We start from the raw sequence: 243,663 nt of genomic DNA, 5'->3' as shown, positions 1-243,663 counted from the left end.
TTGAGCACAAAATAAAATCACAAAAGTGCTCCAGAATTTGCTTTTCAGGCTAACATTCCTCCATGTGGGAAATATCTCCTCCTCCAGATTGGGCAGGGTTTACTGAACCGCAGGCCTCAGCAAGGAAGCAGAAGACAAAGGTCTTGTGGGGCCTGGCCAGGAGGATACATGGGAGTACCAGACCAAAGAACACATGTTGTTTCCAGCTGGGGACACAATCCTTCCACCACATGTGCAGGCTTCCCTCCCTGGGGACTAGGCCCAGGGAAACCCAGCATCACCTACTGATAGGAGCAGGTAGTGATTTGGTTGGTCGGGTGCTCAACAGGAATTGAGCCCCTGGGTTCTAGCTCCAAAGCGCAGCCCTGTGCCGGCTGAGCTGACAGATCAAATCCGCTGGCTGGGAGTAGCAGCTGGCATCTGCCCCTGGGGGATCAGCCACAGAGGCCTCTATGGCCACTCTGACTGGTACGCTTTCAATTCACTGAGCCAATAAGGTGGCCAGTTAAGGCCCAGAAGAAAAGCAGCCAGCCTTGAATGGCTTTGTTTGAATGAAGAAAGTGAAAACAGAGAACTGGAAGCAAGGCTGAATAAACAACTCTGCTGCAAACGGACTAAAAACTAAGGCATCCCTGCCTGACTCCCACTAGATAGCCCCCTGTGACGGGGTCTGCTTAGCCCTCACTAGCCCAGACAGGGTTAAGCCCATTTTATTGACAGCAGAAGTCCCGCCTCCCTGGCAGGACTGGGTACGCTCCAGATGCTCTAGCAGTACAAAGGGAAGTAGCCCAGCTTATTCTGGGCTGGAGGCTGCAGGGGAAGGGCCTGTCTGGGAAGCTCCTGTGGAGGGCCAGCCACAGCCGCTGATGGCGCCAGGAATCAGAGCCTCCCTGAGCCCACTTGAACTCCAGCGACTGGAGGAGCCACAGGAGGCGACCAACCCAGCTGACCACGGAGGATCTGAAGTCTCATGGAAGACCCCAGTGCAGACTCTAGTAGGAAGTGACCCAGGGAGGGTGACAGAGTGGTACCTCCCACCCAGGAAACCTCAGCGTGTTTCGGTAGGACCTGCCCGCTGAGTCAGTGGCAAGTTGCTATGCCTCTGTTAGGGCCCTGGGTCACGGCCTGGTGGAGCAGGGAGGGCCTGGGCCTCCCTACCGGGGCTGCCCCACCCCTATAAACTCTGGCTGCAAGGCCATGCTGCCCTGCACCTGAGGGCAGCTCTATAGACTCTGGCCGCTAGGCTGTGCTGCCCTGACCCTAGGGGCATAAACCGTCACACCTCCTTATGCAGAAGCTAACTTCCACCTCTCTGGGAGGAGCACACTGCCCTGTGGCTACAGTCTGATTTCCAGGGCCCAGTGGGCTGGGCAGGACCCTGCACTGCCCCCGACTGCAGGGACTACAAAGGCAGTTTACAGTCATCTTCTCCCCAACCTGCCCCAGGCGCAGGAAGAGAGCAGCTGAGCATCAGGCCCCTGGTTTGGGATTTTGAGACATCCCCTTCTGCCTGCAGGAAAGCAGGAGTTGCTATTTCTCAGGGGCTGGTAGAGTCCCACCCTGCTGAGTCTCTGGGTGCCTTTAGATGGTGCAACTCCAAGCCAAGGTTTGGTTTGATTTGATTTATTCAATTAATATTTATACAGGATAAGGTCCACTGAGATGCAACATCTCATTCACAGGGACATCCTGTTATCAAACAGGCAGGGTTAAGTCAACACTGCAGAGACGTAGGACAATACCCACGCAAACACAAAAAAAGAGCCCTGCCACCATTGAACTCACCAGGGAACACAACCAAGCACCGAGCGCCCACGAAGGGTTTAGCAACTGGCGTATTTCAGGCTCATATGATGGTGACACTGAGCAGAAAACACACATTTCTAGTGTTATCGGCTCTCTCTCTGTCATTCACAAGAGCAGTGTTTTGTAGTGATCCCAGGCCGTTGGAACTAGACCCAGAAAATTTCCAATCCTTTTCCCTGTCTTTAGAATCAATTATCCTGAACATCTCATCAATTCTCCGTGCCATCCTGTGTTACCCTCTGCAATTTCCCAGTCTCCTTCCAGGGTTGACCAAGGTCCAGAGGGCTGTGCTGTGTGTTTTTCTGTGCTCCGTAGCGAAGGAATTCACTGTCCTAGAGGAGGCAGCTCTGGAACTCCGGCCTGGTTACGACAAAGTACATGGACTGCAACCAGGAGCTTCCATGGACCGGACAAAGGAGACTAACCTGGGGTTTGCAGCCTTTTTTGGAGGTCTGAGAGGTTGCGAGAGAGAGGTTAAGAATTTTTCTGCTTGTTTTTTTACATTAGAAAGGTGGGTCTTGCCAGCCCATCAGACAAGTCCCTGGGGAACTGGCAGGAGTACAATCCTACAAGGACCAACAAAGTGAAACCTGGTGTAGAGTCTCCTCTAGCTTCCATCACAAGCAGAGCAAAGACTCCCCACTCTTCGAACCTGGCTCAGATGGAGGAGGGGTATATTCTGAGGGTAGGCCTGTTTGGCATTTCTTAACACTGACTTAAAATAAACAGTTGAGAGAAAAAGAAAAGGAGTACTTTTGGCACTTTAGAGACTAATAAATTGGTTAGTCTCTGAGGTGCCACAAGTCCTCCTTTTCTTTTTGCGAATACAGACTAACACGGCTGCTACTCTGAAAGTTGGGAGAAAAGCACTCTTTGGTAAGGCTTCAGCACCGCTGCCTTATGCTGAAGTCAACTGCAGGAACAGGAAAGAAGTGACTGAAAACAAATAATATGCCTGGCTAAAAGCCAGGCTGCAAGCTCTGGGTCTGCTCAAGTGATGCATGGCACATTACGATTACCTCCAGCAGCATGTGCTAGAGCTGAATGGAAAATTACTGCAAATGAAAAAAAGGAGAAAGGCAGAGTGGAAGGCAACTAACCTGGATCTCAGAGCAACAGGGAGAGGAGGAAATACAAGGTTACTGAACCATGAATGGTGCAAACTGGGAAAGTGAACGTGCAAGCACCGCTGTGCTCTAGAGAAGACTGTTCTTACAGTCAGCTTGGGAAGGTGTGTGTGGCAGAGCAGGTGCTCTCTGCTAAACGGTCAGAAGTGGCAATAGCAGCCAGCATGCAGCAACCTCTGCAGAGTGCCCATGTTTTAGAAAGTTATCCAGCCTAGATCCAGAGACCTGGACACCAGTTAGGACTCCTAAGCCACTTCCGCACTGTTAGAGTTCAGGGTGAGACTTATGCAGGGGACAGATTGCCCCACATCTGCTGCTGGAGGTGTCTTACACCTTCCTCTGAAGGATCTGATCCAACCCTCTGCATCACACAGGCCAGAGGGCTTCACCCAGCAAGACAGACTCAAAGACGGGTTGAGCCAGAGCATGTTTTCAGAAAGTTGTCCAAATCCAGAGAGAAGGATGCCATCCCCTGTAAATTGCTCAATTACCCTCCCTGCCAAAAACTGGCATTTCATTTCCAGGTTGAACTTTGCTGATTTCAACTGATTTCACTGGCTCTTGGAACCATTCTGCCTGCTAAAGTAAAAAGCCTTCGAGCATGAGAGCTTTCCTCCCTGTGTTGGCACCTATAGACTACTCTCAAGTTGCCTCTTAACTATTAGCTAAATAGATGGAAGCCTTGAAACTCCATAGCAACAACACCTTAGGGTTAATGTATCAGAGACTGGGACATGGGTGGCTGTGCCTAGCGGTGAAAGCGTGAACCAGGCCTAGTGGTTAGACCAGGAGTCGGTAGCCAGGAATAGGAGCCCAGGGTCAGAGCTGGAGTCAAAGGCCAGAGGCCAGCATCAGTCAGGAATCAGAGCTGAGGGTCAGACCCCGCTTACCTGGCGAGGCAAGGCTGGGTCTGAGACAGGTGCAGGGCTGGGAACAGGAGCTTTCGCAGCTGTGGGGAAATGCTTTGAGTCAGTCTGCTGACTCTTCCCATGGCTCAGGCGGTGGAGCTGAACAGGCAGCTCACTATAGGCTGCTTTGCTTGTTAAGTAGCCCAGAGACTGGCTCTGCTGCAGGCCCTGATTCCTGACATTCATTCATGCAAGAACTAAATGGACCCTCTGGTTCCCTGACCAGCATGCAACTCCTTGCCTTGCTTCTTTCTCTGTTCCAAGCCCCATGCCCCCAGGTCATTTGCAGCTGTGAGTTGTGGCTTGTGCTGTTCTAGGGGCATGCAGAGGCAGCACACCGGCGCTGCAAAGTGAGAGTATGGAACAATGTCAGCATTTCTCGGGTCTGTTATTTTGAAATAACTTGTTTCACCCACCGCTGCCAAGGTTAAAAAGTCATTGCGTCCCCTGGGCAGCCCACTGGTTTTCTATACGGGATGGAAACAGCATGATGTGACGGGAGCATTTTTCCTGTTTTGTTTTCAAACAATTTCAGCTACGCAGAGCAATGCACAATGCTTTTTAGGCATCACAGTCAAGAATGTTATTAAAGTGAGTAACCTCTGAGGGTGGAGGACCAAATGTGTCTTTTCCAAGGGTGATTAATTATTTATTTTACATCAGTGCCTAGAGGTTCTCACCAAGATCTGGCTCCACTATGCACAGGGCTCTACAGCCACAGAGCAAGGGATGGTCCCTGTCCCAACCATCTTACAAACTAAAGAGCTAGGGTGGGAAGGGACCCGGAGGCTCAGTGAGGTGACAGCAGATCAATGACCATGCTGGGGAAAGAACCCAGCTCTCCTGACTCCCAGGCCAGAGATAGCTATGCGGGACCATCCTCCCCAGAGAGCAAGGCTGTTCATTAAGCATTCTTTTCCCTGTCCAGGGGTAAACCCCGCTGATGACTGGCTCCTCTATTCTGGGAGGCAGAGTCCACATGGAGAACACCACCTGCTCGTCTGCTCTCCAGGAGCTGTTGTGCACTTTCTCCCTCACCTTCCATTACACGGGGCAAAAACACCCCTTCAGAAGCTGGACAGCCACCATTCCTTCTCCTCCCGCTAATGCTCACCCCTACCATGATCCCTATAGAAAACTGCCAGGACATAACAGTGCGGCTGGGGCTGAGTTGTGACCACTGCTATTGACTGGCTGGGAAGTGCACACATGGCCAGCCTGTGCTAAATCATCAAATTATTTTTATTACCCCCCTCCCCATCCACATGCCGCCCACTTGCTTGTTTCATCTGCCTGTTCTGACCTGTCTCTTAGATCACAAGCTCTTTGGGAACAGGGACGGTCATTTACCTAGCACAGCAGGGCCCCATGCTGGTTGATAAACAGGCAAGCTGTTCCCAGAAAGCCACCGGTCAGAATATCTCTGTTGCTCTCCAGTCTCCATAGGGCCTGGTACAAAAGGGGTCACACGGCCAGCCCCTCTTTGGGGGCTGGTATTAGAGCTGGTGGGCAAATGACTGCTTTTGCTGCCAAATATTTCAACCAAGGCAAATTTTTTATACTTGTTGTCTAAACAAACCCAATTTTTTTTTCAATAGAGCAAAAGCTTTTGGAGTTCCAGTTCTTCTATAAAAACACAGAGTTTTCCCAAGAACTGATTATTTTTTTGCCCCCCAAAATGTCTGTTTAATCAAAAAGCCATTTTTCATTAGAAAACCCAACAACACTGTGATGGAAATTTTTTGTCCAGCTTTAGTGGCTCTTAACAACTCAGATGATCTCACTTTCCAGGAAAAAATGCGGCCTGAGCAGCTTCAGATCCTTTCAATGGAATTTGTGCAGAAGGGGGGACCCCTAGTGTTCTGCCAGCAGTGTCATGGGGACATCTGAACACTGAAACATTGGAGAAAGATTTCAGAGTGGTAGCCGTGTTAGTCTGTATGAGCAAAAACAACGAGGAGTCCTTGTGGCACCTTAGAGACTAACAAATTTATTTGGGCATAAGCTTTTGAGGGCTAAAACCCACTTCATCAGATGCACGGAGTGAAAAATACAGTAAGCAGTCTATATATATGAAAAGATGGGCGTTGCCTTACCAAGTTGGGGGTCAGTGCTAATGAGGCCAATTCAATTAAGGTGGAAGTGGCATTGCTGGCCCTCTGCCAGGTACATTGGCCAAACCAAACAGTCTCTACGCAAAAGAATAAATAGATGAAAATCAGACATCAAGAATTGTAACATTCAAAAACCAGTCGGAGAACACTTCAGTCTCCCTGGACACTCAGTAACAGACTTAAAAGTGGCAATTCTTCAACAAAAAAACTTCAAAAACAAACTTCAGCGAGAAACTGCAGAACTGGAATTAATTTGCAAACTGGACAAATTAGGCCTGAATAAAGACTGGGAGTGGATGGGTCACTACAAAAAGTAATTTTCCCTCTCCTGATACTCACACTTTCTTGTCAACTGTTGGAAATAGACGACGTCCACCTTGATTGTATTGGCCTCATTAGCACTACAAAAGTAATCAACTGTTGAGAATAGGCCACTTCCACCTTAACTGAATTGGCCTCGTTAGCACTGACACCCCACTTGGTAAGGCAACTCCCATCTTTTCAAATATATACTGCTTACTGTATTTTTCACTCCATGCATCTGATGAAGTGGGTTTTAGCCCACAAAAGCTTATGCCCAAATAAATGTGTTAGTCTCTAAGGTGCCACAAGGACTTCTTCTTGTTCTTGGAGAAAGTCTCTCTTAGAATGATCTTTACCTCCAATTTCCTGGTGTGCTAGAGAAGATGAAGACAGATGGAGGAGCCGGCCTGCAGTGATGATTGTGGAACTGATCATTATTAGCCTCAGCTCCTTCACATATTGATGGGCGAAAAGAAGCATGTTTGTTCAATCTAGATGTGTAGCTGAGGTAGATATGAAGGACACAACATATTCCAGCTGTCCACAAACGATGTCGGTGACCAACCCGGTAACTGAGTCCCTCCGATGTATTTAAAAGTATGAAATGAAATGAATGAAAACTGATGACAGCTTCTTTTCTTTTTGTGGCCTTCTTGACTTCAGGGAAGCATTAGACACTGCTCTGGTCTGCAGCTATTCTCGCTTCCTTCAGATCCTGGCTCTGCTCCTACTTATCACACCGGTCCCCCTTATCTCAAATGGTCCCCTCTGCTGAAGGCTTAAATGGGACTTCAGTGGTGCATGGCAGGCACTCTACACAGGGGCTAATTTCACCAGAGCACTCAAACCACGCATGGGCAGGACAATCACTAGTTGTACCCCAACTGTGTATTTGGGGAAAAGGGTGAGGAAGACATTCAGAACAATCTAGGGCATATATATATATATATATTAGGGAGGAATATATACTCCCTCCCCCCCAGTTTGTAGTTGCCTGTACCCTTACGACAGTGAAGGCTCTATATAAAAGCTGGGTCTAGGAAGAAAAGACATCTCTCATAAATCAGGTTTTTTTGGTACAGGTGTATTTTATCGCAGGAATTCCTGCCTGGTCCTCTCTAGGAACCGGAGGACCAAGAGCCCTATAGTTGAAATTCTGCTTCCATTGAAGTCAATGGGTGTTTTCCTATTGACTTCATTGAGGCCAGGACTTCACTTTATGAGCTAATTTTAACTTCATGGCGTGAACAGAGCGAAGTGCCAAGTTATATAAACTCTCTTAGGGGCACTCGTTGCTCCCCATGTCTGAAGAAATGTTCATTTTTTGACTTCTTGTGATATTTATCAAGCCAGGGTGCTACCATGGCCCAGGCACCGTACCATGTCTCTAGAATGATTGCTGAGACAGAGGAAAAGTGACTAGCACTTCACCATTAATACACAGGAGCATTTTTGTTGTACCATACACACTGCATCATTCATTCATGTTCTATATTAAATGGAATTGTTCTTTAACCATGCTCTTTTTTGTGTGCAAACAGTTTAGTTTTTTATGCTATAGATGTAGAATACTCACAACAAATGTTCTTCTCATCACCTGGATTAAGGCTTAATCCAGGATAAATTTTACTGGAAAAAAATGTTTTCTTGAGTTTTTTATATCAAGATTTTTGCAGTAAATCTTTCCAGTTCCATTGATGCAATGGCTGGCTTTTGTGTGTGCTCTAAAGACACATGAGAAGTAGTTTTGGCTCACAATTTAAAGTTTGTTGTGTTAAATTTAAAAAGCTGCTGACTATGAATAGAAGACTTGGGATTTCAAAAGCAAACCAACTAAAACAGGTTTTGGAGGTTTGAACAATGCTCCCAACGAGAGCTATCAATTAATCGCAGATTAACTCAAAAAAATTAATTGTGATTTAAAAAATTAATCACAGTTTTAATCGCACTGTTAAACAATACGATGCCAATTGTTTTTCTACATTTTCAAATATATTGATTTCAATTACAACACAGAATACAAAGTGTACAGTGCTCACTTTATATTTTTATTACACATATTTGCACTGTAAAAGTGATAAAAATGAATGTATTTTTAAATTTATCTGTCGTTGGGCAAGCACCCCGCTCTGGAAAGAAACGGGTTAAAACCAGCTCTGGGAAAGGGCTTCCCTGAGGAGTCTATCAGGGGAAGGCAAGTAGCAGCCAATCCAGGCCTGGTAGGGCTGGTATAAAGAGGGCTGTGAGCTAGGAGGCAGGCAGTCTCACTCCAGCTTTGGGGTAGAAAGGACCAGGCTGCCTAGGAGCACAGGGTACCTTCAACAGAGCAGTGCTGGGGAAGGGGCAGGCTGAGCTGGGGAGCTCAGGCCTGGCGAACTCCCAGGCTGAGGCCTGACAGGAAGCCTAATGAGGTGCTGGGGCTGCAGGGAAAGGCAGCAGATCCAACCCCCTAGCCAATGATGAGTGGCCATTGCAGACTGCAGTTTGCCCCTGAGTAAAGGGGCTAGATGAGGACTGGCAGTGAGTCACTGAGGTGAGGTGGACTCAGGGGAGTAGGGTTCCCTAGGTGAGGGGCAGGACCCCAAGGTAAGGGGCACTGGTCTGGGAGGCATGTGACGCCTATAGGTGGCGGAGATAAAGAGACTAAAGAGGGGTAGGTAGCAGAGGGTGAGACACCGGCCCATAGAGGGCGTTCCAGGGCTGAGAGAGCTAATTCCCAGATGAGCAGCAGGAGGCGCTGCACTGGTGAGTCAGCCCTCTACTACAACCTCGTAGGAGTACTGTAATGCAATCTCTTTATTGTGAAAGTGCAATTTACAAAGGTAGATTTTTGTTGTTGTTGTTATGTAACTGCACTCAAAAACAATACAATGTAAAACTTTAGAAGCTACAAGTCCACTCAGTCCTACTTCTTTGTCTTAGCAACTGGCTGAACACCATGTTTGTTTACCTTTACAAGAGATAATGCTGCTGGCTTCTTGTTGACAATGTCACCTGAAAGTGAGAACAGGCATTTGCATGGCACTTTTGTAGCTGGCATTGCAAGCACTGGGTTGACCATTTTGCCCAGCAGGATCCCAGACAGGGACAACAGAGCCTCAGCTCGCACAAAAAAGCAGACTAAAGTAGAAGTAGACTCACTGCCTCAGGCCTCTTTTCTTGTAGTGTTGTGGATTCTCTTTCACAGCTGCAGTATGAGAGCACTGATCCACCTCCATTAGCTTCACTCTGGAGGGGGTGACTTCTGCTGCTTGGCCAATTCGAATCGCCTTTTCCAGGGTTACTTCTGGGTCTTTCAGTAGTTAATCTCTCACTGAGATTTCTGTTCCAGAGTCCAGTTTTGGTCTGGTCTCCTATTAGGAAAAAGAAAAGGAGTACTTGTGGCACCTTAGAGACTAACAAATTTATTTGAGCATAAGCTTTCATGAGCTACAGCTCACTTCGGATGCATTCAGTGGAAAATACAGTGGGGAGACTTATATACACAGAGAACATGAAACAATGGGTGTTACCATACACACTGTAACAAGAGTGATCACTTAAGGTGAGCTATTACCAGCAGGAGAGCGGGGGGAGGGAACCTTTTGTAGTGATAATCAAGGTGGGCCATTTCCAGCAGTTGACAAGAATGTGTGAGAAACGGTCAGGAGTGGGGGGGAGAATAAACATGGGGAAATAGTTTTACTTTGTGTAATGACTCATCCACTCCCAGTCTTTATTCAACCCTAAGTTATTTGTATCCAGTTTGCAAATTAATTCCAATTCAGCAGTCTCTCGTTGGAGTCTGTTTTTGAAGTTTTTTTGTTGAAGAATTGCCACTTTTAGGTCTGTAATCAAGTGACCAAAGAGATTGAAGTGTTCATAGAATATCAGGGTTGGAAGGGACCTCAGGAGGTCATCTAGTCCAACCCCCTGCTCAAAGCAGGACCGATCCCCAATTAAATCATCCCAGCCAGGACTTTGTCAAGCCTGACCTTAAACTTCTAAGGAAGGAGATTCCACCACCACCTCCCTAGATAACACATTCCAGTGTTTCACCACCCTCCTAATGAAAAAGTTTTTCCTAATATCCAACCTAAATCTCCCCCACTGCAACTTGAGACCATTACTCCTTGTTCTGTCATCTGCTACCACTGAGAACAGTCTAGATCCATCCTCTTTGGAACCCCCTTTCAGGTAGTTGAAAGCAGCTATCAAATCCCCCCTCATTCTTCTCTTCCGCAGACTAAACATCCCCAGTTCCCTCAGCCTCTCCTGATAGCTCTTGTGTTCCAGTCCCCCTAATCATTTTTGTTGCCCTCCGCTGGACTCTCTCCAATTTTTCCACATCCTTCTTGTAGTGTGGGGCCCAAAACTGGACACAGTACTCCAGATAAGGCCTCACCAGTGTCGAATAGAGGGGAACGATCACGTCCCTCGATCTGCTGGCAATGCCCGTACTTATACATCCCAAAATCCCATTGGCCTTCTTGGCAACAAGGGCACACTGTTGACTCATATCCAGCTTCTCATCCACTGTAACCCCTCGGTCCTTTTCTGCAGAACTGCTGCCGAGCCATTCGGTCCCTAGTCTGTAACGGTGCATTGGATTCTTCTGTCCTAAGTGCAGTACTCTGCACTTGTCCTTGTTGAACCTCATCAGATTTCTTTTGGCCCAATCCTCCAATTTGTCTAGGTCCCTCTGTATCCTATTCCTACCCTCCAGCATATCTACCTCTCCACCCAGTTTAGTGTCATCTGCAAACTTGCTGAGGGTGCAATCCACACCATCCTCCAGATCATTTATGAAGATATTGAACAAAACCGGCCCCAGGACCGACCCTTGATACCTGCTGCCAACTAGACATGGAGCCATTGATCACTACCCATTGAGCCCGACAATCTAGCCAGCTTTCTATCCACCTTATAGTCCATTCATCCAGCCCATACTTCTTTAACTTGCTGAAAAGAATACTGTGGGAGACAGTGTCAAAAGCTTTGCTAAAGTCAAGGAACAACATGTCCACTGCTTTCCCCTCATCCACAGAGCCAGTTATCTCATCGTAGAAGGCAATTAGATTAGTCAGGCATGACTTGCCCTTGGTGAATCCATGCTGACTGTTCCTGATCACTTTCCTCTCCTCTAAGTCCTTCAGAATTGATTCCTTGAGGACCTGCTCCATGATTTTTCCAGGGACTGAGGTGAGGCTGACTGGCCTGTAGTTCCCAGGATCCTCCTTCTTCCCTTTTTTAAAGATGGGCACTACATTAGCCTTTTTCCAGTCGTCCGGGACCTCCCCCGATCGCCATGAGTTTTCAAAGATAATGGCCAATGGCTCTGCAATCACATCTGCCAACTCCTTTAGCACTCTCGGATGCAACGCATCTGGCTTTTCTAAACAGTCCCAAACCACTTCTTTCTCCACAGAGGGCTGGTCACCTCCTCCCCACGCTGTGCTGTCCAGTGCAGTAGTCTGGGAGCTGACCTTGTTCGTGAAGACAGAGGCAAAAAAAGCATTGAGTACATTAGCTTTTTCCACATCCTCTGTCACTAGGTTGCCTCCCTCATTCAGTAAGGGGCCCACACTTTCCTTGACTTTCTTCTTGTTGCTAACATACCTGAAGAAACCCTTCTTGTTACTCTTAACATCTCTTGCTAGCTGCAACTCCAGGTGTGATTTGGCCTTCCTGATTTCACTCCTGCATGCCCGAGCAATATTTTTATACTCCTCCCTGGTCATTTGTCCAATCTTCCACTTCTTGTAAGCTTCTTTTTTGTATTTAAGATCAGCAAGGATTTCACTGTTAAGCCAAGCTGGTCGCCTGCCATATTTACTATTCTTTCTACACATTGGGATGGTTTGTCCCTGTAACCTCAATAAGGATTCTTTAAAATACAGCCAGCTCTCCTGGACTCCTTTCCCCGACTGGTTTTTGAATGTTATAATTCTTGACGTCAATTTGTGTCCATTTATTCTTTTACGTAGAGACTGTCCAGTTTGACCAATGTACATGGCAGAGGGGCATTGCTGGCACATGATGGCATATATCACATTGGTAGATGTGCAGGTGAACGAGCCTCTGATAGTGTGGCTGATGTGATTAGGCCCTATGATGGTCTCCCCTGAATAGATATGTGGACAGAGTTGGCAACGGGCTTTGCAAGGATAGGTTCCTGGGTTAGTGGTTCTGTTGTGTGGTGTGTGGTTGCTGGTGAGTATTTGCTTCAGGTTGGGGAGCTGTCTGTAAGCAAGGACTGGCCTGTCTTCCAGGATCTGTGAGTGTGATGGGTCATCCTTCAGGATAGGTTGTAGATTGACAGAGCCAGAAGAGTACCCAGAAGTTACCTACTACAGGAAGGCCCAACAAAGAAACCTTAATTATCACTACAAAAGGTTCCTCCCCACCCCGCTCTCCTGCTGGTAATAGCTCACCTTACCTGACCACTCTTGTTACAGTGTGTATGGTAACACCCATTGTTTCATGTTCTCTGTGTATATAAATCTCCCCACTGTATTTTCCACTGAATTCATCTGATGAAGTGAGCTTTAGCTCACAAAAGCTTATGCTCAAATAAATTTGTTAGTCTCTAAGGTGACAAAGTCCTCCTTTTCTGTCTCCTATTAGGGACACTGTTAGCTTCCCATGATTGCAAAATTGGATCTTCAGCCTCAGATTGGTCACAAATTCCTCCATAGTTTCACCAGCCTTTTGTACCTTGGGATTATAAACATATCATTCATCATGCTCATTTTTTCATGGAGCGCAGCACTCCACACGTTTGTCCTACGGTTTTATAGCTAGCCTCCTCTTCCTGAGTTCACAGCACAAACTGTTAAAACATCACGTGCTTCAGACCCAGCCATTGTCAGGAGTAAGGCTACCTTCTGAATGCTGCCTTTTTCCTGGCACCCATTTCTTGCAGATTCAGCGTGAAGCATGCTTTGAACATCCTCCAGTGGTCTTCCCCATCTCCAGGGAGATCCCACTACGGTGGGACTTTGAGGTGCTAAGGGTATTTTGTTAATTTCTTTTTACTCCCAGTACCATGTGATGTTCAGTGATCATTAAGGGCTTAAGGTGTTTGCAAGACTCTCTGCTTTAGTCTGTGGCTGGTTCCAACTGACCATGCATGCCCACCCAGACTCTATCTGGGAAACTCAGTCCCTAATACCCCAGCGAGAACTATTGGCTGGAAATTAAAGCCAGACCCATTCAAATTAGAAATAAGGCTCCCATTTTTAACTGTGAGGGTGATTAATCAAGGGAAATGGTGAATACTCCATCTCTTGCTGTCTTCAAATCAAGACCGGAGGCCTGTTTGGGTGACATGTTGGTGAATCGCAAGTGCATCCCATTATCCCTGCACTCAATCCAGGGGTAATGGGGTGAATTAATGTGGCCTGGGTATACAGGAGGTTGGATGAGATGATCTAATGGTGCCTTCAAATCCATGGCACTGCAAGAGAGATTCAGCCACAGCTGTGTTCAGAGCCGATTTGAGAGGAAAGGCTAAGAAGACACAAACCGTGCCCCTTTCTGTATGAATGGAAGTAGGTGGCTAAGGCAAGCGCTCGGGGAAACAAGCTTGTCAGGCAAGCAGGCACTAGACTTTTGTGACCTGCACAAGCACACAGCTTAATGTGAGACTATTCCAGCTTCGAAAGCATTTTGTTCACACTGGGCAGGCTCAGAGACTTGCCAAGTGTTAGCAGCATTACTCCCATACTATAAATGGATCCTCCTTGCTGACTCTGTGGCCAGGAAAGGAGAGACGAGCTGCCGCAGGCTTGTCAATCCCAAACATTCTAAAATCATGAGCCAGGCACCCAAAATCACAAGATTGGCTTCAAAATCATGAGATTTAAAATAAGTGAGTAAATGTTGGATTTTTTTTTTTTATTCCGATGTGTTTCTGAGCCTTTAGGGCCCCACATGTCACGTTCTCAAGCTTTTCTCCTCAGTTTACACTTTACAAAATACAAGGTGAGATTCTCCCCTCATGTGACCCCAATACAACAGCCAATATCACAAGTCTCCTGATAAAATCGTGACTGGCAACGCCGCGCCATCAGAGCTGTGTGACTTGTTCACCAGAAATAATTTATGCAGTGGGAGCTCAGGGAGTGTGCATGAACAGATGCCAGTGTCTTCAGCTTGATTAATTATTCTAATATATTCCAAAAAAATCTGGTTGAATTTTTCACTCTCTGGATTGATCATAAATAACTAGGCACTGCAGCTTGGATTTCAGTTATGACTGGTCAGGCAAGCCACATAGTATTGGATGTGCTCTCCACTGATGGACATAGACTAGGACCTAGCTAGACAGCAATCTGGGTGACACTCAGTCTGCAAGGAGGAGATGCCCTTTGGGGATTTGCCTTGAGGAGGAGGATACATATCAGTTTTTCTGTTCCTTGAGTAGGAGCATGAATGCTCTTCCTGTACCTGTAGGTGGATATGCAAATTGAAAATTTGGTGTCTGTGCAGGTGGCTTTCAAATGTGTTTCCTGGGGCCATTATTCTTATTTGGTAGCAGTTAGAGTCGGGGAATCAGGCCTAAGAGTGCAAGGCAACTTATACACACATAACAAAGTTTGTGCCAGCAAATCTCGGTCACTTGTTTGTTGAAAGTTAGCATTGAAGGGGTGTACACCTGGCTTGGGCAAATTTTATTTAAAAATTCAGACAAATATTTGCAGGAAATATTTTTCTGTACTTGCCCCAGGGTGAAATTCACCCCAGGCAGAGAGCCAGAAAGGGGACTGTGAGCCACTTAATACCTGCTTCAGCCTACAGGGTGCTGAGGCCTTGTGCTACACTCATTCAGAGCTGCCCACTCTCCTGGTCTCATTGGGAGTCCCCTGAGATTGGAGAGGTTTTTGGTTTTCTCTTAAAACCCCAGTTCAGGAGTCAAGTGATTGTGAGAATCTCATCTTATTTTGAAAAAACGTATGTTTCTAGACTTCATGGTTCCAGAGAAAAACTTGAAATGTGACCTAAAGGTTCAGAGACCAGAAGGCAAAGAGAAAGCCGCCCCCTGCCAATTATTTTTTAAATCTCATGATTTTGGCAGCCTGACTCATGATTTTGGAATGCCCAGAGTTGACAGTACTGCCCTCTGCATTGGGGTGAAATTCCTCCCCATCGGTGACATTCACAAACCAATCTACCTATTTCCAGACGTTCTGAAAGTCACAGACTTAACTGCTAATCTTGACCTCAGGATCCTGTCCAGATGTCAGTGTCCAAGACCTATAAAAATAGTTAGGAAGGAGTATAAACATATGGCAGACAACCTAAATAGCAAAATGGAGAAATAATTAGCTCCAGTAGCTGATTTAATTGCCCATATCAACACCAGTTTGATTTTTATTATAATTATTATTTTACTGCCTTGCAGAAAGAAGGGGCAATTGCTTAGCTTATACATCTTTCTGTGAAGTTATCACACAGCATTGCCACGCCTGGGTCTTGTGCTTCCAGCTCCAGTCACGTGGGAAACTCTCATCAGTTGGCTTAAGGGATTTGCTGACTGAGCATCATCCAACCCCAGCTACATCGGGGCCTGTAGATCATTGTAGCAAGTCCCTTGCAAGGACAGGAAGAAAGAGCTCCCCTAAAAGCTATTTACTAGAAACATGGCAACATTCGTCACAAGAACGTTTAAAACTTCCTTTCTCACTTCTTTCTGTCATTATGTTTTGAAATGACGGGCTGGGGGCTAAGAATCCTTTGACTGTTTCTTCAAAGAAGCAGAATTACAAGTGTAAGCAGAGTCAGGATGAGCTCCACCCTGACATCTGGTGGTGAGGTGAGGCAAGTTGTGGAAAAGAACTTTAGGGGCCAATCTCATTTGCATAGGCACACCCACCCCACCTAGAATGAGGCCATAGCTGCCCAAATGGTCACTTTGGCTGCTGTGGGATCCCCAGTGTCTCTGTTATTGGGGCAGGAAGAATAAATTGTTATTACCCTGATTATGGGAATCAAGGACAGTGGAACTGTACTTGGCCTTTTGTTATGATGGAGGAACTCGCCATCAACTAAGTAGCACTTGCTAGGCAAGGGACATGGGTTCCAATTCTCTAAGAATTGAGAGAGTTTGGGGATAGGTATGAATACTTGATGGCATGGGGCCTCTAGTAAGAGCTTTACATGCTAATTGCACTTCCTCCTCTTTCCACTGTGGAATATCAGAGCTAATTTTGATTCTATTAGGAGTCTAGTTACAGGCTGCTGAGCTGAATTCACTTTGGGCTAATGGTGCACCAGCACTGAGACTCCCCTACTACAAGCTGAAATCACAAAAGAGCTAAAATCACTGAGTGTTGTGTTAAGTAGTGGGGGAAGCCTGAAGATAGGTGGAGCAGAGCCTTTTGTGGGATGGCTGGCAGAGCAGAACATTGCAGTTTGCAGGATGGCAAGCAGAGCAGCTTGTGGAGTAGAGCAGTTTGTTGGATGCCTGGAGCAGCTCATGGGCTGGCTGGCAGAGTAGAGCCCTGTGGAGAGGTGGGGCCATCAGCTTTGGACCCAGTAACATGCCCCTTAACCCCCTCCCCAATCTCCACCCAGGTTGGGAGGTAAAACTCTGTAGATAAACTTTTGAACTCTGGGGCTCCCTGACCAGGGACAGAGACTTTTGGGTCGTTGGACTTTTGGGACTTCGGGTGATTTTTGGATTGCTGGACTCAAGAACCAAAGGGAACGGACATGCCCCAATTGGGGTAGTTTTTTTGCTCATGGGTTGTGTTATGAATCCTGTTGGTGGTGTTTCCCCACCATAATGCCACATTGTTTCTCTCTGTTATTAAAAGGCTTTTTGCTACACTCAGATTCTGTGCTTGCGAGAGGGGAAGTATTGCCTCTTGGAGGCGCCAGCGGGGGTCGTATATATTTGTCCCAGGTCACTGGGTGGGGGCTTGAGCTGGTTTTGCATTGTGTTATTGGAATGGATCCCCTAGATACTGAACCCGGCCCTTGTTGCTGCCAACTCTGACAGGCAGAAGGGTTACACAAGTTTAGTCATTTCTCCTTCTTGAAAGACACCCACCGCCCATACCAACCAGTATCGGAGACTGGGGGAGGCTGAACCTCCCCAAACAGCCTGGCATGGCCCCACCCACACTCTTCCCCCAGGAGTGCCTGTGAGTTCCCACCCTTTCATGGCCCAGGCTGGGGCTGGACTGCCTGCTGCCAGGAGTGGGGAGGCTAGGGCTGGTGCGCACCCAGTGCTCCGGGGCTGGGGTCAGGGACACTGTGGCTGTGCAACCCGCTCCACACTCTGGGGCTGAGGTTGGTGGGGCCTGGGGCAGGGGGGCCAGCAGCTGTGGTGGGGCTCTCCTCCCCCAACTGCCGGTTCACCAGATGACCATGTTAGTTGGGATTTTCAAAAGAGCCTGAATGACTTAGGAGCACAAGTGAAATTCCCATTCGAGGGGAGTAAGTACGTTGAGGGATGTGTCACTATGGTAAAAACTGCAGACACCTACACCAATCAAAGCCATTTGGGCTATGGAAAGGTGACGACTTCTAGAGTCTGAAAAGGGATCTTTTCTCAAAGCTGAAAGCAATCTGAAAACAATGCCCTGCAACGCTGAACAGAACTGCAGATGGCAACCAAAGCTGTTCTGCCTTGATTGGTACAATAAGCTGAAATTGTTCCTCTCACTGTGTGTGTCCTGATAACTGAGTGAATGAGACACGCAAACAGGAATGAAAATCACAGCTCTTTTGACAGCAGCAGTGTCTGTTGTCTTATAAGAAGAAACAAAGCAGCTGGGTGGACTCTGGAAATCCTGAACAAAGCAATCTGAACACTGCTTTCATGTAAAGCCATGGAACAGCGTTTCACCCAGGCTAGCTATCCTGGGGAGGGACAACATGGACAGGAGTTGTGGTCCCTGTAAAGATGTATGCCAGATGAAGGGATTCATGGTACGAAGAATGCTTTCTTTGTCTTGGGCCAGGTGGTCTGCCTTGTCCCAGATAGTGCAACTGCCTTGGAGACTCATGGATGGAGATGCAGCCACTCACATAGGTGGACCCTGCTTATATTACTGGCCTTGAAGATCAAACCCAAGGTCTTGACGGGAAGTGGGAGTCAGAGCAGGGGGGTGATGTACTGGTGTCAGCCTCACATGTCGGTTCCTTTGACGTTTAGCCCAGGAGGCAGTGCATTGCGGCTGGAGTGCTGAATACATGGGTACCTGGAACCAAGTCCATCCCAGCAAGGCAAAGATGGGAGCAGGTACTTTCTCATCAGTGACATCACCTGATTAGCTAGCCTGGTGATGAGTCGAGCAGGATTCCAGGGTCCGCGCACCCCCATCCCCCCCGCCCCATTGAAGGAGGTGCAGCTGGCTCTGCTCTCGGGTAGCAGCTCGCCCGCTCGTTCTCAGAACGTTGTGCTCCGGGGGTTTTGAAGTGCAGCTTTTTGTTTTGTTTCTCTGATAGCTCTACAAGTATGCTTGTGTGGAGACTTGCCCACTCGTCCCTGGAAAGCCCCCTGAGCCATGGGGTTGACGTCAGAAGGTAACCAGCTGTCAGACAATGGAGATTAAAGCTTGGCAGACCAAGCCCAGCAAGCATTCACACCTGTTAGGAAGGTGAACAACATTCTCCCACTGAACAGGAACAGACACATTGCCTCAATGGGCTGTGCTGCTCAGGGACACTTCGCCAGGGCCAGATCCAGCCCTGCAGTGCAGAGCTGGCTGTAAGGTCCTGTGGACACCCCTGCATGGCCTACCCATACTAGAGGTAGCTGTGCTGGGAGGAGAGCAGCCCCTGCTTGGACACTGTCTCTTCCTGTTGTGCATGGGAGTCAGAAGGCATAGGGACCAGGTGGACCCTTGGCACTGCCCCCCCATGGCTCCAGCTCACATAAGCTGTGCCGGCACACCCAGGGCTATCCACTGCACCAAGAACTGTCCCAGGACACAATTTTTACCTTCTCTGTCCCACCAGAGCATGGTGAAAACCAAGAGGCAGCATGGGACCTGAGAGGCGTCATCTGGCTCCTGGTCTGCCCCTGGTTGGTGCAACAACATGCTGCCTCTTGTGAAGACTTGTGGCAAAGCTACAATCGAGCCCAAAGTCACTTGTAAGGGGCCAGGTCCCAAAGGGTCTGGCCCAGACAGTATGAGAGAGGCCTATGGGGTTAGCTTGGCCCAGGGCAGCTCCTTCTGCATAGAGCTTTAAAACCATGACAGCAAAAGGGATAGGAACACGGTCATTGATGCCAACCCAACTTTGTGCTCCTTACCAAGGGCATCTCTGCTACCACCGCAAGGTGGCAGAAACACAGGGAACATCGGACTAGACTCTAGCTAAACACAAAGCAGCAGGAAGGCACGTGTTGATCTGTAGCCCACATGCCCCCTTTGCATGGCAATATCCAGCCATCAAAGCCAGCATGGACTTAGAATGCTCTTGCACATCTGATTGCACACAGCCCTCCCCTCTCCCTTGCTCCTGACTGGATGTGTATGCTCTGCCTTCCTGGGGACTGTGGACAGTGGGCTAGGAAAGGCAGCTGTGAACAGAAGGCTCTTTGAGTGTCTTTCCTGCCTTCCAGCTAATGAGGCAGAACAAGCAGAAGGGTAGAAACACAAACAAAGGCCAAGCAGGGGAGTTTCCTTACATATCCCCATCTGGGACTGTCACCATTCTGTCCCTGGAGAAGGAGGTGAGATCTGAGATCTTTTTGATTCAGGGATTTCAGCTGATGAGGATTTGCACAACCAATTTCTCGGTTTAGTCCACACTGCTTTGCATTTTGGGTAGGACTAATCTTCCCAGCTCAACACGCTGCCAGGATGGTACCCAGGCCAATGAAACTTGGCAAACTTGCCAATGAATCCAGGGCTGAGCTTTACGTTTCCAGGGGGTTTGGGGCTTCATTACAAATCTTTCCCCCTGTAATTGATATACAAGTAAGCAATCCGGTCAGGGGCACCTGAGGTCAGAAGGCGGGTTTCCGAGCTCTGAACAAAGATGAAATCTATATGTATTTGACTGAGCAAGCTGCAGCTGCCTTTGCCTCCTAGTGATGTGGAGATATTTCTAGGCTTAATATCTCACTTGCAAGGAAGCCATGTCAATATTTCTGTGTCAGTGGAAGGTCCTGCTTCTGAGTTTTACTGGGATCTATAGCAGGGGAGGTCACCAACAAGGGGACAGGGCAAACAAATGCCCTATTTCTCCAGCTGCTATAAATATAGAATATTGATTTACACCAGCTATGATCTGGCCCTGTTGGCTTCACTGGTGCTGCACCCATGTACACCAGCTAGGATCTGGCCCAGAGCTCAGCCCCTACCTTCTGCCTGATTCTGAGAAGATCCTGCTCAGTGCCTCTGGGAGGGATACCTCAGCGCAGTCACAGTTGACATTGGACTGCCTCTCCACCCCTAACTGTTGCCAGTGAATCCGATAATTTGGCTAGTGCTGCCAACCGCAAGCGTATAAAAACCACCAGCCAGACCGCAGAAGAGATTTGGCTTAAAAAATCATGAGATTTAAAAAAAAAATAGTTGGGTTTTTTATTTGCCAGTTGGATTTTGAGTCTTTAGACGCCACGTGTTCAAGCTTTCCGCCAGAGCCACGAGGGCTAGAAGTTTCTCTTTTTTTCAGTAAAAGCTGAGATTCTCCCATTTTACCATGACTCCAGAAAAGCACCAAACACTGTGAGAGTTGGCTACCTGGGGACTACCAGCTCACTGACTTCACAAACCAGACAGGGTCTTCAGTGGGTAGGGGTCTACCTTGGGATTTACAGCACTGCTGGTACTGTCTCCAGTTTGCTCCTGTGAAAGAAGCTCCAGCTCTGAGAGCCCACTGTGCTAGGCACAGCCAGCCAGCTCCGGCCCCAGAGCTGCCAATCTAAAGCAACAAAGGGTGCAAGGGAAAGGCAGGATTGTTTGTCCCGTGGGGCAGAGCTGTGTGGCCCAATTGCCCAGGTTCTCCACAGAGTTCAGTGCCCAGTGTGCTGAGCACCTGGCAGAATCTGGCCCTCTGGGTGTCCAGACGTGGCAGGTCAAAGTAGGGGATAGTTTTAATAACGTAGGCGTGAGCACCTACAGCCCTGATCACCCCTCCACTGGTCAAACCCGCCATGGGGGAGCTCCTGGGGAGGACGACATCTCCACCAGGGATTTATACCCCGAGTCATTCCACTGAGGGCAAGGTTTGCTGCCCCTTCCCCCATAGACCAGGGCATGGGGGCTTTGTGTGCACCCCACAGCTGCCAGGGAGTCAGGAGAAAGCCAAGGCCAGCTGCACATTCCCACTCCAGGCTCCCCAAGCCAGTGGCTGCCCTAGGGGAAACTTCCTTCAAGGAGGGTCCCCCCCCCCCATGGAGTGGGGTACAGAAACACAATCCAGCCTAGCTTGGCTAGGGTGCGTGTGTGGGTGAAGGGGGATGAGCGTCCCCCAAGCCCTGCCCTGCCCCTCCACTGCCCATCCTGTCCCTGCTGGGCTCTGGCAGGAGGTAGTGGCTGCCATGGTGACAATGGAGTCTCCCTGCCAGACAGGAGGGATGGCTGAGGAGAACATGGTTGCTGGGCCCACGGACGGAGCACAGCAGGGACCCAGCAGAATCCCAGTAGCATCGTATGCGGCGCGTCTGAGGCTTTGGGATGCCAAACAGGGACAGTCAGCAGCAGGGCTAGCTCTCCGTGTTTTAATGTTTTTGGCGCACCCCTGAGCAGGGCCATGCTGCTTGCTGACCCCTAGGGCCAGCCCTGAGCAACAGCCAAGAGCGTGCAGTGCAGAGGGGAAGAGCTGGAGGGCCTGATTCTGACTTCCCACAGCCCAGGCAAGTCGGGAGCAGCTCCCAAGTTACCCGGGGTAAACCCCACACGAGAGAGACCATACAGGGGAAGTGGTACTGGGAGACGGAGCAGACGAGCTGGGGGCGAGGGGGGGGGAAGTGAAGGGAATTTCTCTCTTCCTCTCTTGGCCCTTAGCAACATGACTCTTTAATGGGAGGCTGGGAGGGGACATTACAGTGTTCAGCACCTCTAAGCCCTCAGCGAAGCCAGCTAGGAGTCATAGCCAGTTTCTCCTGCAGCAGCCCCCCCCATCACATGCACTCCCCCATGTTGCCTCTTCGGCTTCCTCCGCTGAGTGACCCGATGGTAACGCAAGCTAAGTTCTGCACAGGCAACCCTGGCCGATTTCTAGAATCAATCTCCTAAATCCTAGTCCGGTGCTTTGATCCGAAGGCCACGCTGCACAGCTCTGTGGCTGACGCCCCATGGCCTGAATCAGCCTGCACTGAGCTGTGCAGCAGCTGGAGCTGGTGAAGGGATCTTAACCCCTAGGCGCTGGGCAGCACATGGAGGTCCTCTGTGGCTGCAGTCACTGATGGCTCCACTAGAAGCAGCTCTATTAGCCCCACTCTGCTTCTCCTGCCCAGGTCGGAGTCCCCTGGAACTGTGCTCCAGGCTGCACAGACAGAATGCTCCGTGGTGCCCAGCCCTCCCTGGACCAATTCCACTGCACCGGGTGAGGAGGGTGGAAGTCAGGGTTTGCCCCCCAGAACACTCGCCCCAGGGGCTGCAGTACAATACCAGGACTCTCACGTGGCTGGGAGCCTGTGCAATCATGTCTCCCTATGCAGTGAGGAGCACAGTACCTAGTTCCAGGGGGAAAGGAAGGGATGGAGGTTTGGTAAACATTCTGCAACTTCTTCCCAGCAGCACTGCCTGCAGCATAAGCCTTCATCTAACTGTCCCTCCGCCCAAATGTCCTTGTGCTGCAGGATTCAACTGGGCTGACAGAGGGACACAGAGAAATGCTAGACGCTGCAAAGGAACATCCGAGAGGAGTCGCTTCCGACTTATCAGGTTTTTAATCACAAAGTGCTTGCTCAATTTCTTTGCAGGTCTCTGGAACAATATCCCTACACCCTCCTAATTCTCCTTACAATGTTGGGAGTGAGTCTGGAGCTAGAGGGGACTCCAAACCAGACCCCCAACACTGCAGCGCTGGCTGCAGTGGGAACACAGGGCTACAGCGGGATGCCAGGCACACTGCAGGCCAGATCTGTCTCCCTTGGTGCATTTGTGGGCCGTGGGGCGTGTTCAGATTCCGCATAATCTCAGGTTCTATTTAAAAAAAAAAAAAAAAGTCTGCCTCTAAGGGATGTGAAGGAAAACTTCCCAGCTGTGACCACTATCTAACGAGGCTGCAGCCACCATCAATTTCACTGAGCCTAATGATGCCCCTTTATATGTCAGCATTAACGATTTCCTTGCTGACTATTGTAGCAGCTGGAATGGAGCAGGGGGTTGAGGAGAGATTTGGGGTGTGTGAGGGGAAGACAGGAGGAGACAAACAGGGAGGGGAAGGGAAGGAAGGAGAATGGAAGGGAGAGAAGCCAGGGGAAGAAAGGGCCCTAAAGAGGAGCAAATTTTCCCACAGGGTGATGCTACACGGACAAGAACAATGATGCTGACAACTAAGCGTTCAGTCACTGCGTCAAGGGCAGACCGTACTCCAGTCTCTGCCTTTGCCAAGGGTGAGAGTTCCACTGGGCACTGAGGGGAATATGGAGCCCTAGAGTTTTATCCCAGCCCACCGGCCTCTCCAGGGGGACACCCCAGGATGGATTATCTGTGCCTCATCCACAGCCCTGCAGTGGGACTGGTGTGGAGCTGTCTGACCCAGGGAGAGCTTGGCAGTGCACAGTGGACCTATCCTTTAGCCTTTGTGCAGGAGGAGTTGGGGCAAAGCCTTGCTTCTCCCACCACGGTGTGGTAGTGTCCCCATGCTCCCCTGAGTCCAGGGCCTGTCATGGGACCAGGCTTTGTGTGGCTAGCAGTACCCCCTTCCTTGGGCACGAAGGGACGACCCCGGAGGGCTTTTCTGCATGACCAACTAGACTGCTGCAAGCTGGGGTGTGACTCTACCCCATGCTAGCTTGCCACAGGCTAACTGCCCCTGGGTACCCTACTAATGTGCATTCACAGCCCACTAGTGAGCTTGGCGCTAGTCTGGTTTCAAAGAGGACTAGATCAAAGTGCTCTAAAACCACCTGTTAACACATGTCAGCAGGGTGCACATGACGATTTTGCCTGTGGCAGGCTAGTGCAGGGCAGATTCCCTCCCCAGCTTGCTGTGGTTGGTCTAATTGGCCACATAGACTAGCCCAGAGTCTCTCCATTCATAGACACATGGCACAGGGGAGCTGATGGTGTTTCAGCCACCAGGAGGGTGTCACACACAGGCTGTGTCAGACACACTCAAGAGCCACCTCCTTACAGCGCAGGTGGGGTGGGTAAGAGAAATGTGGATTCATTCATCTGGATCCCAGCAGGACCTCTGACAGTGTGGCCCGGAGCCCCCTGCAGTGCACAATCAGGCCGGTTGAAAACAAAGATGGGCTGACAGAGCAGAAGCAACCAGTCATTTTCTACAGAGTTACATCAGAGCACAGGTGGGGGAGTGGGAGGGAAGATCCTTCAGGGTCTCTTAGCATCAGTGCTGGGACCAGGAGCAGTCAACTGGTCCCTCTCCAGCAAAGCTCTCACATTCCATTGCATGGAAATATTCCCGTTGGCTTCAATGGTCCTAACTGGCCTAAAGGATTTAACCATAATCAAAATGTGGGTGGTGCCAAGCTAAGAGAGCAAGATGGCAAATACACAGGAGGATGGATTAAAACCACTGATGGACTGGGCCAATCTGGACCCTCTGGCCTGGCCAGCAGTGAACATGGCGAGTGTATGAGATTAACAAACTCCCCCCCTCCTCCCCCCATCCCCTGGATTTCCTTCAACAGTGGCATGGTTACTCACAGCAAAGAAGCTCAGTCAGTTGAGGCTCCACATGGACTAGCCCCATGCAGGGCACAGCTCATTGAAGAAGGCATTCTACAGGCCACAGGAGCTCAGGAGCAAACAGGCTAGATCACAAGTACATCACGCCCCAGGCTCCCAGAACCTCCGCCAAGCCTGTCTGGACTGGCTGGGCGAGGGTTAACTTTTTGGTATCTGGGCTAAAATGCTGTGCACTCTTTGGTATCTGGACTGATCCAGCTGTGCATGGCACACAACCCGATTCTAACCCTACACAGCTACACGGGCTGGGATTTCAGAAGAGCCTCTGGTGCTCAACTCCATCAGCCCCTTATGAAAATTTCTAGGCACAATTCTTAGAGCATTGCCCCTCTGCCTCCCGTGAACAATAACCCCCAGCTCAGGGGCTCTCTTTCTTTGCACTCATTTATGGAAAACATTTTCAAGCATAGGTGCTGGAACTAGGGGTGCTGGGGAGGCTGCCGCACTCCCTGGCTTGAAGTGGTTTCCATTATATCCAAGGTTTACAGTTTGATTCAATGGCTCTCAGCACCCCCACTGTACACATTGTTCCAGCACCCTGTTTTCAAGTATTTCTGCAACTTCTCCAGCTAGTAGCTGCTTGAGGCAGTTCCAGTCTGCGAAAGCTTTTCCCCCAGCAACTGCACAAACAGCTCCTGGGTGTGAGGGTTGAATGTTGAGCTACATCCCCTGCTAGGTCCCTTCTCACTCCCAGTGGATAACACCCCCAGACTGCCTGTCACTCAGGTCTGTGACCTGGGTGCCATCTTTGATTCAATCTCTCTCTAGGTCCTCATATCCAGGCCATGACTAAACATTGCCAATTCTCTCTGTACAACATCTGAGATACGGCTACAACTCATCATCTCACCTCTCAGGTACTGCAACCGCCTTTGCTCTGCCCTTGACAGAGGTGCAGAAATCTTGTCCCACCCATACCTATTCCAAATGCTGCTGCAAAGACCGTTCTCTAGCCCGTTGCTTTGACCACATCACCCCTCTTTGCATCCCTCCACTGGCTCCCGCTTCTCTGTCACGTCAAACATACGCTGCTTGTCCTCACTTTCCAGGTCAATCCCACCCTGCCTCTCCACCTCCCATCAGCCCATGACGCCGGCTTCTACTGCCCACTTGTTAAATTTTCAAACAAGCACCTTCTGCTCTCTCCTGTCCTGCCCCACGTGCTTGGGACAAGCTCCCCGTAAGCTTCCACAAAGCTACCTCATTATCCACCATCAAATCCCTCCTGAAAACTCTCTATTGCCATCAGGCCTTCAAAACACTTGATAGGGTTCAGGCTGCTGGTATGCTGAGACCACTGACTATCCTGCTTACCAGTACTGTCTTATTGTTTCCTTGTACTCCCCCGTCCGTCCGTCTCAACTTGTCTTATACTTAGATTGCAAGCTCTGGGGAGCAGCAGGTGGTTGATCAGTGGTTTTAGCACAATGGATCCCGCTCCACAACTAGGGCTTCTACGTAAGTACATATAATTAAGAACAATAATAAAGCCACAGATCCACAGCTTCCAGGTGGACTCAAAAAATGCAGACAGCACCCTCCTGTCTTGGGCTGCACCTGGGCTTGTTTAGACAGACTGTGTAAATAAGCTGTGTTTGAAAACATGTCACCAAACATGTCACCACCAGGGGTTTAACCATGACTTTGCTCCTAGTGTAGTTTACAAATGTGTGATGGCTGCAGCTAACCTGCCGTGGGCTCTTGGAACTCCAGCCCTTGCTGTGGGTGCTGAGCTCTTGCAAACCTGGCCCAATATAGCCTAGAGAGGGACAGCTTTTGGACCCTGCATAGTAATTTCACGTAAATTCTCCCCCTTCCGGCAGAGCCCATCTGACACACATCGGTGACTTGGACCAAGTTAATAGGAAGAGCCAGGCTTTGCTACTTGGCACACAGTGATTGCCAAATGATCTGAAGTGAATGATTATTAGATAAAAGGCTAGATCACCAAGGCCTGGTCTACACCTAGAACTTAGGTTGACCAGGCTGCATGGCTCAGGGGTATGAAAAATTCCTCCCTTCTCCATGAGAGATGTAGATAAGCTGAGCTAAGCGCCAGTGCAGACATGGCTAGGTTGATGGAAGAATTCTTCTGTTCACCTAGCTCCCACCGCGAGAGGGGTTAGCTTAGCTACAGTGATGGAGAAACCCCTTCTGTGGCTGTAGCATTGCTGCGAAGCACCAGAGCTCTGCCACTGCAGCGCCGACAAGCCCTAGGCTAGGGGTCGGTGTTAAAGGGCTTTCCCTTCACCCTCTCCCCTTGTCACGCGGGCAGAAAGCAGACGACCAGAAGTCCGAAGTGCAGACAATGCAATGGTTATTGGGGTTCGTTCCAAGCAACCATGTGCATAGCTCTACACGCCAGCAGAGTCGGTTTCCCAGTGTTCTGTTCCCAGCTCTGATGCCACAGAGCCTTGCCTGTCTCCCTATTCCCCATTCTCATTTCCTATTCCCTCCTCCTCCTCCTTAGCATGCCCAAATATGCCTTCAGTGTATGCCCACAGTCCCACCCCTCACAATTTAGGGTCATGTTCCATTTTGGGTCTGGCGTCTTCATCCCACCCCTTTTGAACCCCATGGGAGAGGTCAGGGATGGGTATTTCTTTGGTCTTTTCATGTTTTATACCCTCCCCCCAACCCTTTGCCCCTCCCAACTGGTTGCTTGATTTTGCATTGAGATAGGGGTTGAGGCCATCTTAAAGTGTGCTCTCCAGTAACGCTTTAACTGCTCTTATCTGTTCCCATTATATTAACAAATCCAGCTGACTAGGCAAAAGCAACATCACAGTGTCTTTGTCCCTTGTCCCTTGTCCCAGCTCTAGGTCTGACCAGCACCTTCTCTGTGCACAAACAGCACTGAGGAATGAGGGAGTCTCAGCCACCAGCCTCTGATAGAGCTTTATGTGGGAATAGGAAGCCCCTCTGCCAGAGAAAGGGGTGTGCTTGCCAAAAATGCATCCGGCCCTCCTGGTGCTTGCTCCAAGCATGGATGCACTGCAGGAAACAGACAGGTACCTTTGGCGTGTGTCACCCACCAGCCAGGGAAGAGCTGCCCCTGAAAGGGGAAGACACCACACAAGGCTTTAAGGTGGGTTCACTGGCTGATGGAGACCAGCTCAGACACAAGCCATGAAGACAGGCTGCGCTGTGAGGCAATGGGGCTCCCCACACCCCAACCCATCAAGGGGCAGAACATTTCACCTCTGGTGCGGAGAGCAGAAGGAGAAGCTGCCACCAAAATTCTGAGGCTGAGTTTTCAAAGGGCCTTGAAAGGCTTTAGGTGCCCAAATCCCAGAGAAATACAATAATCCCCTTGGAGCATCCCAGTGCAGAGCGGCAGGCGTTCTGGCCCATCACACAGCCTAGGAGCACAGACCCTGGCTGAGGCTGGAGCACAGCTGATGCTGGTAGGGAATGAGATGTGCACCTATCATTTCCCAGCTCAGCGGCAGCACTGCATGTGGCACCCAGCATGCTCTCCGCAAAGGCTCACGGCATTGGAGTGGCTCTGCCATCTTGTTTCCCTTGCTTCGGCCCCAGCTGCCCAGCCAGCCCTTTTGCATTCTGGGGCTGCCCTGCAAAAGCCAGCAACTGCCCAGGACAGGTTCTAGGCGGCAGTTATATATCCCAGCCTCAGGCTCCCATCCTCTTTCAGTGATATTCTTCTCCTGGCTTCGGCAGCCAGGATAGCAGGGAGAGAGAGAAACAGGGCAAGCTGGCTCCACATTGCCTGGTATTGTTTCAGGCAAGATGTCTTCCAGTCCATTCATGAGTGTGGGTAGCTGGAAGCCCATTCAACAGCTATTGTTCCCCATACCGAGACCCCTCCCCTCACTCCATTTCCCGCCTTGTCTGAACGGTTCTTTTCAGCTCCCTGCAGTTTTATCTTTTGTGCTCAGCCGGGAGCATTTCCTGTGGCGTTGATAGGATCTATCAATTCAACCCCCCCTCTTAAATCTTTCTTCTGAGTGTGTATCCACGTAAGTCCATTCAATAGAGGTAAATTGCAGGGAAATTAGGGAAGGAACCTGTCTTGCAATGGTGATGACCTCACCTCACTGTTCAGTAAACAAAAGACTCAGTCAGCCCAAGGCAACTCTGCAGCAGGTGTGTAAATATCCTGCCAACATTTACTGAAGCAAGCAGGATATATTGCTTCGGCCTCGTCTGCAGCTCCGCCGGTGTAGTGTCATAGAATAGATGGTGGCTACACAGATGGAAGGGGCTTTTCTGTTGATGTAGGTAATTTACCTCTCCAAAAGGCAGCAGCTACGTCAATGAAAGAATTCTTCCGACAGCCTAGCTGAATCGACACCAGGGGTTAGTTTGATCTATCTACAGTGCTCAGGGTGCAAAATTTTACACAGCATAGGTTGATCTAATGGTTACATATAGAACAGGCCTTAGAGGAAGCATAACGCATGGGGTCAGTGTGCTTCATGTCTCCCCTGTACTGGCACACATAAGGAGATAAGAGCTTATAACTTCTCCCAGGTAATGGAGTGACTCTTTTTGCTGAAGTTTCAGTTTGGAGCTGGGGCTCCCAGGTTCAGTCAGTAGCGGTGGCTCAGTAACAAGCAACGTATGATGCTCAGGGGACTGGGAGTCAGGACCCATGGATTCTAGTCTCAATTGCTACTGATGTGATGTGTGCCCATAAGCAAATGACTTGCCAAGGTCACAAAGACAGCTGAGTGGCAGAGCTGAGAACAGAATGTTGATCTCCTGAGTTCCAGTCCAGTGCCCGAGCCCTGGGCTCATGCTGCCTGAAGCTTGGTGATGCTATAACAAGCATTTCAGAGTAACAAAAAAGCTGCCCCACACGGGGAAATGCAGTGGGGTGTGACAAGGTTGATGGCTGGGGGCTGATATCAGAGGATGCTGTTCCGTAATAGCAAGACCCTTACGACTTCAGGGTTAGCCAAAAGAAGCAGAAATCTGCAGTGGGACCCAAAAATGGATTCCAGTTTTGTGTAGCAACATACAGTGAGTTTCATTAGTTACAATGAACCTCAGCTTGCTCAAATGGGCCCTGCAAACTCTCCTGCTTTGCGTCTGAGGCTCTTCTTCATACCAGTTCACCCAAGTTTGGTGTCAGAGCATACCCTGCTTCTCCATGACTGGTTCATTGCCTTTGAAAAATGAATCCATGTAAGAGACACACAAGGTGGGATACTGCTCTGTTATTCTTCATGCTTTAGGCTGGGCATTCTGAAACCACCGAGGGGAGCTGGGCAAATCTCAGCCTTCATGAATAGATATCACCATCCAGGAGATATCAGAGTCAACCCCCCAAACTATGCCACAGGTTACAGTTCAGCAGAGGAAAAGATTAGCTGTTCATTTTGCTGTAAGGATTGGCCAAGGCCAAAACTAGTGTTTTCACTATCTCAGATAAGAGCAAAATATCTTATCAGAAAAAACTGGCTTCTTTTCCTTTCACTCAGGATTGCACGTCTGGCCAATGTATCTTGCATGTTCATAATGAAAACACCCAGCAATGCCTTTTCCAATAGGAAAAGTCACTACAGGCGTTATCTTGATGGGCAAACAAATAAATATTCAAACAAACAATAAAATTACCAGGTATTTACTACGGTTCAGACTTGTCCTTGCTCAACATACAATAGTGAAACTACCCTCTTGGCATCTGTGATTTATAATCTCCAGCAAGAACAGAATTTATGCAGGGAAACCAAAAATGACTAAACAGGCCCTTGCTCATAGATACTTGCTGTCTCATCCAACGTGTCCAAGCCACATGGGACGGTGCTGGTCTGACATGCCTTTCCCAGCCTGGGGGAGGAATTTGCCTGCATGTGAAAGTCAAACTTGGGCAGCACCTGCTATTGCCAACCCTGAACTTGCTGCAAAAACCAGTTACTCACTTCTCGTAACTGTTGTTCTTCGAGATGCGTTGCTCACATCCATTCCAATTAGGTGTGCACGCACTGCGTGCACAGTCGTTGGGAAGTTTTTCCCCTAGCAGCACCCATCAGGTCATCTGTGGAGCCCCTTGGAGTGGCGCCTTCATGGCACTCAATATATGACCCTGCCTCCTCAGTTCCTTCTTGATGGTTACTCCGACAGAGTGGAAGGCCGGCGGGTTTGGAATGGATATGAGCAACACATCTCGAAGAACAACAGTTACAAGAGGTGAGTAATTGTTTTTTCTTCTTCGAGTGAGTGGTAGGAATGCTGCTGCTGTTGGGGCTTGAAATGTTTCTGTTGGGTTGCTGGGGTGTGCATACCCAAGGATTTCGTAGTAACCCTTGAATTTTTTAGACTATGCAGCAGAGAGTCAGTCTGCTCCACGAACAGGCCTGCCCCATCAAAAGGCAGGTCCTGCATCATCTGAAGGCCCGAGGCCCGCAACCATGAGATGCATCTCATGAATGAATGAGCTTGTGCTGCGCACTGCCGAGGCCACAGCATCCAGTGAGGCCTGTAAAGAGGTCCATGCCACTGCCTTGCCCTCCTCTACTTTGGCCCCAAACTCCTCCCTGTACTCTGTTGGCAACAGCTCCTTGACCTTGAGCATCGAGTTCCAGGAGTTGAAGTTATACCAGCTCAGAATTGCCTGCTGACTGGCAATCCTGAGCTAGAGCCCTGCCTTCCTGCCCCCGTCGAGTACACCTTACATCCAAACAAATCCAGGCGTTTGGCGTTCTTGGACTTAGGCGCTGGGGCTTGTTGCCTCTGCCTCTCCTTCTCATTTACAGCTACAACCACCAATGAACAAGGCTGTGGATGCGTAAAGAGGTATTCTCCCCCTTTGATGACATGAAATATTTCCTCTCAATGCTCTTGGTGATGGGAGGGATGGACACCAGGGTCTGCCAGACGGTCTTGGCATTGGCTTGTATGGTTTTGATGTGGGACAGAGCCACCCTCGATGGACCTTCTGGGGCCAAAACGTCAACCACCGGGTCCTCTGACTCTACCTCCTCGGCCTGCAGACCAATATTGTGAACCACCTGGTGAAGGAGGTCCTGGTGGGTGCGTCTGTCTATGTGGGGCAGTCCGGAGACAGAAGTGCCCGCAACAGCCTTGTCTGGGGAGGGAAATTAAGAGGCTAATGGGGGAACAGGGTCCTCCTGTCCCTCCTGCTCATCACGAACCTCTCGTCCTGTCTCGCTGGCTGGATCAGGCTCAGGAACCGGAGTTGGAGTTGGTTCCATGGGTGGGCAGGGGCACGGCGCCTCCTCGGGACCCATAGGGGTTGGGCGACTGGTGGAGGCCTCCAACACCCGTGGTTCAGCAGGAGTTGTGGGCTCAGAACCTCTGAAAATGAGGCAGCTTTTATTGGCAGTTTTTCCTGGGAAAGTAAGGTGGCCATATCACAGCTTTTAGCCCACTGAGAAGCCAAAAATCCCACCTCTTTTCCCTTGTAACCTGATTCCATTTGACAAGAAAACGATCGGAGATACACTAGAAATGGAAGCCCATAACGTCATATAATCAGAGCCACGTTTCAGAGCAGAGCTGGGCTTTCATGTTGCATTAACACAGGGTCTGAACTATGATTAGAGGCTTATGTCTTGTGACTGTAGCATCTGCCACGTTAATATTTGCACTCAGTTGGGGTTTAGAGGTGATGACAACATCTCACCAGCGACAACCTTGTTTTGTTGCCAGGAGGAATGAGGAGGCTGGGGAAAGTGGGCAAGCACGGGCTTTGATGTTCCAAGCTCCTGTTTGTGTATTTCTGCTAGTCGTTCCACGCTAGTGACTTGCTTTTCAAGAGGGGAGAATGGGTGAGTGTTCTCTTCCGACAGTCTAAGATACTTGTCCAGGCCCCAGTATACCATGATAGCTGAGTACCTCCCAATCTTTCATTCATTTTTCCTTGCAACACCATTGTGAGGCAGGGCAGTGCTGCTATCCCCATTGTACACAGGGAGAACCAAGGTAGAGAGAGACGGGGGTATTTCCACACAGCAATCAGGAGGCATGAACCCTAAATCAAAGCTAGCTGGAGTAATGATAGCAGGAAGCCAAGGCCACCCAGGCTAGCCCCACCCCCAAGGGGACCCTGGGCGTATGCAGGAGTGGCCACTGCCTGCACTGCCGCAGCTCCACCGCTGCTGTTCCTTGAGCTAGGCCAGGGATGTCGACACACGCTGCCATCACGCCTCCCGACCGCAGCCTTGACCCGCCCTGACTCCCTCCAGAAGTCTCTGGCTGTGCAGGCAACCGAGCCCACATCTCCAGCTAGTCCCCCAGCCACTGGGCCAGCCTTCTGTTCCACCAGTGCTGGCCATGCTTGGGTGGTGCGATCGGGTGCATTAGCTTATATATTAAAAAATGACTTCAGCTTGCCTTTCAGTTCCCCCCCAATAACACTACAATTGGGTTTGCTTTTTCTTCTTGGTGCTGTGCCCTGTTTATAAGTTCCTCTTTACTGGCACATTACCATTCGTTTGCCACCTACAAGGATCTTTTAAAAAAATTCTTCCATATAATTCCTGCTTTGTTTGGCCAGAGCACCTCGCATCCTATGTATGCAGTTACCAGATGGAGCGGGGAAGAGGCATCCTTTGGTTCCCTCAACATGTCTCGGACCCTATGTCCAGTCTTGTAGAGCTGTATGATCTTGGATTTGTAATGCTAGCTTTTTGTTTATGGGTCACTGCAATCTTTGACGGTAAACACTGTCACTCTTATCTGTTTATCATCTTTAGACTGATTCTTAAGCATTTCTTAATATTTCCTTTACCAACCAAATCGGCCACCTGCTCTCAGTTATGTCACTGATGGGTCAAGGACCCCATAGATCAGAAGGTGACAGATTTTGTTTTAAATGGATTGGTAAGCTCCATCCACAACAGCCTTGCATGTTACAGTGCGTGTACGGCTGGAATTTTCAAAGGAGGCTAAAGAACGAGGTGTCTAATTCAAACAGGATTTAGATGCCAAACTCCAGAATCCCAGCATCAATGAGCAGCTCTGAGTTAGTTCATTATACTAGGTGGCCCTTTTAGAAGTGCCAAGAAACATAAAACTAGCCAGAAGAGGATGTATATGAGAGCATGCATGGAGGGATGCATGCATGGAGCATCCCTGGTCACGCAGCTGGTTGCCTAAGATCTCTGTTGTGTTCCCATTCAGCCACATACACTCCCTGGGTGAGCTTGGGCAAATGGCCCTCTGGCTCAGTTCCCGCTCAGTAGAACAGGGGATAATGCTTCCCCGTCTCACAGGGGAGTGTGAGGATGAAATCCATGAATTATTCAGAGGTGCTCAGACAGTATGGTGATGAAGGTCAGAGAAATACATAGGTTACATGAGGTTGGGGAAGGTGTGGCTAGGCTCTGTCTGACAGCAGCCCCAAAATACAGCTCCCTCTTTCACGTGTTACTGGCAGGTGTGTGGGTAGCTGGATCACAGGTACTGAAGCAATTCCTGCCTCAGGCCAACCTGCACTGACCTAGGGCTGGCAGGACTCCTAGGCCTCTGGTGGCCTGTCCCTGGAATTCAGTGGGAGGCTGACACTGCTCTGAGCTCAGCCCCCCCCAAAATCAGCCAGGTAGATTTGTAAGTAAAAAAACCCCAAAACTCTAAAACCTAACTGAGAATCTCTCTTCACATTTGCATCAGTTGATTGGATTAAATAATTCACTAGGAATCATTAGTGAGGAGATTCCGCTTTGTAAACAAGGAAACCCGGAATCCTTTGTCCGGAATGAAACACAATGAGGAAATGGTTTCCTTTGTTCATTTGTCTGGCCTATCAGTTAATGTGGAGGGGGCACAGACGCCAAGATAGGAGACTCCTGGCCTTGCCCTAGCACTGTAGGGGAAGCTTTGTTAGGTGACCAGATGGCAACGACTGGTGCTTTTTAGGGGCAACTTTCACTCCCCACCTTCTCAGGTCCTGGGGGCCCAAGATGCCAGGAGCCTTTGCAGCAGTGGCTGCCATATGTGAAATGCCTCTTGTGACCCTCAGAGAACATGAGGGAATCCTAGGGAGAGGCTCATGGCAGGTAAGGGAGGGGGAAGCTTTGGGTCAATTTTCTAGGTCAGCAAGGAAAGGCTTCACCCCTTCCCCATGCACACACAGTCCCTGTCCCCCCACAACCACTATAGGCTAACCTTTAATTTCCATTTGAGCTCTGAGACGGCTTTGTGCCCTGGAAAGCTGAAGCCAGGATAAAAACCAGCCTGGATCCTTGCTAGGTCAGCCTTGCCCAGCATGCTTGCTGTATAAAAAATTCTGTCCTTCCCTAAAAGGGGCCCAAGCACAAGATCCCCACTCATGCTGGGTGTCCCGTGCAGGCTTCCTGCTCAGGGTGTTTGGAGCCTCGTGTGGGAGAGACTGAGCACTAAAGGCTTGAGGGCCAGACTTTTAGCAAGGAGATCCCACAAACACCTCTCCCCCCGAGTGAACCCCCTCAGCAAGGCCTTCTTTCACTTGTCTGACCTCCTCTTGGCTCATCGAATTAGTCTCTGAAGCCACGGAGATCGTGGAGGTTTCTGTTGCCCTGCGTTTGGCAAGTCATGGGGTTTAGATGCACCAGCCTCTCAGCACGAGACACGGACATAGCATGAGTTACACATGTGATGAACTGATCTGGGGTGCCCCGTAGCAGGCACTTAACTCTGTATTTAGGCACCTGTTTAAGAGGCCTGATTTACAGACATGATGAGCTGCAGGGGCCAGGCAGCCCCTCTGATGCTAACAGTGGGCACCCAAGGCGCTCAGCCTCTTAGCTGGCAGACCTGTAATCCCATCCCAAAAACCCTCCTCCCCTGCCCCATGGACTGTGCCCAGAATTCTGGCCAGAAGCAACCCAGTGGGGACAGGAAGAGTGGTGTAGCATAGCCACATACATAGCAACTGCCTCTAGCCACCACCAGTTCCCACTAAGTAGTGGGAGCTCAGGGTCAGGACCAGCCTGTTCAAGTCTCCTCCTCTACTCCAGTGAGCAGCAGCACTCCGTTGGGCCCAGCCAGGAGACCTTCTTTGGCTAGGGCGGCAGCCCACAGAATGCCTGCCTGGGGGTTTGGGAGGGGCTTTGGGAGGGGGCTACCTATTTCACAACTGACCTGATAGCAGCCAGCGGTAAGGAGCTTGGGACTGAAAACAAATGAAAGACTTTACAGTAAATGCTCTGTGTCCTGTTCCCAATCTCCCAAGGCAGCCAGTCCCTCTATCCCTGCAAGCATGTAAATACTGCAAGAGTTCCTCTAGCCTGGGGTTAGGAAATGCCCAGGTGCCAGTATCCAGGGAGCTGTCTCTCCCTGACTGCTCTCATAGCTAATCTATGCTATACAGCAATGCATTGTGCTCTCCACTCTTCCCAGCTGAACCCAGGCATGGCCTAGGCCCGCAAAGCTAAACGGAGACTCAGCAGGAGGCTGGGTTTATGCAACCAAAATCCGCTCTGGGACTTCAGGTGCAGTCACAGTGACATGGCAGCAGAGGCACTAGCCACATCCCTCCTGGGGGTGCAGCACAAGTCCAAACAGAGCAAATCACTATCCTGTCTCCCAATCCTGGCTTCTGCTCATCAGAGCCCTCCACCGTTTTTATCTGCTAAAAGAATTCACTCTCCCCGGCTCAGTGCCTAACCTAGTGTAGGCCAGAAGCTGGGGTTTAACCCCCAAAGCACAGCACTGGGGTATGGTGGGGAAGGGAAGTTATGGCTGCCGGTTCTCCGCAAGGTGCACCACAGGATCTGTATGCCCCTTCACAAGCCTATAAGCCATCTAGAGCAGCAATTCCTTCTCCTCAAAGTGGAAATTCTCCCTAAATCGTGTCGCTTGATTTTTACGAAGAAGGAAAATTCCTAGTGAAGGGCCATCTGCACTCTCTGCAGTAGCACCGTGAAAAAGGCAAGGAGATAGTGAAATTAATCTTTGTAAGAGGACGTTTAAAATCATATTTGATCATTCCCAGAGAAGTTACAGATCCGACTGCAACTAGTAAAATATATCTATCTATATATACACACACATCTCTATACCCACACCGGGCACATGCAGAGTAGCCAAGCCCAACAACTCTGACGATTCAATTTCTCAACAGACTCACCAGAACAAAGTGAAAAATGAGGTCGGGAGGCTGAAGATGTACAGGAATTTCAAGCAATGACTCAACAGTTCCAAATGTTTCCTCTCATCGAATGGCCTAAAAGATTCAAATATTTGTTCGGTGGAGCACCAAGCGGTAACCATTCCCTGTGCTAGTGCTGACCAGAAATCTCTGACACTGCTAAAGGATTCGTGTTTTACTGGTATCCACATCATCATCATCATCCCTACCCTTCCTCTAAAAACCCCTGTTGTTTCACTGACTGGAAGAAGCTAAAGGCCTTTCACACCCAGGTAAAATCATTTGTGCAGACCCCAAGAACATGCAAGAAGCACAACCGTAACCGCCTCCGCCCCGGAACTGCAGGCAGGGTCTTTGCTGGAAATTAATGTCGTCAAATTCAAGCCTTCAAGAAGCCATGAGCGCACTGGGGTCCTCTTCCATGAATGGGGTTCCAGGTACACCAGTCATACTCGTGACCATGAAGAGTCAGGGCACCAACAGACATAAGACTGGCTTAAACATCGTGCAATTGGAAAAGGAAAGCTTTGGGATTCTTTTCATTTGCCTTCTCATTTGAGCCTTTCGGGGGTCACTTTTTTTCTGCAGACATAAGGGCGGGAAACTTGCTTTTATTATTAAAAAAAGAAACAGAAAAAGCAAATTGGGATTTTCCTAGAACCACCTGACTCCATTTCCCCAACCCAACAAATATCACGAGATTTGCAAGATGAGTTGGCAACACCGATTACCTGGGCTAAATGCAAAGCTAGAAAAATGTTGACAGTGTATGTATTGCATTCCCAATCCCTTCATCCATCCGGTCCTCTTCATACAGACCATTATCCTGCCATGCAGCCATAATACTGAATTTGTGGTCAAACAAGCCCTGGGCAGTGCTGCCAATTCTTGCAATTTTTGGTGTTTTTTTTAAAACCCCAGCTCCTGGACTCATGTGATTGTGGGAATCCCAGCTTCCACTGGCTGGAGAGAAAAGCTTGAAGATGTGACTCGAGTTGATCCTAAAGTCCCAGGAACCTGAAGGCAGAGAAAAAGAATCAATTAAAAAAGCTTTGTGATTTTTAATCTCGTGATTTTATCAGACCTGATCCAGCGTTTTAGAACCTTTAGGGCTGGCCCTTTGTCAAACACAAGGCTGTCGCTTTACTGCTGAGTGAAAAGCTAGATGGCAGCTCTCCCTCAAACAGATCCTGTCAATAATTAGCAAGAGCATCAAGGAAGCGACTGGCAAAATACGCTGCCTTGCACATGAATCTGGCTTTTGAGAGCTGCCTCTGTCTGAAAGTTCTTCCTGAGATAAAGGTTGAAGAGAAACAGCCAGGCCTTTGATGTCTGTGTGATGGGCCACAGCACTGGCAGCCCCAGCGTGGGGGTACGAAGCCAGGGGAAGGTACAAGGAGCCTTTCTCTTCCCCCGAGACCTCACCCACCACATGACCTGGTCTACTGCTCCTAGAATGGTCCCCCTAGGTCAGAATCATCCTAAAGGGAGCAGTGGGGATGCAGGGCCACAACTCTCCCTGCCACCCCCGTGCAGGACTACGCAGGGGAGCATATACTGCACCCGTGTAGGGGCATAGCTGTGGAAGCACTCCCCCTACCTGTCTGTTCCTCCACATTGGCACTCTAGCCTGCCCAGCATCCGGACAGCCCCACAAGGCAGAGGAGGTCGTGCAGCAGGAGGTCGTGCCATGCTGTGCACGGTGCCCAGGAGGATAATATGTGAGCGGGGTCGTACAAGGCCCCTCACAGGCACCTTGACATTTCCCAGAGGGTTTCTGGAATATTTTTGTTGAGCCAAATGCCCAGAAATGTAGCTCTCCCCTGCTGCAGAGCCACTTACCTCCAGGCACTGACTCTGCCCCACAAAAGCTGCTGCATTTCATAAGCATGCATGCAGGTAGGCGGTTTTGCTTTTCAAAGGAACTTCTCCTTTTCCAGCAGCAGAATTTGCAGCCTCAGCATGTTCTGGGAACTCAGGGCTCTGCCAGCTTAGCTCACATTTCTGGCACCAGGACTGCTCATGGAGCAAGGCGCTGCTGAATGTGAGTGACGTCAGCACTGGGCCAACTCCTACCCTGTACTGCTCTATACAGGGAGAACCGCAGAGGGCTTCCCCTGTGCATACAGTCACCTCCAGGGGCAGCATCGCCCAACCCTGCCTTGGGCTCTGTGGGGTCGGGATTGCCATGAAAAGAGGGATGAGCCTAGGAGAGGGCTGGAGGGACACACATTCTCCTCCCACACTCCCCAAGCCGCAGAAAAAGCAATCCAGTGGCTGCATCCTCCCTTCCCCAGCCCCACTGCTGCAGTGGGCAGCCATGGTTAGGAGTGACCCTAGAAACGTCACTCTATTTAGCAGGGGAGCTGGGTGCGAGCATGCGCGGAGACTCCAGAGGTTGTGGGATGCAGTGCGGGGGCTGGACCCACAGTTCCTTCTCCAAGGCAGGGAGATCGGGGAGGGGGACACAGCCCTGTCTCCCTTTCCCAGTTCTGGATCAATTTTGTCCACGATACTTCCAGAGGCCCCCCCTTCCATAGCATCTGAGCGCCTCACAATCCTAATGCAATTTTCCTCATAAATTTCCTCGCCTGTGGGATGGGACAGATGGGGAACTAACGTTCCTGGAGACTGAGTTACCTACATTGCACAGGCAGTTCGCAGAAGCAGAGAACCGAACCCTGTTCTCCTGAGTCCCAGTCTAGCACCTGAGTTTTGCACAGAGCAATCCCAGCAGATTTTCTTCTCCTGGCCTGCTCACACAGGCCTTATTGCTTTATTCTGGGTGAAGTTTTACCGAGGCAAAACTCTACTCTGTCTGTTAGGCATTTTTGGACCATACAGCACAAATTGCTCCATCACCAAAGCTGCAGTCTCCAAGTCTCATTCATTTTATGTAGGCCGCCTGAATATCATTGGTTGTTACATGCCCCTGTTCTGTACTTTGCTGAAAACATGACCGTATAGGCAGCCCATGCAATCTCAATTTCTCATTTATTCATCACAATCCTTTCCTTTCCTACTGCTCCCCATACTCCTTGGACAGCTAACCAGCATGGATGTCGGCTGCTTTCCTCCCCCCTGCCCACAAGAGGTTGGTGGCCAGGTTCAGAACTTTCTGGACTCAAGTGGGCACCAATTGGCTGAATGCACATGGTGCAATGGTCTTTGGAAGATGGGTTTATTAGCCCACGATGCTTTCAGCTCACTCTGCAAATTGTAAGCCCTTGATGGGCAAGTCCCCATTTGAGCTATGGAAGAGGTCTCACCTATTCCCCACTTCTCTCCCCAAACAGAAACTGGCACAGTTCAAGAGCATTCTCTGCGGTTGAGGACTTGACCTCAGCTAAGGATAGGGCATGGAGGTCGGTGATGGGAGAATGGAAGCAGCTGCTTCTGGGGACAGTTATGCACAGATACACATGGTTGGGAGCCCCTGGCTTTCCTATTGACATTCAGCAGGAGCGTAAAGGGCTCCATTATGCTGCACACGGAGATGACAGCTCTATCTCATCACTGCCAGCTCTGCAGAGCACCCTTTGTAATGCTCTCTGACAGCTATTTGTACGGTGCAACTCTGACCACTCCTTCCCACTTCGTCTCTCTGCGCTGAACAGGTGGAGGAGCACGACCTTAAAGACATAAAGAGCCCCTTGCATTTTTAAAGTGTGCCCATGGCTGTTGATCCTATGCATTTAGGAGAAATGCCACTCTTGTCTCAGTAACCACAGAGGGTCTCCATAGGCAGCAGGGCTGGTACATTTCTGGAGACAGCACAAGGGGGCACGCTCCCTGAATGTGGCAATGGGCACCTTGGCTAGCAGCATGTAGGGTGGTGCCAGCACTCTGCTTTCCTACTTATCACATTGTGGGGAGAGGGACATAGAAGTGGCACCAGGCTACTTACTGGACACAAGTCTGAGGATAGGACCTTACTGTAACTGCCTTTAAAAACAAAGAAATAGTTTAGCTCTGATAATACCATGTGCTTTTCACTCCTAGGCCTAAAAGCAATTTACACAGGTCAGTAGCATTACTCCCATTTTACAGTGGGGAAACTGAGGCACGGGGGAGTGACATGATTGACCCACAGTCACCCAGCAGGCCACTGGCCAAGCTGCAAACAGAACCCAGCTCTGCTGTGTACCGCTCCAGTGTTCTATTCGCTAGGCCACTGGATTTTCAAACTGCACATGCCCCCCTACTTTTTAGGGGGCCCAAAAGGTTATCAGAGGTAAGGTGCTATAGCCAGCCAGTGGGCAGGGCAGCAGCAGGGAGTCCTCGGTGATCAGGGTGGGTGAGGACCACGGCCCTGCTCAGGCCCATCCTGCTGCCCCTATCCCTTCTCAACTCCCTGACTGCTGCCCCTCTTCCTACCACCCCACCCCATATTTAAACGCACCAGAGCCTGTGGGGGCATTAGGCTTTGGACTGGGGAGAGGGAGTGCCAGGAGTCCCTCTATGCTCTGCCATGGATTCCTTGGGGATGGAACCAGCTGGGTCCTGCTGCTACGCCAGGCATGAGTTGCTGGCTTGCCTCAGTGAGTCATTTTTTGCCCCAGACGGCAGGAGTTGGTGGGCAGTTACGTGACTCCCATAGAGAAGTGGGGTGCAGGAAACAAAAGTTTGGGAACCTCTGCACTAGACCACACTACTTCCATTAAATGAAGAGCTAGTCAGGCCAAAAATGAACAAACACCAAAATGGAAATACCAGGAGCAAATCTTGCCCTGTGCTGTGCAGTTACTGGGAGGGTGGGGGAGAAGGAAGATGCCCCCCTTTCTCTTCTCTGAGCATCTACCCAACACCAGAATAGGATTCAATTCTAGCATCCAACAGAGAACTAGGCTTTGCTAGCACATATGGTGTAGTTCTGTGGCCCGGAGGGGCAGCCTTCGGTCCCGAGGGGGATGTAACTGCACCTTTCACACAATAACTGGTGTAGAACTGCATTGATGCATCTCTTCTCCTCCTGAGCCGTCCTGTCCCACTCCACCTCTCAGAAGAAGAAACCCATGGAATTATTTTTGCATCTCATGCTGTGAGGGCAGAGCAGCAGCAGCACTATGCTCCTGGAGTCTTCCTGATACTCTGCCTTGTTTTCAGAATCTGGAGCAGCCAGCGTGGAGCAGTCTTACCCACAATAGCATTGAGAGATTGCAGGCGCCATAGCTCCTGCTTATGTTGTATTCCATGGCTGAGGTATTCCAATTATTTAGAGTTTGACATGGGCTTAAGCCCACACTAAAAACCTACCTTCTCAGTGCATTCCAGCCTCCGCAGTTAGATTTAACTTTTTGCTCATTTTTCAGGTCAGATTTCTTCCACCTCATTTTTCTTTCACTGGATGTTTTATTAAAATTGGAATAAGCACCTGCATGATGTTCAGTGTGCCAGCCAATTCGCTTCAGGTCCTGGAATTAAGAACCTCAATCAACAATGAGAGTTTACCTAATGCAGATTGGCTTTTTTGCTAAATTGACTTGCTGCCATCTTTCACAATCCATGACTGAGAAGTCATGTGTATATGATGTGTTCCAAAGCTGGAAAAGTATTCTAGTTTGATCAGAGAGAACACAAAATGCCCTAGGATTTAGAAAGCGCTCAGCATTGGCCTAGCTTTGCCCCATCTAAGTCAAACAGGAGTTTCATCACTAACTTTTGAATGGGGTCAATTAGAACAAACACCCACTCCCTTTTGCCTGTATCATTACCTAAATTAGAATGTAAACATTTTAGGGGCAGATTTTCAGAAAGGTGTGAGCCGAATTTGCAATGCCTGGACTTTGATGCATGTATCCAAACTGGGATTTGTATATACATGTTTGCACAGCTCTGGGTTGTTGCATGCCCATTGGACCTTACATGCATTTTTGAAAAAATCCAGTCTTGTGTCTAAAGTGTCATGCACACCTGATATTGCAGAAATGTTAATACCCCAACTCAGATTCTCTCAATGTTTAACTGTTCTAAAAGGTGCTGTCTCAGCCTGTGAAAGCCCCAGCATGCACTTTAGTTTGCCACACACTCCATGGTGTACTACTTTCCAGAGCAGAAGGCAAATGACAAACTCCTATTGCAGTATTTAACAATCTTTCAGTCAAGCAAGCAAACTCTGGGTGGGGAAGGATGGAAATGTCAGTTAGTGGAGGAATTTAAGAAAAGAAATAGAAAAGAAATAAACAGCAGAAGAGTTAGGTTGCATAGTCAACCTTTAACATTGGTTATCTGGAAACTGACAGGGGACTTAGCTTTCCCAAGTATCCATGTGAGGAATTTTCTGCACTCGTACCTCCCTCTTCCATGCATCAGCCCCCTTCTTTCCCAGTCACCTCAAAAAGTCACAACGGAAGTTAGAGAACAAAATGTCACTAGACATGTGAACAATAAAAATGGGGCTGTCCCAGGCCAAAAGAGTGCTAAGATCCTTCTGAACCACTATTGTTGGACAGGGAATAGAAAGGAAAGCACATAGCGCACTTATAGCCCTAAACTCAAGTACACTGTTTACAATTGCTGTCTGGAATTTCTTTGCTCCAATTCTTCTGTGCCCTCTCCAATCCAGCTTCCACCTCCTACTCTCCACTGAAACTGCTCTACCAATGTCTCTAATGACCTCTTCCTAGCCAAAGCTCAGAACTAGTACTTTGCCCTCATTCCCCTTGACCCGCCAGGTACATTTGACATTGTTGGCCACATTTACTGAAATTTTTCCCTCCCTTGATTTCTGTGACCTGGTTTTCCAGCATGTCCTTTGGAGGCCCTTCCAACTTTCTGATGGGGCTCCCTTTCTCTTCTCCCTCTATACCGTCTCTTAGGGTAATCTCATCTGCAAACACAAACTACCATTCTCTAGGCTGGCAACTCACAAATATACCTCTACTCCAGACCTGTCTCCTCCTGTCCAAGCTAAAATCTCAGCCTGTCTCTGACACCTTTTGGATGTTTGGTCCTTGGCTCCAGCTCTACATGGCTAAAACAGATGAGGATGAGGTGGATGAGGCTTTCTTCCGGCAGCTCACGGAAGCTACTAGATCGCATGCCCTGATTCTCATGGGTGACTTTAATTTTCCTGATATCTGCTGGGAGAGCAATACAGCGGTGCATAGACAATCCAGGAAGTTTTTGGAAAGCGTAGGGGACAATTTCCTGGCGCAAGTGCTAGAGGAGCCAACTAGGGGGGGCGCTTTTCTTGACCTGCTGCTCACAAATCGGGTAGAATTAGTGGGGGAAGCAAAAGTGGATTGGAATCTGGGAGGCAGTGACCATGAGTTGGTTGAGTTCAGGATCCTGACGCAGGGAAGAAAGGTAAGCAGCAGGATACGGACCCTGGACTTCAGGAAAGCAGACTTCGACTCCCTCAGGGAACGGATGGCCAGGATCCCCTGGGGGACTAACTTGAAGGGGAAAGGAGTCCAGGAGAGCTGGCTGTATTTCAAGGAATCCCTGTTGAGGTTACAGGGACAAACCATCCCGATGAGTCGAAAGAATAGTAAATATGGCAGGCGACCAGCTTGGCTTAATGGTGAAATCCTAGCGGATCTTAAACATAAAAAAGAAGCTTACAAGAAGTGGAAGGTTGGACATATGACCAGGGAAGAGTATAAAAATATTGCTCGGGCATGTAGGAATGTTATCAGGAGGGCCAAATCGCACCTGGAGCTGCAGCTAGCCAGAGATGTCAAGAGTAACAAGAAGGGTTTCTTCAGGTATGTTGGCAACAAGAAGAAAGCCAAGGAATGTGTGGGCCCCTTACTGAATGAGGGAGGCAACCTAGTGACAGAGGATGTGGAAAAAGCTAATGTACTCAATGCTTTTTTTGCCTCTGTTTTCACTAACAAGGTCAGCTCCCAGACTGCTGCGCTGGGCATCACAAAATGCAGAAGAGATGGCCAGCCCTCTGTGGAGATAGAGGTGGTTAGGGACTATTTAGAAAAGCTGGACGTGCACAAGTCCATGGGGCCGGACGAGTTGCATCCGAGAGTGCTGAAGGAATTGGCGGCTGTGATTGCAGAGCCACTGGCCATTATCTTTGAAAACTCGTGGCGAACCGGGGAAGTCCCGGATGACTGGAAAAAGGCTAATGTAGTGCCAATCTTTAAAAAAGGGAAGAAGGAAGATCCTGGGAACTACAGGCCAGTCAGCCTCACCTCAGTCCCCGGAAAAATCATGGAGCAGGTCCTCAAAGAATCAATCCTGAAGCACTTGCATGAGAGGAAAGTGATCAGGAACAGCCAGCATGGATTCACCAAGGGAAGGTCATGCCTGACTAATCTAATCGCCTTTTATGATGAGATTACTGGTTCTGTGGATGAAGGGAAAGCAGTGGATGTATTGTTTCTTGACTTTAGCAAAGCTTTTGACACGGTCTCCCATAGTATTCTTGTCACCAAGTTAAGGAAGTATGGGCTGGATGAATGCACTATAAGGTGGGTAGAAAGCTGGCTAGATTGTCGGGCTCAACGGGTAGTGATCAATGGCTCCATGTCTAGTTGGCAGCCGGTATCAAGTGGAGTGCCCCAAGGGTCGGTCCTGGGGCTGGTTTTATTCAATATCTTCATAAATGATCTGGAGGATGGTGTGGATTGCACTCTCAGCAAATTTGCGGATGATACTAAACTGGGAGGAGTGGTAGATACGCTGGAGGGGAGGGATAGGATACAGAAGGACCTAGACAAATTGGAGGATTGGGCCAAAAGGAATGTGATGAGGTTCAATAAGGATAAGTGCAGGGTCCTGCACTTAGGACGGAAGAACCCAATGCACCGCTACAGACTAGGGACCGAATGGCTAGGCAGCAGTTCTGCGGAAAAGGACCTAGGGGTGACAGTGGACGAGAAGCTGGATATGAGTCAGCAGTGTGCCCTTGTTGCCAAGAAGGCCAATGGCATTTTGGGATGTATAAGTAGGGGCATAGCGAGCAGATCGAGGGACGTGATCGTTCCCCTCTATTCGACATTGGTGAGGCCTCATCTGGAGTACTGTGTCCAGTTTTGGGCCCCACACTTCAAGAAGGATGTGGATAAATTGGAGAGAGTCCAGCGAAGGGCAACAAAAATGATTAGGGGACTGGAACACATGACTTATGAGGAGAGGCTGAGGGAACTGGGATTGTTTAGCCTGCAGAAGAGAAGAATGAGGGGGGATTTGATAGCTGCTTTCAACTACCTGAAAGGGGGTTCCAAGACGGTAGCAGATGACAGAACGAGGAGTAATGGTCTCAAGTTGCAGTGGGGGAGATTTCGATTGGATATTAGGAAAAACTTTTTCACTAAGAGGGTGGTGAAACACTGGAATGAGTTACCTAGGGAGGTGGTAGAATCTCCTTCCTTAGAGGTTTTTAAGGTCAGGCTTGACAAAGCCCTGGCTGGGATGATTTAACTGGGAATTGGTCCTGCTTTGAGCAGGGGGTTGGACTAGATGACCTTCTGGGGTCCCTTCCAACCCTGATATTCTATGATTCTTAATCTTTCTCCCCAGCCTCTCGATCCCTATGGCTAACACCACAATTCTACTTGTCACTCAGGCCCGTAACCTGGACGTCACTTCAACTTCGACCTCTCTAGGTCCTCACATCCAGGCTATGTACAAACCTTGTTGATTCTTTCTGCAGAACATCACTTTCCTAACCACTTACATAGCTAAAACTTGTCCAGGCTCTCATCCTCTTGGTTACTTCAACTTTCTTCTCTTTGGCCTTGACAAATGTAATCTTGCGCCACTCGTATCTGTTCAGATAATTTTCCTAACCCATTGCTTTGACCATGTCACCCCTCTTTCACATTCTTCCATTGATTCCCCCCTTCTCTATTGCATTAAACATAAGCAACTTGTCTTCACTTTCAAGGCTGTTCAGGGGCTATCTGGACCTATCATATCTCATTCAATATTGAGATGTCTACTCCTGCTTCCACTGTCCACTTGTTAAATTTTCGAAAAGTAACCTTCACATTTTGTCCTCATACTTAAGAGAAGTTGACTGTAAACAACTGTGAAGCTACTTTAATTATCCTCCTTCAGAAACCCTCAATATTCTCCTTTGCCGTGATGCTTACAAAAAACTTGAGGGTTAGACTACTGGTGAGCTGAGACCACTGCCCATCCTCCTGACCAATATTGTCTCATTGTTTCCTTATGCTCCCTCATCTGCCATCTCATCATATCCCCCGATTGGATGCTCTCTGGGGCACACACTATCTTTTTGTTCTGTGCTTGTACTCAACAGGGTCCTGAGCTATGACTAGGGCTCCTAGGCAATACAGTAATACAGAAAAGGCATTAAAGCTGATATGCTCCCTTCTAATGAGCAGAGGTAAGAACAACTCTCAGTAAACTGGATGTGTGAGAAAGGAAGACAAGACAAGAGTGTCTATGCAGCATGTTCTCATTCATATTCCTTTTGGCTGAGTAGTCGGAAAAGCACCATGAGGCTTTGGCACAACTCCCAATATTCCCAATTTCTGAGCAGCTTCAAACATAAAATAATTGAAACAACCTGCTAGGGAAATATTTCTTTCCCGCAAACATAGAATTTTCCCTGATAACAGTGTGCTCATGACATAACATGACACAAAGTGTGAGGAAGGAAAGTCAAATATATAAAATTTTTAGAAAGATTTGCATTTTAAGAAGAGCTATGAGTATTTATCAACCCCATCTGCTATTTATGCCACCACTGGTTTATAGGTATCATAGCAGACGTGAGTCTCATGGAGAGATTTGAAGGTAGTGGCTTTGTGGATCAGTTCAGAGGGAATTGATGCATAAGAAGCAGCACAGAAAAGAGTTTGTTTCATGTTTGTACATGAAGTTAAGAAATGAAAAGAAGCAGCAAAAGCCAGATGGTGAAAGTGAGGAACGGATAGTGGAGACAGAGTTTGCAATGGGCCTTTCAGCTGCTTTACCTCACCTTAACACTTGATACTGATATGGAGGGAGCCCGTGGAGGGGCTCAAATGGTGGTGCTGAACAGGAACAAAAAAAATGTTATACAGATGTGATGATCTGGGGTATAAAGATTTGAGCTGTCACATTATTCATGAGTAAGGTTAAGATTTTTTCATGGAAGTCATGGAAATCACGGAATCCGTGACTTCTAGCAACCTCTGTGAATTCAGCCCTGTCAGCTGGGAGTTGCAGGTGGTAGGGGGGACCTCGCAACTCCCAGTGGCTGTGGGAGCCAGGGCCTCCCTGTAGCTCCCAGCTGCCGCAGGTGGTGATGGCTCCCTCAGAGCTCTGAGTTGCTGTGGGAGCCCCCAGCAGCTCCTGGCTGATGCAGACTGTGGGGCCCCCTGGAGCTCTTGGCTGCCATGGGGGTTGGGGACTGGGAGCTCTGAGCCCCTGAGGGTAGCAGGGCCTCCAGAGGGTGGCAGGGCCACTGCGGGACCAGGGGTCCTTCAAAGCTCCCAGCAGGTGGTGGGGGCCCCCAGAGCAGCCCCCACAGCTACCCAACCTCTGCAGGCGACATGGGGACCCCACAGCTGAGCTCCCCATTTTGTCAGGGGGATATTTTTAGTAAAAGTCAGGGACAGGTCCCGGGCTTCCATGAACTTTTCTTTATTGCCCGTGACCTGTCCGTGACTTTCACTAAAAACATCCCTGACAAAATCTTAGCCTTATTCATGAGTGGGACATGCAGCTTTTCCCAAACAAGTGCTGATAAAACCTCTATACCACACCAGCATACAGAGGCCACGTATGTAATAGCAAAAACTCAAAGTGACCTACACATTCATGATTTTAGGGTTCAGTTCAGAGGCTAGAAGCAAGTGGTAGGCCCCATCAGGTCCCTTATCAATAGCATAAACCTCTGCAGATCAGATCTTCAGCATCTCAGTGGTAGAGGATTGAATAAACTACCTGTCCTTGTCTTTGGCTGGGAACGAAAACTGTACAACTGGAAGGAAACATGGCAGTCTTTAGAAGCCACTCAGGTTTGCAATCATTGGAGGCACCGCCAGACGAATTATCAAGTCAAGTAAGGCAGTCTGAAAATGATCAATTAGTTGTAGAACTGGAGCAGAATTTGTCTGGGATCAAGCCAGACCCACTTCCCTGCTGGGAAGATGAGCATGATGGCATACCTACCAGAGTTTTGTCCCTCGACCTTGTTCAGGGCTCCATTATTTGTAATAATGGCAATGTGATATACCCGAAGCGCTACAAGCTCTGCTCTTGTAGCTGAAAGGGAGAAGGAACATTTTTGTCTCTGGTCTAACACCCAAGTCCAGGATGCTATGTGGGTATAGGTCTTCTGATCATTTCATAGAATCACAGAATTTTAGAGTTCGAAGAGACCTCAGGAGGTCATCTAGTCCAATCCCCTGCTCAAAGCAGGACCAACACCAATTAATTCATCCCAGCCAAGGCTTTGTCAAGCCGGGCCTTCAAAACCTCTCAGGATGAAGATTCCATCACCTACCTAGGTAACCCATTCCAGTGCTTCACCACCCTCCTAGTGAAATAGTGTTTCCTAATATCCAACCTAAACCTCCTCCACTGCAACTTGAGACCACTGCTCCTTGTTCTGTCATCTGCCACCATTGAGAACAGCCGAACTCCATCCTCTTTGGAAACCCCCTTCAGGTAATTGAAGGCTGCTATCAAATTCCACTTCACTCTTCTCTTCTGCAGACTAAATAACCCCAGTTCCCTCAGCCTCTCCTCGTAAGTCATGTGTCCCAGCCCCCTAATCATTTTAGTTGGCTGCCACTGGACTCTCCAATTTGTCCACATCCCTTTCTTAGTGGAGATGGGGGGAGAGAAGAGACCAAAACTGGACAACAATACTCCAGGTGTGGCCTCACCAGTGCTGAATAGAGGGGAATAATCACTTCCCTTGATCTGTTGGCAATGCTCCTACTAATACAGGCCAATGTGCCATTAACCTTCTTGACAACAAGGGCACACTGCTGACATATCCAGCTTCTCGTCCACTGTAAGCCCCAGGTCCTTTTCTGCAGAACTGCTGCTTAGCCAGTCGGCCCACAGCCTGTAGCAGTGCATGGGATTCTTCCTTCCTAAGTGCAGACCTCTGCACTTGTCCTTGTTGAACCTCATCAGATTTGTTTTGGTCCAATCCTCTGATTTGTCTAGGTCACTCTGGACCCTATCCCTACCCTCCATCATTTACCTTTCTTGAGCATATTTTGGACCTTCTGTTTCAGTGCCAGCCTTTACTATTGCTCAGAGCTTTCCCAAGATGTTGTGGAGTGAAACTGACCCGATAATTGGCAGTCTTACTGCCATTCACGAGTTCCCAACAGTAGCAATGAAGAAGGCGAAGACTAGTCAGCTTTCACTCTGCTAGAGCTTAGGCAGAAGAGCTGTTTGCAGACTCAAGACAACAGCTCTGCCATCAATTAACTCTGGTTCCTTTTGAAAGGTTTACTTCATCTGTGCAGCCAGATTTCTTTTATTTTTAAATGACATCAGAGAGTTGATGGCTCTCATCCAACTAAATGTCTAACTGCTGCAAGTGAATGGATTTTGTGTGTACAAAGAAGCACACCAAGAAGTAAATGATCAGAGCAGTGCACTCAATGAAGTAACTTTCTGAAATATATTATGAAAATCCAGAAATGTAGTCTGTGCTAGAACCTGTTTCAAAATAGTGATCCATAAAATGATTCCTCAGCAATCACAACTGCAGAAAGTGAAGCTAGAATGTGTTTTGTTTTTAAATAATACTCCAAGTAGTATATCATTTTCAAATAATACTGTTTTCTCTCCTTAGTATTCTCAGATGAGCATTACAACTGCAGTGTCTTTGTGGAACTCTTCATAAAAAAATTGGTGGAAAAATGGCCCAGCCCTGGATAATTTTACCAAGTGAGCCAGCATAAAACAAATATCGATTTTTTTTTTTTTTTTAAATCTCAGCTATTGAAAGGGCCAAAAGTGTCTGGATGGCAAGGTTTTTAAAGCCACCCCCAAGCAATCAAATATATGACTGCAAAGTCAGCCATACAAAATGAGTTCCAACCAATTCAAACCCAAACACCCTTTTACAGCATCTCTTAGACAGAATGCTCAATGGGTGTCCCAGCATTTATTATTACAGCCCATTACAATGATCAGGAAAAGTTGTTTGGAATGAAACATGGCTTGTTTCTCCAATCACATAAGGATAAAGACAGCTTTTCTATTTGAGGGACTTACAATTTTCTAGTTCCTTGTTTCCCAAATTACAGGGTGCATGCTGTACAAAGTACAGTTTCCACGATATGCATCTGAGGAAGTGAGCTGTAGCTCACGAAAGCTTATGCTCTAATAAATTGGTTAGTCTCTAAGGTGCCACAAGTACTCCTTTTCTTTGTACAAAGTATGAAGGCACAGCTGGGGGAGGAAAGGGGTATACATACAGTGGCATCGCAAACTCTTCCCCAATACTGCCCTAATGCAGCAGGGGAGAGACTGGTTTTATTTTCCTGAAAGGGGACTCAGATTTCAGAAGTTTGAGAAAGGCTGCTCTAATTTTTAATTTGCACATATAATAGCCAAGTCTAATGTCTTGTCCTTATAAGTCAAAGACTTCTAAACCTTCGTGTCAATAACCATCAGGTACCATTCTGATACCATACCATGGCCACGCAGCTACAGGGAACCTCAGGGTGTGGGGCTCTCATCCTAAAGATTGAGTGAAACTAGTGGGATGCTTTGCTGGTTGTGCTTATGTGCTGTATGATCTGAAGTATAGGCTGCTTCATGCTACCTGAGCAGTCTAATGGAGGCAACTTGAATCTCATGAAAAAGTAAAAATTCTCCTCTGTTAGCCTCAAGCTGAATCAATGGAAACCTCCACCCTCCATTTCCCTATAAGCCATACTTATATTCTGGATGTTACTTTCAACTCACTGACAGGATGGAACACCCCCATCCCCATCCCCTCCCCCTGTGAGGTGGCATAGAAGTCTATGGAAATGGGGATGGGTAAGATAAAAATACATGTTGAATCTTTGGGCTTTGCAGTCAAGGGAGGTGCCATCTAATGCCTTCACAGTGGGCCACAGAACTACTTCAACTGGTCCTAATAAAGATATATTTCAAAACCTGCAAACTTGATACACTAGCCAGTGTTAGGGATTAAATTTTCACAATCATTATAATAGAAAAACATTCTTTACTCTGCAAGTGTGTGTCTTTACAAATATATATTTATGTATTTAAGCCCATTTCAGGCCATAAAAACCCTAAAAACAACCAGTACCTTTTCAGCAAGAGAAAATGCAATCTAGAAATCTGAGGTGAAAGGCACCCAAATAAGGGCTGCTTTGGCGCTTCTCTGAAGGCCTCTACTTAGCATTTTGAACTATCTCAAATCATGTCAGGCTTTCATTTAAAAGAACAGGCTCCATTCAGTCCCATCCTTACCACTCTCTGTATGAGGTAAACTGGAATCACTTTTACATAATTGCTTATTGTCTTAGAAAAGGGATATTGCATCTGGAAGACCAGCTTTTCCAAGAATTGTTGATGATCAATGGGTTAAAAAATAAGATGCCACTTATGGACCCAACGTTTTTGTGCCATCGTCTCAAAAGAAAAGCAGCTGATACTAAAAAGCTATTCCAGATACATACAAGATCAAGCACTAGAGCTGGTCAGAAAACTTCAGTTTCTAAATGGGAAAAGTTTCTGCAATGTTGTTTGCATAATTTCCCCCTTTTCCTACCAGCTCTAAAACAACCTTTAAAAAACCAACTTTGTGTCTGTTGTAACAGTGCAGAAGTCCATCCAACTCTTGTGTTCAAGTTCACTATCGCTATATTTTAGAAAATCTGCTGGCAAATAAAACAGTCTCAATTTAACTTAGCAAAAGTGATATCTAGAAAATATTCAACATCAAGAGATCTTACAAAAAAGTCAGACTACGAAAGCATTCTAAGGCACAGTGTTTTGGAAGAAGTGCTTTCTCCCACTGGCGTTGCTTTATACACGTAGTGTGTGAGTACGTCCAAGTGATGCATGGCGCTGGAAGTGTATGCACTGTCCCTTCTCAAGTAGCATATGGAATCCATGCCTGAAGCTTCAGACATAGGCTCCCAGAGCTGCATGGAATTCCGTTAGACACTGCACTAGCTGCTGGAACTTGGGTCTTTCCTCAGGATCTAGGGCCCAACAACAGGCCATCACAGCAAACCTGAAGACAAAAAACAAAGGGGAGACATCAGAAGACGACAGCTAATCATGACACACACAAGTGTCATGAACTTGAGTAAAGAGAGATCCGACCACCAGCAAGGATTCTTTTTCCCTATTGTTTTTCCAGAAGTAGCATATCTGGAGTGACCAGCAAAGGTACTACTAGTGGAGGTGCTGATCTGGTTTGTCAAGAGACAGACAAGTCAAAGGCAGCCAGGAGCAGTATTAGGATAATCTGATAATGGCAATTAAAACGCTTTAAAAACACTATTTAAAGAATTTCTGTAGGAGGCTACAGAGAAATGGAATTTTGGGAAGACAGAAGAAGGCAGGCTGAGAAAAGGAAGGTAGCCTGGAAGAAAAATACTGGTTCCCTTTACTTATTCCACTTGAAAAATTTCTGAGTATGCCCTTTAAATTATGCTTTTTTTTTCTTTTTTCAAATGAACATTTAACACAACCAGGTCAGGATGACTGAATTGAGACTTCCTTTATCTGTAGAAGTAGCATTCTCTGCTTGCTCTGAATTTAAAAAAGGTTTCCTGAAAAGTGGAATAAAAACCACTCTCCCTCCCCTCTCCTAATAAGTCCACACTTACAGTTCATCAGGGCAGTTGATTGGTTGAGCTATTCTGTATCCATCCTTTAGATATGCAGCCATCTCAAAAGGGTCAATATCCACATATGGAGTCTGCCCCAAAGTCATCAGCTCCCACAGTGTTACTCCAAATGCCCACTAGAAAAAAAAAGTGTTTTATGCAGCAGCAAGTTAGCAGTACAGTAGGGTTTGGGGAGTCTGCCAGCTTCAGTTCCCTCACAAAATTTGTCATGCACACTAAACAACTATTTAAACTTAGTGTGTGTTCCTCATATTTTTGATAAGGAAGATAAGAGAGCTTTATAAATGGGCAACTCCTGTCCTTCCATGTTAAATGCGGTGCTACTATAATTTTTCTCCCAAGATAGGAAAGTGACTTTTCTCATTTACATCACTGAACATTTAAACAGGAATAACAACCTTAGAAAAAAGAACTGGTTCTAATTTTCAACAGTAACAGATAGCTCTGACAGCACCAAGCTTTTAAACACACAAATACAAAATCACAAAATGTATATAGGATAATAAAATGCTGCTTTTCTATAAAGTATTTGATCTGAAGATTTTACAACCCTTAAAAACACTAAGTTTAAGTAACAATGTACAATAGAGTTTACTTTGTAGAGAATGCAACAAACAATTACATTTATACAGGACTTTAGATCTTCACAACACTGTGCAAACCAATCCTCACAACAGGTTTGGTGAGTTAGCCCTGGTCTACACTATGAGGTTAGGTCGCATTCAGCCGCTTTAGGTCGATTTTATAAGCAATGCGTCTACACAACCAACACCGTTCCGCTGACCTAAAGGGCTCTTAAAATTGACTGCTGTACGCCTCCCCGGAGAGGAGAGTAGCGCTAAAATCGACCTTGCTGGGTCGAATTTGGGGTAGTGCAGACATAATTCGACAGAATTGGCCTCCAGGAGCTATCCCAGAGTGCTCCAATGTGACTGCTCTGGACAGCACTTTCAACTCCGATGCACTAGCCAGGTACACAGGAAAAGCCCCGGGGAAATTTTGAATTTCCTTTCCTGTTTGGTCAGCGTGGCAAGCTCAGCAGCACAGGTGACCATGCAGTCCCAGAATCACAAAGAAGCTCCAGCATGGACTGAATGGAAGACACTGCATCTGATTACTGTATGGGGAGAAGAATCTGTGCAGGCCGAACTCCGATCAAAAAGAAGAAATGCAATTATATATGCCAAAATCGCACAGGGCATGGTGGAGAGAGGGTACAACAGGGACACACAGCAGTACTGCGTGAAAGTTAAGGAGCACAGGCAAGCCTACCAAAAGACAAAGGAGGCAAATGGTCTCTCTGTGTCAGAGCCCCATACATGCCGCTTCTATGATCAGCTGCATGGCATTCTGGGGGGGGACGGGACCCTACCACTACCCCACCACTGTCCGTGGATACGTGCAAGGGGGGAGTCTCACGCAACAGGGAAGAGGATTTTGTGGATGAGGAGAAGGAGAATGCGCAGCAAATAAGCGGAGAATCTGTTCTCCCTGGCAGCCAGGACCTTTTCATCACCCTGGAGCCAATACCCTCCCAAGATGGGTTCCAGGACCCTGAAGCCAGAGAAGACACCTCTGGTGAGTGTACATTTGTAACTATACTACAGGGTTTAAAAGCAATTGTGTTTAATGTTTGATTTGCCCTGAAGAATTGGGATGCATTCGTGGCCAGTACAGCTACTGGAAAAGTCTGTTAATGTGTCTGGGGATGGAGTGGGAATCCTCCAGGGACATCTCCATGAAGCTCTTCTGGAGCTACTCTGAAAGCCTTTGCAGAAGGTTTCTGAGGAGGGCTGCCTTATTTCATCCTCCACGGCAGGACACTTTACCACGCCAAGCCAGTAGGAAGTATTCTGGAATCATTGCAGCACAAAATATGGCAGCGAATGGTCCTGGGTTTTGGTCGTATTCAAGCAACATTCAGTCTATATCTTTCTGTGTTAGCCTCAGGAGAGTGATATCATTCATGGTCACCTGGTTGAAATAGGGGAATTTTTGTAAGGGAACAGTAAAAGGACCCCATTCATGCTGGGCTGTTTGCGCTTGGGTAAAAGGGGTCATCCCAGAGAATAGCCACGCGGTGGGGTGGGCGGAGGGGTGTGCTGCACATCCACCCCAAAACCTCACCCCCTCCGTTTAAATGGCAAACCCAACCAGCATTGCTGGTTATGGGAAAGGAGGGTGCTGCAGTTTGAAACCATTCCCACATGATATGAAGGCGGAAGAAGCCAACCCTACGTACCTTTGGCTTACCATGGCTTCCTGGAAACCGAATTCTGTTGCCCAGCCATGTGTGATGTGTCACCATACCAGGAGGCGCTCAATATAAAAGGCAAAATGCGACCTTGTACCTAAAGCACATGCACTGTCTGTTGTGAATTGCTTGATTCACTGTGAAAGGTTCTCCCTTTTCTTCTCAGAAATGTATCTTAAATTTTATTCTCCCTTTTTATCCCTCCGCAGGTGCAAATGTTTCTATGCTCCCCCTATCATCTCCATCCCTGAGGTTATCGCAGATTAGAAGGCAAAAAAACCACACTCGCAATGACATATTTTCCGAGCTCATGCAGTCCTCCCGCACTGACAGGGCACAGCTGAATGCATGGAGGCATTCAGTGACAGAGGCCAGGAAAGCATTAAGTGAGTGCCATCAGACGACGCAGGAGGCGATGCTGAGGCTAATGGGGGAGCAAACAGACATGATGTCTGGTGGAGCTGGTGGAAAGGCAACGAGAGCATAGACCGCCGCTGCATCCACTATATAACTGACTGCCCTCCTCCCCAAGTTCCATATCCTCCTCACCCAGACGCCCAAGAACGTGGAGCGGGAGGCTCTGGGCACCCAGACACTCCACTCCAGAGAATGGCCCAAGCAACAGAAGGCTGTCATTCAAACAGTTTTGATTTGTAGTGTGGCTATAATAAGCAATGTGGCCTTCTTCTTTCTTCCTCCCCTACCTCACCCGGGCTACCTTGTCAGTTATCTCACTTTTTTTTTTAATTAATAAAGAAAGAATGCATCGTTTCAAAACAATAGTGACTTTATTTCCTTCGCCAGCTGTGATCGAAAGGGTGGTTGGCTTACAAAGAATTAAAATCAACCAAGGGGCAGGTTTGCATCACAGAGAAACACACACAACTGTCACACCGTAGCCTGGCCAGTCATGAAACTGGTTTTCAAAGCCTTTCTGATGCGCAGCGCGCCTAGCTGTGCTCTTCTAATCGCCCTGCTGTCTGGCTGCTCAAAATCAGCCGCCAACCTCAATTTCCCACCCCGCCATAAACGTCTCCTCCTTACTCTCACAAATATTATGGAGCACACAGCAAGCAGCAATAACAATGGGAATGTTGGTTGCGCTGAGGTTTGACCTAGTCAGCAAACAGTGCCAGCGAGCTTTTAAATGTCCAAAGGCACATTCTACCACCATTCTGCACTTGCTCAGCCTATAGTTGAACAGCTCCTGACTACTGTACAGGCTGCCTGTGTATGGCTTCATGAGCCATAGGAGCAAGGGGTAGGCTGGGTCCCCAAGGATAACTATTGGCATTTCAAAAAGAAAAGGAGTACTTGTGGCACCTTAGAGACTAACCAATTTATTTGAGCATAAGCTTTTTACAGCTCACTTCATCGGATGCAGTCAGTGGAAAATACAGTGAGGAGATTTATATACACACAGAACATGAAACATGTGTGTTTATCATGCACACTGTAAGGAGAGTGATCACTTAAGATGAGCTATTACCAGCAGGAGAGTGGGGTGGGGGGGGGGAGAAAACCCTTTGTAGTGATAATCAAGGTGGGCCATTTCCAGCCGTTAACAAGAACGTGGGGGGGGGGAATAAACAAGGGGAAATAGTTTTACTTTGTGTAATGAAGAACGTCTGAGGAGGGGGGGGGATAAACAAGGGGAAATAGTTTTACTTTGTGTAATGACTCAGTCATTACACAAAGTAAAACTATTTCCCCTTGTTTATTCCTCCCCCCCCCTTCCTCAGACTTTCTTGTTAACTGCTGGAAATGGCCCTCCTTGATTATCACTACAAAGGGTTTTCTCCCCGCCCCCCCATTCTCCTGCTGTAATAGCTCATCTTAAGTGATCACTCTCCTTACAGTGTGCATGATAAACACCCATTTTTTCATGTTCTGTGTGCATATAAATCTCCTCACTGTATTTTCCACTAACTGCATCCGATGAAGTGAGCTGTAGCTCACGAAAGCTTATGCTCAAATAAATTGGTTAGTCTCTAAGGTGCCACAAGTACTCCTTTTCTTTTTGCGAATACAGACTAACACGGCTGCTACTCTGAATATTGGCATTTCAACATCCCCAACAGTAATTTTCTGGTCTGGGAAGTAAGTCCCTTCTTGCAGCTGTTCAAACAGCGCGGAGTCCCTAAACATGAGAGTGTCATGCACCTTTCCCGGCCATCCCACGCTGATGTCAGTGAAATGTCCCTTGTAATCCACCAGTGCTTGCAGCACGATTGAGAAGTACCCCTTGCGGTTTATGTACTGGTTGGCAAGGTGGTCAGGTGCCAAGATAGGGATATGCGTTCCCTCTATTGCCCCACGACAGTTAGGGAAGCCCATTGCAGCAAAGCCATCCACTATGACCTGCACATTTCCCAGAGTCACTACCCTTGATAGCAGCAGCTCAATAATTGCATTGGCTACTTAAATCACAGCAGCCCCCATAGCAGATTTGCCCACTACAAATTGATTCCCGACTGACTGGTAGCAGTCAGGCGTTGCAAACTTCCACAGGGCTATTGCCACTTGCTTCTCAACTGTCAGGGCAGCTCTCATCTTGGTATTCCTGCACTTCAGGGCGGGGGAAAGCAAGTCACAAAGTTCCAGGAAAGTGGCCTTACGCATGTGAAAGTTTCGCAGCCACTGGGAACACTATGTGGTCCCACGAGCCTGTGCTTGTTTGCTGGGCCCAGAATCAGTGTCCTACTGTATCAACCTGCCCACGGCCACCATGATGTCCCAACTGCCACATCCCGTGCTTTCAGGAACGTCTGTGTACATGTCCTCCTCACAATTGTCCTCGTGCTGGTGGCTCCTATCCAGGTTCTGCACATATTGCAGGATAATGCGGAAGGTGTTTACAATGCTCACAACAGCAGCGCTGAGCTGAACAGGCTCCATGCTTGCCGTGCTATGGCGTCTGCACGGGTAACCCAGGAAAAAAGGTGCGAAAGAATTGTCTGCCGTTGCTTTCACGGAGGGAGGGGAGACTGACGACATGTACCCAAAACCACCCATGACAATGTTTTTGCCCCATCAGACATTGGGACCTTAACCCAGAATTCCAATGGGCAGCAGAGATTGCAGGATAGCTACCAACAGTGCACCGCTCCATGAGTCAATGCTAGCCATGGTATCAAGGACGCACTCCGCCAACTTAATGCGCTTAGTGGGGACATACACAATCGACTGCATAAAATCGCTTTCTAAAGATCGACTTCTATAAAATCAACCTCATTTCGTAGGGTAGACATACCCTTAGTTACTAACTTTGTATGTTGCTCAGCGGACATATCACAGGGCATGCCAGCCCTGAAGTGCCCCCTTCTGACCATACATGGCACTGTAGGCACTCTCTGCCTCAATTTTCTCTCACCAGGTTCTCTCTGTCTCAGGGGTTCACACAGCTCAGCCTTCAGCAACTTGGACTCATGGGGCTGTTTCACTGCCATGTAGACTTCTGGGCTCAGACTGGAGCCTGAGTTCTGGGATCCTCCCACCTCAGAGGGTCCTAGAGCCCAGGGCTCCAGCCTTAGCCCAGAACTCTAAACAGCAATGAAACAGTTCTGCAGCTTGAGACATGGGAGCCCAAAAAACTGCCAAGGGATGTAAACCCAGGGTTTTAAAAAATACAAAAGGATTGATAGTCAATGGATGCTGCTGAGAGTTTTGAAATAAGCAGAAAATTTAGGAAACTGCGTAAACAGGTAATTTAAGTAGAACTACTTTATACAGTGACAACGTAGTTGTTTCCCATTTTATAACTATATTGTTTCAGAAAATTCACATAAAAGGAAAAAGACCCCATCTATCTTGGAAAGAAAACAGTATAAATACATGGCTCCTGATTAACTATATTTTTTAAACTCTTTGGCTGACTGCTGTGGATGAGAAAAAACCTTGTAGGAACCATTTAAAAAAATCAGCTAAGCCATGGGAAAGAAAAACAGCTAAAGCATGTTCAGCATAACGTGTCTGAACTATATTTAAACTGTTAAAGCACTGATTCCTTTTTCTCAGTGCAGACAAAACCTAAAAGTGTACAACAGACACCACTATGTATAATGTATTACATGCAGTTGATACCCAACATTTGTTTTTGGAGGAGCAGACAGAAGGGTATAGTAAAACAGGACTAAGGTAAACATTAAGAGGGAAGTTAGTTAGGGTGAATAGGCCTTTCTTTTCATGTTCCTAAAATGATGAAGGAATGTTGATTATATTATAGTACATAGTATATTATAGTATTATAGTATTCTAGTAGTTAGCTATAGTACTATCAATTTATTATTAACATGATCTACCGTATGTTAAAATGTATCTGCATTTATTCTGTATAGTGCAAAACATTTATGTATTGGATGTTAAAGGGGTACATTTAAATCTGTAGGAGCTCTGAGAAGACCCTACTACACTCTGATCTCCTTGCTCTATTACAGATTTTGTTGGACAGACTTCAGCCTCGAAGGCGCCGTTATAATTATTCTTCACACCCCCTGAGAATAAGCCTCTAATTCTGTCAATGCCAGGAAATTCATTAACTACCCTGTTATTTTTCAGCAGTGATAAAAAGGAGTGTTTGTAGACTGGGGAGTTCCAGGGAAGGGGCTCAACAGAAGTGGTGGAGCTGATAAGTACAGTGTTCAAGTGGCTAGGGGTGAGTATAAACCATGTAGCTTCAATGGGCTTTTTTATATATTAGAAATGATACACATGTACACATCCATGACAACAAAAGTGGCAAGACATGCACTATTTTATGTTCACCATGGCTCATGGTATCTCCTAACCGAGAGCACTTCACTAGTCCAGGGTAAAATTTCAAGATTGCTTAAGTGATTTAAGTGCCCAAGTCCCATAGAAAGTTTAGGACACAGATACTAAAGTCACTTACACTTGAAAATTTTACCTCTAGTCTGATCTTCACAGAACACGTTCACACTAGTGAAGGTTTAATATTGAAGATGAAATGGATACATTGTACTGATTCCACTGAATACAGCAACTCCAGCCAATGCAGGCTATTTCAGATGATAATCTACTCAAATTACAAAACAAGAAGACTTTAGAAGAACTATATTTTTATGCTAATATAGAAATAACCCTGAAGTAGAGCCGACCCTTTTTCAAAGTCTTGTTTACTAACATAGGAACTATGGCAATATGCAAGAGAATGGGAAACTTCAATGGAATACGAGTTATGTACACACGCAGTTAGAAAATTTGAGAAGACTTCTAAAATAGATGGGACATGAGGTTTCAAAAAATGCACAACACCTCACTGCATCAAAACTGTAAAGGTGACATCATTAAATGGAAATTACTCTATGGCAGGAAAACCAGATCACATGGCTGTGTCGTTTATCACTGGCTAGTGCTCAAACTACTGCACCCAATCTTAACTAAGATTCTCCACAGTCGCTCTTACTATTGGTTGTTGAAAAAACAGTTCTTTCCAATATCTCTGGTTGTTGAAAGTCTTAATGAAGGAAAATGTGTAAGGCACTGATCCTGCAAGCTGATCAGCACTCGGCAACCACCAGTATCAATAGGAGTGAATGTTACTTAGCATTGCATAAGAGCTCCTTTTCACTTCTCAGAATAGGACGTTCAATAAGAAACCCAGGGCAGACTGAAAAGAGCAATTTGATCTCAAACTGGTAAGGAGAATTTCTTTAATACATGGTATGGTCTATATGCCAAGGATTTACAGACTGGACAGTTGTGTTGGGGGATAAGAGCAACAATTTAATAGCTTGCTCTATGTGATGAATGTATTGAAGATGTTTAGTGTAAAAAGAATACTAATATACACTAAATGCCCTATGCATTAAATTCACAAGTAATGTGTCTCAAGGAAGTGGGAATGCGAAATGCAAGGGTTTGTACAGTATATAAATTCTGAACCATTAAGATTACCAACAGCTGTATGACAAGCTGAAGGCCATCAGGGTAATGTGCTCAAGAAACATTCAAGCTTACTTTTCAGTACTGCTCCTGTGTGCTAAAATTATTCTGTTGTAGGTGTCACACACTTCCATTCTGAGAAGACAAGCCAAGAAAAGCAGTGTCATAATTACCACTGGACACTACAATCAGGGCTGGAAGGGACAGTACATCTTACATTCACAGAAAACATAGAATTCATGAAAACGCCAGTTCTTGAAATCAGGTGAACTGTTCAGAAAGTTTCAGGATTTAATCAGCAAGTCCTCTGCTCATCTGTAGGTCTCTAGATAGAAGCCAGGCTATTAAAGGGTAGCAGTGACCAAATGTCAGTAACATTTCATAATAGTTTAGTGGTATACAGAATGTATTCCCTCTCCTATTTTAGGCGACAGGTGTCTGCGTCAAACACACTACTACACTTGATACTTTTGCTGGCAATCTCAAAGGTGCCAAAACACAATGGAAAAGGAGTGAACAATCCTGTCGCCCAAAAGGTGATCCCTCTATGTTAGGGCTGGATACCATAGGCATGGCAGTGCGTGGTGGAAGCAGGTACAGCTGCTGTTCTGGGTATGAATGTTATGCACAGAAAACTTCAGTCATCAGCACTGTCAATTAACTCCTTTTTTCCATGAATAAACTGTGTGAAAAAGGCATTTAAAGGAAGAAACCTGTAGAACTATATATTGTTTTAGAGAACGTAAATTATAACTTACCACATCACTAGCGCTGGAAAATTCATTGTTAACCAAGCTTTCAAGAGCCATCCACCGCACTGGCCTGTTTTCATTATCTCCCAGACAATGATAATCCATGGGGAATAGGTCTCGGGATAGTGCATTGTCTGTAATTTTGACCTGAAGTGCATCATCAATGCTGATTAAAAGACAATAAAAGCATTTAGTTATGCAACATATGAACTATTTATAGTTATGTTAGTGCATCTTAAAAAATATTGTATATATAGGATTTCACAGATGAGCTTGATCATTTGTTATCAATGTTTTAAAGCCTAACATTTTCCCAGATCACGATACTGCTATGCTGCAGTTACCACTAAGTACGTATCAGTTAACTTCAGGATAAAGAGATTTCAAAATTTTTTTTGGCTACGAAAAGATGAGCAATAGAAAGTCAGAAGTCTCAGACATAAAATAAAACCAATTGTTTTAAAATGGGGAAATGTCCAGTTAAAATACTCAAACAACTTTCTCTGTCCCTGTAACAACCAACTTTCCCAATTCCCTTCTTGCTTCCTTGCAGACCGATTTTACAGGATAGTAATTTAGGATTTCTCATATCTGATGAAACAAAGGTTCCATCTAATAGGTATTGTGCCTCTGACCATTGTCTGTATGAGATGCTTCAGAAAAAATGCAAGAAAGCCTGAAGCAGACATTTATGGAATAACCTCCTTACAGAGGCAAAGTTTCTTCACTTGCAGGCTAATTTACACTCTTTAACATGAGGATTTGTATTCCTTCCAAACTTTTTTAAAAATCCTTTAACTGTGGATATTCTGATAATCCACCTACGCGTCTAATCCTTTTGCAAATCCTGCTACGCTCGACATTTTATGGTAGTGGTTCTCAAACTGGGGGTCGGGACCCCTCAGGGGGTCACAAGGTTATTACCTGGGGGGTGCGAGCTAACAGCCTCCACCCCAAACCCCACTTTGCCTCCAGCTTTTATAATGGTGTTAAATATATAAAAAGTGTTTTTAATTTATAAAGGGGGGGGGTCCGCACTCAGAGGCTTGCTTTGTGAAAGGAGTCACCAGTAAAAACATTTGAGAACCAGTGTCTTATGGAAATGAGATCCACAAACTAACTACGCTTTGTTTAAATTTCCTTTTATCAATTTTAAATTTGCCTTTCAATTTAATTTAATATCCTATTATTCTTATGAGGAAGGATAAGTAAAAATTCTTGATTTATCTTCTCTACACCATTTATTACTGAGCATACCTGTCACATAGCCTCTTATCCATCTCCACTTAACATAAGCAGTCCCAAACTTTTCAATATCTCTTCATATGGGAGATATTCAATGCCTTTAATATCACATCACATGCCTCTGAACTACATCTATTTCTGTTTTATCCTTTTGAGATATAGTGACCAGAATTGAACACAGCGACCTAAATTTTCAGAAGTGACTTGATTTTTGGCACCTCAATTCAAAGGACAAAAAACTAAACTTCACACAGGTTGGCAACCTGCTTTTAGAGAAAAATCAGGAATTAAATACACTTTAGAACATAACACTGACTATGGAGTTGCAAACAGGTGACTTCATAATGTTTCTGTTTTATAATTCTATTTTTAATTCTTGTGTCAACCAATTATATTGGTAATTAAGTGAGGCACTATGAGGATCACCTTTTATGCCTATCTAAAGATATTGCAACATTTGCTACCCTCCAATATAACAGATTATATTAAGTCAAGATTGTACATATTTGTTAACGTTTGAGCCACCTCATTCTAAAGTTACTACAGCTCCTCCTTTTTTGCATCTCACAGTGATAGTACCAGAGGAGATGCCTACTCTTTTCAATATCCTCTGGTTGAGATCAATGCAAAGAAATCATGTATTTTCTCTACAGTGTTATTTATCTTCCTTAATGACTTGCTTTACTTTCATAAGAACATAAGAATGGCCATACTAGGTCAGACCAATGGTCCCCAAAGCCCAGTATCCTCTTTTCTGACAGCAGATAGTGCCAGATGCTTCAAAGAGAATGAACAGAACAAATAACTTTATCAAGTGATCCGCCCCATCATCCAGTCCCAGCTTCTAGCAGTCAGTTATTTAGGGACACCTAGGGCACGGGGTTGCATTCCTGACCATCTTCGCTAATAGCCATTGATGAACTTATCCTCCATGAATTTAACGTTCTTTTTTGAACTCACCTATACTTTTGGTCTTCACAACATCTCCTGACAACAAGTTTCACATGGTGACTGCATGTTGTGTGAAGTAGTACTTCCTTATGTTTATTTTAAACCTGCTGCCTATTAATTTCATTGAGTGACCCCTGATTCTTGTGTTATGTGAAGAGGTAAATAGCACTTCCCTATTCACTTTCTCCACACCATTCATGATTTTATAGACCTCTATCACATCTTCCCTTAGTTGTCTCTTTTCCAAGATGAACACACTGTCTTTTTAATCTCGCCTCATACGGAAACTGTTCCATACCCCTATTAATTTTGGTTGCCCTTCCCTGTATTTTTTCTAACGTTAATAGATCTTTCTGGTAGTCCAGTGTTATTCTTTCAATTTTTTAAAAGGCTTAGACATCTTGAATCTGGAAAAATACTGTATAATAGTGACCACAGGCTACCATCTTCTCCAACTTTTACTCATAAGAGCTCTTGAGGTTTCTGCAGATAGATTTCAAACATTTCAAGTCTGGATATGTGTTTATATAGCCTGTGGGTAGAGTATAAAAAATGTGAACCACAAAGCATTAGTTTCATAATCGCTTTCACACACGTCTTGGAGTCTTGGCATGGTGCTTAGTTACTACACTGACATCTTTTTACCCAAGTGATATAATTTCATAATCCACGCTTATACTAGCTCTGCGTCTAAAGCTACTTATTTATAGAAACTGGAATTTCAATGAAGATCGAGGAATGACTGCTTTATCAGGAATTTTTGAAGTAGCTCTCGGTGAACCATGTATGGATGGCCATAAAGAAAACTGGAGTCAGTGCAAACACCATACAGTTAAGACTAAGGCATAAGGTTTTGTGGTCTGTGAGGGGCGAAGCTGTCAGTTATGGATGGACAAAGTTGCCTCATTTTTTTAATTGCCCTTGTAGCAATCCTCCAAGAGTTACAAATGCTGCTGGGGGGGTGGGGGTGGGGCCTTAACTGTCCCTTTCTATACCTTCAAATACTTATTTAAATTTAATCTCAACTCTGAATTTTCTGAGTTTCTAATCAAGAGGAAATCAGATCAGACTTTTTGGGGAATGTAGAGGGGAGCAGGGCAGGCTGTGACATTTTGTTTATTTGAAAAAAAATCACCAACTTCTGTCATGACTTTTACATTTTGAGGGCTCTTCCCACAGGGAAACTGCTTCGAGACCTGTTTTTCTCTTCCTTCAAACGAAAGCTGACATTTTCATTAATCATTTGGCCATTTTAAGAAGTCTACCAGGGAACAACAAACCATTCTGATATTCCTGATGTGACAGAGAAAATCTTCTCATATGCTCCATCTCAACAGCGCACTAGAACTCACTAAGTCCTTTTAAACTTGAAGTCTAAGAAACATTTTGAGACATGATCAGGAAAAAAAAGCATTAAGAGTTTTAAAACACAACTAAAACTTATTTTTCTGTATCCTATCTCAAAAACAGTTCATCTGATTCACTTCATATCTGAACAAAAACCTATCTGCTAGACACAGACCACATGTGCAGCATTTGTAACATCTGAGGATATGGTTTGAGATGGGAAAGATCAAATTTGTAATGGAAAGCACATCTCAGCCATAACCATAGACAGGGTACAATCTGGCTCCATAATAGTCCTTTAAGACACAGTACTTACACACAGTTTCTAGCAGCCAGGTCTTTGTGAATGACCTCCCTTCTGGCTAAATAGCTCATTCCACAGGCAATCTGAATAGCCATATGAACAAGATCCTGCTGGGAAATTGCCTGCAACAGCACAGAAAAATTATTAACATCACAAAATCCTACAAATAGAGAGTTCAATGTCTGCCATGTTGGGTATTTTTTCTCAATTTCAATATTCATTCATTTCCATATTTTATCTTATTTACAAAAAACTATCTGCAACCACTGGTTCTCCAGGACACAACATCATTGCTCCCTGGTATTTCTTGATACTTATTTCAAATACTTAACTCTTAATTTCTGAAAATGCCTTATTTTTAGCTCTAAATTGGCTTTGAAATATTTCCTAGCTTTCATTTTCCTTGTCACCAGTTCTTCACATAAATCAAGGATGGACTGAGACAAAATGGTATGTGGATCCATCAAAATTTCAGCCACCCTGCTACACACTTCTCTGCATATTACTCACAAAAGTAGCACTCGTTTTCAAGGAACAGACCACAACCAAATATATAAAAGGAGCAGCAGCCTCTAACTTATCATTCCTATCCACTGATGAAGACAGCAGGTCTCAACATCTTTGCTCCATATCCCTTTGTAATTTTGACAGTGTTAATTAACGGGGAGCTTTGTAGTGGGAGTGTTTAATTTTAAAATGTAATATATAATGTGCAAACATTATGTTACTGCATGTTGCCTGCGCTTTGAGACATTTACTACTTCCGCTGGCCTGCTTTGGGATACTGACACTGATTTAGCATTGTATCATTGCCAGGGCCCTATGTATACTGCAGAATTCACCGCTTCCCACAGATGTGTGCTTCAAGTGCCCAGCTCAAAACTTCTGCAACAGTTATGCCATTTCTATGCAAAGTTCTGAGGCAACATTAAAAATCTGAGACAGAATAAAGAGTGAAGGAGGAATGGCACTCTCAAAGGAGGACTCAGGTTTTATGGTGTTAAGCATTTCCCACTTTCTTACTTTATTTTACATTAAAAGAAAATATTGTCAGAGCTAGTTAATACAAGTCAGTTGTGAAAACAGTCTGTTTGGATTAACAGGGCCTTAAAGCAATAGGACATAAACTGTTATTAAACTGGATTAAAACAGTATCCATCCGATGAAGTGAGCTGTAGCTCACGAAAGCTCATGCTCAAATAAATTGGTTAGTCTCTAAGGTGCCACAACTACTCCTTTTCTTTTTGCGAATACAGACTAACACAGCTGTTACTCTGAAATCTGTAAACTGGATTAGTGTTTTACTGCAGACTTTCTTTGGCACATGAGCAGTGAGTCCGATGTGAAAATTCAGAACACAAACTCCATCAGACGGGCTAATATCTGGATGCCTGGGAAGGAGACAGTGTCAGTCTGTAGACATTTGCAATTTAGAGATCAAGCCACAAAGCAAAAGCAGACACAATCATAGTCCCACAGTTGCTCACAGTACAGTACCTCTGCAAATTAACAGGAAGAAAGTCCTTGACTGCTTGGTACTTAGTGTACAAAGCAAGGATGACTTATTGACCTCAGTGAGCCAGATAGCCCATAAAAATAAAGTAAGTGACAAGTCAATTATCTAGAGAAAGCCAGGCAGTGTTGTGAGAGAAAGATTAAGAGGAGTATGATGGAAAATTATCTTAACAAAATACAGAAGCATGTGTCTGTTATGGTTGATAAAATCCTTTTTCATTCAGATTTTCCGCTTACAAGTGTTTTGTTCCATTTCATTTCTGTTTTAGACAATTAACATTTACTAGGGCTGTCAAGCGATTAAAAAAATTAATCGCACTGTTAAACAACAACACAATACCATTTATTTAAATATTTTGGATGTTTTCTACATTTTAAAATATATTGATTACAGTTAAAACACGAAGTGTACAGTGCTCACTTTATATTTATTTTTGATACCTGTATCTGCAATGTAAAAAAACCCCCAAAATAAATAGTATTTTTCAATTCACCTAATACAAGTACTGTAGTGCAATCTCTTTATCATGAAAATTGAACTCACAAAGATAGAATTATACACAAAGAAAACTGCATTCAAAAATAAAACAATATAAAATTTTAGAGCCTGCAAGTCCACTCAGTCCTATTTCTTGTTCAGCCAACCACTCAGACAAAAAAGTTTGTTTACATCTGCAGGAGATAATGCTGCCTGCTTCTTGTTTACAATGTCACCTGAAAGTGAGAACAGGTGTTCTCATGGCACTGTTGTAGCCAGTGTCTCAAGATATTTACACACCAGATGTGCTAAAGATTCATATGTCCCTTCATGCTTCAACCACCATTCCAGCAGACATGCGTCCATGCTGATGATGTGTTCAGCTTGGTAACAATCCCAAACAGTGTGGACCAACGCACGTTCGTTTTCATTATCTAACTCAGATGCCACCAACAAGACAGTTGATTTTTTTTTTCGGTGGTTCGGGTTCTGTAGTTTCCACATCGGAGTGTTGCTCTTTTAAGATTTCTGAAGCATGCTCCACACCTCATCCCTTTCAGATTTTGGAAGGCACTTCAAATTCTTAAACCTTGGGTTGAGTGCTGTAGCTATCTTTAGAAATCTCACATTGGTACCTTCTTTGTGTTTTGTGAAATCTGCAGTGAAAGTGTTCTTAAAATGAACAACATGTGCTGGGTTATCATCTGAGACTGCTATAACATGAAATATATGGCAGAGCAGGAGACATACAATTCTCTCCCAAGGAGTTCAGTTACAAATTTAATTAATGCTTTTTTTTTTTTTTTTTTAAACGAGCTTCATCAGCATGGAAGCATGTCCTCTGGAATGGTGGCCGAAGCATGAAGGGGCATCTGAATGTTTAGCACAGTGGTCCCCAACACGGCACCCGCTGGGGCATTTATGTGCACTCACTGTAAGGGCCGGTGCCAAGGGACGAAGAGGAGAGGAGCGCATCCACCGAAGAACCTGCCACCGAAATGCCACCGATCAGCGCTTCTGGCGGAGAAGCTGCTGACAAAATGGCACCGCTGAATGCTTCCGGTGGAGAAGCTGCCGCTTAAATGCCACCGAGGAGTGCGGCCACTGGAGAAGCGTCATCACCAAAATGTTGCCGAGAAGCGTTGCTGCCCGCCACACTCTTCTGAAGGCATGAATGTTCTCTTGGCCACAGGAAGATTGGGGACCACTTGTTTAGCATATCTGACACATAAATACCTTGCAATGCCAGCTACAAAAGTGCCATGCAAATGCCTGTTCTCACTTTCTGGTGACAGTGTAAATAAGAGGAGGGCAGCATTATCTCCCGTAAATGTAAACAAACTTGTTTGTCTTAGCGACTGGCTGAAAAAGAAGTAGAACTGAGAGGATCTGTAGGCTCTGAAGTTTTATATTGTTTTGTTTTTGAGTGTAGTTATGTAAAAAAAAAAAAAAAAAAATCTACATTTGTAAGTTGTACTTTCACAACAAAGAGATTCCACTACAGTTCTTGCATAAGGTGAATTGAAAAATACTATTTCTTTATCTTTTACACTGCAAATATTTGTAATAAAAATAATATACACTTTGATTTCAACAACAACACAGAATACAATATACATGAAAATGTAGGAAAACATCCAAAATATTTAATAAATTTCACTCGGTATTCTATTGTTTCACAGTGCGATAAAAACTACAATTAATCGCGATTAATTTTTTTTAGTTAATCGCATGAGTTAACCACGATTAATCGACAGGTTTAACATTTACTATAAATGTCATTAGCACAAACACTATTAAAATGTTCCATCTCGGATGACAGTAAGTTCTCTTGTGTAGAAAACAAAATGGAGGAACTAGAGCTACTGGTGCAGGAAGTGAAACCAGATATTCTAGGGAGAACAGAACCATGGTGGAGTAGTCGTCATGACTGGGCTACAGGTATTGAAGGGTATGTGCTGTTCAGGAAAGACCGAAATAAAGGTAAAGGTGGTGGAGTAACATTGTATATCAATGATGAGGTAGAATGTAAAGAAATAAGCGATGGAATGGATAAGACAGAGTCTGTTTGGGCAAAAATTACGTTGGGGAAGAAAACTATTAGAGCCTCCTCTGGGATAGTGCTTGGGGTGTGCTATAGACCGCCGGGATCTAATTTGGATATGAATAGAGCCCTTTTTAAATGTTTTTAATGAAGTAAATACTAATGGAAACTGCGTGATTATGGGAGACTTTAACTTCCCAGATATAGACTGGAGGACAAGCGCTAGTAATAATAATAGGGCTCAGATTTTCCTAGATGCGATAGCTGATGGATTCCTTCATCAAATAGTTGCTGAACCAACTAGCGGGGATGCCATTTTAGATTTGGTTTTGGTGAGTAGTGAGGATCTCACAGAAGAAATGGTTGTAGGGGATAATCTTGGTTCAAGTGATCATGACCTAATTCAGTTCAAACTGAACGGAAGGATTAACAAAAATAAATCTGCAACTAGGGTTTTTGATTTCAAAAGGGCTGACTTTCAAAAATTAAGGAAATTAGTTAGGGAAGTGGATTGGACTGAAGAACTTGTGGATCTAAAGGCAGAGGAGGCCTGGGATTACTTTAAATCAAAGCTGCAGAAGCTATCGGAAACCTGCATCCCAAGAAAGGGGAAATAATTCATAGGCAGGAGTTGTAGACCAAGCTGGATGAGCAAGCATCTCAGAGAGGTGATTAAGAAAAAGCAGAAAGCATACAGGGAGTGGAAGATGGGAGGGATCAGCAAGGAAAGCTAGCTTATTGAGGACAGAACATGTAGAGATAAAGTGAGACAGGCTAAAAGTCAAGTAGAGTTGGACCTTGCAAAGGGAATTAAAACCAATAGTAAAGGTTCCATAGCCATATAAATAAGAAGAAAACAAAGAAAGAAGAAGTGGGATCGCTAAAAACTGAGGATGGAGTGGAGGTCCAGGATAATCTAGGCATGGCCCAATATCTAAACAAATACTTTGCCTCAGTCTCTAATAAGGCTAAAGAGGACCTTAGGGATAATGGTAGCATGACAAATGGGAATGAGGATATGGAGGTAGATATTACCATATCTGAGGTAGAAGCGAAACTCTAACAGCTTAATGGGACTAAATCGGGGGGCCCAGATAATCTTCATCCAAGAATATTGACGGAATTGGCACACGAAATTGCAAGCCCATTAGCAAGAATTTTTAATGAATCTGTAAACTCAGGGGTTGAACCATATGATTGGAGAATTGCTAACATAGTTCCTAGTTTTAAGAAAGGGGAAAAAAGTGATCCGGGTAACTACAGGCCTGTTAGTTTGACATCTGTAGTATGCAAGGTCTTGGAAAAAATTCTGAAGGAGAAAGTAGTTAAGGACATTGAAGTCAATGGTAAGTGGGACAAAATACAACATGGTTTTACAAAAGGTAGATCATGCCAAACCAACCTGATCTCCTTCTTTGAGAAAGTAACAGATTTTTTAGACAAAGGAAATGCAGTGGATCTAATTTACCTAGATTTCAGTCAGGCATTTGATACCGTGCCACATGGGGAATTAGTTAAATTGGAAAAGATGGGGATCAATAGGAAAACTGAAAGGTGGATAAGGAATTGGTTAACAGGGAGACTACAGCGGGTCGTACTGAAAGGTGAACTGTCAGGCTGGAGGGAGGTTACCAGTGGAGTTCCTCAGGGATCAGTTTTAGGACCAATCTTATTTAATCTTTTTATTACTGACCTCGGCACAAAAAGTGGGAGTGTGCTAATAAAGTGCGGATAATACAAAGCTGGGAGGTATTGCCAATTTAGAGAAGGACCGGGAAATCATACAGAAAGATTTGGATGACCTTGTAAACTGGAATAATAGTAATAGGATGAAATTTAATAGTGAGAAGTGTAAGGTTATGCACTTAGGGATTAATAACAAGAATTTTAGTTATAAGCTGGGGACACATCAATTAGAAGTAACGGAGGAGGAGAAGGACCTTGAAGTATTGGTTGATCATAGGATGACTATGAGCCGCCAATGTGATATGGCCGTGAAAAAAGCTAATGTGGTCTTGGGATGCATCAGGTTAGGTATTTCCAGTAGAGATAAGGAGGTTTTAGTACCGTTATACAAGGCACTGGTGAGACCTCACCTGGAATACTGTGTGCAGTTCTGGTCTCCCATGTTTAAGAAGGATGAATTCAAAGTGGAACAGGTACAGAGAAGGGCTACAAGGTGATCCGAGGAATGGAAAACCTGTCTTATGAAAGGAGACTCAAGGAGCTTGGCTTGTTTAGCCTAACTAATAGAAGGTTGAGGGGAGATATGATTGCTCTCTATAAATATATCAGAGGGATAAATACCGGAGAGGGAGAGGAATTATTTAAGATCAGTACCAACGTGGACACAAGAACAAATGGATATAAACTGGTCATTGGGTTTGAAATTAGATGAAGGTTTCTAACCATCAGAGGAGTGAAGTTTTGGAATAGCCTTCCAAGGGAAGCAGTGGGGGAAAAGACCTATCTGGCTTTAAGATTAAACTCAATAAGTTTATGGAGGAGATGGTATGATGGGATAATATGATTTTGGCAATTAATTGATCTTTAAATATTCATGGTAAATAGGCCCAATGGCCTGTGATGGGATGTTAGATGGGGTGGGATCTGAGTTACTATAGAAAATTCTTCCCTGGGTATCTGGCTGGTGAATCTTGCCCATATGCTCAGGGTTTAGCTGATCGCCATATTTGGGGTGGGGAAGGAATTTTCCTCCAGGGCAGATTGGAAGAGGCCCTGGAGGTTTTTCGCCTTCCTCTGTAACATGGGGCACGGGTCACTTGCTGGAGGATTCTCTGCTCTTTGAAGTCTTTAAACTATGATTCGAGGACTTTAATAGCTCAGAGATAGGGGAGAGGTTTTTCGCAGGAGTGGGTGGATGAGATTCTGTGGGCTGCGTTGTGCAGGAGGTCGGACTAGATGATCATAATGGTCCCTTCTGACCTTAATATCTATGAATCTATGAAAAGGGCCCCATGCCCAAATTAGCTTGTATACTTCTCATTTGCGTTTCTCTTAATGCTATCAGTTCCCACTGCCCATCTCAAAAAACATGAAGCGATTGCTAATACATCATTATATTTAATTTAGTAACATTAAGCAAGCACTTTTGGTAAATTGTTCAAGTTCCAGACACACACCTCCCCTCTCCACCCCACCCCCCGACCTATATGATATAGGTCAAAGGAAATAGAGATAAAAGGATTAAGTCACTTCCAATTTGCTGAAGTTTCCTCAAGATTTTCTTTTAAAAAACATTAACAGAGAACTTCAAAATTAAGACTATTAATGGAAATGTTATGATTAATTTATAACAAGTGCATTAAATATAAATAAAACATTAAGCATGCATAGTTAAGTAATCAAAATTCAAGAAATGTCAAAAGTTAAAGTTGTGCAAAACTAACCCCTCTTGTGCGTGCATTATAATTTAATTCTACCGTCTATTTTGTTTCTCAAATATTTTTTTTTAAAGTTAGAACGATATACCTCTGTAGCATCTTCCACTGTGCAGTTCTGTGAATGTTCGATACAAAGCCTATTACAATTATTAATGTACTATATATGCATGAAAAGAAGTGTGATACTGAATTATATGTCAGAAATAGTAGACAGCTGCGTAATCAAAGATTACAGCAGTGCTCACACTAGGAAGTGGAGTTCAGGTTGCAGTAGAGTCTTAACTTTGGCATTTCTGGGTGGAATGAGCAATTGCAACATTAATATTTTCTTAAAGTTTTTCTGAGAAAAAGAAGGACATACCCCATACTCAAACTATTTGGCTAGATAACAAAAATGCATACAGCATGTAAGGAGTGCACTCAGGGAGGTAAAGGGTGCCTATGGAGTCACCTCACCGAGCACAGTGAATGAGGCAAGGATCCTACAAAGAACTGCTGCTTTCAAGGCACACCTTAGGAGATGGGGCCACACTGACAGACTGAGTTACAACACAGTGCTGCCTCACTTCCAAGATGCACATGACCTGAGGTTATCATGTAGGCAAGAAAATGCACAAAGCAATGGAAGGAAGCTGTTTGGTGCTCAGAATTTTTGAAAACAAGGCAGATATTTAACTACTGATATCAGAACCTCACTTTAGATTCCGATATTTGAAATTCTTGTTCTTGCTCTACAAATGAGGCAAGTAAATTATCATATTTTAAAAGAACCTGTGATGTTCAGCTGTAAAATATTAATCTGAAAACAGATAGAATGCAAAGTGAAACAAATGATTAATGTAACACTCCCAACTTACAGTAAAAATAGGGAGTTGCTGTAATTAATAAGACACTGGAGTAAACAACTGCCTGTGATAAATGCACAGAAAAATTACTTTTTCTTGTGAACCACAAAACATACACTTCCCATGTCTGCTTTTAAGTTTCAATTCATTCAGCTCTGGAACAGGCTTTCCAATTCATTCAGCTCTGGAAAAGTCATCCCTGTACTGTCTCCACAGCTGGATCTTAAAGTCTGAACAAAGTTCTACCAACTAAAACATTGAAGTTTTAAATTAGCCGTTTCTTACCTGAGGATTGTTGGCCTCTACTAACTTGCACTGGCGCAGGAACAGCTTAAGGTTCCCCCAGTTCATGAAAGGCAGCAGCACCATGGGTTTCTCCCCATCTTCTATACAGACATGGGTGATAGGGAGCAGGTTCCTGAAACATGAGAGCAGACACTCCTAATTTTAGAAAGGTGATATCTGATCAAAGTTAGCAAGTCATCTAAACAAAAGAACACACTATAAATGATAAATAGAAGTACAGTAGAAAAGGCAATTGATTATTTAACAAAACAAAGTAACAAGATCTCCAAATAACTTGAAGCTGATGTTTAGGAATGCGTGCAAACATCTGAGTAGCTTTCCATCAAGAAAAAAAACTTTTGCATGATCCAAAGCTGATTAAAGATAAAATCCCACTGAAGATTATTCTTTACACAAACTATGAGTGTATCTTCAGTTTGGAAATGTATCCATCTCTTTAAAATGCACCTATACATGTTACAGATTCCATTATATTACAATAAGCATAGTTTATAGAACTGAGCAAAAATTTGGCATTTCCATTTTGCTGGAAAATGATATTTTGACATTTGTCCTACACAAGGAAGAAAAGTCAACATTTGAATATTTTCATGGAACAAAAGTCTGAAAAATACTGAGTTGGAAGTGCCAAATCAAAATGTTTCATTCTGAGTCAGCTTAATTTTAAACTCATCTGCCTGTGATGCTGCAGGGATTTATGGGTGCTGAAGCTACTGTGTCATTACTGGCTGGCTGAATCTCCTAAGATGCACCACGCAAAACAGCAGATCTAATTTAAAAATGAAGTGTTTTGGTTCTGTTCAACAATTCTGATCTGGGTCAAAGCTACCCACATAATATTTTGTTTCAGTTTTCCCCAACTGACTATGGAAAAGTCTTTTACAAAATTCTCAACCAGCGCTAGTAATTTCTTTATATAGTACTTTTGATGCAAATTCCAAAGCCTTCTTTTTAAAATCTGTTTCAGCATTCCAGATCTTCACTACATCAGTGTTTGTATTTTAGTTATGCCTTTGGACTCTAACCAGGATTGCTGTCCCAGTTTCCTAGGCACTGCATACATACATACATACTGTGACAGGGTCAGGCCAGATGGCTATAGGAGAGTGACAGAAGGCAGATATATTAGCCCCAGGTTAAGTAGGTCCCTTTTCCCTGGGTAAGGTAACAGGGAAGGCTCCAGAACAATCAGGAACTTTCTGGAAACAATTAACGCAGACAGGCTGATTAGAACACCTGCAGCCAATCAAGAAGCTGTTAGAATCAATTAAGACAGGCAGGCTAATCAGGGCATCTGGGTTTAAAAAGAAGCTCACTTCAGTTTGTGGTGTGTGTGTGTGAGTGTGAGTGAGTGAGTGAGTGAGGAGCTGGGAGCAAGAGGCACAAGAAGCTGGGAGTGAGAAGGCATACTACTGGAATACTGAGAAGTACAAGCATTATCAGACATCAGGATGAAGGTACTGTGGCGAGAATAAAGAAGGTGTTGGGAGGAGGCCATGGGGAAATAGCCCAGGGAGTTGTAGCTGTCACGCAGCTGTTACAGGAGCCACTGTAGACAGCTGCAATCCACAGGGCCCTGGGCTGGAACCCGGAGTAGAGGGCAGGCTGGGGTTTCTCCCCATCCCTCCAACTCCCTACTTGATACCGGAGGAGTTGACCTGGATTGTGGGTTCCATCAGAGGGGAAGGTCTCTGGCCTGTTCCCTGATCCACTAGGTGGATCAGCAGAGATTGCGGGGATTGTTCTTCCTTTTCCCCATGCTGGCCAGTGATGAGGCTAACTGAGTGAATGGCAGATTTGAGCCATGAAAGTGGCCAAATTGAGGGCTGCCATGAACCTCTGAGACAAGCAAATCCGCCAATAAGCACAGGACCCACCAGGGCAGAGGAGGAACTTTGTCACAATACATACATACAAATATACATATATATACAGTAAGAGCCCCTCCCCAGAAAAAGTTTACAATCTAAACACAGAAATCAGATTGGGGGAGAAGGGAGAAAAAAGGAAATATACTTTTACACTGATACATTTGAGCATTTTCATGGGAAGCATTATTTTGTTTATTTCCTTTAATCCAATCTATCTTTTTAGCCTTAAACTAGAATTTTAAATTAAGCATGACTCTGCAAAGAAAAGTGACTTAAAAAGGCAGGGTGGATCTTCTTTGTGTTTCAATGATTTCCATATCAAACTCCTTCAGATTACAAGATTGTTCAATTGCTAATACGTGAGACTTGAATGTTAAGCTGGATTTGAATGTCTAACTGGATTCCTTCCTGCTCACATGCCATTACCAGTAAAGGATTCTGAAGACCAATTGAAGCACTCAGTGACATCTCAAACCCCAGTGAATGAAGATTGTCTTGGATGACGTACATAATTCCCTAGAATACAGACCCCACAAAATCATGACAATAATTCATGTACACTACACTCATGCTATTAAGCATACTTACATCCTAGATTCTTCCTATTTAGCAACACATAGTACTGCCTGGAGGCTTATCCTTTTTTTGCATCCATTGCACTCCTTGTAGATCATTGTCATAACACTACTGGGAGGATTTATCTCTTGATATGTAAGAATACTTAATAGCGTGATGTATAGGTAGTGATAGAATGTAGGTGACAGAATGTACCCAACTCCACACCCTATATACCAGGGGTCTCAAACTCAAATGACCACAAGGGCTACATGAGGACTAGTACATTGGCCCGAGGGCTGCATCACTGACCCCCTGGCCCCGCCCCCACTCCACCCCTTCCATGAGGCCCCGCCCCTGCCCCACCTCTTCCCTGCTCCCATTGCAACTCCTTCCCCGAAATCCCCACCCCAACTCCGTCCCTTCCCTGCCCCCGAGGGGTGCGGGATGTGGCCAGGGGTCAGGGTGCAGGAGGGGTGGGACAGGAGGCATGCGGGGTGCGGGAGAGGTACGGGGTGCGGCAGAGGGCTCAGGGCAGGGGGTCGGGGTGCGGAACACGGGTGGGGTGCAGGAGGGGTCCGGGGTGCGGCAGGGGGTTCGGCTGCAGGAGGGATTCAGGGGGCGGACTCTGGGAACGGGGAACCGCAGCCAATGGGAGTTGTTGGGGGCGGTGCCTGGAGGCACGGCCAAGGCAACACACAGACTGCTGTGCCCCCTCTCCTCCAGGTCCTGGCCGCTTCCTGGAGCGGCACGGGGGCAAGGCAAGCAGGCAGGGAGGGAGCCTGCCCTGCCCCCGGTGCACACCGGGCCGGAGCCACTCTAGGTAAATGCTGGGGGGGGGGTCGCGGGCAGCTGGTGGGCCCCAAGAAATAACTCCGTAACTCCGCGGGCTGCATGCAGCCTGTGGGCCGAGTGTGAGAGACCCCTGCTATATACACTACTGTAATAATCTTTGTACCAAGCATGCGTTCTGAGATATCATTTAAAAACTCAATTTTCTGATCAATAACATCATGGCAATATGTATGCAGCAGCATTATATGTGAAGTTATAAACGTAAGCTGAGATCATGACTAAGGCTAAACTGGCACTGCTGCGATCGATGCAGTTGTGTCAATTTAACAGGTCTGGTGAAGATATGCTAAATCAATTGGAGAGCATCTCCCATCGACACAGTGGAGTGTAGACACCGGGGTTAAGTGGATGTAGCTACATCGACTTCAGTTACATTATTCACGTAACTTAGATCTATTTACCATGGTAATGTAGACCAGCCCTAAGGTTTGGTCTACTCTACAGAGTTTGGTCAATGCAAGGCTACTTATGTCGACCTGTGAAGTGTCTACATTTAATTTCATTCTCACCAACGTAACTGCCCGACTACATTGACTTATCTCCATGAGCAGTGTAGTCAAGGTCGATGTAGTCTGGTGTTATTTACATTGACAGTTACTGGCTTTCAGGAGCTGTCCTACAAATGCCCTACACTGACAGTACAATTGATACAAGTGCTCCTGGTGAGGATGTGCACCGCCAATACCAGGAGTAAAGCGTAAAGAGTGCACAAGTGGTGTAATTACTGTGGCAGTTGTATGTTGACGCAAGTCAGATTGACTTAATTTTGCAGTGTAGACGTGGCCAGTAAGTTTTCCGGAGATGTCTAGGGAACAGCCAAACCAGTTTCTCAGAGACAAAGGGCAAGCTGATGCCTCAGACAGGTGTAAACAAGGCTGATGGACCAACTACTTGCTAAGCAGCCATTCTTTGGCAGGAAAGGGGCACAAAAAAAAAAAAATCTACATCTTAGTAAAGAAACAGCACAGAAAGTCCCCTTCCACACAGACTGCCTGTTCTCCTTGCTCCCAGGTGGAAATGCTTCCCACAGGAAGGACAGGACTATAAGAAGATGCAGACATCCCAAGGCACCCCCACTTCCCCACCATTAATTTATTCATTGCGTGAGTACGGACAAAGGAAGCAGCCATTAAACAGAAATGGTCCTGGCCTAAGAAGTTTGTCCAGTAAGACTGTTGAGATCATGTGGTGAGAAACTGTGCTTTGAATTTAATATAGTTTGTTAAGTTAGGCACTAGTTGCATTTTATCTTTATTTTTCTCGTAACCATTTCTGACTTTTAGGATTCATTACTTGTACACATTTAAAATCTCTCTCTCTGTAGTTAATAAACTTGTTTTATCTAACCCAGTGTGTTTAAACTGAAGTGTCTGGGAAACTCCCTTTGGGATAACAAGATGTGTGCATATAATTTCTATTAATAAAATGACAGTCTTTAAATAAGCTTGTACTGTCCAGAAGAGAGCTGGGCAGTACAGAACACACATTTCTGGCAAGAAATTAGGCCTGGGGGTGTCTTGGGGACACCCCCACAATATAATCAAGGCTAGCAAGAGCCAAAGCATGGCTGGTTAGCTGCAGCACACAGACGTAGCTGGGTTTGACCTGCATTCTGGAGGCTGTTTGTGAGCAGCCCATGCTGGAAGCTAGAGTAGCAAAGCAGTGTAAAGGGCACCCCAGGTTAGAGGGGTGATACAGATAGTCTGGAGTGTGTATGTCACAGTGGTGTACAGGAATTATTGGCAGGATTTTGTGATGACTGTGTGCTACTGGCTATGGCTGGAAGATAACAGGGGTGTGGATGGGATGTAAGTCTGACAGCACATACGCTGCCTTCTTCAGCATCAGCAAGACAGCACATGTAACAAACCTGTTAATTTATATAGTCTCTGGAGCAAGTGCCTGCAGCACTTCATGGGATTGTGAGGTGCTAAAAGGTGCATGCTAAATGCTCTTTACTTTAGTGTTCATTCTTAAAGAGCCTTTTCAGCTTTTTATAACTTTGCCAAACATTTTTTGGCTGAAGTACTGTTCATTTAAGTTTGGAAGTGATTTGTTTCTGAAATTTTTAACACTGAAAAGCCGCTTAAATATTATCTTCAATACACATGGATATAAATTTAATTTCACTCTCACCATAAGAGGCTTTAAAGTATCAGTACTGACCTGTGATGAAGGCCTCGGAGTTTACAGCTTTCTGTCAGCATCATTGTCACTTGCACTTCTGAAGCTTGATCTAAAAAAGACAAGACAAGAAGGAACTGTGACCATTACTCGTTCTGGAAACAAACTAAAGTGTAATTTTTTACAAAACGGGTTAAATAGGCACGTGCACAAGTGACCAAAACTGATTTTCAATAGGCCAGTTTAAATAAATCAAGTGAATAGACAGACCCAAGATCCTTCTAAAGTGAATGCAAAAGTAGTTATCAGCATTAAATATTGTCTTTATTTTCAGCTTGTAGCCAGCTGTGGATATACTAGATATTTTTTCATGCTTCAACTGCATGCTAAAGAATACCTAATTTGATTTATTATTAGATTTATTAATTTTAACTAAATATCAAGTAAGGTAGGTGAGTTTTGATGGCTATTTTTATAACACTCCTCCCTTCTTTCACCACCACTCACAAAAAATAACCCATGCACTTACAGCGAGAACTCTACAACAATCACATATTACAGCGAAGAAAAAACTGACCAATTTAAAAAAAAAAAAACACCCTCATTTTGAAGTTTATACATTTCCTCTCCTAATTTTTTTAAATGTCCTTTTAAAAACAAAACAAGGATTCCACAAACGTATTGTGGAAAATCCCTTACTGAAGCTTTCTTACAACTGCTCCAGAATCCTTCCTACCCTCACATATGCATAGCCAACCTATGGAATTCACTTCCACAAGATACTGAGTCCGAGCTTGGTAGGGTTCAAATTGTCATCTTGTTCACATGGGTGCCTAAAATTCAGTTAGATTAAATAAGATACAAATGTAAAATGTAAACCCTTGTACCTAGGAGGTAAGTCAACTGGTTGGTGTGAGCAGAGTTTCCTGTAAGGGCATGTTACTTTATTAATGGCCATTATGAGGGGGCCATACCTTAATCTGCAATATCTGGTATTGATTAACTTTTGACAAGGATAGTGAATCACTGGTTTAATCTGATATGACAATTTTTTTAATAGCAATCCTATGTTTGATTACTACAAACCCTCACCTGTAGCACTTCCTGCCCGGAAACGTTAGAGTTTCCCAGTGAGGCAGGAGTGGGTGTTTCTGAGCAGAGAGACAGGTGTCTGAAAACCTTCTGAGCTGGGAGGGAGCAATGAGAATTGGTTTGGTTAAGTGAAAAAGGGAGTAGAGTCAATTGGTGAATGTGTATGTAGGTAAAGAGGTTGGAGGGGGAGGGGAAGAGGGAAAGGAAGGTGCTTGGGACAAGTATCACAGGGATAAATTTTGCTGTGCTCGTCCCAGGATATTAGAGAGAAGGTGGGCAAGGGGATATCTTTTCTTGGATCAACTTCTATTGGTGAAAGACAAGCTTTTGAGCTACACAGAGCTCTTCTTCAGGAATATATATCATTTTCTCCCTACCTGGCACCCTTTACAACAGGACAGTCACTGTACAAAATCCTCTAGTGGACTGTTAGTCTCTATTTGTGGTTATGCTGCTGGAAGCAAAGACCTGAAGCAGCTTAGTGTGCTCAGTATGATTTCTCCCCATATCAGTGCTGGTACACAGGCCACACTGAAGATCGCACTGGACTGTTTGAACAGGAGTCCTAATTTGGAGCATTGGTAGCAGAGAGGAAATGGGGAGGAGTAAGGTACTCCCACTCCCACAGGGCAGAATTAAGGTTATCTTGTGGGAGAAGCTGCACCTTAACTGCATTTTGCAGAATATAGAAATCTGTGTAGTATTTCTTGCAACAGGAGGCTTTTGGGGGGGTATATGCTGCTGAGGCCTTAATTGAGCATTTCCTAGTTTTATAAGGCTTTATAAGTCTCATGTTATGAAAGGGTATGGTGAGCTTTCTGATAAGCGATTTAAATATGCAGTGAAGGAGACAAAAATTCCTATGTAGTCTTGTGCACCAAATGAGAGAAACATCAACATTTTATTAAGATGGAGGCTTGTCTACACTACAGAATTTTGTTGACAAAAGTTAGCTTTCATCGACAAAACAGTGGGAGTGTACACCCTGAAACACTCCTCTCACCAATATAACTCCTTTACTACATCAACAAAATAAAACCACGTCAACAAGCAACATAGAGCTTTTTGTGGCGCAGAGTGACACAGCATCAGTGGAGACACTGAGCTTACTTATATCGCCTTAACTGGCCTCCAGGAGGTGCCCCACAATGCCCATCATGACCACTCTGGTCAGCAGTTTGAACTCCGCTGCCCTGCAGTTACACACGCATGTGCCCACCCCCATTTAGAGGCCCAGGAATTTCTGAAATTCCTCTTCCTTTGCTCAGCCTGGACTGTTCACACAGCATGTTCCCAGCTGACCATGCTGATTTCCGCAACAGACATGGTCCTGCTTGGAGTACACCAGAGCTGTTGGATCTGTAGGGAGAGGAGGCTGTGCCGTTGCAGCTTCGCTCAAGCTGTAGGAATTTTGATATCTACGTGCAGATTGCTTGTGGCATGCAGGACACGGGACACAAAAGGGACACACAGCAATGCTATGTTAAGATCAAGGAGCTGAGGCAAGCATACCAGAAGGCAAGGAAGGCCAACCATCGCTCTGGTGTGGCACCAAAGACATGCTGCTTTTATGAGAAGCTGCAAGCCATACTCAGTGGTGACCTCAGTGCCACTGCCGAGAGCCCTGTGGATACTTCAGGGGGACTGGAGGCAATAGCCAGCAGAGTCAATCCCAAAGACCAAGTGATGGATGAGGAAGTGGAGTTGGAGGGGGACATGGGACATGTGATAGGGTTGTCTGGTGACATGGCAAGCCAGGACCTAATTTTGACTCTGGAGGGGTCTAGCCAGTCCCAGCACGCTGGCTCTGGTGTGCATGAAGCAGAAGAGACAAGCTCTGGTAAGCATGCCTTTTACTTTGATATGCACAATGATAGGAGACTGAGGTCTCATTTACTTTGTTATATGACCGAGGAGAGATAAGGGATAGAAATTAACAGAGCCTACACAGCTATGCAGTGGGGGACCAGTGGAGAAGTTTGTCCCAGGAATCCTCCATCATGATCTCTAGGAAGCTTTCCTGTAGGTACTCTAATCCTCCCCACAAGGTTCCTTGGCAGAGCTGCCTTGTTCCTTCCCCATGCTGTAGGAAACTTTGCCATGCTAACTGGCAATTATTTCTGCAGGGACCAAAGTGGCATACAGGTGAACATGTGGACCCTGTCTGAAGCCGCACACATCCAGGAGCAGTACCCTTGCATCCTAGGTTACTCTCAGGAGTGAGATATTGGATTCAATTACCCCAGCTTATGGAAAAGAGTGAAATATTTAGAATACTCTCCCTAAGTACATGTAGTGACCCTCTGTAGCCAGACAGCCACCCCACCCCTCAGACCAGCATTGCTGGAAACACAGGCGGAAGCAGGAACAGGGCACTTAACATATATTCCAGCCCAGCCTTTGAAGCTGTGAAAGCACAGGTGTGCTGCTACAATGTGCCTCTGGGAACAGATACGACGATTAAGCTCACAGCAGGCAGAGGCCCTGTGACAGACATGGCTCTTAGCCCCAACTAAATAGCGTGATGCACACACACCAACATCCTAGGTGGGAAAATATTTACCCTGATAAAAGAAATGTCCAGTAGTCGAAACTTATTGTTTCTCTCCCTTGCAAGTGTAAACTACTCTTGCGAAAGCTGGCGTCGCCCAGACAGACCAGCCTCAATTTGGCATAAGAAAGGAGAAAGAGAATAAAGGAGTACAGAGGTATAAGTAGGGGACCTACAGCACCATGATTCTTGAGTGCTTTTCACTATCTATCTGCTGGTCAGATAAGTGACAGCCTCCCAAGGCTTCTGCAGCTAAGAGGGTCCCTACGCCTTGTCCCTTATTCGTCTTTCCGCGGAATTGAGTGACCGATCCTGGCTTGGCACCGCTGGAATCGAGAGATGCAAGGAGGGTAAGAAGCACCCACACCTGATCTCCTATCTTTAGTGTACACATATTTTGAAATAGAGCTCTATACTTTGTTTTCTTTCTTTGGGATTGTGGCTTCAGTTTTGTAACTTGTTTGTGTGTGTAACATCTCTACATTTAAATAAGTAGGCACTAGCAATTTTGTAACCACATGATTAGAATCTAGCTTAATAAATTTTGGTAACCATTTATGCATAAGCCTGACTTGTTTCTCTGGTTTACTGTAAAGCAGCCAACACAATTAAAGAACCTCAGCCGTTTTGGCTCTAAAGCCTGGCCATTAGGTGAGAGTACTAAGAGCCTAGCATTGAGTTGTGCCGCCTCCACGGGGCAAACTCTTGGGGCACCTGTCAGTCAATCCTGGCTGCCCGCTGCGAAGGAGCTCTGAGCTCTAGCAGTTAAAGTCACGGGTGTGGAGAGGCTCTTAGTGCTGCCATTGGGGCACCTGTCAGTCAGTATTGACTGCCCGCTGCGAAGGAGCTCTGAGCTCTAGCAGTTAAAGTCACGGGTGGTTAGGACCTTGGGGCATCCGTCAGCCTAGCCCGGGCTGCCCGCCGCGAAGGGACAGTGCGTCCTCGCGGTTAAAGTCACGGATGGTATAAACGGGCATAGCTGGCACCTCACCAAACATCCTTGGCTGTCGGCTAACACCCTCTTCACAAAACTCCAGACCTTTTGTCCCTTTTTGCCCATCCCCCCTTCCAGCACTGAACTCACCATATTTGGGACTCTCGCTGAGCTGTGTGCAAGCCAAGGAACAATGAGAAAGAGGTGTGTGAGACTTTTGTGATTCACAGTGTGTCCACTCACAATACTGTCTCTGTTTATTGTTTCCTGCAGATGTGTCCTTGAGGACCAACTCCTACACAGCGGCGGAGCACCTCCATCTGATAAGGAGTTGAACCAGCAGGAGTAAGGACGATATGTTTCATGAAGTGCTGCAGTCAACAGATACAGCAGATAGCAAAACAAGAGTGTGGAGGAAGACAAATTCAGATTGGATAGCCTTGAAAGGACACAGAAGCAGGAGAGGATGATAAAGCTACTGGAGAGCCAGACAGAGATACTCAAATCTCTTACAGCGCTGCAGTCTGAGCACATCTGTACACGACTCCCCCTGCAGCCAATACAGAACGCTATTCCATGCCCTCCCCAAACTCCCTCAACACATTCCTCACATGTTCCTGTTCCTTTGCAGTACCCTTTGCACTCCCTCCCTAGAGACTGGTTTCACGATGAAAGCTGGAGTTACAGCTGTGAGAGCCTTAACTGAGAGACTGTCCCTCACTGGTATGTCCTGTTTGCAAGCAAGCAAGCAAGCAAACAAACAAACAAAAAGGCATTTTATCCTTTAATTAAAGTGTAGTCTTTGAAACAAAATGAGTCTGTGTGTCATGCACACGGTATTTGCTGCTAAAATTCAGACAGTGGCTATAGGCAGGAACATTAGCTCACTACAATTAAAGCTCAGGAAGAAAGCATTATGGGGGTCATTCAAGGCTGCAAGTAAACATTGCCTGGCCAAATGTATCACAAAGACACATTACTGGGGCTCTGTGTTCCCTGTAAGCTGTGCACTCGGGAAGCCACGCAGGAGAGATGTAAGTGCTGCCCAGCTGATAGCAGAGCACACACAGCCAGCAGCATGTGTTCAGGTGCCTTTCCCCCACATTCCTCCATCCTGCAGCTGCTCTCGGGACCCTCCTGCTGGCTGTGCAGAGCCAGGGGGGCGGGGAGGGTGCTGATGTTAGGGTGTCCCCCTCCACTGTACCCCTTCTCCGCAGAGCATGGCAGAGGGGACAGCCTGGCTCAGGAGAACTTGGAGCTGTTGCGGTTTGAGAGTGTGCCTTTCTTAAAGAGACTGTGCACTTTTTCTGAGATTTCCCCAGCAGCCAGCTCAGTGTCTCTCTCTCTCTCACACACACACTCACTCTCTCTCCCCCACTCCATGTACCCCAACTTCACAGAGCAGGGGAGGGGAGATAACAGGGCTCAGAACAGAGCAGGAGACTTTCAGTGAGCATCTTAGAGAGACAGTGCAAGGCTTTCCCCAGCAGCCTCCCCCCGCCCCCCACACACACTGTCTCTCTCTCTCTCACACACACACACTTTCACACTCACCTCCCAAAACATACTTGTATTATTATTGTTGTTACTTCTTGGAACTTCCTGCATATACATATATTCTCTGTAATTTTATTTTCAAAGTGTTATTTTAATGTTTTGACTGGTCTATGCATTTCATAATTTTTACTTCTCTAACACTTAAAATTTAATTCTTAGAGTACTGAGTACTAAAATGCCTAACTTGTCCTAGCTGGAGTAATTATCCCTATGATAACTTTTTTAAAATATATATTATATCTAGGTTTTTTGTTTCTACTGGTGGAACACACAGACATATACCTCGGTGCACATAAAATGTATTCCGCACATGGATGGAAAAAATTAGAGGGAACATTGCTGGGGCTCATTGTCAAAATGCTCCTTCAAAGCCTCCTTGATTTGAATAGCCCCCCACTGAGCCCCTCTAATTGCCCTAGTATCTGGCTGCCCAAAATCAGCAACCAGGTGATCCACCTCAGCGCTCCATGCCTGGGGAAGCTTTTCCCCCTTCGCTCCGCAAATATTATGCAGAGCACAGCAGGCTGCTACGACCATCAGAATATTGTCCTCATTGAGATCTGATCTGCCAAAAAGGCACCACCAATGACTTTTTAATCTGCCAAAGGCACATTCAGCAGTCATTTGGCACCAGCTGAGCCTGCTGTTGAAGTGCTTCTTGCTGTTATCTAGGTTTCCTGTGTAAGGCTTTGTGAGCCAGGGCAGCAAGGTGTAGGTGAGGTCTCCCAGGATCACTATGGCATTTCCACATCCCCCATTGGAATCTTCTGGTCTTGAAAGAAAGTCTCAGCATGCAGCTTTCTATACAGTCCAATGTTCCTAAAGATGCATGCATCATGAATCTTCCCTGACCAATCCACATTGATGTCAGTGAAACACCCCAATGATCCACCAGCGCCTGCAAAACCATGGAGAAGTAGCTCTTATGATTGATTTATGCCATCGCAAGATGGTCTGGGGACAAAATTGAGATATGTGTGCCAACTATCGCCCCGCTACAGTTAGGGAATCCCAGTGCTGCAAAGCTATAAAGTATTTCCTGCACATTAGTCCAAGTCTCAGTCCTTCATAGCAGGAGGCAATTAATGGCTCTACACACATAACTATTTCACATTTGGGGACAATGTATACCTTCAAATCAGCAGCACTGCTATGGGTACCCGCATGGCCCCACAGTATGCCAACATTTTTATGGCTGACTGAGAACAACGCTTCCTCAGCTCTCGTCCCCTAATGCCCCTACTCTACTTGTGCTACACTGATGACATCATCATCTGGACCCATGGAAAAGAAGCCCTTAAGGAATTCCACCATGATTTCAACAATTTCCATCCCACCATCAACCTCAGCCTGGATCAGTCCACACAAGAGATCCACTTCCTGGACACTACGGTGCTAATAAGCGATGGTCACATAAACACCACCCTATACCGGAAACCTGCTGACCGCTATGCTTACCTACATGCCTCCAGTTTTCATCCAGACCACACCACACGATCCATTGTCTACAACCAAGCTCTATGATACAATCGCATTTGCTCCAAACCCCTCAGACAGAGACAAACACCTACAAGATCTCTATCAAGCGTTCTTACAACTACAATACCCACCTGCTGAAGTGAAGAAACAGATTGACAGAGCCAGAAGAGTACCCAGAAGTCACCTACTACAGGACAGGCCCAACAAAGAAAATAACAGAACGCCACTAGCCGTCACCTTCAGCCCCCAACTAAAACCTCTCCAACGCATCAAGGATCTACAACCTATCCTGAAGGATGACCCATCACTCTCACAGATCTTGGGAGACAGGCCAGTCCTTGCTTACAGACAGCCCCCAACCTGAAGCAAATACTCACCAGCAACCACACACCACACAACAGAACCACTAACCCAGGAACCTATCCTTGCAACAAAGCCCGTTGCCAACTCTGTCCACATATCTATTCAGGGGACATCATCATAAGGCCTAATCACATCAGCCACACTATCAGAGGCTCGTTCACCTGCACATCTACCAATGTGATATACAGCATTATGTGCCAGCAATGCCCCTCTGCCACGTACATTGGCCAAACTGGACAGTCTCTACGTAAAAGAATAAATGGACACAAATCAGATGTCAAGAATTATAACATTCAAAAACCAGTCGGAGAACACTTCAATCTCTTTGGTCACTCAATTAGACCTAAAAGTGGCAATTCTTCAACAAAAAACTTCAAAAACTGACTCCAGAGAGAGACTGCTGAATTGGAATTAATTTGCAAACTGGATACAACTAACTTAGGCTTGAATAAAGACTGGGAGTGGATGGGTCATTACACAAAGAAGAACTATTTCCCCATGTTTATTCCCCCCTCCCACCCGCCACTGTTCCTCAGACGTTCTTGTCAATTGCTGGAAATGGCCTACCTTCATTATCACTACAAAAGGTCCCCCCCCCACTCTCCTGCTGGTAATAGCTCACCTTAAGTGATCACTCTTATTACAGTGTGTATGGAAACACCTATTGTTTCATGTTCTCTGTGTATATAAATCTCCCCACTGTATTTTCCACTGCATGCATCCGATGAAGTGAGCTCTAGCTCACGAAAGCTTATGCTCAAATAAATTGGTTAGTCTCTAAGGTGCCACAAGTCCTCCTTTTCTTTTTGCAGATACAGACTAACACAGCTGCTACTCTGAAATCTGACAACCCCTATGGTGGACTTTCCAATTCCAAACGGATTCGCAACTGATCAGTAGCAGTCTGGAGTTGCCAGCTTCCACACAGCGATTGCCACTCGCTTTTCCACTGTGAGGGCAGCCCTCATTCTGGTGTCCTTGTGCTGCTTTGCTGAGGTAAGCGGCGCACACAATTCCGGGAAGATGGCTTTACATATCCAAAACTTCTGCAGTCATCGCTCGTCATCTCAAACCTGCATCAAGATCTGATCCCACCACTCAGTGCTCATTTCCTGAGCCCAATACTGACAGTTCACTGTGTGCAGCTGCTCTGTGAATGCCAGCAACAATTTTGAATTATTTCTTTCCATTGCCCATAGCGGGGCAGGCACCACATATTTACTTTATTCCACAGCTCATGAAACATTGCATGACCAGCTGCATTGTGTCCCTAACGCTGATCACCAGACTGGCCAGCAGTTCAGGATCCATGCTTTCAGGCAGAGATGGAGGGAGTACAGTTTACAGGAGCTGTTCAAAAACAGCACAAAACAAGGTCAGAAGTCCATGGAATGATGGGACAGAAAGAACTGCATCATGAGACAGTGAACATGCCCCCATGGTGCACTGCAATCTGTTCCCAGATCTCCCACTGGCAGAAGGTGGTGAGTTGCACAGTGAGATAGCTACCCACAATGCTATACTCTCTTTGTCGATGCAAGGGCACAGACTGTGGACACTCTGCCGACACAAGGAGTTGGGTGGACACGCACAACCGATATAATTAAAGCAGCTTAAGTTGACTAAAGTCTGTAGCATAGACATGGCCGGAGTTACCGAAGCAATACAGCACTCTCATTTACCAGACTGAGACTGTTAAAATTTGTTCTTATGAATAGCTGAACCATTCTTTTTGCTCACACTTTCCAGAAAAATGCACCCTCCAGGAAAGACTATGCTTAGAAAATTCCAGGCCAAAACTTAAGTTACAAGAAGTTATAGGCCACTGGAAATGAGATCTCAGAATAATGCATAGGCAACTTTAATTACCAATTTCACTCCCGCTACAGTTGAGCCCAGAACTACTACATTGTGAGGAAAGAGATTGTTGAATTTTATGTTTTATTTTAAAACCTGTAAGCTTGGCTTTTATACCTTCACAGAAAGAGGAATTGACCCTGCACTCACATAACTAGTTTTTGGGTATTTTAAAATTAGAAGTTACGTTGCAATAATCTAGTGTTCCAGGTCAGAAAAAAGTTTAAATTGGCTGTAAAGTCTACAGAACAAGTTAAGCCAGTTTAGAAAAAACTCCTATAGTGACAGTGAATTCATCCATCTCTTCACAGTAATACTGTTGCACAGTATATTGCTTTGTCAATGCCCTTCCTCTCTCCATCATTAAATCCAACAATGGCTCACTGAAAAACTACGGTATGTTCCACTGTTTCCTCTCAGCTCAGAAAGAACATTGTATTTTTGGGGTAGGGCTCCCCAAGAATGATTGACTCCCATTCAAGTATATACGGAAATCCAAATCTTATCTTGTGAAACAGTTCCAGCATCCGTATTGTGTATTCTTATTAATATTATTTCCTTGTTTTCTATAAGTCAACCTGTTTCTGCAGGAAAACAAAATTATATAAATGGAACACATTCAGGACAAACAATAGGAGCACAAAGCCAAATCCTGCTCTGAGTTATACCAACGGCAATGTATAGAACCACATGCGAGTCAATGTAATTATTCTGGATTTACACCAGTTGTAGTTCAAAAGAATCTGGTCCACGACTTCCAAAGTTTCTTTGGAAGAATGACTCATGGCCAAAAGGATAAATGGATAGAAATAATGCAATTACCCTGTTGCAGTTATTATAATTCATTTTAATTGCTATTTTTTCCATTAGTTATACTGGCCAAGACATTAAAAAATGGTGATATAATTGGGGTCATAAGTCCATATTTAGGAACCAAAATAAGTAGCTTGATTTTCAAGAATTCCAAGCACCTAGAAGCTCCCACAGCTATCCTGCTTTGAATGTCCTGACATTCATGTAATAAAGAACAATTTTGACAGTGTCTATTTGGGCCCCTGGAGGATCTAGAATTATATATAGTGAAGTTCTACAATTGTCCTGAATCAATTGTGCTGTACTTTGGATAGAACTCACAACAGCACACACAAAGCTCTTCAGCGCCTACTTCCTTTGGCATAGGGTTATTATGTTCTTATAACATTTGGCAGGATGCCGCCCAGCACCTGTAGTGCTAGCACTGTGGGGAATCTTTACACTGAGGCTGAACTATGGTAACTCCTTAGAGTGATCTTAACTTCCTCTACTTGAGACATAGGGCAATTCTGTGATTGAAATCATATGTCAAATCTCTTGTATCAAAGCCTCTTGTTTATGGGCAGTGCTATTAAGAGACCACATTCTCCAAGACTATGACACTGAATTCATGTGTCAAGTTGCAACTTTGAATTTAGGAGCTGGTCTACACTGGCACTTTACAGTGCTGAAACTTTCTTGCTCAGGGGTGTGAAAAAACACCCCCCTGAGCACTGCAAGTTTCAGTGTTGTAAAGTGCCAGTGTAGACAGCACACCAGCTCCAGAAACCTATGACATTTCTCAGCATGGAGAGCTCACAGAGGTACTGAAGATGCTGCTGAGGTAGCTGAGGAGGATGTGGGAGAACTCTGAGGGAATCACAGAACCATCAATGTGGAATTGGTAGGCAAGCAAAGCCGGCTGCTGCTGCAGGGGTCTAGGCGGGGGGGGGGGGGAGGAGGAGAGAGACTGCTGTGCTGTGCAGAGCCACGGGCCGACGTGCTTAGATCGACTTACCGTGGTGTCCTCACCGTGGTGAGTCGACTGCTGCCGCTCCCCCGTCGACTCTGCCTGTGCCTCTCGCCGGAGTACAGGAGTCGACGGGAGAGTGCTCGGGGGTCGATCTATCGCATCTAGACTAGAAGCGATAAATCGATCCCCACTGGATCGATCGCTGCCCGCCGATGTGGCGGGTAGTGAAGACATACCCCTAGTAACTTAAAAGTGAAAAAGCCTTCCAGCCTGCCGGACCTATTAGCACAACATTTAAACTGTTAAAGAACCATTCAAGTGGTAATGAAGCCATTTAACAGGCTTTTGCCAAGTCCCAGGCATATACTGTCAGTTTCTGAATTTACTGACAAAAACAGTTGTGCATTACTGTAATATTTACTCAGAACATGTCAGTCTACAGGACTTTAGTTTAAAATTTGCTTTAAAAATATTTCATTAGTGAGTTTGTGAAGATTATAAAATCACATCTCTAAAAAATCCTTGCACAGATTTTTAAATGCACAATCATTGTAAGCCTTAAATGGTTGGATCTTCAGACATAGGTTTTCAAACAAATCCTTCAAAAGACCACCCTTATCTAAAATAGATATTTTAATTACTATAGTAAAAAAAACCCTGCTTTCAAAGTCTTCCTGTCCTTTCGGTCTATCCCTTTCTCCCTTCACACGCCCCGCCCCCATTGAAGAGAGCCGTTAAAGGGACAACACCCCTTTCCTTCCAGATAGCTGGACAAAGTTTCCCTTTCTTTACTTCTGACTATCTGATGAACTAGTTTTAAGAGAACCCTCCAGCAAAATCAGTAACTAGTAAGATACAAAATCCTTTGTTATGCCTAAAATCTTTGGAAACATATTTTTTAAAGTTGGTGAAATTTCATAAACATGTCTATTGTTATGGAGATCACACAAAGTAAATTAGTGTTCCCTTTTTCTAAAAGCAATGAACATTGTTATAAACACGCTAAACCTCTGTGACTGATTAATTCAAAATAATGTCTTTGTTTCAGTGAGTTAAATATGTAGTAATCTGGAATGATTACTTTATGAAGGTTTAAGAGTACATTTAAAATATAAAATCAGCTTAGAAACCCTGATTAAGAAAATGTAAAACAGAAGAGCTACAACATGTATTCCATAATATTTGATGTTGTATTCAGCAAGACAGCTGACTCACCCTTCCTACACAGTTTTTGCAAATAAATCTTGGACAAACTTCAGGGCATAAAAAAAACCCGTGACTGACATTTTTTATTCCCAAATTTAGAGCTTTTAATTAGGTACCTTCTACATGTCCAGTCTTCACCTTCTGGCATGCAGTGGAAAACATGCTTCATTTTCTTTAGAAAGAAATTGCAGAAGAGTGTTTTTTACAAATGTCATTTGCTTCATTTGGGTTCAGGGACTTGGCTGGAAGGGGGTGAGCAGGGTGGGGGAGGGACGAGAGGAGGTAGACAGAGGGGAGAGGGTGGAGCAAAAGGCAGAAGAGGCGAGGTGGGGAGCTAGCCTTCCCAAGTGGCAGCTTCACCCACTGCCCATGACAGCAGGTAAGAGCGGGTCAGCTCCCGCACATGCAGCATGTGCTGCAGTGTCCTTAGGCAGGGGCCGTATTCACAGAGCTGAATACACCAGCGCCGCACATTTTGTGAGACGGAGAGGGTACGGGGATTCCTGCAGGGAACTGTGAATCTCTGCTGCTGTGAGGCTAGCCCCCAGCCCCTCCCCTGCCGTTCCCCCTCCCCCACAGCCTCAGCTCACTGTGCCACTGGCACAGTACTCTAGGCGGCAGGGCTGTGAGCTCCTGGGGCAGTGCAGCTGCAGAGCCCGGCCTGACACAGTGCTCTGTGCTGCGCGGCGGCACGGCTGTAGCAGCGCCGTAGGAGGGCGGCTGGATAGAAGGCAGGGGAGTTCAGGGGGCACGGGTGTGGATAGGGGTCGGGCGGTCAGAGGGCAGGGAACGGGGGGTTGAATGGGGGCAGGGGTCCCGGGGGGAAGGCAGTCAGCAAGAAGGGGGTGTTAGATGGGGTGGGGGGGCAGTCAGGGGCAGGGGTTCCGGGGACAGTCAGGGGACAGGGAGAAGGGGTGTTTGGATGGGGCAAGGGTCCGGGGGGGGGGGGACGGACAACGGACATTAGAAAATAGGGGGGGTTTGGGGGGGCAGAAGTCCGGGGGGGAGGGCCACGCCTGGCTGTTTGGGGAGGCACTGCCATACAATTTCCGAAACCTGATGTGGCCCTCAGGCCAAAAAGTTTGCCTGCCCCTGGTTTAGGGAATCTGTCTGATCAATTTATGATCTCTCACAGAATTCATGAATTTTACGTATTTTTACCAAGCTGAAAACTCCATTTTCAAAGTGCAGCCCCTTTGCCTTCTCCATTATCAGCTTGCCTCCATGTTAGACTGAAATTCCAAAGGCTAGTGGCAAAGGAATAACAAGAGGTTCATTGCTTAAAGGGCTCTCCCACTGAAAAGAAATAACTGAGACAATAAGATAGCTCCTACCCAGAAGAACTGGTTTCTCAGGGGATTGGTCGCCTTGGCAACGAGGTCAACCAGTAGGGTCTCTGGTCACCTTTCAAGGCTGACGAGAGAGTCAACTGACAGAGAAAACTGGAAAGTTATGAAAGGGGATCAATCTGGGGTACTCGGCCATTTTTCTCCAGCTGAGGACAAAGGAGAAGCAACCGAACATGTAGCAGCCTGATAAGGGGACTCTGCATACCTACCTGAACACAGATGGTCCTCCGATGACTTCCAAGGGAAGGGTGAGCTAGTGAGGGGCATTGTGTTTAAGATGTTTGTTGTGTGCTGTGTGATCTGTACTATCTTGTGCTTTATCTGTTAAGTAAAAAAGCAATGGTGTTAGAATCTTGTGCTAAATGTCTGTGATTTATGCTTTGCACTTACCACAAGTCTCCTGAAAGAGTTAAATGGCAACCCAGAAGGTTCACACCTTGGGGTGGAGTTCTGGGAGAGGGGGTGTTTACGCTACGGGGTAGCCTGAGGAGTCAGCACTGATCCCAGGGGCCAGGCAGCTGGACAGTAGTTCCAGCTCCAAGGAGGGGGTGCTACAAAGTGGATCTGTATTTCAAGAATGTGTCTAGGATGCCCCAAACTGGGGCAAGTGGATGAGCTCCATTCAGGCTCAAGACTTAAAACACTTGAGGATCAGCAGCTGGTTTCCTTCATAGCAGACTAGTGAATATACCAGATGGGGTGCTCAACTGGGAAATGTCATGAACACTAGTGAAGAAACAGGATCCTGGGAGGGTAAGAACACCTTTCAGTTTACTTTTTATAATGTAGCTCTGTGTACCTTTAAGACTACAAAGATACTGACTTAAGCTCAAACATTTTTGCATTAAAAAAAAAAACCCCATTCACTTTTAAAAGTACTACCCTATAAACTCAAATCATTTTAGTGGCACACTGGGAACTAACAGTTGTAGAGCACCACGTGCACTGAAACCTTATAACCTTTAACAAAACTCCACACAATCAAGCTCCTGCCCTCTTGCTACTTCATGTGCCACAAGCCCTTAACTTTTCTCAACATGTTCTCCCCTCTAACAAGCCCTGCATGAACCTGAGAAGAGCCAAGACACTAGACTGCCTTCAACTGGTTTGTGGCAGGCTGAAATAGATGTCAAATGAACACAGGTAGTACTTGTCCAAGCCAAACAGATAAGTTAAGAAGGAAGTCAATCACAGTTTATATGTTTGTAACTTGTCAGCTGTCCAACATGGCCTGTTTGCATCATGCTGGAAATCTTTCACGTATAGGTCCTCTTTCCTAATAGTTACAGGGACACTACAGCGTGTAGGCATCTGTCTACTGAAGGCAGCATCAGATGATGACTGGATGTTCAGCTTGTAGAATTTGGATATGGTATGAACAGGTGATTGCTTTACAGATTTGTCTTATAAAGGCACATGATCTTTCTGCTCATGAAGCTGGCACAGTTCTGAAGGAAGGAGCTCTCATTTTTGGAGATGGAGTTACTCGTACACTTTTGACTCATATACTTCCTGGGATACAATCTTAGCCATCTGAAAATGGGAGATTGAGGACTTATTTCCCTATGACACTAGGTGATAAATGCTTTCTTTGTCGTTTGTCTTTTTGAACTGAGCTGTGCAGTGAATACATACTTTGAGAGCTCTGCAGACATCCAAAGTGCCACACTCTCTCTGGTGGTGTCAAAGGTGGGATCTCTGAGCTGGGGACTTAAACCAGGGTTAACCAAAACCATCCCGTCCCGAAGATGGACGACGTGGTCAAGGCTCTAATACAAGCCACTGCGGCCCAACAGGAGGCTATCTGAATCTAAGCAACCACCCAACAGGAGGCGACTCGGGTGCGGCAGGAGACTAATCCGCTGTTGATGACTCAGGCTGCCCAGGACTGAGCTCTGCTACAGGAGCTGGCAAACCAGATGAAGGCCCTTATGGAGCAGAACCACAATTGCAACAGAACCCGGACTATACGGGCCAGCCACTGCCTACAGAAAATGACACTGGAGGATGATGTAGAGGCGTACCTCCTAGCATTTGAGAGAACAGCCCTGCGGGAGGCCTGGCCCCGAGATCAGTGGTCTGGTATCCTCGCCCCATTCCTGTGTGGAGAGGCCCAGAAGATCTACTACGATATGGCTGCAGAGACTGCGGAGGATTACCCTCAGCTGAAGGCAGAGATTGTGGCCAGATCCGGAGTAACCACAGCGTTGCGATCCCAGAGGTTTCATGAATGGCAGTATACAGAGGACAAGACAAGGGTGACGATAAGACCGTACCGGATATCGGAAGCTAAAAGAGGGGAAATTAAGACAGAAGTGAAGATGATGATGGAACTTGGGGTTACTGAAGAATCCCACAGCCAGTGATCCAGCCCTATCGTCCTAGTACCCAAGCCTGATGGCACCCTGAGATTTTGCAACGATTTCCGGAAGTTGAATGAAGTATCTCAATTTGATGCCTATCCGATACCACGTGACGACGAGCTAGTTGATCAGTTAGGCAAGGCCCGATACCTAACCACAGGATATTGGCAAATTCCCCTGGCCAAGAACGCCAAGGAGAAGACTGCTTTCTCTACACCTGATGGCCTGTTCCAATACACTGTCCTCCCTTTCGGACTCCATGGGGCCCCTGCAACATTCCAACGACTTATGGATAAATTGCTGCGACCCCATGCCAGGTATGCCTCCGCCTATTTAGACGATATAGTCATCCATAGCCCTGACTGGGAAACGCACCTAGGGAAAGTAGAAGCGGTACTAGATGCCCTGCGGAAGGCTGGCCTCACTGCCAACCCTCTGAAGTGCGTGATAGGACTAGCTGAGGGGAGATACCTCAGGTATGTAGTAGGGAGAGGCTTGGTAAAAGCCCTCTGGAACAAAGTGGAGGCAATACAAGATTGACCTTGGCCAGTCCGTAAAAAGCAGTTCAGAGTATTTTTCGGGTTAGTAGGGTACTATTGGAAATTTATCCCTCATTTCGCCACAAGAGCAGGGCCACTGACGGACCTGATAAAGGCTCGGGGCCCGAGATAGTAAAATGGTCTGATTCAGCAGAAGGAGCATTCGCAGGTTTAAGGACAGCCCTTTGCTGCCATCCAGTACTCATAGCCCCAGACTTCAAGGGAGAATTTGTCCTACAAACAGATGCCTCGGAAGTAGGGCTAGGAGCCGTCCTTTCGCAAATGGTAGGGGAGGAGGAACACCCGATCCTGTACCTCAGCTGGAAGCTCCTCCCCAGGGAACAAAAGTACGCCGTTGTTGAAAAGGAATGTCTGGTGATAAAATGGGCCATGGAAACTCTCCGCTACTCCCTACTGGGGCGGCGATTTACCCTGGTGACAGACCACGTCCCGCTCCAGTGGATGCACAGAAACAAGGAGAAGAATGCAAGAGCGACTAGATGGTTCCTATCTCTGCAACCCTTTCATTTCCGAGTACAGCATAGGGCCAGAAGCCAACACAGCAACGCAGATGCCTTGTCACGAAAGCGTTGCCTCTTGTCCCAAGTAGCCCAACCCCATGGTGTTGAGTGGGGGGGGGGAGGGGAGGATATGTGATACAGCATGGCCAGAAGGCAGCAGGAGAGTGATATAGGAAGAATATGTAAGTCCCAGGATGAGGAGAAGCCTTATTCCCCGTAGAGGGAAGAAAGGTTTCTATAGATTAATTAAAACCACCTGAAGCCAATTAGAGCATCTGAAGATAGTCACCTGATAAAAAAAATCCCTGCTTCAATCAGCCAGGGGACGGAGTTGGAGCAGAGAGTAGTTGGAAGGAGTTGGAGCAGAGAGTAGTTTGGAGGAATTGGAGCAGAGAGTAGTTTGGAGAAGTGCTGTGGCTGGCTAGAAGACCAAGACCCTAGGTAAAGAGACACCTGGCTTGTGCAGAGAGAGAGGGCAGAAAGCCCCACAAGCTGAAGAGCAGGAGAGGGAAGTAGCCCAGGGGAAGGAACCGCTAGTTCAAGTGGTTTACCACTATCCCTAGGGCCACTGGGGTCCCTCCCTCTCCACTACCCTTCTCTGGGTTACTAGTGGGACAGTAAATACCTTAGTTCAGGGGCAGGAACCCCCCACCCCCCAGAAGAGGAAGTGCTGGACTCATCATAATCGTACTGGCAATTTGCCACACTGGAGAGAAACTGAGCCAGGCAGGAGGAGGAAAGGATAATTTCCTGTGCTCTATGGAACCTGGAGTTAATCTCTGGTATTAAGACAAGGTTGGTTCTGAGTACCACTTTATCTTTATGGAAGGTGCAGTAGTGAGGTTCTAGGGAAAGAGCTCCCAAATCACTTCAGCTCGCAGAGTGTCTATCAAATAGGCCACTTTAAAGACTGGAAAGTAATGAAATACTGTCATGAATGGGTCAAAATGATGAGCCAGTAATGATATTGAAAACCAAGGGAGAATAAGTTCCCATGGAGGAATTCTGTGCACTTCAGGAGGAGGAAGAAAAAAACATTGCTCTCAAAAAACGCCGGATTTCTGGGTTAAGATTAAATTCACCTCTTACTTGGTGCACCAAGGATAACAGATAAAGCAGCAATGTAACTTTTGAGCCTCCAAATCACCAGGCCTAGCCTATATCCATCTTGAAGAAATTTGAGAATCTGTGACACCAATACAAATGTGAGGGGTGAGACCCTTGTCCTGGAACCATTGGGTAAATCTCAATTAGGCCCTTGAATATGCTGAGTAAGTAGATGTAATTCTATGAGCTAAAAGTGTAGATTACCTCTTATTTTAACAGGCTCTCTGTTCAAGAGCACAGTAGCTAGACGTAGAACATCTGGAATATAATGCATAACTGGCCCTTATAATATCCCTTCTAGAGGAAAAGCACAAGAAAGATCTTTTGTGTCATGTCAAGGCCAGAGAAGCAAGACCTCCTTAGCCAGAACAGTGTTACAAGAAATACCAGGCAAGAAGGAGCACTCATCTTCAGTATCATTCTGGGGACAAGAGGAAAACGTAAGTGTCTCTTTGGCCACCTTTGCAATGGGGCATCTTTTGCCTTGACTTTATGATCCTACTGGTGAGAGACCACCACTGAAACCTGGTAATTCACACTGGAGGCAAACAGATACAACACTGGGAGACCAAATTCCTTTACCAGGAGATGAAATGCCTCTGGTCCAGTTTCCATTCTGAATGACCTCACTTTTTGCAGCTGAGCCAGTCAGTCATATTCATAGATTGACCACAGATTCACCTCTGCCAAAGTCATCAGGAGATGAGCTCTTTAGAGTACAGTAGCCCTTGCCTGTTGACATATGACTTGGTTTAGGTGTTGTCTGTTATGATCAGCTTGAGGGGAGTCCAGATAAGGGAGCAGAACCTTGAAACCATATCATCGAGTGCCCTGAGCTCTCGCCAGTTTATATTTGGACAAGATGTGTTGGACAATCCTTGATCCCGGGAGAGTACCACATCCTTCCAGCCTGACATATGTGGAGATAACTGTCCAGACAGGTTTGCCTGTTGGGAAGCCAGCTTTGAATCTGCTTGGACTCATCCATCATCTCAATGCCTCAGAAACCTCCTGGGAGAAAGACCTTCATTGAGCAGTGGATCAGAGCTAGTGGAGGGAAGGATAAGAGGAAGCTTTGTATCAACCTCATGTGAGCACAGGTCCACTCAGAATATCTACATAGGAGAAAACTGATCCCAGAAGAGACTGAAGCATATAAATGGGGTAACTTCCCTTAAGAGGTTGATTGTTTTGATAGGATTCCTCAGCTTTTCTTCTCTTCCTTGTAATAAGAAAACTGTCTACAGGACTGTCTCTATCTCCACTCTGAGATGGAGAATCTGCTGAGGTGGTGGTAACTGATTTCTCAATTTATCACAAAACGATGGTTCTGCAGTATCCTTGTCATCTGGGTATCATCATCTATGATGCTGACTCTGGATGAAGTTGTCACCCAGGAAAGGGAAGATATAGACCCTGTCCTGCCTGAGAGGTACTATTTACGCAAAAGCATTTTTGTAAACACTAGTGATACTGTTGCTAAATCAAAGTACAAGGACCTGTACTGGTTATGTTGTACTCCAAAAGCAAAGTGAAGGAAGCATCTGAGAGACTACTGAATGGGGATATGGAGATAGGCATTCTTCAAGGTCTCCTGATGTCATGAAGTCTCCTTTGTTGACACTTCTGTGTCAGTGCTACAGTGGGCAGAGGGAGATACTACACAGTGAAGGAAGGGCTCCATACTAGAATCTCCTTGCTCTGTCTGCTCTGGACCCCTGTCAGTATTACCCTGCTACTGCAGCAGCTGTGGTCAGTCAGGGTTGCATGAGCAGAGAGCTTCCCTGGGCCTTTGAAGGTTTCCTTCAGTCTCTGCCACCATCCATGGCATGGTGGGGAAAGCAACTGGCTGGGCCTGAAGGATTTTACTGCTCAAGCGCTGCTGCTGCCACCTCTTCCCTCAAGCAGGAGAGCTATTGGGAAGGAAGCTGCAGGAAACCCTGCCCCAGCCTGAGCAGTTGCAAGGCTTCTGTGTCTCCATAGAACAGGCACAGATCTCCATCCAGGCACTAAGTCAGCAGGGAGGTGAATGAGCCAGCTTCTGGCTTTCCCTCTCTTACAGTTCTCTACCATGGTGCAACTTCATGATATGTAAGTAGGGGAGCAGAGTCGTAGTAACTACAGAGAGGAGAGGAATCCCCCCTGCCAATAATGGCAGACCCAGGAGACTGGAGATATTAAGCCGACTGTAGTTTATTTTATTTGCTTTGCAGCAGGGAAGAGCTGGTCTGCCTGTCTTAAGAGGCACATGAAAAACTAGTAAGTTTCTCAGAGGGGTAAGATGCGTTGAGAAGAGATGGACCTCTGGACCTTGTTATGAATAAGAATATCCCATTTTTGCGGCAGGTAGAATTTTAAGATTCCAGGATTGTAGCAATGTTAATCACTTAAACGCGCGCAGTATGGATTAACTTTGGGGCAATGGTAAAACCACCTCACAGGCCTAACTACAGAGATTTCAACCAACTGTATGAGAGGCATAGGATACAGATCTACCACCCACTTCAGAGACCAGGCTTCGGTTCCCAGCAATTCCACCAGCCTCCTATAATAAGTAAAAAAACCCCACAAAGTTCTCTTCAATTTTTCTCTATTTCAAACACAAGTCTTCTTCCCTAAAGATTTTAAGAGGACAGACCATTGGAGCAGGCACATCTCTCTCTCTGTTTATATGGCATCTAACACAAAAGGGCCTTGATCTTGACCGAAATCTCTGGGCACTTTCGTTATTTATATCATGGCAGAATAGAACTGTTTTATGTGCCCCCTTCTTTGCAAACAAGTTCATTTTTAGGGGGCCCCAGAATCTGCACCAAAAAATAAATTTCCAACTATTGCAGAGAAAATCCTTTAGACTCTTGTCAATACTCTATCATTGGTATTAAAAAGGTGAGAGAAACTATGATAACTGATATTAAGAATTAGCTTCAGTAGTGAAGCCCAGAACAAATGAGGGGAAAAAAAAAATCCAAGAAAGGTTTCCATTGAGATGAAATTTTAAGTACCCAGAACCCAAGCCATGGCTTATTGTAATGGACACAATAGGTGTTGTTTCTGTGATGTTAAACAATCTATGTGCATCCCCAGGACTGATTTCAAGCTGGCAGATACTCAAAGTGACAACAGTTAATTTCTGCATCTAAGCTGCAAACCCCTAAAGCAACTGAAGAAACCTGAGTCACATTACAAAAAAGCAGAAAGCAAATAAGGGGCAGTTAACTAAGGACACCGCCCCTTACTGGTGAATTGACTTGCCAGTCTTTTCTTCCTCCTGAAATACAACTCCACTCAACAAAAAGAAGGAGGTGACAAAATGCCAATCACTTCCTATAGAAGACTATGCTCCTTTCCCACCTCAGTCAGCAAAACTTCCCAAGGAACCATGTTGCAAGTGGAAAAGATAACAGGAACTAGGATGCCTAAGAGAAGAAAACGGACATACTGAAAATACAAACTGTCAATGGAGAAGGTGGGTTTAAATTAAGAAGATTAGAATACGTCTACTAATCAGGAATGACTGGTGATGGGAGACAATGATGACCCCATTGTGGTTTTGCAGATGCAATCTTGAGAACAGCATTTCCGACCGAAGCAGCCTGTGCTACTCTGAGTGAATATCTTTGAATATTGCTGAATAGATGCTGCCGTTCCCTAAAGTAAGTAGGTGTAACAATCTTGAAAACACACAAAAGATATAGAGTTTGCAGCCTTTTTGCTAGCTGGATAATACTGAGTGAACCTGAAACAGGGCAGTCAGGCCAAGGTAAAACTACTGTGAATGCTCATCCCTTGAACTAATTCTATGAACTGGGCCATCCATTGATCTGGATTTAAGCTTCATGAAGTGGGATAAATCTTCTTCCAACTGGTATCAGAGAAGCAAAGGGAGGGCTGGAACTCTTTCAGAAGGGCTGCTCGTGAGGAGGAACTGGGTCTGAAAGAGTGAAGCAGAAAGGAGCAGGATTTGGGATAAAGAGAATTGGATTCAGAAAATTCCTCTTTATTGTGGAGACCCACCCCAAACAATTCCTCCCCACGCCCCCTTTTTTAAACAGGAGATTCTACAACTAGCCTAAATTCTATAGCTGGCCTCTTTTATTCCAAGAATAAAAATAGAAAAATTAGAAGTAGTCATACCCTTGTCTATTCATGTCACACTAAAAGCTGCAACCTCTGAGATCATCACCAATTGCTGAAGGGCGACCAACTTGGCTTAATAGTGAAATCCTTGCTGATCTTAAACTCAAAAAAAGAAGCTTACAAGAAGTGGAAGATTGGACAAATGACCAGGGAAGAGTATAAAGATATTGCTTGGGCATGCAGGAGTGAAATCAGGAAGGCCAAATCACACCTGGAGTTGCAGCTAGCAACAGATGTTAAGAGTAACAAGAAGGGTTTCTTCAGCTATGTTAGCAACAAGAAGAAAGTCAAGGAAAGTGTGGGCCCCTTACTGAATGAGGGAGGCAATCTAGTGACAGAGGATGCGGAAAAAGCTAATGTACTCAATGCTTTTTTGCCTCTGTCTTCACAAACAAGGTCAGATCCCAGACTACTGCACTGGGCAGCACAGCATGGGAAGGAGGTGACCAGCCCTCTGTGGAAAAAGAAATGGTTCGGGATCATTTTGAAAAGCTGGATGAGCACAAGTCCATGGGGCCGGATGCGCTACATCTGAGAGTGCTAAAGGAGTTGGCGGAGAGGTAGATATGCTGGAGGGTAGGGATAGGATACAGAGGGACCTAGACAAATTAGAGGATTGGGCCAAAAGAAACCTGATGAGGTTCAACAAGGGTAAGTGCAGAGTCCTGCACTTAGGATGGAAGAATCCCATGTACCGCTTACAGACTAAGGACCGAATGGCTAGACAGCAGTTCTGCAGAAAAGGACCTTGGGGTTACAGTGGACGAGAAGCTGGATATGAGTCAACAATGTGCCTAGTTGCCAAGAAGGCCAATGGCATTTTGGGATGTATAAGTAGGGGCATTGCCAGCAGATCGAAGGACGTGATCGTTCCCCTCTATTCGACATTGGTGAGGCCTCATCTGGAGTACTGTGTCCAGTTTTGGGCCCCACACTACAAGAAGGATGTGGAAACGTTGGAAAACGTCTATTGGAAGGCAACAAAAATGATTAGGGACTGGAACACATGACTTATGAGGAGAGGCTGAGGGAACTGGGATTGTTTAGTCTGTGAAAGAGAAGAATGAGGGGGGATTTGTTAGCTGCTTTCAACTACCTGAAAGGGGGTTCCAAAGAGGATGGATCTAGACTGTTCTCAGTGGTAGCAGATGACAGAACAAGGAGTAATGGTCTCAAGTTGCAGTGGGGAGGTTTAGGTTGGATATTATGAAAAACTTTTTCACTAGGAGGGTGGTGAAGCACTGGAATGCGTTACCTAGGGAGGTGGTGGAATCTCCTTCCTTTGAAGTTTTTAAGGTCAGGCTTGACAAAGCCCTGGCTGGGATTATTTAGTTGGGGATTGGTCCTGCTTTGAGCAGGGGGTTGGACTAGATGACCTCCTGAGGTCCCTTCCAACCCTGATATTCTATGATTCTATGAAGGGCCATATGGTCTTTGCACAATGCACAATATTCCCAAAACTAACTGAAAAGAGAAATGAATAGTGATAAAGGACAGGGCTATGATTTTACAGTCTTTGTAGAGGGAACAATTAACTTGTCACATTCATGACTCAATAGGTCATAGGTTATATGGGGAGGGGTCCAAGCCTACTTTTGGGACAGGAAAGCCCCAGTCAACCTCTGAAAAGGTATTATGTTTAGCATTGATCCATTCAATTCTTCTCCTGGCTCACCACCTCTAGGCCTATTTCATGAAGAGGCAAAGTGGCTAGGGATTGGAACAGCATCCCTCTCAATCAGATCTGCCTTGGGAGTCTCAAAAAAATTTCACTGGTATTCTCCCCCCTCCGCTGCCCTTTGGTGGTAGTGCAAGTGAGATTTCTTATCTAATGGGTGTTTTTTTTAAAATAAATCACTTTTATCCATACAGGCCCCCTTTTAAAAAAGTTCTATTGTCAGTCTCTACTTTTGCATCAGATTGTATGTTCATTTTGAAATCTACCAAGATATTTCTTCCACTACCACATGCACACACTAGGTTGTTATTGTTGGATTACTCATGCCTGAACATAACATAAGAATGGCAATATTGGGTCAGACCATTGGTCTATCTAGCTCAGTATCTTGTCTTCTGACAGGGGCCTGTGCCAGATGCTTCACAGGGAATTAACAGAACAGGGCTGCAATCAACTGATCCAACCCGTCATCTAGTCCCAGCATCTGGCAGTGAGGCATGGGGACTCCCAGAGCATAGGGTTTCATCCCTAAACAGCCACTGATGGACCTATCCTTCATGAACTTGTCTAGTTCTTTTTTCAACCCAGTTACACTTTTGGCCTTCACAATATCCCCTGACAATGAGTTCCTCAGCTTGACCATGCGTTATGTGAAGTACTTCCTTTTGTTTATTTTAAACTTCCTGCCTATTAATTTCATTGGGTGGCTTGGGGTTCTAGTGTTATTTGAAGGAGTAAATATCACTTCCTTATTCACTTTCTTCAACCACTCATGATTGTATAGACCTCTATCATATCCCCCCTTTGTCTATCATATCCCCCCACTGTTCCTAGCTAAATGGTCCCTGTCTTTTTAATCTGTCCTCATATGGAAGCTGTTCCATACCCTTTTTTGCTGCCCTTCCCCATTCCTTTTCCATTTCTAATATATCATTTTTGAGATGGGGGGGGGACCAGAACTGCATGCAGTATTCAAGGTGTGGGTATACCATCAATTTATATAGTGGCATTATGATATTTACGGTCTTATTATCTATCCTTTTCCTAATGGTTCCTAACATTGTTAGTTTTGACTGTAGCTGCACATTGATGACTGGTGATGATTTCTTTTCTCAAACAAGTCCTGAAGCATTTGTTTGGAAAAAACAAAGATCATCCTCTGACCTGATGAAAATCCATTTATGTTCTGCACCTACCAACCTTGTTAATTCCTTTTTTATATTCAAAGGGAATAAATGACCAGCCTGGAAGGTTTGGCTAGAGAAGTTTTCCATATTTTTTTTTTTTTTTTAAAGAAAGAATCATCCTCTACAAATAGTAATGTGAAAAATACAGTAACAGGCTACAGGAAAACTGGTTGCTTTAACTTTAAAATCTTGCTGACCATCAGTCAAAAATTAGTCCAGGAAAGGTTTAATTTGCTATATAAGACAAGATGGAAAAGGAAACCTTTTCACTGTTCTAATGAAGCTCAAATTTGCAAAATGGAAAACAACAAACTATAAAAACACCAGTTAACGCTATCAAAACGATGTAAGAATGTCATAATTAAAGTAACAACGGCACAAAAATTTGATCAAATACACAAACCTTTACCATGTAATACTTAATTTGTCTCATTGTGCTGAGTATGTTATCAAAACGAATAATGATAACTAAGAGTTGTGGCGGGAAGGTCTGGATGAGTGTTTTTCGTTTAAGATACTGACATCCTAGAATACGGTTAGGTTACGTCTACGTGGTGCAGCAATGGACACTGCCAGTGTGTGATTTCTAAAGTGCACTAACTGATTTGCTGCTGGTGAACATTAAGAGTTCCCTAGTGCAATTTAATGTATTGTATTAATGTATTACTGTTTGAAATGATACTGTGTTAAAATGCACTAAGGAACTCTTAGTCCGCACCAGCAGGGTCTACATAGACCAACTAGTGCGTGATACATTGTGCGCTTTAGGAATCATACCTCCATAGTGCAGCTCCATTGGTGTGCCTATCCATCAGCATCTAAGGACTCCTTAAAAGTACGCGTCTACAAAAACCTATTAACCTTAAAACAAAAGGGAAAATGGGTTAAACAAGTTTGCATGATTTTAAAATCAGACCAGCTAATGCTTTGTATATCTGAACCACTGTCTAATTTAAGATGGAAGCATCTTGGGCAGCAGCCATTTCTTTTTCCTCTATGTTTAATACGGACACCTGTGCACTCATGTTGCTTAATAAATCAAATGTTTTAAGGATTACAGCGTGTGTAATTTACCCATTCTTTCTAAAATTGAGTTTATAGAGGGGGCACAGAACAGGTTAAAGAGCTCATATTTCAATTATTTTTCTGTAGTATCAACATCTGAAAAACAAAAACTTTAACTGACATTTCTAACTAGCATAGACTAAAGCCCTGGAAAACAAGGAGATTAAGGGTGCAGTAACTGGCATCTCTGGTGGAGGGTACATCCAATCTTTCTTGTGCAGTAGATTTCTATTCCTGACCTTTTCTGATTGCAGCATTATCAACATTGGGAAAAGAGTGTACATATACCTGTGTATTTTACGTACCGTTTCAAAAGGCAGATTTGATGCAATGAACATGCCACAGTCTACCTGAATAACATGAGGGAGAAACACAACAATAAAACCTACCTTTGACTGTTTTGACAAAAACTTGTTTCTCTTTACTGGGGTCTTTTTCCTCTATTAAAATTCCATGGAAAATGCGTCCAAAGGTGCCTAGGGAAAGACCACACAAAATTATTGTATTGTATAGTTAATATATTACAATGAGATTAGAAAAACCTTTTAATTTAAACACACTGTGATAGGTTATTTTAAAGTATGTTCTTGTAGGATGCAGAAGGAAGTTTGGATGCTTTTGCAGTGAGATTTGGAAGGCAGAAATATATTTAAGACTGACTTTGAATACCTCATTAAAACAAAACTGTCAATCCATGCCCCCATAAGCTACCAGACTCAGAATTGCGTAGAAGACACCCCCATGACCCCTGTGAGAGGCACGAGGACTTTTGTGGCATCATCCTCTCCTCCCCAAGTCATATAACCTTTGGGACAAGGTGTAGGGATCAACCAAGACAGAGTGAAACAGTACAGCAGCTTCAGACAGCATTTAAAGCAAGGACCAACATACTCACAGCAGACTGCTTTCTGAAGTTTGCACTGTGACCATTCTCTCCTATGCTGACTGTTTGCTCCAATACCCCCCAACACTCACCCCCCCCTTCCTTTGTCTTGTATCGAGCTAATCTCCAATTCCACTTAACATAACCCCATTGAAAGGATTTAAACAAAATTCACAGAACAGGACTTTTGTCACCATTGTATTGCTCACTCTACTTGTGTTATCCCTTTTCCTACCCTTTGTCTGTCTCATCTATTTAGGCCTGGTCTACACTACAAAGTTAGGTCAACATAAGACGCATTAGGTTGATTTAATAATTTGTGTGTCTACACTTCCCAGTTCCTTCCGCCAACATAAGTGGCCTGTAAAGTAGAATTTTGAACTCCACCTCCGCAAGAGGCTTACCATTTGATTCGACTTCCATGGATCGACATGGGGATAGCGTAGACATTGCGTTGTATAATTTAAATGAATTGGCCTCCAGGAGGTATCCCACAGTGCTCCGCTGTGACCACTCTGGAGAGCACTTTCAACTCCACTGCACAGCAGTGAGGTACACAGGAAACAGCCGCTCCCCTGTTAAAGCCCTGGGAACTTTTGAATTTTCATTTCCTGTTTGATCAGTATGGAGAGCTCGCCAGCACAGCTGATCACGAAGACTCAAGCCCGCAAATGTGGTCCAGCATGGAGTACACAAGAGGTGCTGGATCTTATTATTGTGTGGGGAGAAAAGACAGTTACCTTTTCCAAAACTGGTGTTCTTAGAGATGTGTTGTTCAGGTCCATTCCACAATAGGTGCGTGTGCTCGCCATGTGCACCGGTGCCAGTTTTTCCCCAAGAAGTACCCACAGGGGAGCGCCTCTAGCGACCCCTGGAGGGGTGCCGCTATGGCGCAGTATAAGGGGCGCTGCACATTTTCCTCACCCTCAGTTCCTTCTTGCAGACAACTTCGACAGAGGGAAAGGAGGGCAGGATGTGGAAGGGACATGAGCAACACATCTCGAAGAACACCAGTTACGGAAACAGTAACTGTCTTTTCTCCTTCGAGTGATTGCTCATGTGCATTCCACAATAGGGGATTCCAAGCTATATCTGTTGGAGATGGGTAGGAGTTCACAGACACTTGGGATGGAGTACCGCCCTGCCGAACCCAGCGTCATCCCTGGTTTGGGAGATGATCATGTAATGCGATGTGAACATGTGAACTGATGACCATGTGGCAGCCCTACAGATGTCCTGGATGAGGATATCGGCCAGAAAGGCAACCGATGTGGCTTGCGCCCTAGTCAAGTGCACCCTCACAACCTGCGGCAGGGGGACTCCCACCAGGTCATAATGGGTACAAATACACGAGATAATCCAGTTGGAGAGCTGCTGAGTGGAGACTGGCCGGCCTCTCATGCACTCGGCTGAGGCAATGAACAGCGAAGACTTTCTGAACGGTTTTGAACGTTCCAAGTAAAACGCCAGAGCCCGCCTCACATCCAGCATGTGGAGGCGACACTCCCCACTGGATATATGGGATTTGGGACAGAGCACTGGCAGGAAAATGTCCTGACCCATATGGTAGGCAGAGACCACCTTGGGGAGAAACAAAGGATGCGGTCATAGCTGGACCTTATCCTTATGGAACACTGTGCACGGAGGTTCACAGGTCAGGGCCCGGAGCTCCAAGACCCATGTAGCAGACATGATCGCTACCAGGAAGGCCACCTTCCACGAGAGCTGCAACCAGGAGCATGTAGCTAGCGGTTCAAATGGGGGACCCGTCAACCTGGTCAGCACCAAGTTCAGGCCCCACTGCGGGACTGGGGGCCTAACATACAGGAAAAGGCGATTGGCCAGTCATGGCATGGGAGAATACCGTGTGACCCTGCACTGGTGGGTGGAAGGCCAATATGGCCACCAAGTGCACCTTGATGGACGAGGGCGCTAGGCCTTGGGATCTCAGATGAAGGAGGTAGTCTAATATGAGCTGAATTGGAGCAGCCACAGGCAAAACGCCCCGATCAGCTGCCTACCGGGAAAACCAAGACCATTTCACCAGGTAGGCCCGATGAGTGGAGGCTCTGCCTGCTTTCCAAGAGGACACGCTGAACCCCTTCTGAGCAAGTCCTCTCCTCCCAGCTTAACCATTGAGCAGCCATGCCATGAGGTGGAGTGCCGCTAGGCTGGGGTGGAGGAGGCAGCCCTGGCCCTGGGATAGCAGGTCCAGGCGGGATGGCAGCAGCCACCGAGGGGCTCGTGAGAGTCCCGTACCAATATTGCCTGGGCCATGCTGGGGCGATCAGGAGGACCCTGGTCCTGTCCGTTTTTGTCTTTTCTAAGATCTTGCCAATCAGCAGGAACAGGAGAAAAGCATAGAAAGGCTGGTCCAACTAAGGCAGAAGGAAGGCATCGGAGATGGCGCCCATACCCAATCCACCCCAGAGCAGAAGCGGACACACCGGCGGTTCTGCTGTGTCACAAATAGGTCCACCTGGGGAGTGCCCCACATTTGGAAAATCCTGTAAACCACCTCTGGGTGTAGTGATCACTCGTGCGGAGAGAAGAAGTCTCAGCTCAGGCAAACCGCTCAAGAATTCCGGGAGCCCGGTAAGTGGTGGGCTTCCAAGTAAGTATTGTTGGCTATACAGGAGTCCCACAGCCTGAGGGCTTCCTGGCAGAGGGCTGAGGAACAGTCCCCGCCATGCCTGTTGATGTAGAACATTGAGGCCAGGTTGTTCGTGAGAACTCTGACCACTCTGCCCTCTAGGTGTGAGTAGAAGGCCATACATGCCAGACAGACCGCCCTGAGCTCCTTAACCTTTATATGTAGGGCACATTCCTGCGCGGACCACAGACCTTGGGTCTGAATGTTCCTCACATGGGCTCCCCACCCCAGGTCCGACACATCGGACACCAGCTCAACGGATGGGGGCCGCCCCCTGAATGGGACCCTGTGGAACATATTCCCCAGGGAGGACCAGCACTGCAGAGAGGCGATCACCGGTGCGTGCAAAGTGAGGACTTTTTCCATCCTTTCTCTGGACTGGGAGAATATCGAGGCCAACCAGAGCTGGAGGAGCTGTATCTTGAGTCTGGCGTGACGAACCACGTACGTGATGCTAACATATGACTCAGGAGTTGGAGGCACACACTGGCTGTGTCATGGGGAACTTCGTGATTGTGCCGATGAGCTCCCTTAGGGTCTCGAATCTGTCCGGTGGGTGGGAGGCCCTGGCCACATCCAGAATTGCCCCAATGAACTCTATGCGCTGCACTGGGACTAATATGGACTTGGTGTCGTTTACCAACAGCCCCGGAGTGGCACATCGGGACAGGAAGAGTGATACGTGATCTTGCACCTGAGACCTGGAGCTGCCCTTAACCAGCCAGTCATCGAGATAGGGGACCTTCTGGACCCCTCGATGTCTGAGGTAGGCCGCCACCACAGACATACACTTTGTGAATACCCTGGGGGCAGTGGATAGGTCGAACGGGAGGACAGTAAATTGGTAGTGCTCCTGCCCAACCACGAAACGGAGGAAACGCCTGTGTCCCTCGAATATATGAATGTGGAAGTACACGTCCTGCAGATCGAAGTTGGCGTACCAGTCCCTAGGATCCAGGGAGGGGATGATGGAGGCCAGAGACACCATGCAAAACTTGAGCTTTACCATGTCCTGGTTCAGGCCTCACAGGTCCAAGATGGGCCTGAGCCCCGCTTTGGCCTTTGGGATAAGGAAATAGCGGGAGTAGAACCCCTTGCGTCTGAACTCCACTGGCACCACCTCCATCGCTCCCATGCCAAGGAGCTGCCTCACCACCTGCTTGAGCAGGGTCTCGTGACACAGGTCCCTGAGGAGGGACGGATATGGAGGGTGGGTAGGTTGCAGGGGGTGGGGGGTTGAGGTAAACTGGAGGGTGTAGCCTCGGAAAACGGTGTTGAGGACCCATCCGTCTGAGGTCAGCCACGACCTCTCTGGGAGAAAAGCACACAACCGGTTGGAGAAGGGGAGTTTTACTGCAGATGGATTTCTCGTATGAGCTGGTAAGTCACCCCGGGGCGTCCCATCAAAACTGACACTTCCCCACCTGTTTACCCTTGGAGGGCCCAGGTTGGGGTGCAGACCGGGATTGCCGTTGCGAGCACTTTTTATAGTCCTTTGATTTTTTTATAAGGGGTCTCATATATAGAGTGGGTGGCCTGGGCAGGAGCCTGCAGCAGTTTAAACTTGGTCCTGGCCGGGGCCAGGACACAGAGACCAAGGGTCTTTAGCGTTGTGCAGGAATCTTTCAGGACATGCAATTTCATGTCCGTCTGTTCCGCAAACAGGGCATTGCCATCGAACAGAAGGTTCTGTAAGGAGTTCTGTGCCTCACTGTTCAACCCAGACAGCAGGAGACATGACGCCCTCCTCATGAACACTGCGGAGACCATAGCCCTTGGAGCCATATCTGCGGCATCCAAGGCAGCCTGAAGGTCTGCCCTGGCGGCAGCCGTACCCTCCTCCACCAGAGTCTTGAACTCTTTTTTGTCACGCTCTTGGAGGGAGTCCTCAAATGTTGGCAAACTCCACAAACTGAACTCGTATCTGCCCAGCAGGGCTTGGTGGTTCGCCACCCTCAGTTGGAAACTCGAGTATGACTACACCTTTCTACTGAATAGATCTAGTCTCTTTGAGTCCTTATTCTTAGGGGTAGGGGCTGGTTGGTCTTGTCTCTCCCGATGGTTGACTGACTCGACCACTAGGGAGTAGGGGGCAGTGTGGATATACAGGGATTCATGCCCCTTAGCGGGCAACAAGTACTTCTGTTCTGTCCTCTTAGAGATGGGGGGCAAGGAAGCCAGGGTTTGCCACAAGGCGTTCAAGATCTTTGCCACCCCTTCATGGAGTGGAACGGCCACCCTGGCCAGTGCTGAAGCAGAGAGGACACTGAAGAGGGAGTCTGAGGGTTCCTCCACCTCCTCAGCTTGAAGGTTGAAGCTTGATGCCACCCTTTTCAACAACTCTGGGTGGGCTTTAGAGTCCTCCTGCACGGACAGGCGGAGGAGGGGCTGTGATCACCTTGTCAAGGGAGGAGGAGGATGGGGGTATGGTACTCTGCAACCGCACCGGTGCCGCAGGTCACACCACCCCATCTCCTTCTGGACGCGGGGCCAGGGATGAATGCTCCACCGACTCCTTTCTGGGGGGTTGAGAAAAGGAGACTGACAGTCTGTCCGAGGCTCCCGCCACCGAGTGAGCCACAACCAGGGGCAGCGTCGGGGGCCATGGGGCCCACTGGTACCATGGTGCCAGTCAAGGAGCCCGGTGCCACCGGTGGAACAGGCTGCTTAGCCTGACGAGCCTGGCCCATCGACTGACGACTACAAGGGAACCCGGGCTGGCATACGATCTACCGCTATCCCAGCCCTGGGAAGATCGGCGATGTCGGGAGCGATGCCGACTGCGAGACCATGATCCTGGTGTGGAGGAGCGGAAGTACTGCTGGTAGCACCTGCTCCGTGACTGGCTCCAACAGGCAGCTCTGTGATGGCGAGGTGCCGGTGATTGATGCCTGGGGCTGCGGAAGTGGTGCCGTGGCCAGGACCCCAAAACAAGACAAAGAAAGGGAGCGATGCCCATACCATGAATGGCTATTGTAGTCCTTGGAGACAAGAAGCTCTGGTGCCGTCTGTCCTGGTCTTGAAGGGGCACGCTCTCCTTGCGAGGTCTACGTTCCCTCGAGGCGCAGCGGTGCCTGGAACTCCTGCCCGCCAGTACCCAGCCAGACAACCCAGTGGGGGTCAACAGGGACCTGCACAGACTGTGCATGGGGCAGTCACTGAGCAGTGAACAGCGTCAGGAACCTTCCCTAGACCGTGAACGGTACCGTCCAGGTGGTGACTGCAGGCGGCTTTCCTCTGGACCGGGGAGAGCCAATGGTAGCAGTGCCCCCAATACTGGCAGAGACATAATGTTTTGGGCCACCTGCAAGGCCCGGCATGTGGCGTGGAGGGCACCCGAACGTCCCTTGGAAGTTCATAGAATCACAGAATAACAGAGTTGGAAGGGACCTCTGGAGGCCATCTAGTCCAACCCCCTGCCCAGAGCAGGACCAATCCCAACTAAATCATCCCAGCCAGGGCTTTGTCAAGCCTCACCTTAAAAACTTCTAAGGAAGGGGATTCCACCACCTCACTAGGTAACGCATTCCAATGTTTCACCACCCTCCTAGTGAAAAAGTTTTTCCTAATATCCAACCTAAATCTCCCCACTGCAACTTGAGACCATTACTCCTTGTCCTGTCATCTGCTACCACTGAGAATAGTCTAGATCCATCCTCTTTGGATCCACCTTTCAGGTAGTTAAAAGCAGCTATCAAATCCCCCCTCATTCTTCTCTTCCGTAGACTAAACAATCCCAGTTCCCTCAGCCTCTCCTCATAAGTCATGTGTTCCAGACTCCTAATCATTTTTGTTGCCCTTCGCTGAACTCTCTCCAATTTCTCCACATCCTTCTTGTAGTGTGGGGCCCAAAACTGGACACAGTACTCCAGATGAGGCCTCACCAGTGTCGGACAGAGGGGAACGATCACGTCCCTCGATCTGCTCGCTATGCCCCTACTTATACATCCCAAAATGCCATTGGCCTTCTTGGCAACAAGGGCACACTGCTGACTCATATCCAGCTTCTCGTCCACTGTCACCCCTAGGTCATTCTCTACAGAACTGCTGCCTAGCCACTCGGTCCCTAGTCTGTAGCGGTGCATGGGATTCTTCTGTCCTAAGTGCAGGACTCTACACTTGTCCTTGTTGAACCTCATCAGATTTCTTTTGGCCCAATCCTCCAATTTGTCTAGGTCCCTCTGAATCCTACCCCTACCCTCCAGCATATCTACCTCTCCTCTCAGTTTAGTGTCATCTGCAAACTTGCTGAGGGTGCAATCCACACCATCCTCCAGATCATTTATGAAGATATGGAACAAAACTGGCCCCAGGACTGACCCTTGGGGCACTCTGCTAGATACCGGCTGCCAACTAGACATGGAGCCATTGATCACTACCCGTTGAGCCCGACAATCTAGCCAACTTTCTACCCACCTTGTAGTGCATCCATCCAGCCCATACTACTTTAACTTGCTGACAAGAATACTGTGGTAGACAGTGTCAAAAGCTTTGCTAAAGTCGAGGAATAACACGTCCACTGCTTTCCCTTCATCCATAGAACCAGTTATCTCATCATAGAAGGCAATTAGATTAGACAGGCATGATTTTTCCTTGGTGAATCCATGCTGACTGTTCCTGATCACTTTCCTCTCCTCTAAATGCTTCAGAATTGATTCCTTGAGGACATGCTCCATGATTTTTCCGGGGACTGAGGTGAGGCTGACCGGCCTGTAGTTCCCAGGATCCTCCTCCTTCCCTTTTTTAAAGATTGGCACTACATTAGCCTTTTTCCAGCCTTCCGGGAGTTCCCCCGATTGCCATGAGTTTTCAAAGATAATGGCCAACGGCGCTGCAATCACATCCACCAATCACATCACTCCGAGGTTCGCTCGGAGTGGGCCGGGCTACTCCACTCAACCTGAGTTGGCAGCCGGAAGGCCAATGGGAACCAAGAGCTGCCCAACACAGGTCTAGTTTCTACCCTGGTTTTGCTCTGGTGCCTTGTTGAAGAAAACCTCTTTTTTGTCTTTTTGGAGTGATGGGGAATGGTGCTGGCTGGTGGAAGGCACCGAAGGGTCGCTGAGCACCGATGCCGCGGTGCTCGGTGCCGACTCAGAGCGGTGCAGCGGTGTCAGGGTCAGGACCGACTCCATCAAAATGGCTCGGAGCCGAATGTCCTGCTCCTTCTTGGTCTGAGGTTTAAAGGATCTGCAAATCTTGCAGTGATTGCTGAGATGGCTTTCCCCCAGACAGCGTAAACAGTTCACGTGCGGGATCACTCTCAGGCATCAGCCGCTTGCAAGTGTCGCACGATTTAAAGCCTGGGGCATGGGGCATGCCCCGACCCGGGCACACTAAACTAACTCTAACTAAACTACTTTTGACTACAGGTACTATCAACTATGAACTAACTGAGTTCAAGAGGGAAGCTATAGCAGAGCAGTACCGTCGCATCTTCACTGGCAGCACGAACAAATTGAGGGTGGGGGGAGCGCACAACACCCCTTATACTGTGCCATAGTGGCGCCACTCCAGGGGTCGCTTGACGCGCTCCCCTATGGGTACTGCTAGGGGGAAAACTTCCGGCACCGGTGCATGAGGCGAGCACGCATACCTACTGTGGAATGCACATGAGCAATCACTCGAAGAAGAGGTGTCGGTGCAGGCAGAGCTCCAAACCAGCAGAAAAAACTCTGACATCTGTGCCAAAATCGCACGGAGCATAGGGGAGAAGGGCTACACCAGGGACACGGAGCAGTGCCATGTGAAAATAAGAGCGCTTTGGCAAGCGTACCAGAAGACAAGGCAGGTGAACAGTCATTCTGGTTCTGCACCACAGACATGCACCTTCTATGAGGAGCTGCATGCGATTCCCAGTGGTAACCCCACCACTACCCCAAAACGCTCTGTGGATACCTCCTAGGAGCTCCGGGTGACCTCGAGCAACAACGAGGAGGACATTGTTGATGAGGGAAAGGAGGAGGAGAAGAATGCGAGGCAGGCAAGCCATTCTCCCAGACAACCAAGAACTGTTTTTCATCCTGGAGCCCATCCCCTCACAGGACCAATTGTCGGCAGAGCGTGATGCCAGGGAAAGCACCTCTGGAGAGTACACATTTCCAATCAAACTGTAGGGTTACATGCTATTATTTTTAATGTTTAATCTGAACAAAGTAGTAGATGTAGTGGTTATCAGTAGCCACTGCAGCTACGCAGAGGGTGCTCTCAGAAAAAGACTGTTTCTGTGCACGGGGATGACCCTGGAATCCTCCATGGAGATCTCTAGGAAGCTTTCATTGTGGTACTCTGCAAACTTTTGCTGAAGGTTTCCGGAAAGGGCTGCTTTATTTTGTCCACAATGGTAAGACACTTTCCCACACCACTCCAGTATTAACTCTTCTGGCATCACTGCAGCACAAGGACCAGGTCTGTACTCAGACACATGCAGCATCTGCTCCCTTTCTGCCTCTGTTACCCTCAGGAGAGTGATATTACATCGGAAAACGGGGGAAGTTTTAAACGCAAGCCCTTAAACTGCAAACAATTCAACAAGTAATCGGCCTCTTTGGTGAAATCTGGGTCATAAAACCACGCTTTCCCCAGCATGCCGTTAGCGTGGTTGGAAGGGATCACTGTGTATTGCAACCAGCATTTAAAGGGTGGCTTCCTGTTTGTCTCCCTTCCTCCCCAACCAAGTGCAGCTTTTGTAAAAATCAGACTATTTGGGGGAGCTTATTACTGGTGCCTGTTCTCAAGCACCATCCAGGTTGCTAGAGGAAAGGGGGCTTTTCTGAAGTTGGAACCACTGATTCCAAGGATGTCTTCGCAAAAGCTGCAGCACAAGACCTCTCGCCCATGCCTCGTGGCCTTACTCACCAAAGCCATAGCAGCAAACCGACTCTTGCAATAGCCAGCAGTTGTGATTACGTTGTGGCTTGCAGGAAAGTGCATGGAGGGGGTATTTCGTTTATAAAAAGAATTAACCTTGCACCAGAAACAATGTATGCACTGTCAATGCTATCCTTGTACTTTGCATTCCTTGCAGCTGAAACCTTGTTCGTCGGCGCATCTCGCACACCAGGACAGAGACTTTCCCAGATTAGAAGGTTGAAAAAGACGACTCAGGAAGACATGTTCAATGAGTTAATGTGCAACTCCAAGAGGGACAAGACGGAGCTCAGTGCACGGAGGATTACACCATCCGACAACCTGCACAAGGATAGGGAGGACAGGACAGCATGCAGGGAAAAAGAGCGTGCCGCACAGGATGAGATGCTGTGGATTATGAAGGAGCAATCAAACATGTTGAGGCATCTGGTTGAGGTTTAAGAAAGGCAGCTGGATGCTAGAGTCCCTCTGCAGCCTATGCTGAACCTGCTGCCATCGTCGCCAAGTTCCACATCCTCCTCTCCCAGCTGTCCTATGAGGCGGGGGCGGGTTTGGTATCCCTTGCACTCACTTCCAGGGGAGGTACAAGGACCAGAAGGCACCCAATCCCACACTTTTGATTGTTACTGCAGTGCAAATGTAAGCAAGCTGTCCTCCTTTCCCCTCCCTCCCCCTCCGTGTTATCAGCCCTTTTGCCCCACGTTAATTTACTTTCCTTTGCTGTCTCTGCGTGTTTGTGAGCATAAAAAATAATAGACTGAGGAGAAAGGGCTCTTTATTTATTCGGCAGACTGTGGTTAGTGGGGGTGAAGTTTACAGGGGAGAAAATGCAATGAAGGGGACAGGTTGGTAAGGAACCACACACAAGTGTCACATTACTGAGGGTCATTGCTGAAACTGGTTTTCAAAGCCTCAGAGATGCAGAGCCCCTTAATGTGCTCTTCTTATTGCCCTGGTGTCTAACTGCTCAAAACTGGCTGCCAGGCGATCTGCTTCAAACCCCCACCTCACCAGAAACTTTTCTCCCTTTGTTTCACAGATATTATGGAGCACACAGCAGGAACAACAATAATGGAGATATTGCTTTCACTGAGGTCTAACCTAGTAAGCAAACAATGTCAACAGTCTTTTAAATGCCCAAAGGCACATTCCACCCCCATTCTGTGCTTGCTCAGCCTATGGTTGAAGCCCCAAGGTAGATTTACCCTCTCCGAATTGATTCGCCACTGACTGGTAGCAGTCTGGTGTTCAAGCTTCCACAGAGCTATCGTCACTCACTTCTCAACTGTCTGAGCAGCTCTCATTTTAGTACTGCTGCACTTCAGGGCTGGGGAAAGCTCTTCACATAGTTCCATGAAAGTGGCCGTACACATTCAGAAGTTCTGCAGCCACGGCTCATCATACAATGATGTGGTTCCACCAGTCACTGCTTGTTTCCTGGGCCCAGAAGCAGCGCGCCACCGTGTTGTGACTGTCACCAGCAACTGCAAATTGCTCCACTCCATGGCTTCCAGCAGGGCTGCTTGCGTGGTATCACACTGTTCCATGCGGCGACTCCTCCTTCAGATGAGTAAATACTGCAGGATAAGGTACGAAGCGTTTGTAATGCTCAAAACAACACTGTACAGCTGAGCAGGGTCCATGCTTACCATACTATAGCGTCTGTGCAGGTAACCCAGGTTTACAAAACAAGGTGCAAAAAAGGCTTGGTTTCTTTGCCGCTGATTTCAGGGAGGAAGGTAAGTGCATCATGGGAGGCTAAAAAATGGTTACTCACCTTTGTTCTTTGAGATGTGTTGCTCAATTTAGATGTGCGCGTGCTGTGTGCACGGCCGTCGGAAAATATTTACCCTAGCAACACCTGGTGGGTTGGCTGTGGAGTCCCCTGAAGTGGCGCCTTCATGGCTCTCGATATATACACCAGCCGATCCTGTGCCCCCTCAGTTCCTTCTTGCCGGCTACTCCAACAGACAGGAAGGGGGGCAGGTTTGGAATGGATATGAGCAACACATCTCGAAGAACAATAGTTACAAAGGTGAGTAATCATTTTTTCTTCTTTGAGTGCTTGCTCATATCGATTCCAATTTAGGTGACTCCCAAGCCTTACCTAGGCGGTGGGGTCGGAGTGAAGCAACGCTAATTGTAGCACCGCTCTACCAAACGCTGCGTTGTCTCTGGCGTGCAGGATGATGGCATAGTGCCAAGCAAAAGTGTGTACCACGGACCAAGTTGCAGCTCTACAGATCTCCTGGATCGGCACCTGGGTCAGAAAAGCCGCTGATGAGGCCTGGGCCCTTGTGGAGTGAGCAGTGAAGGGCGGGGTTGATACACCGGCCAGATCATAGCAGGCATGGATACAGGACTTGATCTACAAGGAGATCCACTGAGATGAAACCAGGAGGCCTTTCATCTGGTCCGCCACCACAACGAAGAGCGGGGTCGTCTTCCTGAACGGTTTCGTACTCTCAATGTAGAAAGCAAGGGCCCTACAGACATCGAGGGAGTGCAGTCATTGTTCCTGGCGACCGGTGTGCGGTTTTGGATAAAAAACTGGAAGAAATAGGTCCTGGCTAAGATTGAAGGCTGATACAACCTTCGGAAGAAAGGCCGGATGAGGCCGAAGCTGCACTTTATCTTTATGAAAGATAATGTAGGGTGGTTCAGAGGTAAGGGCTCTGAGCTTGAAGACACACCACGCTGACATGGAAAGCTGTTTTCCAGGAGAGGTAGAGGAGGGAGCAGGTGGCCAGCAGCTCAAATGGGGGCCCTGTGAGTCTGGGAGGAGCAGGTTAAGGTCCCATGTGGGGACTGATTGTCAAACTTGGGGGTAGAGAAGGTCCAGGCCCTTAAGGAACCTGCCAACCATGGGATTGGCAAAGATAGAGCGGCCATTCGCACCCAGGTGAAAGGCCAAGATGGCCGCAAAGTGAACTCTGATGGAGGATGTCGCCAGGCCCTGCAGTTTTAGGCCCAGCAGGTATTCCAAAACGAGGGGCATGGACACCTGGAGAGGGTCGTGTTGTGCTGAGTGCACCAGCATGAGAACCGCTTCCACTTAGCCGTATATGTGGCCCTAGTAGAGGGCTTCCTGCTGCCCATCAGTACTTGTTGCACAGATTCTGAACAGCAAAGTTCTGCAGGGTTCAGCCACGCAGCATCCATGCCGTAAGGTGGAGAGATCGTACATCGGGATGGCAGAGACAACCATGATCCTGAGTAATCAGATCTGGAAGAGGGTAATCAGATTCAAAGCATAGAGAATCCCTCTAGGCAAAACCTTAAGTTACAAAAAGACACAAAAACAGGAATATACATTCCATTCAGCACAACTTATTTTATCAGCCATTTAAACAAAACAGAATCTAACACATATCTAACTAGATTGCTTACTGACTCTTTACAGGAGTTCTGATCTGCATTCCTGCTCTGGTCCAGGCAAAAACCAACACACACATACACACACAGAGAACCCTTTGTTTCCCCCCACCCCTCCAGTTTTGAAAGTATCTTGTCTCCTCATTGGTCATTTCGGTCAGGTGCCAGCGAGGTTGTCTTAGCTTCTTTACCCTTTACAGGTGAAAGGGTTTTTTCCTCTGGAGGAGGGATTTAACGGTGTTTACCCTTCCCTTTATATTTATGACAAGGCCTAACCGAAGAAACGTGTCCATGACCAAGCGGAGGTGGGACTGCACCTGTCCTTTGGTGTGTCCCCGGATAAGCCAGTCGTCGAGGTAAGGGTATACTTCCATCCGCCACCGATGAAGGAAGGCTGCCACAACCACCATTTGGTAAACACTCGGGGGGCCATGGAAAGACTGAAGGGCAGGGCCGTGAACTGATAATGTTTACGGTTGACCACAAAGTGGAGGAAGCGTCTGTGCGCCGGATGAATTGCTATGTGGAAATGTGTGTCCTTCATGTCGAGGACATCATACCAGTCTCCAGGAAAGGTATGATGGTGCCCAAGGAGACCATGCGGAATTTCAACTTTACCATGAACTTGAGACCATACAGGTTCAGAATGGACTGAAGCCCTCACTTTGCCTTGGGGATTAGGAAATAACGGGAGTAAAACCCCTTTCCCCTTAGCTCCCTCAGAACCTCCTTGATCGCCCCCATTGCGAGGAGCATCTGAACCTCCTGAATAAGGAGTTGCTTGTGAGTAGGGTCCCTGAAGAGGGATGGGGAAGGAGGGTGGGAGGAAGAAAATTGGAGAGAGTATCCCACTTCCACCAAGCAGAGGACCCAGCAGTCCATAGTTATGTGGGATAAGGCAAGGTGGAAGCGGGATAAATGATTCAAGAAGGGTGGGGTAAGATCCTGAATGAGGTCTGGTACATCGTCCTCAAGTGTCCCTTCAAAAGGCCTGTTTTGAGCCCGATGAAGGCTTGGACAGTCCCTGGCCTTGCCCAGACTGGGGGTTGGAGGGCTTCCTCCTGCCATTACACCCCCGTCTCCTATAAAAATCCTGCCTCGGTTGAAGAGGAGGATAGGAGCATTGTTGTGGCTGCTGGGGTTTGAAGGGTTTCCGCTGGATAGCTGGAGTGTGCATCCCCAGGGACTTCATCATTGCCCTTGAGTCCTTAGCGCTTTGTAGCCTGGAATTAGTCTTGTCTGAAAACAGGCCCTCTCCATCAAAGAGGAAGTCCTGCAGTGTTTGTTGAAGCTCTGGTGGCAGGTTGTAGGTTTGCAGCCAGGAGATACGCCTCATTGTTATCCCCAAGGACAAAGTACGTGCGGCAGAATCTGCAGCGTCTAGCGAGGCCTGCAATGAGGTCTGTGCCACTGCTTTGCCCTCATCAACCAAGGCCCCAAACTCCTCTCTGAACTCAGGAGGTACTAACTCCTTAAATTTCAGCATGGAGTTCCAGGAGTTAAATGTGTAGTGGCTCAGGAGTGCCTCCTGATTAGCGATCCTGAGCTGAAGATCCCCCGAGAAATAAACTTTGCGCCCAAACAGATCAAGGTGCTTGGCGCCCTTTGATTTGGGAGCTGGGGCCTGCTGGCCATGCCCTTCTCTCTCATTTACCGATGCTACCACTAGTGAACAAGGCTGTGGGTGGGTGAACAAATAATCATAGCCCTTTGAGGAGACAAAGTATTTGCGATCCGCTCCCTGAGCAGTCGGTGGGATGCATGCAGGTGTTTGCCAGATTGTTCTTGTGGTAGATTGGATAGTCCGAATAAGGGGTAGGGCTACCCTTGACGGAGCTTCTGCTGACAGAATATCCACCACCGGGTCCTCCACCTCTACCACCTCCTCCGCTTGCAAGTTCATATTGCGGACCACCCTGTGCAGGAGGTCCTGGTGGGCAGAGAGGTCTGTGAGAAGGGGACCCAATACTGCAGTGCCTGCCATCTCCTCGTTGGGTGAGGAGGAGGCGGCCACAGGGGCGAGCGGGTCATCTAAGGCCTCTTGCGGAACTGGGCTAAGCTGTCCTGTGCAGTGACCTCAGGGCTCGGAGCAAGAACTGATATTGGAGGAGGTCCTGTAGCCGGAAGAGGAGCCACCACCGTCTCCATGCTTCCCGGGGTGGGCCAAGTGGCAGCAGCCTCTGGCACTCATGGGTCCAATGGGGCTGAGCGAGAAGTCCCAGACAGAGCACCCTGGGCCTGGTGGTACGCCCAGGGTGTCCAGAACGGCCATTGGGTGGGTCCTTGAGTGGGACGCTGCTCCTGCGCCTGCCAATGCCCAACCCCGACTCCAGGCAGCTATGGTCCACCTGGTGGCAGTCTGAGAAGCGCAACCCTGCCTCTGATCCCGAAGAATGGGAAACGGAACAGGAAGGCCATCGTGGTGTCAAGTGGATCTTCCCCGGGTCACGCCGACGGGGTGATGGTGAACGGTGCCATGATACTGGGGAGCGGTACCGGGACCTGGAACGGTGCCTGGATCTGGACCAGGGTCTAGATGATGAGCATCAGGTCCGGTATCTGCTACTTGAGTGGCGCCGTGACCAGGACCAGCGCTGGGACTGCGAGCGGTGTCGGCAGCAGGAACGGTACCGAGAACGAGACCGGAGCTGTGGCTTGACTGATGGTGCTAACAGGTAGATCAGGGCCAGCTTGCCTCGGGACGGTGCTGCACATGCAGGTACTGGTGCCTTGGCATGAAGCTGAGGGGATGCCGATGCCGTCATGGCAATAAAGTCCCTCGCAACCACAAAGGTATCCAGAGTGGACAGCAACTGGACCTCGACCACGCTGTGTACCGGGGAGTCCAGGGGCTCCGGAGTCAACGGCTCTCCTCCCAGGGCCGGAGTCAACGGTGCCGAGGCCGTAGACTGTGCCCCTAGGTGCTCCCCTGCAGGATGCGCCTCCAGAGGCGGTTCCAAGGGGGCTGGCCTCTGTGGAGATGGGCCAGCCTTTTCCAGCTTTCGGTGCCACTTCCAGGCAGGGGAGTGGGAGCAGTGCCAGGCCGATGATGTCGGCTGCGGTGCTGGAGAGCGTTGGTGCCGTGGATCTCAGTCAGAGTCCAACCGCGGTGCAGCTCCTACTGCTGCCGCCGGGGCGCTGCGCACCGAGGCACTCGGTGCCAGATCTTGGCATGCCGCAGGAGGTTGAGGGCTAAGAGCCGCCTCCATAAGGAGCTGTTTGAGACGAAAATCCTGTTCCTTCTTGGTCCGGGGACGAAAAGCCTTGCAGATCCTGCACTTGTTTGCTAGATGAGACTCCCCCAGACACTTTAGGCAAGAGTCATGGGGGTCACCCGTTGGCATGGACTTAGAGCAGGAACCGCAGGGCTTGAATCCCGGAACTTTGGGCATGAGCCGAATAGAAAATCAGGAAGGAAGGGAAACTCTCCAACCCACTAACACTAATTCTAACTACAACTATAACTATGAACTACTATAAACTATCAACTATGAACTATTATAAAATAGAAACTGCAAGTGCTAGGGAGAGCGGAGACCAGTGAAGCAGAACTCCACAGTTCCAATGACAGTCATGGGCAGTAACAAGGAACTGAGGGCTGGGTCGGCTGGGATATATATCAAGAGCCATGAAGGCGCCACTCCAGACGGCTCCACAGCCAACCCACCAGGTGTTGCTAGGGTAAAAATTCTCCGATGGCCGCGCACACCTAAATTGGAATCAATATGAGCAGCACTCGAAAAAGAACACCATGTTCCCATAACCACCCGCGCAATGTTTTGGTCCCATAAGGCATTGCGAGCCCAAACCAAAATTCCACTTAGCTACATGCACTGTGGGATAGCTACCCACAGTGCAGCGCTCTGTGCATTGATGCAAGCCCTGCTAGTGACGATGCGCTCCAACGACACAATGAGCATAGCTGGGATGCACAAGATCGACTTGCTTAAATTGGAGGCACAATGTCAACTTACATAAAATAGACTTAACTTTGTAGTGTAGACATACCCTTAGATTGTACACTCTTCAGAGTAGGAACTGTGATTGTACAGTGCCTAGCACAATGTGCTACAATAATAAGATGCAAATTTCTATACACTAACTACAGGAAAAACAGATTACCTCCACAGACTCGTTCTTGTAGTCCACGTAAAAAGCAGTTAGCTTTAAAGAGAGCTAACATGCTGTGACAAATGAAGGGCGTGGGGTGAGCTCCCTTTTATGGACCCCCAACCAGCCAGTTACCTATAAAATCCCTGTTAGTAGCTGTTCTCTACTTGCTTTACCTGTAAAGGGTTAAAATAGCCCATAAGTAAAAGGAAGGGAGTGGGCATCTGACCAAAAGAGCCAACGGAAGGCCTAGAACTTTTTAAAATTGGGAAAAATCTTTCCGTTTGTCTGTCGTTGTTTTCTCCGGAGTGGGGAAACAGAACAGCTATGCTGTAAAAACCTGTGGGTCAGATATGAAAATTACTAGATCGTACGTAGAAACTACTTATTTGAAACCCCAGATACGTAAGTAGATCAGGAAACGTCTAGGAAGACGCGATTAGGTTTATCTCTATTATTTCTTTATGTCTTGTGGACTCCTCTGTGCTAACTTTACTTGTAACCTTTAAGTTGAACCTCAAGAGAGCTATCTTGATGCTTAATTTTTGTAATTGTTTTTTTTTAATCTAGCAAAAAGCCCAAGTTCCAAATGTATTTCAATATATTTCCTTTCTTTTTAATAAAATTTACCTTTTTTAATTTTATTTTATTAAGAACAGGATTGGATTTGTGTGTCCTAAGAGGTTTGTGCTTATGTTGTTTGTTTAGCTGGTGGCTACAGCTGATTTCCTTTGTTTTCTTTCTCAGCTCTTCCCCAGGTGGGAGGTGAAAGGGCTTGAGGGTACGCCACAGGAAGGAATTCCGTAGTGCGCTTTCTTGGGGTGTCTCAGGGTTTTTTTATGCACTTGGGTGGTGGCAGCATCTACCCATCCAAGGTCAGCGAAAAGCTGTAACCTCGGGAGTTTAATACCAGCCTGGAGCGGCCAGTATTATTTTTTAGAATCCTTGTGGGCCCCCACCTTCTGCACTCAAAGTGCCAGAGTGGTGAATTAGCCCTGACACATGCTATCAATCATAAATACACAGCCTGGATTGCTTCAAAAAGCAAAGCAAGCCAGCCTTCCTCCTTCCATTCCAGACTTGAAAACAGCACTGCTGAAGGTACTTTAGATCTAGGTTACAATTCTACAAAGACTTGAAGAATCCCACAAAAGGAAGGATATTTTATACTATGACTTTAGCATTATTCTTCCCATCTTCAGTACTGTAGCTGGTATCTACCTAGCTAGTAATCATGAAATGTTGGGATGAAGGCAGTTATAACAAATTAATCTTTCATATACTCCAGTATTTAATGTGATGTACTGTGTCTCACTTTACATACAATTTCATGTAGGACTTTTAGAATACATTAGAACAGTCACAATAGTAATATAAAATCCTTATTAAAATATATAGAAACTAGATAGTCATCATTCTTGTTTCCTGAAGTAATAATTACAATTGCTCCACGCTCTTCAGCCCGTACTCCTTGAAAACTCCAAAATTTGCAGCGCTCCAAAATTGAAGCTCTGAGCCATTAATCTAGCTTACCAGAAACTGGCACGTCTACCCACCATTAACATCTGTCCCATTTAAATTTAGCCAAATTAAAAGCTTTGTTAGAACTAACTTTTGGGGACTAACAGCAGTTAGTTTTTCAGGATTCCTCAGAACCTAGTCATGTTGCAATGCAGTAACCTAGCACTGTGCCACGTGTTTGGGTGTCATGACACTGTCAAAACAATGACAATTGTGCTGCTGTGTTCCAGCCAAAGCACTGCTACAATTTGAAGCTTATGACACACTCCAAATCAAGTCAGAAAGCTTCAGGCATGCCAAATATAAATCCGAAGTGTCTCTTACGATCCAAGCTACAAGGCAGTATTATTTGTGCATATCCTGCCTTCAGAAGCACTTGGATCCTTTCCAAGACAAGATAAGCAACCTTATTTCTCTTTGTCGTGGACATTATAAGCATACCTGGGGTGGCATTTGAGAATGCTTGCTGTTTCAATTCTTTAGAAGTCTCTCTGCATTAGAGTCAATGGCTGGAAGTAGAAAATTAAAGGATTTTCCCCTACACACAAAGGAAACAAATTAATGGTCCAAGAGCCCTTAAAAACAGCTCTTTTTTGTGGAATCAACTAGTTGAGACAGAAGAACAAAGTTCACTAAGGTTTAAAAAGTTTTGGGTAAGTGTAATGTGAACACTGAAGTGGCTTTGTTCACTTCAAAAAAGGAACAGAGGCAATTAGTTTATATCTCTTTGCAAAGAGATTCAGCATAAGCTCTCACAAGGTGATTTAATAGCTCAGATATCAGAGTTGAGTGCTCTAAATCTGGGCATGCTTTGGAGAAGACACACAAGAGCGTAGATCTACTGTAATTGTACAGATTACTGAGAGAACATAAAAGAGCTATTTTTAAAATCAATTTCTTGACTTCTTGACTACCAGATACAAAACTGAGGTCAACATAAATCTACAAGTGTACTTTCAAAACGAAAAACACTGAGCCAGACAGAAAAGAATCAAGTGATCTCTCCTCTTGTGAGCTTTCACATCCACAATCTGTTTATTCTGCACTCATTACTCATATTGTGGTAGTCACTGGAGTCTTCATTTAGCATCCTCTAATTTGGCCGAGTTGAAAGGGAGACTGCTAAAATAAATTTAAAGGATGACTGAATTTTTCAGTGAAGCGTTTTCTCTACCAGTAGAAAATGAGTTATTTTGCCATCACTTTGAGTTGCAGTTAGTCAGCCCACACTTTATGGGAGAGCCTGAACAAATGCTAAGACTTATTTAAATACGATATATTATCAAGACAGACTCAAATTGAAATGCCATCTTTCACAATAATTTAGTTTGTGGAATTCAGGAGACCAGAAAATAAGAGAAAAGCATTTTTAAAGAAGTGAATTGTTGGACAAATGATATGCGTATTTCAAGTTTCTAATCATTTCCTTACATCTTCAACTAAAGTCACATAAGGATCAGAAGTAACATCTATTGTCCATGTGTAACATTCTTGGGGAGAAAATCATGCGAGGACAAATGAATATATCACCCATGGTACCTAACAAGTGTTTAAGGAAAGTCTTGTAAATACCTTCTTGGAGTACATCTTTTAGAGTTATCCTCTCTCTGGAGATTGCAACGTCCTTCACTTTAGCTTTTGCCTCCAACAAGGTGACGCTTTTAAGATCATTCTTCTCTATCCGTAACGTAGGATAACCTGAGGAGCCAGCAGAGCCAAACAAACCAATATAAATACCCTTATAATGAGAATCCAAGCACATCACTTCCCTCAATACCACCTACATATGGAAAGGACACAAAATTAATGCCTAGTTATAAGTAATCAAGATTAGGTTTCAGCATAAAATACAAGTAGCAAAATACACTGAGAAAGGCAACATGAATATAAATGCCTCTGAAGTGAGCACATGCTCAGTCAGTCATTCTATATAACCAACTCATTCAGTTTGTATTTGTTTACCTTGTTATACACTTAAGACAGTTATTGCCTTAACCAAATACACAGATTGGTGGGCAACTAAACAAATACTCATGCTCAGAACTGTGCAGTACATGGCTACAATGAAGCCAACTTCTTACTGTGGATTACAACAGCAATCTGAAAAGCACAGACATATCAGTGCCCTCTTCTGGACGTTTGAGACTTCTAAAGGGGTGACTATATTCAGGAACGTTTTAATGATATTATAGTAATGGAGTCCATGGATAAATGTTTAAAGGGACAACTTGAAAGTCATATTTATCCAAAAATTGTTACACGTTAACACTTAAGATTACTAAAACCAAAGTAGGTTAGAGAGAAAAATTAATATTTTTTTTCAGTTTACTTTGTGCATATATTTTCTGTTAAGTCATTTCTACTGTTTCCCCATCAGTATGGGTCTCAGACAACAAGTAAAAGATCCTTAGAAATAGAAAAATGTAGACTGAACTCCATTTAGCAAGAAGTCTCACCATGGTAATGCTGATGCACAGAGTTGTCACTGTAAATCTGGTTTGATTGTCATAACAAAGCACAAAAGTAAAGCTGGCTTCATACAAACAATACGTGTACTGAGACTAGGATCCTTTGTAAGGCCTAAAGGAATCTGGATTATGTGACATCACCAGTGCAGTGCAATCATTTAATTTACATGGCATCTTTCATCCAAAGATAGCAAAACAAATGTTAAGCCTCAAACCCACCTCATAGGAGAGTTAACTATTGCAATACGTATTCACAGGTGGCACAAACCACATTCCATCAATCAAGGGAGCCTGCTGGAGTATGACTCTGCCTAAAGAAGATTACGAGAGTGTCTTTTTTAGGCTCATTAATAGGTTTCCAGGAGCTCAAGATCCTGCCAAAATAACTAAAGTGTAACTTATCTGAAACCCCACAGGGTTGTTCCTATATTTGATATGACATCACTAGGATAGTGCATAAGAAGGGGGAAGAGGATGACTTGGGAAAAAGGCAAATCTAAAATCACTGTATGCTAATTTCCTTTTCTGACCTCTTGTGGGCAATCATCATAATTTGGAAATAGTTTCTTAATTAAGAGTTTCTTAATTCTATTTGTAGATCACCTTTTCAGGAGCTTTTTTGTTAGAGGAGAGTGAACTCACAGACTTCAGAATTCATTTTGTTAGGGAAAACAAGTGTATGCAATTCTGAGGACTGTTATTTGAGATCATAGGTGCACAACTTCCTCCAGTTGGAGGCATCAGGAAATTTTATTTGAGATTAAGACTATTTCTGAAGGTGAAGGTGGTTAGCTGAAATTTCTCCTGATATACTGTACTGGTGGCGTAAGTAACATCACAGCGAGAAGAACAAACAGGGAAAAGTTTTTGGTTATATGAGCATTTTTAAAAAATGAATGTTTTAATATTTTTACTTTAACACATTCACCCTAATCTAGGTAATAGAATAGTGAAATATGATTAAAACCTCAACTTATCCCACTGCTAAACAAAACTTCTCAGCCAATGTACACCGAACTGCCAAGTGCCAAGGCAAACAGCTGAGCATTGTCAAGAAAGAACAAAATGTGATTTGATTTACAGTTTTATTCTTTCTAAACTGGCCACTGGAGATATTGAGAGAAATATGCAGCTGGGGTTAACAGGAAGATGAAGTTAGTTCTTCCTCTCTGGCTCCACTGATAGTTGACACCCTCCCTGTGAATGTGATAGGCAGCTGTAAAGGAATATTCCTCACCTGCTAGCCCAGTCATGTCGCCTCCTCTTTGGAGCTCACAAAACAGGCTCTCTCTGAAACACAACATCAAGTTCGCATTCCTCATAATCGGCTTGGAAAGCCTTCACAGACCTACCCTACATCTCTGACCTCATGCCTTAGCACATTATCTCCAGCCCTAGAAACCCTTTATTTCCTTTATACTCTCAATAGTCCTGACTCCATGCTTTTTCTCCCACACTGCTGCATGTCTGGAATAACACTGCTGATACCCATTTTAGAGACAGTGAAATCAGTCAAAACTTCTGAGACAAAAAAATGTTTTTGAATAAAATAACTTTTTTGTGAGATGTGTGCGCATTGCATGCCAAATTTTGATTTTTCAGCAAAAACTGAAATTTTCAGCCAAAGTTTTTGGGTTTTCAATTTCCACCAAAAACACATTTTCTACAGAATTTTTTTATACCAGCTGTTCCCATTCAAACCACTATCCCTCCTCATTCAAACCCCCATTTAAAACCTAACTCTGACGTCTACCATACAAACAACAAATTAATTATAAACTAGTACATTACCACCATCCCTGAATTCTCCCTCATCCATAGAATCACAGAATCATAGAATATCAGGGTTAGAAGGGACCCCTGAAGGTCATCTAGTCCAACCCCCTGCTCGAAGCAGGACCAATTCCCAGTTAAATCATCCCAGCCAGGGCTTTGTCAAGCCTGACCTTAAAAACCTCTAAGGAAGGAGATTCTACCACCTTCCTAGGTAACGCATTCCAGTGTTTCACCACCCTCTTAGTGAAAAAGTTTTTCCTAATATCCAATCTAAACCTCCCCCACTGCAACTTGAGACCATTACTCCTCGTTCTGTCATCTGCTATCATTGAGAACAGTCTAGAGCCATCCTCTTTGGAACCCCCTTTCAGGTAGTTGAAAGCAGCTATCAAATCCCCCCTCATTCTTCTCTTCTGCAGGCTAAACAATCCCAGTTCCCTCAGCCTCTCCTCATAAGTCATGTGTTCTAGACCCCTGATCATTTTTGTTGCCCTTCGCTGGACTCTCTCCAATTTCTCCACATCCTTCTTGTAGTATGGGGCCCAAAACTGGACACAGTACTCCAGATGAGGCCTCACCAACGTCGAATAGAGGGGAACGATCACGTCCCTCGATCTGCTCGCTATGCCCCTACTTATACATCCCAAAATGCCATTGGCCTTCTTGGCAACAAGGGCACACTGCTGACTCATATCCAGCTTCTCGTCCACTGTCACCCCTAGGTCCTTTTCCACAGAACTGCTGCCTAGCCATTCGGTCCCTAGTCTGTAGCGGTGCATTGGATTCTTCCATCCTAAGTGCAGGACCCTGCACTTATCCTTATTGAACCTCATCAGATTTCTTTTGGCCCAATCCTCCAATTTGTCTAGGTCCTTCTGTATCCTATCCCTCCCCTCCAGCGTATCTACCACTCCTCCCAGTTTAGTATCATCCGCAAATTTGCTGAGAGTGCAATCCACACCATCCTCCAGATCATTTATGAAGATATTGAACAAAACCGGCCCCAGGACCGACCCTTGGGGCACTCCACTTGATACCGGCTGCCAACTAGACATGGAGCCGTTGATCACTACCCGTTGAGCCCGACCATCTAGCCAGCTTTCTACCCACCTTATAGTGCATTCATCCAGCCCATACTTCCTTAACTTGCTGACAAGAATACTGTGGGACACCGTGTCAAAAGCTTTGCTAAAGTCAAGAAACAATACATCCACTGCTTTCCCTTCATCCACAGAACCAGTAATCTCATCATAAAAGGCGATTAGATTAGTCAGGCATGACCTTCCCTTGGTGAATCCATGCTGGCTGTTCCTGATCACTTTCCTCTCATGCAAGTGCTTCAGGATTGATTCTTTGAGGACCTGCTCCATGATTTTTCCAGGGACTGAGGTGAGGCTGACTGGCCTGTAGTTCCCAGGATCCTCCTTCTTCCCTTTTTTAAAGATTGGCACTACATTAGCCTTTTTCCAGTCATCCGGGACTTCCCCCGTTCGCCACGAGTTTTCAAAGATAATGGCCAATGGCTCTGCAATCACAGCCGCCAATTCCTTCAGCACTCTCGGATGCAACTCGTCCGGCCCCATGGACTTGTGCACGTCCAGCTTTTCTAAATAGTCCCTAACCGCCTCTATCTCCACAGAGGGCTGGCCATCTCTTCCCCATTTTGTGATGCCCAGCGCAGCAGTCTGGGAGCTGACCTTGTTAGTGAAAACAGAGGCAAAAAAAGCATTGAGTACATTAGCTTTTTCCACATCCTCTGTCACTAGGTTGCCTCCCTCATTCAGTAAGGAGCCCACACTTTCCTTGGCTTTCTTCTTGTTGCCAACATACCTGAAGAAACCCTTCTTGTTACTTCTGACATCTCTTGCTAGCTGCAGCTCCAGGTGCTATTTGGCCCTCCTGATATCATTCCTACATGCCCGAGCAATATTTTTATACTCTTCCCTGGTCATATGTCCAACCTTCCACTTCTTGTAAGCTTCTTTTTTATGTTTAAGATCCGCTAGGATTTCACCATTAAGCCAAGCTGGTCGCCTGCCATATTTACTATTCTTTCGACTCATCGGGATGGTTTGTCCCTGTAACCTCAACAGGGATTCCTTGAAATACAGCCAGCTCTCCTGGACTCCTTTCCCCTTCAAGTTAGTCCCCCAGGGGATCCTGGCCATCCGTTCCCTGAGGGAGTCGAAGTCTGCTTTCCTGAAGTCCAGGGTCCGTATCCTGCTGCTTACCTTTCTTCCCTGCGTCAGGATCCTGAACTCAACCAACTCATGATGAGCTCATTGGGGCAGAGACCGTCTTTAATTGTGTGTACTGTAAAGCATCAAGCACATTGATGGCACTAAAAATTTGAGAGAGATGTTCTAGTGGACATAGACTTAAAGAACACAATCGTTGTTTTAAATATAGCATCAAACTATTAACTCAATGCTTCACCGATTATATAGAAAAAGTGAGTTAGACCAGCCTTTAAGGCTGTTTCTGTAAGAAAAAAACGATATGCAATTAAGTTGATCATTTAGGAGAAAATATTAGTCATAATTATATGACTGAGTAAAAGAAGTGCAGGAGGCAGATCTAAATTTGGATATTACAAGCCAAAGTAAAGCTATTTCTCATCTATTTATTTCAATTTAAATAAAAAGGAAGTCTGTACAAAGCTCTGGACATATTACAACAAAACCCCAGCAACATCAAACTCATTTAAAAGGAACTCTGCTAGCCAGCCACCTATGAGAAAAGCACCTTTCCACAGTCTAATCATGCGCTCAGCCCTCTTCAAAAACCCTTTTAACAGATGTCTTTTACAGTCATTTCTACTTCCAACAATGGTGACAATAGATAAAACATCAAAAGAGAAAAAAGAGATGGGAGAGGTTAAGGAGAAACGGATTGGGCTGATTTTCAATACCGGAGAAAAATAAGATGGTGGGGACATATAGTCTTACTAGGAAGTTAATGGTTTAAACATGCAATGAGCACTGATTGCATGACAGGCTTTCACACGATCTGCTCATTTTCCTTTCATGGATGCTTCTCATGCACCCCCTCGACATAATATCAGCTTGCTATTCTCTCATCACAAGCATCGGGTCTCCCACATCTTCCACAGCTCAGTTACCAGAGTCATCTCTGAATCTGTGTTCTGTCTTTTTTTGCATTCTCTTTCCTCAACCTTTCCCAATTTTCATTTAGGTATTATTTTGTTTTTGATTTTTTAAGATGTTTCCTTCCTCTCCCAAAGCCTGATCCTGCAAACATGGAAACCAATGGCTAAGCTCCCACTGACTTCAGTGGATACAGGATCAGGGCCTTTTACACCAGCGATTTCTTTTCCCCTAACCTGTATCTACAGCTTCCTCAGTATTTCTTGGTTTCCCCTCCTAATCCTTTGTTGCTTCCCCATATGGTGTGGAGAAGGTGAATAAGGAAGTATTATTTACTCCTTCACATAAACACTAGAACTAGGGGTCACCCAATGAAATGAAAACAAACAAAAGGAAGGACTTCTTCACACAACGCACAGTGAAACTCATTGCCAGGGGATGTTGTGAAGGCCAAAACTATAACGGGTTTCAAAAAAGAATGAGATATGTTCATGTAAGATAGGTCCATCAACGGCTATTAGCCAAGATCGTCAGGGATGCAACTGCATGCTCTGGGTATCCCGAAGCCTCTGACTGCCAGAAGCTAAGACTTGATAACAGGGTACGGATCGCTCAATGATTGCCTGTTCTGTTCATTCCCTCTGAAGCACCTGGCATTGGCCACTGTCAGAACACAGGATAGAATCATAGAATCATAGAATATCAGGGTTGGAAGGGACCCCTGAAGGTCATCTAGTCCAACCCCCTGCTCGAAGCAGGACCAATTCCCAGTTAAATCATCCCAGCCAGGGCTTTGTCAAGCCTCACCTTAAAAACCTCTAACGAAGGAGATTCTACCACCTCCCTAGGTAACGCATTCCAGTGTTTCACCACCCTCTTAGTGAAAAAGTTTTTCCTAATATCCAATCTAAACCTCCCCCACTGCAACTTGAGACCATTACTCCTCGTTCTGTCATCTGCTACCATTGAGAACAGTCTAGAGCCATCCTCTTTGGAACCCCCTTTCAGGTAGTTGAAAGCAGCTATCAAATCCCCCCTCATTCTTCTCTTCTGCAGGCTAAACAATCCCAGCTCCCTCAGCCTCTCCTCATAAGTCATGTGTTCTAGACCCCTAATCATTTTTGTTGCCCTTCGCTGGACTCTCTCCAATTTATCCACATCCTTCTTGTGGTGTGGGGCCCAAAACTGGACACAGTACTCCAGATGAGGCCTCACCAATGTCGAATAGACACTGGATACTGAATAGGATACTGGGCTAGCTGGACTATTGATCTGACAAAGCATTGCTGTTCTTGTATTTTCCCTCATATGCTTCACAACTCTACTTCGTCATCTTTAGCTGCACTATGTTGGTCCAGATAAAGCAGAAGATAATTAAATGCTGAAGCATCACCACAGTTGCAGAGCTTTTAAATTGATTTTCTGCTCTGCCTGGAGCAGCAACATGCAGAGAAACAGCACCCAGAAATAAGCATTAGTACTTCATACTGATGTCCAAGCCTGAGCCCTAAATGAAGATGCTTGACCCTGTCTCATCCATTTCCTGCAGATCATTTTCTCCTACATGCCGCTATTTGCTGTTTTCAAGGAATCCTAAAGCACTGCATAAGTAAGCTCCTCACAAGGATTAGGCAAGACATTGGTGGATACACAGAGGCCTGGTCTACACTACAGAGTTAGACAGAAGTAAGCTGCCTTGCGTGGACCTAGCTATCCAAGTGTCTACACTTACATTTATTTCCCACGAATATAAGCATCCAAATACAGCAAAGCAGTGCCACCACTTCCCCGAGCGACGCTGAGCCATGGTCCAGGTATTGAAGTCGATGCAGCACAAGTGCAGACACTGGGTTACTTATTTTGACCCTAACAGTCCTTCAGCAGCTGTCCCACAATGCCCAACACTGATGGTCATAATTGTGAACTCCACTGCCCATGGGTTATGGAAACCAGAAGGCCTCCCACCCCTTTAAAGCCCTGCAAATTTCTGAAATGCCTTTTCTTGGCCGTCCAGCTCAGCGAGCACACCTAGCAGCTTTCCACTGCCTCTTGCCCAGCTGACCATGGCATCTACACGTCCAGATGCACTCTGTCCCGGAACAGACAGGAGATATTGGATCTCCTGGGCCTATGGGGAGAAGAGGCTTTGCAGCCCTAGGAGCATCAACATCTATAAGCAGATTACACAGGGGATGCAGGAAAAGGTGTATGAAAGGGATCAGGAGTAGTGCTGCGTGAAAGCGAAGGAACAGCATCAGGCATATCAGAAGGCTGGGGGGCCAACAGTCTCTTTTACGAAGAGCTGCATGCCATACTTGGCAGACACCTTACTGTTACCCCACAGACCACTGTGGATACCTCCGAGGAGCCTGAGTCACAGGCCCCCAGCGTGAACACCAAGGGTGAGGAGGATGGGGGACATGCAACTGTGGGGGAGTGGGGGGGCTGGCCACAGGCAAGCGATGCCACAAGCTAGAACCTATTTGAGACTCCACTGCAGTCCAGTCAGTTCTGGCGTCGACTAAAGTTTGTAGCATAGACATGGCCAGAGACAGCTGGAAAAGATATATCTGATAAAGCAGAGGAGTAGAGAGATTTCACCCCAAACACAAAAATATCTAATTGAAGGATAAGCAGCAAAACCACAGATTCATACTGGTATGATAATGCCTTGGACAGAATAGCAACATGTAGTTTGCCTAAACCAGCAAAATGACATAGCAGAGCTTATCATAGAATCATAGCAATGCAGGGCTGGAAGGGACCTCAACAAGTCAGCAAATCCAGCCCCCAGCACTGGGGTAGGACCAAGTAAACCTAGACCATCCCTGATAGGTGTTTGTCTAATCCAGTGGTTCTCAAACTGTGGGTCGGGACCCCATTTTAATAGGGTCACCAGGGCTGGTGTTAGACTTGCTGGGGCTGAAGTCCGAGGACTTCAGCCATGAGTGGCAGGGCTCCGATTACATGCCCCCCACCTGGGACTTTGGCCCGCCTACTCAGGGTGGCAGGGCTTGAGCGGGCTCAGGCTTTGATGCCCCCCTCCTGGGTCATGTAGTAATTTTTTTTTCAGAAAGGGGTCGCAGTGCAATTAAGTTTGAGAACCCCAACCTATTCTTAAATATCTCCATTGATGGGGATTCCACAACCTCCAGTAGACACTAATTCCAGACCTTAACTACCCTTGTAGTTAGGAAACATTTTCCTAATATATAACCTACATCTCCCTTGCTGCAGATTAAGCCAATTACTTCTTGTCCTACTTTTGGCGTACATGGAGAACAATTGATCACTGCCCTTCTTAATAACAGCCCTTAACATATTTGAAGACTTATCAGGTCGCCCCTCAGTCTTCTTTTCTCAAGAAGAAAAATGATTAAACCTTTCCTCGTAGATCAAAAATAGTATAAAGTTCAGAAAATCTGATGCTCTCCTCTGGAATCTCTGCAATTCCTCCACATCCTTCCTAAAATGTGGTGCCCAGAACTTGACACAGTACTAGAGCTGAGGCCTCATCACTACCCTGTAGAGCACTCCCATTTCCTACACACAACACTCCTGTTAATACACCCCAAAATGATTTTAGCCCTTTTTACAGCTGCATCACATTGTTGACTCATTCAATTTGGGATCCACTATAACCCCTTGCTCCTTTTCCACAGTACTACCACCACCCCATTCAGCAGTACAGTTAGTCCCCATTCTGTAGTGTGTATTTGATTTTCCCTTCCTAAGTGAAGTACTTTGCACATCTTTATTTAACTTCATCTTGTTGATTTCAGATCACTTCTCTAACTTGTCAAGGCTATTTTGAATTCTAATCCTGTCCTTCAAAGCGCTTGCAACCGCTCCCAGCTTGGTGTCATCTGCAAATTTTCTAAGCATAATCTCCAGTCCATTATCCAAGTCTTTAATGAAAATATTGACTAGTACTGGACCCCAGTACTGACCCATGCTTGTGGCTAGCTGAAATTCTTCTTTGAGGTAAACTGGTATCAGAGGCCTAGGAAGCACAGACTAAACAGATGCCAAGCCCAGATCTTGTTCATGCTCCTCCTTCTTGGTCAATATGAATGTCATCAATAGGGCAAATCTAATCATTGGGACACTAGGCCAGCCCAGAGTCACCTGTTGTACGTTTTTGTAATTAGATTAATACTTACTGGTTACTGGTGTAGCATTGTTAGGGGTGTCAGCTCTCAGGTACTGTGTCGTCTGTGTAGAGGGCTGGGATAAACCTTGTGAGCTGCTGCTGTCACTAATGCTGTTTTAAACCAAAAAAATTGACAAAACATCAAACTTGCTTCTGTAACATAAAATTCTTAAGATCCTGTCAGAGAAATTCCAGCATATCAAAATTAAATTTAGACGATTATCCACAGTACTGAGACTAAGGAAAGCAGGGTGATTTTTCATAGTGCACCGTTTGATTCTCCACAATCCTATCACCACTTTCCTTTAACATTTAATGCTTTTCATTAATTGATTTGCATACTGATCTATTTTCTATTAAGTTTTCTCAATCCTTGTTGAAATGTTAAGATACGTGTACAGATAAGACATGACAGACAAAAAGCATTACTTATCTCCAGTAAGTTTCATATACCTTCCTTATTTTATTGATACTAGTCTTCTATTGTGGTTGAATACCATTCATGAAATAGACCCACAGCACCAGTCTGAGCCAAGCATACAGCTGAGAGGTATAGTTCATGCTTCCATACACACATATGCACCTTGGTTCAGACCTGTAAAGATGGTTACATACCTGTTTGGTAACTTTTGTTCTTCCAGGTGTGTTGCACATATCCATTCCATTTTAGATGTGTGCACAACAGTGCACCGAAGACAGAGAACTTTTTTTCAAAGCAGTACCGTATCAGGTACTCCGCACGCTCATGTTGCTAGCTAGGATATAAAGGGGCAGAGTTGCCCTGATCCCCCAGTTCCTTCAAACCGAAAGTGAACATCAGTTGTGATTCCAATGAAGAGGGGAAGGAGGCTGGGTCATGGAATGGACATCTCAAACAGTTACCAAACAGGTATGCAACAGTTTTTAATTCCTCGAGTGCTTGCACATGTCCATTCCTCTTTCGGTGACTCACTGGAAATTCTAGATGGAAGAGGGTAACAGAGTCTACCTAAACAAAGGCTGCAATACCACTCTCCTAAATCTACCTTTGTTGAGGCCTTGGAAAGAGCATGAGTGGTGAAGGTATTAGCCAATGACCAGATCTCAGCCTGCCAAATGTCACTGATGGGAACGTGACTTAAGAAAAGAAGCTGATACCGTTTTGTGCTCTTGTAGAGTGTGCTCAACTCTTTGAAGTACTGGAATATTAGTAACATAGCACAGACAAATACAGGAGGAGATCCAAGAAGAAATCTTCTGCAAAGTGACAGGTTGCCCTTTCTTCCTTTCAAAGGAGATAAACAACTGGAGACATTCTAAACTCTTTAATCTTGTTCAGGTAAATGGCTAGCATACTACCAACATACACAGTCTGAAGGTTTTCCTTATCTTTGAGAGTGAGGTTTCAGAAAACAGATTGGCGAGTATACATTCTGAGATTAAAATCCAATACCACTTTGGTAAGAAATTTGAGATTTATTTTTATTAAAATAACTTGCTTCATATTCAGGCCACTAAAGTCTCAAGTTCTGCTACCCGCCTTGCGAAAGTGATAGCTACCAGGAATGCTACCTTCAGAAAGAGATGAGAAAAGGAGTGTGTAGCCATAGATTCAAAAGGGGGCCCCATTAAAACCGAAAGAACCAAATTGAGATCCAAGGATTGTGCAGGATCTTTAACAGGTGGGAAGAGCCTGTCAAAATCTTTCAAGAACCTAACACTCAGAGGATTGGGGGGGAAACAGATCTTTCCTTCTATGGGAGGATGGAATGAAGAGATAACTGCCAGATGAACTCTCAGAACTGACAGACAGTCCTTTCTTTTAGGTGAAGCAGATAAGCCAGTGTAGGGAGCCAGGGTGGCTCCCCTCCGAACCAGAGGGTAAAGAGCCACCCGCTGAGCCTGAGTGGGCGGGGCCAGGCCAAGCTTCTGACAATCCCCGGAAGGGGAGGGGTGGGACAGGAAGTACAAAGGGCAGAGCCCTTTGCCCAGTGAGGAGAGCACCAGGGAGGGAGACAGACGCAGGCTGCTCCCTCACGATCCTGCTGCTGACCCAGGTGAGGCCCTGGGCAAGGAGGAACCGAACCGGGAGGAAGGTCTGTGGCAACCAGGACTGCCAGCCGCTGAATACCCGGAGGACCTGGAGGGGCCTGGCTGCAGCCCGGGCTGGCATGAGTCTGACACAGAGGGGGAGCTGAAGCTGCCAGCCGCGGAATACCCAGACGAGCCGGAGGGACAGGAGAGAACGGGTAGGAAGTAGCCCAGGGGCAGAATTCCACCGTGGGGTGGGTGTGTTTGGTCAGCGGGCGCGGACGGCCCCGCTGACCCAGCGGCAGGACCTTCGCCTCCCGCCACTGACCAGGCCCAGGGGCTGGAACACAGTGGAGTCGGGAGGGCCTGAGTTCCCCTACCCAGGCACTCCCCTGCCTGGGGGGGGGGGGGGGGCGCTACAGACTCGTGCCGGCGCTCCCCTGCCTGGGGGGGCACGCTGCAGACTCGTGCCGACGCTCCCCTGCCTGGGGGGGGGGGGCGCTGCAGACTCGTGCCGGCACACCTTTCCCGCTAATTCCCCAGAGCCCGAAAGGTGTGACCGAGGCCTGCCAGTGGGATCATAGCTCTCCATTGCCCCTAGGGGCTCAGAGGACCGACTGAAACCTGTCACAGCCAGTTAAGTGAATGGGAGCACATGAAGGGTCGAGATCTTTCTGCTGGGATCACCCTGAAAATCTCTTCTATTTCTTGAGACATGTATTCTGGTGGAAGGTTTCCTGCTATTTAAATGAACACTTTGAACTCCAAGTGAACAGAATGCTTTCAGAGGAGTAAACCACTGGGCATCCAAGACACCAGCATATGCCGAAAGGGCCAGGATACAGAGTGCTGCAAACCTATTATCAAGACTTGAGGGAACATTATAGGATACCAAACTGAAAGGCTCAACAGATCCAAGAATCAATACTGATGGGGCCAGGCTGGTGCTATCAAAATTGGATGGGCATGATCCTGTCTGAGCTTGCTCAAAACTCTTGCAGCCATTAGGATATGGGGGGTGGAGAATGTATAGAGATTTCCCCTTCCAGGATAGTAGGAAGGAGTCTGACACAGACTCTAGGCTGTGACCTGCCCTCAAACAGAAATAGTGACACTTCCTATTCTGCCAGGTGGTGAATAGATCTATTTCTGGTATTCCCCAAATTTGAAAAATAGACTTCGTTTTGTCAGGTAGGAGGAACCATTCATTATCTCTGCTAACAATCTACTGAAATTACTGGATAGTTTTAAGACCTGGGAAGGTGAGATGCTTTGAACATAATCTCCTTCCTGATGCACAAAGGCCAGAGGTTCATTGCCTCTTGGCAAAGGTGGCTTTGACCTGGCACTTCCCTGCTTATTTAGGTAGGATATTGCAGCACTGTTGTCTGAGCACTTGCACCAAACAACCTTTGATGTGGGGAAGAAACACTTGACAAACCAAACAGATAGCTCAAAGCTCCCAAATACTGATATCGAGGGAGAGATCCTGATTTGACCAGAGACTCTGAGCCTGGAAATCCCCTAAATGAGCTCCCCAATGGAGAAGTTAAGCATGTGTCACTAGGGTCATGAAACATAGGGTTGGGGCAAAGAAGGTCCCTGAGCACTGCATAAGCCTCAGGTATTGTCAGTTACGAAATCTTAGGGGTGTACCACCAACGAAGTTGATGTAGAAGGTACCAGCAATGGAGTCTGTCTTGATGGCACCAAAAGTGGTGCAAGAGTCAACAGATATATTGCTAGATGATGAATGTGGTATACCCAAGTGGATCAGGCTGAGCTCTAACCTTGGTACCAGACTACTTCTTATGAGTCTCCATGTGGGGCTTGGCTCTCAAAGTGGAAGAGAACTTCTTCTTGCTAGAGGAACTGAAAGCACCCAACTCCTTCTGGTGTTTACATGGTACCAGGGAAGGAGAACACCTTCCATATGACAAGGGGAACCTGTCAAGTCTAGCAGTGCACTCCAAGATGGAGTTGAGACCGAACCCCTACGTACTAAGCAACTGGGTTCTTACTGGGGGGGGCGAGGGGGGGAAGGAAGGGCAAAGCTGTTTCCATTAAGATATATGTCGAAGTCTAACTCCCCTCAACTTTAGTCCTGGTCTTAAAACCCATACACATAGGGGACATACGTCATACACGACCATCTCCTAAACACTTTAAACAACTAGAATAAGGGTCATTGACTGGCATGGATTTTTAACAGCCAGAACAGCACTTAAATTCCACAGACCTAGGCATGCCCTGCTACTGAGTTTAAAGCTCAGAGATGTAAGAAACTAAACAGGTTACTAAAACACATACCACTAGCCATCAGTATAAACTACTATGTACATAATGGAAATAACTTTCTCTAAGAAAATAAAGGGAAAGCATGACAAGCACACACATGCTTTGACTACCAATCACAGGCAGTGTGAAGGAACTGAGGAGGGTTGGGGCAGCCTCACCCCTCTGTATCATGTGCGGAGGATGCAGGTGCTGCCCCTACAAATTACCTCTATGGAAAAAAGTTCTGTGGCTTCAGTGCACTGACACACACACAGAAAGTGGAATGAACACATGCATGTACTTGAAGAATGCCAGTATACCAGCCATTGTGATTCTCTTATGAGACTGCCAAACTGGCTTTCAAAAGTTAATATCTACAGTGGTAAACTATTACAGAGATCATACCCAGGTTAGCAATACTGTTTGCTCAGGTCACCAGCCTTCTATCCCCTCTATCCCCACCACCACTTAGGTTAGTTAACCCCCTACCAAGACTTTAAAAAAACTAAAGAAAAAGTGGACATTTACAGACCAACATATTGTTCACTGTTATAACCCTTCCCCTGAGTCTGTGCTTGTCTTATTTATTTAGATTGTAAGATCTTCCACAAAGGAACTTGCAGTTTGTACAGAGCCTCCACAAAGAGACTGTGATCTCAGGTGGGGTCCCAAGGCCATAGTATAATACCAGCGATGCACCAAATAACTGACCACAATGAAGACAATTTTTCAGCATCCAAGTTCTCTCAAAACTAGGAAAAAGCAACTATTTTCAGTGTACTCAGATATACTAAAGCCTCCTTTCTTCAGCCATGACAGCCTGAGTAGCTCTGAATTTTTGGCTCCCCAAAGCTCCTATCCCATTGCCCCCAGTCAACTGTATTGCACAAGAGGATCTGGGATTTTGAACCATGTCCGCAACTGCTGCCTCTGACAGGGCTTTGGGGAGCCAAAAATTCAGAGCTACTCAGGCTGTCATGGCTGAAGAAAGAGGCTTTAGTATATCTGAGTACACTGAAAATAGCTGCTTTTTCCTAGTTTTGAGTTCATTTTGAGGCTCATTCCCTTCCTCGTCCTTTTCTACCTGTTAAGAGTCATAAGGAGTTCTTAAGAGATAAGAAACTTCCTGGTCACAATGAAGTTTAAGTATTCCAATAAGGCCTGAAGCCAAGACAGAGCAAAGGACTTGAATATAATCATAAGTATTAAAAGTCCCTCCTACCTCAATTACTGGCTGTTTCAAGATCGTGGGGGCAGTGCATGGTTCTTTTCTTTATCAATCTCCTATACCACGTTTCGTGCCCTGGAGATTCCCAGATTCTGACTAGCACTCTAACAAATGGGTGCACCACCACTGCAGTCACTTTATGTAGCTGCGCCCAGCATTTCTGTTTTGACCATATGGAGAAAATACTGACAGCTTCAAATTAAACAAGTCTGAAGAGACGTGCCAAAGCATGATCAGCTTTTGCAAAAAAACAGAAGACAGAGAGGAGCTACCACTGCATTCTGACTAACTGGAGGACACCCAAACTGCCAGCATTCCAGGTTATTGCCTTTTACTTATCCAGTGCTATGGACTGTTGCTGTTGCCACCTTAGCGAGCTTACATCAAGAAACCCAGTTATGCAGATCAGAGGTCAGAAGACAAAATTGTCTAAGTACAAGAAAGGAAGGAAAGTATTATGACAAGCAAACAGTGACAATTAATTTCTCAGTTTTTAAAAGTGATTATCAGTGTATGTGTCTCTTTTTGCACATAACACACAGATACCTTCACAAATGTCAAACAATTGTATATGAAAAGAAGATTGTGTACTTTACCTGTCATCCAACTCTATTCTTTTCATACTATGAAGATGCAAGACAGCTAATATTATAGCCACCAGGAATATAACAGCACAGCAAACTCCTACGCTGATATAAAACACACGGGTAGAAGTGGTGGGAGCAGCATTTACAGGATCAACTGAAATGGAAGGGTAAAACAGGTCATTGAAATGTACTTTTCTCCAAAAAAGAGAGAAATTACATTTATCAATTTCAAATTAGTTCATATATGATTGTGCAAGGAATGTGTTTGTGTTTTTAATTCAGTCTAATACTAGCATTTGTTTTACACCAGTCTAAAAGAACAGGACCAAAGAAAGGCAGCCCTGATGTGTCTTAGTGTTTAAGCTTTCCATTAAGCAAAGATTTAAAGACTGTTTTCCCAGTAGGGGTCAGTACAACACAGAGTAAGCAGACTCAGGAAAAGATCACAACATTCTAACAAGAAAAATCTCCCAGAACCTTCCTGCATTAAGCCAAGTCCAAGACAGAGGGCTTGTCTACACTGACAAGTTATGTCACCAAAAACTGCCTTGTACACACTGCAATGGGACTTTTGTTGGAAAAAAATGGACAATTTTGGCGACAAAAAACTTCCACCCCTGCAAGAGACTTTTGTCTTTTCCACTTCCTTTGTCGACAAACAGCCAGTGTAGACACCACGCCTTCCCCCCACATTTACTGGCCTCCAGAAAGTGTCCCACAATTCCCATGCTGCCTCTCTGGTCAGCGGTTTGAACTCTGCTGCCCTGCAGCCAACCTCCCCCTCCCCCTTGCAAGCCCCAGGAATTTTAAATCTCATTTCCTGCTTGCTGGCTTTCCAGGTGAGCATGGCTGGCTATCGCACCAAACGCGCTCCCACTTGGACCACCGCTGAGCTGTTGGATCTGATCAGTATATGGGGAGAGGAGTCTGTTCAGTAGCAGCTGAGATTGATCCGTAGGAATCGGGACACATATGGGCAAATTTCTCGAGGCTTGTGCAAAAAGGGCTATGATCGGGACACGCAGCAGTGCAGAGTGAAGATAAAGGAGATGAGGCAGGCGTACCATAAGGAGCGGGAGGCAAACCATCACTCCAATGGTGCACCTAAGACCTGCCGCTTCTATAAGGAGCTGAATGCTATCCTCAGTGGTGACACTACCTCCATCGTCGACAGCCCCATGGATACCTTGGAGGCAGCAGAAAGAGGGGGTAACCCGGAAGCTGACATTCTGGATGAAGAAGTGGAGCTAGAAGAGAATGTGAAGCTCCCAGCGGGGTCACCCAGTGGGGTAGACAGCCAGGAACTTTTCTCCACTCCAGAAGTGCTCTACGGGGAGCAGGAAGCAGATGAGATGCTGGGTAAGTTGCTATGGCTTGTGTAGGGAATCAACAAGTGGGAGTAGGTAGTGTTTTATGTAAGCTGGACATTGCCCTGGGTAGCTAATCTACATGGCCAAGCAGGGTGTCGATGGACATTGAGACCTGCAGGGAATCCCCCAGAGAGGAGCTCTGGAAAGTTTCCAGGCAGTACTTGTTAATCCTCTGCTGCAGATTCCAAGGGATTGCAGCCTTGTTAGTTCCCCCATTGTAGGAAACTGTACCATGCCATTTTGCAATCACTGGAACTGGGACCAAAGTGGCACATAGCTGATCTGCATATAGACCGGGGTGAAAACCGCAAGCATGCAGTAGTTGTGCCCTGGTTTCCCTGCTTACCCGCAGCAGTGAGATGTCAGCCAGCAGGTTGGCCGCCTGTGAAAAAGTGTGTGATAATTTGAGAATAAGTTCCCTGCAAACGGTGTCCGTTTTGTTCGTACCCACAACCACCTTCCCCCGCCACTCCTGACACTCACCATGATTGGGGTGCTCGTGGAGCTCTGTGCCTGCCTAGTGAAAGTGATTGCTACCAGTTGCAAAAGGCCCTTGTTACTGAAATGTTTCAATCATTTGCTGGAATGTAACAATCCCTCTTCTGTGCATTGTCTACAGCAGCCGAGACCTTGAGGAACTCTGGACTTTTGTTGTAAGTCACTCCTGCTGACCGGCTTTGGCAGATAAGGAAGAAACCGAGACGCAGCAAAAAAGACATGTTCCGCGAGGTGCTGCAGCGTGATGAGAGAGAGACCAGGGAACACAAAAGTGCTGGGAAGCCGAAGTCAGGACAGAAAAGAGAATGCAGCATTTGCTAGGCAAGCGACAGAGCGGATGATAAACGTCAGGATATAGATTATATAGATATTCAGGCCTGTCTGTAAAGGCCTATACTCTAAGAATTTAGGTGTATTCTTATCACTTGGCTAGTGATAGAGCTATAAAAGAAAGAATCAAAATCACTGTCTGCTGGTGTAAGGTCCTTCTCTTACTGTGACAGTCTGAGGCCCTGTTCTTAGGCTAAGGCCTTTGGCTAAGCAGCAGAGGCAGCCATAAGCTGGGAAGCGAACGGTCACATCCTCACATTCCAAACTAGTCACATTGAAATAAGGTGCTATTGGGCTGTTAGGCACTATCAGGACAGGATTGTATTCCTATCACCTCCAGAGAAAGGGAAGTGCCTAGAAAATGTAAAAGAAAACTTAGTTTGATAGCATCCTGTCTGGCAAGAACTCACTTATCAATAGCTGGGATGTGAAATCCTCACTTCTGTATTGTTTTGTCATTATAGTTCCTACTTTGCTGCTGTTTGTCTGTATAATCTCTGTCTGGTTCTGTGATTGTTCCTGTGTGCTGTATAATTAATTTTGCTGGGTGTAAACTAATTGAGGTGGTGGGATATAATTGGTTACATAATCATGTTACAATATGTTAGGATTGGTTAGTTAAATTTCAGGAAAATGATTGGTTAAGGTATAGCTAAGCAGAACTCAAGTTTTACTATATAATCTGTAGTCAATGAGGAAGTGACTGGGGTGTGGGTGGGGGTGGGCATGGGCATGTGGGTGTGTGAGATGGGAACAGGGAATGGGGGTAAGAAAATTGGAATCATGTTTTGCTAAAGGGGGAAATGGGAACAGGGAATGGGAGTAAGGAAGTTGGAATCATGTTTGGCTAAGGGCAGGAATGGGAACAGGGACACAGGTGTAAGGCTTTGTGGTGTCAGAGCTGGGAAGGAGGATACTAAGGAAGGAAACTGGAATCATGCTTGCTGGAAGTTCACCCCAATAAACATCGAATTGTTTGCACCTTTGGACTTCGGGTATTGTTGCTCTCTGTTCATGGGAGAAGGACCAGGGAAGTAAGTGGGTGAAGGAATAAGCCCCCTAACATGGAGGATCAGAGATACTCAAGTCTTTGATACAGCTGCAGACTGAGCAAATCTGTGCACAGATTATGCAAATGCAGCATGCGGCTATGACCACGGGAATACTTTCCTCAGTAAGGTTTAGCCTGCCACTGAGACACCTCCAGCGAGCTTTCAAACAGCCAAAAGCACATTCGACTACCATGCGGCACCTGCTCAGCCTGTTGTTAAAATGCTCCTTGCTGCTATCCAGGGGCCCTGTGTAAGATTTCATGAGCGAGGGCTGTAAGGGGTAAACTGGGTCTCCCAGGAGTACTACTGGCATTTCCACATTCCCCACTGTGATCTTGTGGTCTGGAAAGAAAGTCCCTACCTGCAGCTTTCTGTACAAGCCACTGTTCCTGAAGATCAGTGCGTCATGCACCTTTCCAGACCTGCCTGCATTGATGTCCATGAAACACCCCTGGTGATCCATAAGCGTCTGCAACACCATGGAGAAGTATCCCTTCCTATTGATATATTCTGAGGCATGATGGTCTGGCGCTAAAATTGGAATGTGTATGCCATCAATCACCCCACCAGCATTAGGGAAACCCATCTCTGCAAAGCCATCCACTATTTCATGCACATTTCCCAGAGTCACGGTCCTCCGCAGCAGGATGAGATTTATTGCTCTGCACACCTGGAGTAATACAGCCCCAACAGTGGACTTCCCTACTCCAAATTGATTTGCAACTGACCAGTAGCAGTCTGGAAAGGGCAGCTCTCATTCTGGTGTCCTTGCACCATAGGTCAAGGGCCAGCTCAGCACATACCTCCAGGAAGGTTACTTTATGCATTCTAAGGTTCTGTACCCACTGGTCTTCATCCTACACCTGCATGACAATGCAATCCCACCAATCTGTGCTTTTTTTCCTAGCCCAAAAGTGACGGTCTACCGTATGCAGCTGCTCTGTGAATGCCAAAAGCACTGATAAGTTGCTGCTGTCCATATCACACTTGGGTGCCTGTGATTCATCCTCTGTCAGTAACTTTGCGAGTAACTCTGCTGCCATGTGCAATGTCCTCCCAACAGTTAACAGTGCATAGGAGAGAAGTGCAGGATCCATCCTCTCTCACTTCAGATGCTGGTGGCTACTACAAAGACTGACAGTTGGAAAAACGGTGCAAAAGGAAAGCCAGAAACCATTGGAGGGTTGGGACACAAAGCGGTGCAAGACAGGACATTTTGAATGTCCCAGGATTTGCCGCGCTCCGTTTCCTCCTTCCCACAACATCTAGCGACAGATGGTGTCACCAGGCACTGTGGGATACATACCCTCAGTGCATTGCTCATGCTGTCAACAATGGTGCCCCGAACGTGGACACGATCTGGCGACAGAGGGAGCAAATGCAGACTCACTTTGGCAACTTTGCTTTTGTCGATTTTTTTCCTGTCAACATTAGTTTCATCGAAAAAACCTGCCAGTGTAGACAAGCCCATGGACCAGCAACCCAATCAGTGCCATCATATACTCACCAAGGACACCCTGGTGCTCTCCAGGCTACATGCAAAGGGAGAAGTGGGCCTCCAAACCGCTGGTCTTGGGAGACTGCTTACTGGAAACTAACAATCCCTTCCCCACAAAAAATGCTATCGCTACCAAAGTATACATGGGGGAAGTGGGAGAGCTGCAATCAAACCAGCCACCTGCTTCTGACCCTCTGCACTCATTCTTGCAGACTTAGGTAGAAACTGCACTACAGCAAGTGGAATTGTAAAGAGGCATAACTTTGCAGCAAGGAGAAATCTAATTCAGTCACGGAGAATCACACTTAAGACCTCATATTTGAGGGAAGTATGGAGTTAGTGCACAGAAGTTGTGCGCCTTCCCCCGTCCCCCAGCCGTGAACTGATCTGCAACTTAAAGACTCCCTAGCCTGTAGCTCAAGGGTATCTTACTCTCTGCCTTTAACAAGCCTCATGGGTGGGATCCCTGGTACCTGTCCTACTCCTTGTTTAATGCAGCAGCACTTGCAGGTGATTAAGCCTTTTCAACCAACCAACCTCAACTGCACTGATTCCTGGAGACCAGCACAAATTAGCAACCACTGGGCTGCCTGTCATGCCTGCCCTCTACGGTGCTAAGAAGCTGCCATGTGTGTGCACCAAAAGAAGGCAAGACCTACTCCTATTTTAGGAAGAGGGCCCTACCCACCCCCCATCATTTTTAAACAACACTCATATTAGGCAAAAAAAAAGTGCAAGGGATAAGTAAAAAATTAGCACCACAGGAAACTGAATAAAGCTGCCCATTGAGTTCCACAAGAATTTTTACGAAATGCTTATGTTTTGGGTACCACAACAGGTGCTAACACGCTGTGGTTGGCATTTCCAACTTGGGACACGGTGAGGGAGATAATAAGGGCCGAAGCCACTTCACACTGCACATTTACATCAGCAAGTTAAATGGCACACACAACAGATTCTAAATCTAAAGGTCAGAAACAGATTGGCTTTGATAGCCCAAAACCTCTGGAGTCATGTATCGGGCAAAAATTGTGATTACCCCAGACCACCACCTTCTCACCCTCATTATATATTGCTGACTGAACAGAAGAATGGAGTTAAGAAAACTGCGAAAAGCCTGTCTCTAAAATCTGAATTTCATGGAAGTTACTGTTTTCACATCATTCTCTTCATAAAGAAGATATATCACAAGGTTCCTGTTAAGTTACGCCAAAACGAATAAGTGCCCTTAATATTACTTACAAATAGCTTTGCTGCTGTTTTTGTCAGATGTTGGAGTTTTTACTTCTTGTTCAAATTCTAAATCGACAAGAGAAAAATGTGAAGTTCTAGTACACATTTTGTATTGTAATTCCTTTACACTGAATCACCTTGTCCATTTCTATAAAAAAGTGTTTTCCTAACTCGTCAGACTGAATTAAAACCTATTGTTAATGTTAATTTCAGATTTTCACTATAATCATGTTTTGTCATGCTCCTAACTCTCAAAAATTCTCCTTCAAAACTGAATTTGCCATGTCTGGTCTCAGCTGAGTCTCCCAATCCAGTACTTAACTACTATGGGTGGGGAAAATGATACTGGACATCCTTTGTCCACAAATTCTCAAAATCTAAGGACTACTGATACACAAATGGCTATTTTTCAAACTATCCTAAGTCATCAAAACCTATTTTCATCAGAAAAGCATTTTTCAGTAAGAACTACTTTCCTGCAAAATGTCAGCTTTCACTCTCCTTGCACTAATTTTATTGTACGAGAAGCGGCTTAACTGCTTTCTGCTCACATTTTCTAAGAACTTCCATTTGGAAATTCATAACCAAATGGAAGTGAAGTCAGTCTGCCCTCAGGGTAGACGGTGACAGACACACACACACCCCACCAAATGCTATCATGAGACTGAAGAATTATGAGGAGCAAGCGAACCAAAATAGTGATCATCTTTGCTAAGAGCAGTCTACTGAGAATAGGAGATTAAAGAAAAACATTCTTTACAGTACTCCAAAGCCTACCCTCTTTCAAAATGGCTGCAGACTCAAGAAAAAAGTCTTCAGTTATGAAAAGTGCCCCCCCCCGCCCCAAAAAAAGGAAAGCATTAATCCGCACAAAAAAATATTCAAATGTAGCTTTGCTCTCCAAGTTTCAGTGTTTTAACTATATGGGGAGTTTGAAAAGTCTGCATCTTTTTTTTTTTTTAGTGAGATCATAAAGGACAAAAAAGATTCTCAGGGTGCCAACTTTAAGTGACCCATTTTAAGATCATTTTAACTTACTTTATAAGATTTACTTTTAAATTCTCAGAAAAGCCTTTCTATATTTAAAATGATGTAATTTTGGGGAGACTATTTTTTCCAGAGATAAGTGGTGGTATCCCTGCTTTAAATGCAAAACTTAGTCATAACTATGAAACTGCAGTTACTATCTCCATAATACAGTAATTCCCAAACTTGTTCCGCTGCTTGTGCAGGGAAAGCCCCTGACGGGCCAGGCCGGGTTGTTTACCTGCCGTGCCCACAGGTTTGGCCGATCGCACCTGCCAGTGGCCGCGGTTCGCTGCTCCAGGCCAATGGGAAATGCTGGAAGCAGCGGCCAGCACGTCCCTCAGCCCGCGCCGCTTCCAGCAGCTCCCACTGGCCTGGAGCAGCGAACCGCGGCCACTGGGAGCCACGATCGGCTGAACCTGCAGATGCAGCAGGTAAACAGCCCGGCCCGCCAGCGGCTTTCCCTGCACAAGCGGCAGAACAAGTTTGGGAACCGCTGTCATAATACAAAGCCAGTTATTCAATTAAAGCCCATCAGCTGCCCTGCCTTCCCAATTCTGTGTAAATTTAGAATATTTATTTGTTCCCCCATCATCCTCCTTCATCCAAATTTCCCTTATTTCTCTGGAAGGCAAGAGATCTTACCAATCCCTCCCTCTATTCTCAAGTTCCTGGGAAACATTTTATTTCATTCTGAGAGATTCTTATTCCATACCCATCACCGTAATCTCTCCCCCCTCACTCCTTTTTCCTCTCCTTTAACACTAAAAGTTGCTAAATCTTGGAAGCTTGATGTCTTACTTTTGTAGCACATTTTCCTTCGTTTGAAATTTAAGACTGTGATATTTTTTGAGGAATTTATTGTCAAGTTGAGCTGCATTAATATTGTAACCTCAGAGTCTAGTCTGCCCGTGCAGGAGAGTTCAACACGAAACACTGCAAATAGAAAATTAGAGTCAGACATTTGTTTACACTACATTTCAACCATTTTTTAATACAATCCTCAAGTGATGCAGGATTCTGCTGCCTTTTTTTTAAACTCAAGCATTTTCCTAGAATTTCACTTTGCTGTTCAAACTGGGTAATTTCTGGGAACACATGGCATTTTAGGTAGCAGCTGTCAAATACATTTAAACAACTGAAATTGAAGTTTGCAGATCTCAAAAACCCAACAGTATCTGTGGGTAAACAATGGTTAGTCACTCTGCATTGCAGTTACCAAATATTAATGAATCACATGCAGAGGCTCAGTGTGGTCCAAGGATAGTGAGGAACACACACAGAACTGCTTAGAATCATAGAATATCAGGGTTGGAAGGGACCTTAGGAGGTCATCTACTCAAAGCAGGACCAATCCCCAATTTTTGCCCCAGATCCCTAAATGGCCCCCTCAAGGATTGAACTCACAACCCTGGGCTTAGCAGGCCAATGCTCAAACCACTGAGATATCCCTCCCCCCTTAATTTCCTTTTATTTTTTAAAACCATCAAGGTGGCCTTTTTGACAGCACCCAAACTGGCCTGAGCAAATCTGTCTGGGAATCTAGCTTAAATTAACATGACTAGGTTTGTTTTCAAGGCTATGTACCAGCATCGGTGATATCAGAGCAACTGCAGAAATAATAGGCTTGACTCTACTGCTTACCTGTACAAAAAGGATAAAAAAAGATACAAAATGCAAAACAGCAGCATTTTACATCCATTGCGCACAGGTTCAAGCAACTCCAAAGGGTACAAGACAGTGCAGAATTAAGCACAGTAACTGTTACTTTGCTTCTGCAGCAGCAGATGAGTGCGTTTGTGAAAATCCCACACAATGCAGTTTTATTTCTAAAACATGTTCTAGAGAAGAATGAATATACACCAAATAGTTGTTTTTATTTGATTTTTTACAACGCATCAATGTCCTTAACATGTTAAACTTATTTCTACTACTTTTCTTTTAAAAAGGCAATCATTAAGTTACGTGTCTATAAACTAGAGAAGTGGGATTAAAATCTGCACAACTGTTGGCCAAACTGGAATAAGAACCTTCTATATATTCTTGGAATGCGATGCTTCCCTTCTCAGGAAAATTTGTATCCTTTTTCCCCAAAAAGGGGGGAAGGAGGAGATTTATTCTTGAGCACATCAACTTATAATTGCCTTCTAAAAAGGAGCCATCATCATTCACTCTGAATACTTGTTTGATAAATACTGAATATTTGTTTGATAGAAACATACTGCTAAACTACTAGCGAACAGGAAAAAAAAATGCATACAATCAGAAGAGCTTGGAATTCTCACTATTTGATTTTCCTTTGTTTAGCATGTTTCAGAAAATAAAATTTATCGCATATCTCAGTGCATCTAAATCAAATGAGATACAAACGTTAAGATTTTCTATATACAGAATTATCTAGATGTGTCATAACTGTTGTATCTTATATGTTACGTACAACTAAAGTTACACAAAATTTTATTGTATGCATTTCTGGGGAAACTAGGAAATGTTACTGAGTGCCAGAAAAACAGTATTCATGGTAGTACTGTGCATGTGCCTTCAAAGCAGAAAGCCTGTTTACTTACCTGATAATGCACGAGGGACTTCTCCTTGTACAGAAATGTTCGCCTGAGGCATATCTATAGCCATAGCATTATCTACCTGAAATCCCAGTTTATATTCAACCTGTAACAGTATGTGGGAGAAGGTTAAAAAACTCCAATGATAAAACAATTAATATTAACACCTTTTCAAGCAATTTTTATTTGACACATAAAATTAAAATCACTAATCAAAATTTTTGAGTTTAAAGTACCTGAAGTTCATCACCTCACCTGATTTTCACAAGGCATGCTGCTCAGTACTCTGAATATCAGGCTCTGTTATAGTATTTCAAATTGGACATCCAAAAGCACTCTAAATCACTAATCATGTTTGAAAATTTAGGCCAGAATTGTGTTTGTTTTTTTTAAATAATCCTTTAAAAATACTTAAAATATGGCTAACTCCAATATATTAAGTTTATTTGTTCAAAAGCTAACTAATTCAATCTATGGGAATTAAGAAATCAAAAAGGACATTACCACTCACCTAGTAAGTTTCAGTATAAGAAGGCTATAAACTACAGGCTCAACTACAGTTAAGGTCTGTTTCCATTTTAAGACCCTGAACCTTAAAAACTTGTTCAACTACTGTCCAGGAGAGCTAGCTGTATTTTAAAGAATTCTTATTGAGGTTAGAGGAACAAATCATCCCGATGTGTATTAAGAATAGTAAATATGGCAGGCGACCAGCCTGGCTTAACATTGAAATCCTTGCTCATCTTAAACACAAAAAAAGAAGCTTACAAGAAGTGGAAGATTGGACAAATGACCAGGGAAGAGTATAAAAATATTGCTCGGGCTTGCAGGAGTGAAATCAGGAAGACCAAATCACACCTGGAGCTGCAGCTAGCAAGAGATGTTAAGAGTAACAAGAAGGGTTTCTTCAGCTATGTTAGCAACAAGAAAAAAGTCACGGAAAGCGTGGGCCCCTTACTGAATGAGGGAGGCAACCTAGTGACACAGGATGTGGAAAAAGCTAATGTACTCAATGCTTTTTTTGCCTCTCTGTCTTCACGAACAAGGTCAGCTCCCAGACTGCTGCACTGGGCAGCACAGCATGGAGAGGAGGTGACCAGCCCTCTGTGGAGAAAGAAGTGGTTCAGGAATATTTAGAAAAGCTGGACGAACACAAGTCCATGGGGCCGGATGCACTGCATCCAAAGGTGCTAAAGGATTTGGCGGATGTGACTGCAGAGCCATTGGCCATTATCTTTGAAAACTCATGGCGATTGGGGGAGGTCCCGGACAACTCGAAAAAGGCTAATGTAGTGCCCATCTTTAAAAAAGGGAAGGAGGAGGATCCTGAGAACTACAGGTCAGTCAGCCTCACCTCAGTCCCTGGAAAAATCATGGAGCAGGTCCTCAAGGAATCAATTCTGAAGGATTTAGAGGAGAGGAAAGTGATCAGGAACAGTCAGCATGGATTCACCAAGGGCAAGTCATACCTGACTAATCTAATTGCCTTCTATGACGAGATAACTGGATCTGTGGATGAGGGGAAAGCAATGGACATGTTATTTCTTGACTTTAGCAAAGCTTTTGACACGGTCTCCCACAGTATTCTTGCCAGCAAGTTAAAGCAGTATGGGCTGGATGAATGGACCATAAGATGGATAGAAAGCTGGCTAGATCGTTGGGCTCAATGGGTAGTGATCAATGGCTCCATGTCTAGTTGGCAACTGGTATCAAGCAGAGTGCCCCAAAGGTCAGTCCTGGGGCCGGTTTTGTTCAATATCTTCATTAACGATCTGGAGGATGGTGTGGACTGCACCCTCAGCAAGTTTGCAGATGACACTAAACTGAGAGGAGTGGTAGATAAGCTGGACGGTAGGGATAGGATACAGAGGGACCTGAAAAATCAGATGATTTGATCAAAAGAAATCTGATGAGGTTCAACAAGGACAAGTGCAGAGTCCTGCACTTAGGATGGAAGAATCCCATGCACCGCTACAGACTAGGGACCTAATGGCTAGGCAGCAGTTCTGCAGAAAAGGACCTAGGGGTTACAGGGGATGAGAAGCTGGATATGAGTCAACAGTGTGCCCTTGTTGCCAAGAAGACTAACAGCATTCTGGGCTGTATAAGTAGGGGCACTGCCAGCAGATCAAGGGACGTGATCGTTCCCCTCTATTTGACATTGGTGAGGCCTCATTTGGAGTACTGTGTCCAGTTTTGGGCCCCTCACTACAAGAAGGATGTGGAGAAATTGGAGAGAGTCCAGTGAAAGACAACAAAAATGATTAGGGGTCTGGAACACATGACTTATGAGGAAAGGCTGAGGGAACTGGGATTGTTTAGTCTGCGGAAGAGAAGAATGAGGGGGGATTTGATAGCTGCTTTCAACTACCCGAAAGGGGGTTCCAAAGAGGATGGCTCTAGACTGTTCTCAGTGGTAGCTGATGACAGAATGAGAAGTAATGGTCTCAAGTTGCAGTGGGGGAGGTTTAGGTTGGATATTAGGAAAAACTTTTTCACTAGGGGTGTGGTGAAGCACTGTAATGGGTTATCTAGGGAGGTGGTGGAATCTCCTTCCTTTGAGGTTTTTAAGGTCAGGCTTGACAAAGCCCTGGCTGGGATGCTTTAATTGGGGATTGGTCCTGCTTTGAGCAGGGGGTTGGACTAGATGACCTCCTGAGGTCCCTTCCAACCCTGATATTCTATGATTCTGCAAATGCATGCACACAGTAGCTCAGAAATAATCCTACTAAAAATTCACATGCATGCACACTCCTGCAACTTGGAGTATGTAAAGCAGCGTTTCTCAAACTGGGGTCTGTGGACCTCTGGGGATCCCCCAAGGGTACTTCAAGGGATCTGTGAGCCCCGCTGATCAACTCCTCCCCATCCAGAGTTGCAGAGGGGCTAAGGCAGGCTCCCTGCCTGCCCTGGCTCCCTGTTGCTCCCAGAAGCATCTGGCACATCTCTGAGATCCCTTGGGTCTCTGTGTGCTGCCCCCACCCCAAGCACCGACTCCGCAGCTCCCATTGGCCGGCAACTGCGGCCAATGGGAGCTGCAGGGACAGTGTCTGTGGGCAGAAGCAGCGCATGGAGACCCCTGACCCCCCTGCCTAGGAGCCCCTGCCAGAGAGATGTGCCGTCGCTTTCAGGAGCCCACCCCCCAACCCAAACTCCCTCCCAGAGCCCGCACCCTCCTTCATCCCAACCCCTTGCACCAGCATGGTGAAAGTGAGTGAGGGTGGGGGAAAGCCAGCAGCAGAGGGAGGGGGAATTGAGTGAGGGGCAGGGGAGAAAGAGGTGGGGCGGGGGGGGGGGTCTGGGTCCAAACAGGCAGGATTGGGGGGGCCCAAAAATTTTCAAATCAAAATGGGGGCCCAAAACTGGTTGCTGAAGTTTGAGAACCGCTGCTTTAGATTTTATTTATATATGTCAAGCATTTGTATTAATTTACTCAAACCCAGCAAAACAACTGTGGTTCAAGTTTTACAAAAACATTTACCCTCACGGAGACTAGACAGATAATTTCAGCTGCAAAAACTTCAGCCACAAAGTTGAAGTAATAAGTAAATCAAAATGCTTTAAAATGGAAATGCATAGGCAAACTTTACTACAGGTGTTGCTGCGCACTCCAATTATAATGGATACATGAAATAAAAGATGACTTCCTTTCCATCTTATTGGGATTTAATGATCTCTAAATACCACGCAAATAGATCCCTCTCTTCCCTCAAGCAACGTCTTTTCTAGGAATCCACAGAACACAAGATTCAAAGTTTTCAAAGGCCTTAATTCACAGCTGCCTGTTTCATGTTTAATTCACTGCCAGTATACCAACTGACAGGTTACCTATAAATGTATCAATTTTGAAGTAAAAAGGATGATGCCCCAAAGAACACTTATTTAAAAATACTCGGAACACTTTAGAAATGTATCCAACAAGCCACGCCCTTTTCTTCTCAGTCTTTAATTTCTTCTTGAGCACAATTAGTTGGTTCACTCTGGCTGTATAAATAAAAAAACTAAACAGCATATCCTTTTATGCGCTAGCATCTTCTAATTTGTGCAAAGAAAAGAGCAGAAAAGTGGTCCGACTACTGACATTGACCTTTTGTTAAAATCTAGGCAAGACATATTCATATATTAAGGTATGTAATGCAAACTCTATTTATGCTTACCTTGGATTTAGCATGCCAACTGAAATGAAGACTGTTGGTCTCGCTGGGTATTAACAGATTGAAGGACAATGCATAGTGATTAATAAGATCATTCCTCACATAATATAGCTCTGCATCAAGACCTAGAAATCAGAGTATTTAGAAAAATATAAGGTAAGGAAAGCAAAAGCCACTAGTAACTGACGCACAGCTACAGTCTCTCTTTTATTTGAAGTATTCATAGAATCATAGAATATCAGGGTTGGAAGGGACCTCAGGAGGTCATCTAGTCCAACCCCCTGCTCAAAGCAGGACCAATCCCCAATTAAATCATCCCAGCCAGGGCTTTGTCAAGCCTGACCTTAAAAACGTCTAAGGAAGGAGATTCTACCACCTCTCTAGGTAACGCATTCCAGTGTTTCACCACCCTCCTAGTGAAAAAGTTTTTCCTAATATCCAACCTAAACCTCCCCCACTGCAACTTGAGACCATTACTCTTTCTCCTGTCCTCTTCTACCACTGAGAATAGTCTAGAACTATCCTCTCCGGAACCACCTCTCAGGTAGTTGAAAGCAGCTATCAAATCCCCCCTCATTCTTCTCTTCTGCAGACTAAACAATCCCAGTTCCCTCAGCCTCTCCTCATAACTCATGTGTTCCAGACCCCTAATCATTTTTGTTGCCCTTCGCTGGACTCTCTCCAATTTCTCCACATCCTTCTTGTAGTGTGGGGCCCAAAACTGGACACAGTACTCCAGATGAGGCCTCACCAATGTCGAATAGAGGGGAACGATCACGTCCCTCGATCTGCTCGCTATGCCCCTACTTATACATCCCAAAATGCCATTGGTCTTCTTGGCAACAAGGGCACACTGCTGACTCATATCCAGCTTCTCGTCCACTGTCACCCCCAGGTCCTTTTCCGCAGAACTGCTGCCTAGCCATTCAGTCCCTAGTCTGTAGCTGTGCATTGGGTTCTTCTGTCCTAAGTGCAGGACCCTGCACTTATCCTTATTGAACCTCATCAGATTTCTTTTGGCCCAGTCCTCCAATTTGTCTAGGTCTCTCTGTATCCTATCCCTGCCCTCCAGCGTATCTACCACTCCTCCTAGTTTAGTATCATCTGCAAATTTGCTGAGAGTGCAATCCACACCATCCTCCAGATCATTTATTATTCTTGACTCTTTGTACTAGAAGCTCTGCTTTTTATATATATATATACACACATATATATATATATATATATATATACACACATATATATATATATATATATATATACACACACACACACACAAAGTTCATAAATTCTATTTTTATATGCATAGTGGAGATAGACCATCATTTTTGCCAGTGTTGAGAAGTACTGCAAATTCCTGACAAAGTATTAGTTCATAAGAGGAGCTCACCCCTGAAGGACAGAAAGATGGACCAGGTCAAGGAAGGGGAAACAAAGGGGATTTTCTATACAAACTAACAAGAATCACTACAGGCAGTAATGAAGGGATCCCTCATCTCATGGACCACATATTGTCTATTCCTGTGCATTAAGGGCTCAATTCTGCTCATGTTTACAATGATATATGCAGTGCTGGCAGACCAGGTGCCAGCTCAGGCCAAGAGCTCTGGTCCTCACTGAATATTGAAAAATGCATAGCTGGAAACCAGTTTGGGTCACCTGTGTGTTAGTATTGTTAAACAGAGTTATAAGAATGTGTTTAGTTTTTATGAAATGTATGTAGGATGCTGCTTGTATTAATCTTACTAATATCTGTATCCCATGTTACAAGGTAATATTTAAGTGTTTGCTCTGTAACTATAAAAATGTTTGCTAAGACTTACAAACCCCAGCAGTCAGGAGAAAAGCATTACCAGGAGGGAAATACTAGTTTACCAGAAAAGATGTCATTTCCTCCCGAACAAAAGGCAGCCTACAGACACCAGACAAACCACTGGAACATCAGTGGACAAAATACTTTGCTGATTGATTCCCCCGCACCTATGGAGAGGGTACATACACAAGCCCTTATCCCACCACAGCTTGAACACTGAGGGAAGGGAATAAAAATTCCTGACCAGAAGGATTTGTATCACTATGCTGCCTGGAATTTGGAGAGAGCAATATTTCTAAGCATAAGCAAGGGCTCCCCAAGTTGCTTAGCCCTAATGACATTAAACTTTAGTTAGTTTAATACAGGACTGGCTACAAGCATTGTCTTTAGTGAGAGATCGAAGATACAAGTGACTTGCGGTAAGCGACTGGTCCTTTGGGACTGGGAGTAACCTGAATATTGTTATGATTTTTCAAATGCAAGCTTGCCTGGGTGACAAGACAGATGCCCGAGGGGACTGGCTGTGACTCCACGTTAAAGCTGTTATAGTGCTTGAGGAGTTCACACTTGATACTTTATTGGTGCAATCTAATTATAAAACACAACCAGTTTAGGACTTGTGCCTTGGTTTGTAACAGTCTGCCCTGAGGTTGATTCACATGTTCGTGAGCCACTCCAGACAGCTTGACAAAATAAATTCAGAATTCACTGTAATGCATTTACAGTGTTGTGACTGCAAACAATTTGGTCCAGGCCATCTCATTTTTTGAGCACAGTTCAAAACTATTTAATGAGTGAGGCAAAGGCTCTGAGGAATAAAGTAGAGGTATGTGAAATTTTATCCAAAAATGCAGATTTCACAAACTCTTATCAATTTCACAAAATGGTTCGATTAAAAACAAAAACAAACATTTCAATTTGACATTTTCAGAACCTAATGTTTTGATTTGACATATCTTCATTTCAAACCTTCCTTTAATTTTATTTAAAAATTAAAAACGTTAAAAAAGGACTCAATCAAAAATGTTTTGGGAAAACAAATCATTTCATTGGACCTGAACCAACAAAGTTTTATTTTAATTTTTAATAGTATCATTTCAACCCAAACCAAGTTTGGGGTTTTTTTTGGAATTGCCAGCAAACCAAAAAACCCATTATTCTCCCAGCTCTAGTATTTAGAGCATATAATTAGACCATAGTATTGTATATGCACAAGAGGAGAGAGTTAAGATTTCACAGGCAACCTTAAGGTTAGCATTTCCTCTCTGATATACTTTATAAAAAAATGTTTAAAGGGAATTTCCTAGTTTTTTTCTTAAAAAAACAGAAAAATCCATAACATTAAAATTATTTGCTAAAGAACACCGGATTGCAGTTTCCCATCCAAGATGCATATTCTGATGCAATGGATACTGCAGATGCCTGCCTCGTGAGGGCCACGGCTTCCCGCAGCTCCCATTGGCCAGGAATAGCGAACCACGGCCACTGGGAGCTGTGAGCAGCCGTACCTGCAGACGCTCAGGTAAACAAAACATCTCACAGCCCGCCAGGGGCTTAGCCTGAACAAGCCATAAACCGAGTTTGGGAACCCCTGCTCTAAATAAAGCGGATGAGGCATGAGCTCTGTATGACTGGTCAAAGGCCCCAGAAGCATTGGTGGCAGAGATAGCACTAACACTATTTAGGTAAAACTATTGATATGCATGGCAAAAGAGAATCCATTTCACTCCCCCACAAGTGTAAAAAGCAAATCCCAGCTCAACACTCATACTATGAGACCATATGCATCTCAACCAACTAGGTTTTCCTTTCATGTCTCTGGATCAAGGGCTGACTTGATCAACTCTGTCTGCAGTACTAACAGTACACGTAAGCAAGAAAACTCCAATACCAAACAAAAAACCCCACAGATGCCTGTTCTAAGGCAGTGGTTCTCAACCAGGGGTATGTGTACCCCTGGGGGTACTCAAAGATCTTCCAGGAAATACTCAACTCCTCTAGATCAGTTTCTCTCAACTTGGTGGCTGCAACCCTAGGGGTGGGGGTGTCACAGGATAGGTTTAGGAGGTTGCAAGTGAAGGGCCAGCCTTAGGGGGTGGCAAGCAGGGCTTTAGCCCTGGGCAGCAGGGCTTGGGCTTCAGACAAAGCTCAAGTGAAAAACAGGCTCAAGTATCACACTGAAATGTAAGTACAATATATATTCCAATTGATTTATGTTATAATTATATGGTAAAAATGAGAAAGTAAGCAATTTTTCAGTGCTGTGACTTTTGTATTTTTATGTCTGATTTTGTAAGCAAATAGTTTTTAAGCAAGGTAAAACTTGGTATGCAAGACAAATCAGACTCCTAAAAGGGGTACAGTAGTCTGGAAAGGTTGAGAACCAGTGCTCTAAGGACCTCAGTCTGAAGGTAGAAGTGTGATGGATGCCCATTTGTAGTTCACTACTCTGTATCAGCAACTCTTCTCAGGCCTGACATATTCATTACACCGCACATACTAATGTCATGATATTTATTTAAAACGTGACAGTGTACTCCTGGGGGAATTCTGCACCAAAAAACCCACGCATGTCTGCATATTTTATTTGTCAAAATAATGCAATATAATCACATCGGTTTCACTTATTTTGGAAATTTATTTAAACTACCATACTGAAAAAAAATATCACAACTGTTCTGCATTTCCTAAACACATGAAAGTTAAGTTACAAATACTTGGTAACCAATACCCTGCATTCCAGTTATAATCCTGGATTTTCATTTAAATTACATTACTTTTATTTTGGTGTTTGATGTTCTATAAAGTAGAATGTTGCTTTAAATTGCTCAGACTTTTTTTACCCATGGAAGTCAGACAGTTTTGCTAATCACTGTCCTACATTTTTTTTAAATGGATAAGTACAATAGATCCTGACCTGTAATCTAACCCCATTGTGCCTCTCTGGCACAGGGAAAAAAGCAAGAAAGATCCTTCCTAGCTGAGGATTACTCTGATTTACAACAAGGCTCCTTTACAACACTCTGGCAAGGTAAAGGAGCCTTAATTGACTAAGAATGGGAACAATTAACTAAGAATGGGAACATTAGCAGCCTGCCTGCCTACTTAGTCGTTGCATTTCTGCTCTCTCCCAGGGACAGAGCCTACTTCACACAACCAAGTTCGGGATGCAGCAACAGCAAGCGAGAGAGACAGAGTAAAGGCATGGCTACACTTGCAGATGTAGAGCACTGTGCGTTAAACCAACCCTCAGAGACTGCAGCAGGGAAAGTGCTGCAGTGTGTTCACACTGTCAGCTGCAAGTGCACTGGTGTGGCCACATTTGTGGCACTGGGAGCGGTGCATTATGGGCAGCTATCCCACAGAGCACCTCTTCCCATTCTGGTGCTGTGGCTTGTGGGAAGGTGGGAGAGGGGGAAGGGAGGGTGTGGGGCATTCTAGGTCCTGTCACAACACCCTGTGATGCATCGCTTCGCATCCCAGCAATCCCTGTCCTTCTGTCCACATTTGGTGCCAAATTTTAATGTTTTTTGTACTGAGCGCTCCGTCTTCACTTTCATTCTGTGGGAATGGATCCTGAAGTGCTGAGGAATATGCTGATGGGTCTCGCTAGCACGTCACGAATTGCAGTCGAGTTACTCCTTAAGCTACAAACTGAAGTGAGGAGTCCAACAATGATGTCGGCTCGCATAACGCATATGACACGAGATTGCTAGTGGCATTCACAGACATACTCACCACAGTGAAACGCCGCTTCTGGGCTCGGGAAACAAGCACTGAGTGGTGGGATCACATCGTCATGCAAGTCTGGGATGACTAGCAGTGGCAGCAGAACTTTCGGATGAGAAAAGCCACTTTCATGAGACTGTGTGCTGAGCTCACCCCCACCCTGGGGCGCAAGGACACAAGATTGAGAGCTGCCCTGCCGGTGGAGAAGCGGGTCGCTATTGCAATCTGGAAGCTGGCGACTCCAGACAGCTACCGATCGGCTGATAATCAGTTTGGAGTGGGAAAGTCGACAGTTGGAATCGTGTTGATGCAAGTTTGCAAGGCCATTAATTACATCCTGCTCAGAAGAACTGTGACTCTGGGTAACGTGCATGACATTGTGGCTGGCTTTGCACAAATGGGTTTCCCTAACTGTGGAGGGGCGACAGATGGGATGTGTATTCCAATTCTGGCACCAGCCTACCTAGCCTCCAAGTACGTTAATCGGAAGAGGTATTTCTCTATGGTTCTCCAGGTGCTTGTGAACCACCGTGGGCGTTTCATTGACATTAACGCAGGCTGGTCTGGAAAGGTGCATGATGCATGTATTTTTTGGAACACTGGCCTGTTCAGGAAACTGCAAGCCGGAACTTTCTTCCCAGACCAGAAGATCACACCGTAGGGGAAGTCGAAATGCCCATTGTGATCTTGGAGACCCCGCTTACCCTTTAATGCTGTGGCTCATGAAACCCTAGACAGGAGTCTTGACAGCAGCAAGGAGCAGTTCAACAACAGGCTGAGTCGGTGCAGAATGACTGTGGAGTGTGCTTTTGGCCATTTAAAGGGCTGCTGGTGCTGTCTGTATGGGAAGCTGGACCTGGCCGATGACAACATCCCATGGTTATATCCACGTGCTGTACCCTCCATAACATTTGTAAAGGGAAGGGTGAATGATTCACTGAGGCATGTAACTCGGAGGTTCAACACCAGGAGGCTGAATTTGAACAGCCAGAGAGCAGGGCTATTAGAGGAGCCCAGCGCAGGGCTGCAAGGATTAGGGATGCCCTGAGGGAGCAATTTGAGGCTGAAAGCCACCAGTAATGTTTGATGCCCTGCACAAGGGTGAAGTGCAGTAGTTCCAACGTTAGCAGGCATCTGTGTTTGCTACATATGATGCACTGAATTGCAGTGCCTGTTGCTTTCCTGGGCTATGGTATCTTTTACTTAATGCAATATTAAAGAACGTTTTCAAAGCCAAAAAATTTGTTTATTGAAAATAAAATTCATTTATTGAAAAGAAAACTGTTTGGGAAACAAAAAGGACATGACACATCTGTGCTGTTTGGGATGAGGGAAGGGTGTGGGGTGGGGAACAGGACAATCACAGATTTGCGTATGTCCCGTTATCATACTCAGCCTTCCTGTCTGGAGTGCTGTGCAATGAGTGCTGTACTTCAGGCTAGCTAAAAAGCATGGTGATGGGGGTTGAATGCAGTGGGTAAGGGTCGTAGTTTGCGGGGTTGGGTGGTGAAGCTACAAGTGCTGGAGGCAGCTGGTGATGATAAGAACCCAGATGTTGTGGAAAGTGGGTCGGTGGTGACGTGGGGACACAAGGGAAAGTTTTGGGACAAGGGCTGGGGGGGCGGGGGGGAAGACGGGTGTGGAAGCGCTCTGCCTGCACTACTACGAGCACTTGTATCAAGTCCGCTTGGTGCTCCATGCTGCTTAGCAGCCACTCCGTGCTTTGGTGCTGGCAATCCGCATTCTGCTGGTGGACCCACCTTTCACTCTCCCACCACTCCTGCACTTTTTGATTTTCATTAAGAGACTGCTGCATTATTTCATGCAGCATGTCCTCTTTGCTTCTATGTGGCCACTTCCTGATTCTCTGGAGTCTTTCAGCAGGTGATAACAAGGACTGCTGAGATCTCAAGATTGCATCTGGCAAAATGCAACACTTAACAGAGGCAGCATTGTTCACACCAGACAGAGCAATGATTTGCCCGTACTTAAAGAGGAGCACAGTGTACACAATAGCAGAAATTGCCTGTCCCAAAGCGAGCAAACATAACTCACAGGAGCCCCAAAATGGTGAGTAAACACAGGGTCAAGCATGACTGATTGTTTCACAGCCATACTGGCCTCTAGGATTCTGTGCCTTGGGGAGAGCCAAGGGCTGCAGGGGGCCCCTATACTGAACACTGTCCCCACATTTTCCACAGGATGAGTTCGTCCTGGAAGATATCTCGCTGCTGAGGGTCACCTTGGAAGCAAGAAAGGGTCTTCTACTATAATGCAGCTTCCGCCCTGGTCCATATGCAGCTTGCCTGTGTGCAGCAATGGTCCCCATGCTCATCGCGGCACAGTAGCACGGACATGTTAGCCTTACCATCAGAGGAGTGACGTTTTGGAATAGCCTTCCAAGGGAAGCAGTGGGGGCAAAAGATCTATCTGGCTTTAAGATTAAACTCGATAAGTTTATGGAGGAGATGGTATGATGAAATAACATGGTTTTGGTAATTAAATATTCATGGTAAATAGGCCCAATGGCCTGTGATGGGATATTAGATGGGGTGGGATCTGAGTTACCCAGGAAAGAATTTTCTGTAGTATCTGGCTGATGAATCTTGCCCATATGCTCAGGGTTTAGCTGATCGCCATATTTGGGGTCGGGAAGGAAATCCTTCCCAAAATAAAAGCCATTTACCGTGCACCTCCTCTGGTGTTTGTTCTTCCCCAATCACTGTCCGCTGCGACTGGCTACCTTCCTCCTGACTTGAAAACAGCTCCTGGCGGTATGCATCTAGGGATGCCGGGCTGTCCTCCTCCTCCTCAGCACCCTCACTCCTGCTTTCCTCCTCCTCCTGCCTTGTTGAACTGGGCTCTGAAGTGTCCATGGTGGTCTTCGGTGGTGGGGTCACCCCAAAGTATTGCGTCCAGCTCTTTGTAGAAACGGCAGGTAGCGGGGGCAGCACCAGAGCGGTGGTTTGCCTCACGAGCTTTGCTGTAGGCATTCCGCAGCTCCTTCACTTTAACCTACACTGCAGCGCATCCCAGTCATGGTCCCTTTCCATCATGTCTGATATCTGCCCGAAGGTATCGTAATTCCTATGGCTAGAGCGCAGCTGGGACTGGATAGCTTCCTCCCCCCGAAACACTGATGTGGTCCAGCACCTCGCCATTGCTCCATACTGGGGATTGCCTGGCACGTGGAGGCATGGTCACCTGGAAAGATTTGCCGAGAGCTCTCCACACCTTGCTGACCAAACAGGAAGGGGATTTTCAAAATTCCCGGATAATTTAAAGGGAAGGTCTGACAGTTAGTCACCTGAGGGCAGGGCAGTAGAGTTCAAAGTGATGACCAAAGTGGCTAGAACAGGCATTGTGGGACACTGCTGGAGACCGATCAGAGCGCATAATAGACCAGGGCGCCCACACTGGCGCCACGGCGCTGCAGCCGGGGCTCAGCAAATGTTACGCTTCACGTGGAGGTGGATTACCAGGAGCACTCCAGCCATGGAGTCAGAGTGCTGTACGTGCCTTGCCAGTGTGGAAGCCTCATGAGTTAGGGCACCCGGGGCTGCTTTAATGTGCTCTAACTCACAAGTGTAGCCAACCCTGTAGGTGAAATTACGGGTACCCTCTGATGATATGCCCCGGAGGCTGTACACAGACAAAAGGTGACAAAAAAGATTTCTCCAATATCAAGGCGAAAGAAAATATGTTAGCAAATGCACAGGGCAGGAAAGATGACTGACCTGCTGCCTCTGGGTTAGTCAGTGTCTAAACCTCCTGCAGTTTTGTAAAGGGGGAGATTTGACCCCAAGCAGCTCTGTGTTCCCACCCTACACTCTATTGTAATAATAATGGTCCAAAATATACCTTGTGAGGTATGATTTGGAAGCTAATAAGTCAGATTCTTACATGATATATGTGATATGTATTACGAGTTATGGATGCATGCTGGAATTAAAGTGTGTTGAAACCAGGCTTGTCAGGGGGAGTTGATAAACAGGTCTGCCATAGACAAAGGAATGTGTATTTGCTTCTCTGACCAGCCCAGTCATCAGGCAGAGACAATGAAGGTCCATTTTTATATATCAGGTAAACAAAACTATGAAACAAGTAGGGGAGGAGACAGCATAGTATCTACACCCAGCAGGAGAGAGAAACTTGGTCTGTTTTTTACTTTTCCACAAAGACAAGGGAGCTGAACCTGTGACAAGCAACTGAACCAACTGACTGTATACAATATAACTGTATTTATAAAGGTATACAGATTAAGGTCTTTTCTGAAAGCTAATGGCACACTGGTGATTAATATCGTGAATTATATTAACACTGTGTACAAAAATACAGATTTATAAGGATATTATGCTTTAAAGTCTGTGGCCAAACAGGAAGAAACAGGTTCTATCCCAGACAGGAGAGAAGGCAGCTGTCTAACTGTCTCCAATCCAATTAAGCAAGGTGTGATCAAAAGCAACAGAAGCCCCATTTACACAGAAATCAGCAGAGGGGTGGGGAAGCCCACAGGAAGGGGAAAACAGCATGAGGCATCCTGCATCTTGAAACAAAGGGCATGTCTACACTGGCAGAGTTACAGCGCCGCTCAGAGAGAAATGAAGGGAAACCGCTGTTCTGTGTTCACACTGTCAGCTGCCTGCGCAATAGCGTGTTCACACTTGTGGCACTTGCAGCAATATTCAGAGCGGTGCACTCTGGGCTGCTATCCCACAGAGCACCTCCTTCTCTTCTGCCACTAAGACTTGTGGGAAGGCGGAGGGGGTCACATGGCATCCTGGGTCCTGTCCCAATGACCAGTGATGCATTGCTTCACATCCCAGAAATCCCTGTGCTTTTGTCCGCATTTGGCGCCATCTATCAACAGTTTGTATATCACGCTCCCTGCCTCTCCGGGCTGCAAGAATGGATCCTGATCTGTTGACCAGTATGTGCTCGCTCTGAACAACACGTCACAAGTGACAGTGGAGTTATTCCTAAAACTACGAAGTCAAGAGGAGTGCAACTTTGATCTTGCCACACGTAGTAGCTATGACACGAGATTGCTTGTGGCATTCATGGAGGTGCTGACCACAGTGGGACACCGCTTTTGGGCTTGGGAAACAAGCACTAAGTGGTGGAATCACATCGTGATGCACATCTGGGGTGACGAGCAGTGGCTGCAGAACTTTCGGATGAAGAAAGCCGCATTCATGGAACTGTGTGAGGAGCTCGCCCCAACCCTGTGGCACAAGGACACGAGAATAAGAGCTGCCCTGCCGTTGGAGAAGTGTGTGGCGATTGCACTGTGAAAGCTGGCTACTCCAGACTGCTACCAATCGGCCGCTAATCAGTTTGGAATGGGAAAGTCTACAGTTAGATTCGTGTTTATGGAAGCATGCAGGGCCATTAATCACATCCCGTTCCGAAAGACCGCAACTCTGGGCAATGTGCGTGACATTGTAAATGTCTTTGCACAAATGGGCTTCCCTAACTGCGGAGGGACAACAGATGGCACGCATATTCCAATTCTGGCACCAGACCACCTAGTACATTAAATGCAAAGGGTATTTCTCCATGGTTCTCCTGGTGCTTGTGGATCACCATGGGCATTTCACAGACATTAACACAGGCTGATCCAGAAAGGTGCATGACGCATGCATCTTTCGGAACACTGGCCTGGTCAAGAAGCTGCAAGCAGGGACTTTCTTCCAGGATAAGATGATCACCATAAAGGAAGTCAAAATGCCCATTGTGATCCTGGGAGACCCCGCTTACCCCCTTAATACCATGGCTTATGAAGTCATATACAGGGCAATTTGATAGCAGCAAGGAGCAGTTCAACAGGCTGAGGAAGTGCAGAATGACTGCAGAGTGTGCTTTTGGCTGTTTAAAAGCCCGCTGGTGCTGACTCTGTAGGAAGCTGGACCTGGCCGATGACAATATTCCTATGATTATAGCCACGTGCTGTACACTCCATAATATTTGTGAAGGGAAGGGTGAAAGCTTCACTCAGGGCTGGACTGCAAAGGCTCAGTGCCTGGAGGCTGCGTTCGAACAGCCAGAGACTAGGGCTATTAGAGGGGCACAGCGCGGGACCATAAGGATCAGGGATGCCTTGAGGCAGCAATCTGAAGCTGAAAGCCACTAATATTTGTTGATATGCTAAGGAGTGCAGTGCTTGTAATGCTAGAAGGTGATAGGTACACATGATGCAATATGTGGATTTAACATTATCGTATGTTGCTTTGCAGGGCTCTTTTTGCTTTCAGTTAATAGAATAAAGATTGCTTTCAAACCAACACAATTCTTTTATTAAAAAGACAACAACCAAAGGAGAGAGTCAAACAAAAAAACCCAGCAGCAGTGAGAGAGATGGGGGTAGGGATGGTCCCAGGAGGAGGGGTCCAGGGATCATATCCAACCTTCTCCTTTGTAGTACAATGCAGCAGGTACTGTACTTCAGCAGAGCCAAACTGCAGGGGGATGGGCATTGAATGCAGTGGGTAGTGGGAGTCCGCAGTGCTGGACTGTGAGGGGGAGGAGTGGAATGCCGTGGGTATAGACTGGAGCCAGGAGGTTAATAAGTCTGTTGGCAGTGTCTGGGGAGCACATAGGAAAGAGTTTTGCAACAGGAGCTGCAGGGGAGGGCGGGCGTGGAACTGCTCGATTTGAAGAGCTAGTATTGCCTGGAGCGTGCTCTGCTTGACGCTCCATAAAGTTTAAGAGCCGCTCCGTGTCTTCATTCTGGCATGCTGCATTCTCCTTTTGGTCCCTCTTCTCGCTGTCCCGCCACTTCTTCAATTCCTGTTTCTCAGTGGCGGAGTGCATCATAACATCACACAGAAAGTCCTCCTTTGTTCTTCTTAGCCGCTTTTTAACTCTGCGTAGCCATTCAGCCGCCGACAACAAAAAGAGGGAGGCTGGGCTCCCAAGGTTCTCTCTGTGAAGTTTAAACGCAACATTTTACAGAAGCAGTAATGTTTGCAACACACAACACTGATTCGATGATTTAAAACACAGCCAGTACTCATACACCGGTCACTAACTGGCTGACCCTAGGCAAGCACACGAGCCACAAGACCCCCAAAATGAGTAGCCACAGGGGCAGGGTAAATCACTATTCCCAGACCTTGTTGTACACTGGGATGTGGCTCTTCGGGAGAGCCAGCACTGTAGAGGGGGCCTGATAATCATTCCTGTCCCCACACTTTCCACAGGAGGTGATCATTATGGAAGATATCTTGCTGCTGAGGGTGAGCAGGGAATCAAGGGAGGGTCTTCTCCAAGACTGTGGCTTCTGCCCTGGCCTCTGTGTGGCTTGCCTGTGTGCAGCAATGGTTCCCCCTCCCCCCCATCACCCAGCCCATGATGGCACAGTGGCACAGGAAAGTTACCGTTAATGGGGCAAGAAACAAAGTGGCTCTGCCGAAGAGACTGGGGCAGCGGATTGCCCAGTATTTCCACGAGAGTTTCCTGGAGATCTCTGAGGGAGATTCCCATGAAGTGAGGGAGTCAAACAGCCGCCTGTTCCGCCACTCAGATTATCAGCGATTCCCAAAATCAGATCCACTTACCAGGGGTCTCCTCTCCTATTTGCACTTTGCCAAGATCCGACTGCTGTGACTCGCTAGCCTCCTCCGGGGTAGAAAAGAGCTCCTGGCTACATGCATTTCTGACCTCCAAGTCATCCTCTGCCTCTGGGTCCTCCTCCCCCTCCGCATCATTTCCTCCTCTTGGCTCTGTCCACTCTCGACTGGCACGTGAACCACCAAAGTATCCACAGCAGTCTTTGCAGTGGAGGTGGGGTCGCCGCCAAGTACCATGTCCAGCTCATTGTAGAACTGGCAGCTTGTGAGCGCAGAACCAGAGCGGCAGTTTGCCTCCTGAGCCTTGTGGTAGGCATTCCGCAGCTCCTTCACTTTGACCCCCCACTGCAATGTGTCCCGGTCATGGCCCCTTTCTGTCATGCATCGTGAAAGCGGTCTGTAGATATAATTCCTACGGCTAGAGCGCAGCTGGAACTGCACTCCTCTCCAAATGCTGATGAGGTCCAGCAGCTTGGCACTACTCCATGCGAGGGAATCACCTGGTGTGTGGAGCAGGCATGGCCACCTGGAAAGATGGACTGAGACCACTGCACGCATCACCAAGCGAACAGGAAAGGGACTTTCAAAATTCCAAAGGACTGAACGGGGTGGGGCTGACAGTTGGTCACCTGAAGTCAGGGTAGTAGAGTTCAAACAGATGACCAGAAACGAAAGAACAGGCATTGTGGGACACCTCCCAGAGGCCACAGTGCTGTAATCGCCACGGTGTCTGCACTGGAACCGCAGTGCTGTAGCCCCAACGCAGAAAGCTGTATGCCTCTCATTGGGGGTTTTTTTTTAAAGTGTTACAACTGCGCAGTTTCTGCACACTAAGTGGCTTGGCAGTGTGTACACCTCGGGAATTACAGAGCAGAAAACTGCTTTGCTGCACAGAAACTTGCCAGTGTAGACAGGCCCAAAGTCATTGAACTTTGGAAGATATAAGCAAAGACAGAAGCCATCTTTGGCATCCATCATTAGAAGACACACAAGGGAACAGAGCTCTTCCAAGCTGAGGAATATGGATCCTTCAACCAAAGCTGAGGGGAGAGGCATTGAAGTCTTTGGCAACTAAATACAAGTAAAAACCTCCTTCGGAAAAGATCTTTTGCCTAGAAAGACAAAGGAAGCCAGCATTTTGTACTTCTGTGGAAGGTCCTGACTGAGGGAAAGTGAGTTATAGGTGAGAGAAATCATCCTGAACAAATTCAGTACCTCGCTAGATTAAGTTTTAGACCAGTGATACTGAGATCTCCGTGGTTCAGGAGCCAATTAGCAATCAACATGAGCCAAAAGAGCCACAGTAGCGTGAATTCATTATCTCATTTACTTCAGTACTATACATTCATATTTAAACAGCATGGCAGGGAAAATATTTAGTTTTTATATATACCCGTATATTATTCTCCCAGCGAAATGACTGACAAAGTATTACTATTCTATCAGCTACAACTGGTTAACATAGTAAATGCATCCTGACTGGTTAATAATTAAAATCACACCGTGTTTTAATATCATGCGCTGCAAAGAGCTGCAGGAGACACATTAAAGAGCCACTTTGCAACTCGCAAAGTCTGTTTGAGTATCTCTGTTTAGACTTATATGCATATTTTCACTTTTTTTTTTTTTTGGCTTGTCACCCGTTCTAACTTTATTCCTTTTACTTGGTATCATTTAACCTATGTTATATTGTTGATTTGTTTGGGTTTTTTTTACTATAAACCAACCCAGTGCTGTGTTTAAATGGAAGGGTGTATTTGCATCAGTCAAGTTAATAAGCTGTGATGTGCTTTCGCATCTTTAGAGGAACAAACAAACTTTATTCTCTCTCTCTCTGAACTGTCTAGGAAAGGGCTAAACATTACATAGCATATGGTTCTGGGCAAATTGAGGACTGGGAGGGTGTTGGGGTCACCCTGCAAGCAGTAATCAAAGCTGGTAGAGAACAGGGAGCATGACTGGTGTGTTGAAGGCAAGCTGCTGGGGTCAGAGTTGCTGCACCAGGGCTGCAGTTATACAGACTCTCAGTGTGACCTGTATGCTTGTTGCTGACTGTGAACATCCCAGACAGGGAGTTACAATAGCAAAGCATGTGAAGCACCCAGGGTTACAAGGCAGACGGTGATTCAACCCCTCACTGGTCTGAAATGCACCCTGAACCCTATGGTAAGAAGGTATACATTTTCGTTCAAATCTTTACAGTACACTAGAGAACACTCAGGATGAGGTATGCTTATAGCTGGAAAGTGACAAACTAGGATTATTTTAAGTTTATAGAAAGAAGGGAGGGATAGAATTTGATATATATTAATATGAAAGTTACTCCAACACTACAAGGAAGCATGGTAATATTAGTTCATATCTTTAATTTTTCCCTCTAAAGACTTGCCTACACAGTTTTAGTTAAACTTATGCAAAATCAGTAGAAAACCGTATTTAGTTAAATCAACTTTTCTAGTGATTTAGTTAAACCAGTGCAAAAACTGAGCATAGACCATTCTTAAGTAGGTGAATGCAGCGCTGTCATTCTAGGCATAATAGATATATGCACCTTATTCCCACACCACATGGAGGTAATGATATTCCCTTGATATTTTTGTTGATTCTCACTAAATCCCCTGCTGGCTTATTAGGATACTGCACCCAAGTTGAAACCGCAAGGTATATTGTCACTGCTGTAGAGAAAAACTGGAGACTGGATTAAATTTATGAAATGAACTACGTGAAGCATTGAGACTAATTCAGACTAGCCCGGACGAGAAATTCTCTTTCAAACCAGATCCCTTAACTAAAATATCTCACTTTTGTAGGGAACAGACATATTTTAAATATCACAAAGTTAATCATGGGGAAGAATCTGATGGACAGTAGTAGGCCCCCACTTAAGAGAAGAAAAAATACAGGTAAGAAAACTAATGAACTTTTCAGCAATGTGGTGTCTGCTACTCCATTCCAGACATGATGGAAAGTAGCAAGCAGAAGAGAGGGAAAAACAAAACAGTGATTAGAAAATTGCTTAAACCAGATTACTACATTCAAGCCATACATCAATAGAACACTTTCAAAATGTTCACTGCAGATTGTATGTATGAAATCTCTCTTTAGGATAGAGCTTATGGATTTCACTGAAGCAGGATGGGGGAATAACTGGAGAACACCACAAATCAGATCTACAGGAGATGAAGTAAAATCTGTCTATTTGATAATGTTTGGTGAAAAAAGATATGGAACAGAAGACAGTGCCCTGGCAAATATTGTAAGATGTGTTGTTTATGTCCCACAATGACATCAAACATAAGTTCCTATATTGGCTGATTCACAAGCTTAAAAATAGTCAACTTTATTGACCTAAGAATCTCTCATTTAGATGCTTTTCCAACCAATTTTTGCGTCCCTCATATATATATAAAAAAAATCAAACATTCTCAAACTGTAAAGAAAAAATTTTGGGCTATACCAATCTAATGAACACAACTGTTTTCTAAACAACGTTGGTTTGAGCAGCATGAGAGTAAAGGAGTTGACTTACTCTGTGAAAAGCTGAATTCCTCTTTGGAACAAAGTTAGGAGGAGTTTGTCTGAATCACTTTTATAGCAGATAAGGCTGGAAGCTTTCTCCTTTAACCAGTCTGCTAACTTTTCGTGGCTGTTTAAAAATAGCCAGAGCTTTGCGAACCAGCTGAGCAGCGGCGAACCAGCTGAGCAGCGGGGACAGCAGAGCAGCTCACAGAAGGAGTTTGCCTGGGAGTTCGCCTGGAGTGAGCCCAGTGAGGCTTACATCTTGCAAACTGCTCTGAGGAAGCTCATAGTAGGAAGGTGATATGGAAGGGGGGGGTTCAGCTGTTGTGACCTGCACTGGATGTGCCATGTTTGTCTTTCTTCCACAGGACAGAAGCGACTTTGTCTGTACAAAGTGCAAGCTGGTCTCCATATTGGAAGAGAAGATTGAAGGTCTGGAGCAACAGATAACAACCCTGCGTTGCATACGGGAAACTGAGGATTTCCTGGACGAAACTCAGGATAGGCTTCTAGGGGCACAAAGCTCTACAGATATAGAGCAGGTTGCACAGAGGAGCCAAGAGGCCAGTGAAGAAGCTTGGCAACATGTGACCTCCAGAAGAGGTAAGCGGAATGTCCAGGTTCCAGTAACACAGACACAGGTAACTAACCGCTTTCATGTTCTCTCCACAGGTACCGTTGCGGAGAGTGGACCAGATGATATGTCTGGGGCGAGAAAGCAGAAGGAGACTCTGCTGGTTGGAAGGCATGAGATGCGCTGTCCTGAGGTTGGGGGTTCCACGACCACCACTCCCAAGAGGAGAAGGCGGGTGGTGGTGGTCGGGGACTCTCTCCTCCGGGGGACTGAGTCATCTATCTGCCGCCCTGACCGGGAAAACCGAGAAGTCTGCTGCTTGCCAGGGGCTAAGATTCGCGATGTGACGGAGAGACTGCCGAGACTCATCAAGCCCTCGGATCGCTACCCCTTCCTGCTTCTCCACGTGGGCACCAATGATACTGCCAAGAATGACCTTGAGCGGATCACTGCGGACTATGTGGCTCTAGGAAGAAGGATAAAGGAGTTGGAGGCGCAAGTGGTGTTCTCGTCCATCCTCCCCGTGGAAGGAAAAGGCCTAGGTAGGGAGCGTCGAATCGTGGAAGTCAACGAATGGCTACGCAGGTGGTATCGGAGAGAAGGCTTTGGTTTCTTTGACCATGGGATGGTGTTCCATGAAGGAGGAGTGCTGGGCAGAGACGGGCTCCATCTTACGAAGAGAGGGAAGAGCATCTTTGCCAGCAGGCTGGCTAACCTAGTGAGGAGGGCTTTAAACTAGGTTCACCGGGGGAAGGAGACCAAAGCCCTGAGGTAAGTGGGAAAGCGGGATACCGGGAGGAAGCACAGGCAGGAATGTCTGTGAGGGGAGGGCTCCTGCCTCATACTGGGAATGAGGGGCGATCAACAGGTTATCTCAAGTGCTTATATACAAATGCACAAAGCCTTGGAAACAAGCAGGGAGAAGTGGAGGTCCTGGTGATGTCAAGGAACTATGACGTGATCGGAATAACAGAGACTTGGTGGGATAACTCACATGACTGGAGTACTGTCATGGATGGTTATAAACTGTTCAGGAAGGACAGGCAGGGCAGAAAAGGTGGGGGAGTAGCACTGTATGTAAGGGAGCAGTATGACTGCTCAGAGCTCCGGTACGAAACTGCAGAAAAACCTGAGTGTCTCTGGATTAAGTTTAGAAGTGTGTGCAACAAGAGTGATGTAGTGGTGGGAGTCTGCTATAGACCACCGGACCAGGGGGATGAGGTGGATGAGGCTTTCTTCCGGCAGCTCACGGAAGCTACTAGATCGCATGCCCTGATTCTCATGGGTGACTTTAATTTTCCTGATATCTGCTGGGAGAGCAATACAGCGGTGCATAGACAATCCAGGAAGTTTTTGGAAAGCGTAGGGGACAATTTCCTGGCGCAAGTGCTAGAGGAGCCAACTAGGGGGGGCGCTTTTCTTGACCTGCTGCTCACAAATCGGGTAGAATTAGTGGGGGAAGCAAAAGTGGATGGGAATCTGGGAGGCAGTGACCATGAGTTGGTTGAGTTCAGGATCCTGACGCAGGGAAGAAAGGTAAGCAGCAGGATACGGACCCTGGACTTCAGGAAAGCAGACTTCGACTCCCTCAGGGAACGGATGGCCAGGATCCCCTGGGGGACTAACATGAAGGGGAAAGGAGTCCAGGAGAGCTGGCTGTATTTCAAGGAATCCCTGTTGAGGTTACAGGGACAAACCATCCCGATGAGTCGAAAGAATAGTAAATATGGCAGGCGACCAGCTTGGCTTAATGGTGAAATCCTAGCGGATCTTAAACATAAAAAAGAAGCTTACAAGAAGTGGAAGATTGGACATATGACCAGGGAAGAGTATAAAAATATTGCTCGGGCATGTAGGAATGATATCAGGAGGGCCAAATCGCACCTGGAGCTGCAGCTAGCCAGAGATGTCAAGAGTAACAAGAAGGGTTTCTTCAGGTATGTTGGCAACAAGAAGAAAGCCAAGGAAAGTGTGGCCCCCTTACTGAATGAGGGAGGCAACCTAGTGACAGAGGATGTGGAAAAAGCTAATGTACTCAATGCTTTTTTTGCCTCTGTTTTCACTAACAAGGTCAGCTCCCAGACTGCTGCGCTGGGCATCACAAAATGCAGAAGAGATGGCCAGCCCTCTGTGGAGATAGAGGTGGTTAGGGACTATTTAGAAAAGCTGGACGTGCACAAGTCCATGGGGCCGGACGAGTTGCATCCGAGAGTGCTGAAGGAATTGGCGGCTGTGATTGCAGAGCCACTGGCCATTATCTTTGAAAACTCGTGGCGAACCGGGGAAGTCCCGGATGACTGGAAAAAGGCTAATGTAGTGCCAATCTTTAAAAAAGGGAAGAAGGAAGATCCTGGGAACTACAGGCCAGTCAGCCTCACCTCAGTCCCTGGAAAAATCATGGAGCAGGTCCTCAAAGAATCAATCCTGAAGCACTTGCATGAGAGGAAAGTGATCAGGAACAGCCAGCATGGATTCACCAAGGGAAGGTCATGCCTGACTAATCTAATCGCCTTTTATGATGAGATTACTGGTTCTGTGGATGAAGGGAAAGCAGTGGATGTATTGTTTCTTGACTTTAGCAAAGCTTTTGACACGGTCTCCCATAGTATTCTTGTCACCAAGTTAAGGAAGTATGGGCTGGATGAATGCACTATAAGGTGGGTAGAAAGCTGGCTAGATTGTCGGGCTCAACGGGTAGTGATCAATGACTCCATGTCTAGTTGGCAGCCGGTATCAAGTGGAGTGCCCCAAGGGTCGGTCCTGGGGCCGGTTTTATTCAATATCTTCATAAATGATCTGGAGGATGGTGTGGATTGCACTCTCAGCAAATTTGCGGATGATACTAAACTGGGAGGAGTGGTAGATACGCTGGAGGGGAGGGATAGGATACAGAAGGACCTAGACCAATTGGAAGATTGGGCCAAAAGGAATCTGATGAGGTTCAATAAGGATAAGTGCAGGGTCCTGCACTTAGGATGGAAGAACCCAATGCACAGCTACAGACTAGGGACCGAATGGCCAGGCAGCAGTTCTGCGGAAAAGGACCTAGGGGTGACAGTGGACGAGAAGCTGGATATGAGTCAGCAGTGTGCCCTTGTTGCCAAGAAGGCCAATGGCATTTTGGGATGTATAAGTAGGGGCATAGCGAGCAGATCGAGGGACGTGATCGTTCCCCTCTATTCGACATTGGTGAGGCCTCATCTGGAGTATTGTGTCCAGTTTTGGGCCCCACACTTCAAGAAGGATGTGGAGAAATTGGAGAGAGTCCAGCGAAGGGCAACAAAAATGATTAGGGGACTGGAACACATGAGTTATGAGGAGAGGCTGAGGGAGCTGGGATTGTTTAGCCTGCAGAAGAGAAGAATGAGGGGGGATTTGATAGCTGCTTTCAACTACCTGAAAGGGGGTTCCAAAGAGGATGGCTCTAGACTGTTCTCAATGGTAGCAGATGACAGAACGAGGAGTAATGGTCTCAAGTTGCAGTGGGGGAGGTTTAGATTGGATATTAGGAAAAACTTTTTCACTAAGAGGGTGGTGAAACACTGGAATGCGTTACCTAGGGAGGTGGTAGAATCTCCTTCCTTAGAGGTTTTTAAGGTCAGGCTTGACAAAGCCCTGGCTGGGATGATTTAACTGGGAATTGGTCCTGCTTTGAGCAGGGGGTTGGACTAGATGACCTTCTGGGGTCCCTTCCAACCCTGATATTCTATGATTCTATGATAAGAAAGCAAATAAACAATATTGTCCCCACCAGAATTCAGAAGGAACTCAAGGTTCAAAAGAAACCTGTGGCATCAGACAGATTCCATTGCTTGAAGGGCTGCCAAGTTGAAAATCTTTGTAGGAATACTACTTTTAAAAACAGGGCAGAGCTTAGAAATTGGCATTTGTAAAAACCATCTAAATGAAATTCCAAGATATTCTGATTTGACAGATTCAATAAATTTGTCATTTCTCTGATATTCCTGCCTGGCTGTGCAAAGACTTCAACTTCAAAAAGGAAATCCACTAGCTCTTAGGAATACCCATGCTCTAGATGTGACCTTTCAAGTACCAGGATGGTACCAGGAGCTTGCGGGCAGATGACATGAGCTACACAACCACTCTGCTACATTGTTTTAAGAACTGCTGGCCAACCCAATAAAGTGGCAGACTAGGCGTCCCTATTGCACACGGCGAAAGGAAAGATTACTTACCCTGTGAAGTAACTGCAGTTCTTCAAGATGTGCATCCCAGTGGGGACTCCACTTCTGGTACCCCCAGATGGAGTAGGGAATTTCAGAAGAGAGAGTCCAGTAGAGAAGACAGAACTCCACTGCCAATTGTCACATCAAATCTAGAGGCCTGGACCAAGGCATGGTGTTTTGCAGAGCCACTACAGTACATACATCCTCCAGAATGCAAGTACTGAAACATCCTTAAAGAGGGCCACAGACGTTGACTTTGACCTTGTAAAGTAAGCCAGAACCCAAGCAGGAAGCAGAATACTGGCAGCATTATAGCAAGCAATAATACACCCTGAAATCCACCTTGACAGTGCCGTGATAAAAAAAGTGGATCCCTTAGATCTGTCTGCAATTAAAGTGAATAGTCCATTCTAAGACAATGTTTCTTGACTTTACCTGGGACCAGCTTGCTGCCTTCCTAAACTGTGAGAGAGAGATATCAGGGACTGATGCTAGTCCACAGACCAGTCATTGAGAAACAAAAGTCTAGGAAGTTTCCAAAATGGTTTGATCCTATCTAGATATAAGGCCAATGCTCTTCTGATGTCTAAGGTACAGAAAGAAGCTTCCTGTCTTGAGCAATGTTGTTTTGGGGGGGAAAAACTCGTAAATGGATAGTCTGGTTCAGATGAAACTTTGACACCTGAGGCAGGAATTTAAGGTGTGGACATAGACAAACCTTGCCCTTCAAGAAAACTGTAAGAGAAAGATCTGCCATCAAGGTCCTGATCTCTACAACTCTTTGAGTCAATGTAATGGCTATTAAAAACGTCATCTTTATAGACAGGTTCAATAAGGAACAGATTGCCATAACAAATTCTTGATTCATAACAAATGTCTTGTGAGACGTCTCAACTAGATTAAGATTCCAAACCCAAGTGGGGGATTTTATTTGAGGGAGAGATTCCCCAGCCCTTTAATGAACCTTACAGTTGTAGGGTGTGAAACACTGAGAACCCTTCCCACAGAGAATTAAATCTGTTATTGCAGCCAAATGAACCTTGATCAAGCTACCTGAGATAAACCCATTTTCCTTCAGTTGTAGCAGGCAATCCATGATAAGTGAAAGTGAGGAAGATTGAGGTGGGAGTCACTGGTGTTACACCAATAGCTCATCTTTTCCATTTCTGAAGATAAGTACTATGGGTAGATTCTTTCCTGCTGTTTAATAATACTACTATACCTCTACTGAGATAGACTTTATCTCTGCCAACCATCAAGGAGCCACGCCCCTTGAGACAGTGAACTTCGAGGTTGGGATAAAGCATTCTCCCCACATCTTGGGAGAGATGAGGGGTGCACAGAAGACTGATAACTAGACAAGGAGACAATCAAACAGGTAAGAGTACCATGCTTGTCTTGGCCACACTGGGACTATTAGGATAGCCCTGGCTTTGTTCTACTTGATCTTGTTCATCACCTTTAGAATTAGAAGCACTGGGGAAAATGTATAATACAGGCCCTTTGTCCAAGACAGGAGGAAGGCATCTCCCAGGAAATGGATGCCTAGACACCCACTTGAACAGAAAAGAAGATACTTCTTGTTTGTGGCAGTTGTGAAGAGGTCTACTTCCAGACATTGCCACTTTCAAAATATGTCATTTAGGATTCGTGGGTCCAATCTCCATTCATTGCCTGGGAAAAGTGCCTGCTGCTGACATCAGCCATGGTGTTTTGTACACCAGGAAGGTACACTGCCCAAATGCGAATGTGATGGACTATGCACCAACTCCATAACTGTACTGCTTCAGCAAGCAGAGAGATGGATCTTACTTTGCATTGTCGGTTGATATAAAACATGGAGGCTACACTGTCAGTCATGATCTTAGTACACTGTCCTTTGCTGAGAGGTAGAAAATGGAGACAAGCATTCCTGATTACCCTTAGTTCGAGTAGGCTGATGAAGAGACTGGTCTCAAGATGATCCTCTGCCCTGGATTATATAAACATCAAGATGTGCCTCCATCCCAACAGTGATGCATCTGTCATCGCGTTGACCGTTGGCATTGGTCAGAAAAAATGGAACATCTGCGCCGATGTTGTGGTGATCTTTCCACGAGACTACGGATTCTTTCACCAGAATCAGCAAAGACTCTGATTCCTCTGACACAGTTAAGTCTTAAGTACCTGAATTCTTGAAGTACCAAGTGCAGTGTTGGCACCATCATGGTCTCTCTAGAAGTGGACAGAACCAAGGATGTAGAATGCTCCAATAGGGGCACCAACAGACGCGGATGCTAAGATTTGTTACTTAGGGACCCGCCAAGGTGGGTACTAGTGATAGAGATTTGTCTGATGGTACCAGTTTGGGGTCGCTCAGCTTGGAAAAGAGACAAGTAAGAGGAGATATGACAGAGGTCTAGAATATCATGACTGGTGTGGAGAAAGTGAATAAGGAAGGGCTACATACTCCTTCACATAACACAAGAACCAGGGATCACCAAATGAAATTAACAGGCAGCAGGTTTAAAACAAAAGAAAGTAATACCTCACACAATTCACAGTCAACCTGTGGAACTCATTGCCAGGGGATGTTGTGAAGGCCAAAACTATAACGGGGGTTCAAAAAAGAACTAGATAAGTTAATGAAAGAGGTTCATCAATGGCGATTGGCCAAGACTGTCAGGGATGTAACCCCATGATCTGGATGTCCCCAGTCTGATTGCCAGAAGCTGGAAGTGGAGGACAGGGGATGGATCACTTGATGATTGCCTGTTCTGTTCATTCCCACTGAAAAACCTGGCATTGGCCACTGTCAGAAGACAGGATACTGAGCTAAATGGACCATTGGTTTGAGCCCAGCATAGCTGTTGTTATGTTCTTGTGTTCTTAAGACCCCCAAAATTGAGGAAATTATTTCCCAAATAGGAATACAGATAATTTAGTTTATATGAATCTCTTTACTTCTATCCCAGGAGCTGGTGCATATTAAAGACACAACAAAACCATTAAAAACAATTTTTAAAAGCACATTTAAAGGCTCTTCCCTTTAATCAGTTAAGCTTTCTGAAGTATATTTTTAACATTCTGCCTCTGGAATGTGTTTGACATTAATCTGCTTACTAGTTATCTCCTCTCAACAACGTAAAGAGGATCTTTACACAATTCAGTCTCTCCCATTTTCTTCCAAATCCACTATTGTGAACTCAGCATCAGCATATTTAAAGACAAGTCAAAATACAGAGATATATCTAACAGATCAAACAGCTGAAGTCACATTAGATTGAACAGTTGGTCAGTTTGCCTCTTCCTCTTCTCCATTTCAAGGACAGAATTCAGCATTTGTAACTTGTGTTAACTACCCATATAAAGCTACATGACAGCCAATTTCTAATTTATTTTGTAGATATGAATGGGAATTATGGAAAAATTTAAACAATTTGAGGCACTTAAAAAAATAAAAATCAGTTACAAAATAAAATGTAAGATAAGAATTATGCCCCAAATATTTAAAAGGACACAGTCAACAAAATACCTCTGAAAAATCTTTTCTGAATATAATCATTTGTAACACTTAAGCGTTATGGGGAAAATCTATTTTTTTCTATTTACTTTGTGTATTTAGCACTAATTTGCATATTGTCAATGTCAATGTTTTGTCTATGTAGGCGCTTATCACCACAGCATCTGGCTTCCTCTTTTGTGGGTGTTTCATTTAAAAGAAAATGAGAATGACATGCCCACAGAAATTGGTAGGGAAACACTGGAGCAAATGACATACCCTGAATTTACTTTTAACTCTTTATAAATTGACCAATTTCCCATTGATCATAATCCTTTAATGCAATGTTATATTGCTTTAATGAGGTAAGTTTTTTCGAAGATGCCACTGGATCATCATGGCCGAGTGATATTTTAGCTATACAACATTATTGCACATTTGCAACTTGCTTAAAATAGTTTTCTATTATACAGGGTAGAAAATAAGCCACAAACTATACCAAAACAAAGAGCACACTTTATCTCCCATTTGTTAAGTCCATCCTCCAGAAGACTTCTGTGTTTAATACAATACAACCAGGATCAGCAAAAGAATAAATTTAAAGTTGTATACTGAATGATCTTCTTACTTTTTCTACATGGGTTAAGCAAGATATTCTAGACAGGGATGAGACTGGGGGAAAAAAAAAAAAAAGAGATGGCACTCTCCCAAGCTCCACCCACAACCCAAGCTCTGTCTACTTGTGACATCGTAAATTGTGCAAATTTTAACATAATTGCCCTTCTTTTCTTGCGAGCTTTGATAGACAATGAGGTTAACAATTCTTGAGGCTTAATATGTCATTTGACTTCAATGTTAATATCTAACTGAATGGGAACAATTCATGTCTCATATTTTTTGGAGTTGTATGTAGACAGAGAGCTTATGTCCACACACCAGTATAACTACCTCAGTTTCCAAAGTGATTTTGTTACTTCAGTATCTCCCTCTATTGTGAGCACAAATTGGTTTAAAAGAAAACAATTTAGTCAAATCAGTACAATTTCCATGTGGAGACTAGACCTCAAGTAGATGCAGCTTCCAGTTTAAGCAAACTACAGCAAACTTGCCCAATCTACCCTCTAAATGTCAAACTGCAGAATTTCTTAAATTTACAGATCTTTGTTCAAACATAACTCCAGCTAAGGTAATAAACCAAATCAAGCAAAGCAGATTGAGGGGACAACTGGAAACAAACATTAAGGTTTTTCAATAATACTAACAGGCATAACCAAGTTTTAAACTTAAATATGGTTTTATTCAATTTTCAATCTCAAAATTTACCAGATAAGCACTGCTACAGTAGGTGATGCTAACCAACATTACAAAAGTCATTTGGAAACCTGATTCTGCAAGGTGCCAAGTTCCTCCTAATATGCTGAGCACTGAAACTCACCTTTAAGTCAAGGGAATGTGAGGATGCTTAGAACTTCAATAATCAGGCCCTAAGTCAGTAAATAACGGTGTATATTATATGTGGAATGAAGAAAGGAAACAGATGGTTTTAGGTGAGATAGGTGGACAAAGCAGCATTTAAAAATAACATGGGAACATGAGAAGTCCAGCACTGAATTCTGTATGCAAAGCAGCAAAACATAAATGCAATATCCAAAAAAATGTTACAGTGCAGAAAAGTCAGATGAGCAAATGCAAGAAGGCTTGTGGAAATGTTTCAACTGTTTTAAACGGTATATTAGACATCAACTAAAACAAGCCAATTCTAAAAATTAAGCTGTAGTTTTGCTTTGGCAAGGATCCTTAAACAGGTCCATATGCAGAGAGTGCTCAAGGCTGCAGGATCTAGTTTCTCATTACTTGGACCTGACTAATCTAAACCGACCCAAACTAAAGCAATAAGGCCTATTTTTTTTTTTTTTTTTTTTTTGCTTTTCATTTTAAGCAAAAGAAACCTCTCCCTTGCCCAGGCAACCTCCAAATCACATTATTAACTTACATATCTTTGTGCCCCACTGTTGGACGTACACTAGTAAGAATAAATTAAATCAAGAGCAAACAAAAAGGTAAATTTAGGCAGCACCATAGAAACAAGATCATTCTTCAAAAGTTTTAACATAACAAAACATTCTGAAGAAGCTCTGACAAGAAGGGGAGACAAGGTTTTCATTCCCAATCACGGAGGATGCTGGAGAGCCTTGTGTTCACTACAAAACTGGATCCTGTTACTCCAGAAGTCTAACAAAACACCTCTTTTCAAGGGCCTCTTGTGTAAATGCAGTCTAGCTTCAACTCCTTAAAAAGTTTTAAAAAAACAAATAAAAAAAGAAACACGCTTCAGTTAGCATGGGAAAATGAGACTTGTTTAGTCGTTAAAGAAGGCACTCTGTTCTGCAACATGAATAAAAAACCTGCTCTAAAAGAAAAACTGATAAACAATAGGTGAATTTCATTCCCTAAACAAATAACAGGCTTCAAATCATTGCAGGGCAATTATCAGAAGACGCTATTTTTACCTTCATATTTTACTTAAATTTAAATAGAATGGATCAGTTCAGATGAGGGTTTCATGTTCCTGTCATAGAAACTATTTATATTGCAATAATTAAAGTATGGTTTCAATATTCACTTTCAAAGCAAACTGGTAATATTTCAAAATCAGGAATATAATACAGTTTGCACATTAAGATAATGTACATTCAGCTTTAAAACTTAACCTTACACATTTCAACAACTTCGATTTTGACCCCCACAAGATATCCTTATGAATTCTTGTTCAGGCAGAGTTAACGCTGTCTGTGAAATGTGTAAGATGAAATTTTACATCTCAGTGACAGTACCAACTATAAATATTACAATAATGACTAACAAATATGCTGACCTTTGTCAGTGTTTTACCTGGTCAAGAGAATCATGTCACAGGTTCCCTGCTGGCCATATCTCAGCTTCCCTTCAACATTTGGGTAGTTAGTTTGCGTTGGCACTGTGGCCAAATCTTAAAATACCTTCTCCAGGGTAAAATGTTCAAATGAAAAAAAGAGAACCCAAGGCCTTGATCTCCCCGGACCACAATCTTCTTCCCAGCTCTATGCAACCTCCTCCCTTAGATGCAAAGGAGAGGAGTGGGGGGGCTTCCTCTTATCCTCTACGGAAGACCTAGTTTTGGACAAATAAACAATAAGCCAGGCTTCAAGCCCACATTTTCATTTTTACTAGGCAGCTTTTTGAACTGCTTTCACCAAATCAGTTCAAGGTCTTCCCTCCTCAGTGGAAATCTCCCACACTGACAGTCACCATCAACTCCAGGGCTTACAGTCCTTTATCCAAAAATGTAAGGAATCTTACACCTTCCTGAAGTTTCTTTTTCCCCTATCTGCCTATATCAGCGGTTCTCAAACTTCATTGCACCGCGACCACCTTCTGACAACAAAAATTACTACATGGCCCCAGGAGGGGGGACCGAAGCCTGAGCCCCACCGCCCTGGGCGGGGGAGGCCAAAGCCTAAGGGCTTCAGCCCCAGGCAGGAGGCTTGTAACCTGAGCCCCGTCACCGAGGGCTGAAGCTCTCGGGCTCCAGCTTTGGCCCCAGACCCCAGCAAGTCTAAGCCAGCCCTCGCAACCCCATTAAAACAGGGTCAAGACCCACTTTGGGGTCCTCACCCACAGTTTGAGAATTGCTAGCCTATATGTTTTATCCTTGGCTCTTGCCAACAACTTCTTCCCTAACCTTGCCAAAGAGAGGGATGGATCTGAAAAATCTCAGCCAAATAGTAACACAATTCTCCCAGTCAGATAAGGAAACAGCATCAGATAAGAATGAGAACAGCGTGCCAGGTACCGCTTTATATATCACCAAGATAGAGTTATTAAAACATGCAAGGATGCTGCCACAGATTTGGTGGAATGTACCCTAATGCAAGTGGTGAATAGATTCATAATAAGTTTGGTGTTAAAAGCCTAAGTGTTTCGTCCTATATAAGTAATACTGAGAGTCTGTGTAGAAGATCTGCTGTACATCAACATCAGGACAAAGGAATCCAAATGTGCAAATTGATGGATTTATGCTTTTAGCTTCTGGATTAAATGTTGGATAAATTTTCGTTTCCTATGGAACACAACCTCAAAGATCAAATAATATGCTCTGGTAGGAAACCCAGCTTCCCAGCAGCCTGAGAAGGGGATTCTCAGCAGGGAGCTGGTCATGACTTCTCACTAATAGACTTCTCCCCTTCATCAACAGTGTCTACTAGACAGAGCTCGAAAGTTCCACTCACCACTGGAAATGGGATTTTCCACACTGGCAAGTGTTTGCTGCAGTCACAGAGCAGAGCTGCAGGGATCCAAAAGGCCTCCCGACCCTCACAGAAATGAAGACTAGTCATTCCCCAGTTTCCAATTTCTTCCCCTTTTTCTTGGCTCTGAAATAAATGGGAGTGAACGGCCGCTTCCCCAGCCTACTTGCTAATTCTCCTTCCCTGAGTCTACAGGGTGAGTGAAGATCTTTCAAGTTAGGAGGGTGCATGGCTGGCTGACGAGATGGTTAGAAGATAATTCCCATTTAGAAAACGTAAGGAATCTTTTCATCTCACTGTAAGATGAAAGTCAACTCTGCTCCTGAGAACAATTTTCAAATTAAAAGATTTTATTTAAGACTAAAATATAAATTTAATAGGATTTCACAAAAAAGAGCAGGGCTAACAATGCCTCGGGCTACTCTGCTGCTTTACTCTACAAGTGTCATGATTCCGGAAAGGTACTGAAAAATGAAGATAGGATGCATCCTATCTTCCTGGCCCCTTTCTTTCCTGCCTCAGGACCAAGAAACAGATACACCTTCTTCAACATTTAGCCGAAAGGTCAGTCATAATGATTGTTCGGCATCTGGTCCGCTCCTGTGCGGCTGCAAGGGCTTGGCATGCCAAAAGTTCAACATTGGAAAGGACTAGATGCACTCATGTATGGGAATCTGCCTGTGGGCCGCCTCCACCCCCTCAGTTGGTGGAATTTTATCCCGGATGTTACAAGCCACCCAGAGAATGGCGTTCACCAGAACGTCTTGCGGCATTCTAGCAACATGTCTGAAAAGTGTAAGACACCGTCTGCAGGCAGTGGCCCCAGTAGTCTTTAGACTAGAGCAATCATAAACATCTGCGTTACAAACAACGTCTTTTCACTTTATGCTCAATATATAAAGTTGGCATTTTGTTTGGAAAGCCTCCAGCTTTGCCCAGTCTAAGTGGCGTTGTGTCCATCTTTCACAATTGTACAGCAGTACAGAGAGAATACAGCTTGAACAGATCCAGAACTTAGTTGTCATGCCAAGATGATGCTGACTCCATATTCACTGTAAACAACCCATGGCAGACTCTTTGATGCCAATCCGGAGAAGAACCCCCATATGAGAATTGGAGAAACTGGTGAGTACAGAACCCAAATAGCAAAAGCTGGAGACCGCTTAGACAATTTCATTATTCAAAGAGATTGGAGTCACAGGTGGACCGGATTCTAGGTTTTGCAGCTTTGTCTTTGATCACAGAACATGGAGACCAACCTTGACTGACTCCTCCTCTCCATTTGGTGGATTGCCTCGCAAAACCTGTTATGGCTCTGTACTAGAAGAACAATGTCATCAGCATAGTCAAGATCTGAGAGAGAGACCACCGACTTTAATGCCTACGGACCTGAGGGAATGCTGCTTTATGAAATCCATTGCCCAAAAAAAGAGCGCAGAGGCCAAGACACAGTCCTACCTGACACCAGATATGGATTTAAAAGGTGCTGACATCCGATTCTTAAGATGTACAAGGGCAGTGGTTCCATAATACAGCTCACTAATAGAGTCCAACAGAGTGGTTGGGACATGCGCCCTTTAAGGCCTTCCATAGCGTGACTTGGTCAACTGAATCAAACGCAGCCTTAAGATAGACATACTTTATATACAGGGGCTTCTTGAACTTGCTGTGTATCTCCATCAACAAGTGGAGTTCCAAAATGGCATCTAATCAGGACCTGTTCCTTGTAAAGTCTGACTGTTGGTGGGCGATGCTTCTGCTGTAGCAGGGGCTCCAAATGCACCAACAGGACATACACAAACACCTTCCCTGGCAGAAACAACAAGATGATTGACCTGTAGCTCTTACATTTGCTGCGGGGTCCCTTACCCTTACAAAGTGAGATCAAAATACCACTCTTGGTTTGCAAGGTTCCAGTTCTCCACACCAGGCAAAAAAATGCCCAAAAGTGATTTCACTACTCAATAGTGCATTTCAGCAGCTCCAGGGGTATGTCATGAGTGCCGGCTGCACATCCGTTTTTCAATTTGCAAATGGTTCGCTTCACTTCGTCCAATGTTGGTGTGTCAGTACAAGTGTCTTATTGCACATCTTAAACATCAGCACAATCACCTCACTGTCATAATAGTCCACCGGGAGCCCCGCCAATCAACTCCTCCCCTTCCTCCCAGAACCTCCTGCATGCCATGAAACAGCTGATTGTGGTGGGCAGGAGGCACTGGGAGGGAGGGTGAGTTGATTGGCAGGGCCCCCGGTGGACAGGAGGCTCTGGGGAGAGGAGGGAGCTGGCTGCCAGTGAGTATTAACCACCTGATAATTTTTTTCCATAGGTGCCACAGAGTCGGCACCTATGGCTTAGGTTCTTAAAAATTTCACTTTCAACTCACAGAATTGTTAATGTGATAAAACAGGATACCTTTCACACCTCCGTAGCTGGTTTTGGAAGATTCTTTATAACCATAAGTACTAATAACGTTTAAAATTATAAATTAAAATCTGCAGAACTGACACAGGTCTGTTTACTTGCTTGGGCAAGCTTCTTACTTACACTGGGAAGGAGATTTTTCAAGCTCTGTGGTTCCTTTTCATTAGGAACCATACTATGGGTATGTCTACAGTGCAATCAGACACCTGCAGCTGGCCTGTGCCAGATGACTCCAGCTAAGGGGCTGTTTAATTGTGGTGTAGACATTTGGGCTCGGGCTGGAGCCTGAGACCTCACAAAAGCAGAGGGTCCCAGGGCTCAGGCTCCAGCCCAAGCCCAAATGTATACACCACAATTAAATAGCCCCAAGTCCAAGCCCCAGTCAGCAAGCACAGGCCAGCCAAGGGTTTTTAACTGCAGTGTAGACATATTTTAAGATACCACCAACCTATTTGATATAAGCCACAAAACAAATGTCAGATCGGAACTCTGAGGTTCTACTGTACCAACACCTCTGAAATGTTATGGCTGTCCTTTAAAAAGTTTACAACTAAACATTGACTTAATACAGCTTTGAAACTACTATGCAGAAAAAAAATGCTGCTTTCCTTTTATTTTTGTATTCATTTACATTTAGCTCAGTACTGTACTTATTTCCCTTTTTTTTTTTTTTGGTGTCTCCTGTTGCCTGAATTGTGTACTTCCGGTTCCAAATGAGGTTTGTGGCTGACTGGTCAGTGTGTAACTCTGGTGCTCATAACTCTGAGGTTCTACTGTAATTGCTTTTAGTTACCAACATTCTGGCAAATTTCACTACTGCTCTTCAGAATTCCAAGGGCAGCAGTGAACCTGTCAGTGTCATCTTTCTGAGCCTACACACATCAAACCCAGTGTCTCTGCTGCTGCTCTCAACTGTTCCAAACAACAAAGGGGAATTAATACTCTGGTTAGTTTTGCTATTACTGTTCAGTACTGCATAAGCAGCAGAGAAATTGTAAAGGATCAAGTCAGTTTTAGACTGTTACTGTTTGGGAAATCTATGGCCAACAGCAAAGACAGGCACTGGAGTTATTCACAAAAGAACAGGACAGAGAATCTGAGGCTGGAAAGGGATACAGTATTTGGAGGTTTCCATCACCTCACCCACTACTTCAAAGCCAAGAATCAACGAGAAACAGCGCTTGCATGCATATTTACATGTGCCTAACCTGCTGGTTTTATTATTGTAGTTCATAGTGACTAATGATGAAATCACCAAACACAAGGTGGCACTAGTTGATTAAAAATACAATAATCCACTTTCTTAGCAACACAGGCCACTGTGAGCACATCACCCTGATACTCCATTCATTACAACTGAATACAAAATCAAGACTTAAAGTTCCAATATTGATATTCAAATTCTTCCAAGGTACTTGAGGGACAGTCTCTGCCACCATGACGTTCATGGTCACTATGTTGCACTGCAACATCAAAATTATCCACCTCAGGGGTAAGACACTAAGCTCCTTGGTAGCTGGCTCATGACAAACTTGATCCATGGCAGTAAAGGGGATACTGCCAAGCAAAACCAGATGTGAGACAATACATTCTTCTGCAGGGAGTTGAGGGGCGCAGGTTTTTGTTTTTATTCAGCTAGCTGGCTTAGTCCTCAATCATATAGATCTCAGGTTTTTCAAGCCCCAGGTATATCCACATTAGAAGAACCGCAAATGGCATTGTCACTATGCAGTTTTTCACCTCTGCAAAGACTGCATCTCACCTAAAATGGATCCTTCAATATTAACGTTAAAGCGTATTTGCAAGGCAACCTAACCTGCTGCTGCCCATAGTGATTGACTCCAGGGCTGTCAATCTTCAGATCAGGTAGCTTTCACTAGGAAAATACACTAAAAAAAGCCTAGAGTGAATGTCTAGCAATTTCAGATTTCAATACCACACAAGTTGGATTAGGGCACAAACCAGGCAGCAGAGACTGGCCATTCACTTTAGAAATATCAAAGAGCTAATAGAAAATGCCTGATCCAGAAAGACCTGATGATAAAGGAATGTTCCAATTCCCCCATCTCATCAGCCCTTCTGGCTGAAGTCATATTAGCCAAAGAGAGTCTTTCAAATAAATCATACTTCAAGTTGTTGCCAGTGGAAACAATCTACATTTCACATGCTGTTCCACAAACTATTTAAACTTCAATGCTTTCAAGAGTATATGAATTCTGTTGGTCTATAAATCTTATAGACATAACAGTGGTAATTGGTTACACAGCTGTAGATATTTCCTAGGAAAACTGTGTATCCACACACTATTCAAACTTTATAAGTGTAATATAAGGCATAGAATGTTTTAAAGTAGCTCTGGAAAAAGGAAAAACACCAAATCAAGTTTTATCACAATGTAAAATTATTCCTGCAAACTTCTACATAATTTTGATGCTAGCTACAGTAGTAGTAAATCAGAACACCCAAGCTCAGTGAAAAAGATTCTAAAAAGAAAACAGATTGCTTAACTGTATGATTCAAGTAACTTGTTGCAACCTGTTGCAAGACTGTGAAAACATGGATTTGTGTCTTCACATGACCTATTCTGAAGTCTTTTAAATTTTAAAAGCAAATTTACACAAATATAATTAGCCCACAATACTATTAAACTGTTTATTAAACAGTCATTATTTAGCATCATTAGGCTAATCAGATTCCTGGGCCATGTCCCAACAAGACAATTACTCTAATTAGCATATCCAATTAAGTACATTATACTGTAATATTTTATTTAAGGTCACCACCAAAAAATTCTCACTCTTGAGTTTCAAACTTTCAGCATAGGATAGAAATTGTTAAGATTAAGATATTTTGAGGATTAGCCTCCTTGTATCACCAGGTAATACTTACCTAGCACCTCTTCCTTTAAAATAACCCATGCCAACATCTTTCCACCTCTGCAAAGTATGTGGATCATAACAAAAGAACATACACATATATTGCACTCAAAAAATGTTATGTTTTGAATGCTTGATTTTGCTATCATAAATTAGAAAATGCATGATTAATACTGTCCATGGACATGAACATGTTGTGAACACAATGCTTAAGAACACACAGAGATCCAAGGTTCCTGAAGGTACTTGGTATACCTCAAACACCTTTTTCTCCAGAAGATGTATACAGTTGATCCTAATGTACTTACATGAAGTGCCTTCTGCACGGGCTTTCTATCCCAAGAAGGTCAAATCCATGGTCATTACAGTTTGTTCTGGTAGAAACTGAACATCCAGTCTTAATCAGGGTGGATTTGATTTAAATCACTAGTCAGGAAGACTCGATTTAATCATGGATTTCTACATAAAAGTGCATTCTTGTTGGTTGTTATAACCTTAATAGTTATTCTTCACAACTCAGATAGATGTAGGTTTCATTTTTAGAAGGTACACACTATACATTTTTAAATGATTTATTCTGAAAACTTTTCAGATTAGTTTTACAGCTATATCAGAAAATGAATGGATTGTTTGGTTATTTCATTTACCAAAGATAACTGAAGCAGATATTTATGAAGTCACTAGGAGATGAACTATCTCCAGTTCAACAGGTTAATCATTAATATTTGGAGGATTTTCTTGTATGCTGTATAAGGAGAACATCACCAGACAGACATTTAAATGGTTTTATTTAACTAAAACAAGGACATGATGTATTCTGGATTTTTTTCTTCAAAAGCAAACACATACTATTTTAACAAAACAAGCATATGAATTTTTTAATTTAGTTAAACATTCATTTTTTTTAAAATCAGGTTTGTTTTTGTTAAAATTGTTTTTAAATAAAATCATTGAATTAAATTTTTTTTTAAATTAAATCCACTATGTCAACCAGGTCAACATGAGAAACGTAAAATATTGGCTTCTGTAGCTAACTCAGTCGTTTTCACCTTCATTTTCCTGTTTGTTCATAATCTGAAAAAGAAAAAAAAAAATACAAGCTTTCCCGCCTTTTCAAGTCCCAAACTCTCTCTCAGTTTGGAATGAATTACTCCAAAGGAAGAAAATATTTCTACACAGGCAGAAGAAGCTACTGCTGTGAAAAGTGAGATTATCACTTCAACAGTCTCTGAATCCAAGTGCTTAAGTGACTTCCACCAGTTCACTGTTTATGACTTTCTTTAAATCATCAGCAGCAAACCATATTTCTTGAATGGTTCACCCTTAGCTCTGAAGTTTATTATAGTTGTCATTATGGAGGGATGATTGCTGGATGTCCATGTCATAACCAACTCCTCTTCTTTAGCAGTTAAGGTTTGACCCTGGTACTGAGTATTGAGAATACTTGCACGAAAATGAGCTGAAGACAGTGCTTGTCCCATTCATTTTTTAAATCACAAGCATTAAACTTTGCCATTGCATATTTCTCTTTTTAAGATCTCACTCAGTTCCTTCCAAACACAGCGTCAGCAATAAAACAGTGATTTCCCTGCATTTTGTTCAAGGCTACAGAAATAGGCTTCAGGGTCCTCAGCATGTGTCCAACATTTCTCTTAAGCCCAATGTTGAGAACTTTGTGACAGTGCCATCTATTTTTTCACAATTTTGTGCATAAACGGTTATCAGATTAGGCCAGTTCTTGATATAGTGCTCAAAACAGTCCACTACTGAGTTCCATCGCACATCTTGTGGGAGAGTTAGCTTGGTTCCTCACACTTTTTTCAGAACAGCTGCTACAAAGTGGTTGTTACGGAAGTACTTTGCAATTTCAACATTAGCCTTTATTTCTGGAACACTGAAGTCTTTGGCTAGGAGGTGCAACAAATGAGCACTGCAACCATGTTATTAGCTTGGGACTCTCTTCACCCTCTGCTAAATACTTTCTTCTCATCTTGGATACATTTGCAGCATTGTCTGTGACCAAGCTGCACACTAGACATTTGAATTTCCCCCCCACACACAGTTTGTTATATCTTTTACTGCTACCTCTTGTAAGTATTCTGCTGTGTATGCATTTCCTGATGTATCAATTGTTTCTGTAAGGAAGACATTCCCTTCTTTAGTTGTCACAGAAGCATATACAACAGGATCATTGTGGACATTGCTCCACCCATCAAGACTCAGGTTAACATTTTCACCCTCTAGAGCTTTTGCATACTGCTCAATTTCTCTTTCATATAATTTAGCCAGCAATTTGCCTGCAACATCTGCTCTGTTGGGTGGACTGTATCCTGGTCTCAATGACTGAACCATGTTAATGAAGTGTGGGTTCTCAATCATATGGAAAGGAGAGTTTGTTGCATAAACAAACTGGGCAATTTTTTCATCAGTTACCTCTTTTTGTAATCTGCTGGTTCTTATCGCAAACTTATCGATGGTTGTTTCTGGATGATGGAGATTTTTTTTTTCTTTTTGCTACAGGTGATATACTGTGGCTATATGACATACATAATGTGACTGAAACACTATCATTGGGAGGTAACTCTGAAACTATAGAAAATGATGGTGATCTTGAAGGTGGATAGTCTTCAGAATCCTGTATGTTGAGGATGGATTCTCCTGAACAAAATAAGTCAACGCAGTCATTTAATTATTATCACTATTCTGCTCATTTCGTATTACTCACTGCATTCCCTGACACTCAGTACTACTTTAAAGGTGAAATTGTAAAAGGAAGATCTGCCTATTTCAGCTATTTATTTTTTTTCATCACAACCGCACCTAAAACGATAGAACCATAGAGTAACAACTATATTTTTTGATCAAACATGAGAATTCAAGAATAGTCCAGAAGGAAGAGAGGCAGTCCTTAAGAAAGAAGTATGAAATAAAGAAGTTGACGAACCTGAAGATCTTGCATGTTCAGACATGTTCCTTTCATCATCTTCAACACAGCTTCCTACTGAGAAGGAACACTTCTCATCATGTGGTTTAATTCGGGCAACCAGGCCTTGCATTTCTTTGCTGCAGTGTTTGCATTTTGCATGCATGCCTGTCTTACCCAGTTTGGGAATATTTTAAATGAAGTTCCTCTACCTGTGGGTCTCTCTTACAGCCTGCTGCCATTATAGGTTTTCCCTTCTAGTGAGAGAATGATATGGTAGATCTCAAATCAATGAAGGCTATACTTCAAGACCTCAAGACTTCTGGAATATGTTGGTCAAACAGTTTCACTTTTATTTCTACTGCTTATCCCTCCCTTCTCACATTTATCTCCAGACTTCTTGTCCAGATCTATTCTCCCCCAACAGTCTTCTATTCACTGAACTTTTTGAAACTTTGTACTTTTAGAGAGAGGTAAGGGATTGACTCTGTGTACACAAATTTGCAGAGGGACAATGGAGTAGAGGTCTTATGTCTCACCTCTATTATTTATTTTAAAACATTTTTGCTGTTAAGAAGCATGTTATCTCTGGAAACACGAATCCACAATTTGAGAACTGCAAAACTATGCATCTCTGATGGTATCTTCTAGACTGAGCACTGAGTCCCATTGGGTGGACAGAAAGATTAACCTAAATAATTTACACAGAAGCCCTTGGAATCCCACAAAATTGGGTCCCTAATCCTTGAACTATTGGAACTCATTTACAAAACTTTTCTTAAACATTACATGAATATATTGTCTCATACTATAGAATTAGAATTTATAATCCCTATTCCATGGTGAGATATCTTTGAGCTATAATGTACCTTAATTAAAACTATCTTTAGATCGGATTTTTTTTTATAAAATGCTTTTGAGGAAAAACCTATTTAAATAAAAAAATCCTATTTTTTGTTTTTTAAAAAATCATTGATTTTTAATCCACCCTACTGTTGACACAGCGCTGTCTACATGGTGGTCTAAAATCCACACCCCTGAGTGACACAGTTATAGCAATATAGGTCTGCAGTGCAGACCTGGCCTCAGTCTCAACTAGAAAGTCACAAAATTAAACTGGTATGCAGTCTCACTTCATATGAATAGGCCCATACTTACTGCTGAAGTTTTCCTAACAAAAGGACAGCAACATGAAGCTCAGAGGTTGAATTAAATGTAGTAAAGAAAGCACTACATATTAAATGTATCAGGTAAAAGTTATGACCTTTAATGGTAACTTCTAAGTCTAATCACTGCATTTTAACAAGAATACGTCTTGAATTTAGGACAGAAGTGGTCATACTTCTGCTCTAAAAGAATTTCTATCACAGGACAGACCTTTCAAAAAAATACTCCAACAAGCCACCATCTAATTTCACATGACTAACAGAAATACTGTATGCCAAAAAGCATAAGGTTAACTAAAAGAATCAAAACAGGTGGAGAGCAAGAGAGAGACGTAAAGAGGTAACACAAAAAAAGGCTATTTTAAAACATTCTAAACTGGAATCAAATATTTCCAAATCTCTCAACAAATCTATTTTTCAGTAAGCTGCTTACTGGTTTTAGAGAAATACGTAAAAATTTTAAATGACAAACAAAATTACAGGTTTCAGAGTTGTGGCCGTGTTAGTCTATACCAGCAAAAAGAACGAGAAGTACTTGTGGCACCTTAGAGACTAACAAATTTATCTGAGCATAAGCTTTCATGGGCTAAAACCCACTTCATCGGCACTGCATGCATCCGATGAAGTGGGTTTTAGCCCACGAAAGCTTATGCTCAAATAAATTTGTCAGTCTCTAGGGTGCCACAAGTACTCCTTGTTCTTTAAACAAAATTACAGTTATTAAGAACACCAATTTCGTAATTAAGCAAATGTGCAAACATAAAAAACAGGAGACCAGAATCTCAAGATAAGTGTTACATTCAAATTAAATTAAATAATTATTAAAGCTGCAAAGACAAGCACTCAAAAGTTAAGAAATGCCGACTTAAGACTGTTTGTGCAACCTTAATTCTGCCCCCTTGAGTATATGCATTATGACATTGTCTTTAATTCTATGATCAAACATTTTTCAACAGGTCCCCAACCTCATTCACTGCACAAGATAAGACTGTTTTGGCAGAGTGCATAAAAACATGATTTTTTTTTTTAATTAAAAAATGCTTTAACTAAAAAGTCCATTTTCTATTTAAATTAAATAGATTTATTTTAAAAACTATTTAAACTTAAATTTGAAATTGTGACAACCTATGTTAAGGCCTACACTTACGACAACTATTAAAAAGAAAGCTTATGCTCAAATAAATTTGATAGTCTCTAAGGTGCCACAAGTACTCCTTTTCTTTTTGCGGATACAAACTAACACCGCTGCTACTCTGAAACTTGACAACTATTAAAGTCATTTTAAAAGAACCTTTAAAAATATTAAGCAGTACATGCTTGCTGTCAAGTTCTAAAGAAAGCCAAACTACTGGACTTTTGGAAAGGACTGGCTACGCACCTAGAACCAGACTTTGGGTGTCGTTCAGGGGTATGAAAAATCTACACACCTAATCAACATAGTTATACGAACCTAACCCCCATGTAGACAGTGCTTCTCCCGTAGACACAACTACCATCTCTTGGGGAGGTGAATTAACGGCACAGAGTGTCTACATTAAAGCACTACAGTGGTGCAGCTGTGTCAATGGAGCATTTTAAGTGTAGACCTGCCCTTTGTTGAAGTGCTAACTAGCTCTTGACAGCAGCAGCCTCTTCTGTAGGTAAAGAGAATATTTTCTTCATTTCGCTTTATTCAACTAGTTCAAAGTTAAGAAACCAATTCGGAGCTGAAACAGCAAGAAAGTTTTATTCTTTCATTCCATGAATAAGAACTAGACGATGAGATCCACTAGTTCTAAAATCTTAAACGACAAGGTTACCAGAAACTACCATTTCAATTCACTAACTACAGATAACATTTCCAATAAAATATATTACCTCACTTACCACATCTGTGTTAAATAAATCTGTTTTAAATACAAAACATGTTTTGATAAAATGTTGATAAACTTTTGTATGTATCCATCACATTTAAGGGAACTTTATTTAACGGAGATAATTTTAAAATGATGTTTTTATGCAATTAAGCTTTATTCCAGGATGGAATTCAATTGACACAAACATCAAGTACAAAAACTAATCTAGTAAATAACACATGCATCATTCATCATTTCTAACATAATAAAAATGTAAAAATTAATAACCTGAATAAGTTTAATATTTACAATTGCTCAAATACATGTGTATGTATATATAAACACATACATACACAGTGTAGCCTCTTGATTAGCAAAAATCAGCACCAGTTTAGTGTAAATGCTATATTTAGTCTCAAATCAACAAGTTCTAATGGTTACCAACCAATGAGAACCACATTTTCTTTCAGAAAATATTTTGGTTTTGCATGTGTAGTTTTTAGTTAAAACTGATTATTTAAACCAATGCACCCTGTGCTCTGGGGATGAATCAGGGTTCACTGAATTCACTGTATTGTAGGGGTGTATTGTCTGCAGGACCATTTAATTTGTTACAGAAACTGGAGAGCGTGGAGCAAATGAGGCAAGGGATCGCATGAGGAGAAAGGATGGTCTGGTGGTTAATGCAATTAAATGCTGCCCTGGGAATTTGGATTCTATCCCTGCCTCTGCCACAAGGTTCCTATATGCTGGGCAAATCACTTGAACCAAATTTTTCATAGGTGGTCAAACTTTTCAACACACTTTAATTGTGTGTTCCTCATTTTTTTGGGTACTTGATTTTAGACCTTGCATCTGATTTGCAGAAATGCCAAACACTCACATCTGCAACTGAAGTCACTGGGAGCTGTGCTTTGAACATATAGTGTTATATAATGCTAAGTACTCTGGAAAATCAGGTCCAAGGCATCTCAGTTCCGGTACTCCAAATCAGTGGCTTCTTTTTTGCCTTAATCACTCTATGGGTATGTCTACACCACGAAATTAGGTAGAATTTATAGAAGTTCTAGAATTTAGAAATTGTTTTTATATAGTCAATTGTGTGTGTCCCCACACAAAATGCTCCAAGTGCATTAAGTGAATTAACTCGGCGGAGTGCTTCCACGGTACCGAGGCTAGCGTCGACTTCCGGAGTGTTGCACTGTGGGTAGCTATCCCACAGTTTCCGCAGTCTCCACCACCCATTGGAATTCTGGGTTGAGATCCCAATGCCTAATGGGGAAAAAACATTGTCGCAGGTGGTTCTGGGTACATGTTGTCAGGCCCTCCCTCCCTCCGTGAAAGCAACAGCAGACAACTGTTTCGCGCTTTTTTTCCTGAGTTACCTGTGCAGCCGCCATACCACAACAAGCATGGAGCCCGCTCAGCTCACTGTGACTGTACGTCTCCTGGGTGCTGGCAGACACAGCACTGCATTGCTACACAGCAGCAGCTCATTGCCTTGTGGCAGCAGACCGTGCAATAGGCCTCATAACCATCGTCATCATGACCGAGGTGCTCTTGGCCGCCTCCGTAAGGTGGGTCAGGAGTGCCTGGGCAGACATGGACGCAGGGACTAAAATAGGAGTGACGCAACCAGGTCATTCTCTTTAGTCCTGGCAGCAGTCGTATTGCACCGTCTTCTGGCGAGCAGCCAGGAGAGGAGGATGGCTAGTAGTCCTATTGCACAGTCTGCTGCCAGCCAAAGGTGTAAAAGATAGATGGAGTGGATCAAAACAAGAATAGACCAGATTTGTTTTGTATTCATTTGCTCCCCCCTCCGTGAAATCAACAGCCGACAATTGTTTCGGTGAGGTCTGTCATAGGCACCTTGAAAAGTTTAATGGAGATTCAGTCCTGCCTGGAATACCAGGGGGACGGATAGCTCAGTGGGTTGAGTATTGGCCTGCTAAACCCAGGGTTTTGAGTTCAATCCTTGAGGAGGCCATTCTGTGTGACAGTTGTTTTTGTTTCTCCTTGATGTAAAGCTACCCCCTTTATTGATTTTAGTTCCCTGTAAACCAATCCTGTAAGCCATGTCATCAGTCACCCATCCTTCTGTCAGAGCAACGGCAGACAATCGTTCCGCACCTTTCTTCTGTTCAGACGCCATACCACGGCAAGCATGGAGCCCGCTCAGATCACTTTGGCAATTAAGAGCACATTAAACACCACACGCATTATCCAGCAGTATATGCAGCACCAGAACCTGCCAAAGCGCAGTGACAAGAGTGATGAGGACATGGATACAGACTTCTCTCAAAACACGGGCCCTGGCAATGTGAGCATCATGGTGCTAATAGGGCAGGCTCATGCCGTGGAACGCCGATTCTGGGCCTGGAAAACAAACACAGACTGGTGGGACCACATAGTATTGCGGGTCTGGGACAATTCCCAGTGGCTGCGATACTTATGCATACGTAAGGGCACTTCCATGGAACTTTATGACTTACTTTCCCCTGCCCTGAAGTGCCAGAACACCAAGATGAGACCAGCCCTCACAGTTGAGAAGCAAGTGGCAATAGCCCTGTGGAAGCTTGCGACGCCAGACAGCTACGGGTCAGTCAGGAATCAATTTGGAATGGGCAAATCTACTGTGGGGGTTGCTGTGATGCAAGTAGCCAACGCAGTCAAAGATCTACTGATATCAAGGGTAGTAACCTTGGGAAATGTGCAGGTCATAGTGGATGGCTTTGCTGCAATGGGATTCCCTGACTGTGGTGGGGCCACAGACGGAACCCATATCCCTATCTTGGCACCGGAGCCCCAAGCCGGCAAGTACATAAAGCGCAAGGGGTATTTTTAAAAGCATGCTGGCGCAGTTTACTGACTCACTTAGACCTCAGCGAAACCAATATTCCCATTGTTATTACTGCTTGCTATGTGCTCCACAATATCTGAGAGAGTAAGGGGGGAGACGTTTATAGTGGAATGGGAGGTTGAGGCAAATCGCCTGGCTGCTGGTTATGCGCAGCTAGACACCAGGGCGGTTAGAAGAGCACAGGAGGGTGCGGTGCGCATCAGAGAAGTTTGAAAACCAGTTTCATGCCTGGCCAGGCTACAGTGTGGAAGTTCTGTTTGTTTCTCCTTAATGAACCCCCCCCCCCCGCCCTTTGGTTCACTCTACTTCCCTGTAAGCTAACCACACTCCCCTCCCCCATTCAATCACCGCTTGCAGAGGCAATTAAGTCATCGTTGCTTCACATTCATGCATTCTTTATTAATTCATCACACAAATAGGGGAATAACTGCCAAGGTAGCCCAGGAGGGGTGGTGGAAGAGGGAAGGACAAGGCCACACTGCACTTTAACACTTATTGAATGCCAGCCTTCTGTTGCTTGAGCAATCCTCTGGGGTGGAGTGGCTGGGTTGTCGGAAGCCCCCGCACCGCATTCTTGGGCATCTGGGTGAGGAGGTTATGGAACTTGGGGAGGAGGGCAGTTGGTTACACAGGGGCTGTAGCAGCTGTCTGTGCTCCAGCTGCCTTTCCTGCAGCTCATCCATACACTGGAGCATTATAGTTTGATCCTCCAGCAGCCTCAGCATTGAATCCTGCCTCCTCTCATAGGCTGCCGCCACCTATCAGCTTCAGCCCTCTCTTCAGCCCGCCACCTCTCCTCCCAGTCACTTTGTGCTTTCCTGCACTCTGACATTGTCTGCCTCCAAGCATTTGTCTGTGCTCTGTCAGTGTGGGAGGACAGCATGAGCTCAGAGAACATTTCATCGCAAGTGCATTTTTTTAGCCTTCTGATCTTCACTAGCCTCTGGGAAGAAGATCCTGTGGTCCTTGAAATACATGCAGATGGAGGAGAGGAAAAAAAGGGACAGTGGTATTTAAAAAGACATTTTATAGAACAATGGGTACACTCTTTCACGGTAAACCTTGCTGTTAACATTACATACATAGCACATGTGATTTCGTTGCAAGGTCGCATTTTGCTTCCCCCCACCGCATGGCTAACCCCTCTCCGTGGCTAACAGCTGGGAACTTTTCTGTTCAGCCACAGGCAAACAGCCCAGCAGGAACGGGCACCTCTGAATGTCCCCTTAAGAAAAGCACCCTATTTCAACCAGGTGACCATGAATGATATCACTCTCCTGAGGAAAACAGAGAGATAAAGAACGGATGTTGTTTGAACGCCAGCAAAAATACGCTGCAAAGCATTTTTCTGCAATGATTCCCGACTATGTGCTACTGGCCTGGCATGATAAACTGTCCTACCATGGTGGACGGAATAAGGCTGCCCTCCCCAGAAACCTTTTGCAAAGGCTTTGGGACTACATCCAGGAGAGCTTTATGGAGATGTGCCTGGAGGATTTACACTCCATCCCGAGATACGTTAACAGATTTTTCCAGTAGCTCTACTGGCCGCAAATGCCAGGACAAATTAATCATTAAACATGCTTGCTTTCAAATCATGTACACTATTTTAAAAGGTACACTCACCAGAGGTCCCTTCTCTGCCTGGCGGGTCTGGGAAGCAGCCTTGGGTGGGTTCAGGGGTACGGGCTACAGGTCCAGGGTGAGAAACAGTTCCTGGCTGTCAGGAAAACCGGTTTCTCCGCTTGCTTTCTGTGAGCTATCTTCCTCATCCCCAAAAACCTGCTTCCGTGTTGCCTCCCTCTCCATTGATGGAGTCAATGCACATGGTTGGGGTCGTGCTGGCTGAACCCCCTAAAATGGCATGCAGCTCATCATAGAAGCAGCATGTTTGGGGCTCTGCCTCTCTGGTAGGCTTGCCTCAGCTCCTTAAGTTTCACGCGACACTGCTTTGGGTCCCTGTTAGGGCCTCTGTCCTTCACGCCCTGGGAGATTTTGACAAATGTTTTGGCATTTCAAAAACTGGAACGGACTTCTGACAGCACAGATTCCTCTCCCCATACAGCCATCAGATCCCATACCTCCCGTTTGGTCCATGCTGGAGCTCTTTTGCGATTCTGGGACTCCATCATGGTCACCTCTGCTGATGAGCTCCGCATGGTCACCTGTAGCTCACCACGCTGGCCAAACAGAAAATGAGATTCAAAAGTTCGCAGGCCTTTTCCTGTCTTCCTGGCCTGAGTTGAGAGTGCTGTCCAGAGTGGTCACAATGGAGCATTCTGGGATAGCTCCTGGAGGCCAATACCGTTGAATTGCATCCAAACTACCCCAAATTCGACCCGGCAAAGCCGATTTCGGCGCTAATCCCCTTGTCGGGGGTGGAGTAAAGAAATCGATTTTAAGAGCCCTTTAAGTCGAAAAAAAGGCTTCGTCGTGTGGACGGGTGCAGGGTTAAATCGATTTAAAGCTCCCAATTCGACCTCAACTCCTAGTGTAGACCGAGGCTATGTCTCAGTTTCCCATGTGTAAAAGAGGGGTTATAATACCCCATCTCCTTGCCCATCTCATTTCTCCCTTCATCCAATCTTTCTCTGGAGCATGCCCAGTGTGGACAGAATCTTCAGGGAATTTAGCTACTTCAGTCTCTACTGAACATGTAGAAACTGGGAATTCTCCAAATTTTGCCAAGTTAAGAAACTTTGAAGAGATTTTCATTGGGATGCTTTTTGCCACATCATGATACAAAGGCCACCCCCCAATTTCAAGTCCCCACTCCAACACATAGGGTTCTGAAGCTTGTCAAAGGTCATCAGAAATTTTTTTTTAAGAGAGTCAAACAACATTTTTTCCTAGTCTCATTCTCGGAAATGGCTAAACCACTTCAGCTGAAGTTTTCTAAAACAATTCAGCCTAAAGCAGACACCTCGCATGGAAAATTTCAGCATAAACAGTTAAAGTTTGGCAAAGTTATAAACAACTGAAAACAGGTTTTACAATGGAATGGGTCAAGCAAATTTAAGAGGTGGTGCTACTAGCCCCCACCTAGCATATAGTCAGAGAATGTAGATAGACACAAGTGACCCTGAGCAAGTCACTTCATTTCTAGGCCTCACTTTTCCCGCTTCTTAAATTGGGGATAATGATACTTGCCTTCCTCTGCAAAGAACCCTGAAATTGATAAAACTCAGTTTGTAAGAGCCATGTATTATATCTGAGGCTAGTAACATTTCCCTAAAGTCCTTCAAGTTAACAGGAGAAACATATCTATTCATAACAATATAGCCTTATTACTCGATTGTTTTTAGAAACTAATGGTAAAGTAAGACAGCATTCCTTGGTTATAATGGCAGATTCAGCAATATATGGCAAATCTACTTACCCTAGCAAATGAGTTAATTTCCCTAGCTACACTGAATTACAGTTCTAACGATCGACAGTCATTTTTTCCAAATGTAGAAATTTCAAGAAATGTAAGGAAACTGGAGTGCCTTTTTTTTTTTTAAAATACTTTATGCACACTACCAGTCATGTAAAAATCTTATTTTAACTATAAATGTCGGTTAATATGACAATTCAGGCACCGCAAAACTGAAGATCTAAGTAGTCACTAGTTTTGTTCACATTCTTTACATTTTAAAAACAAATACATCTGTTCCTTCCAATATTCTTCTGTAGGAAAGATATGACTAAGGCTATGTCTACACTGTGCACCTTACAACAACACAGGTGTGCTGCTGCAGCTGCACTGTTGTAAGGTAAGCAGAGTAGCCACTCTGTCCTGGCAACAAGACAAAACCTCTTCCAACAAGGGGTGGTAGCTTCGTCGCTGGAAGCATGGCTCTCGCTGACAAAGCCCTGTCCACACTGGTGCTTTTTGTCGTTAAACCTTCTGTCATTCAGGGGGGTGTTTTTTCACACCCCCGAGCAACAAAAGTTAACAAAAGTGCTAGTGTAGATAAAGTCTTATTGTGCCAGGTTTAGGTATGTCTATACTACGTGCTTTACATTAGCCAAAATCTCAGCTGTACATGCCATAATTTCATTCTGGAAGTAAGCAACATCAAGAGAAATAACTACATCACTTAGTAACCTTCTTTAAAATGACAAACTGTTTACACAATATCTAACTCCAAACACATAAAATAAGCTTTCTGGAACTAGAGGAAACTATCAGAGAGCAAAATGAATGAGGAGTATTTGTGACACCTTAGAGACTAACAAATTTGAGCATAAGCTTTCGTGGGCTAAAACCCACTTCATCGGATGCATGCAGTGGAAAATACAGTAGGAAGATCTGTGTGTGTGTACACACACACACACAGAACATGAAAAAATGGGTGTTGCCATACCCACTATAACGAGAGTAATCAGTTAAGGTGAGCTATTATCAGCAGGAGAAAAAAAAACCTGTCCTTTTGTAGTGATAATCAGGATGGCCCATTTCCAACAGTTGACAAGAAGGTGTGAGTAACAGCAGGGGGAAAAATAAGCACGGAGAAATAGTTTTACTTTGCATAATGACCCATCCACTCCCAGTCTTTATTCAAGCCTAATTTAATGGTGTCCAGTTTGCAAATTAATTCCAATTCAGCAGTCTCTCTCTGGAGTCTGTTTTTGAAGTTGTTTAGTTGAAGAATTGCTACTTTTAGGTCTGTACTCGAGTGACCAGGGAGACCGAAGTGTTCTCTGACTGGTTTTTCAATGTTATAATTGTTGATGTCTGAGCTGTGTCCATTTATTCTTTTACGTAGCGACTGTCCAGTTTGTCCAATGTACATGGCAGAGGGGCATTGCTGGCACATGATGGAATATCTCACACTGGTAGATGTGCACGCAAATGAGCCTCTGATGCTGTAGCTGATGTGATTAGGTCCTATGATGGTGTCCCCTGAATAGATATGTGGACAGAGTTGGCAATGGGCTTTGTTGCAAGGATAGGTTCCTGGGTTAGTGTTTTGGTTGTGTGGTTGCTGGTATTTGCTTCAGGTTGGTGGGCTGTCTGTGAGCAAGGACTGGCCTGTCTCCCAAGGTCTGTGAGAGTGAGGGATCATACTTCAAGACAGGTTGTAGATCCTTGATGATGCACTGGAGAGGTTTTAGTTGGGGGCTGAAGGTCACAGCTAGTGGCGTTCTGTTACTTTCTTACCATGGATGTCAGCATGTCTCCAAGTTTATTGAAGCTGTTCAGATCTTTTGGATTCATCATATAAGTTACAGAAGCAAAACAGCTAGACATACTGTCTTGGATGTGGAAGAAGAGGATGTGGAAAAAGCTAATGTACTCAATGCTTTTTTTGCCTCTGTTTTCACTAACAAGGTCAGCTCCCAGACTGCTGCGCTGGGCATCACAAAATGCGGAAGAGATGGCCAGCCCTCTGTGGAGATAGAGGCGGTTAGGGACTATTTAGAAAAGCTGGACGTGCACAAGTCCATGGGGCCGGACGAGTTGCATCCGAGAGTGCTGAAGGAATTGGCGGCTGTGATTGCAGAGCCACTGGCCATTATCTTTGAAAACTCGTGGCGAACCGGGGAAGTCCCGGATGACTGGAAAAAGGCTAATGTAGTGCCAATCTTTAAAAAAGGGAAGAAGGAAGATCCTGGGAACTACAGGCCAGTCAGCCTCACCTCAGTCCCTGGAAAAATCATGGAGCAGGTCCTCAAAGAATCAATCCTGAAGCACTTGCATGAGAGGAAAGTGATCAGGAACAGCCAGCATGGATTCACCAAGGGAAGGTCATGCCTGACTAATCTAATCGCCTTTTATGATGAGATTACTGGTTCTGTGGATGAAGGGAAAGCAGTGGATGTATTGTTTCTTGACTTTAGCAAAGCTTTTGACACGGTCTCCCACAGTATTCTTGTCAGCAAGTTAAGGAAGTATGGGCTGGATGAATGCACTATAAGGTGGGTAGAAAGCTGGCTAAATTGTCGGGCTCAACGGGTAGTGATCAATGGCTCCATGTCTAGTTGGCAGCCGGTATCAAGTGGAGTGCCCCAAGGGTCGGTCCTGGGGCCGGTTTTATTCAATATCTTCATAAATGATCTGGAGGATGGTGTGGATTGCACTCTCAGCAAATTTGCGGATGATACTAAACTGGGAGGAGTGGTAGATACGCTGGAGGGGAGGGATAGGATACAGAAGGACCTAGACCAATTGGAAGATTGGGCCAAAAGGAATCTGATGAGGTTCAATAAGGATAAGTGCAGGGTCCTGCACTTAGGACGGAAGAACCCAATGCACAGCTACAGACTAGGGACCGAATGGCTAGGCAGCAGTTCTGCAGAAAAGGACCTAGGGGTGACAGTGGACGAGAAGCTGGATATGAGTCAGCAGTGTGCCCTTGTTGCCAAGAAGGCCAATGGCATTTTGGGATGTATAAGTAGGGGCATAGCGAGCAGATCGAGGGACGTGATCGTTCCCCTCTATTCGACATTGGTGAGGCCTCATCTGGAGTATTGTGTCCAGTTTTGGGCCCCACACTTCAAGAAGGATGTGGAGAAATTGGAGAGAGTCCAGCGAAGGGCAACAAAAATGATTAGGGGACTGGAACACATGAGTTATGAGGAGAGGCTGAGGGAGCTGGGATTGTTTAGCCTGCAGAAGAGAAGAATGAGGGGGGATTTGATAGCTGCTTTCAACTACCTGAAAGGGGGTTTCAAAGAGGATGGCTCTAGACTGTTCTCAATGGTAGCAGATGACAGAACGAGGAGTAATGGTCTCAAGTTGCAGTGGGGGAGGTTTAGATTGGATATTAGGAAAAACTTTTTCACTAAGAGGGTGGTGAAACACTGGAATGCGTTACCTAGGGAGGTGGTAGAATCTCCTTCCTTAGAGGTTTTTAAGGTCAGGCTTGACAAAGCCCTGGCTGGGATGATTTAACTGGGAATTGGTCCTGCTTTGAGCAGGGGGTTGGACTAGATGACCTTCTGGGGTCCCTTCCAACCCTGATATTCTATGATTCTATGATTCTTAAGCAGCGGTTTTCAAACTGTGGGTGGGGACCCCCAACATGGGTCACGACCCCATTTTAATGGGGTCATCAGGGCTGGCTTAGGCTTGCTGGGGCGCAGGGCTGAAGACAGAGCCTCACCACTCTGGGACAAAGCTCAAGAACTTCAGCATTGGGCGAGGGGCTCAGGTTACAATCCCCCTGCTTGGAGTTGAAGCCCAGCGTGGTGGGGCTCAGGCTTTGGCCCCCACACCCGGGGCAGTGTGACTCAGGTGGGCTCAGGCTGTGGTCCCCCCTCCTGGGGGTTATGTAGTAATTTTTGTTGTCAGAAGAGGGTTGCAGAGCAATGAAGTTTAAGAATCCCTGGCCTTGAATAATAAATTACTTAGCCATACTGGCAATATATCACTCATAAAAGATACACTTCCAGTTCTGATTTATCTACAGACAACACCTACATGTAGTTTCATTGGGGGGGGGGGGGGTGATTGTGTTTAGTCCATAACAGTTTGAGCAGGTTTCTGAGGACTAGTCTACACTGGCAGCGCTTTAACATTCTCCCAGCGCTCTAAAAAAACCTCCACCACAAGGGGCATGGCTCCCAGTGCCAGAGCACGGTCTACACTGGTACTTCACAGCACTGAAACTTGCTGCGCACGGGGGGGTTCACATCCCCTGAGCGAGAAAGTTGCAGCACTGTAAACTGCCAGTGTAGACAAGCCCTAATACACATTTAAAATGCTACACCGGGGTGGGCAACCTTTTTGGCCTGAGGGCTACATCTGGGTATAGAAGTTGTATGGCGGGTCATGAGAGCACACAGAATTGGGGGTTGCGGTGCGGGCTCTGGGGTGGGGCCAGAAAAGAGGAGTTCAGGGTGTGGGAGGGGGCTCTGGGCTTGGGTGCAGGGGAGGGGCGAGTGCTCTGGCTAGGGGTGTGGGCTCTGGGGTGGACTGGGGATGAGGCATTGGGGGTGCAGGAGGTTGCTCTGGGCTGGAACAGAGGGCGGGAGGGGGATCAGGGCCAGGGCAGGGGGATGGGAGGGGGTCAGGGGTGCAGGCTCCAGGCGGCGCTCACCTCAAGCAGCTCCCAGAAGCAGCGGCATGTCCCCTCTCTGGCTCCTAAATGGAGGCGCAGCCAGGCAGCTCTGTGCGCTGCCCTGTCCACTGTTCCCGGCCAATGGGAGCTGCGGGAGCCGCATGTGGAGACCCCTGGTTGCCGTTACATGTAGGAGCCAGAGGGGGGACATGCTGCTGCTTCTGGGAGCTGCACAGAACGGGGCAAATTCCCAATCCTGGTACCCGGCGGGAGCTCGAAGGCTGGATTAAAATGTCTGGAGGGCCAGATGCAGCCCCTGGGCCGTAGTTTGCCCACCCTTATGCTAGACTCACATGTCCATGATTAGTAAGGCTTATAAGCAAGAAAAATTGTACAAAGAGGCTGACAAATAAAATATACAAGTCATCTGACCCTTTTAATCCTGTATATTTAATAAAGCAGCCATACAGTAATAAGTACAACCAATGTAAAAATGTTAAGACAACAAAAAACTAACTGGCGGAGCAAGCCGCAGGGATAAAAATGTTTACATAGCTATTCACCCTCAGGGCCCACCAGCTCCAAAATTAACTATGTACTCCCAGTGCTCGATTAGTTGGAATCATTTCTGTTTTATACCTTCTATGCAAATAATGTTTTAAAGCAGGGGTTCTAAAACCGGGAATTGGAATCCCTCAAGGGGTCACGAGGTTATGTGGGAGGTCACGAGCTGTCACCCTCCACCCCAACCCCCACTTTGCCTCCAGCATTTATAATGGTGTTAAATATATGAAAAAGTGTTTTAAATTCATGGGGGGGGGGAGGGTCGCACTCAGAGGCTTTCTATGTGAAAGGGGTCACCAGTACAAAAGTTTGAGAATCACCATTTTAAACCCTGCACTGTAAAGTGTTCTTTTTCCACTAAGCCACAGATAGGCCACCTCCTAAAAAACCCAAACCATTTTAGAAGCTTATACATTTCTTTTGTTAGGCTCCAACCATAAAATCAATCAAACCAGGTCTGAAATGCCAAAATTTAAGAGGAGCCCTTACTAAAACCAAACCTCTACCTCACATAGAGGAACTGCAAGCATAAAAAAGTGGTAAAATAATTTGTGGCCTTATCAGAGCAGAGCAAGTTGTATCATGGTGCAGAAATCCTCCTACTTATTTGTGTAGTGATTATGAAACTACCTGGAAGTTGAGATTCCTTTCACACACTTTCCCAATTACTGTCAGGTCTCCTCAGTGCCCTCTGAATGCCGCTCATCCCACTAATTAAACCTTAGGCCTCAACTCCCTGTTTTGGGGCTTACGCTGCTCCAGCAACATTACACCCCGCACAGCTGAAGCTGGGAACCTTCCACCACCACAGCGGACCCTGTGCCCCTCTCAACAGACCCTAGGTAGCTAAGCCTACGGCAACCCCTCTCGCCGGACTCCCCACACAGAGGACCCCCAGGAGCCCCCCGCCCTCGCTACACACCCGTACACACACAGCGCTCCCCCCCCAGCAAGACCCTATCTCTGCACGCACCTAACCACACACAGGGCGGGGGCCGGGGGAGCCCCCACCGCTGACCTCGACACCTGCCTCCCCCTCGACATCCGGCCACCCCCCACTCGCCCTCCCCGAGACCGGGGCCTCCCGACCCGGCCGCCCCCGGGGCACTCACCAATCAGCCTGCGCACCTCCTCCTCGCTCATGTAGAGGCTAAGGCCGGGGCCGGCGGGGGAGCCAACGCCGAGCGGGTCGGAGCTGGGGCTCGCCTGGCTCTCGGCCCCCGCCACCAGGAGCAGCACCAACAGCGGCGACAGGAGATGGCGACGCGGGGCCCGCCGCCGAGCCGCGGGGCCGCCGGGCAGCGCACGGCCCCCGCCGCTCCAGGGCCGCCCCGCAGCCTCTGCCCCGCGGCCCCTGCCCCGACTGCCCGGCCCCATCGCTCCCCGGGGAGCGGACCCCGCCCGGCCCCTCACACGCCGCAGCCCGCCCCGCCGCTCATGCTCGCTCTCCCGCCGGGCCGCTCGCTCCGCTCCCGCCGCAGGCCCCGCCCCCCGGGCCGGGCTCCGATCGACGTGCCTTGCCGCCCACCACCTCGCGCAGCCGAGCGCGCGCCACCTCCTCCGCTTCGCTCCGCGCGCACCGCCCACCCCCTTCGCGAATCCCGCGCATGCGTCACACGGAGCGGGACATGCGCATTAGCCACGCCCCGTCCTAGCACCAAACGCCCCTCCCTTCTATTATCACAGGCCCCGCCCCTTCTATCACCTCTTGGCCCCGCCCCCTGGCCCCTCCTCAAATGACCCCCCCTCACCCATTAATATATTACATCAGTTACCAGAATTGTGCCCCAATCTCCATTCCCCCTTGCACCTCTTGCTTTCCCCCATTTAGGGTGATCAGCTGTCTGGATTTTATAGGGACAGTCCCACTATTTGGGAATTTGTCTTATACAGGTGGCTACTCTCACCCCCATATTCTGATTTTTCACACTTGCTATCTGGTCACCCTACCTCTATTAGCCCATATTCCATCCCCCTCACCTCTTCTCCACACACTTCCCTTCATAATGCTTCTCTCTATCTTTCTTCTTGGCATACCATCTTCCCTTCCTGCTCAATTCCCTTTATCTTTTCCCAGGGCCATGCTGAGGCATAGGCACTATAGGCCCATGGCTAGGGTCCCAGCTCTTAGCATCATATTGTCATATCAGAATTTCAGCTTTCATTTAAAAAAAAAAGTTTTAGCCCTTCTGGGTGGATAGAAAAGCTTTAAAATGGGACCAAAGTGTAACTGATGCAGTCATACATATCTGCTTGATTCTGCAAAGAGAGTAGAACAATAACTTAGAGGAACTGACCCATACATAATCCACTTAGGGTGTTAACTCCAAGACCCACTGTTCTAGAGGTGCCTGGCAGGGAACTCAGTATGGTATGGGAGAGGAGGGATGCAGCTAGCTTAGCTCAACCCACCCCTGTGGATCACACTGGCTGCTGGAGTCAGTACTAGGGGAGTTCCCTTTTCTACCAGCTCGGAGGGAGGGGGGGGGGGGACGGACACCACATCTACTGTTCCTGAAAGAAGGGGAGCCTTCCCATCACTGTCACTATGTATGAGGAACATGGCCACAGTGTGGGGGTAAGACCATAGGACCAGGCCCATGAGTTCCCCCTTGCCTTAGGTCAGCTTTGCCTCTTCCTTTCTTTTCCTTTGGCACTGCTGTTGGCAAGTCCTCCTCTACCTCTAGCCTCCATGAAATGGTTGGCACATCCAATTCTTGAAACACTTGTACAACCTTCCTCTTAAGAGCTTATGTGCCCTGCGTATCAGTTCTATAGGGGTTCTTACACCACATTCATCACCATTGGTTCTGAGCACATGCCTGTCATACATTAAGTAAGATGACTAACATCTATCACGTGTTGTTTGTTCTCTCACCCTCACCCTGGTGGAGAAGTGCATACAGTGGAGTCTCTTTGTTGATAGAGTTGTTGGTTTCTTTCATACATCCTGACCCACGGGGTCTCGAATCCAGACGTGCAAGGTTCATCAGAGCAGGCACGTTCCAACCCTCCACTTAGCAGCCTGCTGGTAATAGCTTACCTGAAACCCACAAAGCCCTGCCTCAGTATGACACTGTGCCCTTGAGGTCTGATTGGCCTGCTGGCCCTACTCAAGCTAGGAGCAGGAGGCTGTCTGAACAACTGGGCTCTACCCTGCTCCAGCCTGTGTGCCTTGTGCTATTGCTACCCACTATGCACTCTTGCCTCCCCAGCGTGATTGTCTGGCATTCTGACCTGGCGTGACTCCGACACCTGACTTATGGCTCCTGCTCTCCAGTTTGTCTCCTGACCCTGACCCCCTGCTACCAGACCCAGCCTCATTCTTGTTCCCGCCTTGTGGGTCTGATCTCCTGCTTCTGCCATCCCGGTATCCCGACCCATCTAACTTTTGACTCCCATCTCATGCCTGCAGACTTTGGCTCCAAGTGTGAGGCATGGCCACCCTTGAGCTGGGTATGACAGTAGGAGGTTTGTGATAGCCCTTAGGCACTGGATGACTTCATTCCACATCTCAGACCAGCCCCCAAGTAAGTTCTGGCTTCTGCACACATGAGCTTTACGCTTATGATACAAAGTTTCAGTCAGCTAAAGGAGAGAAGATGTCAACCATGGTCTTCAACCTATGGACTGAATTGACCAATTGTGGGGGTGTACTTCCAACCAAAGGAGTCTCCACTATGGCTTCAGACTCTTTCAATATGCTTTCCACTACCCACCAGCATCACCTCTGTCTTGCTCCGTTCAGTTTCAACCAGCTGTTCCTCATCCAGGAGCTGATCTGATCCAAGCACTGGGCCATCATGGTAGCATTATGGTGAAAGATTGGTAGAGCTCTGTGTCATCTGCATATTGATGGCACTTACGTCCATGTCATCTGACTAGTGGCTGCATGTAGATGTTGAAAAGGGCTGGAGAGAGAATTGATCATTGTGGAACCCCCAAATGAGGGCTCTGATGGTAGAGGTTCAGTTTCTCATCACTACTCGCTGGGTGCATCATTGAGGAAGGAAGGAAGGATGGATCTGCCACCTCTCTTAGGCATGATAGCAGTATGTCATTATCAATGGTGTGAAATGCTACAGAGGGGTCCAGGAAAATGAGAATGGAGGACTGCCCTCTCTTCCCTGACAGGAGATCATCCACCAGTGCCACTAGAGCAGTTACAGTCTGGATTTAGGCCAGAATATAGAACTGAACTAGGTATAGAATATTTAGAATTAGAAGATTGAATTTCTGCCTTCAGGCTATTTCTGTTTTCTGAGAAACCTCCAGGTCCTGTTTTAGTCCCTTCTGGGCTGCTTTAATTGCATTTTAGGCAGCTTTGATTTCTTCAGGTGCCTCAGCTATTTATTACATCTTGCTTCAACAGGATTAGATTGCTATTTCTGTCCTTAGAAACTTGCTCCTACCGCTGACACCAGCATTGCCTCTTGGCTGTATGGTGGTCACTTGTGTGAGGCCCCATTAGAGGTCTTGGAGTCAGGTGTAAAGGACACCCTCATGAGGCTCTGGAGTGCTGTGGTACACCAGTCTGTGTCTTAGAATAATCCCAGGGATCAATTCTGGCTACCAAATCCAAGACAAACATAAGCACCAGCTGCTGAGGCTCTGTGGGCCCTAACAGTGGCTAGGTTCCAATACACATTCCCTCACAGTCTTTAACACCACACTCCTCCCTGGGCCCAAGATACCCTGCCTCTATGACCCCTCCTCCCAAGCACCACAAAGGCCCACTAACCTCTCACTCTTACCAGCTGGAGAGAAATAACACATTTACCATGCTGCCCTCTGCTCTTTGATTGGTCACACAGGTCTGGTGTAATTTGTTCTTAGAGAATGTACATGAGTCCTGTTATTCTTAAACCAAGATTGACCCAAGCACACACGGGCAACTCTGGAAACCCCTGCTTAGTCACTCAGGGCAGCCACGAGACACTGTCCACCCAACTGCCTTGGAACCTGGCTGCCTTACCACCGGCACTCCGGACCCAGAGATTCATCCCTAGCAGATCCATCACTCGGCCCACTGCAGACTTATGCCCACTGAGCCAATTCACCACAACATTCATTTATCATTAAGTTACAACAATCTACTACATTGCAGTTATAATAGCAATACATTTTCTGCTTATTTCTGACCCGCCAAGAAGCATTCTGTCGCTTTCTCTCAGTTATGCACCATGGCAAACCAAGAGACCTTCATACTATTGTGTAATGGTGGATACTGATTGACTGGTGAGGATTTATAATCAGTACAAGACAGTGTGGCAAATCTTTTTAGCCCCGAACATATCTACAGAATATAGCAAATTCTGCTCTTGTAATTGCTATGGTGAAGGAGGCCTTGCCCACATCCCTCACCACAACAAACATCATTTATTTAACTGCTTGAGGTATAGGGGAAAACAAAACAGATGAAAGCTGGAAATGGAATGGAAAATTACATGTAACACTTCACTTTGGTGGATGTGGGGAGGACTGAGCAATGGTGGTTGGTGATGCATTCAGACACAGAACACAGCCAGTCTGCAAAAGAGCCCTCTATACCACAGATTCTCCCACAACAGAGACAATTGTCTCACCCTTCTAAACAGGGACTTGGATGTATATCTGTATTTTCAGCTCAGACATGGACAAAAAAGAAATCTTGGACTCCAGGACCTTTCTAATGCACCTTCGTGGAGACCTATGGGCAGATAGGGTATTTGCAAGTCTAGAACTATCCAAGATGAGTCTCAGTTTCATCCATCAGCTTCAAGACTTCTGAAAAACTGTACAAAAAGGCATTTGTGAAGTTAATGCACAAAATGATCATGGATTGCACTGGGTTCCAACTGAACATGCAACTATGCAATCCCCTATTACCTGCAAGTCAGATAATGCAAAATCAACATGCCTTGATACGGGCCCTTACTTATTCTCCTGAACCCTAGAATCATTTTACAGTAGCAAAATTGCTACAGACCATTTTTCAGGCTACTGAAAATAAAAGATTTTCACTGCCTCATCATTCTGTTGTGCAAGAGATCACTACAAAATGGATGAAATTATCTCTTGAAGTTCTGCCACTTTCTCTAATGAAATACAGTCCTTTGAACTTCTGCTTCAATGCCTGGAATCTGTTATAATTTCATCATTGACAGCTTCTGTTGGTCCTGGTGTACTATCCCTTCATAGGTTTCAGAGTAGCAGCAGTGTTAGTCTGTATTCGCAAAAAGAAAAGGAGGACTTGTGGCACGTTAGAGACTAACAAGTTTATTTGAGCATCAAAGAAATATGCTCAAATACATTTGTTAGTCTAAGGTGCCACAAGTACTCCTATCTCTTCATAGTGTAGCAAAGAACAAATTATTAGCCAAGCAAAATATAACAAAGCCTTGTGTGTGATTTGCTTCACAGAGCTATTTGGATCAGCACCAATGCAAAACATGTCTCCATGTATCTTTGATAGCACATTGGACACAGATGGAAATAGGTACTGAGAACAATGTGGTATGCTTATAAGAAGCACACGGGATCTTTTTCAGGGGAAAAAACAATACACTGCGTTTTTTGAAGATACAACAACAATTAGCATATGCATTCAATCACATGACACACACAGTGTCCCACCAATGTTATAGTTACCAGTCCAGAGTCTGGATCAATCTAGTGGCCAGCTAAGTTCATCACAGGTAGGTAGGACCCAGGTTCCGTGGGTCACAACACAAAGCTCCAGGGAAGTCTTGGCAGAACGAACCCCAGTTTCATGGTAAGGCACGCTGTAATCAATTGTTGTTTGACGAGTGCTTATTTTCTTAAGTTGTCCTTCTCATCCTTTATCTTGTTCTTTCATCAAGTCTCTCAGGGAGTTATCCTTTGCTGGGTTTGATCACAGCTATTTTGTCCCCATTAATAGGTGCCTGTCTCATCTTTAAAGTCATCAATCTGCCTTCCTCTGATATTTCAATCAGGGTGTGTTGCAGCCTCCTGATTCCCTTGCGTCTGTCTCTGGTGCTCCCTAGAACATCTGGTTCAGTGATGGCCCTCGCATTTATCTCTTAACACCCATTCCTCATTCACACCCAAAACAGAATTAATTTACACAGAACATTTTGAACAGGAACATCAAATTGCAATGCAGAAGAAAGACAATCATGGCATTCTTTTACTTATTTTAAAATGCTAAACCTATAACAAAGTGGTGACCTCAAAGGTCTGTCACTGCCTTGCAATCAGTCCAGACACAGAGATTCTGGCTGATGCATCTCTACCAACAGGCCATTCCTTTCGCTATTCAAAAAGGGTGGCTGGCAGGATATGGTCAAATCATACAATAAATACTACATTAGCTTATTATTCTTTATCCTTCATTCTAAGTTATACAAAATACAAACATAAATCCTACTACTACAAATGGGCCAGCACAAATGGGGCAGTCTTACATGATTCATGGCTTTTGCTCATATCTTTTATTGGACCAACTTCTCTTTGTTAAAGAGACAGGCTTTTGAGCTACACAGAGCTACAGAAGAGCTCTGTGTAGCTCCACAGATTGTCTATTTCACCAATGGCAGCTGGTCCAACAAAAGGTATTATCTCACTCACCTCATCTCGCTAATATCCTGGGACCAGCCTGGCTACAACACTGCAACAACAAATGTTCACCAGTAGCACCAGATTCAGCCCTCAGTGGTGAAAGAACAGGTTATGGACTATTTAGAAAAGCTGGACATGCACAAGTCCATGGGTCCAGATCTAATGCATCCAAGGGTGCTGAGGGAGTTGGCTGATGTGACTGCAGAGCCATTGGCCATTATTTTTGAAAATTCGTGGCGACTGGAAAAAGGCAAATATAGTGCCCATATTTAAAAAGGGGGAAGAAAGAAGTTGGGGGAACTACAGACCGGTCAGCCTCACTTCAGTCCCCGGCAAAATCATGGAGCAGGTCCTCAAGGAATCCATTTTGAAGCACTTGGAGGAGAGGAAGGTGATCAGGAACAGTGAACATGGATTCACCAAGGGCAAGTCATGCCTGACCAACCTGATTGCCTTCTATGATGAGATAACTGGCTCTGTGGATATGGGGAAAGCAGTGGACATGATATATCTTGACTTTAGCAAAGCTTTTGATATGGTCTCCCACAGTATTCTTGCCAGCAAGTTAAAGAAGTATGGATTGGATTAATGGACTATTAGGTGGATAGAAAGCTGGCTAGATCATTGGGCTCAACAGGTAGTGATCAACGACTCCATGTCTAGATGGCAGCCGGTATCAAGCGGAGAGCCCCAAGGGTCGCTCCTGGGGCTGGTTTTGTTCAACATCTTTATTAGTTATCAGGATGATGGGATGAACTGCACCCTCAGCAAGTTCACAGATTACACTAAACTGGGGAGAGAGGTAGATAAGCCTGAGGGTAGGGATAGGGTCCAGAGTGACCTAGACAAATTGGAGGATTGGGCCAAAAGAAATCTGATGAGGTTCAACAAGGACAACTGGACAACTGCAGAGTCCTGCACTTAGGAAGGAAGAATCCCATGCACCACTACAGGGTAAGCAGCAGTTCTGCAGAAAAGGACCCGGGGATTACAGTGGACAAGAAGATGGATATGAGTCAGAAGTGTGCCCTTGTTGCCAAGAAGACCAATGGCATATTGGGCTGTATTAGTAGGAGCATGGCCAGCAGATCGAGGGAAGTGATTATTCCCCTCTGTTTGGCACTGGTGAGGCCACACCTGGAGTACTGCGTTCAGTTTTGGTCCCCCCACTATAGAAGGGATGTGAACAAATTGTAGAGAGTCCAGCGGAGGGCAACGAAAACGATTAGGGGGCTGGGACACATGACTTACAAGGAGAGGCTGAGGGAAACTGAGGTTATTTAGTCTGCATAAGAGAAGAGTGAGGGGGGCTTTGATAGTAGCCTTCAGCTACCTGAAAGGGGGCTTGTGATGGGGTTGGAACTCACCACTACTGCACCTCCCACTGGCACATCTGGAAATTAGCTCTGTCCATTGCAGAGCACCCTCTGCCGGTGGTGTCCCATCCATCTCTCGCGATCTGTTGGCATCCGGACTCGTGTTGCTCCCTGCTCGGTGACGTCCGCTTCAGGACACTGCCCTCCGGCAGCACCCACTGCTCTGGTCTCACCCCCTTCCGGGGGTTTGGTGTTATCAGTAGTCCACCATCTGCACCTGCTGTAGTGGCCGGCTGCAGCCTTAGAGTCTAGCCCCTTCGTTGCGGGGGCTAGCCACAGCCTGAATCAGGCCACACTCCTCTTCAGTCAGGTGTAGTACAAGGGTGGGGGACCCAGACCCATGCGCTACTCTGGGTCCCGATCCAGGGACCCTCTAGCAGCAGCCTCTCTGCCCTCCTTCTCTCCCCTTACCCTGCTATTGTCCCTGGGCCACTTCCCCTTCTGCCCTATGCACCTGCCTGGCCCTTCGTAGCTAGGCCAGCAGCCTGGGGGTTTCTTGGCCGGAGCTCCCCAGCTCCTTCTGCCCTTCCCCAGCACTACTCTGTCCAAGGTGCTACCTTTCAGCTCAGGAGCTAGTCCTCCTCCCTTGACCACCAGGGAAAAACTACTCTGTTCTTTGCTAGGCAGCCTTTATATAGGGCTTAGACGGCCCTGATTGGCTCTCCCCAGGCCTTCTCTGATTGGCTGCTGTGGGTCTGCACAGCCTCTCCTGCCTGGTTCAGCCCTTCTTCTCAGGGGGTAGGGCACCACCCCACCACAGGGTTCCAAAGAGGATGGAACTAGGCTGTTCTCAGTGGTGGCAAATGACAGAATAAGAAGCAATGGTCTTAAGGTGCAGTGGGAGAGGTCGAGGTTGGATATGCCGAAACACTGTTTCACTGGGAGGGTGGTGAAGCACTCGAATGGGTTACCTAGGGAGATGGTGGAATCTCCATCCTTAGAGGTTTTTAAGGCTCGGCTTGACAAAGCCTTGGCTGGGATGATTTAGTTTGTGTTGGTCCTGTTTTGAGCAGGGGATTGGACTAGATGACCTCCTGAGGTCTCTTCCAACCCTAATATTCTATGATTCTAAATTTGCTCTGGGTATTCCTGTATTGCAGACGGAGATCACTGTCATCTCCAAGAAACTAGCTCTAGAACAACTTGATGTTCCTAGCACACATTCATTTGTATGTATGTGGCAACGGAAACTGAAGACCCGTTCACGGTACAGCAGAAGGGATCAAAAGATCAGTGGAACAGGTTGCAACAGAAACACAGTATTCTTCATCTTAATATGAAGGTTCCACTGACTGTACTGAACTAGCTTAACAAGCTGCTTAGGCTGACTTCTGTAAAGTCACACAAACCGAGGATGAGGTCACACATTGCCATGCCACCTAATAGAACCTTCAGTGTCATTTGACTCCCAGCAACAGCTCGTGAGTCTGTGTGATCTGCTCAGTTCTCCATAAGCTGTGATTTTTGGAGATACAAGTTGGGAACTGGAGAGAAACTAGTCTCTTTTCACCAGCCAAATGCTTGGATCATCCCACACATGCTGAGCCAGAGAATGCAGAAGGCTTGGAGGACTGTGACAAACCTTGTCTCAGTCCCAGGTCAGAGACCTCCAGGGTTTCCTGCTGAATGTTCAGATGTTGTAAAGTCTGCCAGGAGCACAGGAGTCAGTACAGGAGATTTCAAGTGAGCTCTGGGAACATACTCTATTCAGTCCTGTAAGGGGCTGGCTTGGTGATCAAGGGACCTGAGCTAAGGGAGGAGCTTGGTTTCCTAATCCCCATGCTTCAATCCGGTGGGGAGGGGCACTCTCGGAGGTTCTCCTTTCGCGACTATGGGATGTTCCTAGGCCTTCTGCTTCACCTCCACAGCACTTATTACCATGCAGTGCTACCTTTTCACTTTGCATCTGCAAATGTGGGGCCTGATTATTCGTAGCCCTGCATATTGTGCAGTCACTTAGGCCAGTACAGAGCAAGTATAAAATGCTATCAGATCAGTCTACTAGAAGTTCACACGCACTTGACAGACCCTGGCCACAAGAAGGCTGCCTGGTGCCACTTTGAACGTGGTTTAGGTTTAGTCTACCCTACAAAGTTTTGCTGGATTTTAGGCAACACCTCACACACACACCCGCCCTGCCCCAGTGTAGAGTGTGTCTGTTGACATAGCTAATGTCATTCGGGGAGGTACTGTAGCTATGTCAGCAGAAGAACCCCTTCTGCTGGCTTGTATTGCATCTACACCAGGGATTGGCAACCTCTGGCATGCAGCCCATCAGGGAAATCCACTGGCGGGCCAGGATGGTTTGTTTACCTGCAGCGTCTGCAGGTTCGGCCGATCGCAGCTCCCACTGACCACAGTTCACCGTTCCAGGCCAATGGGGGCTGCTGAAGCAGCGCGGGCTGAGGGATGTGCTGGTCGTCACTTCTCGCAGCCCCCCATTGGCCCGGAACAGCAAACGCAAAAGCATTCTGAGAACATGAACCTAATAAGCTAACTATAGCTATGAGAGCATTAAACAAGCCAAGGTTGGAGTGGAGCAGAGCATCTGAATATTATTACAGGCTGTGGTCTGTAGGATACATACCATTCTTTTGTTTGCTTCTAAGGGGCGTGGCATCTGGTGTAATAATGCTGAACGTGAAAAAAATTGCTCAGGTTTGGAGGCTAACCATCACCTCTCTTTCCTTTCCTATACACTCATGGAAAGCTGGCCAGACTATGATAGGGTCTGGCTATTAATTGCTCTGAATTTCAGAAGCATTTACATGGTCAATGTATGCCAGAATCTTTGACCATTCAGTGACAGAGAGAAGACAGTACGTTCCCAATTACAGGCTGTTACATTTTGCTTTGCATTCAGACAATTAGAGCGTAATTCTGCTGTTATAGGGAGATGCCAAAAAGGAAAGACACCGGGGACAAAGATGAGAGGTAATATATTTGCTCAGCTTTCTAACCTTCTTCCAAAATTCCTATACAATTGGGCAGTGCCTGCATTACCCCATGGCTCTCTATTTCTTATAGAAATAGTCAATGGGAGTCTTTCCATGGACTTCTGTGGACCTTGGATTAGGCCCAAACAGCACTAAAATTCACTATAAAATGCTCATATGTAAGGAGTAGTTTATTAGCATTGGCTTCTCCAGCTGGGTCAGATCCAACTCATTGCTGTGGCAAAACTAGGGTCTCCACCATATGAGAATTTTGCTACATAGACCATTCAGCTCGGCACTTTTAATTAGGAAAAAGTGCATTACCACACAGGCATGGCAGACATGTTCCTATTATATAGGGGAAAATACAGTCAAATACCATTCCTCAGTTACACCATTCAATTTTAAGCATGCTTTCGTTGGAGACCCTGTAAATTTACTGTTTCAATAGCTTTCTCTTGGGCTTTGAACATGCTCAGTACCAACACAGCTAAAGATTTAACAGGATGTTTCACCTCATTAAAATGCTGTGTCTCTTGGGTTTTATTCTATTTTCCTTACACTGATGTGTCTTCAGAGTTTGACCGTTAAAATTAAGGTTGTGGTCCGAGCAGTAATTATGGAGAGAGAGCCCCCTCTCACTCCCCAGAGCAGCTGGCTGTGTGTAGTCAGAATTTACTAACAGAAGGGTGGGGGGGGAGGAATTCTCTACTGTCTTACTGCATGCACACTTATTCCCATCTGTGCCAGGTGAGGGGGAAGTGGGTGTGTAGAGGAGTGGGATCTCCACTGACAGGCCTCCTCATGGCTGGCAGTTGCATAGCAGTCTCTCCTTCTCCAGCATCTCCTGCTGACAACTAGGCTGGCCCTGGAGAGTCTGCCTCAAGGCTAAGCCCTCGGCAGGTCACATTTAGCCCCCATCCCCCTTCCAAAGGAAATATAACTCAGTGTCCCTGCTTAGGCTCTCTCCCACACAGACCTTCTCCTCCTTCCCAGGCTCTACAGGTTTGTCCTCCTGCTGTTGTGCAGAGCAATGCCTCCCTGAGCTTTCTCTCGGGAAGCCCAGCTCCAGACTCAACAGTCCTTCTCTCCACTGTGTTGAGGGGTTTCTACTCCACTTTTTCTGGTAAGTGGTAGGGGAACCCAGGCAGCCACCCACCCACACTCTCTCTCTCTCTCCTGGGCTCCAGTCCAGGGCCCCTGTGACAGGCAGCTAACCTCTGCTCCCTCAGATCCCTTGGTGCCTCCCTGGGCTTCATACATTAGCCTTCCTACAGCCCCTCCCTGGGCTCACCTCTCTATAGGCCTTTCCACCACTCCCCAGCTACCAGGGAAGGACTGCAGAGCTCTTCCTTCTTTGCCTGCATTTCCCTTCTCAGCTGGGCTGCCTCATCTTCCCTCCACCCAGGCTTCATCTTCAGTTGGGCCTGGCAGGTGCAACCAGGGGTAGTAATTGAGTATTCCAGCTCCAGTTAACCCTTTAATGCCAGTTAAAACCAGGGTATATACCCCATCACAGTATAAGATACTACCATGCTACTTTGGCAGCAGCTTACAGTCACTGTGCAGGGGTAAATGACCACACAACGTACGGGGCAGCTGTGAATTGCGGTTTACTACTTTTTACTCCTTTATTATTTTTACTGTTGGTTTTTATTCCTGCTAGCACTTCAGAAGAAATTCAGCCAGGCTGCACTCCTAGCAGTGTAAGCCACACCACCTTTGAGCCACGTGTCACTGTGCTGCATGAATGGGAGCGTATTATAGGGTGGGTAAGGATTCCCAGATGCCTTACATTGCTCACAAGCTCGCAGCATTCAGGGGGGATTTTTGCAGATGATCATTGTATACCTCCAAGAGGCCAGGGGAATTGTGGGAGGGGGAGTCAAAATCCCTGGACAACCCCACCATATCTTAGAATCCACATGGTGCCTGCACCACTTCCAGTCTATACTCTACCTCCACCACTGAGGGACTGCTATGCTCTGGGCCATTGCTGAGGTGGAAAAGCAGACCCTGTTGTATTTAACAGCCTGTAGTGTAAAGGTGGTAGTGTTTTGGAACTGCTTGAGGATGCACAGACATTTTTGTGTGAAATACCCTTTGGTCAGCTTCGCACTGTGGATACTTCCAGGAGCTCCAGGTACACAGCATTCCTAATGTTGATCAGTCTCTTGGAAAAACAGAACTCCTGTCTATTAACCTGATCTAGTTGTTAATTTCTAGGTGTGTCTAATTGTTTTTCTGTTGCTGAACTCAGAGCTCTGATTCCTTTTCCGGTGATACCTTTTGTTGAACAAAAAATAAAAAGGGAGCTTGTAAGGATCACCACAAGCCCGATTTTTATAGTTAGTCCATTAAAAGAACTCAAGTGTTGCATTAATTGGAAAATATTAGGACTATCAAGTGATTAAAAAATTTAATTGCACTGTTAAACAATGGAATACCATTTATTTCAAATATGTTTGGATGTTTACTACATTTTCAAATATTGATCTGAATTATAACAATGCAAAATATACAGTGCATTGTAAAAAAAACAAACTATTTTTTAATTCAATTCATAAAAGTACTGCAGTGCAATCTCTTTATCATGAAAGTTGATCTTACAAATGTATAAATTATGTACAAAAAAACCTACATTCAAAAACAAAACAAAGTCCCCTCAGTCCCACTACTTGGTCAGCCAATCACTTAAACAAGGTTGGTTACAATTTGCAGGAGGTAATGCTACCTGCTTCTTGTTTACAGTGTCACCTGAAAGTGAGAACAGGTGTTCACAAGGCACTGTTGTAGCCAGCATTGCAAGGTATTTACATGCCAGGTATGCTAAACATTCATCTGCCCCTTCCACGCTTCGGCCACCATTCCAGAGGATCCGCTTCCATGCTGATCATGGGTTCTGCCTGATAACAATCCAAAGCAGTGTGGACTGATGCATGTTCATTTTCATCATCTGAGTCAGATGCCACCAGCAGAACGTTTATTTTCTTGTTTGGGTTCTGTAGTTTCTGCATCAGAGTGTTGCTCTTTTAAGACTTCTAAAAGCCTACTCCACACCTCATCCCTCTCAGATTTTGGACGGCACTTCAGATTCTTAAACGTTAGGTCGAATGCTGTAGCTATTTTTAGAAATCTCACATTGGTACCTTCTTTGTGTTTTGTCAAATCTGCTGTGAAAGTGTTCTTAAAATGAACATGTGCTAGGTCATCATCCGACACTGCTATAACATGAAATATATGTAGAATGCAGGTAAAACAGACCAGGAGACATACAATTCCCCCCCCCCCCCCCAAGGAGTACAGTCACAAATTTAATTGATGCTTCCATGTTGATGCTTGTTAAAAAAAATAATGCATGATCTCTGCAATGGTGGCCAAAGCATGGAAGGGGCATATGACTGTTTTGCATGTCTGGCATGTAAATACCTTGCAATGCCAGCTACAACAGTGCCATGTGAACACCTGTTCCCACTTTCAGGTTGTAAATAAGAAGCAGGCAGCAGTATCTCCTGTCAATGTAAACAAACTTATCTGTCTTAGCAATTGGCAGACTAAGAAATAGGACTGAGTAGACTTGAAGGCTCTAATGTTTTACACTGTTTTGTTTGAGTGCAGTTATGTAACCCTCCCCCCCCAAAAAATTCTGCATTTGTAAGGTACAATTTCACCATAAAGAGACTGCACTTCAGTACTTGTATGAGGTGAATTGAAAAATGCTCTTTTGTTTATCATTTTTCAGTGCATATATTTGTAATCAAAAATATAAAGTGAGCACTGTGCACTTTGTATTCTGTGCTGTAATTAAAATCAATATTGATAATGTAGAAAAACATCCATAAATTTAATACATTTCAATTGGTATTCTATTGTTATAAGTATGATTAATCACAATTAATTTTTTTAATTAGATTAATTTTTCTGAGTTAATAGCGCGTTAACCGCGATTGACAGCCTTAGAAAATATATAACTTTACTGTGCTGCCACCTGCTTTTAGAAAGTGGTAATTAAATGTTAGCAGAAGATGCAACATCTATTCATACAAGAGTCTTGAAAGAGAAGTGAAAGATATTGAGCTGTAGTATCTGGGAAAATATTGTGCTCGTCTGAACTCCATGACTCCTATAGCTTCTTACATCTAACCATCACTCCCGTTCTCACCACAGCCCCAGGAAGGTCTCCGTTTTCTACATTCTGAGCAGGACCGGCTCTAGGCACCAGCAAAGCAAGCACATGCTTGGGGCAGCCCAATTCCAGGGGCGGCATTCCGGCCATCTTTTTTTTGGGGGCAGTTGCGGTCTCGGAACTTGGGGCAGCAAAAAACTTAGAGCCGGCCCTGATTCTGAGACCCTAACCTGACTCTCCTGCCTTTAAGAAGATTTTCTAATGAACTCCAGCAGGGGGAGAAGTCTGCTGGGGCTCCTTAGGAAGAGGAAATAGAGCTGTGAGACCCTCAGATTGAGGCTCATGAGCCTCAAGTGGCCCTTTAACGTGTCTCCTGCAGCTTTTTGCTACACATGGTATTAAAATACTGTGATTTAATTACCCAGTCTAAGTTATTAACCAATCAGGATGCTTTTACTATGTCATTAAACAAGTTATCAACTTGTGCTAAGTTATTAACTTATTTGCTGTGGGAATAATAAATATATAAAAACTAAATATTTCTCCTGTCATACTGTTTAAATATAATGTATAGTAGTGTAGTAAATGAAACAATGAATTAACTGTACTGTAGCTCTTTTGGGTGAAGTTGATTGCTAATTTGGCTCCTGAAGCATTGAGGTTGGAGTATCACTAAAATAAAGGGAAGAGTTGAGCCTAAACCCTTACTCCAGGGTTAGTCAATTATTTTTTGTCAAGGTCCAGACTCCAGAGAAAATACAAAAAACAACAATGATAATAAAAAGATTTCAGAGTCCATTCAAAAGCATCTAGCGGTCCACATTTGGTCCACGGTCCACCTATTGATTATCTCCGCTTTACTCCCTCGAGCTGCTTGAAAACTTTGTCACTGCGTTTTTTTAAAAAAAAAACAAACTAAAAGGTGGCTGTTTGACTAAATAGAATTTTTTCCCATATTTCTCTCTCACACACACCCCCGCCTCACCCGGAAGATACTGAAATCTTTCTATGCCCACAAAAGAAAAGTTCTCTTTATTTAAATCAATTTTTTCCCATGGAAAATAAAATACCTTTTGACCAGCTCTATTATGCCTGCATATACTTCCGTTTAGCAAAGCCAATAACAGAGCCAGCCTCTTTAAACTGGTGTCATTGTCAGAAGACTGAAAAAAACAAATCTTGTTTTGCCCACAGCTACTCTGTGTGTGTCTTCCAAGACTTTATAGATCCACAGAGTCATGGATTTTTAAGGCCAGAAGGGATTATGATCAGCTAGTCTGACCTCCATTGAATTTCACCCAGTAATTCCTGCATAAACCCATAACTTGTGGGTTGAGCTAGAGCATATTCAAGGTAGACTGTTTTTAACAGTGAAGGTAATTAACCATAGGACTAACTTACCAAAGGAAGTGGTGGATTCTTCATCACTTAGAATCATAGAATATTAGGGTTGGAAGAGACCTCAGGAGGTCATCTAGTCCAACCCCCTGCTCAAAGCAGGGCCAACAAAGACAAAGTCTTAAAATCCAGATTGGATCTCTTTCTAAAAGATTTTTTCACCACATCCACAAGACATCCTATGTAGTTTGTTCCAATGGTTAATTGCCCTCAGTATTACAAATGTGAGCCTTATTTCTACCCAGAATTTATCTAGGTTCAGCTTCTAGCCATTGGATTTTATTATGTCTTTCTCTACTATATTAAAGAACTCACTGCTAGCAAAAACCCTCTTCTTATTTATTGACTGGAACCAGTCACCTCTTCACCTTCTCTTACATAAGCTAAGTAGATAGAACTTTGTGAATCTTTCCCTGTAAGGACAGTTTTCCCGAATGTCAGTCATTTTTGTGGTTCTTTTGGAACATTTTCCAGGTTTTCAACATCCTTTTTGAAGTGTGGACCCCAGAATTGGATACAGCATCCAGTAACGGTGTCACCAGTGCTGTATACAGAGATAATACCACTGCCCTACTCCTATAGGACATGTCCCTGGAATGTAGCACTAGTCTGTCCAGAGTTACATTAGAACATAGGTTCTGGAACTAGGGGTGTGGGGAGGGGGGGTGCTGCAGCACCTCCAGGCTTGAAGGGAGGGGGGTTCCATTATATACAAGGTTTACAGTTTGGTTCAATGGCTCTCAGCACCCCCACCATATAAATTGTTCCAGCACTCCTGCATTAGAAGCTAATTTTCTGTGATGAGCCCAATTTTTCATCTCCCTCTAAATTCACTAAAACCAAAGTAGTCCTCCTGAAATTCTACAGGGAATTTTTTTTCCTCATAAATTTGGGTGAAATCCATAAAGCAATATTACAGCTAGGAGGGTTTCAAAATTTTCCTAGTTCTTTTTGGCATCTAATATCATATGCTAAAAATTCCTCCTGTTGTATAGCTTCAGTCCTGGAAATACCTTTTTGTGCTATATAAGGATGTAGCAATGAGAAGACTCACCAGTGCAGAGCCTCCTGCGGGTCATCTGGGAATTAGCTCATTTCCAGGATTGGAGCGCCCTCTGCAGGCCGGTGTCTCACCTGCTGCTGGCATCTGTGTCCCTCCCAGACCCCAGTGCCCTTTACCTTGAAGTGCTGCCGCAGCAGTACCCCACCATGCTCTAGGTCTCTGCTCCCAGGGGAGCCCCCAACCCTCTAAAGCCATCTTGCCTCAGTGGCTACTGTCAGTCATTATCTAGCTCCCACTCACTAGGGCAGACTACAGTCTGTCATAGCCACTCATCACAGGCAAGGGGGTTAGACCAGGTGCCTCTGCCTATCCTCAGGCTGTCCTTCTGCAGCCCCAGTACTTTTTGGGCCTTTACCAAGACCTGCAGCCTGGGGTTTTACCAGGCTGGAGCTCCCCAACTCCCTTTGCCCTTCCCCAGCACTGCTCCACTTAAGGTACCTCACTCTCAGGGAGGTAGCACTTCCCACCCCGGGGCTAGAATGAGACTCCTCCAGCTTCTGGCCCACAGCCCTCTTATAGGGCCAGCTGTGGCCTGATTGAGCTGGCCACAGCTGTGGTCAGCTACACAGTCAGCTTTCCCCAGCTGTTCTTAATCCCTTTCCTTGCTGCAGCCCTCTCCAGGGCTGCTTTTAACCCCTTCAGGGCTGGAATGGGGTGACCACTCTGCTACAGAGGGTCACTCGCAGTCCTTAATTTGTGCCAGGGCTAATCCCTAGCACTTTCAGGCTTGGCAGTTCATAGCCCTAGCACCTCTGGGCTTGCCGCATCACTTCTGAATGTAAAAAAATTGCTTGAGCCCTACAGTGGGTTAGCAGTGGTCCCTCCCCCTCTGGGTCAGTGGGAGGCCACTGTACCTAACTACATCACTGGGCATCACTCACAGTCAGGAAATTAGCAGAGCACTACACAGATGATGGCTCCAACCTGCAATCCAAGCAGAGCTGCAAATGAGTCTTTGAGCCCAGGCCCTCAATCAGGGCAGGGCTGCACAAGAGTTGGGCTTCCTAGTTTCGGCAGATGGCCGACAACTGCAGGCCTCTTGGCCTAGAGAGGGGAGACTGCCACCGTAGGGGGGTGGGGGTGACAGGGGGGACCCAGGCCCACCCAACTCCACCAGGTCCCAACCCAGGACTCTGGCAGAGGTGCAATGTTCTGCCACTGGGTCAGCGGGGAATCTAGCTACAATAGACTGACCAGGTCTCTGGCAACAGTGCAGCCAGACTGGGGTCACTGGGCCACTTCCTCTCCTCAGGGTGTACCTGGATCTGTGGTGGGCCTCTGTTTCCTTGGGATAGGCGGCCAGCGGCAGTCCCAGCAACTCCTCAGTGCCGGAGTCAGTGTGTTACTCCAACAGCTCTGGCCAGTCCTCAGCTCGGTAGAGTTCCGCTACGGTCTACCAGCCGGGGAGCAGGCCGGAGACATCTGTCTCCTCTAGCAGCTAACTGAGCTCCAGGACCCGCCCTTTTACTTCTTGTCCCACCTCCTGACTGCTGGTAGGAGGGGCCAGCATGTCCTGGCTCCGCCCACCTGGGTTCAGAGAGTAGTTCCTCACCTCTGACTCAGTGGGGGCTACTCCACCTCACTACAATCCCCTGCACCTAATTGCTTGAGCCCTGGCACCTCTTTCATTACAAATTAAGCACTGGTCATTAGTCCCTAGTTTGAAGAGGTTTAAAGCTGTTTTCACAGAAGGGAACAGATGCACTCCATTTTTAAAAAAAGTTTCCTTATTCAGAATGAAACCAGACATTAAGAAAACACCTACTGATGAATAGCACAGAGCTACCTGCAGCTGGAAATGATCACTGTCACACTAGAACATGGGAAATCATGGATGATGCTATCTATTTTCTGAGCACTCTAAACATCCAGCTAATGTTTGTAGCGATGAGAACATCTGAATTCATAGATGCATCATCAAATCAGAAATAGCTTTCGTTTTAACTCATACCAGGCTCAGTTTTCAAGTGTTTCGCACCCAGCGGGTGCTTTGGAACCCTGGCCACATATTTCTGTGCCTAAAAGGCAGCTAAGCACTTTCACCAACTGAGCCCAGAAGATGTAAGGGGCTGAGCCAAAGGCCATTGACATCACGGGAACGACACCTTCTGACTTCAGAGAGCTTTGGATCTGGCCCCACAGCACAGAGTACTCTGTCCTATGCATTGCAGCCTTTTTATCGGGTCCAGAGACTGTGCTGGTAAGAGTGCTTTGGTCCAGGGATTGAGCATTAGAGGAGGTGGCATAGCAAAGTGGAGCAAAGGATAGGAGACCATGGAAGGGGCATGGGTGCAGGGAGAGGTAGCATGAGGGCCTGGAGCTGGGGGCGCATGGCTCTGTGCAGTTTCTCTCTCTATGTATCCCAATTTGGAAGAGCTAGCACAAAGGAAGGAGAGGGGGTCCGTCAGTCTCCAGGGCTCATTCAGTTCTTGGCCTAAGACTGCATTAGAATGTGGCAGTTGTGACTGTGGGTTCTGGACACCTCTTCTCTGGATTTGGACTGAGCCCACCAGCCATCAGCCAAAGGAGCATAACTCCTAGCCCTGTAACATGGGCAGCTGCCTCCTGTGTGCCTTCTCCTGGCCTAAGGCCAGACTACAGTTTCCCCATTCCTTGGTTTCCCCACTTCCTGGCTGGAGTCTTACAGGGTACAGGGGTGCTGACTCCTCCCCCTCCTGCCGCCCCAGTGAGTCTCAGGGCCCAGATCGACTGGTTCGGCATCGCGGGGCTCACAATGAGGAGCTAAACATAGCCCTGTTGAAGTCCCCACTTGGGCTCTGAGCTTCACCCCCCTCTCCAGGTCTCGGAGCCAGGCTCCAGTCCAAGCGGGGACATCGATAGAGCTCTGCATGGGTACAAAACTTGTATCCACATCCAATCCACAACCATGCTCTGTGGATATCTGCAGCTTTGCAGGGCTCTAGTCATCGACCCTGCTAGTTTTAGCCCTGTAGTGCAAGCCCCATGAGGCCGTCAGTTGACCTGGGCTCTGAGACTCACGCCATGGGGTTTTTTGCAGTGTAGATGTACCCTGAGTCCCAAATTCAAGGACTCTGCTGGAGCTGTCTCACTCCAAGCCTCTGCTCTCTCTGAGCATCCCCCACTTCATTGCAGCCTCCTGCTGTTTTGATCTCTCGGGGGTAGGAGGCAGAGGGAAGGAGCTCAGCCCAAGGCTCTCCAGCTCACGGCACAAGCCACCCTGTTACAAGCCCACAGACAGCCTACAATGGTGTCTTTTTAATGACTGTGTTCTGAAGCCGTACAATGCGCTGTGGCTGCTTACGGACTTTTAGTCTGGATTCAAGAAAGAGTTCTGCCTTTTAGCAGTGGTGCAAGTAGAAATCATTTCTTGCTGGTACTGCACTCATGGGAGGGACACAAGAGGGGGCAAGTGACCTCCCCCCGTGATCCTTCATGTGACTCCACCCCACACTGACCACAACCCAGGGCCCCCACGCTCTTCCCATCCCCTTCAACACCCTCCTTTGAATATACAAACATCAACATGCTTAACTACTCACTTTCCCTCCAAATATACAGTATTCAGTCTGTTTATATGGAATATGGGAGTTGGGTGAGGAGCCATTTCAGCATATGTATGACTTATTAAAAGACCAATTTTAAGTAGAACTGTATCCTAAACTGCTTTATGGTATTGTACCCAAACATTGCATTTCAATGGGGGATTCAACTTCCTTTATAGGAACAAGAAAAGGAGTACTTGTGGCACCTTAGAGACTAACCAATTTATTTGAGCATGAGCTTTCGTGAGCTACAGCTCACTTCATCGGATGCATACCATGGAAACTCATCCGATGAAGTGAGCTGTAGCTCACGAAAGCTCATGCTCAAATAAATTGGCTAGTCTCTAAGGTGCCACAAGTACTCCTTTTCTTTTTGCAAAGACAGACTAACACGGCTGTTACTCTGAAACCTGTCATTTATAGGAACAGACTCCTGAAACTCTTACCAGCCCACAAAAGTGGTCCATAGTCATGCAAATAGTTCAATTGTCTTCAATGGGATTGATCAAATGATTAAGGGTTTATAGGATTAGGTTCCAATTTTGTAAATTGTTCTGGATGAAACTGACAATGCCTGAGCTGTCAGATCAGAAGGAGCTTCATTTGAATAAAGGTGGGCAGATGTGTGATAAGTCTTAGCTTCATTGCTAAAATGAGGACCATATTTTCAGCAAAGTTCTTGGCAGATTCCTGAGGCAGCTGGTTTAAGGCCGTCAGTGTCCAGCATTATAATCTTCACTTATAATTCTCTCACCCACAAAGCTGGAAAATGAGGCATTTGTTTTCTTTGTTTTGCTGCTCCAGTTCCAGTTAACAAAATGCACGTTAGACTAGTTTGGCTTCAAAGAGGAATTTTACGTACACTGGGGACAACATCTGATTCCTGATGCAGAATTGGGCTGACATCAGATTCCAAACATCCTCTGGTCAGTGCAAGCAGAGGGATTCCTTTAATGATTTGGACTTGATGTGATGCAATATGGATGTCATGGATAATTCAGAACAATGGGGAGAAACAGATTAAAAACACTGTTTAAACACCTTCCATCCCAGCCACCCCTCCCCTCTGGAGGACTCCTGACCAACCTCACAGCACAATACATATGCTAACAAACTTAAACAAAGCCTTTGTTTAAATTTGTTAGCATATGTATTGTGCTGTTAAAGCCATTTAAAGAATGAATGTCCTCCCTAGCCTGTTTTGCTCCTTCAAGGAGCAGAGTGGAGCCCCACCCCCACCACAGAGGGGAGGGGGGATAGCCCCAAGTCTTTCCAGTACCCTGTACCCGCTAAAAATCTCGTGCCAGTACTGCATACTGGAGGGTACTGTCCTACTTGTGCTCCTGCCCATTAGTCCTGTGTCCACTGATAAGAGTGTGATCTACAGGTCACATCTGGTGTAGTTCCACCGATGATAGCAATGATGGGCGCACTAGTAGAGACAAGACATCCATGCTTTTACCACCATGTTGTCTCGATCATGCTTGGAGCAGGGTTAAAGGACTCGGTGCTAACAATGCCTATGGCCCACCTACACTACAGCTTTTACCATTGATACCACCAGTGGGCACCAGTGTTTAATCATACATCACATTTTTGCCAGTGGGGACACCACCCTGAACATGAGATGCTCTCAATGAAGTTGGGCCATATTTTGGGGGGGGGGAGTTCTTTTGGGGTGGGGGTTATTTAGAAATGACATTTATTCCTTATTGTTTTCTGCTTTGAAATTGAAATTGAATTGTCTAATGAAAATGGAATGTGAATAAGCTGCCTTGTTCATATTTATGAATATTTTTATTTTCAAAATGGAAAAAGTTAGGCCCCAATATCAACTGGAATAAAAAAATTTCATGAAATATTTTGACCAGCACAAAAAATTATAAGCTTTTTTTTCTTTTCTTTTTTTTTCTTTGTTTTTACAGATTTTCTTCCCCCTCCCCCCCACCATTTTCAGCCCACCTGCAACTCGGAATAGCTTTACCAAACCCTCAGAACCTCCAGTCCCTCAACTCCAAGAATGAGAATGAATATAAAATATTATTCTAAAGCTGGATCTATCCAGCAGGAGGCACTACAGAGAACAGCGTGGGAGTACTGGCTGTGGAAGTGATCCCAGCTAATCTGCTCTCAACCTTCCCTGGCAGAGTGCCTAATGGCAAGGTAGGAATGAAAGAACAGGACAGTGTCTTGCTTTGGTGCCACTAGATGTCAGTGTCCCCCAAGATTCAAGAGAAGATGCTGCAAGCAGAGCCTGAAGTTAGCATTGGTTTGTCCATCTCTCTCAGACCCTACTGAATATTTTCAGAGCTGGCATTTCACTCTAAAGAATGTCAGTGGATCTATTTGCTTCATGTGCACCTAAGATATCATACACTCCTCTGTATGATTTGGATAGATGGCAGTTTGGGTAGTGAGTGAGGAACCAAATGGCATGTAGCCACATTAAGGACCTGATCCAAAGCCCATCAAAGGCAAGGGGTATGTTTGAACTTGGCTTACATTATGGCTGAATTAGGTATTTTCTACCAATATTTTATTAGTGGTAGATGTGCCATGTACATTTGTCCATAGGAAAACAGGACAATAAAATCTAAGAATAGAAGGGTGTCCTGAAAGAGCCACGCGAATGGTAGCATGAACTAGTGTATCATTTTGTTCCCACATTTTGAAAGGGAAAAACCAACCTGCAGAGGAATTATTTCCATGGAAGGTGCCAGGATAAGAGGGTGAGGGCATATGTTGAGAATTGTGCCGTCTGCTCTAGTTTATCAGTGACACTGGTGGGTCCTTCCAAAGCAGTGTATCTGAAAGGGAGGGCTGAAGGAGCTTATTCGATAACTCCTGACTGGGGAAGGATCAAGTAATCCACCGCTGGCATGCAGTTATGTGGGAGGAATCACAGGCCTGAAACTCTAAGAGGAATTCCTCCTGTGGTGCCATTGCTTTCGAGTGATATTCTGTCCTGGGATGTATGTGTGAGGCTTTCACTGGCTGCAGCAAATCCCCAGTCTCCCCCTCCCCTGAGGGCTTCATCTCCATACCGTTCCTCAATCCATCTGAGAAAACAATCAGCAAGGCAATGGTTAATGTTGACATTACATGGTCCACACTGGGGTGAATGAGAGTCAGGGGAGTTCATGCCAGTCCGAGCCAGTGTTTCAGGCTGTCTGCAGACTCAGGAAGACAGCTTTCCATTGGTTAGGCTACGATCACCTTTGGGAAGTTTTCTTCCTACCCATGAGTTCTAGAAAGTTGTTCTTTGTTTTGAAATGAAACCTTGGTCTGAAAATGCCCTGGGAGCCACAGGAATACATCAGGCAGCCAAGTATTTGATGTACCTGGTGTAGGAATTACAGTCTTGGCAAGCAGAGGACCATGTATATACCTGGCGTCCCATTAATTCTGGAGAAGTCTGTTGCAGGACTTTGCATTATGGGGTGTGTTTTCCCGTGTACCTAGGGATTAAATTAAATCTCCACAGTGTTTTAAGTGGCACAGCCCCAGCTTTATCTGGGAAAGCCATTCATTAATCTGAGTGCATCTCTCCCAGGGATACTTATCTGGTTAGCCAGTGCCCACATAAGTCACAAAGATTTAATAAACTGACCCCATCATTTCCCATCTGGCTCTAAATGGAAACTCTGGCCAACTGATTCCACTCCTCCCTGTTTTATAATTAACAACAGGGAAGGGGAAACCCCTGATATAACAGAGATTGCTTCAGGTCCAGAATTTTCTAGCATCTCTCGACAGGGCAAAGGGCTCACCAATATGAGAAACGTTGCATTGGTGTCACTCAAACAACTTAACATTGATCTGGTTAGCCCAACGCACACCCCTAATGTGGATCAGTTAAGCCATGCTTAAATTAGTTCAGCTTTACGCTGACTTAAGTGCTGCCTAAGTCTAATGCTGCCTCTGTGCAGAGAGATGGATTTTGCCCACAAAAAGAGTTATGAATAGCAAATACTGAAAACAATGGTTTGCCAGCAATCCACCCATCAAAATCTGTTCACATAAAGCATCCATTGAGTGATTTCAAATCAACGGACTGGTAAAGAAAAAAAAAATTGAAATCCATTGATGCATAGTCTGAGAAAAGAAAAAGGGGCTAACTTGTTTGGAAATACTTGCTGGCTGCAAATATGTAAGTTTATAAATAAGCATCTTCAAAGAACAGACGCATGGAGGAGAATGGTCTTCGTCTCTTGAAGGCACTTTGATATAACTTTGATTAGATTGACCAGATATGTTGTTCAGGGGTGTGAAAGAGCCACATCATGAAGCGACATAGCAAAGCTGACCTAAGTCCTGTGTAGACAGCACATTTGACAAAAGAATTCTTCCATCAACCTAGCTATCGCTTCTTCAGGTGATGTATTAACTCCAGCAATGGGAGAACCCCTCCTGTCTCTGCAGTAGGCACCCACACTGAAGCGCTACTACAGCTGTGCTGCTGTAGCATTTTAAGTGTAGACATAGCCTGAGATCAGGGATTCTCGGATTGTGGGCCATGCACCACCAATGGTGCCCGGGACACTTACCTGTGGTCTGCAAAGTGCTGGATGCTCACATGGTGCTGACTCTCCTTGTTTCCAGCTGCTAGATCAGATAAAGAGAAGAACTGGTTAGGAACGGCTCAGTTTGATCAGAAAATGCCAGTTTGTCGAACTTGAACCATTCCATGAAAACATCTTGCGTTCAGTATCATCATTGGCGATCCCTCAAAATTCGAGGATGATCTCTACCACGGATTTACATATGGGTCCTGAGATGACTCAGAAATCCGATCCTGGAACCACAGATCTGCCTGCAGTAGTTACAGACATTTCCTGGCAGGCCAGCTGGGAGAAAGTTTATTCTTTTTCCTTCCTTCTCTCTCTCTTTTCAGCTCTGAAGGCAAGGTGCTTCTCCTCAAAATGGACCACTGCCTGATGGAGGATGGGGCACCATTGGGGTTGGTTGGTGGCTTGCTCCTCCCAGCTTGCGATGTCCACATCAGTTTTCTTGAGATTCGCTTTCACTTTATCTTTGTAGCATTTCCTCTGACCACCACAGGATCTCTGACCATGGGTGAGCTGAGACTAGAGGACTTATTTTGTGAGGCATCCGTACCACAATGTCCATACCACAATGTCCAGCCCAGCGGAGTTGGTGCATGAGGGTTCAGCAAACGTTTGTCAAATCACAGGCAGGGTTCTGTTGGAAACTGACTTGGTCTCCTAGCAGGATGCTGAGCAGCCTGGCTTCCAGGATCCATCATTCTGAAGCATCCCCACAATGCGGACTCTCCTGGGGTCGGGCCCCCCCCCCCTTCCAGATGTCTGGGACTATGTGGATCAGAACGAAACCAAATTTTGAACTATGGAAATTTCCTGCAAACTGGAAATCCTAAGTTTCGACCAGCTCTAATTAAGAGAAACTACAAATACACTAACTACCACCCTGATATTGGTTTTTCACATATGAAATCTCTATAGTAGCCAAAGGGATGTTACTGGAACCCCAGTGGCAGGGGAGGTGGTCTGCACAATCCTGAATGGAAGGTGATGACTGTTTCTTAAGATGTGCTTCATACTAGGAACAGTGTGAGATCTTCTGACCTCGTCACCAAACCTTGTTGGAGGTACCCTGGGAGGCATTTATATCTGAAAACAGGATAGTCTAATAGTCTGAAAGTAACAATGTGTCCAGTGACCCTACACATTGTTATAACAAAGCAGCCCTTGCTGTGTCGCTGGGACATAGATAGATGTCTATCCGGTGTCCTGACACATGTTTTGATTATAAGTTCCTGGGGACAGAGTGTCTTTTTTATGATGTGTCTGTAAGCTCTTAGCACAGTGAGGCCCTGATCTATGATTTGGATCTCATGTCTATGATTGGGATCCATCTCTTGGAGGATAGGTCCATCAATGGCTATTAGCCAAGATGGTCAGGGATGCAACCCCATGCTCCGGGTGTCCCAACATTTCAGAAGCTGGGACTGAACAACAGAGGGATGGATCATTTGTTAATTACCCTGTTCTGTTCATTCCCTCTGAAGCATCTGGCACTAGCCACTGTCAGAAGACAGGATACTGAATTAGATGGACCATTGGTCTGACCCAATATGGCTGTTCTTATGTAGCTGTTATCACAGTACAAATAATACATAATAAAAATAATGAGTAATGGTTGTGCTGTGTAAGACCCTATTTTTTAAAAAGGAAAGAACTCCTCAGTTACTGGTTTCTTAAGGTTATCTGATACATTTTAGACTTGCTGCTCCTTTTTCTCACCCTCTCTATTTCTTTTCCTCCTGTTATTTTTCTTCTCCTTCCAATTTTTATCTTTTTGCTGCTTGGGGCTTTTGTTAATTGATTCACGGTTGATTTTCCTTCTGAAATATGCGATGGTGCCAGAGGGATTGATGAGAGAATTCCAAGCTATAGACGATGTGTCCTTGGGGTTTGGAGGGGAGCAGAAGAGGGGTGATCTAGTGGAGGAGAGAATTCCAACAATTTGCCCTCACTGGCGAGCGGTGTTTATTAAACACAGACACATATACACACACAGTAACCATGAGTCCACTTCCAGGCATGGGAGGAAAACACAAATATGTTAATAAACCACTCCTGAGGGTTTAATTGGTTCTCCATCCCAAAACCAGGTGACACCCTGGCCTTCTCCCTAAAAATGCTCTGGGCTGGCATTCTTGGGAGCAGCCTTTTGGAGGAATGCAGCCGCTGGCAGCGGGACAGGAGCTGACATTCCAGTTCGAAGCTCAAGAATGTGGACAGACTGTTCACTCCAAATGACAGGCACATGAGTTCATTCACCCTTACTACACTGGAAATGGGCAGTCAGAATCCAAACAATGCTGTAAACCTTCAGAGAGATGCCTGCTTTAATTCAGGTATTAGTATAGTACTCACCAAGCATCTGCGAGATGCTTCCCCAGGGACAGGGGCTCTCAACTATCTTGTAGCATGGAGCTCATCTTAACAGAGAGATTGTTTCAGGAACCACCTCTCTTTCTATTGGTGGTTTCCTGACTACCTCCCCTTCCATCCATGGTTACATAATGTCTCCATTGCAACCACAGCCATTGCTTTCATGGAACTGTAATACTGGGAAAAAAATTAGTGGGTTTTTGTTTCTTTTAATGCAATGTAGCAGCTGGATGTGCAGAGGAGAAAAGTCGGCAGCACATGATCAGCCAGCTCTCGGTAGAGCAGCAAGAGTTCTGTGGAGCAGAGACCACAGTTTGGGAACCACAGCTGTCTAGTCCAATGAGTGCCACATGGAGACATGCAACTGGCAAGTCAGGGATAAAGGTCTCATGATGAAGGTTCTACGCAGCCAAAGTCTTGCGTTGGTTTGGCATTTGAACCCTCGTTTAAACCAAATTCAGAGCCAAATGCAAACCCTCAGCTCATCCCCAATACTTAGCTCATAGATAGTAGCATACCTTTGCAAGGGCACTGTGCCAACATTCAATAATTACCCCATCCCTGTAACACATCCATCGGAAGGCAGGCCAGTATTTTTATCTACATATTCCAGACAACTTGGATTACCAAACCACACCAATTTGTTGAGACGGGGCTTGGGAATCAAAATAATTTTGCATTAATGCGTTCATAGCTGCTGAATAGCTTTTGGAAACTGACACTAGAGAATTATTCACTGGCTAACCATTTGCTCAGACAGGATCATATGATTTCATAACCTAAAATAGCAAAACTTCACCACCAGGTGGTTCTGATGCTACAGCATATTTAGGGCAAAAAGATCGCTGACCAGATTCACCACTCCATTACACCAATTCTATACCAGTGGTAATCCATTAATGTCAGTGCTGTTAAACTAGCATAACAGAGAGGAGAAGCAAGCCCCATGTATTTGAGATTTAAACTCATTCCACACTTAGTATAGGGTTTGGGGCGTATTTCCCGATATTCAGATTGAACGCTATAGCAGTGGGCATCAAAGTCTTGCATGTCATGGATCACATGTTGATACAGCAGTGCTTCTCAGACTTTGAACTATGGATCACTTTCATATAGTCTAGATCAGTATTCAAGACCTGACAATTGCTGCTAGTTGAAGCCCAGTCCAGGACTTTCCTAGGGTTTCCAGATATTCTTTTACTGACTCCCCAGGAAACAAGCACCAGTTGACACCCTGTGCAGTTGATTCGTGGCTATCTTCATTGGCTGTTACTTTGGTGTAAACTTAAATTGTGATCAAATTTGCAGAAGATGCCAAAGTTGGAGAGGGCATATTCAAGGGACAGAACCCACTGGTCAAGTGACCAGAAAAGATTAGAGTGAGTGTAGAAGGCAATGAGAAGAGATTGAGCACTGATCAGTGTAAAGTCCTACACTCAGGGAGAGGAAATGAGAGGAGAGATACACATTGTAATCAAACAGCTGCACCCATCACATTCAATAATATTTATATTCACCCTGTTTTTAACCAGTTCATGTAGACGGCAAAAGGGGAGGTGTAAAATCAGCATGGGAAAGTTTGGAGGTTTGTTCATCCTAATTAATAGATTTTAAGGGAAGAGGGACCCCTGTGATCATATTGTCTGCACAACCTCCTGTGGAACACCGGCCAGAGATTTGCACCCACTATTGCCCACGAAAAGCCATTTTTAGTTGGAAAAACAATTTCTGAGGAAAAAATGTCCCACTCTAATGACAATGTTTGGGAAACACAGCCCGAGAGTGGCTACTTTTTTCTCCCACTGCTGGGGTCGAAAAGCAAGTGGGTGCGTTTCCAGTGAGGTCCAGCAGGGCTGGGTTCTTGGCCCTACACTATTTAACATTGTTCTCAATAACCAGGATGAAGACATAAAATCATCCCTGATTAATTTTGCAGATGATGCAAAGATTGGAGGAGTGGTATATAATGAAGAGGAAAGGTCACTGAGTCAGAGCGATTTGCATTGCTTGGTAAAATGGGTACAAGTGAACAATATGCATTTTAATACAGCTCATATAAATGTACAGAGCTAGGAACAAAGAATGTAGGCCAAACTTACATGTTGGGGGACTCTATCCTGGGAAGCAGTGACTCGGAAAAAGATTTGTGGGTTGTGATGGAGAATCGGCTGAACATGAGCTCCCAATGTGAGCTGTGGTCAAAAGGGCTAACACGATCCTGGGATGCATAAACAGGGGAATCTCGAGTAGGAGCAAAAAGGTTATTTTACCTGTATAGTTGGCACTGGTGTGACTGCTGCTGGAATCCTGTGCCCAGTTCTGGTGCCCACCGTTCAAGAAGGATGTTGGTAAACTGGAGAGGGTCAGAGAAGAGTCAGAAGAACGATTAAAGGATTAGAAATCCTGCCTTGTAGTGATAGACTCCAGGAGCTCAGTCTGTTTAGTTTAACCAAGAGAAGGTTAAGGAGTGACTTGATCTCAGTCTATAAGCACCTACACGTGGAACAAATATTTAATACCGGGCTTGTCAGACTAGCAGAAAAGAGTATAACACAATCCAATGGCTGGAAGTTGCAGCTAGATAAATTTGGATTGGAAATAAGAAGCAATTTTTTAACAGTGAGAGTGATTAACCATTAGAACAATTTACCGAGGGTCATGGTGGATTCTCCATCAGTGACCATTTTAAATCAAGACGGATTCCTATAGATCTGCTCTGTAAATTATTCTGGGGCCATTCTCCAGCCTGTGCTATACAGGGGGTCAGACTAGGTGATCACAATGGCCCCTTCTGGCCTTGGAATCTCTGACTCTGCTCTGGCTCTTGCAAAGGGGCCAGAGGGAATCGTCTTCTCTCTTTGCATCCCCCTTAGCCAATGGAAATAAGCACAAGGCCTGAATCAGCCTCCGCACTTTACAACCCTTATTCAGCTCGACCCTCTCCTCCAAGTCCATCTGCAAATAATAATCGCTCCCATGCCACTGGCCTCTCGTCACCCCATCACCAAGTGTGACCTTCCTCAGTAGTGCCCTCTCCCTCCATCCCCAATGCCCAGGAGACAAGGCAGCCTTTTCCAATCCAGGTGTGGGCAGAGAAGGGCCCCCTCATGGACAGCATCTTGCCAACAGCTCCTGGCCATTAAACCCAGTGGCTCATGTGCCTCTGCTCTTTGCACCTGCCACGATGTCACACCAGGACCGGGGAGGTGGGGGGCACCCTCCAGCCACTTGATCCCAAACCACCAAGATTTTATAGGTTAAAGCAACACCTTTAGCTCCACTAACTGGCAACTCATGCGCCTTAGCAAGCAGGTAGCTGCACTGTGCCCCGCACCTGGGAGGTCCCACCCAGACAGCATCAAGAACAGCATGGCCGTTAGCTGGGGTGAGGGAGCAAAGCAAGGGCAGCTGTGGCAAGGCTGCTCCCAAAAGGAAAAGCTTGCCAGGCACAAGCAATAGTGGCTCTTTCCAGCTCGTCTGTTCAGGTTCCTAGACAGGACCCTTCACTGCTTTGGATTCCAGCTGCTTTCGCTGCACCCAGGAGCAGCCTAGGAATTAGCAAGCAAACAAACACTGTCTTGTTATTTCTTTCCACAGCAGCACTAGGCACCCCCTCATGGGCCAGACCCCATTGTGCTAGGTGCTGTACAGACACCAACTAAAAAGACAGAGCTTGCAGTGGTGCAAACCTGCATTACAGAACGCTGCCACATGCCTTCATTCCAGGCTGCTCATAAAAACCCAGCCTGCCTCCAATCAAAGCCTTTTCTGACTGAGCTGGTGCCCGCACTCTGTCAGCCAAACCGCAGGACCTTCATTCCACTCCACCCATTGGGCCAGCGGAGATGGAGACTGTGATAGAGTGGCCTTGCCAGGGGTGCCCTCCAGTGGAAGGCTGTGGCAGAACAGTCACATGAGCCTCAGTTTCCCTCTTTCAGAGGCCCCAGTAATTCCACACTTGCTTACTTACCTCAGTAATCCCCTCCTTGAGGCTGGTTTATTACAAAAGCAGAGTGCAAAAAGTCCATAACAAAACGCCCAAAACAACCCAGTTATCATCCACAGTGCATGTAGCCCTTCAAATCACAGGACATCTAGGCCCCCCCGATGCCCCGCATGCCACATTTCTGCCACACCTGGTCTCTTAGTAGATCCTCTCATGTCCATCTGCCAGCCCAGCTCTTCCCAGCAGGAACCCCCCAACCACTCTGCGGGGAATACATTCCTCTCTCCTCCCAGCCTGCAGCCCTCTCCAGCCCTCTGGCTGGGGGTGCTCAGCTGGCAAACCACTCTTGCTGCTCTCCTGCCTTCATTCTTCCCCCAGGGACCACCTGCAGCTTCCTTCCTGGACCTCCTAGCAGCTCTCACCTGATTTCTCACTCCTAGGCAGCTCTTACCTGCCCTTCCCTAGGCTGACACAGTCTGTTGTCAGGCTGCCCCTTTTAGGGCCCAGGTGCCCTCTCCTAAAGCCCAACTGGGAAGCAGCTGATGAGTCACAGGTGCTCTGGCCTCTTCTTTCTTAAAAGGCCAGTGCCATCTTGTGACAGAGACAGAGAGTGAGAACCATCTGCCTGCTAGAGAGCTCCTAGCCCAGGCGGCCCAAGGCCTCCCATTCCCCTGGAGCAGGAGGATGACAGGAGTGAACCTAGTGCTAACACCTACAATAGAGCCGTTGGGAAAGAAGAGCCATTACCCAAACTGCTCTGCCTTGGGTCTGTCACAAAGAAAGGAAACGAACGGGCTCCAGAATGAGCCCATCCGCTCCAAA

The 243,663-nt window shown here is 45.7% G+C and overlaps 1 protein-coding gene and 1 long non-coding RNA gene across 6 annotated transcripts; both read right to left on the bottom strand.

The window, feature by feature from the left end:
* Positions 1 to 36,964: 36,964 nt before the first annotated feature.
* RYK (receptor like tyrosine kinase) lies at positions 36,965 to 211,530 on the bottom strand. 5 transcript variants are annotated; one of them, XR_012160844.2, is made up of 16 exons: positions 211,066 to 211,530; positions 158,160 to 158,281; positions 154,009 to 154,108; positions 152,243 to 152,377; positions 150,425 to 150,481; positions 144,444 to 144,588; positions 138,343 to 138,443; positions 128,401 to 128,535; positions 107,806 to 107,892; positions 80,706 to 80,775; positions 75,238 to 75,370; positions 66,679 to 66,788; positions 62,826 to 62,985; positions 53,889 to 54,025; positions 42,403 to 42,560; positions 36,965 to 38,163 (listed from the first exon to the last, which is right to left on the bottom strand). XR_012160844.2 is itself a non-coding variant. In XM_073360374.2 (15 exons), the coding sequence occupies exons 1-15, from the start codon at positions 211,328 to 211,330 to the stop codon at positions 42,554 to 42,556; spliced, it is 1,764 nt and encodes a 587-aa protein (XP_073216475.1). In that variant the 5' UTR covers positions 211,331 to 211,530; the 3' UTR covers positions 36,965 to 42,553. The 5 variants fall into 5 exon arrangements, 4 of the variants coding, with proteins under 4 accessions (XP_073216475.1, XP_073216471.1, XP_073216473.1 ...); XM_073360374.2 differs by having other exon boundaries at positions 36,965 to 42,560; XM_073360370.2 differs by lacking the exons at positions 36,965 to 38,163; positions 42,403 to 42,560 and adding an exon at positions 50,898 to 53,287 and having other exon boundaries at positions 211,066 to 211,529.
* LOC140917463 (uncharacterized) lies at positions 201,780 to 206,963 on the bottom strand. Its single transcript, XR_012160845.2, has 2 exons — positions 203,028 to 206,963; positions 201,780 to 202,366 (listed from the first exon to the last, which is right to left on the bottom strand). It is a non-coding gene; the product is annotated as an uncharacterized LOC140917463 (long non-coding RNA).
* Positions 211,531 to 243,663: the final 32,133 nt, after the last annotated feature.

The sequence above is a fragment of the Lepidochelys kempii genome, chromosome 9 (genome assembly GCF_965140285.1).
Source record: "Lepidochelys kempii isolate rLepKem1 chromosome 9, rLepKem1.hap1, whole genome shotgun sequence".
Lineage (NCBI taxonomy): Eukaryota > Metazoa > Chordata > Testudines > Cheloniidae > Lepidochelys > Lepidochelys kempii.
This window is presented reverse-complemented; position numbering and strand designations above follow the sequence as displayed.

Coding starts and splice junctions, on each gene's coding strand:
- RYK (XM_073360370.2), bottom strand. CDS start 211,330: ATGGGGCCGGGCAGTCGGGGCAGGGGCCGCGGGGCAGAGGCTGCGGGG. Junction 138,444..144,443: donor AGAATAGAGTTGGATGACAG/GTAAAGTACACA, acceptor GGTTTAAAACAG/CATTAGTGACAGCAGCAGCT. Junction 53,288..53,888: donor ATCAACTGCCCTGATGAACT/GTAAGTGTGGAC, acceptor TTTTGTCTTCAG/GTTTGCTGTGATGGCCTGTT.